The following is a 206,667-nucleotide window of genomic DNA, read 5'->3' as shown; positions in this document are numbered from 1 at the left end:
TGCGGGAGACACTCATCGGACTATCACGACAAAAAGGGACCAGCACGGTTGTTGCTGGTGCGGATTTCTGGTAGCTGGTAGATGTTACCGATTTTGGCAATATATCACATGGTGGTGAGGTGCATGGTCTCTTGTAGGCTGTGTCACCAGGAGCCAAAGGCAGCTTGGAGCACTGGCGAGGTTCTTCCAGGCGGCAGAACAGATTCTTGTGGTGCGAAGCTTGTGAGATAACAAGGGACAGAGGCGAGGCGGCCCCGCTTCTCCCCTCATTCGGGAGGGAGCTGTCCCAAAGGCCGTGTGTGAAGCATTAGTGTCTACAAAGAATGAGAAATGGCCAGCCTGGAAGCGGGAAACTGAGGTCATAGTGTAGATCAAGGTCTCAGGGCTTTCAGCGTCTGTCTATGGAAAGTCCCATTTCCTCCTAAAAGATCTATTGAATGAGGTGAGGAAACCAATGAATAGCTGCAGCTCCTGGCCGGTCCTTAAGGCCCCTGGGTGTCATGGGGAGGGGGCCAGTCTGGGTGGACACTGGCCTGACGAGAGTCCATTGAGATGGCTCCCCAAGAGATTCACACGAATGAGGCTGACAAGACACTTGTCTAATTTAATATACAGCTGGCATCTGGGAAGCCAGTTTGGAGTCTAGAGAGACTGTAGTCACAGGAATCAATCGCTATATGGTCAGCTCCACGGCCATGTGGTGGTGGTGAGTGAAGTGGTCACAAAACATCTTGCTGAGCTTGTTGGAATAGGAGGATGCGCTGCAAAAGCCGGACAGCATCAACGGATATTGGAGGTGACCAAAAAGGGAATTAAGCAGAGTTTTCCATTCATTTCCCTTCCCAACATGGACCAGGTCGTATACCCCGCCGGGGACCTGGTGCGGTAGATGGGGGCTGCTTGGAGCTGGTACAATACATAAGGAGTTGAAGGTGGTGGATACTGGTTCCAGACAGCAATGGCATTGGGGTTTTGAGAATCGTTGCAAAGATACAGCTCTCCCACTTTCTTCATGATGACAACCGGGGCCCCCACAGGGGAGGCCGGCTGGACGCAAACCCATTTTACATTCTTGGCCAGGAAGTCTCGGACAGCCATCAGCTCTGGATCTGACACCGCGTAGGGGTAGCTGGCAGGGGCCACAGCGTAGTTGTAGGGTGCGGGGTAGGGGATAGCTTCCTGCGTCACTGGCATGAGAACCTCCTGGACATCCATTCCTCCAGGGCCCATGCTGGGCCCCATCAGTAGGGCTGCCCGACAGTTGTGCTGACAATACTCCGAGTCGAAGACAATGGTGCGGGAACTCCACATGATGGAGGGGTTGTGCTGGGTTAGCCATCGCACCCCCAGAACCACAGGGAAGAATGGAGACTGGGTCACATCAAAGGAGAGTCTCTCGCGGTGTTCCCCAATGTCTACCACAAGCTCTTGGGTCTCCTGGGTCACCGGACCAGAGGCCAAGGGCCGTCCATCGATGGCTTCCACCAGCACTGGCCAATACTTGATCTTGACTGGGATTCCAGTTTGTGCAACGTAATCTTGGTCTATGAAGTTGCCAGAGGCACCGGAGTCAATCATGGCGCGAACGGTGCAGTAGGAGCCGTCCGGGAGATGTAACGTGATCAATAGTTGCAAGTGAGAAGATGACGCGTCATCTGGGGGGGACCTTTCTGTTTCAGGCCCGGGCGCTGGGGGTCCCTCTACAGCGGGGCCAGGGAGTTTCCCACCCCAGAAGACTTTGGCTTCTTGGATGGACAGTTGTCCACATAATGGCCAGCCAGTCCGCAGTACATGCACAGGTTCAGTCTTCGGCGGCGTTCCCTCTCTTCCGGGGTCAGCTGGGGCCGAGTCACCAGCTGGTTGGATTCCGAATCAGTTGGAGGAGACGAGCTCTGGGGCTGGGGTGAATTGCTGGGAGAAGCCCCTCTCCGAGAATTCAGCCTTCCCTCAATGCGCAGGCATTGGTTGATGAGCGCAGGCAGTGATCGGGCCACTTCCACACGGGCGAGCTCATCCTGGATGGGGTCACTGAGGCCCTCCAGGAACTGGTCAATGAAGGCTGGCTCGTTCCAGTCCAGGTCCTGGGCACAGAGACGGAAAGCGCTGGCGTAATCCAGGACCGAGCCAAGGCCCTGGCGGAGACGCCGGATCTTGCGGTTGGCGGCCTCCTTGCGCTGGGGGTCCTCGAAGGCCTGCTTGAACTCATCGATGAAGGCCTCATAGTTATTCAGCAGAGGGCTGGACTCCAGCAGGTATGGGGTGGCCCAGCGGGCCGCACGCCCTTTCAGAAGGCTGGTGAGGAAGCACACGCGGACGTGTTCCGTGGGGAAATCCTCAGGCCTCAGCTCCATGTATAGGCGGCTCTGGGCCAAAAAGCTGGGGAGCATCTCAGGGGTCCCATCAAACTTCTCAGGGAGACCAACGGGGCACTTACCACGAGGGGCAGCGAGGCCCATGGCCCCCACAGGAGTGGCCTGGAGCTGTCCTCGCAGGTTGGCATTTTCCTCTGACAGCTGGAGGAGCTGGGTCTGCAGGGAGCTATTCTCCTCTGTCTGCTGGAGGAGTTGAGCCCGCAGGGCCTGGACCTCAGCTGTGAGGTCCTCCATCCTGCAGCGGCGGGCCGAAGCGCCAGAACCGGTGCTGGTAGGCATGATTGAAGATCTTGGCAGTTGGCCTAAGCAGGATCAAAGAAGCCCTGGGAAGGGCTTGGTCACTCTGGTGGGACCAGAGTGAGTAGAGGCAGCAGCTAAGGGGGAGACCCCAAGGAGACAGCGAACAGGCCAAGGAGTGGCCTAGAGTCCCAGAGTCCACCACCAATGAGAAGAAGGGGCCACCAGGCCAAGGATCAGTTGGTCAGCTGTGGCTTCAGTGGAAGTCCCCCCAGTGGCTCCATGCTCTACAGGGTCAGTTCAGATGGGAAACAATCTGGATCACTATCTCTGAATTACATTCTTTAGCTGGCGTACATCCAGATGGGTCAGGGCTCTAGGTGGAGGCAGTGCAGGTGGTCCTCTTCCTCCTCCTCCTCTGGGAGCCCTCCCCCCCACCCCAGGGTGGGGGGTCTGGTTTTACACGACTCTCAGGTTTGGCTGCTCCCTTAGATCTGGCACCAGCAGGTATTATCGTCTACTTTCTGAATTCCAAAATTCCTCGTGCCTGTGAATAAGGAAGATACAGAATATCAGTTGAGTTGAAGGTGAAGCGATGGGGATGGCAAAGGAGAAGCAGTTCTATGCTCCGGGTCAACATCTGATTACAGGCACAAAAGACAGAAAAGAGATCCAAGGGACCAGGAGGAAGGAATTAGGGGTGAGGTGAAAGGAGGTCAATAATGAAGGGAAGGGGCTCCATTATAAAGAGATGAAGAAGGGCTTGAGGCTAGAGAGCTGTAGCAATGATGGGACATTGTGGGAAAGGGATTTGAGACTAGTAGGCTGAGGCAAGGAAGCAGATTATTGGGGGGCTAGATCATAAAAGGTGAGGGGGTTTGAGACTATAGAACTGTAGTAATGTGATAAGTTGAGGGGCTAGATAATAAAGGCATGAGGAAGAGAGTTGGAGGCTAGAGATTTATAACAAAAAAAAACAGCTGACTGGGGGGCTACACTTCAAATGTATGGGGGGTTTGGAGTTTATGGGAGTGTATTACTGAGGGGAGGATGTGGGGGGATTAAATCTAAAATAATGAAGTAGGAGTGAATATAAGCCAGTAGTAATGAGGATAGGTTATGGGGGTGGGTAAGAATATAAAGACCTGGGTGGGGAATGGGAGTTCCAGACTAGAAGACTAGAGTAATAAGAGATCATGGGGGGGATAGATTATAAAGGGATGAGGAGCGGTTTTGAGGACAGAAGGCTATACAACGTTGTTAGTAAACTGGTGGGGAGGACAGAAGAAAATGAAATGGGAAAGGGGTTTGAGGCAAGAAGACAACAGTAATGAGAGTAGATTGTGGGAGGGGGTTGAACATTAAAGAGACTGGGGCGGGGGAGAGAGGGCAAAATGAGGAGGGTAATCATGTAGGAGTTTGCAGTAATGAATTAGGTTGTGAAGAGGTACTAAAATATTAAATAAGGGACTTGAGTTTAAAGGAGATTAGTAATGAGAGGAGGATGTGAGGGCCTATATTCTAAAGAGATAGGAAGGGGAGTTGAGAGGACAAGTAGCAATGATTGTGTGGGGAGCTAGAATGAAATGGATGGGAGGGGGTTGAGTCTATAGGACTACAGCAGGAGAGATTGACTCTGAAGTGATGGGAAGGAGATTGGGGGCTAGAGAATTATAGCAATGACCTTAGATTATGGGGGGACACTCTACAGATAGGAGGTAGGGGTTTAAAGCTGGAGAGCTTAAGTGCTGAGAGGAGCACAAGGGGCTGAGCTATATAGGAAAGGGGAAGTGTTTGTCTAGAAGATCCTAGCAATGGGAATAGGTTATGGGGAGGGAGGTGAAATCTAAAGACATGGAGAGTGGATCTAATATTAGAGGGCTGTAGTAATGACTTTACGTAGATGGGGAGAGATGTACAGGACTGTAGTAATAAGGGGAGGATGGTAAAGGAAGGAGTGTGAATTGACTTGAAAATTATGGGAAGGAATTTAAGAAAATATGGGACTGTAGGAATGAGGGTAGGTTTGGTAGAGTGGCAGAATATTAAGAGACTGGGGGGAATTTGATGCTAGTTGGGGGATTTAAAATCTTAAAAAAAATGGAAGAGGTCTGAAGATCAGAGGACCATAGTGATGGAGGTGTTTGTGAAGAATTGGAGAATGAGATGGGGGGAGTGTTGGGAGGCAAGATGAAAAATAATGAGAGTAGATTATGGGAAGGGGATTAGATTAAGAGATGAGAATGGGGCTTTGATAACCCTAACCCTAATCCTAGAGGCCTGTAGTTATGAGGGCAGATTGTGAGAAGGGGCTAAGATACTAAAAAACTGGGGAGGTGGTTGAGATTAGAAGGGTATGCAAATAAGGGTGGGCTGGGGGGATAGATGACACAGGGCAGGAATGAGATTTGAGGATAGAGGACAGTAGTAATGAGGGGAGGGTACAGATGGGGCTAGACTATAAAGAGGTGGGGAAGAGTCTAAGGCAAGAGGATTCTAGTAATGAGAGAAGGTGGTGGTGGAAAGGGGATGTTGAGATGGGGATGGGCCATTGATAACCCTAACCTAACCCCAGGGACCTGTTATTATGGGGGTAGATCACAAATCTAGGGGCCTGGAATATAGAGATGGGGAGGCAGTCTGAGGCAAGATGACAAAAGCAATGAAGGCAGGCTGAGGGGGGTGTTATATTAGAGAGGGGTGGGGTGTTGAGAATCTTCTACCTACTCCTAGGGACCTGAGGTAATGAGGTCAGATTATGGGTGGCTACATTATAAAGATATTGGGAAGGGATTGGAGGCTAGAGAACTAACAGTGAGAGTAGGTTGGGGGGGGGCTGTAAAAATATAGTAATGGGGCTAGGTTGTAGAGTCTAAATTGTAATCAGATGAGGAGGGGGTTTGATTTTTAGAGGACTATAGTAATGAGAAAAGGTTGTGGGGGAACTAAAGGTGAGGGCTTGAGGATAAACTATTAATAAAGGTAGGTTTGTAGGGGCTAGATCCCAAAGCAGGAGAGAATTTAAGAAATAGAGGCCAATTATAATAAAAGCAAAATATGAGAGATGGGGGAAGATTATCAAGAGAGGAGCCTTAGGTCAGAAGACACTTTGAGAGTAGCAGGGTGGGGATAGATAAAGAGATGGAGAAGGGCTTTGAGGAAAGATGACAACAGTGATGAGGGCAGGTTACGGGAAGAGGGTAGCATGTTAAGAGATGGGTGTGGATTATGTGAAGCCTAACTCCTGGGACCTGTTATAATGGGAGTAGTTTGTGGGGAATAGGGTAATAAAGAAATGGGAGGGGGTTTCAGACTATAGAACTGAAATTAATGGGGGTATGTTGAGAGGGACTAGATGATGAAAAGGTAGGGAAGAGGGTTGGAGGCTAGAGATTTTTAGTAAGGAGTGTAGAGGGATTAGACTTTAAATAGATGAGGAAGAGGTTAAATAGAAGGGGAAGGTGGGGGGGCAACTGACTCTAAAGTGATGGGAAGTTAAGAGAATACAGGACTGTAGAAATAAGGGTAGGTTAAGGCAGGGTGGCAGAATATGAAAAGATGGGAGGAAAATGATGCTAGAGTTAGGGGGAGCTAAAATTTCAAAGATTGGAGGACTGGAGTAATTGTGGGGAGCTAGATTATAAAATGGGGGAGAGTGTTGAAGGCAAGATGACAAGTAATGAGAGTGGATTGTGGAATGGGGGAACATGTTAATAGTTGGGGGTGGGACTTTGATCATCCTAACCCTAGAACCTGTAGTAATGAGGATAAATTGTGGGGAGGGGTTAAAATACTAAAAATGGGGAGAGGGGTTGAGATTAGAAGGGTATGGTAATGAGGGTGGGTTGTGGGTGAGGGGTAGATGATATAGGGACAGGAAAGGGGTTGGAGGACAGAGGATAGTAATGAGGGGAGTATACAAAGGCAGGGGCTGGACTATAAAGAGAAGGGGAGGGTGTCTGAGACAGGAGGATAACAGTAATGAGGGCAGATGGTGGGAGGGGGAAATATGTTGAGATGGGGGCAGGGCATTGATAACCCTAACCCTAACCTAGAAACTTGTTGCTATGGAGGTAGATTGTAGGGGCCTGGATTATAAAGAGAGAGGGAAACAGTCTGAGGCAAGATAATAATGTTGAGTATATTAAGAGGTGGGAGTAGGGCTGAGATAACCCTAACCCTAACCCAAACTCCAGGGACCTGTTATAATGGGGATGTGTGGGAGGCTGGATTACAGAGATGAGGAGGCAGGATGAGGCAAGATGACAACAGTGATGAGGGCAGACTGTGTGTGTGTGTGTGTGTGTGTGTCTGTGTGTGTGTTAAGACTGGGGGGAGTTAAGAATTGGGGGTGGGGCTTTGATAACCCTGACCCTAATCCTAGGGACTTCTTGTAATGGAGATAAATTGTGGAGGGCTGGATTATAAAGTGATGGGAAGGAATTTGTGACTAGACCACCATAGAAATGAGGAGTCGATTATGAGGAGGGGATCAAGATTAGAAGACTAATATGAGTAGCTTTTGGGGAGGGGTAAATTTGAATAAGATGGGGAGGTTGCTGGTTCCAGAGGACTATAGCAATTAGGGTAGGTTGTGCATGGGGGTGGGGGTGGGGGACTAAATAGGGGTAGAAATGAGTTTAGTAAAAGCCTGTATAAAGAAATCAGTTATAGGGGAAGGGAGATGGAAATGGATTATACATAGAAGGGGTGGGGATTTGTAGCCAGAAGACACATTGAGAGTGAATGTAGGGCTAGGTTAAAAAAATTGGGAAGGGGGTTTGAGACTGTAGAACTGAAGTAATGGAGTACATTGGGGGAGAGATCAGATAATAGAGATGTTAAGAGGATTGGAAGCTAGAGATTTATAGTAAGGAGTGTAAGGGAGGTGGTTTGAGTCTACAGGTCTCTAGTGATGGGGGTGATTGATTCTAAAGTAATGGGGAGGAAATGAAAAGAATACAGAACTGTAGGAATGAGACTAAGTTGTGGCAAGGTTGCAGACCATTAAGAGATGGGGGGGTGATGCAAGAGTGAGGGAGAGCTATAATCTTTAAAAAGGGAAAGGGGTCTTAGATTAGAAGACTCTAGTAATGGGGTAGTTTAAGGAGAGCTGGATTAGATGGGGAAGAGTACTGGAAGCAAGATGAAAGGTAAAGAGAGTAGGTTGTGGGAAAAGGATTATGTTAAGAGATGGGGTGGGGTTTTGATCTTCTAACCCTAACCCTAGAGGGGTAGATCATGGGGAGGGGCTGAATTTAGAGGGTGGAGTGTGGGTGGTAGATGATACAAGGACAGGGAGGGGGTTTGAGGATGAAGGATAGTTGTAATGAAAGGAGAAGGCAAGGGGGGGTGAGAAAAAAGGATATAGGAAGGGGGTCTGTGGCAAGATAATGAAGGCAAGGGGTGTATGGGGGGAACTATGTTTAGAGATGGGGGTGAGGCTTTCAGAATTCTACCCTACCCCCAAGTATCTGTTGTACAGGGTTGGATAACAAAGAGATTGGGAAGGGGTTGTTGTCTAGGGAATTGTAGCAATGAGAGTAGGTTGTAGGGAGCCAAGGTCATGGTTTGAGTTTTCAAGACTATAGTAATGGAACAGTGGGAGGAGTGGCTAGATTTTAATGAGTAGGAAAGAGAGTTTGATGCTAGAGGACTATAGTAATGAGGAAACTTATGGGGGCACTAAGTAGTATTAGGGTTTGAGGATAGATAACCCTAAACCCAAGGAACCTGTAGTAATGAGGACTGTGAGGTGGGGCTAAAAATATCAAAAAAGGGGAAGAGGTTGAGATTAGAGGGGTGTGGTAATGACTGTGAGTTGTAGGTGGCTGAGAATAAATGAACAGGTTTGAGGATAGAGGACAATAGTGAGGAGGGGAGGATGCAGAGGAGAGCTGGACTATAAGGATATGAGGAAGGGGTCTGTGGCAAGATGACAATAGTGATGAGGGCAATTTATGGGAGGAGGGAGTATGCTTAGAGATGGGTGGGGCTTTCTTAATTCTACCCCTCCCTCCAAGGATCTGTTGTAATGGAGGTAACAGTGTTGGGCTGTATTATATAGAAATTGGGAAAAGGTTGGAGGCTAGAGAATTGTAGCAATGAGAGTTGGTGGGGGGGGGGCGGGTTGTGTGGAGGTGACAACTTTAACAAGATGGAGATGGGGTTTGATTCCAGAGGACTGAAGTAATGAGAGAATCTTGTGGGGGCACTAAATCGTATTGGGATTTAAGGATAGGATAACCCTAAGCCTAGGGACCTGTTGCAATGAGGGTAGATTGTGAGGAGGGGCTAAAATATCAAAAAATGGGGAAGGGGTTGAGATTAAAGGGGTGTGGTAATGTGGATGGGTTGTGGGTGGTAGGTAATAAATAGGCAGGCATGGGGTTTGAGGATAGGGGACAGTAGTAACGAAGGGTTATGGGAGAAGCTGAGGCTGAATTATAGAACAGAAGAAGGGATTTGAGTCCAAAGGGCTATAGCAATGAAGGGAGGATGCCTCCTGGAGACTAAAGAAATGGGGATAAGGTTGGAGACTAGGGAATTAAGGCATGGTGGGGTATACTCTAAAGAGAAGAGGTGGGGCTTTGGGGCAAGAAGACAACAGTAAAGAAGGCAAGTTGTGGGAGGGGATAACATGTTAAGAGATGGAGCAGGGCTCTGCTAACCCTTCCCCTAGAGGCTGGTAGTACTGAGAACATTAGGGAGTAGATGCCAAGAGATGTGGAAAAGCTTTGAGGCTGAAGGAATAGTAGTAACTGGGGGCAGGTAGTGTAATAACTGAATGGGGGAGAGGCTTGAAATAGATGTGAAGAGGGTCTGAGTCTATGTGACTCTAGACAAAAGGGTACCTTGTAAGGAGAGGCTAAGGACTTTTAAAATCTGGAGGGCTGTGAATGTACAGGAGTGTAGAAATGAATGGCAGTTGTGGGGAGCCAGCCTCTAAGGAGTTGGGGGGCCCCTTAGATTAGGAACTGTAAGAGAATGGGGGAGGGTTAGGACTAGTCTCCGTTGAGATGGGGAGGGGGGTAGTCCTGGCAGTGCCTAGTTTTGGCAGTGGATTTGGGGGGTGTGGAATGTTAAGAGATGGGGGGAGCTTTGATAACCCTAAAGCTAGGGGGTCTGTGGTAATGAACTTGGGTTGTCTGAATGGGCTAAAATATTATCCAAAAGGGAGGGATGTGAATCTATAGGACTTTTATAATGAAAGAAATATGAGGATGACTCCAAAGAGATGGTGGGGCTTGGATGCCAGAAGCCTGCAGCACTGAGGGGTGACTGTGGGGGGCAGGGCTGAAGTATAATTGACAAGGGGCTTAACCAGGCTAGACTCTTTTTCGGGGGGGGGGGGAGTGGATAAGAGGCCTATGGTAGAGATTAAGGTGCTTGGAGGAGGCTTGAGGATGAAGAACAAGTAGAGGCTAGGCTCTGGGAAGACAAAGTCCGGGGCAAGGCAATGGGGGGGGGGGGGTTAATAACCAATAGCACCTACCTTAGAAAGGGTGCTGTAGAGCTCTATAGATGGGAAGGGGCTTAAGGCTAGACTACCAGGGTCATCTGGATAGAGCTCATTTATAAGGGTGGGGCTATAGGGCCCGGGAGGGGGGCTTGAGATTGGATCCAATGACCATCATAAAGGTGAGGTAAGAGGAGGGGACTTTTTCTAGAAATCACCATAAAGGTGCAGTATAGATTGGGTCCAGTCGTCAAAGGTTGGTGTGTAAGTGGGGGGCGCTCTCGTGATGAGGAGGGGCCTGAGATCGGATCCAGTAGAGACCGGGTTATAAGAGGGGCGCGTTTGGAATGAGGAAGCCCGACCGCCATCAAGGCAGCTTGTGAGGGGAGGGGGCTTCCAGTGACCACTGTGAAGGCTAGGGGGCTTGAGACAGGACCTAGGACTCACCAGAACGGCCGGCTTGTGAGGGGAAATTTAAGGGGAGGGGGCTTGAGATGGGGATTCGGGCACCCCCTATCGGCCAGGTTACAAGGCGAGGGGGCTTTGCTGGTCACCCCCACAAAGGGGGGATTGGAGGGGAGGGGGCTGGGCATGGGATGCAGTAGCCCCCATGAGGGCGAGGTTTCAGGGGAGGGGGCGCCCGGAGGCGGGGGGGCCGCCGCGCAGGTAGGGCGCGCCCGCCCCTGCGGACTGCGGATCTGGGGCGAGGCCGGCCCGCAGTGGGGGGGCCCGCGGCCGCACTGCGGTCCCCGGGCGGCGGGGCGGGCGCGGGGGTCGGGGGGGCCGTGGCGCAGCGGGCGGGCTGCGGCAGAGCGGGCAGAGCGGGCAGAGCGGGCGGGTCCGCGGGCTGCGGCAGAGCCGGGCCGGCCCACTTCCGGGGTCTCCTCCGCAGCCCTGGCTCCTCCCAGGCGGTGGTCGCACTGCAGAGCGGGGGGCGGGGCGAGGCCCCCCCCCCCCCCCCGGCTCTGCGGCTCTGGGGTCCGAGGCGGCAGCGGGGGGCGCCGCAGTGCTGGGGGGGCCCGGAGGCGGGGCTGCGGGCGGAGGAGCGGGGTCCGCATTGGCCGCCGGCGCCTCTGCAGAGCTGGGGGGCGGGGAGGCCCCTCCCCAGTGCGGCACGGCCGGGGGGGCCGGGGTCCGCGGCGGCTTACCTCACCTGCGGCTCTGCGGCACCGCCGCCCCCCGCCTGCCGCAGCCCCCTGCCCTGCCCTGCCCTGCCCCGCGGGGCGCCCCGCCCGCCCGGGGGGCTCTCCTGCCCCCTTCTCCCGGGGTCTCTCCGGCCACCCCGGGGGTCTCTCCGCCTGCCCCGGGGGTCTCTCCTGCCCCCTTCTCCCGGGGTCTCTCTCCCGCCCCCCCAGGGGGTCTCTCCTGCCCCCTTCTCCCGGGGTCTCTCTCCCGCACCCCCCGGGGTCTCTCTCCCGCACCCCCCGGGGGTCTCTCCTGCCCCCTTCTCCCGGGGTCTCTCCGGCCGCCCTGGGGGTCTCTCCGCCTGCCCTGGGGGTCTCTCCTGCCCCCTTCTCCCGGGGTCTCTCCTGCCCCCTTCTCCCGGGGTCTCTCCTGCCCCCTTCTCCCGGGGTCTCTCTCCCGCCCCCCCGGGGGTCTCTCCCGCCGCCCACTCTCCGCATTCTCCTCCCTCCCTCGCCGCCCCCCACTCACCTGTCCCCGCGGGGGGCTCCGGCCCGTCTTCCTCGGGAGGGGGCGCCGGCTCCGCTCTCTCTCTCCCCTCCCCCCGGGGGTCCGACGCCCTCCTCCCGCCCCGCCCGAGGGGCTCCCTAGCTTTCTGGGCTCCTCTGGGGGCTCCCCCCGCCCCCGCCCGGCCCCGAGACAGCGCGTCCCAGGGCGCCCCGAGGCGCGGGGGCGCGGGGGCGCGGGGGCGCGGGGGCTCGGGGGCACGGGGGGCACGGGGGGCACGGGGGGCTCCGGGGCTCGGGGCTCGGGGCTCGGGGCTCGGGGGCTCCGGCGCGGGGTCCCCGGGGGTCCCGCTTACCCGGGTCCCGGCTGTGCGCCGGGCGGCGGCGGGGGGTCCGGGCGGGCGCGGCGGCGGGCCCCCGGGGGGCGCCGGGGCCGGGCGGGGGGCGGGCGCGGCGGGAGCGTCGGCGGAGGCGACTGCACGAGGCGAGAGCTGGCTCCGTCTGGCAGAGCGGCGCGCGGGGCGGGCTGGGGCGGCCAGCGCGCAGGCGCGGCCCGGAGCCGCAAGGGGGCGTGGCGGGGGCGTGGCGGGGGCGTGGCGGGGGCGTGGCGGGGGCCGGGCCGGGCCGGGCCGCCGCCGGGGGGAGCCCGAGAGCCCCGGCCGCTCCGGCCGGGCGGGGCCGCGCGGGGCCGAGGAGCCCGAGCCCGGACCGAGCGGGAAGATGCTGCGGGCGCCCGGAGGCCCCGCGGGGGGACCCTGGCCGGGCAGGAGCCCCGCCGCCGCCGCCGCCCTGCTGGCGCTCACAGGTGCGTCCGCCGCCCCCGGGAGCCCGGGCCCCGCGTGGGCCCGCCCCGCCCTCACGCTCACCCTCTCCCTCTCCCGGGCCCGGGCCCCGGCCCCTCCCGCCGCGGCCCCACGCGTGATGGACACGGGTCCCGGCACCCCCTCGCGTCCCGGCCGCGGCCGCCTCCCCTCCCCCTCCTGGTTCTCCCCTCACTCCGGAGGCCGCAGCGCAGGGGCGCCAGCGGGGCTTGGGGGGCCCCGGGGCAGCTCCAGCCTGCCAAGGAGGCCGCCCCCAGCCTGGCTCAGCCCGCCGCGGCCCCCGCTGGCCCCTCGGACGGCCGCGCCCCCAGACCCCCGTCCTGGGCGCCCGCCAGCTCCCCGAACCCCGGGCTCAGCCTTCCCTCACTTAGTGGGTGTGCAGAGGGGCCCGTGGGGGCCTGCGGGAGACCCCAGCTAGCCTCGTCCGTGCGAGCCACACTCCCAGTCACGCTGCCCCAGGTAGGGCCTTTATCCACTTGGTCTTTTCTGTGTGGATGGTGATAGCAAACTTTGGGGAAGAGTGGCCCAGTGCACCCCAGAAGAGTGTGTGTGTGTGGGGAAACTGAGGCATGGTGTCACAGACCACTTGCTTCTTGAATGGCCCTCTTCCATCACAACCCAGGGAGCTGGGGATGATCGCCTCACTCTGGCCAACCCTGCCCCGTTAATCCTCACAGATTAGCCCCCTAGATGATTTAGGCTATTTCTGTTAGTACCTCCTTCAAAGGCACACACACACACACACACACACACACACACACACACACACACTCCTAGAAAAATAAATTAGGGAAAAATAATCCAATCTGGTTCCCCTTAGAATTCTGAGAACCCAGTTGAGCTGCTTGGACTGAAGCTCCCTCTACCCATTCCCTCAGCCTCACTCCCCTAGGACACTGCTCTCTGGGACCACCCTCCTTAGTGGATTTTCTGTCCTCTCTGCCCCCCCCCATACCAGATCAGTTCTGGGACCAATCACAGGCCACCCCACCCAAATTTCCTTTTGGCCCAACTCCACTCCATCCAGTATTGTCAGCCACCCCCTGCATTATTCTACCATCCACCCCAGCCACCACCTTTCTATTCAGGACATTAGCATCCATGGTGATGCTCCTTCATTCAGTGTGCTCTTCCATCCATTGACCTCCCGCAGTCCAGGAGGATAGCCCCTCGTTTGGACTTGTCCTCCCTCTCTTGGGTGTCCTGTAGTCACAGTCTGGAACACTACTGACCTCCTGTGTGATTATAGCTTCCTGGGCCTCACCCTTTCTAGCCTCCAGGACTTCCGTGCTCTCTGCCTCCCTGGACCTGCTACTACATTTAGAATATTGACACACTCTCTGGTCCTTGTCCCCACCATGTTCTCCAAACCCCAGCTCTGGGTTCCTCCCACACTGGGCTTATCTGATAGTCCCTTGGTCTTCTCTGGCCTCAGCCAGTCCTCTCACTCTGCCAGCCAGTTCTCCATCATAGTTCCCACAGCATCTGTTCCTGACCTCATCTAGCACCACATTCCTACCCATGCCCATTGAAGATCTGAACTCCTTTGAAGAAAGGAGTTCAATGGAATTTCAGCCTCATCCCATCATTTTCTTGCTCCAGACTCAGTGGAGGAGGAGGCAGTCTTCCTGTTGGGTCAAGTCATCCCTGCCCATCTTCTCTGGAAGCTTCCCCTCTGTCTTACTCCTCTGAATACTCTCATTTTCTTTACTTTTGTTTTTTTTCTATTTTTATCAGTCTTTTGTCCTTTTTGTCCTTAGAGAAACATTATTTTCAAATTATGAGATTCACATATCACCTTCTCCCTCCCCTCTCTAGAGAGTGTCAAAAAAAAAAAAAGAGGAGGGGTAGGGAGCAAACCAGTCAAACTAACCCATCCTTGAACCATGCCTTGACAGCACAAGCACAGTTCCTACCTCAGGAATCCATGGATAGGGGTGAGTGGGAGGAGGAATGTCATTTCCTCAGCAACAGTTTTGTTTTATTGTTCATTTAATTTGTGTGTCTTTTTCTGGTTTTTCTTCCTTCACTCTGGATCAGTTTTCCCTGGCTTCTCTGAATTCTTCAATTTCATTATTGCTTATCACCAAGTAATATTACATCATTTTCATTGACCTCAATTTATTCTGCCATTCCCCAATCAACAGTTTCTGTGTTAGGACAAAAAGTCCTGCTAAGGATATTTTGTTGTAAATGAAACCTCCCTTTTCTCCTTCCTCCTTTTTTTCCTTTCCTCCTTTCCCCCACACTCTTTTTTTCTTTCTTGGGGTATACGCTTAACAATGAGTGGAATCTCTCAGTCAAAGAATATGGATATTTTAGTCACTTTATTGGCTAACTAAAAATTTCTTTCCAAAACAGTTGGACCAATTGAACAACTCCACCAACACTGTAACAGTGTACTCATCTTTCCACAGCATCCCCAATATCAACTCATTCTGTCTTTTGTCCTCTTGCCAATTTGCTGAGTGAGTGTAAACTGAAATCATGGGGTGGGTTTGATTCACATTTCTCTTATTAATGATTTCTAGTATTCTTCATATATTGTTAATAATTTGAATTCTTTGAGAACTGTTGCTATCCTTTGACCAGTGCATATAAGACATTTCCATTCAGAAACGGCCAGCCATCAGTAGTATATGTAAGCATAGGTGCTATTTCTTAGAGCTCTTAATATCAGAGAAATGTCTTAGTTATATTGAATTTGTTACTCACAAAAGCTTTTATAGTTTCAAAGAAATTTAGCTCTTTCCTCTCCATTGTTTGATTTAGATCTCTCCTCTTTACTGCAGCTATGGAAGATACTTGAGCTAATTCTCTTCATTTGGGGGGGTGTGTGTGTGAACTTTACAGTTCAAGTTATGTATCCATTTGGAGCTTCTTCTTTCTCTTATAATCAGCCTCCTCTTTATCCATGGTCTCATTCCCTCCCTGCCTCCAAACACCCCGAGACCTCCCTAATCCTGGGAAGAATCTTCCCTTGGTACCACTCTTCCCTCAATCAATCAACCCTTATATCTTTCCTTTTGCAGTCAAACTTCTAGAAAAGAACTGTTTACCCTTGTTAATTTCTTTCTCACTTAATTTTTTTAAACAAATTTTGACATTTATTTTTAAAAAATGTTGTTTCAAATTTTCTCCCCTTCCCAGTCTCTCCCCCACTCATGTTAGCCAATCTGATGGTTGTGAGGTGGTACCTCAGCATTGCTTAAATTTTCATTTCTCTAATTAGTGATTTGGCATGTTTTTCTTATCAATATAGTTTTGATTTCTGCTTTTGAAAACTGCCTGTTCAGATCCTTTGACCATTAATCAATTGGGGAATGGCTCTTATTTTTGTAACTTTGAATTCCTTATGGATTTGAGAAAGGAGGTCTTTATCAGAGAAACTTGCTATAAAATTTCCCTCCAGTATCCTGCCTTCCCTCTAATTTTGGCTCCTTTGCTTTTGTTCATGAAAAAGTGTTTTAATTTTATGTAATCAAAATTATGTTTTATTTCCCATGATCTTCTCTTTTTTGATCACAAACTTCCCTTCTTCATAGATCTGACAATAAACTATTCCACACTCCCCTAATTTGCTTATTAACTAAATCATGTATACTTTTTTTTATCTTATCTTAGCATATGATATGAGAAAGGTGGTTTTCTGCCTGTTTCTCTCAGATTATTTTCTAGTTTTCCCAGTAGTTTTTGTTGCAAAGTGAGAATTTGTGCTCAAAGCTGGAATCTGGGTTTATCAAACACTCGATTACTGTGTGCATTTTCTACTATATGCTATGTACCTAATCTAGTCCACTGATCTGTTGCTTAACCAGTGCCAGATTGTTTTGATGTTTACTAGTTATGAAATACCATTTGAGATCTGTTATGCCTAGGCCACCTTCCTCTACATTTGTTTTCATTGATTCCTTTGAAAGTCTTGACTTTTTGCTCTTCTAGTTGAATTTTATTATTTTTTCCTAGTACTATAAAATAATTGTATGAATAATATTAATAAACATTTTAATTTATAATATACTTGTAAATTATAATTTTGTAATGCATTTGATATATTATAAATAAATTTCTGATAGTTTATAAAATAATTCTATATATTTATAATATATTTATATTAATTTGTAAGTATTATTTATAAACAATGAAACTAAAATGGTATGGCATTAAATAAGTAAATTAATTTAGGTAGAACTCTAATTCCTATTATATTAACTTGGCTTATACCTGAGCAGTTAATAATTCTCCATTTGTTTTGATTTGTTTTTATTTGTGTAAAGTATTTATATGTATATATGTATACTGATTTATGTGGGTTTATTTTATGTTTCATATAGTTTTTAGTTAATTCTCTAGGGTTCTCTAAGCATGCAATTATATATCAGTGACAGTTTTGTTTCCTTATTACTTACTTTTTTCCTTCAATTTATTTTTCTAATTTCTAGAAAATAATGCCTTAATGCTGTAACTAGCATTTCTAAAACAATATTGAATAAAAATGGTGATAATCACTTTCATCATAACTTCCTCATATCTCCCGGATCTTATTAGGGAGGCTTCTAATTTATCCCCATTACAGGCAGTGTTTGTTCTTGATTTTAGGTAGACACTCCTTATCATTTTAAGAAGAGCTCCTATGATTTTTCTGTGTTTTAAGTAGGAGAAGTTGTTGCTTTTGTTGAAAGTCTTTTCTGCATCTATTAGTTCAAATATACTTTAAAATTTCCTACTAATGAACCATCTCCACCTTTCTGGTATAAATTCCACTTGGTCATTGTGTCTGTTCTTTGGAATATATATTGCTCTACTCTCCTTAGTGGTGTTTCATTTAAAAAATTTACCATGCATGTTCATTAGGGAAATTGGTCTAGAGTTTTCTTTATCTGTTTTTGCTCTCCTTGGTTTAGGTATCAAAACCATATTTTTAATAAAAAAGAAAACTGATAGGATTCCTTTACCTATTTTTTTCAGATTGTTTATGTAGTGTTCGAATTAGTTTTCCTTTAAATGGTTGGTAGAATTGACTTGTCAATCCATCTGACACTGAATTTTTTCTTAGGAAATACATTTTTGGCTTGTCTAGTTTCTTTGTTTTTAAGATTCGGTTATTTAAATATCTTATTTCCTATCTTGTTAATCTGGGCCATTTATATTTTTGTAGAAATTCATCCAATTTTCACTTAGATTGTCAGTGGCATATAATTGGACAAAATAGCTCCCAATAATTGTTTCAATTTTATCTTGAATGGTCTTTCATTTGCCTTTTTTCCATTTTTGATACTGGTTTTGATGCTGTTTTTCTTTATTTTTTCTTTTTACCTACTTAACCAATGATTTTACTTAATTTGTTGGGGATTTTTCCATTAAAACTAGTATGATCATATTGCTTTCCTGCTCCTTTATTAGTTAGATATACATCTCCCTTTGTGGCATTTAAAGGCCTATTAAGGCTCATTCCTCATCTTCATGTGTTCCATGGGCCAGTCAAACCCTCCTCCTCACCACATCCAACACTACTCCTTACACACACCCTTCATTTTTTTATCTCCCTCTCTTCACGCAGCCTATCCTCCATGCCTAGAATGGATTCTTCCTTCAAATTTGTATCTCAAAAATCTTGGTTTGCTTCAAGATTCAGTTTAATTCCTCACAGCCTTCCATTAATTCACTTGATTCACCATCTCACTGTTCCTGCCTTCCACTCTACAAAGATGACTTTGTGTTTATGTGTGTGGGTATATGTGATGTGTGTCTGTGTATGACAGGTATATAAATGTGCATGTGAGTGATATGTGCACACACAGAATGTATGCGATAGGGACATGTTGCTGCATGTATGTGTATATGTTTGATGTATGTATGAACCCTCATGCTCCTGGGCATCTTAAGCCCTCAGTGCATCCACCCCTCAGGGATCCAGGCATCTCTCTGGATGTTAGAGAGAAGGTGAGTACTCGCTCACCTTCTCTGGTCAAGGCAATGCTCTCTACGATGGTCCCTGTCCCTGTGAACATAGGGCCATGTTGACTCCTCTGGCAGAATGAGAGTCTTTTGGAGTTTAGAGTCCCCTCACGATGCCTGGTGTCTAGGGACAAATTCCTGTTGAGTCTCAGTTCTTCTCCTAGAGTTGATCAGTGGCCAAGTTTGATCAGTACTACTGCAGCTTTTTTTTTTTACCTCTTTCCTTTTCTATCTACTGCCATATGTAATGACCATCTGAATCCAGACTTTTATTAAAACTCTGCCCAGACCACTGGAATAGCTTTCCTGGTACCCTCCTTCCTCAAATTGCACCCCCTCCAGTCTATCTTCTATTCAGTCACCATATTGATATTTCTAAAAAGCTGGTCTGGCCACATCAGTTAACTAGACTAGGATCCAGATTTATCTGGTATTGAAAGTTCTGTACAGATATTCACTGGTTTGTTTACTGCTTAGGGGAGGGGGGTGGGGAGGAAGGGTAGAAGAAAATTATGTGACTTATAAACATGTAAGTAGATGAATGTTGAAAACTTTAATTACATGTAATTGGAAAAATTAAATAAAATAGCAATCAATCAAAAAACAGATAAAGAAAGCTCTGGACATCCTTGTCCCATCCTATCTCTCCAGAATGATGAGCTCTTACTTCCCCTTCATACAGTCCATGTCTGAACCAACCTGACTGGCTCACCGTTTCCCATTCATGAAATTCCATCTACCACCATCACACTTTTGCATAGGCTGTCCTATGTCTAGAATTCTCTCCCTCCTCTCCTTCATCTATTGAGAACTTTTGCAGACCTTTAGGGATGGACTCAAGTGCCACCTCATCCAAGAGGCTTGTCTTGATTTCTCCAGAATTAATGATTTGTGTCCCCCCCCCCCAATTATTTTGTGTTTGTATTTAGACTGAATTTACTTTTTGGTGAATGTTTCCTCCTTTTCCACCTTTCCCCATCCCCATCCCAGTGGAATGTAAGTTCTTTTTCCTTCCCCTCTGCCCTCCTAGCCTAGCATAGTATGTCTGACTTATGGTTGGTCCTTAACACCTATTGATTACTAAGTTTGGCAAATGCTTTGCAGGCAACTGTAAAGAAGGGGTTCACTCTACTAGTGGGTGACATCTTTCATGTCCCACATTTTCAGATGAACCTCTTTTTCTTATTTGGATTATGGTTGCAGAGAATTCACAATACAAATGGAAGAAAAGCCAATAGAAATGAAAACACATTTCCATGGAAGCTTCTCAGCAGTGATGGGCAGCATGTGGGTGGATGAATTGCTGGCAGCAATGTTAATCGCATGCTGAATACTCCATCTTCCATAGTCCCTCCCTCACAGACCTTGGTAACAGTTTCTGTGGTTTTAAGAAAATGCAGAGACTAAGAATTCACTGTAATCTTGGAAGGAGTTAGTTTGTAGCACTGAAGAGGGTGAGGAATCCTTCACAGATAACTCTCATGGCGAGTCTGTGAGACTTGGAGTTAACTGTTCACCTGGAGAAAGCCTAAAGGACTCTAAAGAGAGTGCAAAAAAAGTGCCCTTTTGGAGGGTAAGTTGAGACATAGTTTAACTCTTTCATTCCCTATGAACAAATTTAACATGTATTTTGAGAATTCCTAAACAGTCATAACAGCTAGAGGGGCTCAACAAATTTCTCTCTTGAGATTGACAGTTAACTGACATTTTGGAAAAGTGAGAGGAGTTGAACTAATTCAATTCTAAAAAGAACAAAATTATTGGTCTGTGGTTTTAATGTGTTGGAGGAGTTGGCAGTAGGCAGTGGGTAAGAGCAATTCTATTTCATCCACAGCTTCTTTGCCCTGCTTTTCTAAGGCACAGGGGCCTCTGCCTATGACCTTTTCCCCAGCCAATACATTATTTAAACATCTCTGATTTGTGCTTTTTACTGTTACCAAATTACATGGGCAGTGGCAGTCAAGTTTGTTGAAATCCATGGGTTTGGAATTTGAGACTGAAAGAGGCGTGAAGAAAAAAACACAAGAAAAGAGGATTTCCCAATTATACAGATGGGCCTCAAATGGTGAATAAGCAACTTTGCATTTTTTTAGGGTTTTTTTTGGCAAGGCAAGCAGGGTTTAGTGGCTTGCCCAAGGCCACACAGCTAGGTAATTGTTAAGTGTCTGAGACCAGATTTGAACCCAGGTATTCCTGACTCCAAGGGCGGTGCTTTATCCACTATGCCACCTAGCTGCCCACAACTTTGCATTTTAAGTCATTTCTGAGTAATACCAATGTATTCCCCTCCAAGGAAGTAATAAAGTGACCAACTGATACTAGATCAAAAAAGAGGGACTGGGGGTATTTGGGGGTGTTTGTCCATTAGGACAGCTTTGAAGAGTCACACCTTTGCATTATGTCTAATACAAGATCAGTTCCCAGTGGGGTCTTTACGTGTGGCCTGTTGTCCATGGAATTGCCACAATCTGTTGTGGGACTATTGAATTAAGCTAAAATGGGAAAATGGGCTGATTAAAATTACCTAAGATTCCAATCAATTCAATATTCTTTTATTTGGCATTTCCTGACTATAAGGCACCTGCTGGACTTTTGGAGTGGAGGGCGTCCACAGTTATAAATGGTAAACATTCTTTACTCCCAGGGAGCTTCCATTCAGTGAGAGAGAAGAAGCCCTTTCCCATTTGAAAGTCATCTCATTACATTAACTTTGGAACCATTTGTTTTCTGCTGTGTTCTAAATTCTGACAGGGTAGCTGTCTTTCATAACCATGTCATAGATCACCCAATGACAAACAGTTTTTATGAAGACCTAAGAGGTCTGTCTTGAACAGAAGATGGTGTCAACATGGAAAAAAAGTGGGTTTCCTTTGGGGAAAATGTTCTCATTTGGAGCTGTAGTGGTGTTGCGGTTAGAGTTCAGTTATAGTCAAACTTAGAAGGTTGCTAAGCTTCATCGTAAGACTCCCTACATTCTCTTGGGTCTAAGGAAACACTGTTCTTAAGATCAGCAACTTTTAGACAGAATGGGATCTACCTGTCTAGATTATTTCTTTTCTTTTCCAGCTAAGAAATCTGCCCCTTTAAGTGAGACCAGATGGGCAGACCTTTTGTTAAACAAACTAGCCTGAGGAGGATTGCCCCTCCTTGGGAGGGATGAGGTCCTTTTCCTTGGTAGTAGTCAGTCTGCTCAGGTCTGCTTCCCAAACAAAGAGAGACTCTTGTGTATATATTGTTTTGAGACCCTTAGCTCTAGGGACATTTGGTCCCTTCTTCCAAAGCTTTGACAGAGTTCTTTGGAGTTAGGAATTCACTTCATGTTGGCAAGATTGATTTATTGTGTGGTCTGCAAATTGAATGCTCAGCCAGGATGCTGCCTAGTTCCCAAAGATGCAGGAGAGTGAGTCTCTGGATGGGGAGGAAAGAAGCACATTCTCCTGGTCCCTTGGCACCTTTCAGTTGACATCTAATCTTGGGTCAGCTTTTTGTTGTGGATGTCATTTTGCTGTATCCCAAATGAGTTTTGTTATTTTGAACAAATGGCTGCTGAATAGCCACAGGGGATAAAAAGCTAGGTCTGGAGTCAGGAACACCAGAGTTTAAATCCTGCCTCAGATATTTCCTAGTTGTGTCACCCTGACTCTCAGACTTAGTTTCACTATCCACAAGATGGGGGTAATAATTGTACCTTCCTTCCAAAGTTGTTATATCACTCTGATTGCATGAATATATGTAAAGAGTTTTGCAAATTTTAAATATTGTATCTGTGTTCACTATTATGATTAGTAAAGTGTTATTTTATTGAAAGAAGCATAATAGACACTTATCAGTCTTGGAGATCCTAATTTGTACTAATAGAAGGATATACAGGCGAATTTTTATCAGCTCAGTGTCTTTTCTAGTGTTTTCTTAGCTATTATTACAGACAAATTGGTCTGCTAATACTCCTTATTTGGAAGTTACAGAAACCTCATTCTATGGACCATACAGTTTTCTTGCAATTCCAAATATATTGCCTTCTTTTAAAATCCCACTTGACCAAGAGTTGGGACTGATTTCTTTGTCATAGAATTTTATTTACTTATCTTAGTTGGGACTGATTTCTTTGTCATAGAATTTTATTTACTTATCTTCATCTTTCCTGATAATAACAATACCAACCAACATACCAAAAGAACAGAAGAAAAGAGGATTGATTAGAAATTGGAAATTAATAATTATCACATCAGAGAAGAGTTGGCAGCATTGGGGAGGGGGGGGTCTCTCTCAAGGGCTGGATGACTGGACAAAAACCATACAATGTTCTAGGTGACTTCCTAAAACTCCCAAATTTCAGACCAGTTGCCATTTTGAATTTCCACACCAGCTCTCCCCCCCACCCCCACCTGATGAAATCCCAAATTGAACTTATGTCCAGTTAAACATGAAGAGAAATCCTGTAGTTCCATTTCTGACTCCTACCCCTCTCTCATGGTACTTTCCTGGGGTCTCTCCCCTCTTCGCACAAAGCCTTTTTAAGACTCTATTCCCTTAACTGCACCATGGAGCTATGTGACTCAAGTCCTGCTCTCAGAAGTGGGTCTATACTCAGATTTACCCATGCGAAGGACCCAAACTATGTCACAGTGGTCCTTAAAAACTTTGGAGAGACCCTGCAGTGAAAAGCCCCAAGATGGAGTCTGGGCCTCAGTTTGATGCTGAACAAGTTTGACCCTCTATATCAGCACCTTTGCTGAGTTCACCCCTTGCCTAGACTGATTGCCCTCTGTCCTCAGTTCATAGAATCCTTAGCTTCATGAAAACTCAGTTCTTCAGGTCTTTTAGCTTTCTACATACCCTGAAATGAAGGAATGGTACCCTGGAAATAGGTCAGTCTTTGGAATCAAGAGATTTGAGCTCTATTCCTTATTCTTATTTATCGTATAACCACTCTCAGCCTCGTTTCCTCATCTCTAAGAGGTACCTTTCAGCTCTATACCTGTGATCTTATATCTTATGTAGCACAAAAGCATGGAATTAAATCCCATCAGGTCCATGAGTACCTCCACATTGTCAAAAAAAATCCTCATCCATAACACTCTAAAAGGGCATGACAAAATCCACTTCTTTTGTGAGCTGGGTTGTTGGCCCACTCTTATTTTGATGTTTGTCCTTCATTCTTGAAGATGACATCATGGAGGTGATTCCATAACAAGCAAGTGAATTGGAGTGAGGTGGGCTTGTGCTAAATCACCAGCCTCACTTTCACCTTCATAGTCATCTGGGTCCAGTGACCAGACAGGAATCAAGACTACTGGAGTTGGTTCTGGATGTGAGGCAGTCCAGGTCAGGTGACTTGTCCAAGGTTACACACTAGTAAATATCAAGTGTCTGGAGGCTGGATTCACACTCCCATCCTCCTGACTCCAAGGCTGTGCTCTATCCCCTGTATCACCTAGCTGAACTTCTTGCTCTTATACTAGCTGCTACCCAGAGATAGACCACTACCACATGCTTCTATTAAAATTCACCATTCTAGTGTGAGCTTCCACCAGTGTGTTTTCCCTCTAAACAATCAACCACTCGAAAGAGGTGATATTTAATGCAATAACAAGACTTTTAAAGTAAAAAAATTGTAGATGCTTTTATATTAAGTTAATACATAATAAAATACACCTTAATATACACAGGAACCCAAATCATTCTTTCCCTACCAAGGAATAGTGAGTAGTTATGAGGGAGAAGCACCTAAGAGAGGAAGACTCAGGGGTTCAGAGGACCTCAAAACTGGACTATAGGGGCCATTCAGGTACTTTTGTACAACACAAAACTAATTCTTAAGTCACTGCTTTACTCCTGAATCCCTCAGCTGGTCTTGGAGGATGCCAGAGAATAATGTTTTTTCCTTCTCTGCTCTAAATAGTATTTTTAAGCTCTTTCAGTAATAATCTCCTTTAAAAGACATCTAGTAATTGTTCTGAAAGTAAGCCTCAGTTTTCTTTAAGTTGAATCATTGACATTGTCATCTACCTGGACATCTCTGGATAGTCCAGATCAGATGGACCAGCTCTTCACTCCCCAGATGCTACCTGATTCAATCATGACCAAAACACAGGTTGATTGCCCCAGATGGCAACAGAGAGTGCCATGCCCTCTGTAAAGGTGGTGCTCTGTTGGATAAGTTGGCGCTAGAACCCTTGGTCAATAGTGGGCTCTCCTCTCCTCTTTACTGGGATCAAAGCATTTTCAAATTCTTTCATTAACTGACACTATCTGAAGGATACTTTTTAATCATATCTCAGTCTCCAAACATTTATCCTCATTTTAAAAGTTTATAATAATATACCAGGTATATGCAAATGAGCTGATACATCACTCTTAGGGCAAGAAGGTTCTTCAGGGGACAGAATGCCTGGCCTGGAGTTAGGAAGACTGAGTTCAGATCTGGTCTCAGACACTCAGTACTGTGTGTCCCTGGGCAAGTCACTCTACCCTCTTTGCCTTTTGCATTTTACAGATGAATTTCCATCATACAGATGAGAAGAAAATGGCAAACTATTTCAGTATCTTTGCCATGAAAACCCTAAATGGGATCACAAAGAGTAAGACACGACTGAAAAACAAAAAACAACATGCCTTGTGGCTTTGAAATCCTGCACATCTTTGGTATCCTTGAAACTAATTTTTTATACTCACATTTCTCTAATGAATAAATGAACTTCCTCTGCCCCTCTTCCCACATAATCAAGACATCATTCTTTATTGGTCACTAAGTGATCTGAGGGGTATCTCTTACACCACAGTTTTTTTCCCTCTCTATAATTGTCCAAATACTATCTAAAAGCATTGTGTGTGTGTGTATGTGAAAAACAAAGCTCTTTTTCTATTCTTCTTAGAAATCAAAATGTTCATCCATATTAATGGCAATATCCCCCATCATCTGACAAAAATCTCTTCCTTTACAAAGACATTTTTTGGGTCCTTTTTTCTACTAAACACCTCCATTTAACTTAAAGGGATAGTGTATCTTACTTATGGTTCAATCTGAGCTTCCTCATATATATATGTGAAATTACTTGTTGTCATGCCTGTTTTCAGAAAAGCCATTCTCCATTGCTTAGGAATCACCACCCAATGTGTGTATTATTCCATAGGACAGGATACTCTGTTCTCTTTGGGTTCCTGCTTTCATCCTATTCGACTTGAAGGGTTTTATTTAAAATGAAGGTTTGGCAAAGCAGGTGCCTGTTAATTAGGGAAGAGCTCTATCCATGGTGGTGGATGGATTGAAGCTGAATGCAGCAAAATGAAAATCTCCAAGTTCTGCCCAGAGACAAGATGTGAGAAAGCCCCTCCCTCTGCTTTGCAGAGGTTGGGGACCATGGCAACGCTGCATATCATGGCAGACTGTTGCCAGTATGTTGGTTAGTTTAGCTCGATGGGGCTTTTCCCCCCTCCTTTTTATTTTATTTTTTTGAAAGGGTTACCCCCTCTGGGAAGGGTTATGGAGAGAGATTTATTGGAAAGTAGAGACAATCTAAAAATTAATTAAATAAAAATAAATATGTGTATGTATAAAATGAAATCAGTCAAAGAAAAGGAAAGTGTGGACTTCAAGCTATCAATTAACATCCAGTAAGTGACTAGGTACCAGGCACCTTAAGAATATGAAGACAAAAACAATTAAATTGACCCTTCTGGGAGCTTAAATTTCATCACTTCTTTATCAATTTAGATTATCTTCATCTTTTATAGGGTGAGAATCAGCCTTGTAAAGGGGGAGGGGATTGGGAGAGCAATAATATATCAACACTAGGAAAAAACACACATCTCTAGTCATTTTCCTGACATTTGAATCACTTCTTTCCATCAGGATTATATTGGATATTTTGAAGGTTATAGTGAAGCTTTTCTCTTTTTCTAAACAGCATAGCATACTGCCTGGGCTTAAGAAATACTTATTCTCTTTCCTCTCCCTCCTTCTATTTGCTGTCCTGCTTTCCTCAGTAAAGGCCTCCCCCCAATATTATGAGATACGTTTTATTTTTCTGTGTGTTTATAACCATATCTGATAATTTGGAGACCCAGAATCCTAGAATCTCAGAGGTGGAGGGAACCTCAAGGCTTCCCTGATCCAACCTCTACCTGAACTTCCATGTTTTGCCAAGTGTACCAGCATGGGGCAGGCAGGCAGTCCATCCTTTGCAGGAAAACTTCAAGTGAGGGGGAGCAAATTACCACCAAGGTCATTCCTAACAAGTTTCAGAATAGCAATGGATAACCTCAGACTTATCAGTCATATACAAAGTTTTTGACTGGGGGGAAATGGCCTTTTTCTCTTTAATATCTTTGTTCTAGGACTTATTAGCCTGCCTGGAGATATTTCTAGTTGGCCCTAAGGACAGGAATTCTCCTCTTATCTTAAAGATCTTTGACATCTATTTGAATTCCGATGAAACTTAGGCCAAAAGAAAGAGAGTTATGTTTGTGAAATGAAAATTTACTCTGTATAAGAGTCTAGGTAATTTTTTTTAAAGGAAGGATCAAATCACATAAAATTGTTCTCAGATTGTTTTAAAATGTGTTCTAGAAATCCTGACTCTTAAAATCTTCGTGATATGTTCTCATTTGTTCCATTCTGCCTCAATTATTACCCATAGACCATGATCTTGTACAGACATCCACTAGTGGTCAGGAAGAGGCATTAGGTGATCAGAAGAGAAGCTGGAGTTTATCTTAGCCACCAGTGATGACTTGTCCAGCCCATTTTGATCTGGATAGAAAAGCTCCTTGCAACAATGGCAAGTGCAGCAACATAAAATAAATTTTTTTCTAGCCTAGCCCTTCACCTGAGGCTCAGAGATGGCTTCTCCCTAGTCTTCTCCTTTTCTGTGGCCACTGGACCCTTTTGTGTTTTTTTCTGAATCCTCAGGGCCTGGCACAAGGCAGTCACTCAAACAATGTAGGTCATGGTCCATTGGCTACAGTAATATAACCTCATAGAGGCCTTGATCTGGACTAGTTAAATCTAGCCTCCCTAGCCCTTAGTCCCAACACCCAGGTGTTATGGAAACTTCTAAGGATGATTTTCAAAACTGATATATTTTCATTTAGGTTCCTGGGGGTGGGAGGCAATGGGGGTGGTGGGGTGGGAATGGGCATACCTACTCTGAATGCACATAAGCTAGATGAGCCCTGGAGAACCTGGACAGCTGGTCATCAGGCCTCCTTTAGGATCTGGGGAAGCAGTTAGATGTCCAGGGTATCCCAACCAGCCTCAGCTAAGAAAGACCAAAAAGTCTGACCCAGCAGCACCTGCGGGAAGGGTTGAAAACAATTCCCCCTTATGTTGGCTTTAGTGGCTGAGGAGACATGCATCAGACTGAAGCTCCAGTATCTGAGTGTAAAATGTGCATCTGTATAACCACAGTCCCTGGACTGCCTCTTCCCTCTGGAGTGTCAGCCCCTTTTGAACTTTTTGTGGTCAAAGGGCAGGGAGGGCATCTTTCCTGAAGGAGAGTGTTTTTCTTGTTGACCTTTCTGCAGGAGATTTTTTTTCATTCCTTCCTTGGTCTTGTTAAAAAGGTTAGTCGAGTTACCTTTTGATTGGACTCGGATTGGAGTCAGGCCATACAGCTTCAACCCCCAACTCAGTTGTTTACCAGTTGAGTGGCTCAGGACTTGGTGCCTCATGGGGTTGAGGCATAAAAGCATTTGTGAAAACTGAGGAAATGTTTCACCACTTGGCTTGAAATATGTCACTGGCTGTTCAGTAGTTTCTGGGCATCCAAAGAACCAAGTTCAGCCAGAAGGTAAATTGGGACAGTTGGGTTTAAAAAAAAAAAAACTTTTACAACTGTGTACATGCTGAAAGTTTTCTTTGTCTGCAAAGACTCAAGTTCAGAGAGTTTCACATTCATGCAAATAATGTAAATTATCTGAATTCTGAAACATTGGTCTTTCCTTTGGGCAAAGAGTACCAAGAAATTTGGGAATAGATTTGAAGTCATATCATGCAACTTAATAGCTCCCCATTAAATTATGTGATGTTGAAAACTCTTTAGCAAAGTCTTGTGAGAAAGCAAAGTGATAGGGGCAGCTAGGTGGCACAGTGGATAGAGCATTTGCCCTGGTGTCAGGAGAACTTCAAATGTGGCCTCAGACACTTAATTACCTAGCTGTATGTCCTTGAGAAAATCACTTAACCCCATTGTCTTGCAAATAGCAAAAAAATTAAAAATAAAGCTATGTCAGCTGTGCTAGGAGGGTTCCAGATAACTGGAGTTGATGTGTACAAATCTCTTTTGATTTAACATTAATTCTTTTTTTTTGCATTTGTTTTATTCTGAAAAGCTTTTTTATTAAGCAGTGCTGATGACATAGATGGGACAGTTAACTGGAAGACAAAACAAGCCAACAGTTTTGTTATCAGCAAAAAAAAGGCAGCTGGGAAGAGCAATGGTGAGTTTAGGTGGTGACTTGACCCCAACGGGGCTTTGGGGACATGTCCGCTTCCACTCTTCCTCTTGCCTTTCCCCTGATGTCCCCTGATAGTTTTTTGATAAAGGGTAAATCATTCAGGAAAGTACAACTTCTGTTTCCTAATCTTCTAAACCTTCTGATCCTTTATGTTCTTAACCGTATTTTTTTCCTTATGCTGCAGCTCCTTTTTCTCCTCAAACTGCATAAACCTTGTCAGTGCTGGGGGCTTCTGGGTAACATCATGCTAAGCACTTGCCAGAATACTGCATTTGTGGCATTTCAGCCTATCAGAAAGTAGTTTCTGGGATCTGATCTTAAAAGCATTGGAGCTGAATTTCAGAGCAGAAGCCCCTGGAGAGGATGGCTTTTCTGTCACATTTCACATTTCCCCTTTGAAAGATGGGGTGGCCATGTTAAGAAAGGGTGAGGTACCCTCCCTCTGCTTGGACTGCACAGGGTCTGAACCTTTAGAGGTGCTGGGTCTTTGGTTCTCCTTCAGTCAGGGCTATGGGGTTTGATACTCCACCTTCATTTCCCTTTAGTATCAGAAAAAGACAACTGAAGCATTTTCAGAGTGCTGGCAATGTTCTGTGGGCCTTACCCATCTCCATCCTAAAGGATCTTTAAGAAGTCTCTCACACTTCTCATTCCCCTGAGTCTTGGGGACCTTACCTAATGGGACAGCCAGCTTGGCTTCCACAAATTATAAAACAATCCAAACAGTCAAATCTAAATGGTCATTAAAGAGCCTGCTGTGTTTGTCTTAATTACCTAGACAGTCTTAGCTCTTGTCCCAGATCTGAAGAGAAGGCTACATCACTCAGTGGGAGGAGGACTTCCCTAGGCATCCTAGCTACCTGCCTGCCAAAGGAGCCCAGGGAATTCTGAGGATACTAAGCAAATGTAAAGGAGAACAGACCTCTTGATGGTAGACACGTGTTTTCTGTCTCTTCCTTCTTTGGTATGATCTAATTTGCTGTGAATGAGGGCGCAGTGACTCTCCAGGGAATGGGGATCAGATGGGACATCAACAAGTATTTTGCTTGGGATGACTATGTGCTAGATGCTATACTAACCACTGAATCTGGTCCAGTCATATTAGCTTCCTCCAGTGTGACTCAAAGACAAAATCCTGTTTGGGTTTAAAATCTAGCTGCCTATTACTGAGTCTTCTATTCAGTAACATTGCCAGCAGCCCCCTCTCCCCTGTGAGCTCTCCTCCCAGCCCTGTCAAAAATGACTTCTACCCTCAAGGAGCATTCTGAGGGGAAAGACATCACTGAAATAATCAGGTCCACACAAAATCCATACTATGTAAATGGAAGGTAAAAGTGGAGAGAAAAGATGGACAGCTGAGGGAAGTGAAGGAATGGAGTGGCATAGGGGTGTGGGTGGGGACTGGCAGAAGCTCCCTGTCTGGAGTCTACAAGGAAGGAAATCCAGGAAGCCAGGAGTTTGTGAGAGGTGGGGAGAGCATTACAGGTGGAAAGGACAGCCAGTCAAAAGGTGTGGGACTGAGAGGTGGAAGTTCTTGTGTGAGCCACAGCAATGACAGTGTCCCTAGATCCCAGAACACATGGAATGGAGTTAAGAAAGTATATGGAAGGTGGGGTTTCTATTTATTCCTGAAGGTAATAGGAAGTCCCTGGTATTGATTAAGCGTGTTTGTGTTGGGGAGGAGGAGGAGGGGAATGGTCAGACCCAGGCTTTAGGAAGATCAGTAGGCAGCTGAGTGGAGGGTGGAGTTGAGAGGCATCCCAGGTCCTGAGATCGTCCTTCAGACCCTAGCAGTAGTCCAGGTATGAGGTGATGAGGGCCTGAGCTAGGGTGCTAGCAGTGTCAGAGGAGAGAAAGGGACCTATTGGAGAAATGCTGGAAATTGTTTGGATGTGGCAACAGATTGGCAGGAAGGGTGATTGGATGGGAGGAGCCATGGTTGACCCATGGTTCTCAAGCCTGGATAACTGAGAGGATGGTAGACCTCTTGACAGCTCTAGGGAAGCTGGGAAAGGGGCAGGCATTGCATAAGAACATGATGAGTTCAGGTTTGGATATGTTGAAGTTGAGACAACATTGAGCTAGCCACGTCAAGCTGTCCAAAAGGAAGTTGGTGATGGAGAGGGATTATTGCTGGATAATTAGAGAATCTTCATAAGCATGAATTGATTCCTTAAGAGCTGATGAGAGCAAGTAAAATAGCACAGAGGAAGAAAAGAAGAGGGCTCAGGACAGATCTCTGAGGTACACCTACAATTAGTGTGCATGACCCAGATGAAGATCCAGCAAAAGAGACTGAGGAGCCCTCAGATAGGAAAGAGAACCAAGAGAGGTGATAGCAGGAGAACCTGGATGGGATGGAGTGTCAGAAGGTGATCGACAATGTCAGAGGCTGCTGGGAGGTCCTAAATGATCAGGATTAAAAAAAGATTTAGCAGGGAAGAGATCATTTGTAATTTGGGGGAGGGTGTTTCAAGTTAATTGGAAAGATCAGAAGCCAGGCTGAAGTTCCAAGGAGGCAGTCAATAAACTTTTATTAAGCACCTGCCATATTCTTCTAGGCCCTGTGCTAAATGTTGGAAAAGAAGTGCAGGCTGAGAATGGAAAGGGTTTTTGCAAGGACTTTAGCCTAGAAGGTGTGAAGATACAGAAAAAAGGCAGACTTCATCATCTCACCTTGGATTAAAAACCTTATCTGTCTACACATTAATCTGAATTTTGGTCAGTTTTGCTCCCATTGAGTCCACCTCTTCATCATTTTTACATCAGTAGCACAAAATTCTGTGATACTTTGTTGAATTTTAGGATGTGCTCTAGTTCTAGTATTGCCTAATCTGCTAGTAATCCAGGAGAGAAAATTTCAGTAGAGGGACAGGGTTGTGAACTGAGCAGCTAAATGGAAAATGACTATATTTATGCATGGGAAAGAAGGTTGGATTGGAAGAAGGAAAAGGTGAAGGTGGTTCAAATGGACTGTGCTGTTGAGGATGAGCCCCTGGGCCAGAGTGGAAATAGGGAAGAGAGGCAGGATGCAGGAAGTGTTGGGTTGCACAGTGATAGATTCGGAGCATGTGGCGGGAAGACGATTCTGTGAAAATGAGCACGGTAGGCCACTCCAGGCTCAGTGTGAGTGGGCTGCCTTTGGACTGAATTTAGAATGACTTATCTCAGCTCTTGAATAGAAATAAGCAGAAAGAGGTAGGTTGGCTTGGAGCCACCATTGTAAAGAAGTCCACATTCTGTCATGAGTCTGCAGACACAGATGGGGATTCTGCTGGGAATCTTTCCGGTTCTATTTCAGGAGGCTGTTGGGAATTTCCCCTTGGGTTAGAGGAATTGTGAGTTGTTATGGTTATTTTTATTCCAGTGATTTTGGCTGGCCTCCCTACTGCTAGCTGTATGATCCTGGGCAAATCACACAAATTCATTTTGCCTCAGTTTACTCATCCATAAAATAAAACATTTATTAAGTGCCTATTATGAGCTAGATACTCTGTTCAGTGGTAGGGATGCAAAGGCAAGCAAAAGACAACCCCCTCTTCTCAGGGAACTTACAGTTTAATGGGAAAAAAGGATGAAGTGAAGAGAATAAATGGAAGAGGGCATAATCTGTAGAAGGGAGGGTTTTAGCTGGGATGTGAAGGAAGTCTGAAAAATTAGGAGGCAGAGATTGAGAAGAAGAGACTTTCCAGCATGGGGGCAGGATTGGAAGGAAAGCACACTGGAGAGGGGGGCTGGCAATGTTACTGAATAAAAGACTCATAATGGGCAGTCAGCTTTTAAACTCAAGCAGCATTTTGTCTTTGAGTCACACTGGAGGGGTCCAAGAAAGTAGAGGGAGCTAATATGGTTGGACCAGATTCAGGAGATGATTGCAGAGGGTTGACTTCAGCACCCACATGTTTCCTTTTTTTCAGGACTTGTGGGAGCTAGGAAACTCCATGTGGAAACTCATTGGGGAATACCTATTGACCATGCCCGTGGGTGACCTGAGACAGTGAGTGGATATGACTAGCCCAGGCTCAACAAGAGTATTTGTTTGCAAGCCTTCTTGAAGCCCAGGCCAGCTTCCTTTCGATTATCTCTCTCCTTCTTGTGTTACTAGTGTACAGTCTTTGAACCAGAGAGGTGTTGGGGAAGTGATTATTTCAGCAAGGGTAGTTAAGTTATTAGCAATGTGCCTTAAATGCCAACTCAGCCAAAAACTTGAAGAGTTTCCTGGCAGCATACCTGCTGGAAGGTCTTCAAGACCCTTGGCCACCCAAAGAGTCACGAGGCCTTTCACTCATTTGGCCCAAGCTGTTCCCAAGAGTTCTGGAGCTCTCCTGCCTGATGCTGCCTCCTTTCTGTTGGGCTTTGGGTTCTATTCATACTTAATTGTCCGTGGAAAATAAGGACCCAGAGCTTAAGTGGAACAATTTTCCTCAGATACAAGAATGTGTGCCTCAGAAAGTGGTGTGGTGTGGTGTGGTGTGGTGTGGTGTGGTGTGGTGTGGTGTGGTGTGGTGTGGTGTGTAGAGAACTGGCCTTGGAGCCAGGAAAATCTGGAGTCAGATTTTCTAGGCTTGATCCACCCTGACTGGCATTCCAGTTAAATTTTTCATTGCAACTTAAATTGCAGCTAAGCATCTTTCTAAGACTCTAAAGGGCAAAAATGGAGCTGCTTTGCATTGGTGGTGGGAGTTTGCCCATAGTAGATTCCCAGACCAGTGAAATCACACTGGTTCTTTCTGGTTTGGTACTTGACCCCTGTCCTTAGCAGTGCTTCTATCCATGGAAATCCAAAAGCTACATTGGCTAGTAGTTTCCTGGATATCTGAAAGAGCTTCCTTCCTTCCTCAGAATGTCTGTGCTCAGAGCTGCCAGACAGTGGCCTCAGGAACCTTGCCAATGTGCTGGGGCCTGAAGCATGTGGTCAGGGGGTCCAGAGGAAGGCCATAGCTAGGCAGCCGTATCAGCCAGTATCCTTGGGGCCACACTGCTCTCCATCCAACAGGGGTCTGATTGGTTTCAAAGCCAAGGAATTTGTTTTGGTGGGAGTGGCCATCTTGAGCTTCCCTCCCAGCTGGAGGTCACACTCTTGGCCACCAGACATCTCTCCTTCTCTCTTTGCTAGCTGGTCATTTTGGCTCTTTGAAGGCCTTGGTATTGAAAAAATGTTGTATTCTGGCCAGGAAACAACAAGCACCAAAAGGCAGCATGTTTTGTTTCTCTGCGTAATTCAGGGGAACAACCTGGGCTGGGGCCTGCATTCATAGCTCCATGCATTCTCACTTGGGTTTCTTCTTCCTTTCCAAGCAAGACAAGGCAATTATTTTGGCTTGGTGATATGTTGGGTCTGGTCTGGGTCTTTGCTATTAAGGATCAATTGCAAAGCCTAACTGAATCAGCATTGGGATTCTTTACCTGCTGAGGCATGGTGGGGACCCAGGGGACCTCAGATCTGGGGCTCCCATCCTGGAGCTGTTGCTATTTCTCACTTATGACAGTGACTTGAACAAGACTTCTCCATAAGGAAATGCCTTGTAACCCTAAAAGTTGAAGAGAATGGGTGTCAGCAACAATTTCTTTATTGCCTCTCTGGAGGTCAACATGCTGCCGTAAGAGATGAGGAGAAAGTGGTCTCCCTGAGCCAAAGGGTTGGGCCCAGTGACTAGATAGTGAGTGTGCTGATATGATGTATCGCAAGGGTGCTGCTACAATATATCCTGTGGTATAATATCTGGCTCCTTCTCTTCAGGGTGACCCAGAGCTGCCTCTAGGACTAGCAGTGCTTTTCTAAACCGGTCACAATGTTACTAACCAGGATGTTTGGCCTTTGCTTTTCTTTCCCCAGATCTGTTCACGCCACAGAAATAGCGAATGTGCAAGGCTGAGGCCTGCTGCCCCTCTCCAGCCAGCATGTCTCACCTGCCTCTTTTTTGTGTCTCTCCTCTTTTCTTCCTTTTCAGTGTACACCATTCTCTCTAAGGTACAGTCTGACCGGAACGTGTACCCATCTGCCGGAGTCCTCTTTGTTCATGTTTTAGAGCGGGAGTACTTTAAAGGGGAGTTCCCCCCGTTTCCGAAGCCTGGTATGGGACCCTTTGATCTTTCTGTAGGGAAGGGTGGGAGCTGGGCAGCCCAGGGGTCAATTCAACCTTCTTGTATGTCTACATTATGCCTGCTAGAGGGCCAACATTAAAGGGAAGCTAGAGCATCAGGACAGGAAATGGAGAAGTAGAGGAAAGCGTGTCGAGATTCAGCAGCATTAGGTTAGGCCACCACCACCACCACCACCAGTGACTGACTATCCTTGGACAGTGGTCTTTTTCCCAGTGAAGCATTATGATGGTTGTACGGGCCATTATTCTGCATAAAGCCTCTTCCTAGCACTTCCAGAAAAAGTCAGGGTCAGGCTCAGAAATAGAAAAGACACTGCAAACTTAAGTCCATGAAAATTTCTCATAACTTCAGATTTATTTGAGTGAACAGTTTTTGATGGCCATTTCCCTTGATTCTATATTGGGAGCATTACTCATGAGGGCTAGAGACAGCAGCAAGATGCAAACTATTCTTGCATCTTTTGTAAAAGAGATAGAACATGGAAAATAAGGTAATTTTAACATTTACTTATATAATGTATGAACACATAAAATGTGTTTACATCTACCTAGACTTACAAAAACAAAGTGAAAATATTCGTCCATTTTTATAATGGTTTATATCACACTTGAAAAAATCAGTAATATAATGGTTTTCTCAGGATTAATACATAGCCAAGTGAAAAGAAAAACATTTTTTCAAAGAATCATTCTCCCCCACCTCCATCAGTGCCTTGCTCTTCCATTAGGAGAATGTGCTCACAAACTAGGGAGGCATCTTTCTGTGTGTGGCTCTTGAAATATGGCCCCTCAGCTTTGGTACTGAATCATGCTGCTCAAGTCCTGGGTGCCTCCCACCATGCCCAGAAAGGATAGATAGTAGATAATATTCAAAGCTAACTGCTCCTCACCCTAATTGTGGTTTGCTCTTGAAATGTGGATTACCTCTTGAGACCCATGACCAACCTAGTCAGTCCATAATTTATTAAGTTCTTGCTGTATGTCAGGCCCCCACCTAGCCTAAGGCCAATTCCTGAGGGTTGAACCTGTCTCCTTTCTCTTCCTTCCACAAGCAGGGAACAATGGGTTTCCTAGGGGATTTGGGGAAGGGGCCTTCTTCCTCCCAGTAGATTAGAGCAACTTCTAATGGGCCTTTGAGATTTCTCTGCCCTATGGGAAGGACTTGGCCTTATTATCTTAGCATGTTTCGCATTCCTAAAAGCAAGGAAGACAGAAATGATTTCATAATGTAATCAAGGGGGAGTGGGAACAATAGTTACCTTGCATGTTTTCATTAATAGCCTATTTCTTACCTAGGTGAGATGAGTAATGACCCCATTACATTTAATACAAACTTAATGGGTTACCCGGACAGACCTGGATGGCTCCGCTACATTCAGAGGACACCTTACAGTGATGGCGTGCTGTATGGCTCACCAACAGCAGAAAACGTGGGAAAACCAACCATTATTGAGGTACCCTCAGACAGCCCATACCACTTGGAGAATTTGGGGCAAGATTGACAGTCTGTGGTTTCCTCCCATTTTTAGTGAGATGTTGTCTGGAAAAACTTTGTAGAAATCTCTGCTTCTCTTCATGGTGATTGTAGATATCAACTTTAGGTGGTTATAAGAAAATCTCACCAATGTCCATAACTGGGGAAAGGTCAAGCTAAATTAGTGAAAAGCTCAAATTATGAAATATTTTTAAGAAGAAAAGTAATGATGATATCTGTGCCTTGTACCTCCTTGCATTGGAAGGAGCTATTATCCTCTCCTCTTTCCCTCAGAGCCCTCAGAGCCTAGAGACACCTTCTCCAAGAAACCTTTTGGGAAAGACATCTCAGAATTCACCCAGCCCCTGCCTGAGGCTTGTCCTTGCCTCATGCTTGCATTTTCATCTCAGTTGAGCAATACTTCTCTCCCTCCCACATTAAAATAGAAGTTCTTGGGGAAGTTCAGGGTCAGACACTGTGGGTCCTGTTATCTTCATTCTTCCAAGGAACTTTACTTGTATGGCTGCTGGCTAGGCTCTAGGAGCTATATTCCTTCCTCTATTTTCTAATATCATAGTAGGCAGCAGGCTGTCATGTAATTAATTAATCAATGAGCTGCCTGAGTTGCTGCTGTCCTTAGTATGACCATCTGATGTCCCTGGATCTGCCCATGAGCAGTTCCCTATCTTCCTAATATGAATGGTGGCATTGGGCCCCTACAGACCTCTCCAGATAGTCCTGGAAACAAAAAGATGAAATCCCTCTCTTCTCTATTGCCTTGAGCCTCCATCATGTAGCTTGGATTCTTCCCCTCCATCATAGAGTGAAAGGCCTTCTTGTGGCATTGCATGGTTCCCTTTGAACATAGTGATGGGAGTTCTTGAACTAGTCAAGCAACCTGGAGACCCAGACGTCTGCCCAAAGCTTCCAGCCAGAGATCTGCCAGGCTGCTGCAGGCCAGGCTCCTCCTTTTCCACTCTCAGTCAACCCAGCCAATAAAGGGAAGCCAGGTTGGAAAAGCAAGGATTGGGCAAGGCTGAGAACTCCCTGTGATTTATTCAGCAAGCATGAGAAGCCAGGGAGGGTAAAAGGCTGCAGACTTGAGTCCCAGATCTGCTTCCCTTTCCTCATCTGCTTTAGCTGCCCAGTTCTTCTGTTGATTCATTAGTTTAGGCAGCACCCAAGAGAGCAAACTGAACCCCTGAGACCCTCAAGAGCTCACTTGAGGTCATAGAGATAGCAAGTATATGAGTTCAGCTTGGATTCAGGTCCCCTGACTCTGGAGACTCTGACCTGCCCACTAGATCACACTGCCTCCTGCCCATGGAGATTAAGAGAACCATGTGGAAAGGCAGGAGAATCCCAGCAGAAGCTTCACAATTCTGTAGTGGAAAGGTTTTCTTTGAGAAAAGCCCAAATAACTACAAACCAAGTAAAACAAATTCTGGTTAATGGCATGGAAGTGAGCCCACAGTCAAATCAGCAACTTCTCAGGGCAAGGAGCAGAATGTAAAAGGGATAGGAAAGGGAAGCAATGAGAATGGAAATGAATGAGTGATTAGCAGTGAGAGAGAGTAAATGGGTACCTGCACCTCTGATTACAATTGGATATAGGTGTCCCTGCCACCCAAGACCAAAAGGTCCCCAAAGTCCCTCATGTATCTGCTGTCCACAAAGAGAGATGGAGTCCAGAGACAGGGCAGCTCGGAGCAGTGGTGGGATCTCTACCTACAGGCTGCACAGTGACTTAAAAATCACTTTTGAGCATTATCTAAGCTCAGTTGTATTTTTACTTATTTGTCAAACATTTTCCAATTACATTTTAATATATTCAGTTGCATTTGGGAGTTCTGCCTCAAGTTAGAATAAAAGTCATTGGTCTTATTTTACAAAAATGAATGGTAGAAGGGGCGGCTAGGTGGCGTAGTGGATAAAGCACCGGCCTTGGAGTTAGGAGTACCTGGGTTCAAATCTGGTCTCAGACACTTAGTAATTACCTAGCTGTGTGGCCTTGGGCAAGCCACTTAACCCCATTTGCCTTGCAAAAATAAAAACAAAAAACAAAAAAAAAACCCAAAAATGAATGGTAGTAACATTGTTTTTTTAAAGCAGAGAATGAAACCAGGCAAGAGAGCCAACTAAGTAATTTACTTTGATTCAATTAAAAGCTAAGCCATCTTCAAGGATGATGATAGAAGGAAGATGACAATCCTAAGAAAACTGGAAAAGATCTATAAAGAGTAATACAACAGGGGCAGCTAGGTGGCGCAGTGGATAGAGCACCAGCCCTGGGGTCAGGAGTACCTGAGTTCAAATCCGATCTCAGACACTTAATAATTACCTAGCTGTGTGGCCTTGGTCAAGCCACTTAACCCAATTTGCCTTGCAAAAAACCTTAAAAAAAAAAGAGTACTAGAACAAAAGGTTTGTCCTGTCAAGGACAATGGACCTTCCACACTTGGATTCTAGTCCATCCCCATTTAGGATGTACTGGCCTCTTGTGGTAAGGGGAGATATATCATAGAAATGGCACCAAAAAGTTGCCAGATTGAACCACATCTATATAGAGAAAATTTGGACTAGAGTGCCAATGTAATGAATGCTGAGGGACTGATATGAAAGGAATCTGAAGGAGGGAAAAATAGCACAGTTGTGAAAATATATCTTGAAACCTATTGATACCCCAAAAGGTGACTGAGAAAACAATAGCACCAATTGACACTCCTTCCTGCCTTCCCATCTATATGCCTTTCTTTACAAGTGAAGCAAAGGCATCCTTGATGAGAGTAGTAGGAGGGAGCAAGCAGGTTCTCAATGAATAGTCAACAATCGTCCCACATCTTTATCATTTTGGAATTAACTGAAAGATGGAGAGAACATCAAGTCCCATTGGGCTTTATTCAGTGGAACAAAATGCCACCTTTGAGGCTCTTTTCTCTGTGAATCAGCGCTTACCCTCACATCAAAGATCTTTCACAATTCCCTGGAAGATCTAAGAGCAGACAGTTTTGTTTGATGACCTTCTGCTCATTAGTATCAGATTATTCATAAAGTAGGGAAATGTCTGTTCACTAGTGGTCACCTCTGGGATTTGCCATATACAGAGCAGAGTCTGGGCCAAGGAGAGATTCCCTGAGAGGGTGGAGAGGTGTTCCAGTTGTTCCTGTTTCTGAATGACATGGGACCATTTGCCTCAATTCCCAGGAGAATGTAGAGGCCCCTTTAAGTGATCTATAATCACTTAAAAAGTTTGGTCTGACTATCCTCACAGGGAAGGACAAAGCATGTCTGATGCCCAGATTTCATTCTGATTTTTTGTTTTTCATTCTTGAAGAAGACCAGTGACATCAGCACGTCACTGACTTGCAAGTGAATTGGATTGAAGTGAGGCAGAGCTATGCAATCATCAGCCTCGCTCTCTTCTCCAAAATCGTTGGAGTCCAGTGGCAAGATGTAGTTTCAGATGACTGAAGATGATCCAGATGAAGCAAGAGACCTTGGCTTTTTTAAGGAAGACCTTTCCCAAGCCTCAGTTTCAGTGATTTAAGGCTGTGTAAGAAGTCAAAAAATGATTGAGTTTGCCTACTGCAAAACAAACAAACAAACAAACCAAAAAAAAAAAAACACAACAACAATGCAACAGGGAGAAGAAGACCCTTAGTGTTTCTGGGCAGAACAGTAATATGGCTATTTATACTTACTCTCAAGCCAAGATTTCAACCTGCATTTGAAAATGCTACAGAGATTTTGGTCTAAAGGTCTGGGACAGACAGTATTACTAGACAGGGAGCTGGTCTGGGTGTTGGACAGGAAGAAGAAATCAGCTTTAGTGAATACAGAGATCTTGATGAATGGAGGAGGAAAGGGGGGAGCTGATGAGTAGTTTCCATTTAATTAAACCAGATTAGTTCATTATTGCCCAACTACATCTAAAAATTGTAGGCTAAAATTAATAGGCTAAATAAGGCCAGAAGGAGAATGACAAGTGATTGTAGAATGGAATTTTCATCCTGTTGTTGTCAAATAACTTGCCCTTTTTTTCTTCTAGATAACAGCCTATAACAGGCGCACCTTTGAGACAGCTCGGCACAACCTGGTGATCAACATTATGTCAGCAGAAGGTACATTTGATAGAAAAGTGTCTTTGGAGCAGGGTAGGGGTCCCAGGGGCCTGTGTTGAATATGAACTCGGTCATATTTTAACTCAGGCTAAAAGATAGGAAGAAATATTGCCAAGAGTTTCCTCAAACTTTTTTTAAAATATATTTTTATTAATTTTCTCAAATATTTCCCAATGGCATATAAAATTCTTTAGCATTCATTTAAAAAAACGTTTGAGTTCCAAATTCTCTACCTCCATCTTGCCTCTTCTTCACTCCTTGGGAAGGTAGAGATTGTATAGATTATACATGTTGAAGTCATGCAAAACATTTCCATATTAGCAATATCACAAAAGAAGAAACATACAAAATAACAGGAAAAATATAGGAAGTTTAAAAAATATTCTTTAATCTGTACTCAGAGTTCACTAAGCCTCTCTGAACAAATAATATTTGAATCCTCTTTAGTAACTGCCATAACCCCTAGGAAATGAGAAAAACTGGTGAAATATCACCAATACACATTTAAGATAGAATCTTTCTTTATAAAAAAGGGAATACTGTGAAATGATGTTGGTTGCTATACTCCTATACATGTTTCTGACCCTGAAAGTGATCACTTCAGATAGCTGGGGGGACCTATCTTAGGGTACAAACTTGCACTCCCTGAAACATTTTATTCTTCATCTGTAAACTGAGGGTTTTCTCTATCTCTAACCTAAAATCGAGGTGGGGTTTCCTTCCCCCCCCCACCCTGACCCTGACACACACATTTAAATCCTACTTACTGTCAACTACCCGTGTTACTATGGATAAGTCAGTTCCATTCTTTCGGCCCCAATTTGCCTTCCTGTAAAAGGAGGAAATCACAGGTCCCGTGGTTTTTTAAAAAATGTATTTCCCGGGGCAGTTAGGTGGCACAGTGGATAGAGCACCAGCCCTGGAGTCAGGGAGACCTGAATTCAGATGTGACCTTAGATGCTTAATAATTACCTAGCTGTGTGACCTTGGCAAATCACTTAACCCCATTGCCTTGCAAAAACCAAAAAAGACAGGTAAAAAATGCATTTCCCAGAGTTCTGGACAGAGTACTATAAAATCCTGATAAGAGATTATTGACTTAAAAACAATAACTTTTCAGACAAAGTTAAAGTTAGAATAGATTCAATTAAAAGAGATAAGCAGAAAAACTACATTATGTTAAAAAGTACCCTAGATAATGAAGTTATATCAATACTAAAGATATATACACCAAATGCTATAGAATCCAAATTGATAAAGGAAAAGGTAAATGAATTACAGGTGGAAATAGGGAGCAAAACCATAATAGCAGAGGACTTCAGCTTTCTCTTCTCAGAACTAGATACATATAACCAAACAATACATAAGAAAGAAGTCTAGAAGGTAAAGAGAATTTAAAAAAAGCTGGATATGTGAGACATCTGGAAAAAACAGAATGGGAGTAGAAAGAAAATTCTCAGTGGTACATGGCACCTTTACAAAAAATGACTATATATTAGGGAATTAAAACCTAACTGTCAAAATACAGAAAAGCAGGACTATTCAATACATCATTTTCAGGACAGAATGCAATAAAAATTACATTTAATAAAGGACTTAATCTTAAATAATAAGTGGGTGAAGAAACAAATCACAAAACAATAATTTCACTAAAGAGAATGATAATGAGACAGAATATCAAAGCTTCTAGGAGGCAGCAAAAGTATTAATCAGAAGAGAATTTATATCTCTAAATGTTTACATCAATTAAGTAGAGGAAAGAGCAGATCAATGAATTGAGTATGCAGTTAAAAGAACTTGAAAAAGGACAATTAAACACCAAATTGCAAATCTTGAACTTCAAAAGTAAGATTAACAAAACTGAATATAAGAAAACACTTGAATTAATAAACAAAACTAGGAGCTGATTTTATGGGAAACTATAATACAATGGATAAACCATTGGTTAATATGATATTTTTAAAAAGAGAAGAAACCCAAATTTAAAAGGGTGAATATACTAATAATGAAGGTGAAATTAAAGCAGTTATTAAAGCAATAAATTTAACAATCTAATTCAAACAGAATACTTACAAAAATATAAACTGCCTAGATTAACAGAAAGGGAAACAATTATAAAAATAAGTAAAGTAAGTAAATCTATTTTAAAAAAAAGAAATTGAAAAGTCCATAAATAACCTTCCTAAGAATAAGAAAAACATCAAGACCAGATGGATTTACAAGTGAATTCTACCAAACATTTAAAAATCAACTAATTCTAAAAATTATTTGGAATACTAATAAGGGAAAGCAGGAATCCCTACAAAACTCCTTTTATGAAACAAATATAGTGCTGATGCCTAAACTAGGAAGAGCAAAAGCAGAGAAAAGCAATTTCAGACCAATTTCATTCATGAATATTGATGCAAAAATCTTCCACAAAATACTATCAAGGAGATTATAGAAATATTAGGTATGCACTGTGGCCAAGTGGGATTATACCAGAAATGCAGGGATATTTTAACTTAATGAAAACTATTAACATAATTTATTATATCAGTAACAAAAAGTAAAAAAAAACATGATTCTATCACTAGTTTGAGGAAAAAGCTTTTGACAAAATCCAACACTCATTCCCATTAAAAATACTGAAAAGCATAGGTATAAACGCACTTTTCCTGAAACTAACAAGAAATATATATCTAAAACTATGAGCAAGCAATGTCTAAAACAAGGATAAGCTAGAAACATTCCCATTCAGATCAGGGGTGATACAAGGATGCCCAGTATTATTCAATATTGTAGGAGAAATGCTAGCAATAGCAATATGAAAAGAAAAAAAAAATTGAAGGCATCAGACTGGTCAATGACATGATAAAACAAGTACCTCTTTTGCAGATGGAAAATCCTGAAAATTCAACTACAAAGTTAGTTGAAATAATAGTTTTAGTAAAGTAACAGGATATGAAATAAACCACATAGATCATCAGTATTTCTACATATCACCGACAAAGTCCTGCCAGAGATAGTAAGAGATATTTCATTTAAAATATCCATAGACAGTAATACCTAGGAAATATATGAACATAATTATAAAATACTTTTTATTCAAATAAAGTCAGATTTAAATAATTGGAGGAATATTCATTGTTCATAGGTGAAAAAATATAATAAAAATGATAATTCTACTTAAACTAATCTTATTCAGTACCATCCCAACTAAACTACAAAAAATATTTTGTTGAGCTAGAAAAAATAATAAAATTGATTTGGAAGAACAAAAAGTCAAGAATATCAAAGGAATTAGTTTTAAAAAATTGTAAAGGTAGATTGTTTAGCATTACCTCATCTTAAACTGTATTAGATGGCAGCAATTATCAAAACTTTTTGGGCTAAGAAATAGAAAGATGTATCAGTGGAACAGAATAGACATATAATACACAATAGTAAATAGCCTTGTATTTGATAAATCAAAGATTTAAGCTTTTGTGGGTAAGAATTCACTATTTGATGAAAAAATTGCTGGGAAAACTGGAAAGCATCTGGCAGAAAGTAGGTATAGATTAATATCTTACACCATTTACCAAGTTAAGTCAAAATGGATACATGATCTAGACATAAAGGGAGATGTGATAAATAGATCTGAAATATATGGAACATTTTTACCTATCAGATTTATGGATAGAAGAATTTATGATTAAAAAGAGTGAGACATAAAATGGATAATTTTGATTATATTAAATTAAAAATGGCTTTTTTGCAAATAAAATCAAGGCCATGATTAGAAAGAAAGCAGAAAATTGGAGGGAGAGGGAATTTATGGCCAGTCTTCTGGATGAGGTCTTATATTTCAAAAATATAGACAACTGATTCAATTTTATGTATGTATGTATGTATGTATGTATATTACTGAGTCATTACTCAGTTGAGAAGTGATCAAAGAGAAGAAATCAAAGTTAATATAGGTCATATGAAAATATGTTCTAAATTATTCTTTGAGTAAAGAAATGCAAATTGAGGTTCTAATTGACTAAAATGATTGAAAGGGAAAATGAAAATTCTGGAGGGGATATGGAAAAACCTGGGATACTAATTCACTTGTTGATGGATCCAGTAGTTTTGGACCCAGCAATACCTCTATTAGATCTGTTTCCCAAGATATCTAGGGGGAAAAGGGAAAAAAACCTATATGTTCTAAAATATTTATAGTGGCTCTCTGCTCCAAAGAACTGGAAGCTGCAGAGGGGTGCCCATCAATTGGGGAATGTCTGAATAAGTTGTGAAAAATGATTGTGCTGGATTATTATTGTTATAAAAATGATGAGCTTGTTGATTTTAGAAAAACATGCATGAAATAATAAAAAGTGTCAAAGAAATAGAATGTTGTCTATAGGAACAGCAATATTGCTTGAATGGTAGTTGTGAATGACTCAGCTATTCCCAGTAATATGATCATTTAAATCAGCTCCAAAAGATCCAGGAGAGAAGGTGTTTTTCCTTCCATCTGTCAGACTCTGCTAAGTCCTGGGGATCAAAGGGAAGTTCCTGTCCATTGGAGGAAGCATTCTCAGAGACTGGGTTCCTAGTGGCAGTGTCCCTGCCCCAGGCTTTCCAGATGGCTCTCAGGACATCTCATTGGTTCCTACTATCCTGCAATGGGGGTCTGCAGGTGAGGTGGCAGACTAATGGATGGCTCCTTTTGTCTGAAGGGCTGAATTATTTTTCTCCTAATGGATGTGAAAGTGAATTTTAAGATTTATGGGAAGAGCCATTGTCTTAGAATATGCTCAAATAGCCCTGCAGTCTCCTTCAGTGGAGGACCCTCCCCCAGGGCAGTTCTGCGGTCCTGGCTCACTTTCTCCTGGGACCTCAAGCATTCATATAACCCCCTGCAGGGATGGCAGACATCTTGTCCTCCTCCTTGTCCCCTTGCCATGTGACCAGCCTGCTACCATTTTCCTCTGCTTTTCTCAGAGGCCCCTGCTCAGCAGTGACAGAATAGTGATCAGAAGGACTAGATGAGAGGCCGTGACCATGGCAACTGAGCTCGGGGAGCTCAGGCTGGCGGCCCCCAAGCCTCCCTTGGCAGCAGGTTTTTGTGTTCACATCACTCAATGTTTTTCAGGGAACAAAGCAGGAGGGTTAGCAATGACTTTCTAAAAGGGAGAAAAGAAAAATGGAGACTAGACAGAGGGCAGCACATCCCAAGGTGGACTGGAGGTCTTAGAATTACCCCAAGGAAATGATTTTTAAAAACAATTTTGGGCTTCCCAGGTCCTAGAATTCCAGGAGCATCTAGAGCCAGAAGGGATTCTCATTTTAAAGCTGAGGGAACAGAGTGGTTGGGTGACTTTCCTAAGGCCACATAGCCAGTGAGTGGAATACCAATCCACCACTCTTTCCATGTGCAGGTATTAATGTGATATAACAAAGAAAGTGAAATCAAAAACAATCCAGAGATTAGTTGGTGGATCACAAGCAGGTGGCATAAGCAGGGATGTTTGTTAAATGGGGAGAACGCTTTGAGTAACTAAACCTTGGAAAGAAAGACATCTCTGCTCAGCTTAGAAAACTCCTTCCTGAACCCAAAGGATCCCCTGGTTTTAGCTTGTAGGAGCTGATTTTGGGTAAAGACAAAGGGATTGACTAGGGAATGAGTTTGATGCGTCTGATGGCATCAAGGAAACAGTCACGAGGAAGCGCTGAGGCATCCTGTATGAGGCCTAGTCAGGAGATGTGTTCTAGAGATTTCAACCCTTGTTTAGCTGTTGTTTTTTAAAGGTTAAATTCAGCCCAGGCTTGCATTACGAACAGACATCACTGGTTAGTTGCATTTTCCAAATAACTGATGGTTTGGCTGGTAGCCATGAGTGTCCAGACCCAGCTGCTATTTTGTATTCCTCTTCTCCCCTCTTATTGCTTCTCAAGGAGTGTAATCTTCCTAATGTATATAAACAAATTATTCCCAAAGTGGAAACTTTGGATGTCTCTAAAGATGGGGAAGTGGGAAGTGGGAACATTGTAGAAAGTTTTAATAACTGTTTGTGGGAAATTAAAATTCAGAGTTGTTTCCAACAAGTTCCTTATTCAGAAAAGACTGTTGTGTCCATGAGAACTGCCTATTTACAGGTTTAAGGTTCTAAGATGGAGCTGAAACTGTGACTGAAATCTTCCCTCTCTTCTGTGTCTCGTGAAGGACATTGGTTGGGCCTAGCCCCCAGGTTTCTGAAGAATCGAGACTCTGGAAGTGGGGGTGGGGCTGGCATAGTGGAATAGCTTTGGAACCACTGGACCCCAAATCATCTGATTTTTCCAACAATTGACAAACAAACAAATGCTCTTATAAGCATTTGAGTGGAGGCAAGTGGGCAACCACTCCAATTGCACTGAGACTAGGGAGCAATGATGAGATAAACCAAGGTGGGAGTGTTGCTAAAGGTAATGGGGAAAGGAGCAAAAATTAAGGAAAGCATGAGCTATTTATTAGCCAACTTTGTCTCTGGTTTTTTTTTTTAGATTTTTCAAGGCAATGGGGTTAAGTGGCTTGCCCAAGACCATATGGCTAGGTAATTATTAAGTGTCTGAGGTCGGATCTGAACCCAGGTACTCCTGACTCCAAGGCTGGTGCTCTGTCCACTGTGCCACCTAGCTGCCCCTGTCTGATTTTTTCTAATGAGATAAATAATCTTCATATTGGAAAGGCTTTAATCCTCAGATCAGCCAGGAGACAAAGTATTTGGTGGCCTTGGGCAAGGTCTACCCTTATGACCCAAGTGACCTTTGTCCTGGGATCTGAAAGAGCTGGCAGATGGGGGAAGGCTGATCTCAGAGGAGAATCACTAAAGATGGAGAATGAAGAGGGAATCATCCCTCATGAAGAAATGTTGTTATTTGACAGAATAGCTAATGCTAATCTTATAATTATGAAAAATTGAGTTAGGTAGCAATATGATGAAGTATATTCAGAACTAGTTGAGTGACTGGACTCAAGGGGTAGTTGCTAATAATTCACTGTTCCTTTGGAAGGAGTTGTCCCAGACATCTGGGTACGGTCCTGAGCTTTGTAGCATTTTTATCTTGAATACCTTGGATAAAGGCAGAGATGCCATGCTCACCCCACTTACAAATGACACAGAATTGGGGGGATAATTAACATACTGGGTAATGGTAAAAGGATTCAGAAAAAAGACCTAAAGGACTAAGACTAGAATGGGGATCAAGATGGACTGACGTTCAGGAGCTGCGTCTTTTCCTATGTAAGCCACTAAGCCGGTTGAAACTGGGATCCTGTTGCCATGACAACAGTGCTACCTCTCTTGAGTTCCTGGAAATTCTCAAATTAAATATATCCATTTTTCTCATCAAAAACTAGATTTCCCATTACCCTATCAAGCTGAATTCTTCATAAAAAACATGAACGTGGAAGAAATGCTGGCTAGTGAGGTTCTTGGTGACTTTCTTGGGGCAGTGAAGAATGTCTGGCAGCCCGAGCGTCTGAACGCCATTAACATCACATCAGCCTTGGACCGTGGAGGACGTGTACCCCTCCCAATTAATGATATGAAGGAAGGGTAAGCAAAGATCTCACGTTTTCTGATTGTGGCATTTAGGTATCACAATGGCCGTTTGGATTGTCAGTGATCTTTACAAATCTATTCTAAATAAAAGCTATTTTCCCCAAGTCCTTCTCTTTAGTAAGATTGAAGGATCCTCTTTGAGACATAAAAATGTTAACAGTTTTCCATGTTGAAGAGGCAGTAATGGAGAATATGGGGGCTTTTACCTCCAGTCCCATGCTTGTTTCTCTTGGCTTCCCATCACGACAGCTAACCACCAGATTGGACCTTGCATTCCTTGGCTAGGAAGGAGTATCCTTTTAAAGCAGATTAGAGCATTCTAGCCTACAAATGCCATTCAGTGGGTTTAGCTAGTTTATTATTCAACAATTTGATGAATTTAGCACCTATGACTTTATCTAAGTCATTGATGAAAGTGCAAAGGAGCACAAGGCCAAGTCCAGATCCGTGAGGCTCCAGTGCACACCTCCTTCCATGTGGCTATAGAATAGAAACTGTCTGTCCTTTGCACTTGGTCATTTGGTCAGTGTCTTTAAATGTGTCCATTTAAAAGATGTTCATTTGTTCTCCTCCCTCAATCAACAGCATGCCATCTAATAGTTCCCATGGGAGACATCCTAAACTTGTTGGCTTTCTGACTTCTATTATCCATACCATTAGATTATTCATATTCAACTCTCTAGTCATTATGGCAGTGCACTAGGTGCTGAGTTAAGACTGGAAAGAGAAGGAAGGGACCAAGGGGGGAAATTTTCATTGACAGGAAGTTTATTGAGCTGAAATTTACCTCTCTGAAGTCCTTAATCAACATGGCTGCTATCCCCGGCTCCTCACCCACAGTACTCCAGATGAAGTCTGAAGAGAGCACTGCTGGCTCACATTAAGTTTGCACTCCACTGAGACCCCAAGATCTTTGTTTCTGAACACTTGCTATCTCTCAAGCCTTCCTCATCATATGTTTGTGAAGGGGACTGGCTTTTTGGACCCTTTTGAATTTCATCCTATTAGGTTTGTCTTACACCCTACCCTAGGATCATGGTCTTTTTTAAAAGGACATTGCCTCGGGGGCAGCTAGGTGGCACAGTGGATAAAGCACCAGCCCTGGAGTCAGGAGTACCTGGGCTCAAATATGGTCTCAGACACTTAATAATTATGTAGCTGTGTGGCCTTGAGCAAGCCACTTAACCCCATTGCCTTGCAAAAAAACCTAAAAAAAAAAAAAAAAAAAAGGACATTGCCTCTCTAGTCCAGCATTTTCACTGTCTCTATCTTAGCAGTGTGCAAATTCAGTGAGTATGCCATTTATGCCTTCATCCAAGTGGTTGACAACCCTGTGAAACAGCCCCATCCCCAGCATTCTCTACCTTGAACTAAAAACAAGCATGCTTTGGATCCAGCCATCCAACCATGTTGGACCTATCTGATGATCTTACCATTTATTTCATCCTCCTCTCTCCGTCTTCTCTACAAGAATAGTTGGGAGATTTTTTTTAAATCAAAATTATGTCAAAAATTAGAGGACTATCCCCAGCATTCCCCTCCCTACTAGTTTGAAAATTCAGAAAAGTAAAGTGATGTTAGTCTGATCCAGCCAGCTTTGATCCAAGCCATGCTGGGTCCTTGTACTCACTGTCACCCTTTCTAGATGTTCACCAGCCTTTTCTTTAATGATTGACTCTAGCTTCTTCCTAGAGTTTCTGCTCACAAAGCTTAGGATTCCATTCAATAGGCAGGTGCCAGGTCTTGTCCTAGATGTTCAGTCTACCCAGAGAAAAAGAGCATATTTCCTGTCTGCCTTCAAAGAATTGACACCCTAGCATGGCAAGACAACTGTGAGCTCAGGGAAAGAAATACTTGGGGGAAAGGGCAGCCTAGGGCCCTGTGCTCCTTACAGCACAGAATTGAAGCACAGTTGAGGTTAGAAGCATCCCTGGAGCTCCACCTCAGCACCTCCTCTTGAAGGGCATTCAAAGATCTTCCCCTTCTTCCTCAGTATCCACATTCCAAGGATGTTTGTTGTCCATTTCTGCTTGGGTTTAATTCCAGGGAAGAAGGGGATGATCTCTGCAGGCTACATGAGATGCCTATATTGTTGAGCCCAGGCTTTTTCTCTCATGGCTTCAATTGCTAAGAAACTTGAGGCAAATCTAGTGCAAAGTTGTAGTCCTCAGCTCTTCTTGGGTACCTGGCAGTCTCTCCATCTACCCTCAGTTGTGTTCTCTGTGTCTCTGTCTCTGATTCTTTCCCTCCCCACGCACACCCCCAAGCTCTCAGAAAAGTTGCTCTCCTGAGCTGCTACCATTAGCCTATAACCTTCCATAGAGGGGTCAAGTAGGTTGTCACTTCTTCATTTTTCATTGCCATCCAGGGCCAGCCAACATCTTAGGCCTGTTTCTTTTTGTTCTCTCTCTCTCTCTCTCTCTCTCTCTCTCTCTCTCTCTCTCTCTCTCTCTCTAGGGTCTATGTGATGGTTGGTGCTGATGTTCCCTTTTCTTCATGCTTACGGGAGGTGGAGAATCCCCAGAACCAGCTGCGGTGCAGCCAAGAAATGGAACCTGTTATAACATGTGATAAAAAATTTCGAGCTCAGTTTTATATTGATTGGTGCAAAATTTCTCTGGTAAGTATGAAGACCCTGAGGGCTCTTGGAGGCAAATATGTGACTAGAAGCAAGAGCTCCAAAGGAGCTACTTTTCCATAAATGTTCCATCTGTTAGTGCTGCCTATGTCTCAGTCTGTTTTTCCAGATCTCATATGTAATTCCTTGTTTGCAGGCTTCCCCTTCCCTAGGCTGTCCCTTGACTCTAGGTTTTTTCTTTGTGCTTGCCCATAGTCTATCCCTGAGCAGTGCTTGCTGGTTGGGTGGACACTTGTCTCTTTAGTCAGCTAACTAATAATATTAGGTACCTCCTGCAGCCAGGCACTGTGCTAAGTACTGGTCCCTACTCTCAAGGAGCTGACAATCTAAAACCAACAGTTCTAAAAAAAACAAGAGAAAATCAGGATCAAGTGGACATACCCAGCAGAGGGGAAGGCCCTAACAACTTCCTGGAGAAAGGATTCACTAGAGACTAGACACAGATCCTTCTCTCTACTGAAGAGAACTCAACTTTGGTCTGCTAGCCCTGATCTGACCATCAAGGTCTCCTCAGACAGCTCATTCTGGTGGCCAACCAGGCCAAGAATTTCCTTCGGAGAATGCCTTAGGCCGCCTTGGGAGGGGAGATTACAATTGAGGTGCTTCCCATTGAGGCAACACCAGGCTATGGACTGGTTCTTGGAACCCCAGTCCAGAGACTTGCCTCCTGGCTTTGCCATTCCCTTCCCATGTGAGCTTGGATGCCCTTCACCCCCTGAGAGCTTCCCTGCCCTTACCTCTAAATGATCTTGGTGACTTTGGCAGTCTTTTCAGCTCCAAGTTTATAGGCTGCTAAGTTCATGGGAGGTTCAACCAACATTTTTGAGATGCCTACGGTATGCAAAGCTCCTTGCTTGGCAGGTGTTGGGAATAGAAAGACATAAGTTGAGCCATCCCTGATCTCAAGGAGCTTCCATTCTGCTGGAGGGAAGAAGGCCAGGGAATAAGACAAAGAATTCTAAGAACAGGCTCATGTCCAGAGCAGAACATTCAGGCATTCCACCCACAAAAATCGATGGGGTGCCTGCTGAGTGCCCACCACTGTGCTCAGAACCAGTCTTGGAAATCTTTTAATGACATGGCTTCTGGTGTCCAAACATGCCTTGGCAGCTTGGGACAATAGGTGTCTGAGCCTCCAGGTTCCCAGTGGGTGGTGTTTGCTAACTCTGAGCTGGCTCGCCTCACCTTAGGTGCTCAGTGAGGTTCTGGCCCAACTGGGTTTATTTGCTGTGGCTTCTCTCCCCATTGCCATGGGCCTATCAGTAGCTTCCCCTGCCCGGACCCACCCCTTCTGGTTCTAGCAACCCCTGATTTAGTCAGGTGACAAACTTGAGGGGCTTAGCACTGTCTTCATTTGATTTCATCCTCAAATTCAATGCTCCCAATTCTTTCTGAGTTGAAATTTTCTTACTAGCACCCCTGGAGAGGCAGTCATATGGGGAAGAGTGCTAGGCCTGGGTTCAGACTCTGCCTCAGAGATCACTTTCCTCATTTGTCAAATTTGTCTACAAATGCTGCAGCCCTCACCTCTCAGGGCTCTGCCAGGACAAGGTCAGACAGGAGACATTTCTTGGGATAATAGAATCCAAGTTTATTGTAAAAGAATTCGAAATGGGCTATGTCTTTAGCTGTTTGATCCTAGGAAGGAGTGCTGCCAGTGCAACAGACTTCAGGAACAAATCCTCTTCCTCTCCCTGCCTTTAGCTGGCTCATGATTAGTGTCACTACTCAGCTCCAGGTGTGTCATGGAGGATTGGGAAGCATGGTGGAGAATCCTTTCTGTTTAGGTTTTTACCTAGTCTGAAGGCTGTAGTAAAGCTATGTTAGAACCCAGGGTTAGAGCCCAGGATCGCCAAGGTGTGGGTTCTGACTATCTCGGGGATCCCAGATGAGCTCACCTCAGTTCTTCCTCCCCTTCCAGGATCACATCTTTGTCTGTGGGGGGGGGGGGCAAGCAGGCTACTGGTCCACATATGGCCTGGGCATCAAGAGTTCAGGGTCTTATTACAAGTGGAATAGGACTCTTCATTTCCTGGTTGTCTTGTTTGCTGTTTCTGGATAAATGGAAGGTGGTGGCAACCAGGTGGCCACCCTGGATGCAATCCCCCTCTGACTCTCCATTTTCCCAGCTGTGAAATGGGGTTGCTGTAAGGCTTCCATGAGATAACAAATACAAAGTACTCTACAAAGAGAGCCATTACAGGCTCTGATAGCACCCATGGCTCCTGGTGGCTAATCTGTGTGTTGCCATTTTCTTTCTTGTGTCAGGTTGACAAAACGAAACAAGTGTCCACCTACCAGGAGGTGATTTGTGGAGAGGGGATTCTGCCTGATGGTGGCGAGTACAGGCCTCCTCCGGACTCGCTGAAGAGCAGAGACTACTATTCGGACTTCCTCATCACGCTGGCCGTGCCCTCAGCTGTAGCGCTGGTGCTCTTTTTGGTCCTTGCCTACATCATGTGCTGCCGCCGTGAAGGCGTGTGAGTACTTCAGCACTCTACTATGGAATGAATGGTGGCGTCTTCTCAGCTCACAACACACCAGCTCACACTAAAAAGGAGCTTCTGTAGACCATAAAATTCTTGATAAACCAGTGGAAACTATTTTTCCTCTTAAACATGTCTTAAACTCACTTTGAGACCCTCTTAAATGGAGGTAGGAGGTCTAATAGCAGGAATAAGGCAACCCCTTCGGTATCAGCTAGGTCCCAAGAATGTTCCAACTCTAATTCTGGTTTAGACTGAAACCTAGTGACCCACTTGCGAGAGGTGCAGAGAGCAGATGCTATTCTTGGGCCTCTGCTGGCATGGTGGACACCAAGTAGATGCTTCAGCTGGACCAGAAGTGAGAGTTGGATCAGACTTGGAATTCTTGGCCACAGTGGAGTGTGCAGACCATCTGAAACCCCAGCATTGGTCAGGGGTGATCTGGCCGGAGGGCCAAGCCTTTGTTCTCCAGCCCAGAGGCTAGAAAGTAGACCCAGGAGGCCAGAGGAATAAGGAAGGGAGCCAACGAGCAGCACCGCCCCCTCTCTCCATCCTTCACATCATCTGTTCCATCCCATCACCAACTTTCTTGGTTTCAGCCCGAAGCTTTTTTTTTCTTTCTCCATGTGTGTCTCTCACCAGTCCTGGCTCTTTGTTCATGCTCATCTAGGGCCTGGCCGTGCTTTGCAGCATCTCCACCTCATGTTGACCACCATCAGCACATAGTTCTGATGTTCCAAATATCAATGCTATGATTTAATTCATACATTTTGTTTTGTTTCTAGGGAAAAGAGAAACATGTACACCCCAGAGTAAGTGTCTTCTTTCCTGCTGTTTTTGTTCCCATTGACTTCCCATCTCTCCGTAGTCCTTCACGCTTCATCCATGTGTGTCAGGCGCTTGTTCCATTTATCTGGCCCATGATTTATTTCCAAAATGCGAGAGCTGCTTTTTAAATAGTTAGATCTTGGAGGGGCAGGAAATTCACACTAAAAAGGGCATGGAAGTGAATGTGTAGCTAATTAAACTGAAAATACTCCTACTGCACAGTTGTATAAAGAATGAAGAGAAGACCAGCTTTCTGATGCAAAGACTTCCCCCAAATCTATAGCCAGAGTCTACCCACAAAGGGATATTCTGCATATCCTTGAGATGCCCCCCACCCACCCAGGAAGGAAGGAAGGATCTGGGTAAAAATGGTAGTTAGGGTGAGAATTCCAACCAACATGGAAGGGGGTGCACTTCCTGGTGAGGAGATTTCTAATCTGATACTCTGCACACACTATTTGTTTAGTTTAATGAAACAATCCTTGATTTCAAGATTAGTCAAATAATTATTTTAAATTTCTTCCAACTATGTAAAATTTTATGCTAAAGATGTTTCCTATTTCAGAGGTAGAGTCTAGCAAGTCTGAAAACGCAATAACCGGTGTTTTTATTTGGAGAGAACTGTTTTCCCATAACTTTTCAGACATTCCTGTCTGGAGGAGCCGTTGACTCTTAATGACTCTTGTTTCTTCCTTCTGACCTAGCATCCAACTGGTCCATCACAGTGCTATTCAGAAATCCACGAAAGAGCTGCGGGATATGTCCAAGAACAGAGAAATCGCTTGGCCACTATCTACACTGCCTGTGTTCCACCCAGTCACTGGGGAGATCATCCCCCCGCTGAACACGGATAGTTATGACAATACCAGCATGCCATTGATGCAGGCCCAACCGTAAGTATTGCCGCAACAGCTTGGATCGGTGGCTGCAGGGTCTTTCTTAAGACCCTCCTGGGCTACCAGGGAAAGAATGAGGATTGTCAAGGTCTTTAGAGTGGGGTGACCATGGGACCCCAAAGCAGGACGAGGCACTTCAGAGAAGAGCATGTCTCATTATAGTGTTTGCTGCCACTCAAGACCTTGGGTACTCTGCATTGCTGAGGTGGTGCAAGATTTGTCACATCTGCCCAGAATTCAGGTTGTGGAACTGAGCTAGAGGGATCTCAAAGACACCAGTGGCCTCAAACTCTGGGGAGATCATCATTTGAACTTCCCTTTAGCTTAAATGCTTGTAGGTCAGTCTTGATAGGCTCTGCTTAGACATACTGTCTCTTCTTCTCCTCAGTTCCTGACTAATGCAGTCAACAGCCTTCATCAGCCTCAACCAGCCCCTGGCCAGAAAGGTAGCCATGCTCATCTCCTTATTCAGCCTTTTCTTTGCATTTAGCTTCTCTTGGCAAGAGAGAATTCTCCTTTGCCATCCTTTTTCTCCCCCCACCCCTTTCCTCTCTTCTCTCTTTCTTTCTTTGAGGCAGTCAGGGTTAAGTGACTTGCCAGGGTCACACAGCTAATAGATATCAATTGTCCAAGTCCAGATCTGAACTCAAGTTCTCCTGACTCTGGGGTCAGTGCTCTATCCACTGCTTCATCTAACTGTCCCTTCCATCATTTTCTTTCTTTTTCCATCTGCCCCATTAACCAGATAAGTAGGCATCAGTCTTAACCCCAACATGGGTCAAAGAGGGTACAGGGCTGGCAGGTTACAGCAGCAGCAGCAGCAGGTTTGTACCTTTGGCCATTAGGAGCTTTTTGTCCAGGCTGACCTCATTCATTTCCCTGCTCCCTGGACCATATCTTTGAGGCAGCTGAATATTCCTAAATTTGTTGAACACTTTTAATGATTTTACAAAATCTCCGCAATATGATTTGAGCCTCCCAACTTGGGCCTTGGTTGGGAAGGGGTGGCTGGGGTCAGGGAGCTGTCCTCTATGTCTTCCCTTCCCTGTGCTGCCATACTCTGCTATGCTACAGATTCCTGGAAACAGGTTCTTGAAGGGAATTGTATTTTCTCATTGAAACAATGTGGCAAATGAAAAGTTTGTCTTGTCCAAGGATTGGGCCTCAAATGAAGGAAGAACTTGAAGCAAAGATACATTGAGGAGCCCCAGGAATCAAGGCAACAGCAGCTCTGTGTTCAAGGGTGGGATTCCAGAGATGGGAAGGACTTGTGAGAGGTCAGTCTCCTAAGTCCTTTGGGAAAATAAGAGTCTGTTCCTTGCCTCGGGTCATAAAGCTAGCTGGTGGCAGAGCAGGGACTGGCATTCCCATCTCCTACAGCTAGTCATCAGCCTTCTCTCCTCTTAACATATGGCCAAACTGCTCCCTGAAGGCCCCAGGAGTTTGAGCCATCTCAAAGCTAAGATGTCAGGCAGGGTAGCACCACCAGCTCACTGAAAGAGGCCCTGAGAAGTAAGGGTCCTTGGGACTTGAACCTGTGTGAGGTTTGCACTTGGAACAGGGGCTTGGGCTCTGTGAGCATATTCAGAAACCGAAGGGGCAAAGTGTGTGTTTGGAGATGGCTTATGCTTCCCACATGTTAGAGGGGGCAGTAATTTGTATGTTGTAAGTATTCCTTTGTTTAAAAGAAAAAAAAGACATGGGGTGGATGCCAAGATATCATAGAATGTCCATCCAGGGAGCAAAAAGCCCAGGAGTTGATACTTGGGAGATGGAAGACTTGCTCATGGTCACATGACAAATCCCTCCTATGACAGCTTTTATTTAATATTAACCTTGTTTGCCATTTCATACATTAAACATCTGAGGAGGCAGGTTAGATCCTCCACTGACTTGCTCTCCTGCCACCCTCTTTTGATAAATGGGCACTACAGAATCTTTCCATTCAGAAGACCTCACACACAGGGGTGAGAGGCCAAGAGATCTGAGGTCTCTTATTTGATTTCTTTTGTTTGGGTTAGTCCCTTTCCCATCCCAAGCACTCACCCCCAGGAGTCTTCACTGAGTACAGTAAATCACAAAAACAGTCACTTTGGAATAAAAAAGGTCCCTCCTTGACCTAGATAATGGTAGGCCAAGTGGGTCCTGCTTGAAGAAACCAGGGAACAAGAAGGCAAAGGGAGTGAGGGCAGTAGCTAAGAGAAACATTAAGGGAAGTTATTCTCAATTGACCGTCTCACTCCGGGACACTCCTTTGATGTGGTAGCAGCAGATTCCCTGTCCTGCCACCCTCCACCAATTCTGGCGAGTACACGCTGGCTGATGGCAAGAGTAGAAGGTAGCATGAGTTGTGCTGAATGAGGGAAAGCTGCCTACAATGACAAGGCTTTGTGGATGTTTAGCAGTCGAACCTACCAACCAACAGCCTCCCACGAAGAGTGACAAAGAACCCGGGTTTGTGGTACATGTCTGAAAAAGCCTTTTTGGCCCAGTCTGAATACTCAGTGGATGAGGAAGCATATTTGTTTTGGGTTTTGTTTTTTTGGTATTTCATGTCTACTTGACCACACATTTTCATGTCTATCTGAAAACAATGTTTTTACTTTTCAGAATTTTTTTTTAAGGTTTTTGCAAGGCAAATGGGGTTAAGTGGCTTGCCCAAAGCCACACAGCTAGGTAATTATTAAGTGTCTGAGGTCGAATTTGAATTCAGGTCCCCCTGACTCCAGAGTTGGTGCTGTATCCATTGTGCCACCTAGCCGCCCCTAATTTTACTTTTCTTGATAGATATTATTTGTTTTGGGCAATCATGTATTTACAACAGGGTTCTGAATCATTTTGTGTCATGGACTTGTCTATCTGTTGAAGTCTCATTATCATATTCTTAAAAGCACAAATTGAATATAGTGGATTGCAAAGGAAAACCAACTGTATTGACAAAAAAATGCAATTTTGACATCTCAAGTTCACAAACCTTCCTGAAATCTATTTGTGACCACAAGGCTTCTCAATTCATAGTGGCTGTTCTTTGTGATGTAAGACAGAGGCAGAGTAGCAGAACACTTTGGGAGTTGGAGAGAAAGGCCATCTTTTAAAGAAAATCCATGCCAAAAGGTCAAGGCTTTCCATTCCCTCTCCCTTACCCTCTTTTGCAGGAATCATTCATTGATTCTTTGAGGAAGAGGAGGCTGACTTGGATGACCCTACATCTGATGGTTACTGACCCACATCACAACATGCTTCAGACTGGGCTAGGGTTTGGATGACTTATGGAGGTTTGTTTGGGGGTACCAGTGCAGTGAAGGAGCCAGCACAAAATGCTTAGTGGGATTTAGGTTCTTTGGGTTCAGGCTTTTCACTGGTAGTGGATTTATTTGGCACTTTCATGAGTCAGAGAAAAGAAACAGACAACTTTTTAAACTTGTCTTCGTGTTTCCTTAACTCTTAAAACTCAGCTAAATTTCAAGTTTTCCAAATTTTAAAATGCTGTGTTTCTGAAAGTCAATTCAGGGGGCAGCTAGGTGGTGCAGTGGATAGAACACTGGCCCTAGAGACAGGAAGACCTGAATTCAAATCTGGCCTCAGACATTTAATAATAATTGCCTAGCTGTTGACCTTGAGCAAGTCATGTAACCCCATTGCCTTGAAAAAAAACAAAAAAAAAGTCAATTCAGTTTGTGACTTTGTAATGAGGGGCATGTAATGACTGTAATGGAGCATGAGCCACCCTATCCTATTACTTAAGATGATGTCTCCACCCAAAGGAGACCAGAGACCTGCTTTCTGGACAGTTGCAACCCCGGGGAATGAGGAATGGCTTTTGGCCTCCCAGCCCAGCAGCAGTTGGGTGAAATATGGTCCTAAACTTGGTGGGCCCAGCACCTTAAAAGAACTGAGCTGAGTTGGGTCTCCTCCCCTCCCCCCTCCCCTTAGTCACTGAACCCCTCAGGATGCCTGAGGGTGGAGGGGACAGGCTGGCTTTAGAAGAGAGGGTCAGAGCCAAGCCATTGGAAGAATCAAAATAGATTGAGGAGCTGTGATCAGCAATGGAGGTCATGGAAAAGTCTCTTTCCAGTTAGAATTGCCAGTCAAGCAAATCTGGCCAGAATAATTCCCACATGTTTTTAATGCCAGATTGTTGAAGCCTTTCTTTTGGAATGATTGAATACAATGAGTTTCATTTAGTTCTATTCCTTGGATTTGGGTTGAGATTTTTTATTTGTTTTTTCACTATCAGGTGCATCAAATAGGGAGATGAGGAAACTTCTTCATTCTCTGTGTCCCTTCTGTCATTTTTCTGAGTGGATGAGTGTGTGTGCCTCTTTCCAGAGCTCTTCACTGTCCAGGTGGTCCCCCCTGGCCTTGTCCTCTTCACTCACATACAAACACTCCCACTGCTGTGGTCTCTCCCCCAAGGCTCCTCATTTGAGGCACATCATGGTGGGGGTAGTTAATAGTTCAAAAACCATCACTTAGGAGCCCCAGCGATATGTTTCTGTAGTAGCCAACCCAAAGACTCTTTAGTTCAAAGGAAAAAAAAATATGATTAAACAACAAAACGAGCTAGAGACAAGAACTCTGCACAGATTGATTTCATTGATTTTCCAGCCACCCAGTCAGCCTATTGTTTTCTGGGTATGACTCCTCATCTCCCATCTCCATGAATTTCCTTTACCTTTACTTCTTAGGTTCCCTAGCTTCATTCAAATCTAGCTGCTATCCTCTGGAAGACTTAGCTCCAGAACCTGATAGTTTTGCCTGCTAGGAAAACACAGTTCTCTCCCCTCCCCAGTGTTCTCCCTCTAACCCTTTCCAGTTCCTTTTTGCAGGTTGCCTTTCTTCTTCAGCATGTAAGCTCCTTGAGGGCAAAGACTGCTGTTATTTGTATCCCAGTGCTTAGCATAGTACCTAGTACTTAGAAGATGTGGTATACTTGTCTCCTCTTTCCACAGTTGATGTTGTAGATGGGGAGGTGGGGGAGGTAGATTTGGATAGGCCTTCAATTCACTGAATCAAAGTCCTCAGTCCTTGGATCAGCTCTGCTATTTAAAAGATGTGTGGTTCTTTTAGCTTTTTTTTTTTAAATGCAATATAATCTGTCTACAGAAACCTGCAGTTTCACTCTAAGATTTTCATTGTTTCTAGGAACCTGCCACATCAGACACAGATTCCACAGCAGCAGGCAGCTGGTGAGTACCGCCAGTGTCTGCAAATGATACCAGTTCCCAAGGCACATCAGGTCAGGGCCATTTGCTAAGCAAAGTGTACTTTGACCCAAGGAGTGGAGGGCGGGAATTAGTTCATCATTGACCTGCCTGGGGCTGAGGGGATGATTGCTTTGTAAATTCAGGGTATGAGCATGTGACTTGGATGGTTCCATGCAGCCTAGGCCCTCCAAGCTGATTGATCTGGGGGGGGAGGGTGGGGGTTAGGCTCTGCCCTTCCCAGATTCCTTCCGTACTTAATTGGGGGATAGGATTCCAGATCTCACTGCAGCCAAACCGCTGGGGGCCTGTCATGGGCACAGCACCTTTGAGCATCCTCCCTGGGGCATCTTCCTGACAGAGCTAGTCTGCAATGAGAGGGGCTTGCAAAGCTGGGCCTGATGTCACCTGATTTCCTTCCTGGTCATTTTTTTTCTTGGCAGTGCCACCCTTTAGACCTTTCTCTGATGAGATGGTAGCTTCTCCTCGATTTTGTCTGAGTCATGGGTGGTACCCTGGTGCCTGCTTGCTGAGGACAAGACAGGTCACTCTCCCACACAGATCAGTTTATTCAGACTGTTTGCTAGCTAAGGGGTCTCCAAGAGCACCCTCAGCCATGGTCTGTCTGTCCTGGGTCCCATGGATCTACCTGGGGCTGTGGCTGTCCAGCTTTCCTGGACCTGGCTGGAGCTGTGCCTTAAGGGGGAGGGAGAGGAGGAGAGCCTTGGCCCTAGGCTGATCACAGGGCGGTCCTGGCTGTTCAGGCTGCTGAGCCAGCAATTTGAAAAATAACTTTTACCATGTTTGGTTTTTTAATTTAAAATCCATCTTCTCTGTTACTGCTTTCGGGGCTTTAAGGAGAATTTCGTATGACAACTTTTCAAAGATTTGAGGCAAGTATTATGAAATCATTGTTCAGATATTAATCCGAGAGGGATGAGAAGGTTGTGAAGTCCAAGGCAGGGTGACTGTTCCTTGCCAGGTAAATGTCAGTTCCTAAGGCACCTCATATCCCCAGCAGGAGGAGCCCCATGCCACAGGCAGAGTCCCCCAGTGGCTACTTCCATCATATTCTTTCTGATGTTAAAAAATCGAACATAGTCATCTCCCAAAAGCTAAGCGGCTTGCCTGAAGTTTAGACTGTGTAATATTGAAAGAAAAGATGTCTCCATTCAGTTCAATAACTCTCATTTTATCCCTTTGGAGGAGGGAGTGCAAGAGTTGTTGTCCCCATTCTACAGATGAGGAAACTGAGGACTTGAACTTAAGTCTTCCTAATTCCAAACCCAACCCTATCCTTGATGCTGCCTCTCTGTCTTGCATTGTGAGTCATCCTGTAGTCAGATGATGAGGGTAAGATGTCTTGGGAGCATCACAAGACAAGGCAACAGTCAAATGGGTGAGCCATGGATGGACAGGGGCAACAGAGAGAGCTTCTGGTGGGGAAGGGGGAGCTAAACTCCTTTTACAAAGGAGATTTATTGGGGCCTCACTCAGCAACTCTGTGATCTCTGTGTTTCAGTTGTGGAAAGTGGGGCAAACAGATGTTATGTGACTTGTTCTAGAGTAAGTCCACCTAGCTGTCTCTAAGGAGGAGAGCTTGGGTAGAGCTCTGAAGGAGGTCCAAGACTGTGGGAGCCAGAGAGGAAGAGAGAGAGAGAGAGGTTTGGGCAAAGATATGGAAATTGGAGCTAGGCATCACTCCCAGGCAGGGTGGTGATCTCAAGGCACCGGGGGGCCTGTAGATGCCTGTACACCACTTGAGAACCCCCATCTCTTCTAAAATTTTTGCACCAGAACAAATATCCACTTCTCTAATCGTTCAAATTTGATCTGGCTTTTTTCTTTGGGAAAACAATGATGATCCTGGCCAACAGGCAATCCCAAATTCCAACCCTTAAGTCTAATTCCAACTTCTCAGTGGATCACCAGCTTTCATTCTAGACACAGAGCTTTTTGTCTCAATTTCTCCAAGGGCCTTACAGTCCTGTAGGGAGAATGGGTGGGCAACAGTGATGCTAGTCCTGGTTGGTCTCTGCCAGAAACCCAACCACCTCATGGTGCCAGCCCCAGGCCCTCAAGTAGGTAGTTGCCTCTGGGGCTCCAGCCTGCAAGGGGGTGCCAGATGGGCAGTCTTTTCTCTCCCTAATGGAACCCATCCTAGGCCCCCTTGGCAGAAGCTCCACCCAACAGGCTAACAACTTTCCACTCTCATCAGGCATCTCTAGCCTTGTGACCAGTCATATATCTCTTAGACCATCTTTTATTCCCCCTTCTCTTCTCTTTCTTGGTTGGAGATGCCTGGTTTCCTTCCCTTGTCCACTATGCACTTCCCCATGTTTTAACATGCACCACAGTCACATAATCCCAGTGCATCACAAGGACAGCATAGAAACTTTTTTTCAGAGAGTTTGGGTCCTTAAAGCAGCATCTGTGTCCCAGTCTGGCCCAACCAGCTCTGCATCACCCTTGGGGCAGGAGACACTCTTTACCCCTCTATTTTTCCTGAGATGTAGACAAAGCTCTTTTGAATGATCATAGATCTCATTTAGGAAACTCTGGAATGATGTGGAATGTCTTGCAGTCAACAGTAATAATAATGATTGGGAGTGATCATGATAAATAGCATTTTATTTAATAGCTGGGACCTGAGTGCTGTTTTGATCATCCTATACAGATGGAAAAACTGAGGCAGAGCTTTAGTGACTTGCCTAGGGTCACAGAGCTGACAATCACAATGTCACTTTCAAACAAAAGTATCGGGGGACACCCCTCTCCCATTGGGACTGGCTGTGGGGTGTCCTCCATGACAGTGACGAGTGATGGATCTTGGCTAATGAGTGGCTCCCTTTTTGTGTTTCACGTCATGAAACAAACAACTGGGAGGGATTCTGACAAAAGCCTTGGAGAGAAACTTGAAGTGGTGTTTTATCGACTGGATCAAATGGTCATTTTATGTGTAACACAACAAGCATTTACTGGTGAACTGTCACTGTACAGATGTGGCAGCTAGAGACCTGTTCCCTTCTTGGACTTTCATCGAGGCTGCCTTCCATGACTCGTGTGGAGAAGTACAAATAGATGTGTTGGTCACTAGTTAGAGGTATTTTTTTCAGCTACCTTTCATTGGTCACAATAAGGCCCAGGATTTTTTCCAGGCCTTTAGAATTGTTTTGTCAGATGCTTGGGAGTTAGGCCTTTAATGTCCACCCCACAATGAAGGGCCAACACTGTGCCAGGCACCTGGGGTTCAAAGATAAAAAGGAGGCACACCTCTAGGGAGCTTCATATGCTCTTGGGGAGATAATAAATCGTGTGTGTGTGTGTGTGTGTGTTCTATGTAAATAGAGCAGAGTTTTCTGAGCTCTGACCATGGGTTTCAGAGGCTGTGATCGGGGGGGGGGGGGGGTTAGCAGATGTGGGCTTGAATCCTGGCACCTCCACATAGTACCCACATGACTTTACAGACTAAGTTTCCTCATCTGTAAAATGGGTGGAGGGTGGGGGACTTCTCCAGAGACACCATAATGAACGACAAACTTGTGAAACTGCTCAGATGGGAGGTTTGGGGGCTTGGGGGTGGGGTGGGGAAGTATTGCTCTTATAATTTGTCTTTTCCCTTTGAGCCAAAGATAGAAAAATAACAGGAATTAAATATTGGTGCCTACCGAGGAGTGGCAATGGGCTGTTCCTGAAACTACCAATGTCACGATGCATCTTTGTCTTCCAGGTAAATGGTATCCCTGAAGAGAGGAAACTGACTGAAGCGATGGATTTGTGATTGGAGTGCGTGCCCATCTTCTCATTGTACTTACGTTTTCATCCAAAGGACGCATGAGCTTTGCTGGTGGATAGTGTGCATGCCCACTATGTCCTGAGAATAACGACCATTTAACTAATGGGCTGTATTTTTTTTGTACTTTGGACATTTTTGACAATTTGTATGACATTGATGACTTTATATTTGCTACATTAAAGGTGATCTTTAAAATAAACTTATTAACAAAGATAAAATGTCCTGTTACTTATGTTCATTTCAGCTGGAATTACATGTGGGATCCAGAAGGTAAGAAAGGACACCAAGAAACTAAAACCCAAAGTTGGCATGGATGCCTCCACTTCTTGACCTCATTTTCTTCTCAGTCCCTTAAAATTTGGCTTCTCATGAATAATCCAACTGAAAACCATTCTCTTCAGAGTCCCCAGTGACTGGAAGTTGACCATTACTGCTGAGTCCTGATGATTTCCAAGGTTCTAGGTGGTGGGTTAGAACAGATGGGATACCTCTTCCAACTTAATAATAGTCAAAAGAAGAACATTGTGCTAAATGTTTTACAAATATTACATTAATTCTCACAACAACCAAGGATGGTAGGTGCTATTATCTCCACTTTACAGATGAGGAAATGGAGGCAGTGATGAGTCTAGTTTATCATGGTTGAATGAAGAGACTTGGGAAAGAATGGTTTTAAAAGATATCTGTGAATTGGATTTCAAAACCATGGTTTTACAGAGTAGATGTGTAACAAGAAAATTTAACCAACTCTTTACAACACTTTAGGGAGGATGCTGGAGGCCCCTCCTGGGAAAAGAGGGTCTTAATCTGGGAGGCACCTGCAAGCCTAGATGGATGAAGCCACATAAATCCTTGGGGAGAGGCCTGTTCTGGAGGTCACTACTGGTCCTGCCCAGAGAGAGAAGACACTAACTAGAGAAAAGAACAGAGATGGATCATAGACAAGAGAGAATTCTTTCTTCCTTGGTTCTTGAAGAGAACTATATCAGGAAGGTGCTGTCATGACTTGCAAGTAACTTGGATTTAAGAGGGGGGTGCTGTGCAAAGTCGAGAGCCTCTCTTTTTTGCCTCCAGAGCCATCAGATCTAGTTGTCAGACAAGGATCAGGACTGAGTCCTAGAGGCAGTGAGAGACAATGCCCATTCCATGATTAAGGCTAGTAAGAAATGAGCAAAGAATGACCTTGCCTCTTTTACCCAGTCTAAAAAATAAAAAAAAAATTGACCTGGGAGGGAAAGATCTTCAGGGTTCCTGGTCCAAATGGTAACTGCTATCTACATTCACCCTGAGCCCAGAGACCCTGTGGGCTTGGCCTTTGACCTATTGGGTTTAAGGCATGATTCTTATGAAAGAAGCTTTGAATCTCAAGATATCTTCGAAGGTTTCAGCAGTTAAAGTTAACATTTCTCAAATCCACACAAATTCACAATAGCCAGAGATTTTGAGCCTTGGAGGCATCCATGACCTAGAAAAGGGAAGGGGGGGGGGGGAAGAAAGGTAGGGGCCCAGGACACTTTCTTCGCAGGCTGGGCCACCTTCTAGCCCTGGCAGACTCGGGGAAGGGGAACTAGTAGGATGGCTGGGTAGCACATATTCAAACCCAGGGTTCCTTCTACCACAAAAGAAACACATGAAGCAAGCAGTTTAATTGATCTCTTGCCAATACAAAAATAAGCATCCAACAGAACAATTACTGACTTTTTAAATTACTTCACACATTCACATAACATTAACAGAAAATATATTTATCCCCCCCAGTAAACAAGTGCAATCTTTTTAACCATTAAAAATCATAAACCAATCTGTACAACAGATAAATAAATTCCTATCTACAATAGCCAGCTGGTAAAAAACCAAAAAGCCTAATTAAAGATGGTTTAAGACTTAAGATCACAGGCCCCTGATTTATCACTCAGGTTTTACTTGAGGAAAGAATAAAGGTGAGATGAATCCGGGAGGGTTGAATAGAGAGTGGGGAGGACTTTCCAAACATTGGAAATAATATATAAAAACAAATAACAGGAAAAAAATGTCAAATCAATCCATAACCAAGCTGACTTTCTCCTTGGGAAACTAGTAATGAAAAGTCAAGTGGGGGAGGGGAGGAATTCTGAATGGAAAATATTTACCCTTTTACAAGCCAACACAACACTATCACAGGCACAGAACAGGACCCCCCAGTGGGGGCAGAACCAAGCAGATCCTGATTTGGTGATGAAGACCATGTCAGGAAAACATGCAGTCCACCTAATCCATGCCCTAATACTGCACTTGGACATCATCGCACAGACACTAAGAAAATGTCTTGAGAGAAGTGCAGGAGGGCCCAGCACCATCCCGAATGTAGAGGACCGGCCCCCCACGGCCTTCGATGGCCCCCTGGGCAGATGTGCCATTTCACCATTGGGCCCCAGGAAGGCTACCGCCCACGGTCCCCTTGGATGGACGATAAAAGGAGAAGGGCAGAGAAGAAGCCTGCGATGCAGGCCAACCTCTTCCAGAGTGCCGTGCTCTCTTTGGGGATGAGGATCTGGGCGAGGTCATTGGTGATGCGTGAGATTTCATGGGCCACACACACAAAGATGAAAGTGCTGACTGTGATGTTGAGCATTGGGCTCCCAGGAATGAGGACCAAGATGCCCCTGGTGTCTGCAGCCAGCCAGATGTGGTACTGGCAGATGAAGAGCTGGGGAGACAGGAGACATGGTGAACCTGCCCTGGGGGCACCACACACTTGAGAAAAGGGCCCTCTGGAGAAACTAATCCAGTTGGTGATCAGGAGGAAAAAAAGACCCATATTCTCTCTCTTGAAGTCAGTCAAAACCCACAATGGAGATTCTAACCCTAATTTTGGAGAGGGAGGCTAAAATGTGTGTGTGTGTGGGGGGAGGAGGTTAAATGAGATAAAGAGGATATGATAATCCTGGGACTCCCAAGAAACTAAAATGGTGATTCCATACTTTGAGTTCTGTTCACAACCTCAGATTAGTCTAAAAATCCAGATGCATCAGACCTTGGAGTCCCTCGGAGACCTTAGGAAGCTCCCCAAAGGATCGCGTCCTCCACCAGATGCCACTCCCCAAGTCTGGGTAATGATGCATTCAGGTGGGGTTCAGGAACAAGCACATGAACACAAGCATGCCACAGACATGCAGCATGTGCAGCACACATCTCAACCTGGGATGGGAAGGTTTTTTTTTTTCATTTCAACCCTTAGACCCAATCTTCTAAATTCTAAAAATCTTCACCACTGTCAGCAGCCACTTTAAACCCCTGGTGAGCATCTAATGGGACATCTGATGATCCCCCTCCACCCCAGTCTTGGAGTCTGGGAACCATGGATGCAAATCCTTCCTCACAGTGCCTGGGGTAGCTCTGCAGAGGCCTCTAAGGTTCTTTCCACCACCCTCTTCCCTCTAGGCAGCCAGACTCACAAGACCAGGCACTGCCCACTGGAAGCTTGTAGTCTCCTTAATAGGGGAATGGGAAAAACAACCTTAATAACTTGTATGAATTAGAGCATGAAAAAAAAAAAGAAAAAACACCCCAAACCAAAAAGCAGGGTGGGCCAATGTGTGAAGGTGGGCAGGAATCCAGAGAGTGGGAGTGAAGGAGATAAGGCTGGAAGGAGAAACTGTGGAGGGAAGGCCCGAGGATGAGGCAAAGAAGCCAACACAGGAGCTAGGTGAGCAGCGGGAACCAGTCCAGAATGGACACAGGCTGCACCGCAGAAGGCTCCTTCCCTTGGTGGACAGGGAGGTCTGGAGCTCTGAGAAGCCTGGAAGGTCAGCTGAGAGAGGGACTGGGCAGGCCAGACTTCCCAGGAAGCAGAGGGAGGCCCAAGAGGTTGGTTGGTAGGAACCAGTGGTCAGCTAAGGGTCCTACAGAGGGCTAAGACCAGGGGCAGAAGAGGAACTGGCCAACTGACACAGCGAGACAATCAACTCACCTCTAAGGAGATTTTCCCAAACCAAGCGAAAAATGAACTGTACACTGAGCGGATGCATCCTGGGACGTTTCTGATGAGAATGAAAGCTAGAATCTATGGAAAAGCCAGAGAAAAGCCCACTGAGCAGCCAAGTTCTTCAGGGCTGGAAGCCTCCCCTGCACACCAGGGCCCCTACCTGGATGAACGACACTGTGGGATGGAGCTCGTTGCACTCGGCTTTGGTCTTACAGCTGCTGGCCCAGATGGAATAGGTCTAGAAGGGAAGGGCCACAGGAATCAGCCTGCGCAAGACCCCGCCCCACCAGACTGCTCAGGCACCATGTCAAAACAGAGGCCTGAGAACAGGTGAACTGGCTAGAGAAGGCCCCACTGGAGACCCCCTCCCCCCTGCTCCTTCCCCACCTCCTCCTCCTGGCTATCTCTGTTGCTGAGTTCTGCCCATTTGCAGAGGGGCAGCTCCCTCTCCACCCCAAACCAAAGGCATCGCTGGTGGTGTTGGGGAACTCACCAAGAAACAGACCACCGAAACGAACAGGAGTACATTGGACATCCTGTTGGAGAGCAGGGGCTCCCCTTTCCCCTCTGAAAGCACCTGGCGCTTCTGCAAGACCAGGTAAATAAATGCAAACAACATCCCATGGAACACGACCTGCAGAGGGAAGGCACACAGCTGAATTGTCCTGATGGGTGTCACGGTGGGGACAGGAGTGCATTGCACCCCTTTTCTAATCTGCCTTGGCTTGGGGCTGCCCATCCCCTTCTTACTCTCCATCAAGGAGCAAGATGGCTGGCCCTTAAAAAGGAGACCTTTAGCCCCAACCTAACAGCATCAGAGGCATCGCCTGCCTTGCCTTCTCAGATCCTCACCTCAAGAGGTACATCTCCTTCTTCCAGGCCACACCCACTCTTCTCACTCATCTCTAGTAGGACCAGAGAATCTCTGAGTTGGCGAATCCTTTCCAGTCATTGTCTATCTGAACAATGACTGTTCAACCTCAGCCCCAAACCTTTCAGGGTCCAGGAACTCACTAACCCCATGGCAATCATGGAAAGGTCATCTTGACAAGAAGCAAAAGGTCAGAGGCACCAGGCCCCTTCTACAGTTGGGTCACCAGGTCCCTTGGACTGCAACGCCCTCCCCTCCTGAACAAATTTACACTGGTCCCTGTCTCAACCTAACCCAGAATGCAGTCCCAATGACCCTCTTGAAAAAAAAAAAAGTCCAAAGGGAGTAGAGATGTCAGGAAGGTCCCAAGTTCAAGTGATTACATACATAACGGTCTAATTTCCACCGGAACCACCACTCGTAGACATTTCCATTCAATTCGAAACACTTGGACAATGGCCAAAGAGAAAATATCTTCTCAAATGCCCCCTGAAAAAAACAAATACAGAGAGGCCATCAAGCAGCATCCAGCCATGGGGTCAGTGATCACATTCTGGCATCTTCTGGGATGGATCGTCATGATGACACTGATGCTGTGGGGCCTCCCATAAGATAGCCCACTCTCTGAACCCTTCTGAATTCCTTTTTCATCCAACAAGGGTAGAGTTAAGACTGAACCTAAGGAAGTTTGCTGCAACAGCAAAGGAACTACTGTGCCTCCTCGAGGAGCCAACCAGGGAAGGCCCTAGCAGCTGGAGAGAGGGACTTTCAGGCCTGGAAATTCCTGATGCTGGGGAGATGGATGAAGCCAGCACCAAGACAGGGACCACCAGGCTCCCAAATCAGGGGTGACCAGCTCTGCCCAGAAAGAGCAGCTCAAAGCCTCTGCAGACCAGCAATGGGTCTGGCCCTAGACCTCCAAAAAGTAGCAGTAAGATTAGCTGAGTTGGAGAAAGGGAGGGATGAGAAAACAAACTCAGAAAGAGGGGCTTGTCTGGGGGCCTTCCAGAACAGCATGGAGTACATCTGGATGACTGAGGAAGCAAGTGATGAGAAGACAGAGAAGAGTCATGGACACTGGATGACTAAGAACCTGGAGGTTCAGCTCTAGTCCCCAGGGGCATCCAGGGCTGCATCCAAAGCTGCATCACCCCTGAGGATGACAACAGCTACAGGAGGTGATGAAAAGAGAGGAGCAAGGAGATTCATCGTAGCCTGCCTGAAAGAAGGCAAATGCTTGGACAAAGCTGCAGGGGTCCCTAAAATCCAGAGAAGTGAGGGTGGTGAGCAGCATCCAATGGTGTTGAGGTCAAGAAGAATGAGAACTGAGAAGAGGTCACTGGGCTGAACAATTTGGAGAGAAGGAGGGGGTCTGAAGCCAGTCTTCAAAGAGAAGTGAGTGCAGGGGAACTAGAAAGGGCAGGACAGTGGCCTGGGCCAGGGGAAACATTCACTTCATGGGTACCTTCTCTCATTTGACTGTCCAGGGTTGTGGTTAGCATGGTTAGGGGCAGCTTCCCCAGGTTGACATCCCACACCCCATTTATACCAGACACACTTGTGTCTCCTCTTTAACCTCCCTCCCTCTCAATGCTGAAGAACCTGATGGATATTTCTCAGGGATGCAGAGACTATCCCAGACTCTGTAAACAGGCTACAGTTGTACCACAAAACACTGTGTGACTTCATCATGACCACCCTCACTGGTAGGGCTTGGGCACTGCCAAGATGCCCTCTCGGCATGGGCCAGAGCCAGAGATTCATCTGACCCAAGTCCCTCTACATACAAAGGTCAGTGGACACAGTCACTGGGATCCCTGAGTCTCAAAGGTCTGAATTCCTGGGGTCTGCAGGGCCCTACCAGATGAAGAGATCCTAATCCTTTTATATGCAGGGCAACCTTTTCTGTAGTTTCACCAGTTATGGCCCAGCATGGGAAAAGAGTAGCTCTTTCCAACAATGAGAGTTACTCATCCTAGAAGCTGGGAAATTCAAGGAGGCTTTAGGACCAAAAACCACAGGTTAAATGATAACCTCAAAGCTTCTAGTATCAGAATCGTCCCAAACCTCATTAAAAGCCACCACTAAAAGAGATTCTTAGGACATCAACATTATTTTTTAAAAACTAATCCCCAAATCCCACTGACAGCGAGCACCATCACCAACTGCACTTTTTCTGGGGTCATGCACCCAGGGTGATCCCGGTGCAGCCAGGCTGAAAGAGAAGTAGAGGATACAAACCTGAGAATAGGCCAGAAAGCAGATGCAGATGAGCAAGAAAGCCAGCTTCAGTAGCAAGCCCAAATGCCAGAAGCAACTTCCTGTGAGACAAGATATTTTCTGAATTAGGGAACAACTTTTTCTATAGAAACAGAAACAATGGACACTATTTTCTACAGATTCCAGCACAGCCTGGTCATCCTCTGAGCCACCTCTGCTATTTGAGCAGTCAAAGGTCATGGACCTCAGCCTGTCTGAGATCTCTCTTCAGCTCAAAATTCAGGCATTTTGTGTGGGCAGCCATCTCATTGAAATATTGTCTTATAACTTTTAAAAAAATCTTAAATTCATTTAATTTTTTAAAAAGTATTTGTAGGGGTGGCTAGGTGGCATAGTGGATAAAGCACTGGCCCTGGAGTCAGGAGTACCTGGGTTCAAATCCGGTCTCAGACACTTAACAATTACCTAGCTGTGTGGCCTTGAGCAAGCCACTTAACCCCATTTGCCTTGCAAAAAAAAAAAAAACCTAAAAAATAATTATTTGTAGCTTGTTTTTTGGTCACAATTTCCATATTGCTCCCCTCCCTTCCCAGAGAGCCACGACCCTTATAACAAAGAATTTCAAAATGAAAAAAAGAACACGGTTACACAACACAACTGGGTCTGACAGCACATAGAATGCTCCATGCAATGGCCGTCACCTCTACAAAGAAGGGAGGGTAATGAAATCATTAAATTTTAAAACAAGCCTATATCTAATATTCACAAATGAAATGAATAATTTTTAAATGAAATTTTATTTTTTCCAACTAAACCAATCCACCTCCTCTCCCCTCCTGCCTCTCTCTGGCCCTCCCTCTGGAAACAAAAGAAAAAGAAAACAAAACCCCCAAAGTCCTGCTTCAGTCATGCCAGGGCCCTTCTTCTGGTCAGGTCCCAAGCTTTTTAAAATACTGTTGACACTGTGAGAACTGTCTGTCTGGTTCTACATTAGCCCCTGCACATCTTTCCAGGTTTCTATGAAACCATCCCCGGTTCTTATGGCACAACAGTATTTCCATTACATTCTTCTACTGCACCATGTTTGACCCTTCCCTGATTGATGGGGAGTTCCACCCGCCCTGGTCACCACAAAAAGTGCTGCTATCAATATTTCTTTAATCTCCTAACCTACAGTTGTTTTGCTTAGGACAAATTTCTCCCCTATTCTTCCTCTTATTCTTTCCTCTCTCTTTTCCTTTTTCTCTCCAATTCCCCTACTCAATGAAATGCATTTCTGCACCCAACAGTGTGATTAGTCAAAAATAACATGGGCCAGTCATTGTGCTCAGCCCTGGGTTAAGAAAATGTACTCATCCTTCCTTTGACTAATCCAGATGAGAATGAGGTTCAAGTATGGCCCTGCTATGGGAAGCTAGGTGGCCCAATGGATAGAGCACTGGCCCTTAAGTCAGGAGTACCTGAGTTCAAATCTGACCTCAGACACTTAATAATTACAAGCCACTTAACCCCATTTGCCTTCCCCCCCAAAAAAAAAACCCTAAAAAAAAGAAGTATGACCCTGTTCCTTTTTTAAAAATAAATTTCCCTTTCCATTCTTCTCTTGAGAGCAAGACATTACAGTACCTTCCAAGGTCCCCTGAGGATGACAAGGTCAGAGGGTGACATGCATCCTCTCTCCCAAATGAGAAGGTAAGCAGTTTCCCTTTCTGCAGCTCCTTGGGGTCTTCTGCCCCATTGATCTCTAAATGTTACTCGAGTCCTGGGTTTGTGTTTCATGGCTTGGATGTTCAGATCAGGAAGGCTTGGAAGCCATCTATTTTATTTAAAAATCCTGGTTCCCTCCAGTGGGATTTTACTCATGTCTTGCTGGGAAAGTCATTCTTGTCTGTAAGCCCATGTGCCCTACCTTCTGAATAATGTGCTCCAAGTTCTCTCCTTTAAAAGAGTAACTGCTAACTCTTGTGTGGTCCTGCCTGGGCATCCTTGGGACTCCAATTCTTTCTCACTTACAGTGAGGTTTTTTTCTTTGATCTAGACGTTCTAGATTTTGTGAATGTGATGTTCCTGGGAGTTCTTTTTGGAGTTTCAGGAGGTGACCAGTGAATTTCTACTATTTCCACTTTGCCCTATGGTTTTAAGAGATTTTGGCAGTTTTTGTGGTTTCTTCAAATAGGATTTCTGGGTTCTCTTTTTATTGTGTCATAGCTTTCAGGTAGTCTAACAATTCTTACACTTTTTTCTCCTTGATCCAGCTTACTTGTTTTTGCTATGAGATGCCTTACATTTTTTTTTTTTAGTCTTTTGACTTTGTTTTATTACTTCTTGTCTCATGGAATCATTGATTTCTAATTTGGTCCATTCTGATCTTCAAGGAGTTTGCTGCTGGGGGTAGTTTTGGTACCTCTGGGGCCTTTTCCAACTTCTTTTTATATTGCTTTCACTGCTTTCCCATTTTTTTCCCCCTTGAGTGTTCTTATTAAATTTATAAAAAATTTTAAAACATATTCCTATATTGCTTCTAGGAATTCTAGATAGGGCCCCTCTGGGCTAGATTTGGAGCCTCTCTGTGTTCTGGTACAGGCCCTCCCTGCACTGGAATGTTCTGGGGTTTGGCAGTTCCTGGTAGCTACCATTTATAAGGTGCCAACTAGGTACCAGACAACTGGTCTATACCTATAATTTACTATCATAATCTCCCTGGATCCTCACAGCAACCTTTGGAGGGAAGTTCTATTATGATTCACATTTTACAGGCAGGAAAAATGAAGCAGAGGTGAAGTAACTTGTCCAGTGTCACCCAGCTAATTAGTGTCTGAGATAGGATATGAACTCAGGTCTTCCTGACTCCAGGCCCAGTGTGCTAGTCACCCCTCTCTGCCTCCCTAAAGTCAACTTGGACAGGAAAGATGACTGATTTGGTGCCTTTGCTAGTTGGAGTCCACTACTCTACTATATTGACCCCCACCCTCCTGCCAAGAGCCTCAGATAAATGGGAAACCTGAATCCTCGCATCCTCACTTCTTCATTCTCCCCTCTGCTTCCCCTCCTTCCTTCCCTTCTTCTCCCTCCTATGCTCCTTCCTTTCCCTCCCTGCAATAGCAGCCAAAGTCAAGAAGTGTTGATTTACCATTCGCTTTCTTCTGGGTGATCTGCGGCCACAAAGCCAGGGTGACATAGATGACCAAGAACCACACAGTGACCAAAGGAACAAAGTAGTAGAATTGGTAAGGCCGATCCATTACGATGCATAACACCACGACCAGGAAATTGAGACGGAATAATACCTGGTGCAAAGGGAATGGGAGCAGAGCAGAAAGAGAAGAATTAGCTTCAGTTCAGTCTGAAGTCATTTTTTCTGGAGGATTTAAATTCAAAAAAGCTATTTAGGACTAAAATAGCAGATTTTTGTACAGACATACACTGCTTCACATTTTTATATGCCTATAAGCTATTTAGATGTACATATACTTATGTATATTTGGCTTTTTCCCCCTCCCAATGGGTAAGAGGAGAGAAGGGAGAAAAAAAAAATTTTTTGTTGTTGTTATTTGGTCATTTCAATTATGCCCAACTCATAGTGACCCCAATTAGGTTTTTTTTTGACAAAGATTCTAAATAGTTTGTCATTTCTTTCTACACTTATTCTACAGATGAGAAAACTGAAGCAGAGTGAAGAGACTTGCCCAAGGTCACACAGCTACTGAGTATCTGGGGCTACATTTGAACTCAGGTCTAAAAATCTTTATTGGCTTCACAAGTCAAATTTACAGCATAAAAAATTTACAGTCTCCACTCCACTCCCACCCCATCACAGGACCATGGTTGGGAAGATGGCACAAACTTTGTACCCTCTACAAATTCTTCAGGGGATCCTGCTAGGCTGGTAGGAACAGTTAGTTTCTGTCCCCTGCTAGGCTGGTAGGCACAGTTAGTTTCTAACTGCAGGCGCCAGGAGAGGCTCAGATCTTCCACCCAAAGGCCCACAACTAGTCAGAGGGAGAGGCCATAGAAGTCATCCATCCATCCATTGGTCCATCTACCCTCTTTTGCTTACTCCTTCATTCACTAGTCTGTCTATTTGTTTCCTACCTGACATACTCGGTGGATTCCAAAGTCTCCTTTGATCCAAAAGTATGAGAAGTGCCCGTAACCTGTTTGAAATAGATATGCAGCAACCAGAACCCTAATGTGCATATACACAGGCAAAAACTGTTGGCAAAAAAAACGCATTAAATTGGGTGGTTAGGGTTGGACAGAAACTCAAAGGTGACATCAGTAGGCACACAAGCAATTCACCCAAAGTGTAGGGAGGGTCCCCCCATTTCAAAGGAGAAAGGGCCCAGCCTCAGGGATCATGACTCGCCCACTCTGGCACCCCTTGGACTCTGTGACAGGGGGCAGCTAGCCCCCACTCCTTCCTAGAGGGCCCATCTCCCCCTCTCTAACCCTACAAAGTCTGTACACCCTTCCTGTTCATCACCCTACTTGGATGACATCATTCAACATTTATTAAAGATTTGATGGACGGAAAGCTACACCTATGAGAAGATGACTTGGTTCAAAGGGAAGGTCCCACTTCTGGTCTAGAGTAGATGGGATTGTGGGGGGATGCAATTCAGTGCTCTCCCTGCCCCCTCCTCTGACCTGACAGGGGCACCCATTCCAAGCCATGGAAGCCAGGGAGTCTTCAGAGTCCCAGTATTCTCCTGCCAAGACTACACCAGGGGATGAGGATTTCTAGCAACCCAAAAGGAACTCTGAATCTATTTTCCCAAAGAAAATGAGCTATTCAAGTGTGTTAGGCTACATCGAACTAAGCATAGGTAACTATGGATTCAACAGGCTTCTGGAGGACAGCCCAAGAGCCTCACCACAATCAGTGCCTTTGTTTTCAAGTGGAAATTCCTTTTGAGATCCAAGCAACCATCTTACAAAGGTTGCATGGGAATGGAGCCCATGACTGAAGGGGCTGCAGAGAAGGGGCTGAGAACTTCCAAGGATAGGAGCAGGAGCCACATGCACTAAAGATGACAGTTCTTCCTGTCTTAGGATGGACAAAAGTTCTGGGTTTGAGTCAGAGAATGGAGACAGGAATCCAAACTCCTGCTTCCTGGAAAGTGACCAAGCCTATTGTTTAAGTGGGCTGGGGTCTATCCTTAGCCCACAGCCTGCCTGGGATTTTAACAACCAAGGAAACCAAGAGAAACACAAAATCCATCCCTCCTGGGTGGCCCCTTCTGCCTCCACAGTGACTGTGGAGATGTTACAAAGCGTTCTGACTCTCTCCATGGCCAAGGGAAAGACCCTTGATCCATGTATGGCTGTCATGCATGGGTGAATGCACTCTGGCAGGTGCTGGGTCATGCCTATCTTGACCTGCTTGATCTAAACAGCACCAGAATCATAGGAAGCCCCAGGAGTAAGGAAGAGAGAAAGGCACTTCATGGACTCCAAAAAGGAAAAGGGAGGCAGTTCTGTGAAAGGAGGCAGAGCCCAAAGGCAAAGGAAACATTTCATGGAAAGTCTGGTCTTAAACAGTACTTATAAACATAAATGGACAAAAAGATAGCCATGAAAACCAGTGGCTGAGGTGGAAATGTCTGGGAAATCCCATGAGCCACTGGAGAAGACCCTCCCAATCCACCCCTCAGACACAAAAAACCTTAAGAGACTTCCAGGCAAAAGGAGACAAGATGAAGATGGGGAGAAAAGGTCCACTACATGCAGATTACACAGAAGTCTGGCATCTCCTGGGACCTCAAGAACAAAGATGGGGAAATCAGCCTGTCTGGAGTAAGTACAGAAAGAGGAGACCCACCCTGGAGACAACACCACTTCTGTTTTATTCATTCATTCATTCATTTATTTATTTATTTGCAAGACAATGGGGTTAAGTGGCTTGCCCAAGGCCACACAGCTAGATAATTATTAAGTGTCTGAGGCCGAATTTGAACTCAGGTACTCTTGACTCCAGGGCTGGTGCTCTATCCACTGTGCCACCTAGCCACCCCTAACAACACCACTTCTGGAAAGGCCTTTTGTGACCAGGGAGCAAAAATCTTCACATGGATTAAACACTGTAGAGAGCATGGGAGTCCACAGTGCTTCCTCCCTATTAGTCTTCAAAGAGTTCAACCTGGTGGGATAGAACTCCCTCCATGCATCCCCATCATCCAACAGCAAAAGCCCGTGCTACTCCATGCCCTACTTGTAGCAGGTGACCCTGTGATCACACAGGAGTCCAACCTGTTCAGCTCCTCAGGAAACTACAAACCAAGGAAGAAGGTGACTATAACCCAAAGTGGACAACAAAAGAGCCGACCTGGCCAGGACCCCACCTTTCAATCTTGCCAGGTGCAGAAGAGAAGCATCCCTAGGAGGATGGGTGATGGAAAGAGGCCTCCAAAATAAGACTAGGAAAGGGCTCCAGGAGATGTGTGACCCAAAGAGAAGGGGGACTGGGCATGGGGTGAGAGCAGCAGGTACTGGAGGGTCAATGGCCAGAAAGGGAGATTAGCACCCTGGTGATGGTGTGACAATGTGGGAAGAGCAAGAACCACACACAATGATTATTGGAAGTCCTCCCAAATTGAGGTCACAGATTCATTAGAGAAACATGGCCTGGCATTTAAGCAGTCCTTACAAACTTACAAACTTCAAGACAAATGTCTTTTTACAACTAGAAGATTTTTCCAACTCTTCCCTGATATTCCCAATTCTAACACAACAAATGAAATCTCATCTTCACAAGGCTGGACTTACTGAAGAGATAGAGCATCAAGTTTATTAAAGACTTGAACCAGCTGGAGTTGGAATTCTTCACCTGGCCCCCTCACCCTGGGTGGAGTGGGCAATGGACAAGAGGAGGCAGCCTTTCAACACCTTTCCCAACAGGTGACCATGTAGCCCTAAGCAGATGAGTCTCCTTATCTGTCGAATGGGTCTAAGGCCTCCCAGGGTTGTAGCGGGACCAAGAGGGCTCTGTGACAAGAGGGACATCAAGGAACTGAAGCAGAAATTTCCCATCCTCTCTATTTCCCACTGTGATGCCTAGCACATCTCATCTTGGACCAAGTAGTCTGGACGGTGGGGCAAGGCCTCGGGGCAGCTCCTGTGGTGGACACAGCAGGTGCATGGGACATTTCAGCTCAGAGGCCCATCCCCTACCCCATCTCTCTCCAAACATCTAGTCCCCGAAATATTTACAGTTGCTATCACATATACATGTAGGTAACTATCCAATTAGTTTCAGAATTCTAAGTGAATTCAAATCTGACCCCTGACTTTAGTTTCTAATTCTACCTCCTGATCATTAAGTTCAGCCTACACAGCTTCTTGAGCTGCTCAGCAGGATCAATACTCATTGTGATCCAACAAGCACATATGAAGCACCTACTGCATGCACAAAGAAGAGCTAAAGAACAGCTTCAGCCTCTCCTGGAGAGAGGCAGATACAGATTGCCTGCCCAAGGAAGCATTTCTCAATTGGGATTGCAGTACTGGTTCATTTCCTTAACTTTCCAGTGTGGTTTGATGGGGCCACAAGGAGAGGGCTCTCCCCAGAAACCACCCTGGAACCCCAATCACCAGAAAATCCCCACAGCAGCTGGCATGCTTACAGTGCTGGCCCCGGAGATGTGGTAGATGAGAATGACAAGCTGCATCCAGCCCTTCCATTCCTCCGTCTGCTCCCGGTTCAACACCTTGGTCTGTGGGCAGGACAGAGGCAATCCCTGGTTACCAGAAGGGTGGGGAATGGGAAAACTGGTACCCCCCCCAATCCCCCAATCCCACTCCCTATTCAGTGGCCCATGCTTGGAAAAACACACCCAGTGAAATGCCCCAGCAGGAGAGGAATTGGACTGAAGTCTTTGGGGCCCAGGACCTCAGCTTCATTCCCTGGGTCAGCCCTTGTTAAGAGGGTAAGCCCCAAGAAGACACGGGTCAGGTCCTGGGCTACCAGGAGGAGCCAAGTCAGACTCTGGAACACAAGTATCAGCCCTCTTGAGAGCAGGCCTGGCTAGGTCCCCAGGGTAATGTGCAGCATCTCCCACATTTATTCACTCAAGGCCCCCCCAACCAAACCCTGGAGTCAGGGTCCCCTTCAAGTTCTCAGACCCAGGGCCCGGGAAGCTAAAGGAGCCAGACTGTTCCCAGGGCCTCCCCTGCCCCAGGGCTGACATGCCTTCAGTCCCCCTTCCCCTGAGGGGGGTCCTGGTGCCTCCCCTACCTCTTTGGTATTTTCATTATAAAACACTCCTAGAACCAGGATGTAGATGATGGGTGTGAAGAAGGAGGAGTGTGTGTAGAACTTGTTCTCCTTCATAAACAGATCTGCCCGGTCGCACAGGTAGAAATAGGTCATGATCAGCCCCAGTTTGCAGCATGACTGCAGGACCACTTCGGAGGGACAGGCAGGGGGCACAGGGGCCACCTTCTTCTCCTCCCCTGCCTCCACATCAAGACACGGCCGGCTCCTCCGGTGACCGTGGCGATGCACAAGGTGCAGGACCAAGCAGCCCGCGATGGACAGGCCGAAGAAGCTGGCCGCCAGCTTCTGAGTGAGCGTAGGTGCCGCGGGGGGCTGGCAGCAGGAGCCATCGATGGGCCTCACCACCTTGTTGCAGCACACGTTCATGAGAATCATGGCACTCTGCCGGAGGAGATGGGGTGGGTCACCGAGGGCCCAGACACCAGGGTGGAAGGGGAGCCTGTTGCTATCCCAACTGGCTCACTGTGGCCCCACTAACAGAGGAGAAAACTGAGGTGCCAAGGGTCTGTGTGGCAGGATGCAGACTGAAGCCTTCTGGGCCAGGTGAGTGTGCCCAAGAAAGGGAAAGGGTGGCAGGAGCATGGACTGGATGGATGAACCACCTAGTCATCCCTCAGAGGCCAGGCTCAGACACAAAGCAGTTCTCAGCCTCAGTTTCCTCATCTGTAACCACGAGGAATAAGAGCACCCACCACCCAGGGATGTGGTGCGCAACACAGGAGCTGACCCTGGTCAAGGACTCGCCATCGATTTTAAATGAGGTCAAATGCTTGACCTCCATCCCAGTCCCAACCTTGCTTGCCCCAGGCTGAGCCCAAAGGCCACCTCTAGTCCCTCCCAACACATGTGGCTTCAAAGACAGAATGTGAGCTGTAAAGCAGCTGAAATCCAGGCAGTGGGTCAGGACTCCCCCCCTCCCATGAGGCTGAGAGCGGCTCCTCAGGGTCCCTACCTCTTCTTTCAGGGACCCCACTGTCCCCTCCCACCAGCTCCCGGGGAATGTGAAAAACTTAAGTCATCAACAGCAAGACTCCCTCCCGAGGGGCAGTCCCCACAGGTCAATGGACAAAGCCCCAGGATACAGACACAGACACACACTCAGCCTGGGGCTGACAGGCAGGGCAGAGACCACTCCAGGAGGACCAGCGAGCTCCCAGCCAGGTGCTCTGGGGCACAGCACTTCTAGGAGGGCCCTTCCAGCGCTGACCACCGGAGGTCACTGTGTTCTTACTGTTTCTCGGCTTGACTCCGGAAGATGGAGACCGTCCACCGACTCCATGATGGTTTCTTGTGCAATGAGCTGGGAAACGCGGAACACTCTGACCCTGGACTTGGTGTTCTTGGCGCTGCCATTGAGGACGCTGATGGCAGCTTCATTGTAGGCATTGATCTTCTCATTGGTGATCATCCGCCTGTTTTCACTAAGCAGGTCTTCATAAACAGGATCTATACAGCAAACAAGTCATTTTTGAGGGTTCCTAGGGAGAGGGTTTCTAATACATTCTGCCAAACTGGCTCCCTCTTCTTCCTTAAACTATCTTCTTAGAGAAAAGAAGATTCTGGGGGAACAGAACCATCTTGGAGTATCTGGGTGGCATTAGAGCCTTGCTGGGGATGCCTAAGATCTCCTCAAGAGTGAAAACTGTCTCTAAGAAGAGGTGGGGGGCTTCCCTTCCTTAGGACTGAGCTGTTCTAGTGGGTATGTATCCCTTTGGGGTATGGCCACTCTCGATTAAATCCAAGACTCTGGCTTCTGCCCATCTGATGGGGACACCCCCTGCCCCCACCCAGAGTCTATTATCACACAGTTAAAGCACTCAATTACAAATAGAGGCACATCCAGAGCTTCCCCAACAAAGGCAAGTAAGGGTCTCCCTGTTGGCTCATACAGAGATTTATCAGGCTGTTGCCCTGCCTATAAGCTGCCATCTCTGGCTTTGAAGAATTACCTGAGGGGTGAGCTCATTCCAATATTCATTTTCATAAAGAAACAGGATTCCTCTCAAAAGGATAATAATCATTCAAAATAGACCAGTGACATTTATCAAGGAAATGAGTTCCTTACCTTGTAAGACCCAATAAACATCACTAGTCTTGGCTAATTTCTCTAAAAGTGGTGCAAGAGACGTGATGTTGGTCTTATACTGGGCGAGGGCCTCATCACTGCCATTGTGGGTCTTTATGGACCACTAAAAAGATGAAGCCAAAAATAGCTGCATTTTAATCCACTGGCAGTGAGGAAAGAAGTGCCCCCACTGACTGTCCCCTTATTGATTCCTCCATTGTCTGAAGGGACTCAGAAGGCAGACACCCCATGGATAGAACAAAGGGACAAGACAAATATAGGACAAGAGAGGGCCTCCCACAAGTCACTCAGGTGCCTGAATTACAAGAGTGACTTGGATTTGATGAAGGATCTGACAGTCCCCCTCTCTGGAATCTTGACTGGGGCAGAAACCAACAGAGAATAGCGACAACTGCTCACCGTGGCAGCTCCGGCTACAATGATGTGAGGCTTTCCAACAGGCTCCTAAAGAGGGAACATTCAAATTTAACCAGTATGTATGAAGCTCCTACTCCATGGTAGGAAGCACAGTTAGAGAGAGTCCATTTATCACCCTGTCCTCTCCAAGGGCCATGAGAGAGACCTGTGAGGTAAGCTGGTGAGGACAAAGGGAACATAGGAAGTTTTCTGAGGACTCATTTCATCCTGAGGCTCAGGGCCTTCCTTATTAATCAAGGAAATGCACTGGCCTCTGACAGGCAGGGCCCTGGCTGGGTCATCCCATGGTAGCGTGCCTGAGAGGCCAGCAAAAGCAGCCCATGGCCATCTCTGCCAAGAGGAGCTCCAGGCAATTCCTGGGAGTCTGACTGAACCCCTAAATACTGACCTCAGTCCACAGTTTGACACACTGCTTCATGGAAGCATTCACTTCTGGATGCCACAGGAAATCCTAAGAGAAACAAAGCACACCTGAGCCATCACTGGCCTGGCCATGCCTCACCCAGGGGAGGGAAGCTGTCCAAGCCAGTCATTGGGCATCTCTGCACACCAGTCACAGGTCTCCAATCAGAGATATGAGCTTGGAGAGCTCTGTCTTTATGTCAAACAATGGACATCCCCTGCCTTCCAGGCACTTCCCCGGACCCCCAGGTTAGGGCTAGAGTGGCTCTCAGGAGTTAATCCATACAGGTGGGATGTGGTGAGGATGACAGATTAAAGGAACTTCATTTCTCTGTCTCAGTTTCTACTTTGATAAAGATCAGATGGTCTCTTAAAGATCTGACCTCACTCTGTCCACAAAGTAACTCACAAGTTACAAATAACCCACATTTATTCTGTCCTTATATTGTTTTTATCCTGCCAAAGCACCAACACTGGCAATTCTAAAAGATGACATTTTAGTGATTAACTCACCACTTTAACTGATGAAATTTTGTCTTCAAAAGGAATGTTTTCATGCTATCAAAGGAAGCAAAAGGGAGAAAGGGAGGAAAGAAAAAAAATGTTAAAGTTTTAATATGAAAAACTTTAAATAAAATATGAATTTCTCATTCATCTACTTTTTTGGGGGGGGTTATTTTATTTGGAAGAGCCTGGATGACCCCAAATAACCTTCCCATTCCCTCTCATTTATAGTGGGTCCATGCACACAAGCCTTTATAGTCCAGAGGAACACTGTCTCCCTGGGGAGATCTGAAGAAGGCAGGCAAATTCTCAGGATGGATCCAGAATGGACCCCCACATCAGACTTGAGAACTCTGAGGACAACTTCACTTAAGCAACATCCAATCCAACCCAGGGTGCCATGGGAGGACTCTACTACTATCCCATAAGAAGAGTTAGACCCAGTGAATACAGAAGGGGCAAAATGAGACAAACCAAATGTTCCATAACTATGAACCTCATACTCAACAAATTCCAATCCCTTGGATTCCAGATTTGGGGAAACCAATGATCTCACACATTCCTTGTCCTTGGTGAAGAAGTGGGGGCCTGAGAGAACAGAACACTGCAAACCCTAGCCTGAGAGCGGCTTCTGCTTCCCAGCTTCCCTTTGTTCCATGGGAAACATCTGGTATAAAACCAAAAGATTTTATCAAGACAACTCTGGAATAGAAGGTGACATTCTCCTGGAGAAACACAACCACGCAGATCCAAATAAACCCAGGGAGACTGAGAGGGGGTTGGTCTGAAGAGGCTCCTCTTGGGAGGTCGCTGTAACTTTGAGGTTTACATGTAGGAAGAAATGAGGTCTTTCTTTACCTTGGCGAACTTTATTAACACCTACATTAATATTTTCTCCCTGAAAAACCTCTTCTTGAGCCTTGAATCTTCTTCCTTCTCATTGTCCTAAATCATACCCAAATCCAAGAAAGCTTTAATGTCCACACACCCAATGTCACAAGAAGACAGATAAAATAGTGATCAGGTGCCATCCATGTGGTCTTTGCAAGCCACCAAGGGCTTGGGGGCAGGGTTCTAATCCCTGGTCAGGACAGTCCTTTTATTGTTCAATCTGATTCTTTATGGATCTTGACAGAGCAGTTTGCCATTTCCTTCTGTTGAGACCCACCCATCTGCCATCTCCTTCAGTAGATTAGCCCCTTAATCATTCCTTTTTCCAATATACAGGTTCCTTCCCAACAGTCTTCCTCCATCCTTCAAAATCATTCACTGGAATCAATTGCCCCTCAAGTCATTATTCTGGAATTCTTTTCTATTTCCCAGTCTAAATCCTAGGGAAAAAAATCTGCTTCTGTCTCACTTTCACTAACACTAATTTCAAGGGTTCACTCTCTTCCAACTTCATCATTCAAATGAAACTGTTCTCTGCAAAGTTACCAGTAATCTTTTACTTGCCCAACTGAAGAGTCACCTTCTTGACCTCTCTGCAGCCTGTCATTGTTGACCATGCCTTTTTCCTCCTCTGAGCTGACCATGCCTTCCCTATCGCCTCTTCCTCAGATCTCTGACCAGACTGGTTGGATTATGGAGGGAAGGAAGCAGAGTAAGAGTACAGAGAGAAAATGGCCTAGGACAGAGATTTGGGAGCACCCATGGTTAAGGAAAAGCTATGAAGAAATCAGTATCACAAAATGAGAGAAGAGTATCCTTCAAGGGACAGGATCACCCATTTGCCTGTCCTTTGGGATGCAGCCTCTCTATGAGTCCTAATTTTCAAACACCTTCCCCTTCCAAACTACCTTCTATTTATTCTGTCAATCTGTCCCTTCCTCCTCCCATACCTGTTTCCCATGATCCTAGTCAAGGCCAACCCTTCCAACTACACAAGGGATTTCTCCCTTCTATCCTGCTGCCTCAAACAGATTGTTCCCTGATACCCCTCAACCCCCCAATCTATTTTCAATCTGTCCTCTCCTGACTCTTTCCCTATTGCCTGAAAACATGCCCATGTTTCCTTCAACCTTCTCAAAAACCCTTCCCTCAGTCTTCCCATCTCTCTTCTCCCCTTGGAAGAGGGAAATCTCGATTTCTTCTCCTCTCACTCTCTTCCCAACCCTTTACAGTTCAGTTTCTAACAACTGTTCCACTGAAATTGCCCTCTCCAAACTCACCGGTGATCTCTTAGAGGTCACTTGACAGGGCTGATTACTCTTTCCTCCTGGATTCCTTCATTCTTATGTTTTCAGGCCACCCTCTCCCCCTCTCTTCTTCTCTTCCCACCTCTGACAGTTCCTTCTCTCTCCTTGCCTGAATCCTCCTCCAGATCACACCCTCAGACCATAAATGACCCATGGGATCCTGTCCTGAGCCCTATTCTCATCTCTCTCCACTATTACCTGATGAGCCCATGAGCATCCATGGATTCAGTGACCATCTACAAGCTGATGAGTCTAACTTCTGCCTGTCCTGTTGACCTCCAATTTTATGTCTCCAACTTTCTCTTAAGACACCTCTATCTGAACATCCAGTAGCACCTTTTTTTTTTAATTTTTGCAAGGCAATGGGATTAAATGACTCACTAAGTAATTGCTAAGTGTCCAAGGCTGGATTTGAATTTAGGACTCCAGGGCCAGTGCTCTATTCACTACACCACCAGCTGCCCCACATCCAGTGTCCAAAATAGAACTTATCATCTTTCCCCCAAACCCTCCCTGCCTTCCTGGGCACCCCCATCCTTCCAGTCCCTCAGAGTCCTCCTGGGCATCTTACTCTTTCACACACCCCCAAAGTCAATGATGCCAAGGCCTGCTGAGTTTCCATTTGCAGTATCTCTTGAATAAATCCCCCTCTCTCTTCTGATGCCGCCACAGCCCAGCTTCAGGCCCTCATATGCACACACTTAGAAGACTACAAAAACCCCAATGGCTCCTTATTGCTCCCTGCTACCTTTCCAGTCTTCTTCTTACAGTCTTAACCCTGATATGTGCTCCTTGACCCTGGTCTCCTGGCTGTTATCTCTCAGCTCCAGGCATTCTCCCTGGTACTCCTCCACCACTCTTATCAATGTGCACGGCATCTTTTAAGTTCCAATTCAAATCTCGCCTTCTGCAGCCCCTCTATTTATCATGTACATAGCTTGCTTTATATACAGCTGTTGCTTTTGTCTCTCTGATTAGATTGGGAGTTCCTTGTGGGGAGGGACTGTCTTCTGCCTCTCTCTGCTACCTCAACACTGTAGTTCAGTTGTATCTGATTCTTTGTGAACCTGTTGAACATATCACACTAATACTGTCTGAGTTGTCTCCTTGGCAAGGATATTAGAGGAGTTTGCCATTTCCTTCCCCAGTGGATTAAGGTGAACAGAGGTCAAGTGATTTGCCCAAGGTCACACAGCTACTGAATATCTGAGGTTGGATTTGAACTCTGATATTCCTGACACCAGACCCAAGCTCTATCAACTGAATCTCCTAGCTATCTAGCATATGGCAGGTGCTTATGAAGTGTTTACTGATTGCCTGAATGATTGGCTCTTTGGGTTTAGCACAAAAAGAATAATTTATCATACCACTAAAATAGTATGATATGGGTTTTATCATATGGGTATGATAAAACTTTCCTAAGTTGACTAGTTTCCCAAAAACATACACTCTTACCTTATTTCCTTCTTCTTTGAATTGAGGATTAATTATTTTTACAAAAGAATAAAATAGCTGACGAATTCTGGAGTCTCCAATGAATGCAATATGTTTATCAAAGAGACAGTTCTTTGCTTCACTGTAACAAAAGGATTTAATGATTATTTTTTCTTTTTTCCTCAGTTATATATCATAAAAATTTTTGCAGTTCATTTTTACAAGATTTTTAGTTCCACATTTTTCTCTTCCCTCCCCTCTTCTGAAAATAGTAGGTAGTTTGATATAGTTTACACATGTGATATCTTGTAAAACATTTCCACTTAATGATAATTTTTGAAAAAAAGTGATTATTTCTCTTGTATGAATAAGTAATAATTAAATTAGGACCAAGGTCCCCCTGTTCTTCTTCCTCATCCAGAAATCAACCAGGGTGGGGAATGGATCTGAAAGACATACCCAGCCAGTATGGCTGAGATCTAATCAAACACTGAAAAAGAAATTCTAAGTTTAGACTAATGGGTGCATGTCTGCTCACTGTGTTTACTCAGACAGGTCTGGGAAAATATGGATCCTCCTTTTTATCAGAGAGGGGAGATGGAAATTGAGAAGTCTCTTTGACTAAGATTTGAATGATCCAAGTCACATATCCTAAGCCCAGTCTTTCATTATATTATTATTTTCTCATTAATTGATAACCCTCAAGAATATCTGCTCTTCCAAGGGCATATAAACTGTGAGCCCACAGACATGAAGGGTCTTTGGTCTTAAAAAAGGCAGCCAAGTGACCATCATTTTATTAGTAAACATGCTGCCATTATTAATAAAATGATTAAACTACCCAGAAATTATCTCTCAACATTTTTAAAATGCCACATTAAAAAAATCCTTCCTCTCTCTCCATTCCATTACTGGTAAGCTCAGAAGCTTTGAGCTGCTCCATTTGACCCTCCTCTCTCCTGAGGCTATTCCTTCTTGGTGCAGCCTTAGAGCAGATGTCTCATCAGCAAAGTCCAGGCTCAGAATGTCCCAAAAGGAGCAGCTGCATTTCAGAGTAACAACCTTTTCTTTAAAAAAGATTAAGTTCATAAAGCACCACTTTAGAAAACCTTCACAAAGACCCAACTGAATACTGGCCTTGGGCTGACCTACAAGGAAGAGATGATTACTTCCAGCCCTTTGCTCTATAAACATACGGCTGATCTTAGAGCATCACCTGAGGGCCTGTGACCATCCAAGGCCTGGAGTCCTGTCCATTTGAAACATCAGCCTCAAATGACCACAAGTCATAAGAGTTTCCTCAAAGTCAAGAACTGAACCAGGCACTACAGGCATTCTTGTTCCTTCTATACCCTCTGCCTTGAAAACAAGCAAAACATGTGAAAACAAGAGCTTTACCTGACTTTATATTTGTGCATCATACAACTGTGAGGCTGCCAAACTTTCTCTCCAAGAAATCGACCGCTGGAGAGAAGATGTTCACAGGAATCATGTCCTAGAACCATCAGATGGAAAACAAAGAGATGAGTGAGCTGCTTTCACCGCCCTATCCCCTCAATTCAATTAAAAAAAAAACTAGAGAGGCATGGAGAGAATTACAGGAACTGATGCTGAGCAAAGGGAACAGGACTAAGAGAACATCATACACATTAACAACAACATTGAGCTGACCAACTCTGATGGACGTGGTTCCTCTCAGAAGTTCAGAGCATTAGGACAACCTTCGAGACCTGCCACAGACAATGCCACAACCCACAAAATCTGAATGAACACTATGTTCACTTTTTTTAAGACTTCTCAGGATTTTCCTTCATATTCCACGGTTTTCTTTCTTTTCCCTTAGCCCTAATTCCTCATACACAAAATGACTAATATGTAAACATGTACAAATTTTACTAGACAGTTTGCAGCTAAGGGGAAGGTGGTGGGAAAGGAAGTGGTAGACATATGTGTAACTTATAAATATGCAAGTGGATGAATGTTGAAAAACTTTCATAATATGTAATTGAAACAATAAAATAGCAGTTAAAAATATTTAATCCTGGATGCTGAATAGATATAGAAAATGAAGTTTTCTTATCCCTAAACCAAGAGCTGACATATTATTGAATGGCACAATGTGTCTCCAGAGCAGAAGAATGGGGATGGCACCATCCTCCAGACATTCCTGTCTGTGAAGGACTTGGCCCATGAGAGCTGGAGAGCTAGACCACAATTTCACCTTAACCAGGTGCTCTGGAAAACGGAAGCTGAGGAAGAACGATCGACTTTTGTCCAGACTATGACTTGCAGTTGGGTGGCCAATCTGTTGTGAACAGACAATGCAAACAGATGAAAGGGGAAGAAGACTGGTCAGGCAAAGCTGCCCAAGAAGCAGAGGCTTTCAAATAACCTTAGCTTAAATCTCAATCAAATTCACCACACACCGGACACCTAGCTTGATCAGAAGTTGTGTCTTTGCTGTTGGACTGTCACAAGGGACAGTCCAATTTTGTGTTGCTTTCTTAGGTATCTCTTACGTTTGCCAGACTGACACAATCTTTCCCATACCAGGAAAGTAATTCCTAAGCCAAAAGCATTCCCCCAATTTTAAAAATAAAAGAACATCTAAATTAAAAGCATGAAAAATGAGAAAGGTCACTAAAGAGGATTTGTTGGTCATATCCCTCTGTCCAAGGGAATAACTCTACTTGCAGATAATGAATAGAAGAGACAATGAGGCAAACGAAACCACTTCAGAATTCTAAGTCAGGAATTTTAACTTCTAAAACTCAATTTAATGTATAAGTTTTGGTAGGTAAAATACAAATACAAACCTAAACAGAAATAGAACGTAACTTATCCAAAGACTTGTTTACATAATCCCAAAGAAATCCATGCACTAAAAAGGAAGGAATTCCTTGCATCATGCCAATAAACTGGGTCTAGATGCAACCTTAAGTTAATCACCACTCACCATTCATCACATCCAGAACCAAACTCTGGGAAGTCGCTTGGGGCCCCTTCCTAAAGCCTGCCCATCGCAGAGGGTGTCAAGAACTGAGGGATGGGCGACGGCCCGATAGACTGAGCCACGGGCACAGCAATAGCAAAACCAAAGCAAGGGTATGAGAGGCTGGTCTGAGCGTCCAGTCGGAATCCACTGGGCAGTTCTCACCTCTGACCAGGGAATTCTTCACACGCTGAGAGGGGGCTCGCTGCTCATGTCGGACTCGTGGTCCACTGGTGAATGAGATGCTTCCCCCTCCCCCAAGACCCTAGGGAAGTCACAATCAAGTCAACTTGACAGTGGGATTTTTTTTAATACAAAGCCGACTGAAGTGACTTGCCCAGGATCACACTGCTAAGAAGCGTCTGAGGCTGGATTTGAATTCAGGCCCTCTGCCTCCAAGGCCAGTGCTCTATTCACTGTGCTCCTCAGTCTCAGTCTGGCTGTTTAATGACCCACAGGGCAGGTGTCCGGCCCGAAGCAAAACTGGGAAGAGCATCTCGGCCCTGCGGGCCGCACAGCGCCTGCCCACCCCGGGCACGAGGGGCAGTGCCCCCGTTTACACTCACAGAGGCTTGTGCAGCCAGCTAGACTCAGGAGAAAATGAGTCCCCGTGCCGAGTCCCCCCAGGTCTGACCACTGGCCAGGAGAGGACCCCAGAGGGAAGGGGGCTCCCGCTTCTGCTGCTCTAGCTTCAAGCTTAACCCAAATATCTGCTCATCCATGGATCCAGAGTTGGTGAAGTCTGGCAAGGCTAGAGCCAGGCTGCAAGGCAAAGGCCCCTCTCTTTCAAAAGCGGGCCCTGAAGCTTGGGGGGGGGGGCTGGTGGGACCTCCGCAGTGAGGGGGGCTGGTGGGACCTCCGCAGTGAGGGGGGCTGGTGGGGCCTCCGCAGTGAGGGGGGCTGGTGGGACCTCCGCAGTGAGGGGGGCTGGTGGGACCTCCGCAGTGAGGGGGGCTGGTGGGGCCTCCGCAGTGAGGGGGGCTGGTGGGGCCTCCACAGTGAGGGGGGCTGGTGGGGCCTCTACAGTGAGGGGGGGCTGGCAGGGCCTCCACAGTGAGGGGGGCTCCGCAGTGAGGGGGGCTGGCGGGGCCTCTACAGTGAGGGGGGGCTGGTGGGGCCTCCACAGTGAGGGGGGCTCCGCAGTGAGGGGGGCTGGTGGGGCCTCCACAGTGAGGGGGGCTGGTGGGACCTCCACAGTGAGGGGGGCTGGTGGGGCCTCTACAGTGAGGGGGGGCTGGCAGGGCCTCCACAGTGAGGGGGGCTCCACAGTGAGGGGGGCTGGGGAAGTCGGGGGTCAGCCCGGGGTCCGACGCACGCAGCGAGCTTCGGGGTGCGCGCAGGCCGCGCCCCGCCCCCCCCCCCGCAGGAAGGCGGGGCAGCGGAGGGCCCGGGCGTGGCTGCGTGCCCGGCGTGCGCGCCCCCGCGGGAGGGAGGGCGGAGGCTCGGGGCCGCGCAGGCGCGCTGCGCCCCCCGCCCGCCCCCCGCGGCCCGCCCGCCCCCCGCCCGGCGCCCCGCTCACCCGGGTAGTGGCGCAGCGCCGCGTGGCCCGCGGCCAGCAGCAGCGCGGCGGCCAGTGCCAGCCCCTTGGCGCTGCTCACGCTGAAGTACTGGTTGATCTCGCGCCGCCCGCGCGTGTACGCCGGCGCCGCCATCTTGAATCCTCCATGACCACAGCGCGCGGCGGCGGCGGGAGCGCGGGCGGGGGCGCGAGCCGGGCGCGGGAGCGCGGGCGGGGCCCGGGCCTCGGCGGCGGGAGCGCGGCTCGGGAAGGGCCGCCGGGGCAGCGCCACCCCGGGCTGCGCGGCTCCTCGTCCTGCGCCGCGGCCGCCCCGCGCGCCGCCGCGGCCCCGCCGTGCCCGCGCCCTCTTCCGCGCCCGGGCCCGCGCCTGCGCCCTGCGGCTCGGCCCGCGGCCCGTCGCGCCTGCGCGGAAGCCAAGCCTGAGCGCGGCGGCTCCCCTCGGCTCCTCCCGGGGGCGTGCCGGGGGCGGGGCCGGGGAGGGGGCGTCCGCGGCCTCCTGGGGTCCCCCCCCCCGGACCCCGCCTCGGCGCCGTGCTCGGGGCTGGCAGAGCGGCCGGCAGCCTCCTGCCCCCGCCGGGTCTGGGAGCCCCCCCCCGGGTCAGGGGCCTAGAAGCCGGGGAGCGGAGGTGGGGCCCCTGGGGCCGCCGGGGAAAAGGGGGGCCGGGGCCCGAGTTCGGGACCAGCCTAAGGATGAAGGGCCGCCCCCGCCCTCCCCGGGACAGAATCCACGCGTGACGGCCCCACGCGAGCACTCCCGACTCAGGAAATCAAGAGCGGGAACGTGCTGACGCGGGGGCCTCACCCCGAGGAGCCGGGGGGGGGGGGGGGGCGCACAGCCGCGCCCCTGCTGCAGGTGACGGGGCGCGCCGGGCCGGGCCACCCCCGGGGCCGGGCCCTGCTCAAGTCCGGGCCACCCCCGGGGCCGGGCCATCTCCAGGGCCGGGCCACCCCCGGGGCCGAGCCACCCCCGGGGCCGGGCCATCTCCGGGGCCGGGCCACCCCCGGAGCCGGGCCATCTCCAAGGCCGGGCCACCCCCGGGGCCGGGCCACCCCCGGGGCCGGGCCACCCCCGGGGCCGGGCCACCCCCGGGGCCTGGCCACCCCCGGGGCCTGGCCATCCCCGGGGCCGGGCCACGCTCAGGGCCGGGCCACGCTCAAGGCAAGGCCATCTCCAGGGCCTGGCCATCCCCGGGGCCGGGCCCTGCTCAAGTCCGGGCCACCCCCGGGGCCGGGCCACGCTCAGGGCCGGGCCATCCCCAGGGCCGGGCCATCTCCAGGGCCTGGCCATCCCCGGGGCCGGCCCCGCTCAAGTCCGGGCCCCGCGCAGGGCCGGGCCACCTCCAGGCCGGCCACCACATCGCCCCAGCCCAGGGGTCCTTGGCAGCTGCGGGGAGATGAAGAAACGTTGAGGTCAGACTTTGTGGCTCTCTGGCCTCTCAAAAACAGCGAGCAGCTCCGCTGGGTTCCAGCATCTCTGTCTTAGTCTTGTAGAAAAAGAAGACCCAGGCAAGACCCCAGACTCTGAAAAGCCAAAAATCGCCGGCTCCTCTCTGCTTGACCAGGGAATTCTTCAGCTCTGCATTGCCGAGCAGGGCCGAGGCATCCGCAGGATCGGCACGATCAGCACGCACTTCTGCCCTTGTGTCTACAGCGTCCCCGGGGTCTGCTCCTGCCACTTGGCATCGGTTCACATTCATCTCCCCATCCTGGTCATCCTCTCTCAGAGCACTATACCGCTCCTTTACAATCATATTGCGAGGCTACTAGGTGGCACAGTGGATAGAGCTCAGAAGGACCCGAGTTCACATCCAACCTCACTTAACCCAGATTGCCCCACAGCAGGGGCCATCTCCAGTCATCCTGATTCACATCTGGTCACTGGATCCAGATGACTCAGGAGGAGAAAGTGAAGCTGGTGACTTGGCCTGACTCCCCCCCCCCCCCTTCAAATCGAAGTCAAGTAATTTGGTTTAAGTAGTAGGCTGAAAAGAACAAGAAAATAAAGATAAACTTTACAACTGTGATAAAAAAAATCAACTTTACTAATACAATATCAGGAAAGCACAGCTAATGCAAGTTTGTCTGGGAGTTTGAGTAGATTGCAAGCTGAGGAGGAGTCATCAGTAGGACCAGGCATAATGTGCCTGAGATGAAGGGGGAGCTATAAGAAAAAAAGGAAACCAGCATTTATTAAGCACCAGCTATATGCCAGGCATTGCACTAAGCATGTTCCAGATATCTCATTTGATCTTCAGAAAAGCTCTGGGATGGAGGTACTATTTTACACTTGAGGAAACAGGCTAGATTGCTCCGATCCACAGGCAAGTAAGCACCTAAAGCTGGATTTGCTTTTGAATCCTGACTCTAGACCTAGTGATCTAGCCATTGCACCCCCTCACTGCCTCAGCAGGAATCTCTCAACTAGCTTTCATTAAGCATCTAATTCTTTGCCAGTCAGTGCAGGCTGCTGGGGTGAGAGAAGCAAAGACATCAGTGGAATGTGTCTCCTTGTGAGCACAAGGCAGCAGGAAACATTTCATGAGATGGTCACACAGATTTCGATGCTTATATGAAGATAATTGTCCTTTATCTGTTTCAGAAGCTCAAGGAAAGACCTTGCCAGACCAGACATGATGGATGAACTTCACACTAAGAAACATTACAGAGAATGAAAATTGTTTTATTTTCAACTTTAGGAATCAAGTTGTAATTGAACAATGTGGGATCACACTGTTTGAGTGATTGAAACCACTGTTGATGCCAGCTGGGAAAAAGAAAAAGACAAACTGATAGTAGGGAAACCAAAAGGTACAGAAGCCAAGGATGGCATGAGTAGAGACTACCAACCTGGTATAAAATCTTCCAGAGAAGGGTTGTGATTGACTGATATAGGTTCAGCTTTAGGAAGTGGGTATAACTTTTACCTTTCCACTTTCCAATTATATAATGTTCATGACAAAGTAATTCTGAGAAACATAGGAAGTCTTATGTGAGCTATTGCAGAGCCAAAACAACAGGAGATGTGACCACATAACTCTCCAGATCAATGCTACCAAATCTTCCTCAAACATCCATAGTACCACCCTCTCCCCCCAAGCCAAGGACCTCACTCCAGAGTTCACTGAGAAAAGAAACATTTAGTACTTCTTCCTTCCCCTTTTGCTCACCTCCCAACTCAGTGACATCCTTTCTCTTCTCTCTTCCATGAACATTATCCCTAGTGAAGAGGTAGTTCTCTTGAATCAAAGTCATCCTCCCCCACACCCCACACTAGGGAAGGTAAGGAAAGAGGGGAGGGTTGGGGAAAGAGAGTGAATTCATTTTGGAACAGATTGATGATGGGGCATATAGTTTTGAAATATCCAAAAAGCAGTTGTAAGTTCTAGACTGAATGTGGGGGAGAGATATTATAGTTAGATGAATTGATCATAGAATCATTACTTTAAAGAAGTTAACTGGACTACTGGACCTGATAAGATCACCAAGGATGTGTGTATGTGAGTGGGTGTGTATGAAATGTCAGTGTAAGGTGCTTATGTTGTATATATGTGAGTTCCTTGTGATGTGTGTACGTGTGAATGTATCTAAGGGTAGAGACCATCTCTGAAGGAAGGGAGTCATCTGAAGAGTTTTCATGGATCAGGTGTCATTGGAGCTGGCCCCAAGTGATGTTTACTTTGAGAGGGAGAAAAGGGGTGGATGCAGAGAAAACAGTATGCCAAACCAGGGAGGGCCTTCAGGTCATCAAATACATGTCCAAATCTCATGCTGGTCTCTACTAAGAGATGTTTGAAATTTAGGATCTGAAGATGGCTCAGTGGACAGAGCACTAGGCCTAGAGTTCGAATTCTATCTCAGATACTTTCTAGCTGTGTGGATTTGGACAAGTCACCTGGCCTCTGTGCCTTAATTCACCAGAGAAGGAAAAGAGTCAAAAAAAAAAATCTGTCACAGTTCAACAACCACCACCCTCGAAGGACCTGAAGAGCATAAAAATAAAGAGAAGTCCCTCTAGAGGTATTCATGGGAGGCAAATATCTGGGGAAATGAGCAGCTCCTGTCCAGACTTTTGGACTTCAGACAGAGGTCTACTTCTTACCCTTTTGGTCAGGAAAGCAACCAGATGGACAGTGGCTTGGAATGAAGATTCTGGACTCGTGGTCCACCCAAAAGACTGCCAGAACTGATGAACCTCAGTCTTTCTACCCTCAGTTTTGTGAAATGCACACAAAACTCCTTGTTTAGCTATCTATGATAAGCATCTCCTGAGGAGGGCCCCAGGTTCCCCCCTGCCTCTTTGCTTGGGGGAGATTCCTAACAGCCCATCATTCCATGTTTACAGAGCCAGGCATCTTGGACAGATAAAGATGAAGGGGACCACATGAGTTTTTTTAGGATGGTTCAGTATAGCAGCAGGAGTACATTCATGGATGTCTGAGTTTGTTTCTCTCCTATGAATAGATGATAGAAGTCTCAGGTGCTTTGCAGCAGTATGAGCCTCTCACGAGATCTTGCCAACATACCTACATGTTCCATTTCCCTGCTCATGAACTCTGAAATTCTGTTATCTGATCACAGTCCTTGATCACTCTATCTTTTCCTCTGCCTTACACACCTCTGTCTCTCAATTCTTCCCAGGCTGTGGCCACTGTCCACCCTTTTCTCCTTTCCCCATCTCGACACCCTGGTTAACTCCACATTTTCCACTATATTTGAGTCCCTTCCAAGTTCCAGTCTTGTATTATTCCTACCATCTGCCTTCACTGATGCAACTCAGGTTCTGTTCAATGAAACTAGAGAAATTCACGAAGTCATCTTGACTAGATTCACTGCAAATTTATATTACTGAATCTCAAATGGGCCCTCACTGCAGCAAGGCAATCCTTTTGTTTCCCTAACTGATTCACTACTCAATTCACCACAGCCAGCTTTTCCAAACCTTTTCCTCCAGCTAGGTGCCAAAGTAGTCAGAACATTAGACCTGGAGCTAGGAAGACCTGAGTTCAAATCTAACCTCAGGTGCTTACTAGCTGTGTAATCTGGCCAAGTCACAGTCTGTCTCCATTTTCTTAAGTACAAAATGAGGGTAGTAATAGCACCTACTTTGCTAGGTTGTTATGAGGATTAAATCAGGTCCTAACCATAAAGTGCTTATCCTAGATACTGATGCCTCTATAAATTCTTATTCCCTTTACCTCCCCTCACCCTTCTGCAAACTTCCTGTGGATACCCTTTCCCCACCCTCAGCAGAAAACTTTACCACATATTGCCCTGGGTAAAATAGAGACAATTTGGAAACTCCCTCTTCTCTACTCCTGGCTTTTTCTTCTGCTTTGTCCCCTCCTATTCTTTTCTACATTTTTCTTCTGCAGACTTCTCAACCTCTCTGCTTCAGTTGTTCTCCTTTCACAATGCCAAGGTAGACTTGGCACAGTCTAGAACCTTCCTGCAGCCCAAGGATTGCTTCAGGTGATGTTTCCATGTGCACCAGAATGTTTAAACTCACACAAATGCAGAACTAGGCAGGCTGCAGGAGCCAGGGAGAATGAGGTTGTATCCCAGGGTTGGGGGGTTGGGAGACTGGGGTTATGTGAATAAATTTATTTTTTTTCCAAATGATATTTTATATTTGTGAATGAATTTCTGCTGCTGGTTATGTAATTATCTAATTATATTTATCTAAATAATTAATCTGATTATCTAATAGAGTTAAGCTACTCATTAATGTGTTGACATGTGGTGGACAGTCTCTGGGAATGAGTGAAAGGTGAGTAGGAGATATTTCATGATGAGTACTATGTGGCTGGCTAGGGGAGGAAGGGAGAAGAGAGAAATGAAGGTCCCCTATCCATGGGTCTTGACTAAAGTCTTCTCTATGTGGTGCAATGGATAGAGGGATGGATCTAGAGTGGGAAGACCAGGCTGCTCTTAGGCTCCTTATGTGCAAAATGAGCAAAAAATTGGACCCAGTGCCATCTGAGGGCCCTTCCATGGCTGACAGTCTATGTGTCTTGACTTTGGCATGGTATTTAAGATGGGAAGTATTCTCACAGGGAATCTGCAAGGAGTGAGGGACTTAGGTGTTGACACAAGGGCAAAAGTGATAGCTCTCAGGCTGTAGCCTTCCTTTGTCACCAATATCCTGATGGTCCTCTCCAACTAGGTAGGATATGTTGTGGGATGTGGAAAATGAAAAGATTCCTCATGGTGTGGGAAGGGGAGGACACAGGCTTCTCCCTGCTGGCTTTCTTTGTCTCTGTAGTTAAAGGCTGGTACATACCCACAAAGGCCAGAATGGTGTTGAGCAGACTGGGACTCTGGAGGCATGGACTGTTCCACTGCTTCCTTGGCTGTCTTGAAGTACATTTGTGGGCAGGGGCCTCTCTTAGTTCTCTGTTTCTTCAACTACTCAATGAGAGCTGCAATTTTGTCAGTCCCTGAAGTCACACTCAAGATCTGAGATGGAAAGGGGTACACAACTCCCAGATGCACTTGGAGTGAGCCTGGAGGGGAAACATGCCTGAATTCCTTTGAGTAGAATTAGAGGTGCTGATCACCAACCCCCATTGAGTTTTCTGGAGATCACTCAGTTCAATCTTGGGATGAATCATTTTCTGCGGGAGGTCATTGTCAAACTCAGACATCTTACTGGGGAGGAGTGGTCATCCTTCATAAAGGATTTAAGAAACCTTTATGAATTTTCTGGTCATTATCAGGAGCTAAGGGGCATAACTTGGAGGAGGAGGAATCTTCTCTGGAACTTGGGACTGAGTAATTTCTGTAGGGCCAGATCCTCCCAACTGTTCTTGGGCCTCTCCCAAAACCCTGAGATTGGAACCAGTGATTGGTGCTGACTTTGCAGTACAGAAATTCTCTACTCTCTTTTTTTTGTTTTTGTTTTTTTTGCAAGGCAATGGGGTTAAGTGGCTTGCCCAAGGCCACAACAGCTAGGTAATTATTAAGTGTCTGAGGCCGGATTTGAACCCAGGTACTCCTGACTCCAGGGCTAGTGCTTTATCCACTGCGCCACCTAGCCACCCCTACTCTCTTTTCAGGGTTGGTTTCCTCTGGTGGAAGGAAGTAGGCCAGCAGGCTCATGTGGTCTTCATGGCTCCACCCTTCAGGACCAGTCAGTGGCTACTTTGGACCAAGTTGAAGGATTCAAAACACCTGTTTATTTACATTCTTCTCTCATTCTTCAGGGGATCCTGGGGTCCTTGCTTCAGGGAAGGGCCAATGGGCAGCTGCTGCAAGGAGTAACTGGCTTCTCTTTGCCCTTCCCCCATCTATTATCTACCAGGCAGCTTGACAAGCATCTTTTTCTCATCTGACAGTACTCAGCCCCAGGGCACAGATGATGCCAAGCCTGTATTTATACCAAACATACTCACCCTGGATGCAGAATGAACCCCATGATGGCAGCACCTGGACTGCCCCAAAGCAGCAATCTTGGCTCTGCCACATTCATACTTGCCCCTGACCCTGTACTCACCAGCCCAAGAGGCCACAGTAGAGTGACCTAGATGCACAGTTCTGCTGTCTGCTGTGAATATAATGAGAGCTGACATTCTGGTGCCACCTTATCTCCTATACAGTGTCTCATTTATTGGGTCCTGCCCCCTTTTCCTAACTGTCCCCCCTCCCCCCCACCACAAAATGTCAATCCTTTGACCAGGGAGCAGAAGCTAAGGCAAGGAAGCCAAGCTTCTTTGTCCCATTGTTGAGGAAAGCTTGCCTCAATTTTCCCAGACCTGGGCCCAGGTTTCTGGTTGATCCCATGTGGATCAGAGGCTCTTTTGCTCCAGCAACCCTTGGACTCCATCAGCGTCCTCTGGAGGCCCCACCCTGCAGATCTGAGACCAGGCACCCAGAGAGGAAGGCTGCTGGTTCAGGCATTGAAGCAAGGACTTTTACTCATTCATTGTTTTCTTTTGGAACATTGGACATGCTTTATTTCATTTTTTCACAATTTATTTAAACATCTCACATATACAAAATAGGCACAATTTCATTTTCTTGTCTTGTTTGAGAATGAGACTTCTTTGACCCCATTGATGAGGATGAGAGTGAGCCTGGGGAAGGATGAGCACTGGAACATCAGACGAGGACAAAGTTGGGCAAAAGAGCTGGCTGCTTTATCAGGGTGGAAGCCTGGATGGAAACTGCCTTCCCCCTCCCCCCAGCTGACTAGAGCAGGACAGAACAACAGTGCAGAGAGTGGCTTCCAGGGTCTGTTAGCACCACCAACATTCTTCAAGTATTGTAAACACCTCTAACATACATAGAACTAGCACCTTGGGGTTTTGAGGGAGCAGAAGAACCCCTCTGTCCAGCACCTGGGGATGGGGAGTACACCTTCATGGAGGGGCTTGAGGTAGGTAACACCTTTGGAAGCTGGGGTTTTAAACTTCCCTCTGTGGAAGATACTCAGAAGCCACAAGTGGTGCAAATGTTTATGGTTTTTATTTTTTATTTTCTTTTTTTTTGGTTTCTGTTCTTTACAAAGGTTGACCTTTCCCACAACAAGGTGTTAGGATGTTGAGACACTTCCAAGTCCTTTGGGGAGGGTGGGGGGATGGGGGCCTGTATTAAACTGCATTGCACGGTGCTCCAATAATCCTGACCCTTCTCTTTTGCCCAGAGTTTAAGCAGGAGATGAGCAGAAGAAACAGAAGGAATCAGATTTCAGTACAAAAAAGGAAGAAATGGCAAAGAGAGAACATTTTTGGTTGTCTTTTTTTTATCTTTTTTTCCTTTTCTTAAATTTAGTTTGAGTTCATTCATTTGAAACACACTGGGCCAATGTCCAAACGGAATTCTTGGTCTGCATCACCAATGTCCAAAGGTGCAATGTCCAGGAAGGGCAAGCGAGAGGGTTTGTTGGTCTTGTATTCAATGACAGTCTTTCCCCACTCATTGGTCTTTTTCTGTGACAAGAAGAAAAGGAAATTAGCATAGTGATAGGGAATGACCTGGGCCTGACTGTCTATAGGAATAATGGCTAAGAGTTGCTCTCCCCATTCCAAGAGAGCCCTATGATAATAAATGGGGTTTGGTCACTTTACAAGAACTTTCCAGTTCAGTAAAAGCCCCCCCCCCCAATTTTAGAGCTAATTGCATCCTAGGAGTCTTTTTCTGCAATGATAGTCAGTGCCCTAAATGCTTTGCTATAACAGGGGTCCCCAGAGGTCAGGGAGACAGCTAACCTAGTTGAGGGGATCTGTGATCTGAATAAGGAAACTATTACATCTTTCTTTTCAATGACCTCTAATTAAGACAGGTTTTCTTTCAGTTATGCATTATTTTATTTAATTTTCTTTTCTAAAAAAAAAAAAAAAAGATCCCCGTGCTTCCCCAGACTAGTACTGGGATCTAATACTCCTGTTTTGATTGATTGCTAATAGGACCCCATCATCATCTGGGCAGCTGAGGTTCAAAAGAAACTCTAATGCTGATTACTCTAACTTGAAATTCTGCCTCTCCCTTTGAGGTACCCTGATGGCAGGGCAGTGGATGGGCAGCTCTGCCATGTGATGTATTTACATGTGGGTTACTTACAGAGCAGCCATCCTCCAGTACAGTGAATGTGAACCGGCTGTTGCCTTCAGCAATGAGCTCCACATCATTGGAGCCCTGCAGGATGACAGCCTTCTTCAGAGAGCCACTCTCAGCATCCATGTAGGCCACACTGTTCTTGCAATGATAGGTGATATTCTGAGATGCGTAGTTGGCCAATAGGCGCATGAAGGCTAGCTGGGTGGCCATTTCCTTTGAAGTTACACCTTCCGTGTTGTATTCAAACTAAGAGAGCAGGGTAAGAAGTCCAGTGAGGGGCCAGAAGCACTGAAGTTCAATGATGCCCAGGTGGATTCATTGACAGTGGACCTCATACTCACTGGGAGGCAGGAGTGTGGGAGGAGGCCCAGGGGAGAGAAGGAAAGGTCAGAAGGGAGGGACCCTTCTGAAAAGGGACCATGGAGGTCTCCTGAGCCTGTTGGAACTTAGGAACCTTGAGAAGAGGTTTACTGGTGTGGGCCCAGGGGCTGCCTAGAGAGAAAGAGTCTCAGAAGAGTGACTCTCCCATCTCCTGGGGATGACAACTGGGAACATGAGGTTATAGAAGGCATATCCTCAAAGGATATGGCCACCCCACCAAGTGAAACAATTGTGAAAAGTCTGCAACATTAAGTCACTCAATCCCCCTCCACACTGGTCTACCTAGGACCCTGTGTCCCCTGTGAGGAGCATGCCCTGAGACCTGGGATTGGGCTTGCTGAGGTTTGTTTTTCACGGATGTCAGATCCTGGAACACAGAAGAGGCCAACACAACCTCCCCAGGAAGGTCCCCAGCTCAGGGAGGACAAGTTTCAATGGTAGTGGGAAGCGGTGTCTCACCTGGGTGCCACCGTTGAGTATCTCCCCAAACCACACATGCTTCTTGACCTTGGGGTTCCTGTTATTATACCAGGCCTTGGCAGGGATATTCTCGGGTTGGGCTCGGATGCAGGTCTCTCCAGTGGAGAATTCGCAGTATACTTTGATGGCATCCATGGTGCAACCCTGGTTGGGGTCAATCCAGTAGAAACCTGCCATAGGACAAAGCAAGGCAAGGTTGAATCACATGCTGTTGACATTGCCAGTCTGGGTGACCAGGACACAGAGGGAACTGCAGCCTGGCGATCAGAGATGTCTGGTCAGACTCTGCCTGTGGAGAGACTATGGCCTTTGGAACCTGGGTTCTTCAGGGATACAATGGGCAGGCAGGTGATGCCTCAAGCTTGGAAGTGAGCCTACAAAGCTGAGCCATTATTAAGCACACCAGAGAAGCTCAGCTACTCATATGCAAAGCCTGAAACAACTTTTGGGAACTCAGAGGAGAGGAGCCAGGCTGTGACCCCATTTAATAACCCTTATCTTCTGTATGTCAGGAGTAGGGGTGAGGAGGGAGGCTGGGTGGGGTTGCTGCTTCCAGGGCCCACATACCACTGCTCCAATCTGGGTGGCTGAGTCTCAGGTCTCGGCAGGTACGAGCTGGGTTCTTCTTGGAACCTTCTGGGCTAAGGATGGTCTCAATTTGGTTGTTGAGGGATTTCAGAGTAGCATCTACTTCATAGTCCTTAGGTCTGAGGGAAGCTTGAGTACGAGGCTGGTCAGCCCGGTAGAAATCGCCTTCAAAACCAAAGTCATAACCACCGCCATTTGGGCCAGGGGGACCAGGAAGGCCAGGGGGACCAGGAGGACCCTGTGGAGGGAGGATGAGGAGAGAGGTCAGAGAGGAGAAAAGGGGACCCATGGCACCATCTTCCAGGACAGGGAGCAAACCAAACCACATCTGCCTCAAGTATCTTGATGGCATCTCCCAGGTCCATGGACACATCTGACATATTAAAAACATTAGTGCTAAGAAAACTGGATATCACCAAGGAAGATGCAGCAGAGAAAGTCACCAGAGGTAGCAGACCTCAGGGTCAAGTGTCAGAGTCTTCAAAGAGTTGGAATAAATGTCTCACAGTCAGGGTATATGGGCACTTGCTACCACGTCCCTTAGCATCCCTGAGCCTCGATTGCTTCATACTGTCTGAAGGTGGACAAGGTCAGACAGCACTCAAAGACTCTCCAGCTCTGATGCTACAGAGCCATGATTTCACTGTCTTAAGTAATAGGTCAGGATACAAAGATATTTCTTTTCCCTCTTATCCTGTTCCTGGTTTTGACCTGAAGGAAGGTGAACCGAGATCAATGTCTGATTTCCAAAAGTCACTTACAGCAGGGCCTTGGCTGCCTTGAGAACCACGAAGACCAGCAGGTCCAACAGCACCCGCATGTCCAGGGCGACCATCTTTACCTGGAGGGCCAGAAGGACCAGCAGGACCCTGGAAAAAGAAGAGAATGGTCCCCAGTGAACAGCTGGAAGGTGCTGTGACTAAAGGCTCTGGGGGGGATGTTCAGGAGAAGGAAGGATGGAGGATGGGTGAGACCACCTTCATCATCCTCCTCTGGAGAGAGGTTTACTGCCCAGAGTCCAAGCTGAGGGACAAGGGTCCCACTGCCCTCCTCTCCTTGCATTCACTCACCCTGGGGCCTGCAGGGCCAACTGAGCCGGGAGCACCTTGGTCGCCATGTTGGCCCTTTGTGGAAAGAAAAGGAAATTCAGGACCAGTCAAAACTTGGTCTTTTACCCCTAGAGTGCCTAGAATTCAGTTAGGTATTCCATTTATGAGATGCTTCAGCACAATGAGGTTCTTTGAACATAGGGACAAGGCTCCTGATCCCTCTCTGGATGACTGCATGTCTTTAACTTTGATGGCTGCTGACGGGACAGTGTCAAATGACTTTGTCTTGGGCTTTCGGGGTCAACAGTGATGGGGCTTTGGAGTGGGGCAGATGCCAACTTACAGCAATACCAGGAAGGCCCTGGAAGCCATTGTGTCCTTTGAAGCCATTCAAACCTCTGGGTCCCTTGTCACCAGGTTCTCCCTTGTCACCTCGGGAACCTTGAGGACCCTGGTCAACAAAGAGAAATGTGAAAGACAGAGGAGGTTAGGGTTAGACTCCGGCTCTCCCTCTGTCTGTAGCACATTAGTACCATAGCATTAAAAAATGTCTTAAGAAATTAGAATAAAGTTAGGGAACAGTCCTAGAGTTTCCCTAATGCAAAGAGGCAGTAGGTAGAGCTATTGGCAGCAGGATAAGTGACCTAGGACACACCTCCCTCTCTACATTTTTTCATCTGTAAAATGAGAACAATAAAAGGAGTTATTGCTGCCAGTGCTTCTTAAGGACTCCTTGGAACCCAGAAGGAAAGAAGAAGACAGATTTAGAAGATGTGCTTTCCTAAAAGTCAAGAGGATGTTTAAAAAATTGACTTAGCTTTTCTGGAAAAAGATATTCTATAATCACAAAGTCTCCCCAATATACTTACACTAGGACCTCTTGCACCGAAGGGGCCGACGGGACCCACTGAGCCAGCAGGGCCCTACCAACCAGAAAGATAAAAGATGGGAGTTACTCATAGCCTTGGTCAAGATCTGGGACCCCTTTCTGTTGAGGACACAGGTTAGACCCAGGGAAAGTCCTGAATGGGCAGCCCGACTGGGTGACTGATTCACTCACCGGCTCACCACGGTTTCCAGTCTTGCCAGCGGGTCCCACAGTTCCATGAGGGCCAGGAGCTCCAGCATTACCAACAGCACCAGGGTTACCAGGGTAGCCACGCTCTCCCTGTAGGGGAGGAAAGGAACATTCAGGACCAACCATTTGATAATGTTGAGGAGTGTTTGGAGATATCTGAGGCAGTCAAAGGGAAGACTGAAAGGATGGATATACCTTGTGACCTGCAAGTCCATCTCGGCCTGGGGGGCCATCATTTCCAGGGTTGCCCTGTGAAGATAAAATAAAGAGTGGATATCTTAGTGGGGTAACCAGGACCACTTAGCTCTGGAGGAGGGCCCCATGTTCTTTCCTATGCAGGACCTCTGGAACTGGCTGCCCTCTGAGGAAGTTGACAGAGCCCAGCAGTTTTCCTGGGAACTGGAGGCCGGGAATTACTGGGGATTGACAGGCACTCTTCCTTTGTGTCTCAGGCTAAGCTGCTAGCTGACCAGGGCCTTAGACCCAAAGGACATGGAAGGGGATGAATGGGGTTGCTCAGATTGCTCCTTGAAACTTTTCTTTCCCTGAGACTCCGTCTGTATTTCTTCAACATATCAAGTCTCTGGCTTTCTAGTATGTGCTGTATTAGAATCACAGAATTTCAGAGGTAGAAGGACCTCAACCCTTATCTATTAAAATGCCTCTCTCTCTCTCGCTCTCTCTCTCTCTCTCTCTCTCTCTCTATCTATCTATCAAAACTTCCTAGGACTTTGATAAGCAAAGAACTTGTGAATAGGCACTGGATCTGGAATCGGGAAGACTTAAGTTAAAACTAACCCCAAATACTTGCTAGCTGGGTGATTCTGGACAAGTCACTTAACCTCCATCTGTCTCAGTTTCCTCATCTGTAAGAAGGTAATAATAATTGTACTGATCTCCCAGGATTGTTGAGGATAAGAAGAAATAATATTCATAAAATTCTTTGTGGGCCTTAAAGAGGTTTATAATTGCTAACCCTCCTCTCTCCCCAAAGACCTTTTAAAGGCCAGTTAGGTACTAGAACATTCTGACTATCTGCTCGTGGCAAGGGCCACATGCTGACCAGGATGGAAGGATGCTACTTTGTCTCTATTTGGGTGCTTTTGACTTACATCTCGACCAGCTTCACCAGGAGCTCCATTGACACCAGGAGCACCCACAGCACCAGGGGGACCTCGAGCACCTGGAGGGCCAGAAATGCCAAGAGGACCAGGTTCACCCTGTAAAGGTAGAAAAAGGCATTGTGAATTCTCCAACAAACAAGATGCCCCTTTGAGTTGATGGCTAGGGGTGAGGAGCCAGCTAAGTGAGTGGCCCCTGGTAGAAGGTGCTGCTCTTCTAGTCCATGGAGTTAGATACTTAGTGAGCAGAGTGTTGGGGTTTGGTTGGGGTAGGGCTCCCCTTAATGCTAGTGGTGAGCATGCCTCAGAGGTTGAAGAGGCATTCAGTGTCTGTGGGCCTGACACTATCCTTGGGTTAAAGATACCATGGCTTACACTGTTCTAGTTGCAAGTACCAGTTCACTTGGAGATTAGAGTATGCACTGAGCCAACAGGGAGGATAAGAAAAGAGCCAGAGAAGGCCAGGGAGAGAAGGAACAGACTGGCCTTTCAGTTATGGCCTCTATGAAAGTTATTGTTAGACAGCTACTACTCACCAGTGATCCAGAGACTCCAGGAAGACCACGCTCTCCTCTTGAGCCAGGCAGACCAAGAATACCAGGAGCACCAAGAAGACCTTGGGGACCTGAGGAACCAGGGGGACCCTGTGGAAAAGAAAGGATGCCAAATGCTGTGGCCAGCCTGGGCACTCTCCTGGATGTTGGTCTGGCTGAAGACATTGCACCATTCATGACCAGCTACTTGGCCACCCAGGGGGTTAGGCTAGAGGCTATCCTGAATCTGCTGAGAAGGTAGTCAACAGGCCCACAAGGGATCTTGTTTCAGGGGATGTTGGGATGGTACTTACGGAGGCACCAGCCTCTCCAGGAGGACCCTTCTCTCCAGCGAAGCCAGGGGGGCCAACAGCACCTGTTTCTCCAGCACGGCCAAGGGGTCCTTGATCACCACGAGGACCACGAGGGCCTTCTTTCCCAGAAGCCCCAGGGGGTCCAGGAGGACCAGTGATACCCTGCAGGTGAGCACAGTAGAGATAGTTATACCATAGACTAGTCCAGGGTCATATGTACTAGAGAAGGGTCTGGGAGAGAGCAGAAGCAAACCAGAATGGAGAGGGAAAGGGACATCTCATCAAGAAATCTGGGGGGACAGGGCTTCCCTTGCCATGGGGAGCTTGGGAGTAGAACAGTGTCTGCCCAGAGTGTTTACTAAATATAGGAATTCATTGGTCAATAGTGGACCTGGGTCTGAGCTTCTCTCCCAGTATGGGAGAGGGCAGCTGGCACATGGGAGCCTCAAGTGGTCAAGGGGAAACCTGGGGCATGGACATTTTGTTTCTCATCTAGGAGCTGGGGGAGAGGTATTCACAAGATTTTCTGAATTGCACCCATTTGAAATGCCAGCATGGGATTTCTTTCTTTTTCCTGCCTCTGCCCAATGAAGCCTTGGCTCCAGGTGAGTAGCTCTGGGCTGGCATTGCCAACTCTGGTTACGGGGGCAGGGCTACTAATTTTGGACAGTCTGACAGGCCAATGACTTTCCTTTGAACAAATTGAGGCTGGGGGTGTGGGACTTGCTACAGTTAAGGAGCAAAAGGAGAGTCCCTTCTACTTCCCTGACAGATTCTCTGCCAGGGCATACTCACAGCAGGGCCAGGGGCTCCAGTTCTTCCAGCAGCACCAGGGAAGCCAGTGGCACCCTAGGAAACAAGCACATTCAAAGAAAGTTCATGGTTAAGACTAGACTTTGACCAGGGTCAAGTTTGATTATCACTAATCATTGGGCCATTTCTCTTTTAAGTCCCCTTGAGTTGTGACCAAGGCCACTGTCTCCAAGGTATTATTGGAGGGGTACCTTGAAGACTCCCCCCACCTCCACATACTTTTCTTATATTCCAGCCCTTGGGGGCATGGAGGGAATGCCAGACTGCCAGAAGCCTCCTGCCCTAGAGAGTGGCCAGTGCTGGTGGTGCCACTCCCCAGAGATTAGAAAAGGGGGAAGAGGCCTGAGGTGTGGAGGACAAGGGGGACTGGAAAAGCAGAGGGAGGTCTGCCAGCCCTGGGAAACATCTGAGCCCAGGGATTCACTCTCATAGTCTACTAATGAGAGCACAGGTGTGCAGGATGTTTCTCTGTCCCTCCTATCATTTGCACCAACCCCCCTAGAGGACCACCTGTCATCTACAAGACCAAACAGAGGGCCACAGTTTACTTCAAGGACTTACAGGGGGGCCACCATCACCACGACCTCCAACAGGACCAGGGGGGCCATTGGGACCCTAGATCAGAAAAAAGGAGAAACAAGGGTCAGTCATCCTTCCATGTATTCAACTTCCAATTCAGAAAGATTTCCCTGGCTCAAGGACATTTGGTAGGATCAGTTGAGGAATCAAAGGATGTAATGGAATAGGGAGGCCATGTACTTTTTCTTTTTCTAGATCTGGGCAGTTTGAAAGGCTGTCTACCCTTCTCCCATCAGGTTAGGCTCTATCTAAATCATCAGAGGCAGCTAGAGATTCTGGAGGGGTTCTAGCTCCAATAATCTAAGACCTTTGGCCAGTCCCTCTCTCTCTCTGTCTCAGTCCCCTCCTCTGGAATGGGAATAGCATGACTTTGCTCCCTACCTCATGGAATCCTTGTGGGCATAGGTCTGAGTAAATTGACTAACAATGTGTGTTGACATTACTGGAGGGAAGGGCTGGTCTGAAAGACCACCCCAGACCTTTGGGTCTGATGGCCACCCCATTCTGCTTGTCGTTATCTCTGTGTGGAGCTGTCTTCACAGGAAGAAGTCAATAGAACTGGCTGATGGAAGGTCTGTGAGCCTTTCCCAGGAAATCAAACCATGACAATGAATAGGTACCAATTTGACTGGTAAGCACCACTCACCGCAGGGCCAGCTGCACCTACAGGGCCAGTAGGACCAACGGCACCATTTTCACCCTTGGGTCCCTTGGTTCCACGTTCTCCCTTTGCTCCAGCTTGGCCAGCAGCACCCTAGGAGAGAAAAGCCATTGTAGTGAGGAAGTCTCTACTCTGCCCACTCCCCAGCCGGGCACCCACTCATGTATATTAGCCACAGACTCACAGGAGGGCCAGCAAATCCATTGGCACCAGCAGGGCCAGCCTCTCCACGATCACCCTAAGGAGAAGAAAGGACAAGTTTTGTTTTAGACATCAGTGCAGACATCAATCTGACTTCCCCCTCTCCCAATTGTTCAAATCCAGCCATGGGGCTACTTACAGGAGCACCCCGAGCCCCAGTGGGACCAACAGGACCAGCAGGACCAGCTTCACCCTGGAGGGAACAAAGGCCAGTGTGACCAGGATGCAACAAAGGATAGCTAGAGGAGGGAAGCTCATGGGATAGATAGCCCACGGGAAGCAGATCTGGACTAAGGATGATGGAGTTTACCCCAACATCTGCATTAGGCTATGCCTTGGGGAGAGGATGCTGCTACTCTGTGCCTTGAAGGGGATGGGGATGGGAGGGCTGGTGGTCAGACTAATAACAAAAGAGGCCACAGGCTTCAGGAAAGACCTTTCTAGTCCAGATGCAGGTAAATGAAGTGCCTAGTGGGGGCTTTAGGGCTCCACTCAGTGAGGCCTATTGGAGTACTCTAGGGGGTATCTAGAGATCTGCTTCATAAATGAGGGAAGCTGGTGTGCTAGGAGTCATCAAACATGACACGTTTGTTACCCCATATGGGGGAGATGCTGCTCAGGGTGGGAAATCATCCTCTGGCTGCCTAGGAGACAGAGCAAGGCCTATGAGGGGCTTTACTTGGGTTGCCTCCCACCCCCACCCCGAGCTTCTTGAGTTCCACTGGTTAGTCAGGGCTGACTGGTTAAGGACTGGGCTAGGCCTGAGGAAATCACCAAGAACACATGCTTACCCTCTCCCCAGTGGCTCCAGCAGGACCTGGGGCACCCATTGCACCAGGAGCTCCCTAAAGAAAGAATGAGAAAGGGGTTTTACTCACAAGTTTCTGCTCCCCATTGTCAGTGACTGCTCTTCTCTCTAGTTCCCTCTTGTTTTCCTTCCCTCTTCTCTTCCCCCTCCTTCCCCACCTCAGATGTGTTGACTCATGCCAACTCTCAGCTCTAGATATAAGGTCTAGTGAAGCCATCAGGAGAAGACCCCAAGAATCAAGACTATGGAAAATCTGGAGGGACTCAGGGGAGTCTGCAGTCAGAGAACCTTCAAGCTCTAGGGCAGTGTGTTTAGTTAACAGGAGGGTGGTGGTTCTAGTAGAGTTATAATGGGCTCAGGGCAATGGCCCTTGGACCTCCAGGACCTTTTTCTGGGCTCTCTTTGCCTTAGTCTTAGAATAACCATGAATATGGCAGCAAGAGGGACCCTCAGGTGTAATTCTCAAAAGCCCCTTATCTCTGCTCTCACTGACCCTAACAAAATTAATGGAAAACCTAGAAAAGGTCACATGATAGCCATCTTTTGATGGCAATAGGACTGAGACTTTCAAGGCAACCCAGGGCCTGACTGAACCACTTAAAGCCCTGAGCCCCTGGAGCTGTCCCTGCCTTTGCCCTTCTCTGCTCACATCTGCACTGTCCACTGTAAACCTGAGCTTGGAACATCCATTCCTTTGGGGAGGAGAGGGAAGGGACCTAATTTCTCTGAACACCATGAGCCTCTCACAGCTCAGCAGTGGCCACATGGGAATGTGTCTTGTCCTTGACAATGGCCCACTCTTGGGCTGCACAAGATGACCACTGAGGTCCATTCTAGTAGAGCACCCAGGGGTGGATGTCAATGTCTGTGCCCTCTGAGTAGATGAGACTTATCCACCATGGGCATCACTCTAACCATGGTAGGCATCTTTACCAGAACATTCCCAGTCTCAGTCACCTCTTAGGGCCAAACTTTCTAGTGGAACCCCTAACTTTGACTGATTCTAAATTCCAAAGAGCTGGGAACCATCCACTTGTGTCCAGACTACTTGGTGATAGCTTGAATGGCTATTGAAGCAAACTGGCCATCTTTGTCTAGGGACATGTCGAGGACAGTGGACTCTGACCTGTCCTGAGCCCTTCTCCCACCAGCTCCATTACCAAGGGAGCCAGGGAAAGGGAACTGTACTCACCCGAGCACCATCTCTGCCAGGGTTACCAAATTCACCTCTGGGACCAGTTTCACCCTGGAAGCAAAAGAAGACCATATGGCTAGGTTCCCTTGGTGGTTTCAGTTTAAAACAACCAGAGGGTACTAGAGAAGACCTTGGCAACATCTCCATCACCCAGGCATCACCTGGGACATTGGAGGGGGCAGAAACCATCTGGTCCAGTATTGGCACCAGTGACTGGTACCAACAAGGGGAAGCCCTCTCTCTCTGTCCTCTGGGGCAGGTGACATGCCACCATTTTTTAGAGGGACCTGTGTTCACACTCACCTTCTCTCCTTTGCCTCCAGGGACACCAGCGGCACCTCGCTCTCCTGGTACTCCACCAGAGCCAGCAGGGCCAGCAGTTCCAGGAGCACCCACAACACCAGGCTCACCCTGTCCACAAATAAAAGAAATGTGTGTTTCATGAGTGACAGGGACAGACTTCCACAGTCCATGTGCTTGATCAGTTGACCCCACTCATACCATCCCATGCCAAGGGAAGGCTGGAGAGGTGATGAGCTCTAGGTGTGGAGAGTGAGGGAGACTTGGTCCTTATACTGGAGCCATCCCCTATCACCTCACCCCCTTTTCACCAAGGAAGAAGGAATAGCAAGGAAGGTAGAATCTGGGAGTTTTCTCATTCCCCCTAATATTTCCCCTAGAATCTATGTCTCCCACATGGGGGGAAGGAGGATGACTTTCCAGGGTGCATCCCTTCACAGGGAAGCCCTGTGAGGATAACATGGAGAGCTGTGGAGACCAGTCTTCCTTTTTAGGCTATGCCTCATACCACACCCCAGAGAAAGCAGCTAGGCCTTCCCTCCCCAAAGGAAGGACTCAGGGGAGAGGTGTTGAAATGCCTGGTACTCTAGGAGAGAACTGTTACTTTTTCACATCCAGGGAAATGGTCAGAACCAAGTTGGGAGGCAGGAAAGCAGGCTGAGCCATTTTATCCAGGTAATGGAAACTGGCATGGCAAAGTCTTTAGGATATGGACTGAACTTCAACTCAAACTTCTGCATGGGTGAATCCCTTCCTACCTACAGACTTCAGCTTTCTATGGAATAAGGATATTCCTAGGACCCATTACAGCACAACCAGGTGGCCCCAGTGGATAAGGTGCCAGTCCTAATTTCAGATCCAACCTCAAACACTTCCTAGCTGGGTGACCTTAGGCAAGTAATTTCATCCTGTTTGTCTGTTTCTCATCTGTAAAATGAGGAAATGGCCAACCCCCTCCAGTATCTTGGCCACGAGTCACCAAGAGTTGGACATGACTAAAAAAATAAATGTTCCCTAACAGAGCCCCCTTCCTGCCCAAGATGATGGCATTCATTGCCCCCTACCTTGTTGCCATCAGGGCCTGGGGGGCCAGATGGACCTCGGCTTCCAATGGAACCTGTAGGACCGACTGCTCCACTTTCTCCGGGGGGACCACGCTCACCCTAGAAAAGAGAGGGTGTCGGGAGTAATGCATCTGGGGAGGGATGAGTGGGACACACTGGACACGTTCTTTTTAGAAATGCCCGGTTAGGAGAGAGCCTATGGGAGCATTCCTTTGCCAGCTACTTCCAAAGGGTGAGAACATTTCCAGGGCCTTGATGCTTCTCCCTTCCTCAGGGTCCAGAAAGAAGACTAAGCTCCAAGGTCCTGGGCAGTCCTGGGCAGCCTTAGGCAGCCAAGGCCCAAGGCCAGAGCATGCACTCAGAGCCCTCTGGTCTATTTGCCATTGGCTCTTGGGTCAAGCATCAAGGCTCCTGAGGCCTCCTGACAACACCAAAAAGCCCCTAACAGAACTTGTTTCTAATCCTGAGGGCAGATCTGCCATTTGAAGTTTCTTTTTCCAAATCTGAAGGAATGACCCCTAAATCTTGAACCTTTCTTCCTGATCTACAACAACTGGGCTTTCAAGTGTAGCCAGCCCCATTCTGGGGAGAAGGCCGGCCTCCATGTGTGGCCCAGAGGCTCCAGTGCACTGGACACAGAAGGTCTGAACGGGTGGGCTGACCTCTAGGGCTTTCTGAGGGCCTTCTGAGAGATACTCACTCTTGGGCCAGCAGGGCCGGGGAGACCAAATTCACCGGGGAGACCCTAGAGAAAAGACAAGGAGAAGTAGTCAGTCTATCTTGACATCTCACATGTTCAACCAAGACTCCCCAAATTTCTCTCTTGGGGAGGACCTGTGAGAAGACAACTCAGCAGTGCCCATGGATGTCAGAGCAGTCAGGGCCGGGGCTGGGGCAGGGGAATGGGGCTGACTGTGTGACAGAGGCAGGGCAGGGTGCTACAAAACCCCCAGTACTTACCCTTTCTCCTACTTTGCCACCTTCCCCAGCGGGTCCTGAGGGGCCAGGTAGACCCTGCATGTGCCAAAAGAAAGGCAGAGTCAGTATTAATTCTGGAGCTGAACAAGGAGGGACCCTAAACAGTGGCACAGATTTCAACCTGGCTTACCTGGAAACCCGGAGGCCCAGCAGGACCCTGTTCACCTTTTCCACCTTGGACACCCTAAAAAATCAAAAAAAAAGGGAAACATCATTTTTCCTGAAGTTGAAACAGAGGAAAAATGCCCTTCAGAGCATGGGGCCAGAGAGAGAGACTGTAGCAATACTCACAGCAGGGCCAGGGGGTCCCTGAGCTCCATTGTTCCCATCGGGGCCAGGAGCACCCTGTGGAAAACAGAGACACAAGATCACAAAGGGTAGCAGGTCTGCAAAGCCCAGGAAGGTCTATCTGGGAGGGATTGGGTGGGAGGAGAGGCTGAGCTCAGTCAGGGTCCACCTGAGGGCAGGAGCCCCAGCTCACCAATTCCTTCTTCTTACAAGACCAAGGAAGGAACCCAGTACTGGTCTGCAGTGGGGGCTTGAAGGTGCCTAGTGGCCTTCAAAGTTCAGAGCAAGAGCCCCCTAACCCTCGGGGTGATACTGAGTGTCCCCTGTTCCCCTGACATCTTTGTCCCCCACACTTACCCGAGCACCAGCAAGACCAGCGTGACCTTTCTCTCCACTTTTGCCAGGATCACCCTGAAATAAAAACAGAAAAGGAATGAAGAAAGACCTTGAACCCCCCCCCCCCAGGTAAGAGTCTCAGGTACTTGGGTCTCTGCAGGACAGACAAACCCCTGTATTTACTTCCTAGCACAAATCTCTTTGGAGGTACAGACTAATTGAGAGTGGTTTTAGTGGACACGGGGATCCCCGGCTATTCACAAGGAAAAGGAGCAAGAGAAAAATTTCAAAGGGTGTCTCTTCGAGGTCCCTGGAGGTGGGCTGAGATCAAACCAGAGGTTCTGGCAGTCACTGTTGTAAGCAGTAGGCTGGTGGGCTGAGACGTGAGGACACAGGTCAGGGTGGGTAAAACAGACAGCATCAGGCCAAGCACAGAAAAGTCGGGCGCCATGGCTAGTGGAGGTCCCCAGAGCTTTGGGGTTGGGAGTGAGGAGGAGGGCAGAACTGCCACCTTCCCAGAAGGGCTTTAGTGAGAGCTGAGGGAGGTCCAGGGAGAGGGCATGGTCACCTTGTTCTCAGCCACAACCCTTTTAGGTGGAGGATTTCTCCCTGCTCCTCTAGAGGGGAGGGCATCATGAATGGGTCTCTCATTCTCAGAGTTATGGTAGCACACAACAGCCACTTAAACCATTTTGGCTCAATGAATGATTGAATGAATAAGCGAATGAAATACCACTTACATTGGGGCCTTTGGGGCCTGGGAAGCCAATGTTACCAGGTTCGCCTCTATTCCCAGCAGGACCGGTGGGACCGGGTCTGCCATCAGCACCAGGAAGACCCTAAAGGAGGTCAAGACACTTAGGATTTGGAGAAAGTTCCCCTACCTGGGGGAGTCATGGGAGGGATTAGGATGGGTCTGCTTCCTGTAATGTAGCCTATTCTTCCAAAAAGGAGGTGGGGCCCACCTTTCCCCTCCTTCCCATTGTGAGGGCCCAAGGGGGCACTCTGGGGGACTCTTTGATCTTCAGGATGAGCAAGAGTCACCTGGCTAAGAACCTGGCATCTAGGTGTGCAGGGGGCAGGGAAGACAGGAGATACTCACAGCAGGGCCTTCTTTCCCAGTAGGGCCAACATTTCCAGGGGAGCCAGGGAGACCCTAGGAACAGAAGGAGAACAGGCTGCAGTCGTGCCTTAGCTTACAGAGTGGGGGAAAGAGCTGGGAAACAGCAGGGGAGGGGTTCTTCTCTGGCCTCTTCAGCCTTCTGAGTCTCTGTCTGTCTGCCTCTGCCTCTATTGTAAGTGCAATGGAACTCACATCTATTTTTTTCCCCTACATCAAACTTATTTTTGCCATGTTAGAAAGAGCCTAGGGTCAGATCACTGTCCACTGTGACCCTGTGACAGAGTCCTGTCTGCTTCTGGTACAATGACTTGCTGTTGTCGTTGTTCCAGGGGACAACTGTCTATAGAGAGGGCCATGCTGAACCCTGGTCACTGCACAGCCCCCCCCCCCCCCCAGGCTCCCAGTACCCATGGCATTCTGGCAGAGGACACTCTGAGGAGACCAGCCAAGTGTCCTTCAGAATGAAATCAACAGGGTTTGGTTCTAAGGGGAACTTGGCTTGGGTCACTCCAACAGTCCAGAGTCAGGGCCTTCCACCCTCCAGGAGGAACAGCTGGCATTTGGGAACCCACCAATCAGGCTTATACACCATTTCTAAGCTCTGGCCTCTGCCCACAGGCAGTGACCCACTTCTTTTAAGCTCTCTTCCTTTTCATCCTTGGGTCAGAGAAGAAGGGTGACCCTGTAGGGGCCAGGATGGGGCTGGACTTACTCTGGGGCCCATAAGGCCAGGCTCCCCGGGCCGGCCAGCATCTCCGTTGGGGCCTCTAGCTCCAGCAGGACCAGAGGAACCGCGGTTACCAGGGGGACCCTGTTCAAAAAATAAGCAATGGGAGGTGAGGCCTATTCTATCTGGCCAAGTCTGCTGAGGGCGGGGTTTGGGGGGCTAAAGGAAGTCTTTGGGATCCACCTACCATGCCACCAGCTCGACCATCAGCTCCAGGAAGACCCCGGGATCCAGGGACACCCTGCCAAGTAGAACATAATCTGGTCAGGACAAAGCTGCCATGGGAGACCCCCAAGAAGAGAGAAGAGAGAGCTTCCAAGTATGGAAGGCAGCCCCCCAACCCCCATCTAGCAGTGCAGCCTGGGGCCCAGTCTGACTCCACCGGCCACATACCAGGCCAGTGAATCACTGGCTCAGAGGCTGATTGCAAACAGATGTTTCTGGAGTTTAATCCAGAAACCCACAGGCTGACCCACTTCCAAGGAGTTCCATTGGGTACCTACTCTGAGTCCTGGGGGGCCTGGGGGGCCAGTGGACCCTGGTTCACCATTGGAACCTCTCTTGCCTTCTTCACCATTGGGGCCAGGAGGGCCTTGGGGTCCGGCAGAGCCCTGTCCCCCACAAAAACAAGAAATAAAAAGTCATTATGTCATTTCTAAGTCACTGAAGGAGGAAGAAGGGACCCCAACAGAGCAGCTACTCACCGGCTCTCCCTTGTTTCCACTTTCTCCTTTGGAACCAGCAGGACCAGGTTCACCCTAGAATCAAGACACATGGGTCATCGGACAAAGCTTTTGGCAAGACCTTGGACCAGGGGGCCCATTGGGGCAAACCAAGCAAATTGCTTATTCTAATGTGGCACATAAGCAAAGGGCAGGCCTGGGAGTGTGGGCAGAGGCTGTGCCAAGAACAAGAGATCTGGAAGGTTCCATGGGGAGCCACCCATCTTAGGCTGACCATCTTGTGGCCCAGGAGCTCTCCAAGCCAATTGGACCAAGGATAGAGTGGACTCCTGAGAGGATAAGGATGCAGGGGGTTGAATGGGGGAAGATGATGCTGAAATAATGTCACTCACTGAGAGCCCTCTGGGGCCAGAGGCACCAGCTGCACCAGCAGGTCCAGGGATGCCACGAGGACCAGGCAGACCAGGGGCACCAGCGACACCAGGAAGACCCTGCAGATACAAACCAAAGAGCCTCCAGTCACTTGCCTGAGGCTGTCACTGAACCCACAAGAGAAGCAGAACATGGGCCCTGGTTGCAGACACTTACCGCAGCCCCCTTGGCTCCTGTAAGGCCATTGGCACCAGGATTACCCTAGGAAAGAAGGAAGAGATGGTGAACCCTGGTGACTAGACAACTCCACTATCTCTCATTCCCCTGCTCCCCTCTTCCTCCCCATACTTGGAGGACCAGGATCACTTACTGCGGGACCAACAGGGCCTGTCATGCCTGGAAGACCCAGCTCCCCACGAGGACCAGCAGGGCCAGCAGGGCCAGGGCTGCCGACAGGTCCGAGTTCTCCCTAGAAGATCAAATGCCAAGAAGATGGTGATTGCCGAAGGTTTACCTCATTAGTCAAGGCTGACTCTGGGAGGATGGGCTTCTATGACCAGTAGGTACTAGATTTGAATCCTGGCTAGACTACTTTTCAACTGGGTCACCTGGATAAATGCTTCCTCTCATCTCTAATATTGGACAGCGGGACCCCTTTCATGCTCTGGGACCTGGCCTGGGAGGGGTCAGGTCTTAACCCAGGCTCACTGCCTTCTCCACCAACTCTGAGATTCAGATGGGCTGACAGCTACCTACTTGGGATTGAGAACTGGTCCTGTTTAAATGAACTTTTGAACGTGACAGAAGGATGGGATCAATACAGTTTAGGAATTTCCCCCTTGATAAGGGAACTACATGACCTAGGACAATGTTGAGGAAAAGAAGCCACTTTATACCTTTCTGTAGGTCATGAGCAAATGGAAGGCATATCCTCACTTACCTTGGGGCCAGGGGCACCAGGAAAGCCAGGGGGACCAGCAGAGCCAAGGGGACCCTAGGGAAACAAAGCAGGCAGTTTGAAAGATATCCTCATTGGTCAAGAGGGCAGGGCCCTGTGTCGTGGGGCAACTGACCTGTTAGTTTCTGGGCTAATAATGGGGACTCCATTACCAAGAAAGAAGGCACAGCTTTGGAGGGTAATAGGAAGAAAGCCCAGGCCCCTGAGGGGACTGGTCACATCAAAAGCAGAGTCCAGAGCCTCTCTCCTCTTCACCATAGCCCTCTGCTCCTAAATTAGAGAGGCATGGCCAGTGGAAGCTGAGCAAACCCAGGACAGGAACACTGAAGGGACTAGAGAACAGTCCTGGCTTGGAAGTTAGTGTTTTTTAGCCTTCAAAGACCCTGAAAGCGTGCGCGCGCACACACACACACACACACACACACACACACACATACACACACACGTGTACCTTGGATCCTACCAATGGTACTCACCTTCAAAAGTTATACTAATGTGCTGCTCTTATTTGAATGTTTATTGTTACAAAATGATTGGAAGAGGACAGCAATCATCTCTGGAGCATGGATCCAAAAATCCTGTTGCTTTCCAGAGAATTTAGTCCCAAGAGGCTACTTGACCTGGAGAAGGGCATCATTTCTGTCCCTCAACAGGCGCAACTGGACTAGGTCAAGTTGACCATGGAATGATTAATGGGGATTTTGGAGAATGGAAGGAGAGCGATGGAAACCATCGAGAGCTCCCTTTTCTAAAGGCATTGCAATCTGCTAAGGCTTGGGGAAATATAAGTAGATTCCAAATTATTTCTCAGAAGCTTCTTCCAGATCCTTCAGGGCTTCCAAGTAAGTCCACTCCTCTGGGGGTGGGAAATTTCCCAGTCCTGAATTGGTGGGTCCTAGCTCTTCCATTCAGATCATAACTTTTATTTAAGGTGAATTTAAGGGTGAATTGGGGTCTTCTGGTTTGGACACTTTGGAATTCATTGCAGAGAGACACCTAATAGAATTCTGGGAGGACCACATAGCACCTGCTTTGGGCCTAGGTGGGGTTTTTAGGAACAAGGTCTAGACTCCACAGAAATGACCCAAAGGTTCATGCAAACACTTTTTCATCTCAAAATGGTGGTTATTGATGAAACCTTTTTAAAGACCTCTATGTAGCCCTGGGCTAGCATCAGAAAGGGCAGGCCCCCCCAATAAACATGGTCTTGAGAAACTTACAGCAGGACCGACAGGGCCAACACTGCCATCACTTCCTCGGGCTCCCTGTGTAGAATATGCAGAAGGAAGCCATGAGAATAGAGTTCAGCCAAGCTCCCCCCACCCACCAGTCCAGTCCCCAAAGGATATTGTAGTTTCCCTAAGGAAGTGCTTACTGCAGGGCCAGGACCTCCAATGCGGCCTCGCTCTCCTGGAAGACCTCGGGCTCCCTGGAGGCAGAAAAAGAGACAAACTGAGACATTTGAATTTCTGCTCTCCACCTTGTGGGGGTGTGGGGGTGTGGGGTTGCTTTCCAAGGTTACTGATGGTCAATAAGAAATGTATGGCTGGAAATAGAAGGTCTCAGAACCCGGCTCCATCAAAGCCTGGTATGAATAGCAGGTAAGCCCCAATAACACAGTGCCTGAAGTCCCAGCCTGGGGTTTCTCATCCCTCCCTATTTCCCAAAGAAGAAGCTCCTTGGGATACTTACCGCTTGGCCAGGGGTCCCATTCTCACCAGGGGCACCAGGTTCACCCTAAACAGAAAAGAAAAATGGAACCTTGTGTTCGAAGCACTTCATGAACAGCCCTTAGGTAACCACCATGCATTTCAAAAATTCCTTTTGCACTGACAACATGGTGGCACTGTGGGGGAGAGGCCAGACAGAGTAGGAGGACAGGGGTGCTTAGGAGGGGTATGATGACCTCTCAGATGCTCAGCCCCAGCATCCATAAAGAGGGAAAAATCATAAGTGACTCTTGTTGCCTATAAATAGATCCAGGGCCAAAATATCTCTGGCTGGTTGACCACAGGATGGGGAATGGACATATGGACCAGCCTAGAGGCCCCTGCGAAAAAGGAGAAGCCTGAGATGGGGCCCAACTGCCCCACTCTTCGTCCTCCCCCTTCTCCTAAGTAGGAGAAGCAGAGGCAGAAAGCCAATAATAGTTGTGATGGGTGGAGAATGTAAAGCTGGGTCAGAGTGTGTGTCTGTGTATGGGGGAAGGGGGGCTGGGGACCAGAGACAGAGGCGAGCCAAGCCAGTGAGAGAAAGCTCCCTGGAGCTTGGAAAGACGTTCATTATCCAGAAAAGATCCATGAGATTTCCAACAATAAGCTCAGGGGCCCAGCAGGAAGGGCACCACATGGCTTGAGTCATGGGACTTGTGAGCACACTCTAAGCTGCCTCTGTCCAGTGTACAAACACATGCATGTTTACACATGTATGTTTGTGTGTGGACATGCATGGGCACCCAAGCCTCGGGGAGGGTGGGAACCACACCTCCCAGGCTCCTTGTATCTCAGCCAGGCCTGAGGGTGTCACAAGCAGGTTACCCCAGGACTTGGCATCAGGACAATGGGTCATCTACCTCCCCCAGCATGAGATGCCTGTGTTGGAAGTTCATTTGCCTGTTCATGTATGTGATTCAATCCCTACCTTGACACCAGGAGCACCAGCTTGTCCTTTCAGTCCATCCAGGCCATTGTGCCCCTAGAGAGACAAGTCAGATCTAAATAAAGGCCCCACATTCGCAGACCCCATCCATGTTTAGCATGCTCCCTAGCAGCAGGCTTGGTGGTGCCCTATAGAGTTCTGGAAGGGTGAAGACATAAAGCCTAAGGCCCCACCTCAGGCCCTGAGCAGCTAGGTGACCTCTCTGGGCCTCAGTTTCTCTGTCTGCACAACTCAAAGGCTGGACAGATGCAGACACTTAATGATTTGAGATTATCTGTCTGGATGCTAGCTGATGGTGACTGCCCTATGGGTGTGTACTTCTGATACCCAGACAACCCCATCTGGCATCACAGAAGAGTTTCTAGGCCTCAGGCTGGGTTCTACCTGCCTCCCATCCCTGGGGCATCCTGCCCAGACAAAAGCAATGTTGCATACCCGAATTCCCTTGAATCCAGGCAGACCAGGAGTCCCAGGGAAGCCGCGAGCACCCTGCAGAGAAATAAAGGTGCTCAGTCTTGAAACACCCTCTTAGTTCATGCTCATCATCCAGGTCTTGCCCATTATCAGGAGTTGGGACCGCCTCCCTCATGCTCCCTGAGCTGATCAAATTCCTGGGTCAGGTGAAAACCAGGTCAGGAGGTCAGAAGTCTTGGGGAGGACTGTGTGTGGGGTGGCTCCATCCTGGGAAGAGTCTCACCTGGGGTCCAACAATGCCTCTCTCACCAGGTCTTCCAGGCTTCCCAGGGTGACCCTGTGAGGAAAGAGACAGAAGCCTTCCATTTGTGATTCATGAATGAAGATGAGCCTTTCAGAGGAACCCTAGGCTTCCATGTTTTGGAAAAAGTCACAAGTTCCAAATAGTGGACTTGTCCAACAAGAGCCCACCCCTCCTCCTTGCAGCAATGATTGAGCCTCTGGAGGGAGGATCCTCTATGAGGAAGTTTGTTTGAGCTGTGCACTTTAGACCAGTTTTCTGGCCCTTCCAATCTGTCCACTTACATCTTCACCAGACTTTCCAGGAGGTCCGGGGGGTCCTCGAGCACCTGCGGGGCCCTAGGGGAATAGAGAGAAGATGCTGCTCTGAGGCCTGTCCCCTGGACATCCCCAAATCCACCCAGACTCATATCAGGACATCTTTACTTACTGTCTGACCAGGCTCCCCAGGCTCCCCAGCGGGTCCTTGGAACCCTTGGGCTCCCTAGGAGACAGGAACACCAGAGAATGAATAGCACACTAGGGCTCTTAAGTCAGTCTCTTTGTAAAAAGGGAAAACTTATTTGAATTTACTTACAGGAGGTCCACTTGCACCAGGGGGCCCTCGGGGTCCCATCAAGCCCTGTTAAAGGGAAACAGATGATGACTGGTTATAAAAAAGGCCAGTCTTTGACAAGGTGAGCTGCACAGCCCAGGTGAATGACCAACCTGCCCTGTCCTGTCCTTCCTCCTCAAATAAGATGAGGTGATATCTGGGATGCTCTCATCACTCCCCTTTCAAGCTCTAGGTCTAGCACCTCAGAAACACATTCAGAGTGGCAATTAAGTGGATGCAGCCCTGGCTCTGGAGGCAGGAAGGGCTGACTTCAAACTCTGACCTTAGATACTAGCTGTGTGACCTTGGATGAGTCATTTCACCTCCCTGCCTCATTTTCCCTATCTATAAAATGAGGATAATTACAGTCCCTCCCTCCTTCCCTGGGGTGGGGGGCGGTGTAGAACAGTGAGATATTTGTAAAGAGCTATGTAAATGAATGCTCTGATTCACCATGCCAGGAAGCACCATGCCAAGACAGCTAGGGAAGCAAGGTTGTTGAATTTGCTTTGGCAAAGTGGTGGCAGGGGCTGAGATGAGACCACTTGCCCACTCAAACATTCCCTCTGAATGGTCTTCTTTTGGACCAGCTCAGTAGAGCTTGGGGGGCACAGAGAAAGTCTCCACAGTGGGCACATTTTGTTCTCAAGTTATCTCCCAAGGGCATCACACCTGGGCAGCTCAGATCATGCAATGTTTCTCCATCCTAGCTGATGAATCAAAGCAGATGGAAAATAATTCCCAACCTTTTCCCAGTCTTAGCCCTTCAATTCAATTCAATATAATAAGCACAAATTTAGGCCTCATTGGGTGAGCTAGACCCAGAATAAATGCTCATTAAATTGAACTGAACTCTTTTCAGTGGAAGAAGTAGCGAACATAGCTCTCTGGTGGCCCTACAGAGCAGGATGCAGTGACTCTTTATCTCACGATCCCATCAGCTCCAAGTGGAGATTTCAAGGATTTGCTAGACTCTATATGGCGGCTGCCCTGGGGTGGGGGTGGGGGGCTGCATCCTCCTGTCCTCCTAGCTGAGCCTGGACTCAGCCCTGGAAAGGCTGAATCAGACCTTGCTCAGGCTGCTGGGGCAAGGGGAGGAGCAATCTCACATGGATTGGCGCCATGTTAATCACCCTGTTTCGCTTCACAAACAAGCTCTTTCATTTTGTGCCATACCATGAGTAAAGAATATGGTAACTTTGCAACAGACAAAAGAGTGGGAATTTTAAAAAAATATTTGAGATCCATACCATTGGTCCTGGGCCCATGTCCAATCCTTTACTAGCATCATATTGGGCTGCGAAGTTCTAGGGAGGGAAAGAAAGAGAACAGAGCAAGTTAATGGTCCTTCCTGATCTCTGGTCATCTTGGTGGCAAGCCAGTTCAACTGGGCATGAAGGCCTCCTTTCTTTTTTTTTCTCCTCTTTTCTCCTTTTTCCTAAGCTTCTCAGGAGGTCATGTGGTTGAAGGATCATTGTTGATTGGTTTCCTTTAAAAATCTGTCTCCTTTGGGGGCTGCCACCCTGCATTCCAGGTACATCCTAGCCCCCCCTTCTTTAAGGTGGCTTTATGAAGAGGCAGGGAAAGTGACCCTTGAGAATTCAGATCCAATTTGCCATGGTTGGCTTAGATTAGCTTGAAACTGAATGGATGATGGCCCAACATCTTCCAAAGTCAACCCTAGCTCCTCATGAGGTCCAACTTCTAAGGACTACCATCCTGCTGCGGTGAAATAGGGCAGCCCTGCTTGGGCTGAAAGAGGAAAGAACAGAAGATTCTACCCTTCTGAGAAAGCTGAAGGAGTCTTTCTGTTCCTTGGAGTATCCACACTGTCAAATCTGCCACCACCACTGCCTTTCCCTCACCCCCAGCAATGACTGCTCTGCTAAAGGTCTCCCCTGTGCCTGAGATGATTCTAGTGAGATGGTTCCTTTCCAGGTCTGGGAAAAAATAGGGCTCCGGAAGACAGTTACTGAAACAGAGCTGGAGGTCAAAGCCACTCTTCTGAGGGACAGTATGAAGATGCAAAGTGTCAAGAGTAGGAGGGACCTAGCCAGTCTCCCACTAGAAACCAAGAACTAAATTTGGCTCATTTGAGACAGCTTGAGGAGAATCATTTCTTTTCTAATTTCTTTTGACTAAATCAAGTCTGAACTAATCTAGCTTGCTAGGTTCCAAGAACTAGGTTGCTAGTTCCTGAACTTGCTAGGTTCCAAGCAATCAAGAAAAGAAAGGAGGGAAGGAAGGAAAGAAGGAAGGAGGAAAAGAGGGAGAGAGGACTGTAGCTTGCAAAATTTTAAAAACAGGAGAACCCCCTGTTTAATTTTCATCTCAGTTAGTTAGTAGATGTATCAGCATTGCCATCAGACACCCAACATACTCAGAACCAAATGTTCACCCAGGGAATGGGATTTACTAAAGAGAGTTCTAAGACAATCCAAGTCAATAAGTGAGATCAAGACTCTGCCTTCCTACACAAAGCAGATTTCTACCAAAATTATGAAGGAAACATAATCCTATTGAACTCCTCATCCCTTCCATGGCATCCCCTAGTTTTTGAAATGCAACAATATTGTTCTAAAATGACTCAAAGTTAAATGAGAAAGCTCAGAGTGTCTTACCCCACCAAGGCCAGGAGGCCCAGGAGGCCCGGGAGGGCCTGGGGGTCCATCTTCACCATCTCTACCTGGAGGGCCTGGGGGACCCTGTTGGGGAAAAGATAAGTTAGTGTATCCAGTCATCCTGAAATCAGTGCCTGGGACTGTAGGTCCACTGTTTTCACAACACACTTGGGAGAGATCGTTTCTACCATTTGCATGCAAGCAGATTCAACACCAGATGGGTCTATTTGGGAATATGTCAAGGTGGGGTACATCACTTCCATGAGACCCAAAAAAATCCAATAGAGTTAAAATTCCTCATTCTAAGAATTTCTCAGAAATAATGCTGAGAAATCTCTTCCCAGAGGTTTTTCTCTTTGCTAATCTTTTAACATATTCTGACTCTTGTAATAAGAAACTGAGATCCTCCCCATCTGTAATCCATGATTATCCTCATAGAGCATTTAATGTAATCAGAATTTCAAGAGTCTAGAACATTTTGAAGACCACTTAATACCGTTACTGTATCTGTTAGCAAGATCTACATGGATGGAATTGGCACCATGCTTCTTGACCCAAAGACTCTGGCAAAGATGGGGTTCTAGCTTATTAAAATTCATGATTACATAGTCAAAATCATTAGCAGGGGAATGACACGTAAACTTCATAACTCAATAGTGCACACGGATCAATTTGTTGCAGATAAATACTGGAGATAGAAATGAGGAGCGGAAGAGCTTCCAAAGGCTGTCCAATGACACTCTACCTCAAGAGCATCCAAAAATGAGTTAATCAGTGAGAAACAAACACAAAAAATTTCCTGGACTTTGAGAGGGAGGCATAGATCAGTCAATAAAAAGAATGAAATCTTTTTCTTTTGGGGGGTGGTTAATAGGCTCGGTTATATGGCTTTGTTTTGTGGGAAAATGGATCAATGAACTTAAATGAATCTATTTGCCCCATTGGCTACCCAGTTTGCAACATGTTCTGTTCAGATAGTTGATTATTGTGATCTAATTTGCCAATTTCTAGGGATTTCTCTTGCAGTAGTTTTTAACACGAACAGATTTTATAAATCAAGATTTTTCTTTTTTATAAATCAAGATTTTCTTACCCTTTGACCACGTGGGCCTCTGTCTCCTTGTGGTCCCTTCAAGAGAGAGAAACACTACTCAGTTCTAAAGCTCAGGGTGACTTCTAGTGAACAAGCAAATTATTCTCAAGTAGGAATCTTTGGTGATTAAGCCTTCCTGCTGAAAATACATTATAATTACATAGACTTTTCAAAAACTGGGGGCACCAGACAACAACCCCAAGTCCTTTTGGTAATACCAGTGCTAGAATTCTCATCCAGAGTAATTGTAGGATGTGGAAAGCCTTTGTTACAGTGTGACTAGCACAAGCAGTCATTCTGAAAACCTTACAAATGTTACTCAAATTAGGCAAAGTATCTCTAAATGGATACAGCCATACCATAAGGCACTTTTAGACATAAGGCTTTATTTAGCATGCAATGTTCGATCAAGGCTGACTTGTTTAGAAAAACCAAATATTCCTTTATTTTTCCTCTGACTTCATATATTTTGTCATTTACTTAATTAACTTTTAATTTGTCAGAATTTTGAAAAAATCTGTTTAAAAATCTTTTATCTATCATATTAACTTCAATAGCAAAAATCTTCAAGTTTTATAAAGAATTAACTCATGCTTACCTTTCTTACTGTAGATGTCTGCTTGGAAAGAAAGAAGCAAAGGTCATTAGGAAGAAGTCACACAGACAGGTCTATCTGCTGGCCACTGTGCTATCGGATGGATTTCAGGTTAACATTTACAAATAGATATTGAAATTTTAGCTCCACCATTCATTTAGATATCTTCCATATACTGACACTGCATACCCAGGCTACACGTGGCCAGAAAAGAGCTGCTGAACATGCCTGTAGATAGGGAGAGAGGCCTCAGCCTTCCCAGATCAGAGGGAGGGAAAAGCATCTCTAGTTTTCTGTGGTCCTCTTGCCCCAGCAGCTGGCTTAGAATGCCAAGTCTCTCCCTCTTCCTTCTGCAGATTCTCCTTGCCAAGGCCCAGCCCACAAGGGTGGGTCCTTCCCTGGGTAGCCAGTCCCTACCACCTGCCACCACAAGCCTTCACAGACTTCTAGGAATCGCTGCCTATTCACTACCAGTGTGTCCCACCCCTCTCTCCCAATTAATCTCTCCTTGAGACTGCCCGAATACTATAAACAAGAATATAGAAAAGGGATACTGACCTCCAGGACAGCTGTAGGGGGAAGAAGAAAATGAGAGACATTGTTATTTTGGATTATAGCATTATTGGGTTAGTGACATCAAATAGCAAGCACAGGGGCAGACTGACTAAAACCAAAAGACGATTTGGTGGGAATCACTGGAAAAGCCTCAGTGTGTTTGATTGCCACGAGAAGAGTTGGAAGAATGTGGGGGAGGGGGAGCAGGGAGCAGGTCTGATGCCATCTGCTCTGGGGCAAGCATTTGTGCCAGGAAACATTTTAAATAACTTCCTACCACAGAGACTCCCAGGCTAGGAAGGGGAGTCAGCTAACACTGGCAGATAAATGGAATTCTAAGTGATTTACAAGCAGAGGCCCCCACTCCTGTGCACCCCTCTCTTGGGCCAAAAGGGCATAGTGGGCTTTGGCCCAGGCGCTGGCGGGCACCTCCCCGACCCAGAAGGCTGAGTTCTTGCAGCATCCTGGCTAAGCTGCACAGGAGGAAGGGGAGGGCAGCTGCGGGCAGGGGGGACGGTGCCCCGACAGTCCTCGAAGCCCCCCAGCACCCGCTGCAGGGACACGGCAACGGCTCGAAGTCGACAAAGAAACTTCCTTCGCTTTGGCTGAGGGCCCTGCCCGAGGCTCCACAAGTTAGCCCTTAGCAAAGTGTTCCGCAGAGCAATTTCTGGGGTGGCAAAAGCCTCCCCCGTTCTCTGTTGGATGCCCCAGCCTTGGGAGTCGACTTGGGAGTCGACCCAGCACTGCCTTCAGAGACCCATCTAAGCAATTTAGGGGCGCCCCCCCGGATTTCCTCCAACAGAGCTGAATTTGGGAGAGAGGGCTGGGGGCTAACGGGGAAAGTGCAAGGGGGCGCCCCCCCAAAAGTCCCTCTCTCCTGCCTCCTGAGGTTCCTGTCCCCACGCCTTGGCCCCGAGGGGGCGCGCCATTCAATGGCTTTTCAACTTTCGGGGGGACAACCGCGGCGTTCGCGCAGCCGGCCGTCGGGGCACCCCCCCACACACAAGGCCGGCCCGAGGCGTCCGGGGGCCTCTCCTCAGGCCGCCCAGAAGGGGGCGATCGGGCCACACCGATGCCCCTCGACCGGCCCGGAACGCAAACAAGTTTTGGTTCTCCCAGTGCATCAGAGGCGGGAGCTAGAGGGGTCCCCGGATACCTCGGGGAGCCTCGAGGAAACTGAGGCAGAGCGTGAGGGAGAGGCGGCCCTTGGCCCCCGGGGCCCCGCTTACCCTGAGCGGCGGCCAAGCAGCCAGTGGCCAGCAGCAGCAGCCAGAGGCGCGTGTCCCCCAAGCTGGGCATGTCTGTGGGGGGAGCGGACGCGGCTCAGACGGACATGCAGACTCCTGGGGGCGCGGGCCGGGCCGGGGCTGGCGGAGGAGCACAGCACCGAGATGCGGGTGTGGCCCAGGGAAGACCACCGGCCGCCGGCTGGATGCTAAAATAGGGGCGGCCGCCGGCCGCTATTTATCCGGCCCGCGGCTCTGGGGGCCCGGGGGGGCCCTGGAGGCGCCGCAGCCAATGGGAGGCGGCCGGCGGGGACTCGGGGGGGCTCCGGGGGCGGGGCGGGGCGCTCAAATTGCTTCCATTCTTTGTGAGGACGTGGACACTTTCTAAGCTTAGGGAGGAAACTGTGACTTGGCTTCCCCGCCCCCCCCAGCCCCCAGCCCAGCGCTCCCAGGTCGGAGCTCTGGGAGATGCCTACAAGGCCCCGCTCGGGGGGCACTGGCCAGAGGGTGGAGCCCGAGGGAGGGACGCCCGGCGGGAGCTGTCCAGGTCCTGCCTCACCTGGGCCAGACTGGGCGGCGGGGGAGGGGAGCAATGGGGGAGACTGGAGGGAAGGGGGGGCTGTCCAGCGTGGCACGGGCGGCAGGGACTCACCAGCCACAAAGTACCCGGGCCGGACCACGCCCTGGCTCGGAACTGTCCTCGGGGACTCCCCTCGCTCTCCGTGGGGGGGCACTGCTCCTCTAGAAAGATGCGGAGAGGGGAAATGGGGCTCTTCCCCTCCGGGTGGTGACCTGGGGGCGACCCAGGGTATCCTCTAGACGGGCAGAAGTGGCCTTCGAAATTGGCCTTTTGGCACAGTGGTCATTTTACTACTGAGGAAACTAAGGCAGGTTTGAACCCTTGAAAGGCAATGTGGTCCCCAGAACTGCGGAAATTCCAGCCCCCCCTTTCCCTCACTTTGGGGGCAGGGCGGAAGAAAAGCCTGAGCCTGTGTTTCTCTGGAGGAGGGAAAGAATCCCACCGCCACCTGCCCCCTTCCCTTTCCCCTAGGATCTGGCCTGACCCTGTGTGCTGCCAGCCCGGTCCCCCACGGCGAAGGAGAAGCTGGGGGAGAGCCAGGGCTAATAGACACTGAGCTAATCACCAAGCCCAGGGGTCTGGGACAGCTTGAGGCCTCCCTCCCTAAAGAAAACCGCCCAAAGGACTGGGCTGCAACAGCTCGCCCCTCTGCCCACTCCCCTGTGCTCCACAGTTTCCCCTCTCTCTGCTTCTCCTCTGCTCCTCTGGCTCTGCTCCTTCTTGCCTCCCCTTTCTGCTCCCCTTTGCTGGAGACAAGTTCCTGGCCAAGGAAATGCCCTTCCCCCGGGGCTCCAAATGGCCAGGGATCCCAACTGGAGACAAAGCAGGTTGGGCAGAGGTGGAGCACATCCCCCTCCCCATTTGGCTAGTGCTCTGGGGTGGACTGAACTGCTGGGGGGTCCTGGAACCTCTTTTTCTCTTTCTCCCCATGAAGCAGCTTGAAGGAAACTCTGGGCTTCCAGGTGGTTGGAGAGCACAGAAGAGAAGCAGCAGTCCATCTGATTTCCTTTGTTGTTCCTTCTTGAGTTCATTAGAGTCCAGGGACTAGCAGGGAAGGATGGAATTATCTAGGCAGGCATTTGCTTCTATCTCCATTTTGGAATGAATCCTGTGACTCCTGGGGTGGACTTACTGGGACCCTGCAGGCTCTCCTCTTCCTCCTGTGCGGATCTTGTCCCTGACTGATCTGCATCAGTCACAGACAGTCTACACAAGGCCTTGTTCCCTCCTCTAGGTTTCTGACTTTTTGTAGAGACATTCCAGTGGAGTCAGTCAGGACCCATTCTTCAGTTTGGCCTCTGAAGGGCCTGCCTCAGTTTCTCTTCATCTATCTCCTTGATGATGCCTTTTCTACCATTTTTGTCCTCATGGACAGTACCAGGAAGCTCACCATTGGCCTTTGGGTCACCTCAGGAGAGTCTGGCACACCAGGATTCAGGACCTAGCTTTGGTAGGAGGAAACAGCATAAAAGTCAAGGGCACCTAGCTCCCTTCTCTATCCTTGCCCCTCTTCATCTAGTCCAGTGCAGGTATAGTGGTGTCTGAGGTCAGACTGTCTGTGAGCTGTCTCAGGCTGGGGAAGATGCCTCCAGCATCCTCTTGGTTTTGTTCTGTGTGGATTGTTAGATAAAATGCTTTGGAGCTTCCTGGATCTCATGGAAGAGATCTTATGGCAATCAGGATGATGGCATCTGTAGGCAAAGGGAAGCTCCCTGGAGGCAAGGATTCTGCACTTCTAGTGAAGCTGCAGAGACTGCCAAAGTCGCCAGACAGACATTTGGTCTGCAAACATCCAACAAATTGTGATCAGAAGAAGCTGGAAGGTCACAGTCTTCTGCTGTTCACAGGTTCTCCGTGCTGGGGCAAGTGACTTCTGTTCTTCAGGCCTTGTATTTTTTCCCCATCTAGTGAGGGAGCAGATATTGGCTGGTAAATGTTTAAAAACAGGCTCTCTGAAAAAAAAAAGGGGGGGCTAGATCTACTTTTTTGTTTCATCTGCACGAACCTTCTTATGACTAGAAAGCAATAAAACAATAAATCAAGTCCTGACAAAGTATATGCTGATTTCTAAGGTATAAATGCTAATTCTGAAAATTTAACAATCAGCTCCCTGGAGCCTTCTTAGAGCTGATTCCATGATACTGCTATCTCCTCTCCTTGGATTTTTTTTTTTTTTTTTTTTTTAGTTTTTACAAGGCAGTGGGGTTGTGACTTGCTCAAGGTTGCTCAGCTAGGCAATTATTATGTGTCTGAGACCAAATTTGAATTCGGGTCCTCCTGACTCCAGGGCTGGTGCTCTATACACTGTACCACCTAGTTGCCCCTCTCCTTGTTTTTTTTCTTAACTATCTAACCAATCCTCAAGTTTCATTAGCTGAATCTTCATCCAAATCATGCCTTCTCATGCTAGGTGACACAGAGACTTCTATCCTCTGCCCTCTTCCCCCCTCCTTTCTACTTCCCTTAGTGATCTCAGCAGCTCCTGTAGATTTAATTTATCACATCTCTGCTGATGATTCTGCAATCTCCCTGTCCTACCCCAATCTCTCTGTTGACCTCCAGTCTCACATCTCCAACTGCCTTTCAGACATATTAAACTGGATGGCTGCATCTTAAACTCAGACTTTTCTAATATGAAATTGTTTTCTTTCCCCTAACTTCCCAAGCCACCTCCCATCCTCAAATTCCCTCTGACCACCATCTTCTCCCAGGGTTCCCATCCTAGGAGTCATCCTGGATTCCTCAATATCTCTCACTTCCCATATCCAAGCTGTTGTCAAGGCCTGTCCATTTCTTTTGTAGCATCTTTCCAACAAGTTCCTGGTACAGGCTCTCATAACCTCACATCTGGACTATTGCAATAATGTGTTGGGGTATCTGCCTGCTCTAAGTCTCTCTCTCCCTTCAAGTCCATCCTCCATTCAGTCACTAAAGTGATTTTCCTAAAACATAGGTCCTATCATGCCACCACCTTTCTCAATAAACTCGTGTGGCTCCCTATTGCCTCCAGGATCAAATTCAAAAATCCTCTGACATTCAAAACCCGTTCTTAGCTGGTTTACTTTTGTAATTGCCTGCCACCTTACTTCCTGGTCTGTGCTCTGATCCAGTGACACTGTCTTCCTTTTAGTCTTCCCTACCTGCAATGCTCTCCTTCCTCATTTCTGCTTCCTATATATATATATATATATATATATGTATATATATGTATATAGTTGTTAACTTGTCACCTTCCCCATTAGATTGTGAACTCCTTGAGGAAAGGGACTGACGTTTGCCTTTCTTTGTATTCCAAATTGGGGAAGGAGGGGATCAGAATTTATGCAGTATCCCAGGGCGTAGAAACATGGCACAGTGGTTAGAGTCATCAGGGCTTGAATACAAATCCAGTTTTAGGTACTTCCTAGTTGTATGACCCTGGGCAAGTCACTTCACCCTCTTTGCCTCCATTTCCTCATCTGTAAAATAAGCTGGAGAAGGAAATACCAAACCACTTCAATACCTTTACCAAGAAAACACCAACTGGGATCATGGAGAGTCTGACAACACATCTGAACAACAGGCATGGTGATAAAGACTTTTTTATAACTATTACCTCATATGATCCTCATATGTATCATTTGAGGATACAACAACTTTGCAAATAGCTAGAATTATCCCCATTTTACAATAAGGATTATTAGCATTATCCCCCAGCATTGTGGAGGTTCGAGACTTTTGGAGGAAACTCAAAGTGCTGAGATGACCAGTCAGGGTCCTTTTCCCATCAAGGAGACTCAGATCAGCTCCCTGGGTCATCCAGGAGGTTCCTGAGCGAGCCCTCCCTGGAAAAGCCCTGCCCTCGCTGCTGATGTGGCGGCTCTCTGGGCTCAGACAGGCAGCATCTGGGCTGGGGCGGGGCTGGGGGTTGGAGGCTGGGGGAGCCAAGGGGAGGCAGAGCTTGGCTAGGGGAACCCCAGAGCCAGTCTTCTGCAGCTCATTGGTCCCTGGGCTTCAGGCAGCCTGGTCCCACATGTGGGCTTCACAGGACCTGCTCTCACAGACTCACTGGAAGCCAGAGGCCTAGATAGAGGGCAGAAGGACCTTAGATCCCAGCCAACTCATCTGTCTCAATTTACTGTTGGGGAAACTGAAATCCAGGGAGTTGAAGGGATTTGTCTAAAGACCCACAATAGTAAACATTTGAGGAAGAATTTGAACCCAGATTCTCTGACTACAAAACCAGGACTCTTTTCAATGCACCACACTCAGTGCAGGCTGTCCACTACTCTCCTCAGACTTATCTGAAGGTACTGAGCAGTCAGTCATAAGGAGTGTGTTAAAAGACTTTGAACGCTCCAAACCATAGTCTCCTGGGCCTTGGCCCTGAGGCTGGGCTTGTTTGAATGGATACAAGAGCAGAGAAAGGAGAGATTAGTCAGAGTATGTCTCCCAGCCCAGCTTCTCCCTGTGGGTCACCCTTGCAGCAAAAAGAGTCTCCCTGTGTAGGTCCTCATATTCAAAGGCTCTTATGCTCTCCCTTCATCTCTACAACCAACAAGAATGCCTGGGAGTTGGCATGGGAGGATGGGGAGAAAGGCAGTCTCAGAGGGGTCAGCTGCCACCCACCAGAAGAGGGGGTGTGCACTATGAGACAGCTGCCAGAAGAACACCACTGTTCAGCTCTTCCTCAAGAGATGTTCCAGGTAGGAGAGGGGAGTAATCTAGGAGTCCTCTTGAAATCCCAGGGTCACTTCAAGGTTCTTCTCAGGGATTCAGCCTAGCCAGACCATAATTCCTTTTTTTGGGGGGGGGGGGTTGCAAGGCAAATGGGGTTAAGTGGCTTGCCCAAGGCCACTCAGCTAGGTAATTATTAAGTGTCTGAGACTGGATTTGAACCCAGGTACTCCTGACTCCAAGGCCAGTGCTTTATCCACTACGCCACCTAGCCACCCCTGTGCTTCCTTTTTTGACAGACTTTTTATGATTTTTCTATGTATGTTGATTGGTTTGTAAGCTAAGGGCTGCTTCTCTTCTGTCTTAGCATCCCCGATCTTAAGCATGAAGTCTGAACAGTTAAGTACTAAATAAAATTCTGTTGGTTTGATATCAGAAGCTTAATGGTGAGAAGGAAATTTTGGTGGAGGAAGGGGGGACCACAAGAAGCTGATAACCAGGAGTGCTCAATCTGGCACAGCCATTCTTCCATTCAGTTGAAATGGTTCTGTCTGAGGTCATACTTAGTCTCTTAACTGCTCTGTACTGACCTTTCCTCAGTCTCCATTCTTACTGACTTGTTCTCCTAGACATGCTCTCCTCTCAGATCTTTTTATCCAACCCTGGGCTCTGGCTTGAGTTCCAGTCCTGTATCACCAAATGCCTATTGGTCATTTCCCTGATAGTCTGTTGGCAATCTCCAACTCAACATGTCTTTTTCTCTCTGCCTTTAGTGCTATATCTCTGTATCTCTTTCCCTCCTCTCTCTCTTTCACACACACACTGTTTTTTTTTCTTAGTTTTCTCTCTGTCTCTGTCTTTCTATCTTCTCCATCTTTCTGTCTCTGTCTGCCTACCCTCATTTTTCCTTCATACTTTCCTCTTTAGGTTGAAGACAGCATCACTCCCCTAGTCGCCCAGGTTCTCAACCTTTGAGTCATCTTCCAATCTTTTGTCTCCTTCATTTTCCATTATATCAGTTTCCAAGTCTTGTCATTTCTGCCTCCTCACCTTGCCTCTTATCTGTTCCCTGCTCTAGGTCCATATCATCCTCTTTTGGCACATAAGAATAGCCATTGGATTGGCCCTGTTCCTTCAGTGTCTTTTCTTTCTGATCCAAGCCCCTCCTCCCCAGAATATTCTCCTGCTCCAGATGCTCCAGGGGTTCCTGTCTATGTTAAAGATCAAAGCAAATCAAATCCTTTAGCTGTACTTTAAAGTCCTTCATCATCTGGTTCTCCCTTTCCCAGCTTCCTGCCCACCACTGCTCTCTCCCCCTTCTCCCCTCCCCCATTCACTTTAAAGCACAATCCTTGAGCTCATCCTTCCTCCTGCATAGCTTTGGGCTGGCCAACCACCAGACCTGGAACATTCTCCTTCCTCACTCCATCCACTTCCTAGAATGGTAGTACTCTCTCACCTCAAGTATTTACTTAGGGACTAACTCACTATTTCCCTCCAGGAGAATGTAGCTCCTTAAGATCAGAGATTTTCTTTCACAGGTGAGAAAAATGAGCCTCTGATGTCAAAGTTTATTGCCTTCCTTGCTTTCCTCTTTGGCCTGAGCTTTGGGCAGGCCTTTAGGACAAGAAGCCCCCAAATCATCCCCACATAGTCCTTCTGGATTCTCCTCATCTTCTACAGCTGTCTGCATTGCACCAAGTATATGTGTCTTTGTGGACTCTAGAGATGATGCTAAGCTGTGAAATAAGATGCCCTAGCAGGACCCATCCAATCCCCTTCTTTAGGATTGACTTGGGCATCTTGGGGCCTGGGTGCACAACTTCCCTCTATTGTTTTGATTTGGGCAAGTCTTCTCCTGTGTCTCAGTGTCTTCACCTGCCAAACTTTTCTCCTGCACATTTGTTCAGCAATTCATAGAAATAGGCAATTAGTAACACTAGAAAACTCTTCCATTCCTCAGAGGATGTCAGCATCTTCTGATAGGCTCACATAGGGTTAACAACATTTACTCCATCCACTTGGAAGGTACCCAGGAATAAAGAAATGAGGGTGCTGGGCTGCTGTGGTTGAAGTGTTATGCTCTGGAATGTGCCCGCCTCCTGTGAGCCTCTGCGCAGTGAGTTAGGAGCTTGGAAGCAGCTGTGGAAAAAGTCCATGGCTCCCTTTGCGAGGAGAACTGGTGAACTCCCTGCAAACAGGGATGCACAGCAGCCAGGGCCTAAACTCCCTTCTCTTTGTTCTCAGAGCAGCCATAGAGCCCTCAGGCCTTGCCCAAGAGTTGGTGGTGGAACAGATAAGTTTAGGTTTTTCCTCTACAAAAAAGGATTCTTTCTTATCAGAAAAAAGACAGGGGTAAGGACTTTGACTTTCTGTAATTCCCAACTGGGAAGACATGAGGAGGAGAAGATCTGGGAAGGAGGAAGGAGGCCTGGGGCTAATGGGCTCCCAAAGGACTTTATCCTCCTAATGATGCTGAGGACCATTTGTCTCCTATTTTAAGGTCTACGGAGCCTTTCTCTCTATTTGATCTTTTCTGAGAAGAGAAGGAAAGAGTTTGAGTAGAGAAATCGAAGATTTTTCTAGAAGTATGGCCATGGACCACAGAGGAAGGAAGAACTCACTCAGAATTATCCTGACAACAATAACCTGACAACCATATCCATGTATGGACATACTTATATGTGCATGTCTTTTATAGGGTTTGATGTGACAGTGATATGGGAACTCAAGTGCTGGGAAGCAGCCCAGACCAGAGGGACAGCGTGGGATTATTTGGGGTCAAAGGGCTGCCCTGAGAAAGAGATAAGGCTTGTTCTGTGTAATCCCAAAGACGGATCCAACCAAACACCAGTTGGGCACCATGGATAGGAATGATGGGTGGAAGTAGCTGAAGGACTCCATCAGACTGGTTGGTAGAATGGCCTTCCTGCCAATCAGAATTAACCCCAAATGATAAGTCTGCCTGAGCAGAAGCTGAGTAGGGGATCTCCAATGGATCTTTCTTGTAATAAATTGGTAAAGTGAAAGGTCAAAGGGAGAAGAAATTTGAGGAGGAAGGGAGGGATCCCTTTTTGGAAGGGAGATCCCAGTAGGATTCATCAAGAAAGTGGATTGAGAGTCCTTATAGGACAAAAATAGGATCTTAGAGTTGGGAAAGGGATTTTCACATTTGCATACAGTCTTGTCCTAGGCAGCCTTCCCAGAGAAATGGTCCTCAATGGTCCAGGCAGAACTGAAGGCAGCACCTCATTTACCTGCCTATGCTCTTATGTCAACCTGCCCCACCACCCTGGGCCATCCTTGACTGCCTTCTCCCTAGTTGAACAACCCTGGCTATTCCTTAGAGAGGCACAGTCCTTTTCCATCCCTCAGTAGCTGGGTGAATATTTTCATGTCTACTGACCTACAGCCCTAATTCTGGGTCTATGAATAGTCTAATCAATGTTTCCTTAGGGAAGTCAGAGTCTTCCAGTGACCCTCCCATTCCCATGCGGCCCAGAAAACAAAATTAACAAACTAGAACTCAGCATGATTGGTGACTGGTTCTTGTCCTGTGTTATCAAAGAAGACCGAAACAACACTGTCTTAGGGACAAGTTAGAGTGTGTCCAACTGTGGCTATCAGCCCAATATAAGCTTGGAATGCTCAGACCCAAATAGTCCATGTGAACACCTGGGGAGGGTACTCTTGACTTGCATGCTTCACTTTTTCTTTGACTTGTTCCACATTGCCTTGTTCTTAGAGTACAGCACCCTCTTGTCCTGATAAGGACACACCATGCTGGGAAGTCTTGGGCCAGTGTCTCCCATGCTGCACAATCAATTCCAAATTCCAAGTTCTGAAGAGAGACTTTCAGAGTATTCCTCTATCATTTCTTCTGAGCCCCTCACACCCTCCTCCATGAGTGCTTGCCCTATGGGAGTTCTCTCTAAAACAGTCTTTTTGGTAATCATACCTCTGAAACTCACTATTAACATGAACAGGCTTATTTGTGAATTGGGCCCATATGATGTATGAATATAAAAGTGAGCACTCAAGGTCTGGCATCTTATTCCATAAATCCTCCCCCATTCAACATCCCCAATACGACATGGAGACATCCTCCAAACTCCCCAGCTTCCCTATGAGTCTCCAATGGATTAGTCATTCAGTAGCCTCCTGTCAATCCCCCACCCTTCCATTAGGGACCTGTGCACCCTCTCTGATTGGTTCTTGCACATATACAAGGAGTTTGGGAATGGTCTCAGGCTGGAAGTAGCTGCATCAGCTTGATCATGCAGTAACTCCAAACAAGAGAAAGATAGGCAAATGTCAGATTCAAAAGCCAAAAAAGAGAACAGATGTTAGGTAAAGAAACTAAGCTAGGAAAAGGAGCAGGCTGGTGACTGATTGGCCAAGGGATGAGCTTGCCTCTTTTGGATGGATGACGTCTCTTCCTCTTTTCCTTTGTCCAGACCCCTGCTGACCATGTTCCACAAGTTCACTTGTGCTTCTTCTGCCTCTCTCTGGTCCTTCTGGTCCCCTGTAACATTGTGCCTGTCCTGTACTCCCCACAGTCCTTCTGGTCACCAGAACTTTGCTTCCTTAGTTCATGATTTGTGATGATCCTATAGCATCAAGTTTTGGAGAGAAGAGAAAAAATAGATGCAGACCAGAAATGCACAGGGTTGAAAGGAGCATTCCTCTATTCCCCTTGATGAGCTTACTGGGGGTGGGGTGTGAACCTTTGTTGGGGTCTTTGGGAGCATCTCCCTGGGGAGTGTAGACAAATCTAATGGAGTCTTGTTGGGGGGGACCAAATTCACCTCCTGATTATGACTCCATGAATAGAGTTGCCTTCAGGGTAAATTGGTTGGTTTTGTGAGTTTGTTGCCAAACCACAGCCTCCTAGTTAAAGGTATATGTGTTTATATGTGTATGTGTGCATGTGTGTGTGTGTGTGTGTGTGTGTGTGTGTGTGTGTGTGTTCATGTCCTAGGAACCTTTGATCCCAGAACCTAGGTTTCTAGTAAAAAGGGAGAATTTCCTGAGCAGCAAATACCTCTTGGAGTAAGATGGTTATAAGCCCTTACTCTAACTGAGCTGGAAGAAGCAAAGAAAGGTAAAAAGACTGGCCCAACCCTAGAATACTGAGGGAAAGGGCAGGGAAGGCCACCTACAAAAGGGAGGATTGGAGATGAGTCTTCAAGAGAGCCAGGGAGGCCAGGAGGTAGATCCTTTGAGGAAAGGGAGAGACCCAGTGCAAAAGCATAGAACCTACAGACCAAGACCAATATGTGGCTACTGGAGGATGCTCATAGCAAGACCTATTGCTTACAGAGCACTCACCATGGGCCATCCACTGTGCTAAGTTCATTAATTCCTCTTAACAGTCTTGTGAAGTAGCTGCTGTTATTATGCCCATTTTACAGCTGAAGAAATTGAGGCAGGCAGCTCATAAATGTCTGAAGCTGAGCTTGAACTAACTCAGGTTTTCATGGCTCCAGGACCAGGTCCAATATTCTACTCTCTGCCTCACGCAGGTGGATCCTAGCATGCATGGAGCAAAATCTGAAAGAAGACAGGAAAGTGAGGAGGAAGGCAGGATGTACCAAGCACTGGTAGGAGTGTGTGACCTAATTGACCCTGAGCTTGGGAAGATCACAGTATGGAAAAGAAGGGTTGACTGTGTCCTCAGAGTTGTCACATATTCATGCGGGGTAAAAGGGGAATGACCCCAACTTCTATTTCCTTCTGAGGACAGTTTGGAGGGCTTTAGGATCTGGGCAGAAATAAGGTTGTTTATAGGTCACTGGGTATCTTTTACTTTTTTCTGGCAGAAAGAGTACTAGCTTTGAAATTAAGGAGGACCTGAGGTCCAGTCTTGCCCTCCTATATCAGGTGTGACCTCTAGTCAAGTCACTTAACTTGTATGACCCTCAGTTTCTTCATTTGGTAAATGGGACAGTAATAAGATCATTGTGAGGAGCACATGAGATCATGTGTGGGAAGAATTTGGCATGTACAGAATCAGGATCTTTTCTAAGGAGGGAGGGAAGAAGGAAGAGGCAGAATAAAGACTGCTTGAGGTCTGCTGGGCACAGCTCCCTTGAATCTAGGAGCACTCTGTTCCTGGGATCTCTGAAAAATCCAGGCAGGAGCCCTCTTCTTGGGTTTCTTTCTTTCTTTCTTTCTTTCTTTCTTTCTTTCTTTCTTTCTTTCTTTCTTTCTTTCTTTCTTTCTCTCTCTCTCTCTCTCTCTCTCTTTCTGATGAATGCTATTTGGACATGTCAAGTCTGAGATTCCTATAGGACGTACAGTTTAGAACATGAGAGAGAGAGATTAAGTTTTTTAAAATTTTTCATTATTTAATGCAATGGGGTTAAGTGACTTGCCCAAGATCACAGTTAGGCAATTATTAAGTATATAAGACTGGATTTGGATTTAGGTTTTACTGATTCCAGGGCTGGTGGTCTATCCACTACACCACTTAACTGCCCCAAAATTAAGTTTTTCAATCTATTTGTCTTCTATATGGAGATAATAATCAAGTCCATGGCAGTTGATAAGGTTTCCATGAGAGATGGTTTAATGAAAGAAAAACTGAGGCACTTAAGTGATGCGGGGACTAGAGCAAATCCTGCCTTAGATACTTACTATCTGTGTGATCCTAGGTAAGTGATTTCACCTCTGCTTGCCTCCATTTTTCTCTACTGGGAAGAGGAGAATAATAATTATTGTGATCATATGTTTATAACTCATATCGATATAATAATAAAATTTGTTAAATTATCATAAACTAATTATTATTATTTAGAAGAGAGGGCATAGAACAGTTTCAGAGAAGTCCTCCCACTTGAGGTGCACATACATTTAAACAGGAAGCAACTCTGTCTAATGATGAAAACGTTAAAGCAAGGCAAGGTAGGGTGTGGTGGAATGGGATGGAGGACATGCTTTCTACAGTGAAGCGTTCATATCTATTAGCCTTCCCTTATTGCATTATAGTTCTGGTTACTCAGTGAGACAGAAAAGAAAACCATTCATTATTCATATTGATACCTTACTGAGATTTTCCCCTATTTCAGAGGTCTTGTCTCTATTTGGCTTGACTTCATGGTAGTGTGTTTGAAGGACATGAACTTTAGGTGGTAGAGGCAGAAAACTGAGACTCTCTGAAGGGGATGGCAATGAAGAGACTCCTATGTCTTCCTGAAGGAATCTTTTCCTAGGTCAAGGGCAGAATCTTCAGTTAGGATGGTTGTTGGTTCTTGGAGCTGGACCAAAGTCAACCCATCTCAGATTATAATGACATCACATGCTATGGGGATGATGAGGCCACTGACTATCAGAAAAAGTCAGAATGGAGCCTTATGGTACTTCTATCTCCTAGACCTCAGTCTTTGGTAGATCTCTGGAGATGCCTGGGCCTGGCTCAGTGCTCCAGGAGCACCCCCAAAACTTACTTCTATTTAATTCTTGGTGGCAGCTCTCCCATCAGTTCAGGGGCCTCTACAGACCAATTAGACTGTCCAGAGCCATCTGCCTCCCTTTGGTCCGGAGCTCACCCATCACTAGGGGCCTCTACAGGCAGTGACTTCTGAACTTTCAGGGCTTACTTGAGCTCAGCTCAATCCCACCAGCCCTTCCATAATGAAGCACCAGCTGGGTGCCAACCCTTGCCAAGAGAATAACCAACAGGACTGGTCCTCAAGGAGGTTCCCTTCCCATGGAGATTAACAGGCCTTTGCAATGGTGGCTTTGAAGGAAGAACAGAGAATAACTGAATGAGGGCCCCCTTAATAGCAGCCATCCCAACTGGAAGTTTTTATAAAATGAGCAAATGGAAATATCCCAATGCCGGGAGGGGGCTCAGGGAGAGGGGAAAGAATCTGCCAGGGCCTGAAGCCTGTTTCCCTCATCAGGGGCCGGGTCAGAGTGACTAAAACAGAACCAGATGTTGCTGCGTCTCTGGAAGGATCCAGGAGAGGCCGGATGGTGGAGGATGCTGTGTCCTAGAGAGAACCCGCCCGGCCCCCCCCCCCCCAGGCACCTCCACCTTTCCTTTCTTGCCTTTCAGGAAATTTCCGAGGGTCTCTTACCAGATGAAAGTGAAGCCACAGGGGCTGCTTCTCAAAGGGCCCAGGTTGCAAGGGAGAAAAGAGAAAGGCCGAATGACTGCCAGGGAATTGTCCCCAACTTCGTTTCCCATTTTGTGAGCGGCCGGCTGGCCAGGCCCCTTTGCCCGGGCAGGCTGGCTGGAAGGTAAGAGGTTTCCTGCGGTGCTTGGCCTGTCCTCCTAGTGGTTTGGGCCCCGGCCAAGAAGCACAGGCGGCCTGCCAGCCAAAGCAGGGGCTGTGGCCAAGCCAAGCAATCCTCTTCAAGAGAGTCAAGCTGTGCCTGGGCCGCCCACGGGCTGGGGCTGGGGCATGGCTTGACTTTTCTACCAGCCACTCAAGGACTTTCATTTGGAGGCTGGAAGATGAATGGGAAACTAGAGGCCCTGGCCTGGACATTGGGGTCTCAGGGAACTTGGGCCCTACTAAAATCTGGGTGACCCAGCCCCCAGGTACCCCCTGTGGAGAGCTGCTCACCTTGGGGCTGAAGTGGGACCTGTCATGCAGTTGTTTTTTGGGTCAGGGACATTCCCTTGGTTGGGGCCGCATTTCCTTTAGAAGCAACTGGCTCACCTTCAGTTTGCTCTTTCGAAGATTGGTTTCAAGGGGCTATTAGGGAACCCTCCCCAGGGCCAACTTCATGGACTGAGAAGCCAAGGAGAACTGAGGGGTGTGTGGTCGAGCTTTTGGGGATTGGAAATAAGACTTCAGGTAAGATGGGAATGAGACAGAAAGAAGTTCCTGTCCTGTTGTGTAGGTGCACCGGGGCTGAGATAACTAACTAGAGTGAAAACACATGAATGGAAAACTGCTTATAGAAAAGTTCTGGCCATCTGGATCCCTAGGTGCAGTCCCACTGATTAGTGATGTATATTTGTTTATATGGGCTCAGCCTCCCTTGGGAAGATGACCTCCCTACTGATGCTATCTCATCCAGGCTGAGGGTCTGTCTATCTCAGTTTCAAGGAAGCAAACTCCCAACCTGCCTGTGTGTTATCCCTAGTCTTTCCCATATGACCAGATCACCTTCATTTCTAATCTCATACACACATACACATACATCATCATCATCATCATGGGTATTATGTGGCTCTTTGTGGATCTCCTTTGTCATCTTCCTGTTCTTAGATCATGATGCTAGACACAGGCAGCCCCCAACACAGGAAAAAACAGGAGCTAGAAAGAGAGGCTGACTTCTAGGTCTGGGTCCCAAAGAGATCTAAGGAAAAAGAAAAGAACCCATAGATGTAAAAATAATGATGGCACCTCTATTTGTGATGACAAAGAACTGTAAATGAATGAAGGTGGTGCCCATCAATTGGGAAAAGTCTGAGCAGATTATGAATTTAAATGTTATGGAATCCTATAGAACTGTAAGAAATGATGAAAGTTTCAGAGAAATCCAGGAAGACTTGTATGAACTGACACAGAGGAAAGGAATAGAACCAGAGAATAATGAATCAAATGATAGCAAGTTTTATCAAGATAAACTGATCAACACAATGAGCAGTCACGATTCCAGGGGACTTGTCCAATAAGTGGAGGAACTGACACGTCTTCACTGACTTTCCTTCTATAAATGAAACCAGAAGACAGAGCTCAAGTACACACACACACACACACACACACACACACACACACACGCTTCTTAGAGCATCCTGAATAGGGGTAATAGGGAGATGGAATGTCAGGGAGGCTCATCCGAGGGGGTGGAGAGCAGTGACTAAAGAAAATCACTTTTAGCTTTGGTTGGGGCAGGGACTGGAGTCCCATGGCCAGTCTCTTGGTTGAAAATGCCAATGGGTGCCTAGCTTCTTTGCCAAGAGCCACAAGGACCCATCCTGAATGAGTCGACCTCAGCTTTCTTCCTTCATTCAGCTGATCCAGAGCTAATCTGGGACTTGTCTTTCTGTTCAGGCTGATGGAAACTTTGGAGAAGAGCTTAGAAGAAAAGACTCCCTGGCAGGAAGCATCTGATCATATCCCCTTCTTCCATGACCCTTCCTTTGCTCAACTACTGCCTAGTCTCTTCGCTGCATCAGCATCCACATCATTTCTAGGATGTTCTTTGTTCTCTGCCTCACTGGAAGGAAGAGAGACCCACACCAGCAGCACAATAAATGGAGCATAGGAACCATGGTTTAGAATAGAACGAAAATGGAACAAGAAACAAAGACATGAAAATGCAATGGAGAAACATTCAGTTCCTCCCCCACATTTTTTCAATTCCATACTGTAGGGGAAAGAGACCAACATGAAATGAAGAGGCAGGAATCCTGGGTTCTAGCTCTAGACTTGCCACCATTTATATGATCTTAGACCAGTCACTTAGTCTCTCTCTCTACTTTTCCTCATCTGTAAGATGGATAGGGCAGAGATTTGGTGCTGAATTGGAACTGGAGCGATTCTGAGGTCTGAGCATAATTAGAATGTGGCAGGGCTAGGGAAGGGCAGCAGAGGGAGTTACTACTGATCCAAAATTGGAGGATAAATTGGAACTGCTTCCTTCCCTGCGCCCTGCCCTTCTCCAGCCACTGGTGGGATGTTGGGAGCTTGGAGAAGCAGGGGTTGGGCTCTTTTCTGGGGCCCTGCCCATAAAGCTCAGTTCCCATATAGCCATGAATCTCTGATTCCTTGATTCTTGCTTAGCCACGTCTTTTCCCCAGATTCTTCTGTTTGTATCCCTGATATTCTAAATAAATATTGTTGGATCCAGTCCTGAATCAGTCTGAGTAGACTACTTCTTAAAATTAATTTTGTAATTGCAGATGTGAAACCTTTATCTGATTGCTTACCATATCAGAGAGGGATAGAATTTGGAATCCAAAACTTTAAACAAAATTGTCTTTAAAAATTGAAAAAAGTGATGATGCCGGCATTCTGTTTACATGGTTGGATCTCTCGACTGAGGGCAGGGACCCTTATTCTGGGGTTCTCTGGAGGTTCATGTTTGTACCTTGGACGCTGCTTTACCTATCTGTTCTCCCCAGCACATGGGGCATCTTTGCTAAGCTTCCAGACCTGCTTAAGGTGGACTGAGAAGCAATTTCCTTCTTGGTGTTTTGAGACTTCCAAAGCAAATAAAACCAAGTGCTCCCAGCCACAAGTTAGGGTGTGGGCTCGACCATCAGAGTCTGGCCTGGTAGAGAAATTCCAATGGCAAAGCCTCCCCCATCCCACCCCACCCCTTCTCTGGCCCCCCTTGCTGATGTGGCAGCCTGGGATGCTGGGGCTGCTTTTCCAGGCTGTCATTAAGGAGATATTCCCACTGCCTCTCAGGAGGGGTTGTGAACGTGGCAGCAACGCTGCATTGAATCCCAGTGACATCACCTGTAGGTTTTGTTCCAGTCTCATACAGGGAGAAGTAAAATGCTAAAGAAGCTGGCCTGAGGAGGATTCTGGGTAGACTCTCATGATTGTGGGGAGAGGGCAATGCTGGGGCATCTCCTACAGATTTTGATCCATTTCTCCTTGTGACCTTAACTCCTTGCTGACTGAGTAAAAGAGGACCCAAAATCCAAATAAGCTTTCTTCTGCTCCAGACCCAGTAGGTTAGTTAGATAGAAACCCACTTTGTAAATGGAATCCATTCCTGGACAGGCATGGCAGGGCCTTAGGGAGAGGATGGTTCTAGTTCCTGCCTTTTTCCATATACAAAAGTAGAAAGTTTGTTCTGATCAGAAATACTTTTACTCATCCCACTCTGATGTCTGGCAGTTGGAAAACTTCCTTGGTAGAGGAATAGAAGACCCCAACCAAACAAGATGAACTGTCTGGGAGGGACCATGTGCCTCCATGATGCCCAGATTGGACATTGGCTCTTTATTAGGGCTTAAGGGAGAGACTTTCTCCACTAGCTATGTGACCTTGGGCAAGACACTTAACCCTGATTGCCTCACATCCAGGGCTATCACCAGTTATCCTGATTCATTTCTGACCATTAGTTCTGGAGGAGAAAATGAGGCTGGTGACTTTGCACAGCCTCAGAGCCCCTCATTCAAATCCATGTTACTAGCATTTCATTGCATTACCTCTTTGAAATCATGGTCTTCCTCGAGAACAGCACTTAAAGGAGTGGGCTGCCTAGCAGAGACTCAGTGGGACAGTGGATTCCAGCTTTTCTGACTGGTTGACATGAGGAGATGTGAAAGAGAGATCCAGATCATGGGCAGACCAGGTGAATTTATTTTTTGACTTTTCTGATTACACGTAAAAAATTTCAATGTTAGGGTTTTCTTTTTAATTTTGAGTTCCAGATTTCCTCCCTCCCTTCCTCCCCTCCCCTTCATTGGAAAGGCAATCTGTTATACATGTGCAATCTTGAAAAACGTATTCCCATATAAATCATGTTGTGAAAGAAAATCCATACAGCCCCTTCCCCCAAAAAAAGAAAGTTGAAGAAAATATACTTAAATCTGCATCCAGACTTTGGCATTGTCTTGGACCATTGTCTTGCTGAGAACAGTTAAGTCATTCACAAGTGTTCAGCATACAGTATTGCTGTAGAGGAGGGGAGGGGAGACCAGAAGGAAGCAGGCACAAGCAGAGTAGCTTTAAAGGGTACATGCTGAATTTCTTTTATACTTTTATAAAATCCAAGTAAGCTGTACATAATAGAGATAAAGTTTCAGGTATGATCCTTTCCTGATCTATAACATCGAAATGCTCTTTTTATTTTGGTATTTGTTAAATTGAGAATAAAAATTCTCCTGATTCTGCTCACTTCACTTTGCACCACTTCATGCAAGTCTTTCCAGGTAATTCCAAAAACATCTTGCTTGTTATTTCTTATAGAGTAATAATTTTCCATCATGATCATATGCCAATCCAACTTACTGAACTATTCCCAATAGATGGGCATTACCTTGATTTCCAATTATTTGCAATACAAAAAAAAGTTGCTATAAATATATTTATGCATATACATCTTTTGCCTTTTTAAAAAAGCTCTTTGGGGTACAGGTCTAGTAGTGGAATTGCTGGACAAAAAGGTGTGCAGTTTTATAGCCCTTTTGGAATAATTTCAAATGATTGGATCAGTTAACAGCTCCAACATTGGTGTCCTTATTTTCCCATATCTCCTCCATTTGTCATTTTCCTTTTCTGCCACATAAACCAATCTGATAGGTGTGAGGTGGTACCTCAGAGTTGTTTTAATTTACAATTCTTTTATTAATAGTGATTTAGAACATTTTTATATGACTATAGCTAACTTTTATTTTTTCTTCTGAAAACTAAGAATATTCCTTTGAATATTTATCTACCAAGGAATATTCTTATAAATTTGACTCAGTTCTCTATATATTTGAGAAATAAGACATTTATCATTGAAACCTGATGTATCCCCACCCATTTTCTGCTTTCCTTCTAACTTGGATTACGTTGGTTTTGTTAGTGCCAAACTTTAAAAATTCAGCATAATCAAAATTATCTATTTTATTTTTATTTTAATAATATTTTATTTTTTTCATTTACATGTAGAAATAATTTTCAACATTCATTTTTATTAAACTTTCTTCCTCCTTCTCTCTCTCTCTCTCTCTCTCTCTCTCTCTCTCTCTCGTCTCCAAAACATCTAGGAATCTGATACAGTTATCCATGCACATCCATGCACGTATTGTGAAAGAAGAATCAGAACAAAAGGAAAAAAATCACAAGAAAGAAAAAAAAAGGACAAAAAACAAATTGAAAAGGGAAATAGTATACTTTGGTCTACATTCAGACCCCATAGTTCTGTCTCTGGATGTCAATGGCATTTTTTTTATCATAAATCTTTTAGAATTGTCTTTGATCATTGTATTGCTGAGAAGAGCTAAGTCTCACATAGATGATCATCACACAATATTGCTGTTAATGTATTCAATGTTCTCCTGGTTCTTCTGCTTACTTCACTCAATATCACTTCATGTAAGTCTTTCCAGGTTTTCCTGAAATCTATTTGCTCATCATTTCTTTTCTTTTCTTTTTTTTTTTTTAGGTGTTTGTTTTTTTGCAAGGCAAATGGGGTTAAGTGGCTTGCCCAAGGCCACACAGCTAGGTAATTATTAAGTGTCTGAGACGGATTTGAACCCAGCTGGTGCTTTATCCACTGTGCCACCTAGCCACCCCCGTATGCTGGTTTTTAACTTGTTATTTTCTTCAGCATTTTTTCGGATATCCTTGACTAAGCTACTGACTTCTTTTTCATGCTTTTCCTGCATCTCTATCATTTCTTTTCCCAATTTTTCTTCTATCTCCCTTACTTGATTTTCAGAATTTTTTTTTAAGTTCTGTCATAGCCTGAGCCCAATTTCCATTTTTCTTGGAGTCTTTAGATGCAGGAGCTTGTACTTCCTCATCTTCAAACTGAGTATTTTGATCCTTCTTGGGATCATAGACAATGTATTTGTCAAAGGTGTTCCTCTTTTTTCTTTGTTTGCTCATTTTCCCAGCCTGTGCCTGTTTTTGGGGTACTTCCTGAACTTTTGAGTATTATTGGGACACCCCCCACACAAGGATCTCTGTGTGTGAGGCTCTGTCTTCCATCCTGGTCTGTGAATGACCACAGGTGTACTCCTCTGCCACCGGGTTGAGGTGGGGGGGGGGGCCTGCTGTTCTATGGGAGGCCTAGACTGCGATCAAGATCTAATGTGGTCAGAGCCCTAGAGTCCTGTTCCAGGTACAGAGGACAGACCTCAGAATCTCTCTCCACTCCCCTACCTTAGGTATGCTGAGCAATCAAGGCTCCATTTCCTGGGGGGCCCTGATTACAAGCTCCACCTGCTTCCTTTTCCTGGATCTGGGCTGAGGGCTGGGTTTCACAGGTCTGGCAGAGGTCCCCCACTGATCTTCTAAGTTGTGACTGGTGCTTCCCAGGGTGTAGATCAAGAAACTGCTGGGAGCCGCAGCTCCCAGGCTCCCTGGGGTTGCTTCCAGGAGGCTGAAGTTCCTTCACTCTGGCAGGCTGCCCCTCTAACCCCATGGAGTGGAACCATTTTACTATTTTCCAGGTTACCTTGTTCTGAAGAATTGCCTCACTGGATCCCTCTGTGGGTTCTGTCTCTTGAAAGTTTAATTAGAGTCATTATTTTATGAGTTTTGAAATATTATAGAGATAAAGCACCTAAGAGAGTCTCTTCTGTCACCATCTTGGCTCTGCCCCCACTCTCCCATTTTCTACTTTACTCATTTCCTAATTATGGTATCACGCTTTATGTCTAAATCATGTACCCATTTTGACCTTATCTTGGAATATGATGTGAAATTGTGTTTGATAATTAATTTCTGCCAAACTGCTTTCAAGTTTTTCCAGAAGATTTTATCAACTAGTGAGTTCTTGTTCCAAAAGCTTAGATCTTTTGAATTGTCAAACACTAAATTATTATTGTTATTTACTACTGTGTATTATGGACTTAATGTATTCCACTGAGCCACCAATCTGTTTCTTTTTTTAATTGTTTTTTGAATTTTACAATTTTTCCCCCAATCTCTATTCCCTCCCCCCACTCCCCCCCCCCAGAAGATAGTTTGGGTAGTCTTTACATTGTTTCCATGCTACACATTGATCAAAATTGAATGTGTTGAGAGAGAAAAATCATATCCTTAAGGAAAAAAAATTTGAGGTAGCAAAATTATATAATAAGATACCTTTTTAAAAAATTAAATGCTATAGTCTTTGGTCTTTGTTTAAACCCCACAATTCTTTCTTTGGATACAGATGGTATTCTCCATCACAGATACCTTAAAATTGTCCCTGATTGTTGCACTGATGGAATGAGCAAGTCCATCAAGGTTGATCATCACCATCATGTTGCTATTAGAGTGTACAATGTCTTCTGGTTCTGCTCATCTCACTCAGCATCAGTTCATGCAAATCCCTCCAGGCTTCCCTGAATTCCTGTCCCTCCTGGTTTCTAATGGAACAATAGTGTTCCAACACATAAATATGCCACAATTTGTTCAACCATTCCTCAATTGATGGACATTCACTTAACTTCCAATTCTTTGCCACCACAAACAGGGCTGCTATGAATATTTTTGTACAAGTGATGCTTTTACCCTTTTTCATGATCTCTTCAGGATATAGACCTAGTAGTGGTATTACTACTATTCTGTTTCTTAACCATAACAGATTGTTTTGATAATTACCATTCTATAATAGAATTTGTGATCTGGAACATCTAGGTTACCTTCCTTCATAGTTTTTATTCACTGATTTCTTTGATATTTTTGATCTTTTGTCATTCCAGCTGAATTCTATTATCATTTTTTCCTAAATCTACAAAATATTTTTGATAGTTTAGTATGGCACTGAATAATTAATTTGGGTTGAATTGTCATTTTTATTATGTTGGCTTTGTCTACCCCTTGGCAATTAATATTTTTCCATTTGTTTAGATTTGACTTTATTTGTATGAAAAACATTTTTAAATTTTATTCATTTAGGTCTTGGGTTTGTCTTGGCAAGGTAGACTAAATATTTTCTATTGTCTACAATTATCTTATTTTTAATAAATTTGTTTAATTTTTAAAAGTACATATAAAGATAATTTTCAACATTCATCCCTTCATAAGGTCTTGAGTTGCACATTTTTCTCCCCCCTCCTTTACCTCTCTGCTCCCCCCTGACAGTGGCCAATGCAATATAGGTTTTATATATTGATCATATTATACAAGAAAAATAAGAACAAAAAGGGAGAAAAGTCATGGGAGGAGAGAAAAAACATAAAACAAATGTTCAAAATTGAAAATAGCATGCTTTGATTTGTTTTAAGACTCCATAATTCCTTCTCTGAATGTGGATGACATTTTCCATCACAAGTCTTTTAGAAATGTTTTTGATCACTGTACTGCTGAGAAGAGCTAAGTTCATCATAACTGATCATCACACAATGTTGTTGTTAATGGGTACAATGTTCTGGTTCTACTCATTTCATTTAGTATCAGTTAATGCAGATCTTTCCAGGCTTTTCTGGTCTGTCCATTCATGATTTCTTATTGAATACCAGTGTTCCATCACATTCATATATCACAACTTGTTCAGTCATTCCCCAATTGATGGTCATCCCCTCAATTTCCAACTCCTTACCACTACAAAAGGGCTACTATATATTTTTTGTACACGTGTGGTTTTTTTTACCCTTTTTGTTATCTCTTTGGAATACAGACCTAGTAGAAGTATTGCTAGATAAAAGGGTATGGACAATTTTATTGCCCTTTGGATGGAATTCCAAATTGTTCTCCATAAAGGTTGAATCAGTTCAGAACTCCACCAACAATATATTAGTGTCTCAGTTATCTCACATCCCCTCCAACATTGATCATTTTCCTTTTTTTCATATTGGTCAATTTGATAAATGTGAGGTGGTACCTCAGAATTGTTTTAATTTGCATTTCTCTAATCAACAATGATTTAAAACATTTTTATATGACTTTAGATAGCTTTAATTTCTTCATCTGAGAATTGCCTTTTCATATCCTTTGACCACTTATCAATTGGGAAATTATTAGTATTTTTATAAATTTGACTCAGTCCTCTATTTTAGAAATGAGCTCTTTATCAGAAAGGCTAGTAAAAATTGAATCCCAGCTTACTACATTCCTTTTAATCTTGGTTGCATTGGTTAATTTATAAAAAAAATTTCAATTTAATGTAATCAAAATTGTCCATTTTGCATTTTATAATGTTCTCTGTCTCTTCTTCTTTGGTAATAAACTGCTCCCAGTTCTGATAGGTAAACTGTTCCTTGTTCTCTTAATTGGTTTATGATACTACCTTTTATCTCTAAATCATGAACTCATTTTGACCTTATCTTGATAGAGGGTGTGAGATGCTGGTCTATGCCTAGTTTCTGCCATACTATCCTCCAGTTTTCCTAGCAGTTTTTATCAAAGAGTGAGTCCTTAACCCAGAAGGTGCAATCTTTGGGCTTACCAAACAGAATACTATAGTAATTTACTACTATAAATCAATTCCACTGATCCCCTACTATTTTTTAGCTAGTACCAAACAGTTTTGATGATTGATGCTTTATAATATAATTTTAGATCTGGTGTGGTTAGACCACCTTCATTTACATTGTTTTCATCAATAATATTTGGGTGGTTTGATTGGTAAGGCACTGAATAAGTAATTTAATTTCGGTAGAGTTGTCATTTATATTTATTAGCTTGACATTTTTTACAATTATTTAGATCTGATTTTAATTTTGTGAAAAGTGTTTTGTAATTATATTCATATAGTTTCTGGGTTTTGCTTGGCAGATAGACTTCTAAGTATTTTATGTTACTTTTAATGGAATTAATCTCTTGCTGCTGTGCTTTTGTGGTAAGATATAAAAATGCTAATGATTTATGTGGGTTTATTTTAGATCTTGAAACTTTGCTAAAGTTGTTAATTATTTCAACTAGTTTTTTAGTTGATTCTCTAGGATTCTTCAAGTATATATCATATCATCTGCCTCATTGCCTATTTTTATTCCTTCAATTACTTTTTCTTCTCTAATTGCTATCTCTAGCATTTCTGGTACAAATGAAATAATAGCAGTGATGAGTCAACTTTGTTTCACCTGATATTAGGAATGTTTATAGATTATCCCCATTACAGATAATGCTTACTGATGGTTTTGGATAGACACTACTTATCTTTTTTTTCTCATTGATATTTTATTTTTTTTTCCGATTATATGCTGTGAAAGTTTTTCGACATTCATTCATATGCATATTTATGAGTTACATAATTTTCTTTCACCCTCCCTTACCACCCTCCCTCCCCTCAGGTGAACACTCTAGTGAACATTGTACATATACATTTGTATCTAATATGTTTACATATTAGTCATAATCTGTATGAGGAATTAGGACTAAGGACTGGGAGGGAAAGGAAAACTGGGATAGAAATGAAAAGCATAAGAAAAATTTTTTAAAAAGTGAATATAGTGTTCATTCAGATTCTGTAGTTCATTTTTTATTTTGTTTGTTTTGTTTTCTTTGTCTGAATGTGGATGACATTATCCATAACAGGTCTCTTGGGTTCTCTTAATTCTCTGAATTGCTGAGAGTAGCTGCATCCATCACAGTTGATCAACTCACAATGTTGTTAATGTGACCAGTGTTTCCTTGGTCCTGCTCCCTGTGCTCAGCATCAGTTTCTGTAATTCTTTTCATACTTCTCTAGAGTCCAACCATTCATGGTTTCCTATAGAACAGTAGTATTCCTTAATATTCATATACCATAATTATTCAATTCCCCAATTGAAGGGCATCCCCTCAATTTCCAACTCTTTACCACTATAAAAAGAGCTACTATGAATATTTTGAAACATATAGGAATTTTCCCATTCTTATGTTTTCTTCTTGGATATATGCCAAGTATTGGTATTCAAAGGGTACACTACTCATCATTTTAATTAAAGGGTCATTTATGCCAATGCTTTCTAGTGCTTTTATTAGAAATGACCATTGTATTTTGCCAAAAACATTTTCTGGATCTGTTGTGATAATCGTATGATTTTTTGTTGTTTTTCTTATTGAGGTGGTCAGTTATGTTGATAGTTTTCCTAATACTGAACCAGGCCTTCAATCTTGGTATAAATCTCACTTAGTTATGGTTTATGACTTTTATGACATACCACTGTGATCCTTGTTAATATGTTATTTAAAATTTTTGCATTCCTGTTTTAGATATCAGCACAATATTTTGTGTTATAAAAGGAATTTGGTAGGATTCCTTTTTTTACCTAGTTTCCCAAATACTTTAGAGTACTGCAATTGATTGTTCTTTAAAATATATGGTAGAATTCACATGGGAATTTTTTTCTTAGGGAGCTTAATGATGGTTTGTTTATTTTCATTTTCTTTTGCTACAATAGAATCATTTAAATATTCTGTTCCCTCTTCTGTTAATCTGGGAAATTTATATTTTTGTAATTTTTATCCATTTCACTTAGGTTGTTAGATTTCTGGGCATTTGGGCAAAATAGTATCTAATAATTACTTCAATTTCATTGGTGGTGAATTCAACCTTTTTATTTTTTTTTGAATTTGGTTTTGGTAACTTGGTTTTCTTCTTTATTTTTTCAAAATCAAATTAACCAGTGGTTTATTTATTTTACTGTTTCATTTATAAGTTTTATGGTGTTCTTTTATTTTTGTTAGTTTCTCCTTTGATTTTAAGGATTTCCAATTTGGTGTTAATTGAGGGTTTTAAATTTGCTCTCTTTCTAGTTTTTTTTAGTTGCATGAAGCTGTAGTACATCTATTAAAAGCAGATAGATCACCTTGCTGATAAAGGTTCATTGCTGCTAATGCAACAATGTTTGTCTCTCAGAGTTGAACAATAGGGATAGTTGAGTACTACAGAAGTGATTTTTTTTAGGTTTTTGCAAGGCAAATGGGGTTAAGTGGCTTGCCTAAGGCCACACAGCTAGGTAATTATTAAGTGTCTGAGACTGGATTTGAACTCAGGTACTCCTGAGAAGTGATATTTTTGAATTGTGTTGTTAGAAAAGACTTTTGAGAGCTCCTTGGACAGAAAGGATAAAGAAATTAACTTAGTCTATTCACCAGAAGGTCAAATACTGAAGTTAAAGCTTAAATACTTTGGTCACATAATAAAAAGATGGAACTCATTAGAAAAGACCCTGATAATTATGTCCAAAGGGCAACAAAAATGTGCATACCCTTTGATCCAGCAATACCACCCTGAAGAGATGATGAAAAAGGGTAAAAAAAAAATCACTTGTACAAGAATATTCAAGCAGCCCTGTTTGTGGTGGAAAAGAATTGGAAATTAAGTGAATGTCCTTCAACTGGGGAATGGCTTAACAAACTGTGGTATATGTATGTCATGGAACACTATTGTTCTATTAGAAACCAGGAGAGATTGGAATTCAGGGAAGCCTGGAAGGACTTGCATGAACTGATGCTGAGTGAGATGAGCAAAACCTGAACAGTGTCCAGCAACATGGGGGTGATGATCAACCTTAATGGACTTACTCATTCAATCAGTGCAACAACCAGGGACAATTTTGGGTTATCTTCACTGGAGAATACCATCTGTATCCAGAGAAAGAATTGTGGAGGTTGAACAAAGAAAAGACTATTACCTTCAATTTAGAAAAATATATTATCATGTAATTTTGCTATCTTTTATACTTTATTTTTCTTCCTTAAGGATATGATTTCTCTCTCATCACATTCAATTTGGATCAATGTATATATCATGGAAGCAATGTAAAGACTAATAGAATGCCTTCTTGGGGGGGGGAGCAAGAATGGGGGAAAATTGTAAAACTCAAAATAAATAAAATCTTTCACAGTAAAAGAAAAATCCCTGATGTTCAGAAAGATTGGAGGAAAAAGGAAAAGGGAATGACAGGAATTTGGAACTATGCCCAATTGTCTATAAAGCTGTGTATATCTTTTGATCCAGCAATACAACTACTAGGTCTACATACCAAAGACATTTAAAAAAAGGCAAAGAGGAGTGGCTAGGTGGCACAGTGGATAGAGCACCGGCCCTGGAGTCAGGAGTACCTGAGTTCAAATCTGGCCTCAGACACTTAATAATTGCCTAGCTTTGTGGTCTTGGGCAAGCCACTTAACACCATTTGCCTTGTAAAAAAAAGGGGGGGTTTTTTGTTCAAAAGTATTTATAGCTACTTTTTAATGGTGGCCAAGAATTGTAAATCAAAGGGATGGATATCAATTGGGGAATGGTTAAACAAGCTATGTTATATAAGTGTAATGGAATATTGTTGTAGTATAAGAAATGAAAAAAAGGATGATTTCAGAAAATCCTGGACAGACTTAAATGAAATGATGTAGAAAGAAGTGAACAGAAACAGGAGAGCATTATGCACAGTAACAGTTATTTTGTTTGATGAAGAACTATGAATGACTTAGTCAATTTCAGCAATAAAATGATCTAAAAAAGTCCCGAAAGACTATGTCTGAAGCATACTATCTGCTTCCCAAGAAAAACATGATATTGATTGAAAATAAAGTGTGCTATTTTTTATATTTTTCTTTTCTATTTTATTCAAATCTTCTTGTACAAAATAATTAATATGGAAATGTTTTGCATAATTGTATATGTGTAACCTATATCTGATTATTTACCATGGGGAAAGGGGGGGGAGGAAAAGGAGAGAGGGATAGAATTTGGAACTTAAAACATTAACTAAAAATGTTTAAAAATTGGAAAAATGGAATGACAGAGGATGAGATGGGCAGATAATATCATGAAAACAACAAATGTGATTTTGGACAATCTTGGGAGATTAGAAGAGCCCGGCATATCATAGTTCATGGGATCATGAAGAGTCAGATATGACTGCATGACTGAACAATAAACCTATTCATTAATCTGTTCATCCTCTATTCTACTGATGTAAGAGAAATAACATTTCCCCTAAGAATTGCTTTGGCTGCCTCCCATAAATTTTGGTGTTCTCATTGTTGTCATTCTCTTTAATGAAATTATTTATTGTTCCTATGATTTGTTCTTTGACCCAATAATTCTTTAGGATTAGATTATTTAGTTTCCAACTACTTTTTAATCTACATTTTTGCAGCCCTTTATTGAATGTAATATTTATTGTGTTATCCCCAAAAGGATGCATTTAATATTTTGGCTCTTCTGCATTTGTGATGATTTTTATGTCCTAATATATGGTCAATATTTGTGTAGGTGTCATGTACCACTAAAACAAAGATATATTCCTTTTTATTTTCATTCAGTTTTCTCCAGGTATCTATCATATCTAACTTTTCTAGAATTCTATTCATCTCTTTAACTTCTTTTTTTGTTTGTTTGTTTGATTTATCTGGTTCTGAGAGGTCTTCCATCAATATAGTTTTTTGGTTTTTTATTTTATAGTATTACAATAATCTTGTTATGAGAGAAAACAGAACACCCTCCCCCCCATGAAGATGAGAAACCTTAAAGATAGTGAGAGAAAAAAATGTACTTCAGTCTGTGTTCAGATTCCAATGGCTCTGTCTCTGGGATGAGTCGCTTCCTTTATCATAAGTCCACCAAAGAAGTTGCTTCAATGCTTTTCTCACAGTTGCTATTACTAGCTGTATTTCCCTCCACTCTATTCCTCCTCACTCTCATTTATTCTATTCTCTCTCTCCTTTCACCCTGGCCCTATCCAAAAGTGTGCTGCATCTGAGTACCCTCTCCCACAATCTTCCCCCTCTTCTATCACCTATTCCCCCCTTCCCTCCCCCATTCCCTCTTATCTCATCCCCTTCTCATTTTTCTCTAGGGTAAGATAAATTTCTATACACTATTGTGTGTATTTCCTCTCGGAGCCATTTCTGATGAGAATGAAACCTCACTCATTCCCCCTTGCCTTCCCCCATTCCACTCCATTGCAAAAGCTTTTTTCTTGATTCCTTTATGAAATATCTTAGCCTCTTCTTCCTCTTCTTTCCCTTCCTCCCAGTACTTTCCTTTATCACCCATTGACTCCATCCATTAGTATAGTTTTACTATTTCTTCCTTTAACAACTTTAACTTTTCTTTAAAAATTTTGATGCTTTGAAATTTGGGGCATATATGTTTAGTATTGGTATTACTTCCTTGCCTAGGGGAACTTTTAACAAAAAAGAGTTTCCCTGCTTGTCTTTTTAAATTAGATCTATTTTTGCTTTGCTTTGTCTGAAATCATAATTGCCATCCCTGATTTTTTTATTTTATCTGGAGCATAATAGATTTTGCTCTAGCCCCTTACCTTTCACCTTTATTGTGTGTATTTCTCTACTTTAAGTGGGTTTCTTGTAAACCACATAGTGTAGGATTCAGGTTTTTGTTCCACTCTATTATCTGCTTCTGTTTTATGAGTGAAGTAATCCCATTCACATGAACAGTTTTGATTACTGGGTATTTCCCTCCATCCTTCTTCCCCTCCCCCATTTAGTTCTCTCTTTCTGCCTCTCCCTCCTTTCAGTCTGTTCCTCTTCTGCTTCTGACAACTACTTCCCCCAATATGCCCTTCCTTTTACCATCCCCCTCTTATTTCTATACCTAAATGAGTAGGTATGTTATTGCATCAAGTGAGTTTAGGAGGGACACCATAATAATCAGCACTGATGGATTTGATGGAAAGGACCAGCAAAGCCATGGGAAGGAATCTGTCATCAAGGTTTAGCTGCAAAACCTATTCCAAAGTCTTGCCTTTGTGTTCCCAGGACCTGGCAGAGTAAGTGGAAGCAAAATCTTATAGTAACTTAGGAATGGAAGAGGCTTTAGAATTAACCTTTACCTATTTGAACTGTGTCCTTCCACAGTATTCTGGACAAGTGGTCATCTAGCTTCTGATTGACTGATCTCTCTAGTAGAGAAGAGCTGAACCCACAAGGAAAAGGGACCATAGTCAAATCATTATCAGTAACAAATTTATGTCCTCTCCTCTAAATGTCTTAACATTCAAATTCATAAAGGAAGCATTAACTGAGTTACAAGAAGAAATGAATTGTAAAGCAATAGTCACAGGAGACTTCAATATTCCTCTCTCAGTTTTGGATAAGTCTAACAGAAATATAAGGAAAGGGGAAAACATGGAACTGAACAAATTACTGGAGAAACTAAAGTCAAAAGAGTTATGACATCTTCTATAAAGGACAACAAAATAATAGATATATTTCTTAGCAACATATGGAATTTTTACAAAAACTGATGATGTGCTAAGACACAAAGTTACTGCAAAGACATGCAAAAATGTAGTTTAATAAAGTTTTTTAAGATGAAAATAACTATTATGTCCTTTATAGAGAATATTTTAATTCAGGAACCACAATGAAATCCTAAATAATGAGTGGTTCAAAGAATAAATCATAGAAATAAGAAAATGATGATGAAACATTATATGTACAGTTTATATCATCTTAGATACCAAACCCTTATTCAAGATGATATAAATTGTACATATATGTCATCATCATTTTCTTTCATTTAGTTATTTGATTTTTGATTTGATACAGATTTTTTTCCATTCGAACACTTCCCAGCTTATCCTAGAAACATTAATATCTGATTAGAAGCTTTGCAATTTCAAGTTGAAGCTTTTCAAGTCATCAGTTATTCATTTTACTTTCTGTAATTACCTCTATCTCTTATTTAAGAACACAGCTCTTCTCATAGCTAGCTATGTGAGAGGTATATGATCTGCTTCTCTTTTAACTTTTTTAATGTTGAGACTGCATATTCATCTAGAATCAGTGTTATAGAATATAGTGTTAGGTGTTAAATTAAACTTCATTTATTTCTGTCTGCTTCCCAGTTTTCAGTAGCTTTTATCAAATAAGGAGTCTTTTCCCCTGATAATTTTCACTTTATCAAACATTCACTTAATTGCATTTCATTGCTTCTGATTTTCCTTCATTTAGTTTAATAGTAGACCACATAGAAAACTTTTTTCTTTCTTATTTTTTTGGTTTGTTTTTGCAAGGCAATGGGGTTAAGTAACTTGCCCCAGGTCACACAGCTAAATATTGTGTCTGATGTAGGATTTGAACTCAGGTCCTCCTGACTCTAGGGTGGGTGCTCTATCCACTGTGCAACCTAACTGCCCCCACATATAAGACTTGATAGAAGTAAGTTTATTGGGAAAAGAGAGGACATGAGAGCTATCTCCAAGAATTTTGAAAGGGCCATCTGACAGAGGAGGGAGTTGACATTCAATTTGGCAGAACCAGAGGGCATTGGGAGGAGGGATGTGTGTGTGTGTGTGTGTGTGTGTGTGTGTGTGTGTGTGTGCAAAGAGTCATATTTAGGCTCTGGGTAAGGAAGAGCTTCCTAATATAAAAGTTGTCCCAAATGGGGAGGACCTATCTGGAGAGGGGAGGTGTTCCCCCTCTTTGGAACCTTTCAGGCAGAGGCTAGATGAGCACTTGTGGGATGTGCTTTGGTGGAAATTCCTTTGGTGTATAGGATGGTCTAGAGACCACTGAGGTCCTTTCCTACTCTCAGATTCTGAGAAACTGTCTCTGGTCTTATTCCCATTCTTTGGGGCCTCTGTTCTTGATCCCTGTTCTTGCAACTTTTCTTAAGGAGTTCCTAATTGGTTGGTTGGATGAATGGAAGGGGTCCATCCTACTCATGTCCCTTTGTCCTTTCTTCTGGCAAGAAGTTGCTTGACCTTCTTTGTCAGGCAGTGAACAGAACACAAGATTGGGCAGAGGTCTGAACTTGGAGGCCCTTGGGGCTGCCACCCCCCATTCTATTAAATGAACTTGGAACTGGGATGGGAATAGGAGGCTTCTGAAGGTGGAGCCCCTGAATTGGGCACCTTGGTGGCCTCTCTCTCTCCTAGTTTTCTTAAGGGCGTCAGCTCTCTCAACTTAGACTATTTTTTGTGCCTCTCTGGGGCGGTTTGTGGAACAGGCAGAAAAGCAGAGGTAGACATTTTTTCCTTCTAGCTCATCAAACACTTATATAATCCAAGTGAAATCTGTTTTTGGTTAGAATACAGTTGAGAGCTAAAAAAAATTCAGCTTGTCTGAAGATTCTACCACAGCCAGGCTGGAAAAGAAGCAGCTGGGAATAGTTAAGAAAGTTGGCAGCTGCCATAATGGGCAGGGCATACCTCCCTCTGCTGCTTCCCTCCCTCTGCCTGCTTCCCTCCTCTCCCTCACTCAACCCTTCCTCACCTTTCTCTCTTCCTTCACTTCGATCCATGTTATCAAACCCAGCCCCTTTCCCCCTCTCCCCCTCCCACTCCCCTTCTTTTCTCCCTTCTCTTCTTCCCACCACTCCTCTCTCCTCTCTCTCTCTCTCTCTCTCTCTCTCTCTCTCTCTCTCTCTCTCTCTCTCCCCTCCCCACCCTTTTACCCTCTTTCCCCTCCTACTCTCAGTAAACTATCTGATGGTTGAAATTTCCTTTCATTCCTCTTGGAGGGATGGGGTCATCAATCCTGCGGGTGGATCTCTGACTTCAAAATGGAATGAGTTTGCTCTAAGCTTCTATGTACTCTCAGACTCAGTAAGGACATGAGAGGCTGCTCCACTAATCTGTACTTGATTCTCCTAAACTGCAGGTATCACTTCCCTACTCTCTATAAACTCTGGGGCTCTCATCACCTCTAGGATTAAATCTAAGCTCTTTATCTTGGCATTTGAAACCCTTCAAACCTGCCTCTAACAGATTTCTCTAGATTTATTAAGTGTGTGTGTGTGTGTGTGTGTGTGTGTGTGTGTGTGTGTGTGTGTGTAAAAGCTGGGCTCAGAAGGCACCGGGATCCCTCACCCACTCAAGACCAGCAGGAATCTGGGAGGCATCACTTGGCTGATCATCTGAAGGAATGATGGATTCTCTTCCTGAGGGCAGTAGCCACCTCTGAGCTGGGGCTATTCTAGAGCCAGACTGGGCTTTTCTGTCTCCTTTCTAGAGTGGATGACTCTCCCAACAGAGTCTCTGAGGAGTGACAGAGGTGCCTACCAACCCTAGACTAAGGGGGCACTGGCAGAACATGCTGAAGACCATGTCCTTCCAAAAGTCAGTCCAAGGAATTCATAGACGATGGGTCCATTAGCAAAGTGATTTGTCCAGCATTGCTGCCAAGCCTCCCAGAAGAGAAGTAAAGGACATAGGGATCCTGCAAGCCTTGGATTGCATGTTGCCTAGGCCACATGTCTTCCTACCCATAGGCCTCACTGCCATTGGACCAAGTTGTGCCCACTCTTCCCTCTGGACTCTATACATATATGTGAGAAGATGTTCCATATTTCAGGGGAGCTGGTGCTTTTTCTGTGCTGTTTAAATCAATGTCTTTGCTGACAGTTGAGTCTAATCAATAATTGATATGGGGGAGGGAGCCATGGTGGACACATACATTTCACCACTAAGAGGAGAGCCCAAGTTTTATCTCCAGAACTCTAAGAAGAGAAGCAGTCACCACTCTAGGGTCACAAGTTGCTAGTGCCTTAAAGTTCCAATGATTCTTGGTTTTCTTTATTGATTTTTCCTTCTTTTTTATTTTTACAAGCAAAGATAGTTTTCAATAATTCACCCTTTGGCACGTTTTTGAGTTGCACATTTTTCTTCTACTCCCCCTTCCCTCTCCCCTTCCCCATAGCAGTAAATAATCTGATATAATCTGTAAATGTACTATCTTGTTTAAATATGATTCCATATCAGGTACTTTGTGAAAGAAGGATTAGAACTAAGGGGGAGGGGGAAGATCATGAGAGAGAAAGAAATAACATGAAAGTTTAAAAAATTACCCTTGAATGATTTGCTCTGCAATCAGACTCCAAAATATTTTTCTCTGGAAAAATAACTTCTCTTGTGAAAGGGGCTACTGATCTTAGAACTAAACATTCAGGCAAAAAGGGGCCAAATTCAGTCATAGCAAGGATACCTTCCACACCATCATCCATGTGTCTAACTGTAGGAAGAGAAAGAAAATTGAAGAGAGAATCTTTAGATAGTGGCAAAGAATTGGAAATTGAGGGGAAGCCTATCAGTTGGAGAATTACTGGACAAGTTGTGCTATATGAATGTTATGGAATGCTATTGTTCTGAAAGAAATCACAAGTTTCCAGATTTTTAAAAAAATATCTGGAAAGACTTGTATGATCCAATGCTGAGTGAAGTGAACAGAACCAGGAGAAAATCTTACACATTATCAGCAACACTGTGAGGCGATCAAGTATGATGGAAGCAGCTCCTCTCAACACTTCAGTGATCAAGGCCAATCCTGAGAGACCTGGACTATATCTAATGTTTGTAACTCTCTGTTTATTTCTAGATTTTTTGTATTTCAATGTCAAGCAGTCTACCAAAAAAATCAACAACTCAGTCTTCCTATTAAGGTTTATCATGAGTGAAACTTAACAAAAAAGTTAAATTGAAGTATGTTTCTCCAAGCAAAATTATCAGTTATTATTAGGGGCTCTTCTAGTAAATAAAACAGGTTAATAATTTGCCTCAGTTTCTAGCCAAAAGGAAGATACAACTCATTTTTATAAACATAGAACAAAGAACAGAACAACAAAAAAAGGTAATTGGCCAGAATCACAGGGGTTGGGGATCCTAATTGTTTACATTATAGTGGGGTTAGTACATATGTGGGCTAACAAGTACCTTTCTCTGCCTCTAAGAAATATTTTTGTGAATTTGTGGGTCCCAGCTGAATCTTGAGGGTACTGATACAAGGATGTAGACTCACTGGCACGTAGGGATTGGATAAAACTATCTTTTAATTGACAAGGATGAGACATAAGATGGGACAAGGTCAGTTAGTCTGATTCTCAAGGAGAGCACACAAATATTGCAGGTGATGCTGAGATAACAATTTTTAGTTAACAGTGATTATGGGAAAACTTTAACCTTAAGCATCAAACTTCAGAAAGGGAGGCTCCACTTTTGAACTAATGAGTTTCTATATTCAGAGACAAAGAAGAGGCTGGCTACAGGAAAAAAAATTGCTTACTGAATAAAAGCAAATAAATATATAATACAAAATTAATAATTAATTCTCACAGGCCACTGTTTACCCCCAGAGTATGATAAAAAACGTTTTTAAATGTTGCCTTTTGTTTCTCTTCAGTATTTCTGTGTTCTAAATCTCTCATTCCCCATCATGGATTTAATTATTCCTCATCTAAAAATTGTATTTTTATAATATCTTATCAGCTCAAAGTACTGACCTGGATTTCTTATACATTTCTTTTAGGAATTTGATTTCTCTTTTGAAGTTAATTGTTCTGGAGAGCCCACTGGATTCTGTTTTCATTCAGGCCCTCTTAACTTATATTCCTTTGTTTATTTTTTAGAAGCGATGTGGATTGTCTGGGAATGAAGAGGAAATAAGCATTTAATAAGTGTTTGCTGTGTACCAGTCCCTGTTAAACTATGTTCTTCAACATTTATTTCTTCTTTTTTATTTTTTTAAATTGAAATTGTTTCTTTGCGTCTACCAAATAACTATGAGCTATGTTTAGTCTAGGATGGCCCTAGACTCTCAACTTTACGGTTGCTCATACTCTTCTGGGTTTTGACCTTTCTTTGGGTCCTATTCTGGATGAAGGATTTTCTCTTATTTGATTCTCAGCAGAACCCTGCGAGGTGAAAACTATTATGATTTCCATTTTGCAGATGAGGAAAGTGAGGCAGAGGGAAGTGACTTCCTGCTCTTCCAACTTGTAAGTTTCTGAGGTGGAATTTAAACTAAGGTCTACCCTGACTCTAGGCTAAGTGCTCTGCATATATGGCATCCCCTAGCTACCATTCTTCCTTCTCTATTTTTCTGGGGTTTATTTGTTGATTTGTTTATTTTCCACTGGGCTTGGATGGAGGCTCTGGTGTCTCAGCCTTTTACTTGTATGCAGGATCTGTGCCTGATCCTAGTCCCTTCCCAGCTCCGACAATGCCAGTATGGATAGAACAAGGCCCTAAATAATGCCAACATGGCATCATGAAAGTCAGCTTGGTAAACTCACCATTTCCAATGCCCCTGATTTTCAGTGACTCAACCTGAGTATTCGAGTATTGAAGTTAGTTCTGAGACTAACTCAGAACTTAGCAGCCCAGTGCCTGGTGCTTTGCAGAGTTCTCCCTCTTGAAAGAAGATAACTGAGGGTTGGCTTCTTATGAGTGGATGTGGAATTCATGTGAAATGTCAAGAGCAAGAGGAACAGCCATGACCTTGGGGATGAGCTTTCTGGAAGGTGAAAGGTAGCATGACCCATGGAGATGGAGCCCTAAGTTGATAGAAAGCAGACAGAAGTCCTACCTACCAATTACAGCTGCCAACACCAGCTCTATATTCTTTGACAGAGGCAGTGAGGAGTCTTTGCCCCAGAGATATGAAATGCTACTCTTCTAGGTGGCATCAGTTTTGGTAGTGTTGCTGAGAATGTTGCTTTCCCAGGGAAATGGGAAGGATCTGAAGAGAGACACGTTGAAAAGTCCATTGAAATAAGTGGTTTTTCTGTTCTCTCTGAGACTTAGAACACAAGGAGGTAAATGAATTATCCATCTGGATAAGTCAGGGTCAAGAATGTTCAGAATGGGGCTCACCACTGGAATGCAGAGGGCAAAACATTCAGTTTTCCAGAGACTGAAACAGAGGGCCTGGGGCTAGTTGCTTTTAAGTTTCAAGAGAAGACTGCAAGTCTCCTGTCACTGCTTCCTTTTCCTTTAGAAAGAAGATAGAAGGCTTCTCTTCTCCCCATTTTCTGCCCCTCAGACCCCTTTTCATCACCCCCCACTCTCTCTCTCCTCCTTTGCACCAGCCTAGGAGGGAAGAGGTGATCCTTCTTGCCAGGACCAGTCCTTCCATCTGTACTCCTGATCCCATCTCCTCCAGTCTCCTTTAGGAGCTGCTTGCTCATTCATTCCCTCCAGTTCTCTCTTTTTCAACCCATCTTTAGTTATTCATTAGTTCCCATCCTACCACTTACCAAAATACCCACACACCTCCAATCTTTAAGAACTGTTCTCCTGGAATCGATGATATTGATTTCTGTCCTTCATGATCAAAGCAGATCATGGCATCAGTTGAATGATGGCATTAATATGCCTTATGTTAATTAAAGTGGGGGAAATAGGGTACAAAGACATTCTTCTCATTGCCTCTTCCAGAACCATCTATGCCTTATAGCCTGATAGTATAAGAAACAGGATTATTGATGATGGTCTGGATATAGCGGGAAGTCTTGGTCATTTAGATGGCCCCCCCGCCCCATAAAATTGAGGCACCATGGTGTTGCAGAAATAATGGACAGAGCAGCAATATGATATTTTCTGGTGAAAAACTTGTGACATCACGGTAAAGCTAACCTGTCTTCTCAATCGAGGCAACCTTTTAGATCTCTCCTCCCATTCACAGTCAAGCACCTCGAAAGAATTAATGGCTCCCATTTCCTCTGTGACCACTCATTTCTCTAAGATTTGGTCCCTGGTTTCTGACCTCTCTGCTCAGTGAAACTGTTTTCTGTTCTTCTGTTCTTTGTTTGGTCATGAACTTTACTCCTATTCATAGATCTGAGAAGAGCTTTTTCAATGTTTCTCTAATGTGTCTGTGATATGAATGAATATTCATATCTAGGTCACATAGTGCTCTCTAATTTCCCTCAGTATTTTTGGTCACGTAGTGAGTCCTCATCCTAGTAGCTGGGAATTTTGTGTTTATGGAATATTGGGGCATTTATTTGCATCTGTGTATTGTGCATACCTTAACTGTTCCACAAATTGACCCCTTTCTACCCCCATTCCTTCCTTCCCTCTAGAGCCAATCAGGACCAAACATCATCAGTTTTGACTCTGTAGCACCTCTTGCCTCAGTCCCTTCTCTTCACTCACTTAGTCTTTCCCCAGGTTCAGGCTTTATCTCCATCTATTTCTCTCACCAAGCAGATGAGAACTTCTGGATGAAATCACCAAAGGGATCCTGTTTTCTTTTCTTTTTCTTTTTTGAATGTTATTTTATTTTTTAAATTAAATTCCAAGATGGTTTTCAACATTCATCTTTTTGTAAGCTTTTGAGTCCCACATTTTTCTTCCTCCTTCCCCCCCCACAATAACAATGAGTAATCTGATATAGGTTATTCATGTAAAATAATATTTAACATGTTTCCATATTAGTTATATTGAGAAAGGAGAATCAAAATTAAAGGGAGGAAAAACTATGAGAAAAAGGGTAAAAAAATGAAACAAGTTTTTTTTTAAATGAAAATCATCTGCTTTGGTCTGCATTCAGGCTCCAAAGTTTTTTTCTTCTGGATGTGGATGGCATTTTCCATCAAAGTCCTTTAGAATTGTTGGTGGGGAACCTATTTTAAAGGAGAATAAAATTCAGAACTGGAAGAGATATCCTCTATAGTCTAACCCTTTCATTTTCCAGAGGTCCTGGAAGATTACAGGGTCATGTATTCAAGTAACACATAATAAGTAAGCAAGCCAACATCTTAATTCAAGTCTTAAGATTCCAACCCAAGGACATCTACTTTATTCCCTTCTCTAAATTGGATTCTCCCAGCTGTAGCCTTTTATTTGTTGATTCTTATTCCTCTGACTTACTCTTCATGATAGATATTCTACAATTTCTGCCCAATACCTTAATCTGCTGTCCCTCAAGAGATAGTCTTATTTTCTAGTTTCTGAGAAGTGTGATGAGAAAACCCTTAACTCCCCACTCCTCTGTCTTCTCGCATTCTCTCCTTTTTAGCTATTATCCTAGAGGAAGATGTGACCCCCATTCTTGTCAAGCATAAGACCTTCAAATATTGCCCTGGACTGATCTCTATCTTTCTTCTCCCAGACTATTCTATTATTCATTCTGCACTCCTTCCCAGCAGCTATGTTACTCACATCTCATCAGTACCCTCTGCCTCTCTGTTTGGTTATAAACTCCTCCATTAAGGAGGGAGTGGGACTGACCTCTCTTCAAATATCTCCTCATTTCTGAACTGGCTGCATTCTTTTTAGCCTTCCTGGAATTTTCCACCGGGCCCCCATGCAAGTACTCCTCCCCTCAATTTCAGCTTTCTGGTATGTGTTACCTACCATCCCCCACCAGATTGTAAGCCTCTTAAGGGTAGACACTAACTTTGTTGGAATCATATCTTCCCAGTGCTTAGCATAATGCCTGGCTCCTACTAAGCACTTAGTAATTGTCTATTGATTATTGTTTCTGTTATGGTCTCAATAATTCTGATTTTTGCATTGTTTATAACTTCTCTATGATTTATTTTTGTAAAGGTAGAGTGATATCAAGAAATAAGTACACTGATATGAGATCAGAGATAAAGATATAAGACCAAAGATAAATCTGGTCATCGTGTTCAAGGATTGGATGAGGGATTAGCCTTGTGCTACTTGGTCCTAAGGGAACAGAACTAGGAATGATGCTCAGAAGAGACAATTTTAGGTTAGATGCTTGGAAGACCTTCCTAATCACTAGGCTATCCAGAAGTTAGAGTGGATTAGAGTTCACAGGGAGATTTCAAACAAAGACTAGATGCTTACTTCCAATAGAGAGGATTCTTGACCTGGCTCAGGTCATTCCAGGTGATCTCTGAATAATTAAAGGCTCAGAAACCTTGGACAAAAACATCATTATTAGGAATTCAAAGAATCTGATCACTGTGATTTTGACTGTCAAGAGGTTCTCATCTAGAAAAAAAATGCTGCCATTTAGGAAGGGAATATGGCAAAAGGATTTTGAGTTGATTTTGTAAGGGATAGAGAACAGGCAGTTGGCTTGGGGATGGAGAGCGGGGAGGGGAGCAGTACCAATGGCATGGTGACCCCAAAGAAAGAGTAGTAAACAACTAGGGTCTTGGACTCTTGACTTCTGGCTTCCATTGAAGGAATACCAACCAGCACTTAATCATACAAAGTTTGCCACAGGAGCTGGAGTCAAGTCAAATCAAGTCAACTAGCAAGTGCCTGGCTAGGTACTTCAGTTATTTAAGGGATATAAAGAAAGGGTAAAAAATGGTCCCTGTCCTCAAGGAGCTAACAGTCTGTTGGGAGAGACCACAAATAAACAATGATGCACCAATAAGATATCTCTATCTCTATCTCTATCTCTATCTCTATCTCTATCTCTATCTCTATATCTATCTATGTCTATATCTATATCTATATCGGGTATTGGAGAAAATTGGGGGGATCAGTAGAGGGAAAGCAATAAAATTAAGGGGGATTGGAAAAGATGTGGGATTTTAGCTGAGATTTGAAATACTCTAGTGAAGACTGGGGATTGAGAGCAGCAGAAGGAGAGAATTACAGATTCAGAGGCCAGTGAAAATGCCTGCAATAGTAAGATTGATCATCTTGTTCCAGAAATAGCAAGGAGATGAGTATGGCTGCATTGAAGAGTATAAGGAAAGGAATAAGATGTAGGAAGACAAGAAAGGGGGCAGATTATGAAAGGTTTAAAAACCAAACAGAGGATTTTAAATTTCATCTTGGAGGTATTAGAAAACCATTGGAGTTTTTGGAATGAGAGGCAATGTTGACATGATCAGACTTGAACCTTATGTTAAATTTGATAGTTGAGTGGGAAATAGACTGGAGTTGGTAGGCAGATTTTTTCCCCACCCCCTCCCTCCCTCCCAGCTACTCTTCCCCAGCATCCTCCTCCCCCCATACAATAGCAGGCTTGTGTAAAGATCAGACTTGAATTTAAGAGGGTCTACACCAGTGAGGGCACTGTCAAAGGAGAGAAATGGGTTTATTGGAGAGACATTATGAAGGTACAAGATGTGGCCTATTATATCTTAGGGGTGAGAAAGAATGAGGAGTTGATAATGAAACTTAGGTTGAAAATCTAGGTAACTGGTATCCTTGCAATAATAGAGAAATTAGGAAGGACAGACATTTTACTGAGTGTGTGGGTGCTGTGTGTGTGTGTGTGTGTGTGTGTGTGTGTGTGTGTGTGTGTGTGAAGGTAATGATTTATCTTATACAATTTAAACTCTATGCACACATCATGAAACACTTCTCACACAAATAAAGTCAGATCTAAACAAGTGGAAAAATATTAATTGCTCATGGGTAGTCCAAACCAATAAAAATGACAAATCTACCTAAATAAATCTATTTATTCAGTTCCATACCAATCAAACTACCAAAAATATATTTTATAGCAAGAAAAAATAAAAATAAAATTAATTTGGAAGAACAAAAGGTCAAGAATATCAAAAGAATTGGTTTAAAAATGTGAAGGAAGATAGCTGTACCAGTCAGTACCAACTGTAAAATGGTAATTATCAGAACAATCTGGTGCTGACTAAGCAATAGAATGATGGATCAATGGGATAGTTTAGGAATATATGTGTGTAGTATCCTGATTGACCATAGTAATCTAATATTTTATAAACCTAAAGATTCTAACACTTGACTATTGAGAAAAACTACTAAGAAAACTGAAAAATAGCATGGCAGAAACTAGGTCTAGATAAAAATTTCACACCATATACCAAGATAAGGTCCAAATGGTTTATCTATTCCTCTCAGAGCTACAGATAAGAAAAGAATTTAGGATCAAAGCAAACATGGAGAGCATTACAGAATGTAAAATGGATAACTTTGATTATATAAAATTAAAAAGGTTTTGCACAAACAAAATCATCTCAACAAAATAAGAAGGAAAGTAAAAAAATTGGAAAAAAAATATAGCAATTATCTCTTGATAAAAGCTTCATTTATCAACTATATAGAAAACTGAGTCAAATTTATAAAAAACACAAGTCATTCCCCAATTGATAAATGGTCAAAGGATATGAATAAACAGTTTTTAGACAAAGAAATCAGACCTATCTATAGTCATATAAAAATGTTTTAAATCTTTATTGATTAGAGAAATGCAAATTAAAAGAACTCTGAGGTACCATTCCCACCAATCAAATTAACTGATAGAAAAGAAGACTGATAATGTTGGAGGGGATATGGGAAAACTAGGATACTAATGAACTGTTGTGAACTGATCCTACCATTCTGGAGAACAATTTGAAACTATGCCCAAAGGGCTATCAAACTGCACATCCTTTGCTCCAGCAATACCACTACTAGGTCTTTATCACAAAGAGATATTTTAAAAGGGAAAAGCACCTTTTTGTACAAAAATATTTATAGCAGCCCTTTGTGATAGCTAAAAATTGGAAACTGAGATGAAGGATGCCCACCAATTGAGGAATGACTGAACACACTTTATCATAAGATAAGAATATTATTGTACTATAAGAAATGACAAGCAGGATGATTTCAGGAAAACCTAGAAAGACTTACATGAACTGAAGCAAAGTGAAGTGAACAGCACCAGGAAAACATTGTACGGAGTAACAGCAATATTGCTCATTGAAGACTTGTAAATGACTTACTAATTCTCAGGAATATGATGATCAAAGACAATCCCAAAGGACTCATGATGAAAAACATTATTATAGAGAAAGAATTGATAGAAGATTAATACAAACCAAAACATGCTATTGTTTCTTTTATACTATTTGAATTTTTCTCACAAAAACAAGTAATATGGAAATATTTTACATAGCTGCATATGGATAACTAATATCAGACTTCTCTGTCTCAGAAGGGCAAGAGGAAGAGGGACAGAATTTGGAACTCAAAATTAAAAAAAACAAGTGTTAAAATTGTTTTTACATGTAATTGAGAAAAATAAAATATTTATTTGGAAAAAAAGATAGTGCGTTCAGTTTTGGACAATGGTGAGTTTAAGATGTCTATATAAAATATCAGTTCAGAATGTCCAAGAGGTGGTTGGGGATGTGTGACTGTAGGTCAGGAGAGAGGATAAGTTGATTTGAGAATTATTTGTGTAAAGATGAGAGTTGAGTTCTTGGGAGCTGATATTATCATTAAATAAAAAGTATAAAGGGAAGAGAAGAAGGCATAGGACAGAACCCTGTGGGACACCAATGCTTAGTGGTATCTCCTGTGTGAAGATACAGAAAATGAGACTTAGAAGAAAAGGAATGGGAATTAAAAAGGCATTTCCATACCCACTAGGTACTAGAGGCTGGATGAAACTCTTTTACAAATATCCTATTTGGTCATTTGCAATGATGTGGACAGAAAGATGAGTGGAGGCCCCAGCACTGTGATTCCTGGTCATTGTCCACCATTCCCTGTCTGATTGTCCACTACCCAGGTCTAAACTGACCATAGTGGGGACAACTTGTATCTTTGCTTCTTGTCACAAAGACCTCCTCTATTCCTCTTTCCTAGAATCAATCTGCCTCTGCTCAGGGCACCTGGATCTTTTTGTTATAACAAATAAAAGTCTTTTTCCTGTCTGGTCCACATAGGTCGGGCCAGGCAGATCCCAGTCTGGAGTGTCCTATTCTTCCCTGCCACTTATGAATCCATCATCCATTTTCAGCCTCCTTCAGGCCACTTAAGGGTCTGAGTGATCCCTTTAATTATACCTCCAAGTAGAGGTCTTGGAATCCCAAGAAGCCAACAATTATCCAGAGTGTATTATTAGAGAGTGAATTATGGAAGTTTTCACATTTAGTGAAGTTCCCAGTATAGTAACGGATGTGGAAAGTCTTGGAGCAGTCTTGGTGAAGTCCATTTGCAACAACAACAATGGAAATGTCCCTCTTCCAAGTGAGCAGGAAGGCCTGTATGGCACTGTTGTGATATACCCCAATTTTCAGGCACTGGAGTTCTTTGCAAAATTCATGTTATTTCTCCTGCTTGGTTCTGACTAGAACCTCTGGAAAGGATCTAAAAACTGACTTTCTCTGAATGGCTAGAATGTTAAAACCAACGACCAATATTTGACAGTTTTCTGATTATTATTTGCAAGGAAACACTTAAAAGAATAAGGTACTTTGATCCCTAAATGTGTCCATTTTAGCCAGCGTGGGAAACTCTTCCTTCCCCTTCTCTTTTCTCCTTATACCACCAGTGAGGCCTCTGGTTTGAGACCATATTTGTGCCCCAAAGATCAAATTGTATGCCACCAGACACATTGAGAATTTTACTGCAAATTCACTATCCACATTACCCCCTTCTCTTTCTTCTCTCTCTGTCTCTGTCTTTTCTGACTCCATTTCTCTGTATGTATGTCTCTTTCCTCTGTCTCACAATGTAACCTGCTTTTTATCACTGTATTAATTGATCATCAGCAATTACTGACCATGAAGGAATGAACTTCGTCCAACCCCCACCTCTTATTCTCTCATTCCCATCTTCCTCAACTTCAATTCTTTCTGCCCCTTCCACTGTATCCACTGGAACACACATTTCACAATGAAGGAATTCTCCCTTTTGGACCTCTTTCTCTCATACTCCTTTCATCTACTGAGGCAGTTTGGTGCCTTCCTAGAATCAGGAAGATCTGAGTTTAAATTTGTCCTCAGATACTTACTAGTTGTGTGCACTTGAGGAAATCCCTTAACTTTTTTGCCTCTGCAATTGTAAAATGGGGATGATGATAGCACCTGTCTCCCAGGATTGCTGTAAAGATCAAATGAAATAATATTTGTAAAGCATTTGGCCCAGTGTTGTTAATGTTATTTAAAAGCCCTCATTGAGAACTAATGCTTTCTTGGGGATACTACAAATAGATGTGTTCCAATCTTAACTGGACTCTCAAAGCAGTAAGGCCATCATTCTCCATACAAGCAAAGCCTCAAAGAAAAATTCAGAGGACATACAAACCCCGCAAGAATTCCTAGAAGAGTTAAAGAAAAGGATTTTAAAAAGAGCAAAAACATGAATTTAAATACCAACAATAACCATAGAGGGAAAAATGGTTTAAAAAAATGAGAACTATCCAAGAAAGTTAAGAAGAGAGAATTAACAGCCTGGTAAAAGAGGTACAAAATCTTCCTGAAGATTCCTTAAAAATTGGACTTGGCCAAATGGAAGCTAAAGACCCCAGGAGACATGAAGAAATAATAAGTAAAGTCAAAATAAATTATAAAGGAAAACTGTCCAGATGTCCTAGAATCAGAAGACAAGATATAAATGGAAAGAATTCATCAGTCACCCTCTGAAAGAAACCTCCAAATGAAAACTCCAAGGAATATTGTACCTCAAATTCAGAGTCCCCAGGTCAAAGAGAATATAATGTATATAGTCAGAAAAAAAGAAATCAAGTTCAATGGAGCCACTGTCAGGATCACACAAGATTTAGCAATCACTATTGTAAAGAATGAAGAACTTGGAATATGATAGTACAGAAGTCAAAGGTTTTAGGATTACAGCAAATAATCTACTCTGACAAACTGATTATAGTCATACAGTCCTACATTAAATGGACATTTAATGAAGTAGAGAATGTTCAAGCATTCCTGATGAAAAGCCTGAGCTAGATACCCATTTCCATATTCAGACATTCAAACACAGGAATCATAAGAAGTGTAAAAAACTTAACTATCAGTGATAAATCATAAGGGACTAACATATTGCTAAATGGGGAGATAAAGCATGGAATCCCGCAGAACTTTGTGATTCCCAGGAGTCTAATTAGACCTAGTCTGAGAGCAATTCTGTTGTATTTGAATGATGTCAAAAGAAGATTTGAATAGGTGGGAAAGAAGTATTCACTGGCAGACTGGGAAGGGAGAGGAAGATCGGGGAAAATTATCTCACATAAAGGGGGTCCTCAAGAAGGAGTTTATAAATGAAGGGAACTTTTGACAGGTGAACTTCACTCTAATATGTACCAGTTCAAAGGAGGAACAAATACATCTATGTATATAGTTCAATATAGAAATGAATCTTTTCCAACTGGGGAATAAGTCAGTTAAAAAAGAGAATTTGAAAGATTCTAGCACAGTGTGGGCACAAATAATACACATGAACATTTAGAGTGTAGATGACTCTAAAATTTGCATCTTACATTTCTTTTGAGCTACCTCAATTCTGCTTTGCTCATAGAGCATAGCAACTTCTCTGATGAGGGTCTTGCCGGATGAACCCATGCCAGTGTCTCCCATGTCTTACAATAATTCAAAAGTTCTTTAGAGGGACCTTGAGAGTGCCCTTGTATTGTTTCTTCACTTCATCTGAGTACTTGCCCTGTGTGAGTTCATAAAATAGTCTTTTAGGCAAACATATGCTTGGCCTTTGAACAACGCAGCCAGCCTATCAGGGTTGTGCTCTTTGCAGTAGAATTATATTGCTTGACAATTCAGCTCAAGAAACCTCAGTGAGGCGTGGCTAAGTGGCACAGTGGATAAAGCACCGGCCCTGGAGTCAGGAGTACCTGGGTTCAAATCTGGTCTCAGAGACTTAATAATTACCTAGCTGTGTGGCCTTGGGCAAACCACTTAACCCCATTGCCTTGCAAAAAAACCTAAAAAGAAAAAAGAAACAACGTCAATGTCCAGTACTTCATCTTGTCAAGTGACCTTCAGAATTTTTCCAATACAATTCAAATGGAAGTAATTCAATTTCCTTGCATGGCACTGAAACTGTCCAAATTTCATAGGCATACAACAATGAGGTGAGCATAACAGCTCTTAGACTTTCACTTTGCTAGGCAACCCACACTTTCCTTCAGAGACTCCCCCAAACTGAGCTACCTCTGACAATACATCCCTCAATCTAATCATTTATGTGTATATCCCTGGAAAATATCATGCCAAACTAAGTAAACTTATCCATAGCATTCAAAATTTCTCCAATTGCTATAATGGATGGTTCCATATAAAGATAATATGATGCTGCTAGAAGAGAACCTTTGTTTTCTTGGTATTATCAGGCCAAAATTAGCATAGGCAGTAGAGAATTGACCCATATATTCTGTTACATTTCTACCTCAGAGGGTGCACAATAATCTGAGAAAAAAAAGGCATGAACCATTTTAGTCTTAGTTTATAACCTTTTCTAGTTCAATAATTTAGCATCCTTACAATAGCTGGGAAAATGCTTGGGTGTGCCTGGAAAGTGCAAGATCACTGTCCATTATCCAGAACCAGTGAAAGTTTGCCATTGTAAAACTGGTGTAAAATGTTGATGAATTTCTTTGGACAACTAGATTTTGCTATGATTTTTACAGAAATCCCTTGACTGACAGCATAAAGGCCTTGGTCAGATTGATGAATGTTGTATACAGACCTTGAATATGTTCCTGATATTTTCTCCTGGAGTTGTTGGGCAGCAAACACCATATCAATTATTTTTCAGCCCTTTCTGAAGCCACACTGACTTTGGGGTAGATGACCATGTTCCAGGTGAAGGATCAGTAGAAGGAGGACTCTGGCAAGAATATTGCTGGTAATGACTGAGAGACCCTGCTGTGTTTGTCGCAATCTATTTCATTTTACTTTATAGAGGACAGTGAAGCATCCTCAAAGTCCTAGAGTATAACCTCTTCTTGCCATATAACCCAGAAAATTTCAGTCAGCTTTTGTATGTATCCTCAGTGTATCCTCTGCCTTGTAACTCTCAGTTGGAATGGAATCACCACCAGATATTTTACCATAAAGAGGGAACCTAATGGCACTCAAAACCTTTTCTTAAGTTGGAAGTTTGGCTAATAGTTGTCCTTTGATATCGAAGGAGAGCACACTATCAGGTAAGTGATATCATGACTTGCACATAAGATTGATTAAAATGAGGTGCCATTGTGCAAAGATACCATTCTTGCTATCCCACATGAGCCTAGTAGACTGCCATAGATCAGGATGTTTGGTGATCAATGGATAACATTGACCTTTTAGGGTCAGGTCTTTCCCATGTCACCCAGGCTCGTTGCAGGACTATATTATCTCTCAGTGGTCTAATCATCAGTATGGTAATTTTGTGGTAATAAGTTTTTGACAGTATGGTAAAGCTAACCTGTCACTCAATGGTCTATTCTTTTTAGCTCTACAACCATATACAACGCAGAACCCAAAGGTTTTGTTATTTAGGAAGCTGCCTGGAGGGTTGGAACTATGATGCTACCTGATCTTCTTTGAAACTCCAACTTTTGAAGTTTGGTTATAGATGGATTGACTTCAACCTGATATGGATGGTCAGGGGTTTCAGCATTGGTTGATGATGGTCTGTTCAGAATATTATGGCAGTATTCAGCCCAACTTTCCAGGATTACATTCCTATCACTGATTAATATAGTTCCATCAGTACCAAGTAGTTGATGTGCTTTATGTCTTTGGCCAGAAATCTCCTTCAGGGTATTGTGGCATTTAAAAAGTTTGAGAGACATAATTTCAAGGTAATTTAATAATTTTATTAATAGTGCCAGAATGTAAATTAATAAATGGATGGTTATTTGTCTGTCTCTCTCTTACACAAAGACAACCATGTTGGCAGGCTCACAGCTTATATGCCCTTTGGAAGAGGACAGTTCCCAAGAGTCCAATCAACTCTGTTTGGTTAACAATTAATGAGAGAATGAATATTACAATGAAGAGCTGAACCTATCCAAATGAATTTTGATTATGTTATTTACTTCTAAGTTACTACTGACCTTGGACAATCTATTCAAAGAATTTATTCTCACCTAAACTTGTGCAGAATTCTCCACTTGGGTAGAGTCTAAGCAGAGAAGAAGGTTAGCTCAATCCTCAGAGACTGAAGTTGTAAAGTGAGGATAAAAGAAAAAGGGGGAAATCTGAAAATCTGAATCTCCTCAAATCATTGGTTATTAATAAATCATTTCTCTCAATGGCATAATCATCAGTATGGTAATTTTGTGGTGAATAGCTTTCAGCATTATAACATCACTTAGGTTGTTACTATCAGCATAAAACTGAATTTTATCTGCCTTCTTGCTGAGGATTCTGGAATCCTACTTCTCTCTTTCAGCTTCACTAACACTTTTTTTGATGAAATTAAATGCTGCTTTCATAGTGATGAAAGAACTATTCTTTTGGAGTTCTCATTTTTGTTTAACAGCTTCTGAATTTCTTCATCATTTTTGTCAAACCAGTATTGATGTTTGTGAGTGTTCTGAGCCAGATGAATAAATAGAGGGCTGCACACCAAATCTCTGAAAGTTGCCCGCTTCTTTTTCTCCTCTACTGTTACCAACAGTGTCTTGGCTTAGCTGTTTCTTCAAGTTAACATCCAACTTTCACACATGGAGAACTTTTACATCAATTAACATTAAGACTTCTGGTAGCCATCTTGCTTTGAGGCCACCATTTTTGTTCAATGTTTGGAGGTAGTAAGTCTATGATCAGACCAGCACTACACCATCTCTGTCATTCTCATATACTGGCCCTTTTCCTTACAATGACAAAGTTTATTAAATGCCAATGTTTTCAGTGAGGGTGAATATGCAAAATTGTACTGCATTGAGGAAAATGGAAGACAGTGTTGGTGAGAATGTCATGAGACACATAAGTTTTCAATAGTAAGTGACCATTGCTATTGTTGTTTCTGACTCCATTCTACCCAAATACTCTCTTCCATGTCTGGTAGTATATGTCTATTCACACTGAATTATAAGATTGTCCTCTTTTAGCAAATTGATGATGAGGGTCTCTAAGTCTTCATAAAAAACCTTTTTGACCTCATCAGGTTCCAACATAGTGGGGGCATTCATATGATGATGATGGAATGATACTTTCCTGCAAGAGACAATCACATTGTCAAGGGCCGGTCATTCACTCCTTTTGAGGGGCATACAAGTTTGTGGGCTGGATTAAATTTGATTGAGAAACCTATGCCAGTTTCATGACACTCCTCATCATGGTAAACCACTTCAGAAAAAATTTGTATCCAGCTCTTACTCTGGGAAGTTGACCTTCATTTGCCAAAGGTGTTTGTCTATCAAGTCTACTAGATTTTGTGTGGGGCAGCTAGATGGCACAGTGGATAGAGCACGGGCCCTGAAGTTAGGAGTATCTGAGTTCAAATCTGGCTTCAAACACTGTGTCACCTTGGGCATTTCATTTAATTCTGATTACTTAAATCCATAGCCATTTTCAGTCATCCTGTTTCATATCTGGTCATTAAACCCAGATGGCTCAGAAGGAGAAAGTGAGGCTGGGGACTTAGCAGAGCCTCCCTCCCTCCAATCCAATTCATGTATTTGTCATCATCTCCCTGACATCATGGTCTTCTTCAAAAAAACCCCAAACATTATGAAGATTTCATGTTGGTCACAAGTATGTGTATATTCCATGGACTAATTATGAATGGAATCATGTTCATAAAAGTTTTTATACATTTGTGTGTGTGTGTGTGTGTGTGTGTGTGTGTGTGTGTGTGTGTGCGTGCGCTTTGGCTACAAGGTAGGATTCTTATCTGCTACAGTAAGCAGGTCAGAGTTAGGTTAAGTGAAGCAGACAATTTTTACAGTACCCTTTCTAGACCCTTCCCCATGCTAGGAGGCAAGCAGTGTGATCCTTAAAAAATGGTTACTCAGATACCCAAGGAGCTGCCAAATCCCACAGTTACTTCAATTCAGTGAGAATATGACTCTGCGGTGTTGGACACTTCAATGCATGGTTGTTTCTACTGTTCCCAGAAAAATATTTGTCTGCCTATCACCACAGGACTTCAAGGTACCAAAATTTACCAAAACTGGTAAAATGGTATAGATGAAATCTTTTAGCTCTTGCATAAATTGGATTTAAATGAAGCAGAGTTGCTCAAAATCATTTGACCCTTTCAGTCTTCCAGAGTTATTAGAGTCCAGTGGCAAGACAAAAGTCAAAATTCCTGGCACTGGCTCAGGATGCAGTGGATGACCTTGGCATTTTAAATATCTAGCCAAGTTCTAAACTCTGCATAGTCTGATTTCATCACCTTCATGTCCCACTGAAACAAATTGTCACATGCTTGGAGTAGATGCCTCCTTGTCTCACCAATGGGCACCATTTGACAAGGCAGTTTATTGGTATATGGCTGCTGTGTGCTACAACTTTTCGGGGTCATCAGTGAGAGTTGAATGGCAGGTAAAAGGCAATAGGCAGGTGAAACCAAAGGTGAAAGGCAACCCTGAAAAAGGATTCAGCAGCTCTCATACTAGAGGAGCTAATCTTCTCCGAAGGCTCAGACATCCCAAGGTAAATTACGGGAGCCAGTGGTCTGATGTAAAACAGATTCTTAAAGGATCTGGACAAAGGGTTTTAAAAAAGAAACATACATCTAATCTAATAAGATTGGTGATACAGTTAGTAATTGCAGCTATAATTGTGAATGGGCTGAATTTAGCCATAAAACAGAAGAGGATATAGATTTGAAAAAAGCATCTTTCTCTCTATATTTCTATCTATCTATCTATCTATCTATCTATCTATCTATCTATCTATCTGTCTGACAAAAACAGAAAAATATAGAGTTAAAAATAAGGAGCTGGAATAGAATCTTTTATACTTTAGAGAAGTAAAAAAGGTGAGAATGACAATCATAATCTCAGACAAAACAAATCTAGCAAAGCAAGCAGATCTAATTAAAATAAATAAACAGGAAAATTAAATTTTACTTAAAATAGACAATGAACTAATACCAACACTACAAATATATGTAACTAGTAGCATATACAAATTCTTAAAGAAAAACAGCTAGGTGCCACAGTGGTTAGAGCACTGGACCTGGAGTCAGGAGGACCTGAGTTCAAATCCAGTCTAAGTATTAAGAATATTTAGCCTTGCAAAAACAAAACAAAACAAAACAAAATTTAACTGAATTTTAGGAAGAAATAGACAAAAAAAGCTAAAATAGAGCAGGATCTCAATTTACCTCTCACATCTAGATAAATCAATTTTAAAATTTAAATTATTTTTATTTCATTAAATATTTCCCAATTACATGAAAAACTTTTTAATAATCATTAAAATTTTTTTGAGTTGCAATTTTTCTCTTTTTTCTACCCTTCCCTATGTGTGTGTGTGATGCAAAAATTACTTCTATATTAGCCATGTTGCAAAAGAAAACAGATAAAACCAAGAAAAAAATCAAATTTAAAAGTATCCTTTAATCTGCATGTCCAATTCATCAGTTCTCTTTTTGGATGTGAGAAGAATTTTTCATTAAGGGTCCTTTGAAATTGTTTTGAATCATTGTCTTGATCAGAATAGCTAAGTTTTCCACAGATGATCATCTTTACAAAATGGATATTACTATGTACAATATTCTCCTGGTTCTACTTACTTCACTTTGCATGAATTCATGAATGAACAGGAAACAAGTCATAAATTAACTCTAAGGAAAAAGCCCCAGGACCAAAAGGATTTACCATGAATTATACTCAAGAGTTAAAGAACAAATAGTTTGAATACCACATAAGCTTTTGAGGAAAATTGATAAAGAAGGTATTATACCAAAAAGCTACCATGAAACAAATATGATCTTGATACCTCAGCCAGGTAGGATCAAACAGAATAAGCAAACTGAATATGGAGATTACAACAATCTATCTCTTCACTATGATTAGGTAGGACTTATACCAGGAATGCAGGGTTGCTTCAATATTAGGAAAACTATCAAGAATCATAAAACTGTCAGTCATTAACAAAAGCATGTGTTTATCTCAATAGATTCAGAAAAATCTTTTGACAAAATCCAGCACATCCAACATCCTACTAAAAACACCAGAAAGATAGGAATAAATGAAGATTTCCTTAAAATGTCTAGAACCATCAGCAAGCATTAGCTGTAATGGGGATAAGCTAGCTACCTTGTCAATAAGATCAGGGATGAAGTAAGAATGTGCCTTATCGCCACTACTTCTCAACATTATATCAGAAATGTTAGGCCTAGCAATAAGAGAAGGAAAAGAAATGGAAGGAATTATCATAGATAATAAGGAAACAAGCTATCACTTCTTTGCAAGCTCATCTAATCAATTAATAACTTCAGAAAGTTTCAAGATATAAAATAAGACCATGCAAGTCACTTGCATTTCTGTATGTTAGTAACAGTACCCAGCAGGAATAACTAGAAAGAGAATTCCATTGAAAATAGTGATAGTATAAAATACTTGGGAGTTTGCTTGCTGAGTAAGGCATATGCAAGAAATACATCAATACACCTACAAATCTCTTTTCACACAAATACAGGTCTAATAAGCCAAATCATTATAAAAATGATCATTGTTCATAATTTACTTATTTATTACCACACTAAACAAATTAATAATTACTTTATAGAGATAGAAAAATCAGAACAAAATTCTGGAAGAACAACAATTCAACAATCTCAAGGATATCAGTTTTTAAAAATGGAAGGAAGGGGACCCAACAGCACCAGATCTCAAACTATGCTTTAAATTGTCAAAATAGTTCGGTACTGGCTAAATAGAGGTTGATCAGTGGGACAGATTAGATACACAATGTGCAAAGCAGATAAACACGGTAATCTAGAGTCTGACAAATCTCAAGGTCTCAGCTATCAGGGCACAAACTCACTATTGACAAAACTATTGGGAAAACAGGAAAGTTATCTCCAGCAAATTGATCTAGAACAACATCTCACACTGTAGGTCAAAATAAGCTGAAAATGGCCACATGATTTAGATATAAAGGATATCATAAACAAATTAATGAGGCATAGAAGAAAATTAACTGTCAGGTCTGGGGATAGGAGAAGAGTTTACTATCAAACAAGTGAACTATTTGGATTACATAAAATCAAAAAGGTTTTGTACTAACAAAAGCAATGAGGCTAAAATGAAAAGAAAAGCAAGAAACTGGGGGAAAATTTTGAAGCAAGTTTCTTTGATAAAATTCTTATTTCTAAGATACAAAAGGAACTGAGTCAAATTTGTAGGAATTAAAACCATTCCCCAATTGATAAATGGTCAAAGGAAATGAAGAGGCAGTTTTTAGAGGGAAAAAGTCAAAGCTGTCAATAACCATAAAAAATGCTCTAAATGATTAGAAAAATGCAAACTGAAACAAGGCTAAGGTACCACCATATACTCATTGGATTGGCTAGTATCACAGAAAAGTGACAAATGCTAAGAGGGGTTGTGAGAAAATATATAACACAATAGTATAAAGATAATAAACTTTTAAGGACTTATTAACTCTGATCATACAGTGACCCTCCATGATTCCAAAGGACTCATGATGAAGAATGGTATTTCATTTAGATAAAGAGTTGATGGACTCAGAATGCAGATTGAAGTATGTTTTTTCAATTTCTTTTCTTTTTTTGAGTATAGTTTATTTGGGAATTTATTTATAATGACTACAGATATTTGTAATTTTTTACCTTTTCAATGAATGAAGGAGTGAAATTGTAAGGGGAGAGAGATAATTTGCAACTAAAATAAAATAGAAAATGAATTTTTTAAAAAAGATAGTGACTGAACTGGTTTATGAATCCAGGTCCTCTGGCTCCAGAATCAGTGTCCTTTTTTCTATACCACATTGCCTCAATTTAAAGTCAAAATGACAGACTTCTGGCCAAGGAGGGCAGACACCTAAAAAATCTGGTGGGTATATGGAAAGGCAGGCAAATAGGCAGGTGGTCAGGCAGACAAGGAGACAGACAAACAGGTAGGAGGACAAGCACGTGGGATATTCAATAGGTATTTTGATCAAGAAGGCAGATAGGTAGGCAGAGGCAGACAGACAGCTAGGGAGGGAGGCAGGTGGGAAGTTTGGTAGACATATTAGCCAAGAAGGCCAATGGAGATATTGACAGACAGAGACAGACATGTAGGGAGTATGGTTAGTGAAAGATGATATGACTGAGCGGAAAAAAAAGTTTGATCTTCTGAACATATTAATTCATTAAGCAATTAAGCCAATTGCCAAGCAAACTAGGACCAGACCTCCTCAGTTTAGACTGGAACCCTAAATACAAAAGGAGACAGATTTTTATATATAAAAAAAAATTCATCACATAAGGCCAGCTAGTTAAAAGGAAACAATACATTAGGTTATCTGATTTCTGGTTGGATGAAAGGTTAGGGACTTTTCTAGTGGGGAAGGGGAGAGCCAACAGATACAATTCCCTAAATCCAGACAAGGAGATGTCCCACTCCTCAAGTATCTGTAAAACAACTAATGAAACATGGATGATTGATACATATAGGGTAAGTTTTCAGATAATGTATGGGGTGCTTGATATGTACTTTGAGAAAATGCCTTTCAACCATCTTTGAATCTGAATTTCTGAATCCTTACTTAAGGGTATCGAAATAGCAGGTAGAGGTGGTCTAGTTTCTCAGTCACATAGGTATAATTCAAACAAGTCAATAAGGTTTTCTCCCAGTTTCCACAATTGAATGGAGTTTTCTCACAAGACAGAATTTGAACTAGAGCCATAAATGAATAGAAATTAAACTAGTTACAGATTTGAGTCATAAGATGGTGTCAGTGTGGTTCACTTTATTCCCACAATTAACCACTGACTGTCCTAATCTCAGTTCTCTCATGAAGCAGGTAGATGGGAAATTTAATTAGGTATATGGGCAAGGAGGCAGACAGACATATGGACAGAAAGACAGATGGAGAGGTAGGCAGGTGGGAAGTTTGGTCAGCAGATAGACAAAGGCAGAGACTTATGGAGAGGCAGGCAGGCAGAGAGTTACATGGGATGGAGCTGAAGAGAGAGAGATGGAGGGTAGATCTAGAGAGAATTAACAGCAGTACTATGTGGCTGTGCCTATGAACTCACCAGAAAGATGCTCTGGAGGCAACAATGAAAGACTATCATTTCTATGGAAATGAGATTCCCAGGATGAAGAGGTTAACCATCTTTTTCTCCTCCCAGTCTACCAAAACCCCCCCTATAAAATCAGATATCCTCAACTCACTGAATATCCGGGTCAAAAAAAAAATCAAGGTCATAAATGCATAAAAGTGCTATCCATAATTGCAGCTTACCTACCAGCCCAAAGGAGAGAAAGACTGAATAGGAATCGTTTCTTCCTTTAAAGACCTCCAAGTGGGTATCTTTTGCTCATACTGACTAATTTTCTCTAAGGAAGCCCTTAAAAATATAGGGAGGAAGATGGGGACCTGGTGGCTTCCTAGAAGGCTTCAGGACCCAGCCCCCATACAATTAACTATATCCAATTTATGCCTTTCTGTTTATTGAATAGAATTTATGTTTCCTGGTTTTCATGTCAATTATGGGAAAACTGTTCTTTTTAGATTTTGTGGAGGAGAGGTAGAAGGAGGAGGTACAAGAAAGAAAAGGGAGGGAGGAGCAGGAGAGAAGAGGGGAAAGAGCGAGAAGAGAAGTAAGGGGAAGAAGAGCAGCAGGAAAAGCAGATGCAGAGAAGAGAGCAGAGAAGGGGGAAAAGAGGGAGCAGGAGCAGAAGCAAGGCAAAGGAGGAAAGGGAGGAGAAAGAAGGGAGGAGGGGCCATAAGAGAAGAAGATGGAGAGAAGAAAGGGAGGAGGTGGGGGGGAAAGAACAGGAGAGGAGGAGCATGAGTGCGTCAGAGGAGGAAAGGGAGAAGGAGAAAGAGAAGGACAGGAGGAGGAGCTGGAACAGGAAGAAAACTGGAGGAGTGGCCCCTCATCTCTTCATCCCCCCCTTCCCTGCTGGTGAAGGGAGGATGGGAAACCCTGATTTTTTCATTGTTTCCCTCTGGCTAAGCTGCTCAGCATTCTCTCTCTCTCTCTCTCTCTCTCTCTCTCTCTCTCTCTCTCTCTCTCTCTCTCTCTCTCCCCTCCCTTCCCCAGAACACAGACCAGGTGGGATGCTAATTGGCAGCTGGGACCCATTTGGAATCTTCCTCGGGTAGGGCCATCTCCCTCTCCAGGCATCCCTAGATTAGGGAGCTGGGCCTTTAAGGCCACCCAAACTTCCTGACTCCCTGGGACTGAACTCTGGCTCAAAAGAGAGTGAGTCATCCTTTGGAATTTCCTGAGCTAGAACCAACCCCCCACCCAACATCCCCCCCACTTGGGACCACTTCTTTCTCCACCTCTGGAGGATCTGTGGGCAGAAAGGAGGACCTGAGACATTTCCCTTCTGCGGTGCCCTATCAGGGAATTGATCCCACTGTCAATTATCAATCACCAGGGGCTGCCCACGGCTGAGAAGGAGAGGGAATGTGTGGGGAGGCTTGAGAAGGGAGGGAGGCCTTCCTCTCCACTGACCCTTTGGGAAGAATGGAGAAAATGAAAGGGGAAAATGAGAGAGAACAAAGGCCTAGCATCTGACTCAGGGGCCTGTGTGTGGAGACTGGCCCTGTGACTCAGAAAATCGAAGTTCCTCTGGTAGGACTCAGGGCTGGCTGGAAAGGAGTTCATTGACTACACATAAGAATTTCTAGCCCCAAATCTGCTTCCTGACAGCTGAGTGCTCTTGAGTGATCCCTGGGTTCATTTGGCAGTGTCCATCGATTTGTCCAGCCTGGATCTCTCTTCCAGCTTCCTGTCTTGCATCTTCCACTGCTGGATAAAGCACAGTCATGTCCACAATGGGCCTCCTCCTCTTTCCCCTTCAGTCCTTCCTTTTCTATCATTGTCTAGAACCCCACCATCCTCTAGAAACTAATGCTCACATCCCCTGTGTCCCTCTCAGCTCCTCAGTGGCACTGCCTGTGGCCAATCATTGTCAAGACCTGTCCATTTTACTTTAAAATTTTTTCTAGGCAGCCCCTTCTCTCTTCTGAAACTTTCCCAACCTGTAGGCCTTCATTGCCTGGTCCATGGTCTAGGGCAATCTCCAACCCCTAGACCACCTGTGGAACTCAGGCCTAGCATCCCAAGTTCAGGGCTAACAGACTGAATCCCACCTGGAAGGCTACCATAAAATGGTTCGTTACAGCTTCACCTAGAATTTCGGAAAATAGTTTGGGTCTAGGTTTCCAGAGAAGTGAGTAAAATGATCTTCAAGATAGCAATGTGTGTTTCTGGGACAGGAGAACTTTGATTCTACTGCAGAGTATATGAAGAACAGGCAAGGTGAAAGGGCTTACAACAACCCACAAACAAGGCAGCAAAACTATGGGCTCAACTTACCCCAAACTCTGAAGACCAAAATTTCCCTTTGCAGGAACCCCACTTAAATCCCCAAAGGCACCAAGAAAATCCACTGCTTCTTGGCTTCTGATTACCTTCATTCCTTGGAGACTCTTAGAAACCTTTGATGGGACTTCTTGGAGGCCTGGGACTTCCTTCTGAGGGGAATATACATTCAGAGGAGAGAAGGAGACTGCCAGCATCTCTTCAGACTTCTCCTATCCAGAAGATTAATGCACTATCCATAAATCTTAAAGGGGATTTTTTTCTGCATCCTCTAATTTGTTTTCATAAGATTTTGGGGGTCACATGTCCATTTGGAGTCGATCTTTGCCTATGATAGCGTTTGACTCTACATGTTTGTTGTGAGAATTTGTTTGTTTTTTCAGGATTTAGGATCATGCCTGGCTCATACTGTCCTTTCCTAATCCTCCCCAAAGATGAGTGCCCTCCTTTCCAGTTTGCCTTGTGATGAATTACCATGCATTCATTTATTCTCTTTATATTCTGCATATACTGACATATTTTTTCTTGCTGCCATCTCCAATAGAATGCAAAATCTCTGTGAGAGGGATCATTTCTTATTTAGCTCTTGCTGCAGCATCTGCCAGATACAGTAAGAACTTAAAAAAACCACTTTTTGATCAAATTATTAAAACCAGCCAAGGAAACCTAGAAAGAGTGGGTAGAGAGGCATGAAGCCAACTAAGGGAGGTCAAGGCTTAAAGGAGACAGTATCAACCTGTTAAAGGCATAGAGATACTCCTTTGAATAAAATAAAGAATTTCTGCACCATATCTCATATGGTATTATAAAGGTAATTATCGAAATAATCTGGTGCTGGCTAATAAATAGAATGCTGATGGATCAATGGAATAGATTAGGCACACTATATATTGTAGTAAATGATGATAGTAATTTAATGTTTTGTTCAACTCAAAGATCCAAGCTTTTGGAACAAAAGCTCATTATTTGACCAAAAGAAATTCTGGGAAAACTGGAAAGCAGTATGACAGAAAGTTGGTATAGACCACCATCTCACACCATATGTCAAGACAAGGTCAAAATTGATACATAATTTACACATAAAGGATGATACCATAAGTAAATTAGGGAAGCAAGGAATAGTTTAACTGTCAGATCTCTGGATAAAAGAAGAATTTAGAAGCAAAGAAATAGAGCATTACAGTATGTAAAATAGATCATTTTGGTTATATAAAATTAAAAGTTTTTGCCCAAACAAAATCAATGCAACCAAATTAAAAGAAAAGCAGAAAAGTAGAAAATTTTTTTAAACAAATATCTCTAAGAAAGGCCTTTCAAATACATAGAGAGCTGAGTCAAATTTTAAAATATACAAGTCATTTCCCAATTGATTAATATAGTTTTCAGACAAATCAAAGCTATCTATAGCTATATAAAAATGCTCTAAATCACTATTGATTAGATAAATGCAAATTGAAACAACTCTGTGGTACCATTTTATAACTCTCAGATTAGCTATTGTGACAGAAAAGGAAAATTATAAATATTGGAGGGAATGTGGGGAAAACTGGAATACTAAGGTACTGTTGGAGGAGTTATGAAGTGATTCAATAATTCTGGAAAGCAATTTGTAACTCTGCCCAAATGATTATGAAATTGTGCATATCATTTGATCTAGCAATACAACTACTGGGTCTATATGACAATGAAATTTTAAAAAAAGGGAAAAGGACCCATTTCTACCAAAAATATTTATAGAAGTTTTTTTTGATGATTAAGAGTTAGAAATAGAGAGAATGCCCAACAATTAGGGAAAAAACAAGTTGTTGGTATATGACTGTGATGGTATATTATTGTGCTATAAGAAATGACTGAAAAGACTTAACAAGAACTGATACGCAATGAAGTGATCAGAACCCGGAGAACATTGTATATAGTAACAGCAACGTTGTGTGATGATCAACTGTGGAGGACTTAACAATTCTCAGCAATGTAGTTATCTAAGACAATCCCAAAAGACTCATGATAAAGCATGCTATCTGCCTCTAGAGAAAGTACTGCTATTGAGTGAATAGACTGAAGCATGATAATTTTCACCCTTTCACTTTTTCTTTTATTTTAGTCTTGTAGAAAATGGCTAATATGGAAATATTTTACATAATTGCATACATATAACCCATATCTGATTGCTTACCCTTTCAGACATGGGGGGAGGGGGAGGGAAGAAGGGAGGCAGGGATAGTGTTAAGAGGTTGTAGGTTTCTGAACTTTAAATCAACATGTTAAAACAACAACAGGTGGCTCAATGGATAGAGCACTGACCTTGAAGTCAGGAAGACCAGAGTTCTAATCCAGTCTCAGACACTTGATAATTATTTAGCTGTGTGACCTTGGCAAGTCACTTAACTCCCATTGTTTCACATCAAAATAAAACAACAGCAAAAAGAGTAGAAGGAGTCCATAAAACAAAACCCTCCAGTGTCTAAGGGACATATAACAAAGCTTTTGTCTTTTTGTATTGACTTCTCTTTCCCCATAATGCACTATTCTTGTTTAGCTTGACTCTAATTCCTCTGTATCCTCCCCCCCCCCAGTCCCCAATCTCTCATATGCTAAGTGGTTCATTATTCATAGGAAATCAACTCAGAAACCTCAACCTCTTCACACCCTCTGCCCTTGCTTGGAGAGATGGAAGATGGCCATGGGAAAGCTTCCTCCACCATTTAAGGATGGCACCCTGGGAATTCTCCTCAACATTTCCAAGTGGACTACTTTCTTGGACTTCATCATCTCCAGAGCCTCATCAGGACATCTCTCATCCTTCCCCTTTATATCTGTTTATATATCATCCTTTAGCATCCTTCCACCCCCATCTCATCCCCATATGTATTGCCTCCTCCATTAGATGATAATGATGATGATTTCTTTGAGGGTAGGAACTGTCTTATTCCCTTCATTGTATTGCCAGGGCTTACCACAGGGTCTGGCATTTAGTAGGTACTTATTATTATCTTTGTCCTGCATATTTCCATTGGGTTGGAAATTATTACTATATCTCCAAGAATTCAAACTTTGAACAGTGTTAATTTGAATACATGAGGCAGATGAAAAATCAAAAGAGGAAGCTCAAATATGGGGAAGACTCCCTAAACCCATCCTGTGCTTAATGCTCTGGCCCTTCCCTCAAATGATCTCCTGGGCACTTATCTGTTTACATTCACCTTCTCCTACACCTTCCTCCACCCTTCAATGAGAATAGAAGCTTCTTGAGGGTACAATCTGTTCTTCATTCTGTTTTTGGATCCCCAGGGCTCTACCCAGTGCCTGGCACAGGACAGATGTTTGTTAAGTGCATGCTAGATTGAATTGGCACAGAGTGAGCAAGATTTCTCCACATCTTCCTAGGAGTATATTTTCAACCTTGTCCTCACTTGCAAATGATCCTTTCCCAGCTGAGAACCTTGTTATGTTTGGGCAACATCCCAGTAGGTTTGCTAAGTGGGCATTTGCTTCCTTGAAAAAAGGCCAAGTCCTGCTGTCTGGGAAGAAGGCCATTATGAAGGGAACTCCACCATTGCTTTGGGACCTAAAATAAAGCCCCCTCTAGCAAGAATTGTGAACAGCAAGCAGAGAAAATGAATCTTCTTTGATTATAAATTAACCTAAAAAATGGACCCAGTGGAGTTCCTTGCAACTCCACCTCTTTCTCTGAGAAATATTAGGGAAAATAATAAATATTCATGATCCTTCTTGGAAGCACTAGTCCTTAGCTATTAGTATTCTGTCCTGTAAATTCTTTAGATTTCCTTGTGTGTGTCAGCAGAATGTAAACTCTTTGAGGCCAGGAGCTGTTTCTTTTCATGCTTTTGGTAACCTAAGTGAGGTGTTTGGGGATCCTTTTTCTAGGGACTGTGTTATGGGGAAGAATGGAGGCAGCTTGCATAGGTTACTGGAATCACCTCATCATTCTGTAAGATCTCTCCAGTCTTGGGACTCTGTATCATCTGTGCCTCTGTGTCTCTGGGTACAGAATAGATCATAAATTCAAGGAAGAGAGCAGCTCAGATGTCTTCTCATTTGGTTGTCCTACTTTGAGGCTTCTCAGACTGACTTCACCACCCTTCCATGCTGGTACCTTCCAAGACTTCCTCTCCCTTTCTTCTGATTCTTTTTTGTATTCCCCCTATTAGATTGTAAACTCCTTGATGACAGGGATTGTTTTTCCCCTCATATTTGTATTTGGAGTAGTGTCTGACACATAGTGGGTGCTTAATAAATGTTTATTGACTAGTGCATAGCTTTGCTTATCACCACCAAGAATTGAGTTGCTGAGGATCTGTCAGCTTTGCCCTAAAGTTCTGTACGATTGGAACCTGAAGCTGCTTGGTCTTCCTCTTTTGTCTCCATGACCTTAACAGTTCTGAGGCTGAGAGACTGGACTTGGACTGGGTTTGGATCCTGGAGCTGACGTGGCTGGAACTGGATCCTGGCTTGAGGCAGCCTTGGAAAGAATATGGGAACTTCAGGCTCTCCTCCAGACACATCCACGTCGACTACAACCAAAAAAAAAAAAAAAAAGGAAAAATCTAGGTTCCTAGGGCCAGACACATTGGCTCCTAGACAAGACCCATTCCTTTTATGGAAGGCAAGTGGTAGAGATTTTCTCCAAGGAAGCCAGGGCAATTTTTTTTTGTGTGTCTCCCTCTGACTGTCTCTTTTCCTCCCTCTCCCTTTTCTCTTTCTCTATATCTGTCTCTCTCCCTTTTCTCTCTGTCACTCTCTCCCTCTTCACCCCCGCCCCCTGAACTCCTTGCCTCTGTCTCTGACACACTCTTTCTCTGCCTCTGGCTAACTCTCTCCCTCTCTTCCCCCTATCTTTCTGTGAACTCCCAACCCTGCCTGTCCATGTCTCTCTTACATATTCTCTTTTATTCTGTCTCTATTTTTCTCTTCTTTTTTGACAGGGCAGAGGATTTGAAGTCTCTTTATGTAATGATTAGCTTATAAAGACAAGGAATAAATGCCTTTACCATAGGCTCAGCAGTCAATGAGCCAAGGAGGACATGACAGACATGGTTGGTCCCTGACCTCAAGGACTTTCTTTTGAGGGCAAGAGAAGCAAATGCCAGTCTACTCCAGGATTCTGTGATCTTTCTTCCCCTTTCACTGGTTGCTGATCATTGTTACCCACTCCTCTTGTTTGCCTTCTATTTCTCTTCCATGAGGCTCTTCCCAATGGCCTGAGAGGCCCCCCTCTGGCCTCTTGATGTTCCTGCATCAGCCTACCCATCAGTTCACACTGGCAACACTTGACTGGTTCCCTAGTTTTTGGTCACATATTTCCCTGATGACATTTTTGTGCCTGTAACAGTCATTGCTTGAAATATGTGTCCCACTCAGGCCCACCATAACCCTCCCCCTTTCCCCTTAGGTGATCCAAGATCACAGTTCTTTGAAAATTGAAATGGCATGATGCCCAGTGGTGTGGTATTGTCTGGACATTGATCCCAATGGGGGCTTCCATAGTGGGAGAAGTATGGATCCATTAAAAGTGCCACACAGTTCACCACACATTACCTGCCTTGTGGTCCTTTTCCTTTCTGGGTCTATAGTGTCTGTGCAGGATGTAAGGAGTGTTGCACAAACATTATGGTGGCTCAACAGTGTGTCCGATACTAGATAAAGTGGCATTCTTAGATCCCCTGACTTTTTCCTCTGGGACTTATGGTGCCCCTCTTTTTCAATTGTTTAGTGAACTTATTCCAGATGCTTCATGCCACCAACACAAGGCTTCTGCCAACTAGATCCTCTGCAGCCTTGCTTTCCTCACAAAAGCAGTAAGAACATTGGGGGATGTCTTCTTGTGGGATGCCTTCATGGATCCTGACAGTAGAGACTCATCAAATAAAGATGTGTCTGTTGCTATAGTGATCAAGGAATCTCCAATTCTCTTAAAATGTGCATGGAAGACCACAGATGTTGAACAGAGATCATTTGTATCTGCTTTTCCTGGCTATCAAAATGCTGGTGGTACAAAGGTAGAGGCTGGGGAGGGGCACTGAAGTCTGGTGGGGACAGAGTCAGACTTTGGGAGGGATTCCCTAAGCAGAGCTTTGAAGGAGAGGAGGGTGTGGCTTGGCAAAGAACCGAGCTTGCCAGTGTTTTAGATGGATCAGGAAAGGTGACTTGGAGAGGATTGCTTGTGTACCAGGAAAGAGTGAGTTTTCTGTCTAAAGTGGAGATCACCGATCAACCTGGAGACAGAAGAGCAGTTAGGGAGGGTGGAAAAGAAATGTCAAAGAGTTTTGGAGCCTCATTCAAGCTTCTCAAGGGGGTGGGTTGGGGGAATATCAAAAGAACTTGAAGAGAGTGGGCAGTGTGGAAGGATAAGTGTGGAAAGGTTGAAAGAAAATGAGAAAACATAAGTGATTCGACCTACTAATTTCTATGGTAGATGGTAGGTGGAGTCTTTCTCTAAGTTCATCAAATGAAGCTGCCTCTTATTTCTGCAGCCTTTCTGTGCCTTTTATGGATAAGCTAGACTTTCTTTTGGTCAGGCAGCCATGTTTGCTACGTCACCTTCTCTCTTTTCCCCCTGCAGGGGTGGGTGGTGGGGATGGGGTGGGTGGGGTGGGGAGAATGGAGGGAGAAAGGGATGGAAACAGCTACCAAACAAAGAGGAATGACTTCTTCCTAATGTACTTATTGAAGGTAAAACATTGATTCCATTTTTCTGGGACCTAGGAGTCTACTAACATGGATAACAGATCCTTAGCCAGTACAGATTGTGCCCCTCCACTGCAAACTGCAACCAGTAGACCTTCCTGTATTTTTGTAGGAAAGACTAACTGGTCTCCAGCAAGGGTCAACCAGGCTATCACTCTGATTCTCCTCCTTCAAACTCATAGGAAGACATTTCCAGAGAAACTCAGGGAAACCTGGCCACTGCTGTGGTCAAGTCTATTGACCACTAGGATTCTGGAAACAAATATCCCTGCCCCCCCCCAAGAAATAAATTTGTATTGGCTCCATCCGTAGTGATTTTTTTCCCCCAAGGGTCTCAATTTGCCTTCCCTGAGGTGGAACACTCATCTCTTCACAATCCTTTTGTTCTGAGTCTTCCCCAATCCCCATGCCATATTGCTTTTGGGTTTCCAGAGTGTGTGTGTGTGTGTGTGTGTGTGTGTGTGTGTGTGTGTGTGTGTGTGTGTGTGTGTGTGTGTGTGTGAGAGAGAGAGAGAGAGACAGAGAGACAGAGAAACACACACACACACACACACACACACACAGAGACAGAGAGAGACAGAGAGAAAGAGAGAGAGAGAGAGAGAGAGAGAGAGAGAGAGAGAGAGAGAGAGAGAGAGAGAGAGAGAGAGAGAGAGAGAGAGAGAGAGAGAGAGAGAGAGAGAGAGAGAGAGACTGAGACTCAGGAGGGTGACTAAGGACCTGAGGCCTCCTTTAGGATATCGAATGGTCTTGGACTTGAGCAAGAGTGGCATCTTGTGGCTGGATGAAGAATAGCAGCCCAGTAGAAAGTCAGCTTTGACAGTATATCCTGTGCAGCCAGCCTTCTGAGGTTTTACTCATTGGGGACCACTAATCCAACAGCTGCTATGTACTATGCGTGAAGTTTGGAATCAGAAGGGCAAAGAGGGCAGCCCCTTGTCTTCCAGATCTCACCTTATGTAGTTCTTTGCTCACAAAGGGGATTCACACTTGAGTAGGGGGTCCACTTGTCCTACCAGTGACTGGAAGAGTACTTTGGAGGAACCGTCCAAATGAGTGACCAGAGTGCTGGGATCAGGGAATATGTCTGATAGCTCTGGGAGAGCTTTCTAGCTTTCACCCCCTCAAACTCAGTCTTGAAGAAAGGGATAATATCAGAAAATCTGAAAATGTCACAGAGATATTGAGAATTGTCTGGATGAAAAATAAACTTTTCCATTAATCTATTTAAAGATTTGATAGAAAGATATGTCCTAAGGGCTATCTTAGGTGGCACAGTGGAAAGAGCACCAGCTTTGGAGTCAGGAGTTCAAATCTGACCTCACACATTTAATGGTTACCTAGCTGTGTGACTTTGGCAAGTCACTTAGCCCCATTGCATTGCAAAAACCAAAAATAAAAATGATACATCCAAAATATTGGACAGTGTCTATGGCCTCAACTCCTAGATCAGACATGGGCTGGGAGGGGGGATTGCAATGGTTTTAACTGTTCTTCCTCCAAAGGAATGAGTGAGAGATTCTCTGACATTTCCCGATGTCATGCCTGGAAATCTTTTTTTTTTCTGGCTTGAATATTCAGTCACTCAGGTAGGACCAGTTGAAGGCCAGGGAGTGGAGAACATCACAGGCTATTTCTTCCCTTTTGTTGGGGCTGTTATGTGTCTGAAAACACAAAATTGGTGCAGGGGCAGCTACGTTGTGCAGGGGATAGAGCACTGGCCCTGAAGTCAGAAGGACCTGAGTTCAAATTTGACCTCAGACACTTAATAATTACCTGGCTGTGTGACCTTGGGCAAGTCAGTTAACCCCATTGCCTTAATAAATAATTTTTTTAATTAAAAAAAGAATGTTGCAAACCAAGTCAAAGGGGAGCATTGGAATCTGAAGCAGTGACAACCCCTCCCACTCTGACTCCCACCCATCTGTTATCTAGGCCCTGGACAGACTGGAGGAGGTTCCACCAGGGATCACTGAATGATATTGGCACTGGGAGCCCTGAAAAGAGCAATCAGATCTGGGGTTCTATCCTAGCAAAACATCATTGTTAAGATGGGAAAGAGAAAAAGCACATCAATGATTTGGAGTGTTGGGTTGACGAAAAGGCTCAGCCCTTTGTGGATCTGGATACAGTAAATGATTTTTTTTCACATGCCCACCTAGGAGTCAAAAAGTTGGTGATTTACCAGTCACACTTAGATGAGAATGTGACCCATACTCAGCCTTTCCTACTCAGGACCTCCCAAAGGTTGGGTTGTGCCAACAGAAACTTCAGAAATAGCTTCCAGGGGAGACTCAATTAAGACCAGCAAGGGATAGAGCATCTCACTCTTAGCAAGTATGGAAAGAAGAGTATATGCAGACCTGGTACTACCTAGCTGTGCAACCTTGGGCAAGTCACTTAACCCCATTGCCTTGCAAAAAACAAAACAAAACAAAAAAGATATGTCCAACATATTGGACAGTGTCTGTGGCCTCAACTCCTGGATCAGGTATGGGCTGGGAGGGGGGATTGTAATGGTTTCAACTGTTCTTCCTCCAAAGGAATGAGTGAGAAACTCTCTGGTTCCATGGGTCTTGACTTTTGCCTTTCCCATTCCTTCACACCCACATCCAGATGTCTCTCATATCCAGATTCTTCCTTCCAACCACAAGCCCCTCTGGTTCAGCCTTTAACAAAGACTCCTAAGTCTTTTCTTAATTCAGTCAACTCTCAACAACAGATTCAATGTTTAAACTGATGAGCATTCGAGTAAATGTTCTATTGGTGCCATACCTTCTAGGAGGCTGTAGGCACTTTGTCTTGCCTTGTTTTGCTTTATGGTTGGCTACTTATTGGAAGTTGACATCTCTTAAGCTGAAGATTCTCCCATGTGCATGCCCAACTACCTTTCAGACATCTCCAAATGATGTCCACTAGACATCTTCAAATTCATGTCTAAAGAAACATTCTCTTTCTTCCTAAACCTTTCCCCAGAGGGCATTCTCTCAGTTCCTCAAATGTTAGCCTTATTTCCTCATTATTCCAGTCTTTTGTCAAAGTCTTAAATTTATGTAGTAATTTCATCTCTGCAACACCGATCATCCAAGTCTTTTTTTTTTTTTGCTTTACTTGCCTCTAGTCTCTCTCCACTCCAATCTAGTTTGTTAAGTTGCTGAAGTACAAGGGCCAAATCATTCCCCAGCTCAATATAAAACATTTCATGATCTAGTTCCAATCTATCTTTTCCAATTGAAGTCTCCCTTGAGTCCGCTGTCACCCATCATTCCAGTTCCATTGACCCACCATCTTGTTCCCCCACCCCTATTTGGCCTTTCTGCAGACTGGCCCTAATACCCTATAAACCTTTAGAATTAGAGTTCAATCTCAAGACTGGATCTTGCTTGAGACTCTCTGGTTCTCCGAATGGCTAATGATTATTGCATAAATTATGTATGAATACATTTAGGGCTATCTCCAGATATATTGAAAGCACATAATAAATGTTTGTTGTAAAACTGAAATGCCCTGTTTGCCCCTATCAAGATCTGTCAGGATCACTGAATGTCATTTCTATGAAGGGAATCATCAAAGGTCATAAAGATGTTGCTATTTGGGGGAAGTGAAACTCAAGCAGTTAGAGATGAGTATCAAGAAGGGGCTTAAGAGAGGACCCAGAATAACTTGAACATCTCAAGAGTCTAATCCTGTGAAGATGGCAGAATGTTTTCCTCTAAGGTGAGAGGGCATGTCAACCTCTCATTTAGTACCCAAGGAAGCCAAGTAGTGACTTCCTTTCTCCAGGTTGCCTTCAACTTCCATGGCCAAGTCATCTACATCTCTTCCCTTAAAAGCTCCACCTTTCACTCCACCCCAGGAGTGCATTTTTCACTGAAAGCCCTGAGGCTCCCATTTTTGATTGACTGGCTCCTTCCAGAAGATCCAGTTTCAGGAATCCCTGGTCACAGATGTCATCCTGCTGACTCCTCTCCCCACCCATTCAGATCCTTTAGAGAAGGGGAGACTTTCTTTTTGCTTGTGCTCCTTCATCTCACCGATAATTGACTCCACAGACTAGAAGAGGTGTAGGGAAAGAAGAAACACCTAACAAAAATGGAGAGTGCTTTATGGAGAGTAGGGGACCTGGCCATGAAACTGGGAGTAACCTAACCCTAACCCATGTTCTTTTTGCTTGTGCTCCTTCATCTCACTGATAATTGACTTCACAGACTACAAGGGGTGTAGGGAAAGAAGAAACACCTAACAAAAACGGAGAGTGCTTTATGGAGAGCAGGGGACCTGGCCAAGAAACTGGGAGTAACCTAACCCTAACCTGTGTGGCTTTGGAGAAGTGACTAAACTTCTCTGACCTTTGATTCCATTATCAGTAAACTGAGGGAGTTGACCTAGGGAGTCCAGGGCAGCTATGCTCAACCTTTGGTGTTATGGACCCCTGAAGTTGCTTTCTGCTGAAATCTGTGGATGCTTTCTCAAAATCATGTTGCTTTTTCAGTCCATAAGGGAGGTAAATATTGGGGAGATTTAATGAAAGGTTATTCCCCATCCAAGTTCACAAAACCCCTGACATCTACCTATAGTGTAAATCCTTGGAGACACCCATAGGGAGGACTTGGAGATGCTGAGCCTGCCAATGAGACAGAACAAGGGCAGGCAGAACCAGAGAAGGTGATCTGCTTAGGCCTCTCACATCATGCCCACACCATTCAGGACAAGGGAGACTTTGGGTTCAATTCACCCAATACGCAACTGTAGTGCCACTCAAGCTGGGCTGACATCTCTTGAGGGAAAGTGTATCTCATACAACTGTCATGGAGAAAGAGGAAAGACATGGATTAGATATTTCCAACAAGGGCAAAAGTCTCTGGGGGAGTATTTTGAGGATCCGTTTGTTCTTACATTATCTAAACCCCCTTTATCAAGGGGTTTAGACAAAAGTTGAGATGGCAGGCAATATTGTACTAGGGGCTGGAGAAGAGAAACGATACCCCAAATGGACTTCACCTGCATTGGGTTAAGGCTAGTGAGATGCCAAATGCAGTCTCGCACTTTGGTACAAAAAAAAAAACCCGTCAAACTCACAAGTATAAAATGGTGGGTGGGGGAGTATAGTTAGCAGTTGTTCTGAAAAAGACCTGGAGATTTGAGTGGACATAAGCTCAATGAGTCAGCACTGGGATAAACATAGGGCAAAAAAATCCAGGCTATTAGGGGTGAGTCTTCTGTCATTTTAAGAGCCCTGCAGGAGTCTTGGGTTGAATTCTAGGCATCATGGTTTCATATGGATATATCAACACTTTCAGAGGAGGGTTGCAGGCATGATGAAGAACCTTGAGTCCATGATGTAAGATGATGGATTGAAGTGAGGATGTCAAAACTAAAAAGATGACTCTCTGGGACATGGTAGCTGTCTTCAAGTATTTAATGGGTGGTGGAGGATGGTTTAGGCTGGAAATCGGAAAAAACTTCTCAATAATCAGATCTTTCCCAGAGCCAGAAATAATAGGCTCCTCTTCCCCATGGTCTTTAGATACCCCACCCCCAGGGGTCTTGGGGGGAATAGTTGGACTCAGTGAACTGAGCATTGAAGTTTTTTAAATTTGCCATCATGTCCAGGAAACTGTAACTCTAAAATCGGCCTATGTTCACATGAGCTATAAAACTAGAGCTACCACTAGAGCTCTGAGGAAGATTGGGGATAGGGACCCTGTTTCTTTGGGTCTCTGACTTTCTCTTGGGAAAAGGAAGAAGTCATGAGGCAGATTACCATTTAATAGGGATGGGATGTCACCTACAATTACCATCAAACAAATTTAAGGAGAGCCAATCAATTCAGAATCAAGTGGATAGGCTGCAGGTCTGGAGTGAAGCAGTCAGTTTTCTTCATTTCCACTAATTTTCCTGTCTCAACTATTGCCACAGACATCTTATTCCCTCTGCTGTAGTGTAATTTTCATATCTGCTTTGTGTCAGAACACCTTCCACATAGTAGGCATCTAATAAATGTTTGTTCAATTAAAATTAACTGATCTTCTGCCAGAGTATTATTTTTATATTGATATTTTCTCCCTTTCCTGTAAATACTCCTAAAGGTTCATGTTCTTACTGATGACTCTTAGGGTAATTCCACCCTCCACTTCCCAGAGTATAGGTCCCTGCCCATTCCTGGGAGACCACTAGTCCACTGTGTGGTTCTTGCAGCATACTGGGGTCCTTTGCCTGCATTTTAAGTACCAGATGATATACCCAACAGGTCGTGAACTGGAGATGGAGCAAAAGAAAAGAAGCAAGAGTGTGCCAACAACTGAGCATTGTGAAACTGTTGGGGCAGAGGACAGCTTCTGGTAGACAGATGAGGCCCATGGAGTCAATTTTTATTCTCCCCAAGGAACAGTCACTGCAGGAGGAGAGCGTCAGTGGAGGGGAGGAGTGGCAAAAGGTTGAAAGAAGGATGTCTGTGATTCCCTCTTTCTGTATCTGTGGATTCAGAGCCTTCATGCCATCTTTTAGAGGCTCCAGGAAAGAAAAGTTCCAGTCTGTTCTTGGAAAATCACCCAAGTCTTCAATCTAACTTTCTTTGAAGGTCTAGGGCCTCTGTCAGGTATCACCTGGGGACATCTGCTTTTCTTCAGATTCCTTTATGTCCAGTGGAAGTCACATGGATCTGGGAGGACCCTTTTGAGAACAGTGCTACCTTTCATTGGGAAACTGCCATCCTTGCCCTTTGCAGGAATATGGAAAGCTAAGCATCACTCCTTTCTGTAAAAACAGTAGAAGTGTCCCAAACTCTGGGATCTTGTTCCCTCTTCCAGTCCAGCCACCTACTGGCATCCTGGGTACAGCTCACAGGGTCTGGTGCATCACTGCCATGAGCTCTGGGTATAGGGGCTCTGGGAAGGGCAAAGCAGTGTGGTCAGGGGTTTGCAACCCAGCTAGGCCAGCCCATGCCCTCCCACCCTTCTTCCTTACCATGATCCGGATGCAGCAATCCATGTCTGAACAGGAAGTCCACCACCACCAGGGCACAGTTGGGCTTGAAGCTGCCAGAATTCACAGCTTCCCTGACCTGGGGGTGAGAAGGGAACAGACATAAGCTTTGGACTTCTGCCTGCCTGCTGTCACCATGTCCCAAGATTAGCCCCAACCTTGTTCAGGGGCCAGAGGTAGAATTCTTGTGCTTCCCCATCTCCCACTTGGGGGGTGAAGTCTTCAGGTACTTCTAGGTCAAAGATAAACAGGCATTCTCGAACCACAGCCCCAAACTCTTCCCCATCCATCTCTTCATAGGTGAAGCTGAGGACAGTCACAAAAAAGGAGAGAGACCTGTTAGGCAGAGTGGCGGAGGTCCATAGCAACCCTCTGCCCACGGGGGGGGGGGGGGGGGAGTGCTGCTTTTACCTGAGACAGCCCACGGGCTGGGCCTGGGCTGCCAGCTTTGGGGGCACTCGGGCCTCCTCCCAGCTCTCCTTCACCATAGTTTCCTTTACACCCAGTCCCGCACTTATGCCCCCAGCTGCCTAGTGGGGAGACAGAGACTCTGAGCCAGGACGTTCCCAGATGTCCCCCCTCCACTCTACTGAGAACCAAGGGTCCTGCGCATTTATTGTCACCTCCTCGAGGTTAGAATTTAAATGGCACTGAAACAACCCTTAGTAGTCAGTTTGTTATTACTCCTGATTCCAGATGAGGAAATCAAGGCCAGAAAAGACATGCCAGTCCCCAGGGTCACACAAAGATTTAGAAGTCAATCTTATATCATCCTGGTAGCCCATTAGATTGTGGTATTCCTCTTGCCACCAGGGTCTGGGCTGGAGAAGGTACCCCAGGATAGGGGGCCCAGAGAGAACTGGGAAACCTGAAGGGTCTACAGAAAGGGCCTGGTGGGGCTATACCAGGTTGTCGAGCAGGCCCGGGTAGGTGGCCTTGTGAGGAGACCGCCTTGCCAGCCACATGAAGATCTGCCAGGACCCTGTCTCATCATCTTGGCGACACACGAAGGCATTGAGATGTGCCCCAAACTGGAGGACTCCCAGCAAGGCTGTGGAGAGAGAGGGAAGAGGGACCCCTTGGTTAGCACCCCCACCTATCCTTCCCCTGATTCCACTTTTGTCATCCCCAGTGAGCTGAAGGATGGAGGGGACACTCACGGGCTGCTGCTCGCTCCACATTCAATAAGGCCGGAGCTCCAAAACTGGGTCGCACCTCATATGCCTGCCCCAGAAGAGGGAAGGGGGATTAGGAAGAAGAGGCCCGACTCTGGTGCCCAGAAATGGCCTCATCCTCAGATCACTCACTTCATCTCGCCACCTCGCCAGCCTTGCCAGGCGACCCTCGGCCCGCAGCTGTGCCAGGACCCCAGCCACAGCCTCTGTGCGCTCCTCGGGGCAATGACCCCCTCGAAGCTCCAAGCCCCCTGTCACCTCCACGAACACGTTGGGAAAGGCTCTCAATTCCCGAGCAACAGCAGGCACCACCAACCCCACCTGCTGGCCCTCGACCAGCAGCGGGAGGCCCTGGAAACCTGGGGAACCTGGAGGTGGGCAGATGGGTCAGTGAGAGCAGGCCAAGAAGGGAAACCGGAGGGGGGAGGGGAAGGAAGAGGAGTGGGGGAGGGGAAGTAGGGGAGGGGGAGAAGTGGGGGAGGGGAAGTGGGAGGAGGAAGAGAAGTGGGGGGAGGGGGAAGAGAAGTGGGGGAGGAGGAAGAGAAGTGGGGGAGGGGGGAGGAGGAAGAGAAGTGGGGGAGGGGGAAGAGAAGTGGGAGGAAGAAGAGAAGTGGGAGGAGGAAGAGAAGTGGGGGGAGGGGGGAGGAGGGGGTGGGGGAAGAGAAGTGGGGGAGGGGAAGCGGGGCGGAGGCGGGGGGCACAGCGGGCGGGCGCCCAGGCTCTGCAGCCCGGGGGTGCTGAGCCCGCAGGTCCGCGGGTCCCCGGGCGCCCCCAGCACCGCCGGCCCCGGACCTGGCCGCTGGGCGGAGCTGAACTGCCGCAGCAGACGACGGACCGCGGCTGTCCAGCCCGAGCCTGGGCCCAGGCTCCCCGCCATGCCGCGGGCCCGCTCCCGCCCGGTCCGGCCGCGCCTCTGCTCGCGCTCCTGCTCCGCGTGGCTCCTCCCTTTGAACTCGTGACCCGACCCCGCGCGGCGTTTCCGTCGGCTCAGCCAATCAGAACTGCGATTGCTCTCCGAGACTCGTAAGCTCCCGCCTTTAGGGCGGAAATTCATTATCAACCTAACCAATAGGAGAGCGAGAGTGGGAGCTACTACGAGACCCCACCCCTCTAGCGAATTGGGTCGAAACCCCGCCTCCCTGTGGGAAAAGGACCAATCAGAGGGCAGGGTATCTACCTCAAGCCCGGCCCTTGGGCTGCAGAGTGGAGCTCTGGGCGGGGCTTCGGGGCCCCTGGAGGAGCCCGAGGGGCCTGGAACCTGGGAACCTCCCTGGGGAGCACAATGAGTAAGCGCCTGCTGTCTACCTGACGCGGTGCCAGGGATGCTGTGAGCGCTAGCGCTGGTTCTGGTGGAGCCGCTGCTCCTTGGCACACCTGTCCCTGCGGCTCCCACCGCCGCCACCGCCACCGCTGCCACCACTGCCACCGCCACCGCCACCACTGCCACTACCGCCACTGCCACTACCACTGCCACCGCCACCGCCACCGCCACCGCCACCGCCACCACTGCTACTACCGCCGCTGCCACCACTGCCACCACCACCGCCACCGCCACCGCCACCACTGCTACTACCACCACTGCCACTACCACTGCCACTACCACCACTGCCACTACCACTGCCACTACCACTGCCACTACCACCGCCACCGCCACCGCCACCACTGCTACTACCACCGCTGCCACCACTGCCACCACCTCCACCACTGCCACCGCCACCGCCACCACTGCCACTACCACTGCCACTACCACCGCCACCACTGCTACTACCACCGCTGCCACTACCACCACTGTCACCACCGCCGCCTCCTCCACCACCACCGCCACCAAAGACACCAAAAAAGCGGCAGGTAAGCGGGGCAGAGCCGGGAGCAGGGAGCTCCCTTGTCTTTGTTTTCTTCTCTCCCCTTCCCTTGGACTTTTGGATCCCAAGCAAAATGGGGGCTTGAGTTTGTTTCCGAAGGGCTTGAATCGGAAAGGGTGTGTTTGTCTCTCCGTTACCTATGGGAGAAGGTCCCCAGATTTTGCAGAAAGGGCCACCAAAGGGGCAGTGACGGCACGTCTGGCCCCAGACGGACCGTGAACTTGATGAATGAGGATGAATGAGCGCCGGGCTCGGACCGCGGCTCTCGCAGGCTTGGCCCACTGGGCCCCGGGTCTGGGGTCCCAGGAAGGATCCGGCCAGCTCATTCCACTGCTGTAGTCTGCCCACCATGGATCGAGGCCTTTGGTCTAGATAATTTCTGATATGTTCCAGAGGAGGAGTGTGTGAAAGGCCCCATCACTAAAGGGGTGAGAGATTGCAGAGCTAGAAAGGACCCCAGAAGTCATACGACCCAAAGCAGGGAGGGTTAGGGACGTGACCCTTGATGGCCGACAAGGTGTTTGCTCCTGAAGTAGCATTTGAACCCAGGCCCTCTGGTTCCAGAGTCCACATTTCCACTAAAGTCAATCATTACTCCTGAGGGTCTTTGACCTAATGGAAAGAAAGCTCTTCACCTAGAAAGGACAAGAGATGGTCTCTGTGAATTAGACAGAGGGTTTAGCAGCCAGAGACTGTTCAAACTGGCTAGTGCCCATGGATTTGATAAGGAATAATCAGGACTTGGGGAGGGTCCCCACTCAACGGTTTTTTTATTTCAGCTTTGACTCTCATTTATTGACTCCTAATTATGCTCTCTGTGGCCTGCCTCATCTCTTAGCTGGCCTATGAGCTTCAACTGATTCTTCTGGAAAATGAGATTTATCTTTGCAATTCTTACTTCACAGAATACAGTTGTGAGAAATTGTGTTCTGTAATTTTATGGTACTAGGCAAATACGATATTATCATTAAAAAAGACTTAGTGAACTGCATCTCCTAATTTGTATTTGGGATGGGGGAGGGGAATAGTAGTGGTGGTGGTGAGGGTGGTGGTGGTGTGATTTTTGTTAAAGGCTTTACCTGTCTTCCAGCCTTGAAGCAACAGGGTTATTTATGAGTCTTCTTTCTTTCCCTAATTTTGTTCTGATGGAAAATACTGTTGATTTTCCATCCAGAATGTTCTTTCACAAGTAGGTAGTATCTTCTGAACCAATTGTTCTCTCCTTAAATTGACTTTTCTTTTCTGCATCTCTTGCCTTTGGTAGAAGATGGTGTTAAAAACAATATACCCACAGTTATGGGTTGTCAGTTTCTTCTCAAGACTTTATCTCTAGCTATGCTTTTTTAGCTTTCTTCAGATATTATCCTATTTGGGAACTCTGGTCTTATCTGGAAACCCAAGCATGAACTCTATTCAGAGATTTCCCAGGGTAAACTTTGTGTGGGAACAAAAAGAGAATCATCCAACACCTTCTTCCAACATCCCTTAACGACTGATTATGTCAGCTTTGGGACTCACCCTCAGTGGCCTCTACCCCTCTGGTTGAAGGTTGGAGAGTTGAGCAAAAAAAAAAAAAAAGCTAAAACAGCAACCAACCAACCAGACAAATAAACCCCCCTACTCCTTCTAAAGTCCCATTTAAAGAGGGCTTAGAAGCACAGAGCACTGTTTCCCACCAACTGACTCTACCATTATCAGGTCTCTGAGCAGGGTGTCTCCCCCCACCTGTCCTCCAACTCTTTTCAGCTTTAGTGTGGTTTCCCTCTTAGATTGTAAGGTCTTTGGAAGCACTTACTATGCCTTGGTCATCTAATTTGTGCTTGATAAATATGTATTATTGTATTGATAATTTGGATTAGCACATGGTTTCAAGCTAGGGAGACTCAGAGTCCTAAGTCATTGGTCACATTGATCTTTTCTTGATTGCCTTTGTTAATGTTGTTAAGAATAATGCAGAGAGTATGTTCCAGCTTACTCTCCAAAGCAAACATAGCTACATCTAAAGAGGTTTGCCATTTCCTTCTTCAACTCATTTTATAGATGAGGAAACTGAGGCAAACAGGGTTAAGTGACTTGCCTAGGGTTTCATGGCTAGGAAGAGTCTAGGGTTAGAATTAAACTCAGGAGGATTAAATTTCTTGACTCTAGTGTCAACAATCTATCCATATCTGTCACCTAACTAGGTTGACATCAGCCCTGGAGTCAGGAGAACTTGAGTTCAAATATGACCTCATACACTTGACACTAGCTGTGTGACTTTGGGCAAGTCATTTAACCCTAATGACCCTACATCTGGGGCCATCTCCAGTCATTCTGATTCATATCTATCCATTGGACCCAGATGGCTCTGGAGAAGGAAGTGAGACTGGTGACAGCACAGCACCCCCTCACTCCAATTCAATTCATGGCTTGTCATGGCATCATCTCCTAATGTCATGATCTTCTTCAAAACTGAAGGACAGATAACAGCAGCAACAGCAGCAGCAACTACATCTACCCCTCTGGTTTCTAACCCTAGAGGTTGGAGGAGGAGCTTCTTGTGAGCTGATGGCAGAGGAGAAAAAGAAAAGATCACACACACACACAAACAAACACACATCTTTTTTTCAGGCTCTAGGGACTAGTGCTCCAATTCTGTTTAACTACTTAAAAACAATTAGTTTTCACAAAGATATATTTATTTCTATACTATAGCCCCAAACATTCTCCCTATTGCCTTGAATACACTCTTGTCTCAATTTCTACATGGAGTTTGCCCCACCAAAATTCACAAGATTGGCCACATGACCTCTGAGGGGAAGTCCTACCTCTTACAGTAAACTAAACATGAATAAAGGACTCCAGCTATGATATTACAGTTGAATATTTGAAACTAGAGAAACATGGCAGAAGCTGCTGAAGTGTGATCTCTGTTTTCAGTCACAGAGCCTTCCTTTCATCAGGTCATTATTAGGGGATGGGTTACTGAAACCATTTGACAGACTCTCTAACGTATTTTTATTCCATGACATTAATATTGTCCCAGAGCAGGAACCCCCCCCCCCCCCCTTCTCCCCATGGGAGACACTGTCCAAGAGTTCAGGGAATAAGTTAGCTCCCGTATTATGATAAGAAGGACTGAGCTTTTTGTAATGCTTTTTTTTCAGATACTGTAAGAATCAGCTTCTTGATATATGTAAGAAGGGTTTGTTTGACCAGCTCTAGTCAAAATCACAGAAATACCAGGAAAGACACTTTTTTTGCAGAGCTGATATACTGCCATCTGCTGGGACATTTTGGACTTGTTCTGCTACCACTTCTGGGGCTGCTTACTGGGAGGTTCCAGCTCTCACTATTGCCATCTTCTGGAACTGTCCTTGGCTACTATTGACTTTTCTTTCTCATAGTGTTATTATTCTTTTGTCAGATGGACCAGTAAAAAAAATGTGCTCAATGTCATTAGCTAGAGGCTATTTTAACTCTATTCCTTGACTTTCCATCACTGCATAGAAAAGATCTTCATCTCTGATTTTATTGTTGCTGTTGTCTGAATCCTTCACCCTAACCCCTTACTGGGAATTGATAGAATGAAAAATTCTTTACAACTACTCTTGAAAAGGTACCAGCTAGTACCTGGGCTAGGGAAAGACCTCTTTAACAATATTCAGTGACATTCTTGGTAAAGAAGAGAATATGGGTTACAGTTCCATGAGCTTTCTCTGCAACTCGGGCTACTATTCCAATCATATACAGACAGAAAGCAGCTAGTTACCAATGGGGGATACAATTCAAAATGATCTGCCTATGGATGGTCATAACATCCCCTTGTCAAAATTATTACTGAAAAACAAAATTGATAAAATGGATAAGAACATAGGACATGCAAGACATTCAACTCTAACCAGACTTTTTAAAAACATCTGTTTAAACTGAACAATGAAACATGATTAAAAGGACTCATTTTGACACAAATTTGAATCACTTTCTAAGGATGTTAAAGTTGTATCAATCAACATAACAAGGAAACAAAAGAAACAAGAAAATATATTATCCAGCAAATATGTGATTTCTTTAGAAATGAAAGTTAAGGCAGAATCTGTTGGGTATATAAACTCACTAAAAAGTTTCATATTGAAATAGCAGAAGCAGAATAACCCTAATGAGAAGCAGTAGAAAGAACCAGTGACTGTTATACTTGGGGATCTCATCAGTCCATTGATTTCAGTCATTTCTCTGTGGATAACCCTAGATCTGCTTGTCTAACTCTAGTCCCACATCTCTAGAAGCATACTGGGCATCTATGGTTTTCCTTCAGATAATTGAAACTTTTCATGTTCAAAACCTGAATTCATTATCACTTTTTCCTAAACCTCCTTCCTAAATTTCTTATTACTCTCAAAGGTACCACTGTTCTCTCGCCCAAACTAGCAACCTAAGTGTTATCCTCACCTCCTTACTCTCCCCATAGTCAATCTGTTGCCAAGTTCTATCCATTTTACTTTTGTAATTTTTCTTCAATATGATCCCTTCTCTCCTCTTCTTCTGTCCCCATCCTGGTAGAGGCCCTTATCTCCTCCTAGCTGGATTATTGCACTGGTTCTTCTGCCTATCCCAAATCTCTCCCTTTGCAAATCTATCTTCTCAGTGGTCCCAGGGATTGTAGTGTGACTAGAACATCCCTCCCCAATCCATACATTTCAGTGGTTCCATTTCACCCCAAGAGTTGCAAAATAAATTCTCCTATTCGACTTTTAAAAACCCTTCACCACTTGGTTCCAGTCTTTTTCTACCATATTCCCCTCATCCTATTCAGTGATTTAGAACCCCTGGTTTCCTGGCTATAGGACCCCACAGCACTTTTATTGGTTTGCCTCTGCCTTCTGACTTCCCTGGTTTCCTTAAAGCCAAAGCTAAAACCCCATCTTCAGGAAGAAGCCTCTGAGGTCTCCCTGAATACTAGTGTCTCTACTCTGAGCCTTTCTCCAATGTGTCCCCTGTATAGTTTGTTTTGACATAACTTCTTGAATATTGTCTCCCCAGTAGATTATGAGCTTCTTGAGAGTAGGGAACCATGTTTTGTCTTTATTTCTCCCTCTTCTCTTACCGCAGTCCCTGGCACACAGTAGGTACTTAATAAATGCTAATTTACTTG

At 45.0% G+C, this 206,667-nt stretch overlaps 5 protein-coding genes and 1 long non-coding RNA gene across 11 annotated transcripts; 1 reads left to right on the top strand and 5 right to left on the bottom strand.

The window, feature by feature from the left end:
• Positions 1 to 1,614: 1,614 nt before the first annotated feature.
• On the bottom strand, positions 1,615 to 12,126 carry PEG10 (paternally expressed 10). Its single transcript, XM_074195348.1, has 2 exons — positions 12,053 to 12,126; positions 1,615 to 3,156 (listed from the first exon to the last, which is right to left on the bottom strand). The coding sequence occupies exon 2, from the start codon at positions 2,649 to 2,651 to the stop codon at positions 1,701 to 1,703; it is 951 nt and encodes a 316-aa protein (XP_074051449.1). The 5' UTR covers positions 2,652 to 3,156; positions 12,053 to 12,126; the 3' UTR covers positions 1,615 to 1,700.
• A 230-nt stretch (positions 12,127 to 12,356) lies between these two features.
• SGCE (sarcoglycan epsilon) lies at positions 12,357 to 64,259 on the top strand. 5 transcript variants are annotated; one of them, XM_074195343.1, is made up of 12 exons: positions 12,357 to 12,501; positions 28,808 to 28,915; positions 34,885 to 35,007; positions 36,334 to 36,491; positions 40,560 to 40,632; positions 47,984 to 48,182; positions 50,646 to 50,808; positions 53,095 to 53,306; positions 54,098 to 54,124; positions 54,845 to 55,033; positions 60,182 to 60,275; positions 63,971 to 64,258. In XM_074195343.1, the coding sequence occupies exons 1-12, from the start codon at positions 12,417 to 12,419 to the stop codon at positions 64,019 to 64,021; spliced, it is 1,482 nt and encodes a 493-aa protein (XP_074051444.1). In that variant the 5' UTR covers positions 12,357 to 12,416; the 3' UTR covers positions 64,022 to 64,258. The 5 variants fall into 5 exon arrangements, with proteins under 5 accessions (XP_074051444.1, XP_074051448.1, XP_074051447.1 ...); XM_074195345.1 differs by having other exon boundaries at positions 12,358 to 12,501; positions 60,182 to 60,225; positions 63,971 to 64,257; XM_074195347.1 differs by lacking the exon at positions 60,182 to 60,275 and having other exon boundaries at positions 63,971 to 64,259.
• Positions 64,260 to 65,663: 1,404 nt separating this feature from the next.
• On the bottom strand, positions 65,664 to 91,092 carry CASD1 (CAS1 domain containing 1). Its single transcript, XM_074195341.1, has 18 exons — positions 90,919 to 91,092; positions 87,806 to 87,902; positions 86,429 to 86,549; positions 82,785 to 82,829; positions 82,258 to 82,320; positions 81,852 to 81,896; positions 81,432 to 81,555; positions 80,598 to 80,812; positions 79,325 to 79,747; positions 78,714 to 78,803; positions 75,184 to 75,303; positions 74,222 to 74,378; positions 71,113 to 71,192; positions 69,259 to 69,360; positions 68,494 to 68,634; positions 68,161 to 68,238; positions 67,986 to 68,078; positions 65,664 to 66,722 (listed from the first exon to the last, which is right to left on the bottom strand). The coding sequence occupies exons 1-18, from the start codon at positions 91,049 to 91,051 to the stop codon at positions 66,456 to 66,458; spliced, it is 2,394 nt and encodes a 797-aa protein (XP_074051442.1). The 5' UTR covers positions 91,052 to 91,092; the 3' UTR covers positions 65,664 to 66,455.
• An 8,270-nt stretch (positions 91,093 to 99,362) lies between these two features.
• On the bottom strand, positions 99,363 to 127,233 carry COL1A2 (collagen type I alpha 2 chain). Its single transcript, XM_074195023.1, has 53 exons — positions 126,816 to 127,233; positions 126,299 to 126,658; positions 125,938 to 125,948; positions 125,383 to 125,400; positions 124,785 to 124,820; positions 123,692 to 123,775; positions 122,321 to 122,377; positions 121,053 to 121,097; positions 120,906 to 120,959; positions 120,761 to 120,814; positions 120,459 to 120,512; positions 120,197 to 120,250; positions 119,744 to 119,797; positions 118,796 to 118,840; positions 118,479 to 118,532; positions 118,324 to 118,368; positions 117,086 to 117,139; positions 116,516 to 116,614; positions 116,362 to 116,406; positions 116,166 to 116,264; positions 115,795 to 115,848; positions 115,594 to 115,701; positions 115,278 to 115,331; positions 115,076 to 115,174; positions 114,343 to 114,396; positions 113,981 to 114,079; positions 113,262 to 113,315; positions 112,908 to 112,961; positions 112,747 to 112,800; positions 112,599 to 112,652; positions 112,339 to 112,383; positions 111,639 to 111,737; positions 110,578 to 110,685; positions 110,272 to 110,325; positions 109,063 to 109,116; positions 108,411 to 108,464; positions 108,255 to 108,308; positions 108,056 to 108,163; positions 107,392 to 107,445; positions 106,813 to 106,866; positions 106,018 to 106,179; positions 105,707 to 105,814; positions 105,162 to 105,269; positions 104,245 to 104,298; positions 104,032 to 104,139; positions 103,841 to 103,894; positions 103,315 to 103,422; positions 102,993 to 103,046; positions 102,684 to 102,791; positions 101,902 to 102,160; positions 101,314 to 101,504; positions 100,477 to 100,719; positions 99,363 to 99,845 (listed from the first exon to the last, which is right to left on the bottom strand). Exons 1-53 carry the CDS (start codon positions 127,231 to 127,233, stop codon positions 99,699 to 99,701), a joined length of 4,812 nt encoding a protein of 1,603 aa, XP_074051124.1. The 3' UTR covers positions 99,363 to 99,698.
• Positions 127,234 to 139,040: 11,807 nt separating this feature from the next.
• On the bottom strand, positions 139,041 to 140,627 carry LOC141493593 (uncharacterized). The gene is made up of 3 exons (XR_012470241.1): positions 140,481 to 140,627; positions 139,441 to 139,606; positions 139,041 to 139,091 (listed from the first exon to the last, which is right to left on the bottom strand). It is a non-coding gene; the product is annotated as an uncharacterized LOC141493593 (long non-coding RNA).
• A 52,328-nt stretch (positions 140,628 to 192,955) lies between these two features.
• LOC141494286 (uncharacterized) lies at positions 192,956 to 200,608 on the bottom strand. 2 transcript variants are annotated; one of them, XM_074195340.1, is made up of 8 exons: positions 200,467 to 200,608; positions 199,807 to 200,042; positions 199,660 to 199,723; positions 199,405 to 199,550; positions 198,911 to 199,029; positions 198,658 to 198,805; positions 198,482 to 198,578; positions 192,956 to 198,271 (listed from the first exon to the last, which is right to left on the bottom strand). In XM_074195340.1, the coding sequence occupies exons 1-8, from the start codon at positions 200,549 to 200,551 to the stop codon at positions 198,255 to 198,257; spliced, it is 912 nt and encodes a 303-aa protein (XP_074051441.1). In that variant the 5' UTR covers positions 200,552 to 200,608; the 3' UTR covers positions 192,956 to 198,254. The 2 variants fall into 2 exon arrangements, with proteins under 2 accessions (XP_074051441.1, XP_074051440.1); XM_074195339.1 differs by having other exon boundaries at positions 192,956 to 198,402; positions 200,467 to 200,605.
• Positions 200,609 to 206,667: the final 6,059 nt, after the last annotated feature.

The sequence above is a fragment of the Macrotis lagotis genome, chromosome 7 (assembly GCF_037893015.1).
Source record: "Macrotis lagotis isolate mMagLag1 chromosome 7, bilby.v1.9.chrom.fasta, whole genome shotgun sequence".
Lineage (NCBI taxonomy): Eukaryota > Metazoa > Chordata > Mammalia > Peramelemorphia > Peramelidae > Macrotis > Macrotis lagotis.
This window is presented reverse-complemented; position numbering and strand designations above follow the sequence as displayed.

Bases quoted from the DNA above. Each gene is read 5' to 3' on its own strand.
- PEG10 (XM_074195348.1), bottom strand. From the start codon at position 2,651: ATGCCTACCAGCACCGGTTCTGGCGCTTCGGCCCGCCGCTGCAGGATG.
- SGCE (XM_074195343.1), top strand. From the start codon at position 12,417: ATGCTGCGGGCGCCCGGAGGCCCCGCGGGGGGACCCTGGCCGGGCAGG. The intron at 53,307-54,097 runs GTGAGTACTTCA...TTTTGTTTCTAG, and splicing joins TGCTGCCGCCGTGAAGGCGT to GGAAAAGAGAAACATGTACA. The intron at 55,034-60,181 runs GTAAGTATTGCC...CATTGTTTCTAG, and splicing joins CCATTGATGCAGGCCCAACC to GAACCTGCCACATCAGACAC.
- CASD1 (XM_074195341.1), bottom strand. From the start codon at position 91,051: ATGGCGGCGCCGGCGTACACGCGCGGGCGGCGCGAGATCAACCAGTAC. The intron at 87,903-90,918 runs GTGAGCGGGGCG...TGATGGTTCTAG, and splicing joins GGCGCTGCGCCACTACCCGG to GACATGATTCCTGTGAACAT. The intron at 82,321-82,784 runs GTGAGTTAATCA...TGTTTCTCTTAG, and splicing joins AAATTTCATCAGTTAAAGTG to GATTTCCTGTGGCATCCAGA.
- COL1A2 (XM_074195023.1), bottom strand. From the start codon at position 127,233: ATGCCCAGCTTGGGGGACACGCGCCTCTGGCTGCTGCTGCTGGCCACT. The intron at 111,738-112,338 runs GTGAGTATCTCT...TCTCTTTTCTAG, and splicing joins CCGGCCCTGCTGGCCCAAGA to GGTGAGCGTGGTCCCCCCGG. The intron at 103,047-103,314 runs GTAAGTTGGCAT...CTTTCCACAAAG, and splicing joins AGGGCCTTCCTGGTATTGCT to GGCCAACATGGCGACCAAGG.
- LOC141494286 (XM_074195339.1), bottom strand. From the start codon at position 200,551: ATGGCGGGGAGCCTGGGCCCAGGCTCGGGCTGGACAGCCGCGGTCCGT. The intron at 199,551-199,659 runs GTGAGTGTCCCC...CTCTCTCCACAG, and splicing joins TGTGGAGCGAGCAGCAGCCC to CCTTGCTGGGAGTCCTCCAG. The intron at 198,806-198,910 runs GTAAAAGCAGCA...GACTGTCCTCAG, and splicing joins CAGCCCGTGGGCTGTCTCAG to CTTCACCTATGAAGAGATGG.